Below are 288,358 nucleotides of genomic sequence, written 5' to 3' on the forward strand. Positions count from 1 at the left end.
GGGTTGTTTATAAATATTCTTATTTGTAAGTTTTTCTTGAATAACATATGCTCCTTTTTATTCAATCCATAAATAAACCTTTATATTGTATTCTTCTCTATTAAAAAACCTATAAAAATAGTATTTCAAAAGAAAAATAAATTAAGCCCATGTGATACACATATATATTTATGGAGGAACCCCTTGACATTTCTCTACATGTGAGGATTAGAGCACATTATTAGCTATAGCCACACTCCAATTGCTAAGGGGTATTTGCGAAGTCAATAGAGAGAGAATGTATTTTCCATGAAAATGTTAAACAAATAAGGGATTTTTATATTAGACCCTAAACACATAATATGGAAGACTTACTTAGATAGATCTCTCTACATTGTCCTCACTCGAAACCCCCCACTTTAGCATGCTAAACAAAAGCTTTTTAAATTTTTAGAATGGTCCCATCGAAAAAGATAAGAAACATGGTATAAGAAGAGCTATTTGTGATATTTTCTAGATCATAGTATCTTCATTGATGCATATAAATACCCTATTTTAGAAACGCCTATATACAAACCACTACATAATATGTGACTTAAAATCTCAAAGTGTTGAATTGACCCCTAGCGGCTATACCTTATAGAACATGTAAGGTACCATATGTTTAAAAGAAAGAGTGTTTTATTTAGTAAAACTTATAACATTATATTTATAAAAGAAATTTTTAATTAAAATGTTAAAAAATCTATAAGTTTAGTAAAGTAAAAAGGGTCATTTTATGGCCTTATAGTATATAAAGAAAGGGTATTTCTTAATACCCTTTGAACACATATTATATAAATGATTTGTTGTAGGTAGACCCCCTAAGAATAGAGTATGCTCTTGTTTATAGCTTTTGCTTACACATCTCTCTCTCTCTCTCTCTCTCTCTCTCTCTCTCTCTCTCTCTCTCTCTCTCTCTCTCACCAAAGCAGAAATGTTTTTTGGATTCTAAAAAAATTATAAGTATATCAATGTATCTACCAATACAAGTGTCTATAGACTTGTGCTATTCCTTTTACTAGACAATCACCCTTAACTAACAAAAATTGAATCATCTCATATAGAAAAAATGAGAAATGGAGACAATACAACATGATAAGAGAATGGGTACAATCTCCCCTGTAGCATGAGTGAGCACATGTCTCATACACATGTTTATAGAACTATATTTCTTAGACTTTTGTACTCAAAAAATAATAAAAGCATCCTTTTGGCCTTTTTGGTTTTCCTTATATGAATGATTTGATTTTGTTTAATGATTCATAAGTCCTATCTAATAAATCTAATCTTACAAAAATAATAGTCTTGTCCTCGATCCAAAATTCAAAGATTACAACAATAATAAATAGTTTCACATATAAGCTCATTAAAAATATTACCATAATAGTAGCATCTAAATTTATAATAATCCCACATATACCAAATGTGCTTTACTAATAATATAAAAATCATTATATCTACATAACATTGTCTAATAACATGCTCATTAGGAATAGAAAACGCATTAAGTCCTTATCAGTACTGTTAGTTAACATAATATTACTACTTGTCACATGTAGACAGATGTGCAACAAATCACTATTATATGAAAAATATTTAATTAATAATGAAAGTCCAAAAATTAATAAATAAAATTTTATTTTTATAGCAATAAATTAAATATCACAACAACTTACGCCTAAACATACATCACACCTACAATAGAGTTGCATGTATGCACACAAATATAAATGCTCCACTTGTTTATATTTCAATAACTAGAAAATTTATTATTATAGAATTATATCTCAATCCTTACTTGTAATTTTGTAACCAATAGCTCCTTAAATTTTTTTAGAATTCCTACAAATATGTATATCAATCATTATCTATCAAAATAATTAAAGTATATAACATTCAATCAAGACATAAACTAACATAATGCACATGATATAGTATTCAACAAGATGCTAAACCAAAAATTAATCCAATTTGATATAATGATAAGATTTTTCAAACAATGTTATTTTTCTATTTATAAATACTTACATGTATACTTATAAATTTGAAAGTGAGATTTCGACTTCAAATACGACAGAATAATAAATAGAATCTAAGTTGTATGGACTATATAAAAAGGTAGGACTATAGCTATAATGCTCCAAGCCTTATCACATTAGTCATCCTCCTTAGATCTAGTATCTTAGGACCTAGTATTCTCCTTTTCTTGCATCTAGACTTCTTGATGGATCCAATGTCCTACTCTTTGTCTTCATCACCAGTACCTTAGACCTATACGTGTGAGACATCACATATTTTTGCAATAAGAAAATTTTTCAGTGCTTAAAATCACAAATACCTAATTTAGATTTTCTTATCATGTCTATGTATTTCTATTCATGGGATGTGAAAATACTATTTCTCTTTGTGACTGTTTCCTTCTCATACAGATTTACCCATGTATCTCACCTACTATATCAATTATGATATGATATCTTAGAGGGAGTGGGAGGTCTAGCTACAAGTTCAAATCTATATAAGCAATAACATCACAAGTTTATGAAGTGACTAGATACTTAAATCACTCCATACTCATAGCATATATACCTCTTTGATTTGAAGCATGGATTAAGATTTAGTCACATGGCCAAATCTTTACTCCTTATTTGAAAGTGAGACTTGGGAAATTCCCAAATTCTCTAATATGGTGTTAAATCATGATGGCTATCTCTCACCCAGCCTCTTGCATGCATCACAAATACCAAGATCTACGTATAGTGAGCTTATGTGGGCTTCCTTCAAGCTTGAAGGATATTCTTGCAAAGCTCCATGATCTATGAATGTTGTCCTTCCATTCTCAACCCTCTATAGCCTTGGCATGGAAGGAAAAAGCATTAGTATTGTCATGTGGTTTTTAGTGCACTAGAAGAAAGTAGTGCAGAAGTTGGCCTTTACAAGGAGTTTACCTATATGCCTATGAACACTAGTTGGAACACTAGTTGGTCTCTTTGCATGAGTAAAGTCGATTGGCAACTAGATGGGGAGATTTGATTAGTGGCTACTTGGTAAAGCTTTAGAATTTTTAATATTACTTGAAAATTTCATGTGATTCATGCTAAAGTTTAGATATCTATAGGATATATTACATAAGAGAAAGAAGTGAGTCCTTATATATACTTTCATATATACTCTTGGAAAGGATTAGGGAGAAGTTTTTATTCAAGAATTTGACATGCCACCCAATAGTACTATGAATAGGGCACGAAAATTAGGGATTTGTTCTTAACAATTTATGAAGGGAAAGGAAGAGTTTTATGCTTTTAATGAGAGCTCTCAATTAGCTTAAAACATGTGTTACAACACTTGACAAGAGAAAGGCTGAAAAGAAATGTGTCCTTTGATGTGTTTTTGGGACTAAAGTGCAATAGTTCATTACAATAGAGGAAATACATGTTGAATACTATAATCCATAGCCTCAATAGTTAGAGCTCTCTTGGTCCAAGTACCTTCTCTTATTTGTAGCTAATTTTGATGAGACATAACATAGACAAAGTTGAAGATTTCTTAATTTACTACTGAAGGTTTTAGTGCAAGAGTTTATTTTGGGTTGAAAGAAGTGTTTGTTGAAAGATCCAACATGGGGATTTTGGATTTGTGAAGGTTTCTTTATCTTGAATGAAACCTATGTATATATGGGTTTTGTTCCTAGCAATGGAGTCTATGTCTTAAGTTTGGGTCATATAAATAGCACTAAAATTGATGCATGCAAAGTATTATCTGAGATGTTATATCAGGCTGAGTTAGTGTCTAAGTGAATATATTATGAGCTATTGTCTCGATGCCTTTATAATAAACTACATTATTTCTTTTGTGAGGTTTTTTGTCTCTCTTCTCTTTGACTCTTTTCTATAGAGTCCCAATGATTTACACATTTTACTTAAGCCCCTTCCCTAACATTTTTTAAACTTGATGTAAAAGGCTATCTAAAGAGTTGTAGGATGGGTGATGCTATAGGATCTTTCATAGATTCTTCTAATGAAGTGAGATAATTACTAAAGATGTTTAATATGTATTGTAGTAGCAATAGTAGTAGTTGTACCATGAATGCATTGTCAGGGAAATTATTCGATAGTCAGAATAATGTTTCAACCTATCTAAATGTGTATACAAAAAATATGGATGTTTTTGGAATAGCTAAAATTAATTGGAGTCAATATTTTTGACTACTCACCATGCATAAAGTAAAGCTACACATCACCAAGACATATATGAAAGATGTAGGTTGAGATGAGTTTAAGCAAGCATTAAGGGAAGAATTTCCTATTGAGGACACATGCTTGGTTACTCAGAAGACTTTCATGGAATGGATTGCCAAACTTAATAAAGATCTTGTAGCTTATAGAGTTATTGTGCAAGTTTTAATGCAAGTTTAATCAATTGGACATTGTTGAGCACCAGGGTCTAGAGACTGAAAAGATAGAGTTATTTTTGCAAGATGTGTATTCTACTTTGTAGCTAAGCTTGGAACATCTCCTTGAAGATAAGACTCTAGAGTTGGGATTAAAAACAAAATAGCAAGAGGTTAAAGCTACAGCATGTATATTGGTTAAAAGAAAAAGACAAAGATAAATAATACATGTTGGGATTACGCCTTCAATCACCACTAGAGTAAGGCAATAGAACGTGCAGGTAAGCAACCTTTTGTTATAGCTGCTCCACCTACAAAAGATAATGTGATAGATAAACTACTAAAGAGTATGCATAATCTGCAATTAAAGGTTACAAAGGTTGATGAAAGGGGGTAGAATACAATTCCAAAGGCTCTAACTTGAGAGAGGTCTCTGGCATGCTCCATTTAGTGTAACAACCCTCTATACGAGTAGAAAGATTGTGATATGTATCAAGATGCATTGGAAAGGAATTTGACTTTTTGGAAAGAGGGTAAATTTCATTTTTAAGAGACATTACTTCCACTTGACTTAAATTTTGAAAAGGTGGGATGCAAAAATTAATTGAAGACATGGCTATTGAGAATGCATATGTAGTAGTTGAAACTACTACTTTTGGATTGCAAATTGAGAAAGCTCATGAATGTCAGAAAGCTAAAATATGGTCTCATGCTATACATACGACTGAAAATGGTAAGACCCCTAGAGTTGGATTGATTGATACAGGGAAGAGCATTCGTGAGATGATATTACTTGTGGAAAACTAGACTATCCTAGAGCTTCTACTAGACCTACTTTAGAGTATGTTATGGAATATACATCACAAGAGAAAAGATAGGATGTCAAGAAAAATGAAAAATATGGAGGGTATAAACTACAATCTGATATTGAGACTGCAACCGATTTAATGAAGATACCTAAAGAGTGCACCTTGAGCAATAATGTTGAGTTTATTTTGTGAGAAGTACTTGGAATTGCAAAATGACAATTCCATGAAGAAATCATTGAATTCATTAAAAGAAAATGATAATTTTCTACAAAACTAACAAATTCCATGGTTTAGAGTGAATAAAAGCTTGATTTATATAGCATACAAGTAGATCTTGAGCATGATACAAGTGTTACTATGGATTTTGTTGGAGTTGAAAATGTGATTCTTGATGGTGCTAAAGCTTTAAATGTAATGGCCAAAAAAAGCACTAAATTGTAGTAATATACAAAGGGAAGTGGAGATTTATTATAATGATAAAGAGGCTTTAAGAATGATACTTAAAAGAAACTAAACATGTAATCATTCATTCCATGTAACAACAAAAGCAGTTGCAAAGATTGGGGAGCTTGAAACCCATGTATTACACTTATTTATCATGGTACAAAGATCAATGTTATGGCAAGAAGCATATATGAGAATGGTGGATGGCTGATAGATGTTGATCATGGATGGGAAATGTGGACAATAAACAATGCTCCATGAGATTTATATCCTAAATTATTGAAGCTTCTCAATTCCCAAGGTCTTGGTAAAAATGTTAGGAGCTTGATCCTTTGTGCTGACATAAACTAAGTCAATATCACCAAAAAGAACCTGCTCCCAATTGAAATGGTAATGGACCTCTACATGTTTGGTCTACATATGATACACTAGGTTCCAAGCCAATTGAATACTACTAAGGTTATCATCGTAGATGATAACCTTCTTATCCACCTCCATCCCTCAGGGAGGTCACTTGTGAATATATGTGTGCATCACATGGGTTCAAAATAAGATATTCTTAAAATACAATTTTTAACCTTTTTTTTTTACATATAAAAGGGTGTAATATAAAGGGACTATTTATAGATTGAATAAAAAAGATTCACATATACGAATATTTATAAATAGGCCTTGAATACATATGATGTAGAGGATATACATATGGTGAACTCCCCAATCTCCATCCCCAAATCACTAAGTTTCTTGTGTAACCAAGCTACCTCACATGGTGTAATTTCCATACATTTATACTCTAACTCTGTACTAGATAAGCTAACTATTGGATGTCTATTGCTACTCCATATAATAGGAGCACTGAAAAATGAAAACATGAAACCACTGGTAGAGCTCCCGTTTGAAATACTACAAGATCAGTGTACATTTGTGTAACTATGCATGTCCAATGGTATGCACTACAAGGATATGGAGGTATAGCGATGGCGATTTGCGACGTGAAATAGCGGCATCGCTATTTGTGTCGCTATTAGCATCGCATTTGTGACGCAAATAGCGACGGTACTCAAATGAAAAAAACACAGGCCGAAACCCGAGCGCGTTATTTTATGTGCATTCACGAAAGAAAGAGCAAAAGGGAGAGTGAGAGGGAGAGCAAACATCTTGCATTTGAGAGGGAAAGGGAGAGAAAGAGAGAAAGAGGGAGAAAAAAGGCTTCTCACCACTGCTGCCACCATTCGCAAAGAAGAGAAGGAGGTGTATGGAGGGCGAAGAGGAGCCGCGGTCGCGAAGAGGAGCCACCAAACCCTGCTTCGAGACTTTACGGTGAGTGCATTGTCCATTCGAGAGAGGGAGAGGGAGAGGGAGGGAGAGGAAATGAGAGAGGGAGAGGAAGAGAGAAAAGGAAATGAGAGGGAGAGGAAGAGGGAGACGGAGGGAGAGGAAAGAGAGGGAAACATTCGACATAATAGGGAAAGAGAGAGGGAGAGGAAGAGATAAAAAACATTAAACATAATAGGGAAAGAGAGAAAGAGAGGGAGAGGAAGGAAAAAACATTAAACATAATAGGGAAAGAGAGAAAGAGAGGGAGAGGGGGAGGGAGGGAGAGGAAATGAGAGAGGGAGAGGAAGAGAGAAAAGGAAATGAGAGAGGGAAAGGAGAGAGAAAAAACATTAAACATAATAGGGAAAGAGAGAAAGATAGGGTGAGGGTGAGGGAGGGAGAGGAGAGAGGAGAGAGGAGAGAGAGAGAGAAAGAAATGAGAGAGGAGAGAGGAGAGAGAGAAAAGAGAGAAAAAACATTAAACATAATAGAGAAAGAGAGAAAGAGAGGGTGAGGGTGAGGGAGGGAGAGGAAATGAGAGAGGGAGAGGAAGAGAGTAAAAGGAAATGAAAGAGGGAGAGGAGAGAGAAAAATGAGAGGAGAGAGAAAAAGAGAGAAAAAACATTAAACATAATAGGGAAAGAGAGAAAGAGAGGGAGAGGGTGAGGGAGGGAGTGGAAATGAGAGAGGGAGAGGAAGAGGAAGAGAGAAAAGGAAATGAGAGAGAGAGAGGAGAGAGAAAAAGACAAAAAAAGAGAGAAAAAGCATTAAACCTAATAGGGAAAGAGGGAAAAAGAGAAAGAGAGGGAGAGGGAGAGGGTGAGGGAGGGAGAGGAAGAGAGAAAAGAAAATGAGGGAGAGGAGAGAGAAAAAACATTAAACATAATAGGGAAAGAGAGAAAGAGAGGGTTAGGGTGAGGGAGGGAGAGGAAATGAGAGAGGGAGAGGAGAGAGAAAAAGAGAGAAAAATATTAAACCTAATAGGGAAAGAGAGAAAGAGAGGGTGAGGGTGAGGGAGAGAGAGGAAATGAGAGAGGGAGAGAAAGAGAGAAAAGAAAATGAGAGAGGGAGAGGAGAGAGAAAAAACATTAAACATAATAGGGAAAGAGAGAAAGAGAGGTTGAGGGTGAGGGAGGGAGAGTAAATAAGAGAGGGAGAAGAAGAGAGAAAAGGAAATGAGAGAGGGAGAGGAGATAAGAGAAAAAATAATAAACATAATAGAGAAAGAGAGAAAGAGAGGGAGAGGGAGAGGGAGGGAGAGGAAATGAGAGAGGGAGAGGATATAAGAGAAAAACATTAAACATAATAGGGAAAGAGAGAAAGAGAGGAAGAGGAAGAGGGAGAGGGAGCGAGAGGAAATGAAAGAGAGAGAGAGAGAGAGAGAGAGAGAGAGGAAGAGAAAAGGAAAGAAAAAACGAGAGAGAGAGGGAGAAAACATTAAATATAATATGGAAAGAGAGAAAGAGAGGGAGAGGGAGAGGGAGAGAGAGGTTGTTGCTTTCTTGTTTGTTGTTGTAGTAGTAGTTTTTTTTCTTTTCTTATTTATTATTGTTTAGTTTTCTTGTTTTTTGTTGTTGTAGTAGTAATAGTAGTAGTAGTTTTTTCTTATTTTCTTGTTTATTGTAGTAGTAGTAGTAGTAGTTGTTGTTGTTATTGTTTTTTTTCTTCTCTTCTTGTTTATTATAGTGGTAGTGGTAGTCGTAGTTCTAGTCGTAGTCGTGGTCGTGGTCGTGGTCGTTGTAGTAGTAGTAGTTGTTATTGTTGTTGTTGTTGTTGTTGTTTTTTCTTGTTTTTTTGTTTATTATACTGGTAGTGGTAGTGATAGTGGTAGTGCTAGTGCTAGTGGTAGTCATGGTCGTGGTCGTGGTTGTCGTCGTCGTCGTCGTAGTCATAGTCATGGTCGTAGTCGTAGTCGTAGTCATGATCGTGGTCATGGTCGTAGTCATAGTCGTGGTCATAGTCATCGTCGTAGTCGTAGTCATGATCGTGGTCGTAGTCGTAGTCATGGTCATGGTTGTGGTCGTAGTTGTAGTCGTGGTTGTCGTCATAGTCATAGTTGTGGTCGTGGTCGTGGTCGTAGTCATAGTCATAGTCTTGGTTGCGGTCGTGTAGATCGTGGTTGTGGTTGTGGTCGTGGTCATGGTCGTGATCGTTAAAGAAAATGAGAGGGGGGAAGGAAGAGAAAAAAGAAGAAGGAGCGAGAGAGAGAGGGAATAAACATACAACATAATAAAGAAAGAGAAAAAGAGAGAGAGATGGAAGGAGAGGAATTGATAAAAAACAAAGAGAGAGTGGTGGCGAGGTCTGGTGAGGTCCGGTGCAACACCACGAGACGGGAAACACTCCGACATATATACGTTAATTTGTGGGTGGATGGGTGGAGACTTTACATACGTTAATTTTTGCTAAGTTACAAGAGAAGAAATCCCTTCTCAAACAATTTAAGAAAGAAAAAAAGAATAATAACAAAAACAAATTGTTTGTCGTAACGTAGACAAAATGGAAAACGATGAAGGTCTTGTTATTCAAAATCGCAAGGCATATCTTAATTAGCATGTCCCATGTCCTTGCTCTCAATGCAAGCTGGCAATTAGACAAAAACGTTGATTGTCTATAGAACACGTATGACACTTCGGTGAGTTTCAATCTGAGATCATTGATCAGGCAATCTTGGATTTTCAGCAAACGATAAGAAAAGTTAATATCAATCATGCATTGTACTCGCAAGCTAATTGAATACCATATACAAGAAGATTGGGTATGGTTGGCAAATTTTCTATCCAACCAAGGAGGTGACGTCTCGTCCCAAGGAGGAGTGCACCCTTTATGGCCAATTAGAAGAGTTTGTGGGCGTGCGATAGATGGAGTGCCTGAGCCAATCCACCACTTGGAAGGTACTACCCAATCTATACCATCAATACTAGAGGAGACAGGCAGCCTTCTAGACCTATCTACAATCTTGAAGCCTGAGATGGAGGCAATGATTGATGCATTGATTTCCATAGATGTTGAGACTTCTGATCGACTTAGAGAGGAAGCATCCATACCATTATATGATGGGTGCCGAGTATCCTGCCTGAAGACAGTGCTTTTGCTATTTGGAGTGTAGCCATTTCTCATAATGCTTTCTCATTTGTGGCAGTTTGTACTACCGATGGCGATCACAGGATGCTTTACTTCAGAAATATGCAAGGCCATTTACAGGTTGTCGACTTTAGTGCAATGAATTTCACAGAAGGAGATTAAGATATTCTCTATTGAATCCGTGAGGCGGAGAGCAATGGAGATGGTCTGTCTCTTTGAGAAATACATGCCTACCAGCATGCTCATGATACAAATCCACCTTCTTGCACATCTTGTAGATGAAGTGGAGATTGCTGGGCCTGTCCATACGCGATGGATGTTCTTCTTGGAGCACTTCATGAAAACCCTGAAAGACTTTGTGCGACAAAGAGCTCGGCTAGAAGGTAGCATGGCTGAAGGTTGGTTAGTGTCTGAGGCGCTAGTGCATATTTCACAATGGCTATCAACGGTGGATCCAGACGACAAAATGCTATGGTCTTGCTGAAGGATGATGATAGACTAACCGGAGATGTGGTGGTTGGAAATGGGGTAGAAAAAATAATGGATGCTGCAATGGAGGAGAAGGTGAATTGTTTTTGTATGTTGCACCATGCCTCTATGGAGACATGGCTCACCAGGTACCAGAAAGCTAGGTAAGATCGAGAGGAAGCGCGATCTGAATTTCGATGTGGTACGTGCTATCGACCAATTCGATATCGCGAGGGCATGGAGGAGATGCTGCGGTGTCAAAGGATTCTGAAAGCAAAGTCGCGACCACATAGGACTTTGAATAATTTCAGGATAGAAGGTCAATTTAGCATATCAAAGTCAATTTGAAAGCTCTATTTCTGCATCATTTTTAGTCTCTAAATCTGTAAATAATCAGGGTACATTCATGCACAACATTAGTAATATGAGGAGCTTCTAATGCAAGTTTGTAAGTTTGCATCAATGTATTTCTGCCTTTCAAAACATCAATAGGCTAACTTCATCTTCAAAGGAAAACTGCATAATACGAAGAGAATTTTGTTGGTGGGTAAACTCAACATGATCTTGCAAGTGATCAAATCCAAGCCCTTCAAGTGAGATGACAAAGGCTAAGCTTTCATCTCCTGCTACTCACAGTTCTATTCTAACTGAAGCTCAGCCCATGGGTATGGGCTGCTTCCAGCTGCTCTTAGGAAAGAAAAGAACCCAAAGTGATCAATGATTGAAAGAGCTCTGACATGATCCTGTTAATCATAGAGAAATGGGAAAGGAAACAACCTTGCATAAACATGATTCAATGCTAAATTCTGTGGATATACATTTAAGGCCAGACTTCACATCAAAGCTCAGATTCTTGACTATGCATGTACATCGATTCATTAAGATCCCTGATCTGCATACACTGGTCTGCATGAGGATTTAACCCTTTGTATCGATATCAGCTGCCCTAATCAACTTCAGTAGTCAAGTATTCTTCTTCATTTTTGCCGATACTCATTCAGTGCACCAACTGGTCGTGTCATGCTATTCAAGCTTATTGGTTCACTGTCTAAGGTACCAACAGAAGTCTGATTTCCAACAGATGGATTCCACTTGCTCTATTGCCCTGCATGCTTTTGATTGCTAGACTCAATATTGGATAATTGTGCTTTGGAAAGTAAGTCTCTTAACACATTTGCTGCAGCAATTAGTCGTAGAACAGGCACTTTACTGAGTTGGACACACATTTGTGCATACATAGGACAAAATGTAGGCTCAAGTACAGCCTTATCAAACACAAGTAATATCACACCCTTTAATATGTCAGCGGAATCAATGCCAGCATTAAGCAGTTGATCCAACAATACTTCAAACTTTTCCGAAATTAGTTTGTTCAGAATCCCTTTGACAGTCCTCAGGACCTTCTCTTTCTCAGACATTGCACCCCTCCTTGCTGTCCAGGGATTTGAGGCTCGAACAATTGCTGGCGCAGGGCGGGATTCAACACCAGAAACAACAGGCATAAAATCTTCATTGCAAATGTTGATTCGGAATCAATGCTGGGTAGCCGGTTTAATTATCCTGAATGGATTTGGTGGAGGACAGCAATCGCGAAATTCAAGACTGGCAACGATTTGGTGATCAAAACAAACATGTAACGAACTTTCAAGCTCCTTGCTCCTCAGCGTATCCTCCAACCCCTTTAATCACCTCATCCACTGCTTGCACATCGCTCTCTCCAACCAGCAGTCCGTGGTCTAGACAAGCAACTACGCTCAGTAATTGCAGCTTCATCGTCCTTGGGGGGCATAGGGCTGTCAATGGTATATTTACTTCATCAACAGCAGCTCGAGTTGGCCAGAATCTGCCTCTGGGAGCCTCACGGTATGATCGTTTGGTGGCCTCTCAAAGTACAAAAGCTCTTCACTCCGTCTGGTCAGAAGGGTAGCAGCAAGCGACCGAGGCCTACGACTCACAGGAGGACAATAGTACTGCTCCTCCTCCGTTTAATCCAGCGAGCAGCTGCACGAAATTATCGAAACAGCAGAGATTGTGCCGCAGGGTACACTTTTCTTCCTGGCTAGGGAATCTACTACTTCATCTTTGGCTTCATCATGAGTAGTGGATTGCATAATGATAGATCTCTTAGGGAAATTCACCAAGCCAGCAATGTAAGGAAGCTGAGATAGAACTTGCAGTTGTCGCAGTCGAATCGAGACGAGACTCTGCAACCCTCCCCAATCCTCTCTCTTGCACACGATTTCAGCACTCAGTCATCCTATTCCTCCCGGACTCCCACGAATCAAACGCTTAAACTCCCCCTTCTCTTCCACAGTCGATTTTCTCCGAGTATAGGATGCCTTCTGATTTTTTAGTTTTTCGGCGTAATGCTCTCCCTGAAGTCGTAGAATATCCTCTTCCTCCTTCTCTGTTTTCCTTTTCATCCTGTTCCGCCCAAAGCACTTTTCAAAAACACAAAAGCTTCTCTTTTTCCCCCCAAAGCACGGCTCCTTTCCCCTAAAGCACGGCTCCTTTGTCCCCGAAAAAGCCCCTATCCACATATCTTTAGAAGGTGAGGAAGACATCGTTTCCAGAATTCCATCTCCTTTTTGCAAAGCCCACAACTCCTCCATCTATCTCAGCATAAATCATGTTGTTAATGAACCAAGGCGGTCTCCTCACAGTAAATAGGACATTGCCTGATGCATCCATAATAGAAACAGTGAATGGCCACCTTCGGTGTAGAAATTGATGAAGCAGCCAATGGCTTGATTCAATTATGTACCCAACCATCATTAATCCTTCTCAAGGGTCCATGATAACATATCGATTTGCTTGTTCAAAACCAACCAAAAGATTGGCCCACTCAATATTTCGTGTAACTATAATATCACTTCTTGCAAGTAAAGGTGCAACTTTTGCTTCTTGGGGGGGGTTTTTGGCTGCAAAATTCCCACCAAAGGTTGACTTGGTATGGTTGTCCCAGGCCGAATTGACGATGGAACGGTTTGCCAGTCTCTCCAAACTCTAAGAAACCTCTCTTTCCTCAAACGATCTGCAATGCGCCTCTGTCTCCAAAATGCTGCCACATTTACCATAAATATTAATAAGTGTGCCATTAACAAAAACATCTGAAGTGAAGCCCTTCATGTGAGCATCTATACTCATACGCAGAGAATAAATGTAATCACAACAACTAAGTGTGCATAAAGTATTAAATCGCACACACAACTTTCGGGTGGTTTTCACATCTCGAATGCGCAGCAATACGACATCCACCCCCTCTAATCCTAAGCATCCTCCGGATGGGCCAACTACCCATGATCATTATCATCAAGATCTACAAACAGATCAATCTCTTCGTTATGCATTTCCGGTAGATCAACAAGATTATCAGCCACATCATCTGTCTCTTCCATTGGAGTTTCTTGTCGTTGCTCTTCTCTTGAAAATTCCTCCAATGCATAATCCTCATCATCTCTTTTCTTGAAAATCTTGATTCCTTTTCCAGCAATAGGCACTCTAAGCACTGTCCCATCCAATTCAGTCAGCTCATATGTTGCATTATCAAAGACATGTCTGACTATGTATGGCCCAAACCATCTTTTCACCATCTTCCGAAGTGCAGTATGCTGATTTTCAAGGCTGCTATCAAATACCAATACCCAATCTCCCTCTTCTATTGCTCTTGGCCGTAAGCGATGCCTGCTGTCAAACCTGTCCTTATTCCTTAGTCTAGCAACCTTCAACCTGTCAATAGCTAGCTGAATATCCTCAGGTCTCCTCTCCAACTGTCGAATCCGAAGAGCTAAGAGCTCTTCTCTCGACAAATCCTCCTGCCAAGGTAAAACTGACCAAGTCAAAGCACAAGTCTCAATCGGCATAACAGGTTTCTGACCATACATCAACTCTGCAGGCATATATCCTGTGGTAACACTATGAGTCGTACGATCATCCCATAAAGCAAATGGTAGAAGTCTTGGCCATTCTCCAATCCGTCCTCTGCATGCTTTGGCTAATGCTTTCACTATCGGCGGATGCCCTCTTTCACTCTTTCCATTTCCCTCTGGATTGTATGCTGTGGTTAGAGCCAACTTGATTCCTAGCTGAGAGAAAAACTCCCTAGCTTCATCTGCATCTAATTCACCACGATCCGCAGTGATCTTACCCACACAACCATACCTGCAGAAAATTTCCTCCAATAAGAACTTACACACTGCACTAGTGGTCTTTGTTCTCAAAGATCTGCCCTCAACATGATTAGTAAGATCCTCTCTAGCCAAAACAATGTATCTCATCTGCCATAGACCCATAGGCATGGTAACCAAATCAACTACCCACTTATAATGAATACATAGCGGATAGGTCGGATGAAGCTCATCTCTATGGCGCACTACTGAATACATCTGGCAGTCTCTGCAAGTCTCAACAAAGTGAGAAACATCTCTATACATGCCTTTCCACCAATATTTCTCCTTGATTTTCTCATAAGTAGCCCATACTCCTCTATGACCAGCCCAAGGACTCTCATGAAACTCCCTCATCACCTGTAACTGTGTCTCTCTATCGCAGACAACCCGCAAAGGTAATCCGCCTCTTTTCTTCGGATGCTTCCAAAGAAATCCGTCCTTGAGAAAATAACCATAAGCTTTCCTTCTGATCTTCTTGAACTCTTCATCTGTCCATTCATCTCTTTTGCTTAGTGTACTAAGGTACCTGCCAATCTGCAACCAATCTCCAACATAAAGTTCTTCTATGAAAGCCACAATATCATAGACATGACAAACATGATCAACCATAGTGGCTGAAATTTCTGCATCATCCTCTTCTGCAAGTAGAGTCTCCTCATCATCATATCTAGCTCTAGATAACATATCTGCCACTGGATTATCCTTCCCTGCTATGTGTTTAAATTCCGGATTTAATGACTTGATGTATGCAATCCATCTCAACATAGCTATATCCGGAGTAGAGCAACTCGTGATCATACCAATCAATGGCAAGCAATCTGTCTCTACCACAACTAAAGCTCCAATAAAGTACTCCTTGTCACATTTGAGAGCCGTGACAATCCCCAATAACTCCCTCTTGATTTGCGGATATCTCCTCTGTCTCTCGTTTAGGACTTTCGCCCCAAACCGAATAGCATACCTATTTCCATCTGCATCATCTTGACCCACAGCCCAACCTATGCCAATTGGACTAGTGTCAACTGTCAATACAATAGGCCTATCACAATTATAATCCGATTTCCTGAGAGTAGGAGCATTCTGCAATAACTTCTTCAATTTCCGCATGGCTTTAGTGTGGCTCTCATCCCAATAAAATTTCTGCCCCTTTCGAAGCAGCTGATATAAACAATCTGCTATGTGTGCAAAATGAGGTATCCAAATCATATAAAACACACAAGCACCAATGAATCTCCATACCTCTGAAGTAGTAGAACAATACTCTGCAATCTTGCCTATAGCATTCACCTTATCAGGTGAGGGTTTCTTGCCATAATATCCACACATATGCCCAACAATGACAACCTCATTCACTCCAAAAACAGATTTTTGCCCTGAAAGTGTCAAGTTCACTTCTTCTAACCTGGTCAAAATCTTCTCACATGCTGAAATATGATCAGCCACAAAGTATCTGCATCCCTGTTCATTTAGGCTCTCATTCTTCTCTTCTTCTGCACACCCCTTAATGGGCACATCATCCAAGAAAGGCATAGTAAGCTGAGGTATGTAATCACGAAGGACCTTATGCATGGCATTCATCATATGCGCAACAGAATTAGTGGCACCTTGAGGCAAGGTACACATCCTGACAAGCCCAATAGGAGTTCTCATGGTGGTTATGTCCCTGCTTTCCAAAGCCAGTTGAAACTGATCATATCCTGAATACAAATCACCCAAAGAATAGATGGCACGTCCAGCAAATGCCTCTGCAAACTCATCCACAACTGGACCTATACCAACATTCCTGATAGTAACTCTGTTCACTGGCTGCATGTCCTGAATAAATCGGAGAGTACCATTCTTCTTTGGAACTGTAAACCACCTGTTTGAGTATGGTGCAGATGAAGGCTCAAGGATTCCTATCCTGATTTTCTCATTCAATAAATCAATCAGCTTTGGCAAGTGTGCTTTAGGCACTGGAATAGGTCGGAGATTCCATGGAATATGAGGAATAGTAAAAATGACCATAGGAGCAACAATATCAGGATTCACACAACCAATCTCATGTGGGAAAAAAGCAAATCCCCTTCCATGACGCTCAAGCATATCCTGAAAGCATTGCTTCTCTATGGGTAACAAGAAATCACCATTTCCAATTTTCAATTCAGCAAGTGTCTCTGCTGAAAATTTATGACCAATATGCTCCGGATTCCTCAAAATTTGCTATTTAGCAGCCCTCTCTATTTGCTGATCACTGTCAGGTGGAAGCGGTACAGCAATCGGCTTCACCTTCTTATCCACAGTTTTGTATTTTGTGTCAACCCTGGCTTCATTATGCTCTTCTGCATTACATAAACCTTGCTGTAAATCAGCAATTCTGCACTCCAATGGCTGAATATTCTCAGCCCTCTGCTCTATGGACTACATAGAAACAGCCCCAAACTCTGAATGCTGAAATATTTCAGCAGTAAACTCTGTTGGCTGAAAATTTTCAGCCCTCTGTCTCTCTGAAAGCTGATTATAACCAGCTGGAAACTCTATTTGCTGAATTTCTTCAGCACTCAATACTCTTTGCTGAGTTACCTCAGCCTCTGACTCAATCTGTGACATAAAATCTGCAATTTCATGAAACATGTCCAGGGATTGCACTAATACATTACCATGACAATTCAGCATATCAGTTTTCAGCATATCTCCCATCTCTGTCATCGTATCTGCACAAATCACACTGTCATACATACCATCTATGTGCTCATCATCCTCCAAAATTCTTGCATTTTTTAAATTTTTCTCCTTCCTGCATATAAACTGCCTGGCAGCTCTAGGCAACCTAGAAGTCTTCTGATAGCTCATCGAACTGTTTGCTGAAATCCCAACATAACCGGAGGAGAAAACACTGCTGCTGCCAGGAGGCGAGAACTCCAATCTCCTCTCCTCTGTACCACCGTCGTCTCGCGAAACGGCGGTACCTAATGAAAACCCGAATCCCTCACAGTGGGTAAGGGTGCATCTCTGAGAGTATCCCTGTTTCTAACATGATTCACACATAGAGTCATAAACTGAACTGCTCTCATACCATCTTTACTGCGAATCCGTGCATAAGCAGATCCATCATCCATGACCTTTGTTTCCATGCGCATCTCTGTAATGAATGGCTGTCCAAGAATTATAGGATAAGAGCATGAATCCTGCACAAAGAAATGAAAATCCTCCTCTACATCACCAATAGAAACCCTGACACTAGGGCAAGCAGCATATAAATCACCTGCAGTGTTATTGGCGGCTCTCATACGCCACCTATGCTCTACATCCATAGGCCATCTGTTACTCTCATAAACTCCACGTACTATGAGATTAATCTCTGAACCATGATCAACCAATGCAACATAAGGCACCTGTTTTTCACCAACCTTTACCATCGTCTCTGTAGTTGCCCTAGCCCAATGGCTCCGTGAAAAGTGACTACGCGGTATCAAAATAGGCTCATCAATTTCAGCATAATGCATAGGCTGAACCCTCTTCTCTACCTACGGCAAAACAGAAGCATTATCAACCATAACCTCATCATCATCCTCGTCCAACTCTCCAATCAAAACTCCCTGTGTGTCAGTGGTAACTGATCCTGAAACTCTCTTTTTGAGATGCCCAAAATCTCAGAAATAGTGAAAGTCACCTCACTGCCAAGTATCTTATCATTAAATATTTTCTTCATGTCTGTAGATGTCTCAATATCGGACATCAATCTGAATCCTGGCTGCTTTCTCTCTCTAGGCTCTTGCCTCTTTTCTCTCTTTTGAGCATCCTCCATCTGTCGATCTGGCCCTGGTCTTGAAGACGGTCCTGCAGTAGGTGGAGTAACAAACTCACCCCCTCTAGTCTTCTTAGTTGCACTTGGATTTTCTTCATCCCTCTTATGTTTCTCCTCAACAAATACATCTGCACCATGAGACTTAGCCAAATAAGCATAAATAGAGTACCTGTCAACAGGCGAGTCCCAACCTGTCTCTGATCTGATGCTAGAGCCTGCACTAGTCAAAACAGTTTGCTGAATTTTCCCCTTGTTTGCAGTCTCCATAGCATAAGTCCATAGTGCGGACTGAGTCTCTAATCCCTTCTCAATCTGTACTCCATATGCAGAAGCATCACCTCTAGCTGTCACATAAGAAGTACGCGCAGCCATGTCCTCCACTAACTTCTTCATTCCACCTTTACCAAAGTTGGTAGCAAGTGGAGCTCCTGTCTCAGTCAACCAAATCTTACCATCTTTCCCCCAATATACCAAATTCTGCCTCCTTGCATCCTGGAAAGAGTCACAATCCCTGCAATGCTGATGCTCCGTACTATCACACCAAATACATCTCCGATCTCTCCTAGGTGCACTAGGAGCACTCCTAGGTGCAGTAGGAGCACTAGAAGAAGTAGTAGGCACAGTTGAAGCAAACTGCTCCTTCAACTTACCCACCAACTCCGCTTTGACTGACTCAAGTGTCAAATCTGTGATGCCTTTGATTATGTCATCAATAGAGGTAGGCACCGATGGAGCGGATGGTTTTGGAGCAGAAGGTGTAGGCATCGGTCGTGGAACAGGAGGAATAGGTGGAGTAGAAACAGTAGGCACTGGCATAGGCCAAGAAACTGGCTGAGGAGGAGAAGAAATAACAGGGATAGAAGTAGGCATAGGAGCTGATGATGGTGTAGGTGTCATGGAACCATTCTGTAAGCGAGTCTTCCATATCCTCCTTTTGGTCAAAGTCGAGACTGCATCCTGAGCATCCTGCCAATCAGTTTTAAGACCCATAGGCTTCGTACGATCTTCAAGAAGCTCACCCAATTCTTGAAGAGCAGGATTTGCAGCTTGCAAGAAAAGCTCAACTTTTTCAACATCCAATGCTCTTTGTTCAATAGCATCAAGCTGACTATACCTCTCTTCGAATTCTCGAATCAACTCCGAAGCAGCAAGACCCTTGTTTGGCATGTAGACCCACTCTCGGAATGACCGCCGAGTAGCCATACCAAAGTCCTCAAGGAAGTATTCTTCTTTTAGAGCCTTCTTAAAATCTTGTCAATGTGTATTTTGAATAAAAAGATCAGTCACCTTTGTCCTCAAAGCAGGTGTGACAAGACGAAGGAAGTACTTACTCATAAGTCCAACAGGAACTCCAAAAAACCCCATCTTGATCTCATATGTCTTCAAATATGCTGAAACATTACGCCCGTCAAATAGCTTCTTCTCATTCTCAACTGCTTCAATAGCCTTAGTCGCGCTGTTTGCATTCTCCTGCTCCGAATAGAGTTGCCTTTGCTGAGACAACTGCTGTTGATGCAATTGTTGTTGCTGCTGCATATACAATTGTGTTTGCTGATTTTGGAGCTGCATATACATGGACATATTCTGCAAAATCTGTTTTAGATCCTCCATTGAAGTACTTGACGCAGCAGTCATTGATGGAGCTGAAGTAGAGGCAGCTGGAATTGTAGAAGAAGCTGAAATAGAGGCTGAACTATCTCCCATCCTGAAATTTCTGCGACGCTTTCACGTCAGGTTCACCAAAGATGTCAAAGGATTCTGAAAGCAAAGTCGCGACCACAAAGGACTTTGAATAATTTCAGGATAGAAGGTCAATTTAGCATATCAAAGTCAATTTGAAAGCTCTATTTCTGCATCATTTTTAGTCTCTAAATCTGTAAATAATCAGGGTACATTCATGCACAACATTAGTAATATGAGGAGCTTCTAATGCAAGTTTGTAAGTTTGCATCAATGTATTTCTGCCTTTCAAAACATCAATAGGCTAACTTCATCTTCAAAGGCAAACTGCATAATACGAAGAGAATTTTGTTGGTGGGTAAACTCAACATGATCTTGCAAGTGATCAAATCCAAGCCCTTCAAGTGAGATGACAAAGGCTAAGCTTTCATCTCCTGCTACTCACAGTTCTATTCTAACTGAAGCTCAGCCCATGGGTATGGGCTGCTTCCAGCTGCTCTTAGGAAAGAAAAGAACCCAAAGTGATCAATGATTGAAAGAGCTCTGACATGATCCTGTTAATCATAGAGAAATGGGAAAGGAAACAACCTTGCATAAACATGATTCAATGCTAAATTCTGTGGATATACATTTAAGGCCAGACTTCACATCAAAGCTCAGATTCTTGACTATGCATGTACATCGATTCATTAAGATCCCTGATCTGCATACACTGGTCTGCATGAGGATTTAACCCTTTGTATCGATATCAGCTGCCCTAATCAACTTCAGTAGTCAAGTATTCTTCTTCATTTTTGCCGATACTCATTCAGTGCACCAACTGGTCGTGTCATGCTGTTCAAGCTTATTGGTTCACTGTCTAAGGTACCAACAGAAGTCTGATTTCCAACAGATGGATTCCACTTGCTCTATTGCCCTGCATGCTTTTGATTGCTAGACTCAATATTGGATAATTGTGCTTTGGAAAGTAAGTCTCTTAACACATTTGCTGCAGCAATTAGTCGTAGAACAGGCACTTTACTGAGTTGGACACACATTTGTGCATACATAGGACAAAATGTAGGCTCAAGTACAGCCTTATCAAACACAAGTAATATCACACCCTTTAATATGTCAGCGGAATCAATGCCAGCATTAAGCAGTTGATCCAACAATACTTCAAACTTTTCCGGAATTAGTTTGTTCAGAATCCCTTTGACAGTCCTCAGGACCTTCTCTTTCTCAGACATTGCACCCCTCCTTGCTGTCCAGGGATTTGAGGCTCGAACAATTGCTGGCGCAGGGCGGGATTCAACCCCAGAAACAACAGGCATAAAATCTTCATTGCAAATGTTGATTCGGAATCAATGCTGGGTAGCCGGTTTAATTATCTTGAATGGATTTGGTGGAGGACAGCAATCGCGAAATTCAAGACTGGCAACGATTTGGTGATCAAAGCAAACATGTAACGAACTTTCAAGCTCCTTGCTCCTCAGCGTATCCTCCAACCCCTTTAATCACCTCATCCACTGCTTGCACATCGCTCTCTCCAACCAGCAGTCCGTGGTCTAGACAAGCAACTACGCTCAGTAATTGCAGCTTCATCGTCCTTGGGGGGCATAGGGCTGTCAATGGTATATTTACTTCGTCAACAGCAGCTCGAGTTGGCCAGAATCTGCCTCTGGGAGCCTCACGGTATGATCGTTTGGTGGCCTCTCAAAGTACAAAACCTCTTCACTCCGTCTGGTCAGAAGGGTAGTAGCAAGCGGCCGAGGCCTACGACTCACAGGAGGACAATAGTACTGCTCCTCCTCCGTTTAATCCAGCGAGCAGCTGCACGGAATTATCGAAACAGCAGAGATTGTGCCGCAGGGTACACTTTTCTTCCTGGCTAGGGAATCTACTACTTTATCTTTGGCTTCATCATGAGTAGTGGATTGCATAATGATAGATCTCTTAGGGAAATTCACCAAGCCAGCAATGTAAGGAAGCTGAGATAGAACTTGCAGTTGTCGCAGTCGAATCGAGACGAGACTCTGCAACCCTGCCCAATCCTCTCTCTTGCACACGACTTCAGCACTCAGTCATCCTATTCCTCCCGGACTCCCACGAATCAAACGCTTAAACTCCCCCTTCTCTTCCACAGTCGATTTTCTCCGAGTACAGGATGCCTTCTGATTTTTTAGTTTTTCGGCGTAATGCTCTCCCTGAAGTCGTAGAATATCCTCTTCCTCCTTCTCTGTTTTCCTTTTCATCCTGTTCCGCCCAAAGCACTTTTCAAAAACACAAAAGCTTCTCTTTTTCCCCCCAAAGCACGGCTCCTTTCCCCTAAAGCACGGTTCCTTTGTCCCCGAAAAAGCCCCTATCCACATATCTTTAGAAGGTGAGGAAGACATCGTTTCCAGAATTCCATCTCCTTTTTGCAAAGCCCACAACTCCTCCATCTATCTTAGCATAAATCGTGCTGTTAATGAACCAAGGCGGTCTCCTCACAGTAAATAGGACATTGCCTGATGCATCCATAATAGAAACAGTGAATGGCCGCCTTCGGTGTAGAAATTGACGAAGCAGCCAATGGCTTGATTCAATTATGTACCCAACCATCATTAATCCTTCTTGAGGGTCCATGATAACATATCGATTTGCTTGTTCAAAACCAACCAAAAGATTGGCCCACTCAATATTTCGTGTAACTATAATATCACTTCTTGCAAGTAAAGGTGCAACTTTTGCTTCTTGGGGGGGTTTTTGGCTGCAAAATTCCCACCAAAGGTTGACTTGGTATGGTTCTCCCAGGCCGAATTGACGATGGAACGGTTTGCCAGTCTCTCCAAACTCTAAGAAACCTCTCTTTCCTCAAACGATCTGCAATGCGCCTCTGTCTCCAAAATGCTGCCACATTTACCATAAATATTAATAAGTGTGCCATTAACAAAAACATCTAAAGTGAAGCCCTTCATGTGAGCATCTATACTCATACGCAGAGAATAAATGTAATCACAACAACTAAGTGTGCATAAAGTATTAAATCGCACACACAACTTTCGGGTGGTTTTCACATCTCGAATGCGCAGCAATACGACAGCGGTTTATGTCAACATGATGGTTGCATGGAGCTTTGACCATAGCGTCTCGCAAAGAGGCGGAGGTCTCAACCGAAGAGTGGGAATTCTCGAGGGGATGTAGTCCAAAGGTGATGACGTCTTTAGGATTTGTTGTATCTATATTTTATATGCGAAAACTAATTTAAGTGTTTCAATAAACAATACAAAATATATAGTGTAGCGTGGTCATGGGGACGGCATTTTCGCATGGAGCGTATTGACAAAATGTGCTCCACAACAGACTGTGGTATCATGGCAAGGTTCGAGCAAGAGAGCCGACGACGAGCAACGGATCAAAACATGGTTATAGATGAGATGGAGTATTTTGGAAACTTGTAAAGTATTGTTACGGTGGATTACCGTAGCTTTTCCATGATACTATTCGATGTGCAATGGTTCAAAGTGGTACTTGAAGGAGCTAAAGCAATAGTTCGCGACGATGTCCATTTGGATTTCTTGAAATAGATTCCAAAAAAAAATGGACGGATTTGCACGACACCTTTGTGTTGTCGGTCCATTGTGAACAGGTGCATGAACTCATTTGTTTGTTAATTGTATTACGACATGGTACATGTCACAATAGTTTAATCTCTCTTGTACGTATTTGTGAACAAGTAATCTTCTATCCAAACCCCCAACAACCTCGATGGTAGTATGCTATACCTTCAGCTCCCCGAAGTGCGAGAGTATATGATCAAAGCGATGTTGCGAGCATAGATAAGGATAATATGCAAATAGAGGGGTCAATAAGGGGTGGAGGCCACCGAAAGATTGGATGATGCCAGGAGACATATTTCACGGTGGATTCCGTGAGGTTTTACGGTGGATTCTGTAAACTTTGATGACCGGGGCTCATACACAAAGTGGATTCTTTGTGCGAGAACTTGATGGGGACGCCTGTCCTTTTCGGGCGTTTCATTAATTTAGTGTGTACATGGGTGATTCCATAGCGGGTGATTCCGCAAAATGCATATTAAATTAATAAACGTTTATGAGTTTAGAGTGCGCACTCGTAATAAATTAAGGTTAGGATTTATTTCTAACCAGCTGATTTATTTATGTAGCTGAAGACTATTAGGTATTCACTTTTGTCGGTTTAATTGTATTATTTTACTAACGATTGTGAATGCTTCAGTTGATGTGTAGAGATAGCAGCAGTGGCGGAGGAAAGCATTGGAGTCTAGCGAGTATTCGACCTATGGATTATATTTTGATAGGCGCCACGCCTATATTTTGTCATGTCTATTGAGGCATCGATTATTTATCATTATTTTGTATGCGCCTATGCGCACGGATATGTTATTTCTATTTGGACATTGTATTGGGCGTGCCAGACTCTTTGGGCACCATCCATTAGCTTTATCTCCTATTTTTGTAAAAGCAAACTCAAAAGCTAAAAGCTTGATATATTTTTGTAAATTGGGCTATTATTGAGCATGAAGATGAAATATACATAAAAAATACATGCTTTGTGAAGCGCTCACACAAGGCATGGGGGGAGATTGAACCCAATTGGTCTCTTGCTCTTGTCGTTCATGCTTTTTACCTTGTAACTTGTGCAAAAAGTAGAGTTCATTGTTCTTGGGGACCTTTTGGGATTCACTACGTGAGCATACAGCGACCGATCTGCGCACCAGTGGCATATTTCACGGTGGATTCCGTGAGGTTTTACGGTGGATTCCGTAAACTTTGATGACCGGGGCTCATACACAGAGTGGATTCTTTGTGTGAGAAGTTGATGGGGACGCCTGTCCTTTTCGGGCGTTTCATTAATTTAGTGTGTACATGGGTGATTCCATAGCGGGTGATTCCGCAAAATGCATATTAAATTAATAAACGTTTATGAGTTTAGAGTGCGCACTCGTAATAAATTAAGGTTAGGATTTATTTTTAACCAGTTGATTTATTTATGTAGCTAAAAACTGTTAGGTATTCACTTTTGTCGGTTTAATTGTATTATTTTACTAACGATTGTGAATGCTTCAGTTGATGTGTAGAGATAGCAGCAGTGGCGGAGGAAAGCATTGGAGTCTAGCGAGTATTCGATCTATGGATTATATTTTGATAGGCGCCACGCCTATATTTTGTCATGTCTATTGAGCAATCGATTATTTATCATTATTTTGTATGCGCCTATGCGCACGGATATGTTATTTCTATTTGGACATTGTATTGGGCGTGCCAGACTCTTTGGGCACCGTCCATTAGCTTTATCTCCTATTTTTGTAAAAGAAAACTCAAAAGCTAAAAGCTTGATATATTTTTGTAAATTGGGCTTTTATTGAGCATGAAGATGGAATATACATAAAAAATACATGCTTTGTGAAGCGCTCACACAAGGCATGGGGCGAGATTGAACCCAATTGGTCTCTTGCTCTTGTCGTTCATGCTTTTTACCTTGTAACTTGTGCAAAAAGTAGAGTTCATTGTTCTTGGGGACCTTCTGGGATTCACTACGTGAGAATACAGCGACCGATCTGCGCACCAGTGGCATATTTCACGGTGGATTCCGTGCCATGGTGGATTCCGTGAGATTTTACAGTGGATTCCGTAAACTTTGATGACCGGGGCTCATACACAAAGTGGATTCTTTGTGCTAGAAGTTGATGGGGATGCCTGTCCTTTTCGGGCGTTTCATTAATTTAGTGTGTACATGGGTGATTCCATAGCGGGTGATTCCGCAAAATGCATATTAAATTAATAAACGTTTATGAGTTTAGAGTGCGCACTCGTAATAAATTAAGGTTAGGATTTATTTCTAACCAGTTGATTTATTTATGTAGCTGAAGACTGCTAGGTATTCACTTTTGTCGGTTTAATTGTATTATTTTACTAACGATTGTGAATGCTTGAGTTGATGTGTAGAGATAGCAGCAGTGGCGGAGGAAAGCATTGGAGTCTAGCGAGTATTCGATCTATGGATTATATTTTGATAGGCGCAACGCCTATATTTTGTCATGTCTATTGAGGCATCGATTATTTATCATTATTTTGTATGCGCCTATGCGCATGGATATGTTATTTCTATTTGGACATTGTATTGGGCGTGCCAGACTCTTTGGGCACCATTCATTAACTTTATCTCCTATTTTTGTAAAAGCAAACTCAAAAGCTAAAAGCTTGATATATTTTTTTAAATTGGGCTATTATTGAGCATGAAGATGGAATATACATAAAAAATACATGCTTTGTGAAGCGCTCACACAAGGCATGGGGGGAGATTGAATCCAATTGGTCTCTTGCTCTTGTCGTTCATGCTTTTTCCCTTGTAACTTGTGCAAAAAGTAGAGTTCATTGTTCTTGGGGACCTTCTGGGATTCACTACGTGAGCATACATCGACCGATCTGCGCACCAGTGGCATATTTCACGGTGGATTCCGTGGCACGGAGGATTCCGTGAGGTTTTACGGTGGATTCCGTAAACTTTGATGACCGGGGCTCATACACAAAGTGGATTCTTTGTGCGAGAAGTTGATGGGGACGCCTGTCCTTTTCGGGCGTTTCATTAATTTAGTGTGTACATGCGTGATTCCATAGCGGGTGATTCCGCAAAATGCATATTAAATTAATAAACGTTTATGAGTTTAGAGTGCGCACTCGTAATAAATTAAGGTTAGGATTTATTTCTAACCAGTTGATTTATTTATGTAGCTGAAGACTGTAAGCTATTCACTTTTGTCGGTTTTAATTGTATTATTTTACTAACGATTGTGAATGCTTCAGTTGATGTGTAGAGATAGCAGCAGTGGCGGAGGAAAGCATTGGAGTCTAGCGAGTATTCGATCTATGGATTATATTTTGATAGGCGCCACGCCTATATTTTGTCATGTCTATTGAGGCATCGATTATTTATCATTATTTTGTATGCGCCTATGCGTACGGATATGTTATTTCTATTTGGACATTGTATTGGGCGTGCCAGACTCTTTGGGCACCGTCCATTAGCTTTATCTCCTATTTCTGTAAAAGCAAACTCAAAAGCTAAAAGCTTGATATATTTTTGTAAATTGGGCTATTATTGAGCATGAAGATGGAATATACATAAAAAATATATGCTTTGTGAAGCGCTCACACAAGGCATGGGGCGAGATTGAACCCAATTGGTCTCTTGCTCTTGTCGTTCATGCTTTTTACCTTGTAACTTGTGCAAAAAGTAGAGTTCATTGTTCTTGGGGACCTTCTGGGATTCACTACGTGAGAATACAGCGACCGATCTGCGCACCAGTGGCATATTTCACGGTGGATTCCGTGCCATGGTGGATTCCGTGAGATTTTACAGTGGATTCCGTAAACTTTGATGACCGGGGCTCATACACAAAGTGGATTCTTTGTGCTAGAAGTTGATGGGGATGCCTGTCCTTTTCGGGCGTTTCATTAATTTAGTGTGTACATGGGTGATTCCATAGCGGGTGATTCCGCAAAATGCATATTAAATTAATAAACGTTTATGAGTTTAGAGTGCGCACTCGTAATAAATTAAGGTTAGGATTTTTTTCTAACCAATTGATTTATTTATGTAGCTGAAGACTGCTAGGTATTCACTTTTGTCGGTTTAATTGTATTATTTTACTAACGATTGTGAATGCTTGAGTTGATGTGTAGAGATAGCAGCAGTGGCGGAGGAAAGCATTGGAGTCTAGCGAGTATTCGATCTATGGATTATATTTTGATAGGCGCAACGCCTATATTTTGTCATGTCTATTGAGGCATCGATTATTTATCATTATTTTGTATGCGCCTATGCGCATGGATATGTTATTTCTATTTGGACATTGTATTGGGCGTGCCAGACTCTTTGGGCACCATTCATTAACTTTATCTCCTATTTTTGTAAAAGCAAACTCAAAAGCTAAAAGCTTGATATATTTTTTTAAATTGGGCTATTATTGAGCATGAAGATGGAATATACATAAAAAATACATGCTTTGTGAAGCGCTCACACAAGGCATGGGGGGAGATTGAATCCAATTGGTCTCTTGCTCTTGTCGTTCATGCTTTTTCCCTTGTAACTTGTGCAAAAAGTAGAGTTCATTGTTCTTGGGGACCTTCTGGGATTCACTACGTGAGCATACATCGACCGATCTGCGCACCAGTGGCATATTTCACGGTGGATTCCGTGGCACGGAGGATTCCGTGAGGTTTTACGGTGGATTCCGTAAACTTTGATGACCGGGGCTCATACACAAAGTGGATTCTTTGTGCGAGAAGTTGATGGGGACGCCTGTCCTTTTCGGGCGTTTCATTAATTTAGTGTGTACATGCGTGATTCCATAGCGGGTGATTCCGCAAAATGCATATTAAATTAATAAACGTTTATGAGTTTAGAGTGCGCACTCGTAATAAATTAAGGTTAGGATTTATTTCTAACCAGTTGATTTATTTATGTAGCTGAAGACTGTAAGCTATTCACTTTTGTCGGTTTTAATTGTATTATTTTACTAACGATTGTGAATGCTTCAGTTGATGTGTAGAGATAGCAGCAGTGGCGGAGGAAAGCATTGGAGTCTAGCGAGTATTCGATCTATGGATTATATTTTGATAGGCGCCACGCCTATATTTTGTCATGTCTATTGAGGCATCGATTATTTATCATTATTTTGTATGCGCCTATGCGTACGGATATGTTATTTCTATTTGGACATTGTATTGGGCGTGCCAGACTCTTTGGGCACCGTCCATTAGCTTTATCTCCTATTTCTGTAAAAGCAAACTCAAAAGCTAAAAGCTTGATATATTTTTGTAAATTGGGCTATTATTGAGCATGAAGATGGAATATACATAAAAAATATATGCTTTGTGAAGCGCTCACACAAGGCATGGGGCGAGATTGAACCCAATTGGTCTCTTGCTCTTGTCGTTCATGCTTTTTACCTTGTAACTTGTGCAAAAAGTAGAGTTCATTGTTCTTGGGGACCTTCTGGGATTCACTACGTGAGAATACAGCGACCGATCTGCGCACCAGTGGCATATTTCACGGTGGATTCCGTGCCATGGTGGATTCCGTGAGATTTTACAGTGGATTCCGTAAACTTTGATGACCGGGGCTCATACACAAAGTGGATTCTTTGTGCTAGAAGTTGATGGGGATGCCTGTCCTTTTCGGGCGTTTCATTAATTTAGTGTGTACATGGGTGATTCCATAGCGGGTGATTCCGCAAAATGCATATTAAATTAATAAACGTTTATGAGTTTAGAGTGCGCACTCGTAATAAATTAAGGTTAGGATTTATTTCTAACCAGTTGATTTATTTATGTAGCTGAAGACTGCTAGGTATTCACTTTTGTCGGTTTAATTGTATTATTTTACTAACGATTGTGAATGCTTGAGTTGATGTGTAGAGATAGCAGCAGTGGCGGAGGAAAGCATTGGAGTCTAGCGAGTATTCGATCTATGGATTATATTTTGATAGGCGCCACGCCTATATTTTGTCATGTCTATTGAGGCATCGATTATTTATCATTATTTTGTATGCGCCTATGCGTACGGATATGTTATTTCTATTTGGACATTGTATTGGGCGTGCCAGACTCTTTGGGCACCGTCCATTAGCTTTATCTCTTATTTCTGTAAAAGCAAACTCAAAAGCTAAAAGCTTGATATATTTTTGTAAATTGGGCTATTATTGAGCATGAAGATGGAATATACATAAAAAATATATGCTTTGTGAAGCGCTCACACAAGGCATGGGGGGAGATTGAACCCAATTGGTCTCTTGCTCTTGTCGTTCATGCTTTTTACCTTGTAACTTGTGCAAAAAGTAGAGTTCATTGTTCTTGGGGACCTTCTGGGATTCACTACGTGAGCATACAGCGACCGATCTGCGCACCAGTGGCATATTTCACGGTGGATTCCGTGAGGTTTTACGGTGGATTCCGTAAACTTTGATGACCGGGGCTCATACACAAAGTGGATTCTTTGAGAAGTTGATGGGGACGCCTGTCCTTTTCGGGAGTTTCATTAATTTAGTGTGTACATGGGTGATTCCATAGCGGGTGATTCCGCAAAATCCATATTAAATTAATAAACATTTATGAGTTTAGAGTGCGCACTCGTAATAAATTAAGGTTAGGATTTTTTTCTAACCAGTTGATTTATTTATGTAGCTGAAGACTGCTAGGTATTCACTTTTGTCGGTTTAATTGTATTATTTTACTAACGATTGTGAATGCTTCAGTTGATGTGTAGAGATAGCAGCAGTGGCGGAGGAAAGCATTGGAGTCTAGCGAGTATTCGATCTATGGATTATATTTTGATAGGCGCCACGCCTATATTTTGTCATGTCTATTGAGGCATCGATTATTTATCATTATTTTATAGGCGCCTATGCGCACGGATATGTTATTTCTATTTGGACATTGTATTGGGCGTGCCAGACTCTTTGGGCACCGTCCATTAGCTTTATCTCCTATTTCTGTAAAAGCAAACTCAAAAGCTAAAAGCTTGATATATTTTTGTAAATTGGGCTATTATTGAGCATGAAGATGGAATATACATAAAAAATACATGCTTTGTGAAGCGCTCACACAAGGCATGGGGGGAGATTGAACCCAATTGGTCTCTTGCTCTTGTCGTTCATGCTTTTTACCTTGTAACTTGTGCAAAAAGTAGAGTTCATTGTTCTGGGGGACCTTCTGGGATTCACTACGTGAGCATACAGCGACCGATCTGCGCACCAGTGGCATATTTCACGGTGGATTCCGTGAGGTTTTACGGTGGATTCCGTAAACTTTGATGACCGGGGCTCATACACAAAGTGGATTCTTTGAGAAGTTGATGGGGACGCCTGTCCTTTTCGGGAGTTACATTAATTTAGTGTGTACATGGGTGATTCCATAGCGGGTGATTCCGCAAAATGCATATTAAATTAATAAACGTTTATGAGTTTAGAGTGCGCACTCGTAATAAATTAAGGTTAGGATTTTTTTCTAACCAGTTGATTTATTTATGTAGCTGAAGACTGCTAGGTATTCACTTTTGTCGGTTTAATTGTATTATTTTACTAACGATTGTGAATGCTTCAGTTGGTGTGTAGAGATAGCAGCAGTGGCGGAGGAAAGCATTGGAGTCTAGCGAGTATTCGACCTATGGATTATATTTTGATAGGCGCCACGCCTATATTTTGTCATGTCTATTGAGGCATCGATTATTTATCATTATTTTGTATGCGCCTATGCGCACGGATATGTTATTTCTATTTGGACATTGTATTGGGCGTGCAAGACTCTTTCGGCACCGTCCATTAGCTTTATCTCCTATTTCTGTAAAAGTAAACTCAAAAGCTAAAAGCTTGATATATTTTTGTAAATTGGGCTATTATTGAGCATGAAGATGGAATATACATAAAAAATACATGCTTTGTGAAGTGCTCACACAAGGCATGGGGGGAGATTGAACCCAATTGGTCTCTTGCTCTTGTCGTTCATGCTTTTTACCTTGTAACTTGTGCAAAAAGTAGAGTTCATTGTTCTTGGGGACCTTCTGGGATTCACTACGTGAGCATACAGCGACCGATCTACGCACCAGTGGCATATTTCACGGTGGATTCCGTGCCACGGTGGATTCCGTGAGGTTTTACGGTGGATTCCGTAAACTTTGATGACCAAGGCTCATACACAAAGTGGATTCTTTGAGAAGTTGATGGGGACGCCTGTCCTTTTCGGGCGTTTCATTAATTTAGTGTGTACATGGGTGATTCCATAGCGGGTGATTCTGCAAAATGCATATTAAATTAATAAACGTTTATGAGTTTAGAGTGCGCACTCGTAAAAAATTAAGGTTAGGATTTATTTCTAAATAGTTGATTTATTTATCTAGTTGAAGACTACTAGGTATTCACTTTTGTCGGTTTAATTGTATTATTTTACTAACGATTGTGAATGCTTCAGTTGATGTGTAGAGATAGCAGTCGTGGCGGAGGAAAGCATTGGAGTCTAGCGAGTATTCGATCTATGGATTATATTTTGATAGGCGCCACGCCTATATTTTGTCATGTCTATTGAGGCATCGATTATTTATCATTATTTTGTATGCGCCTATGCGCACGGATATGTTATTTCTATTTGGACATTGTATTGGGCGTGCCAGACTCTTTCGGCACCGTCCATTAGCTTTATCTCCTATTTTTGTAAAAGCAAAGTCAAAAGCTAAAAGCTTGATATATTTTTGTAAATTGGGCTATTATTGAGCATGAAGATGGAATATACATAAAAAATACATGCTTTGTGAAGCGCTCACACAAGGCATGGGGGGAGATTGAACCCAATTGGTCTCTTGCTCTTGTCGTTCATGCTTTTTACCTTGTAACTTGTGCAAAAAGTAGAGTTCATTGTTCTTGGGGACCTTCTGGGATTCACTACGTGAGCATACAGCGACCGATCTGCGCACCAGTGGCATATTTCACGGTGGATTCCGTGAGGTTTTATGGTGGATTCCGTAAACTTTGATGACCGGGGCTCATACACAAAGTGGATTCTTTGAGAAGTTCATAGGGACGCCTGTCCTTTTCGGGAGTTTCATTAATTTAGTGTGTACATGGGTGATTCCATAGCGGGTGATTCCGCAAAATGCATATTAAATTAATAAACGTTTATGAGTTTAGAGTGCGCACTCGTAATAAATTAAGGTTAGGATTTTTTTCTAACCAGTTGATTTATTTATGTAGCTGAAGACTGCTAAGTATTCACTTTTGTCGGTTTAATTGTATTATTTTACTAACGATTGTGAATGCTTCAGTTGATGTGTAGAGATAGCAGCAGTGGCGGAGGAAAGCATTGGAGTCTAGCGAGTATTCAATCTATGGATTATATTTTGATAGGCGCCACGCCTATATTTTGTCATGTCTATTGAGGCATCGATTATTTATCATTATTTTGTATGCGCCTATGCGCACGGATATGTTATTTCTATTTGAACATTGTATTGGGCGTGCTAGACTCTTTCGGCACCGTCCATTAGCTTTATCTCCTATTTCTGTAAAAGCAAACTCAAGAGCTAAGAGCTTGATATATTTTTGTAAATTGGGCTATTATTGAGCATGAAGATGGAATATACATAAAAAATACATGCTTTGTGAAGCGCTCACACAAGGCATGGGGGGAGATTGAACCCAATTGGTCTCTTGCTCTTGTCCTTCATGCTTTTTACTTTGAAACTTGTGCAAAAAGTAGAGTTCATTGTTCTTGGGGACCTTCTGGGATTCACTACGTGAGCATACAGCGACCGATCTGCGCACCAGTGGCATATTTTACGATGGATTCCGTGCCACGGTGGATTCCGTGATGTTTTACGATGGATTCCGTAAACTTTGATTACCAGGGCTCATACACAAAGTGGATTCTTTGTGCGAGAACTTGATGGGGACGCCTGTTCTTTTCGGGCATTTCATTAATTTAGTGTGTACATGGGTGATTCCATAGCGGGTGATTCCGCAAAATGCATATTAAATTAATAAACGTTTATGAGTTTAGAATGCGCACTCGTAATAAATTAAGGTTAGGATTTATTTCTAACCAGTTGATTTATTTATGTAGCTGAAGACTGCAAGGTATTCACTTTTGTCGGTTTAATTGTAATATTTTAGTAATGATTGTGAATGCTTCAGTTGATGTGTAGAGATAGCAGCAGTGGTGGAGGAAAGCATTGGAGTCTAGCGAGTATTCGATCTATGGATTATATTTTGATAGGCGTCACGCCTATATTTTGTCATGTCTATTGAGGCATCGATTATTTATCATTATTTTATATGCGCCTATGCGCACGGATATGTTATTTCTATTTGGACATTGTATTGGGGGATCCAGACTCTTTGGGCACCGTCCATTAGCTTTATCTCCTATTTTTGTAAAATCAAACTCAAAAGCTAAAAGCTTGATATATTTTTGTAAATTGCGCTATTATTGAGCATGAAGATGGAATATACATAAAAAATACATGCTTTGTGAAGCGCTCACACAAGGCATGGGGGGAGATTGAACCCAATTGGTCTCTTGCTCTTGTCGTTCATGCTTTTTACCTTGTAACTTGTGCAAAAAGTAGAGTTCATTGTTCTTGGGGACCTTCTAGGATTCACTACGTCGTGAGCATACGGCGACCGATTTGCGCACATGTGGCATATTTCACGGTGGATTCCATAAGGTTTTACGGTGAATTCCGTAAACTTTGATGACCGGGGCTCATACACAAAGTGGATTCTTTGTGCGAGAAGTTGATGGGGAGGCCTGTCCTTTTCGGGAGTTTCATTAATTTAGTGTGTACATGGGTGTTTCCATAGCGGGTGAATCCGCAAAATGCATATTAAATTAATAAATGTTTATGAGTTTAGAGTGCGCACTCGTAATAAATTAAGGTTAGGATTTATTTCTAACCAGCTGATTTATTTATGTAGCTGAAGACTGCTAGGTATTCACTTTTGTCGGTTTAATTGTATTATTTTACTAACGATTGTGAATGCTTCAGTTGATGTGTAGAGATAGCAGCAGTGGCGGAGGAAAGCATTGGAGTCTAGCGAGTATTCAATCTATGGATTATATTTTGATAGGCGCCACGCCTATATTTTGTCATGTCTATTGAGGCATCGATTATTTATCATTATTTTGTATGCGCCTATGCGCACGGATATGTTATTTCTATTTGGACATTGTATTGGGCGTGCCAGACTCTTTGGGCACTTTATCTCCTATTTTTGTAAAAGCAAAGTCAAAAGCTAAAAGCTTGATATATTTTTGTAAATTGGGCTATTATTGAGCATGAAGATGGAATATACATTAAAAATACATGCTTTGTGAAGCGCTCACACAAGGCATGGGGGAAGATTGAACCCAATTGGTCTCTTGCTCTTGTCGTTCATGCTTTTAACCTTGTAACTTGTGCAAAAAGTAGAGTTCATTGTTCTTGGGGACCTTCTGGGATTCACTACGTGAGCATACAGCGACCGATTTGCGCACATGTGGCATATTTCACGGTGGATTCCGTGCCACGGTAGATTCCTGAGGTTTTACGGTGGATTCCGTAAACTTTGATGACCGAGGCTCATACACAAAGTGGATTCTTTGTGCGAGAAGTTGATGGGGACGCCTGTCCTTTTCGGGCGTTTCATTAATTTAGTGTGTACATGGGTGATTCCATAGCGCGTGATTCTGCAAAATGCATATTAAATTAATAAACGTTTATGATTTTAGAGTGCGCACTCGTAATAAATTAAGGTTAGGATTGATTTCTAACCAGATGATTTATTTATGTAGCTGAAGACTGCTAGGTATTCACTTTTGTCGGTTTAATTGTATTATTTTACTAACGATTGTGAATGCTTGAGTTGATGTGTAAAGATAGCAGCAGTGGCGGAGGAAAGCATTGGAGTCAAGGGAGTATTCGATCTATGGATTATATTTTGATAGGCGCCACGCCTATATTTTGTCATGTCTATTGAGGCATCGATTATTTATCATTATTTTGTATGCGCCTATGCGCACGGATATGTTATTTCTATTTGGACATTGCATTGGGCGTGCCAGACTCTTTGGGCACCGTCCATTAGCTTTATCTCCTATTTTTGTAAAAGCAAAGTCAAAAGCTAAAAGCTTGATATATTTTTGTAAATTGGGCTATTATTGAGCATGAAGATGGAATATACATAAAAAATACATGCTTTGTGAAGCGCTCACACAAGGCATGGGGGGAGATTGAATCCAATCGGTCTCTTGCTCTTGTCGTTCATGCTTTTTCCCTTGTAACTTGTGCAAAAAGTAGAGTTCATTGTTCTTGGGGACCTTCTGGGATTCACTACGTCAGCATACATCGACCGATCTGCGTACCAGTCGCATATTTCACGGTGGATTCCGTGCCACGGAGGATTCAGTGAGGCTTTACGATGGATTCCGTAAACTTTGATGACCGGGGCTCATACACAAAGTGGATTCTTTGTGCGAGAAGTTGATGGGGACGCCTATCCTTTTCAGGCGTTTCATTAATTTAGTGTGTACATGGGTGATTCCATAGCGGGTGATTCCGCAAAATGCATATTAAATTAATAAATGTTTATGAGTTTAGAGTGCGCACTCGTAATAAATTAAGGTTAGGATTTATTTCTAACCAGTTGATTTATTTATGTAGCTGAAGACTGCAATGTATTCACTTTTGTCGGTTTAATTGTATTATTTTACTAACGATTGTGAATGCTTCAGTTGATGTGTAGAGATAGCAGCAGTGGTGGAGGAAAGCATTGGAGTCTGGCGAGTATTCGATCTATGGGTTATATTTTGATAGGCGCCACGCCTATATTTTGTCATGTCTATTGAGGCATCGATTATTTATCATTATTTTGTATGCGCCTATGCGCACGGATATGTTATTTCTATTTGGACATTGTACTGGGCGTGCCAGACTCTTTGGGCACCGTCCATGAGCTTTATCTCCTATTTTTGTAAAAGCAAACTCAAAAGCTAAAAGCTTGATATATTTTTGTAAATTGGGCTATTATTGAGCATGAAGATGGAATATACATTAAAAATACATGCTTTGTGAAGCGCTCACACAAGGCATGGGGGGAGATTGAACCCAATTGGTCTCTTGCTCTTGACGTTCATGCTTTTTACTTTGTAACTTGTGCAAAAAGTAGAGTTCATTGTTCTTGGGGACCTTCTAGGATTCACTACGTGAGCATACGGCGACCGATTTGCGCACATGTGGCATATTTCACGGTGGATTCCGTGCCACGGTGGATTCCGTGCCACGGTGGATTCCATGAGGTTTTACGGTGGATTCCGTAAACTTTGATGACCGAGGCTCACACACAAAGTGGATTCTTTGTGCGAGAAGTTGATGGGGAGGCCTGTCCTTTTCGGGAGTTTCATTAATTTAGTGTGTACATGGGTGTCTCCATAGCGGGTGAATCCGCAAAATGCATATTAAATTAATAAATGTTTATGAGTTTAGAGTGCGCACTCGTAATAAATTAAGGTTAGGATTTATTTCTAACCAGTTGATTTATTTATGTAGCTGAAGACTGCTAGGTATTCACTTTTGTCGGTTTAATTGTATTATTTTACTAACGATTGTGAATGCTTCAGTTGATGTGTAGAGATAGCAGCAGTGGCGGAGGAAAGCATTGGAGTCTAGCGAGTATTCGATCTATGGATTATATTTTGATAGGCGCCACGCCTATATTTTGTCATGTCTATTGAGGCATCGATTATTTATCATTATTTTGTATGCGCCTATGCGCACGGATATGTTATTTCTATTTGGACATTGTATTGGGCGTGCCAGACTCTTTGGGCACCGTCCATTAGCTTTATCTCCTATTTTTGTAAAAGCAAAGTCAAAAGCTAAAAGCTTGATATATTTTTGTAAATTGGGCTATTATTGAGCATGAAGATGGAATATACATTAAAAATACATGCTTTGTGAAGCGCTCACACAAGGCATGGGGGAAGATTGAACCCAATTGGTCTCTTGCTCTTGTCGTTCATGCTTTTTACCTTGTAACTTGTGCAAAAAGTAGAGTTCATTGTTCTTGGGGACCTTCTGGGATTCACTACGTGAGCATACAGCGACCGATTTGCGCACATGTGGCATATTTCACGGTGGATTCCGTGCCACGGTGGATTCCTGAGGTTTTACGGTGGATTCCGTAAACTTTGATGACCGAGGCTCATACACAAAGTGGATTCTTTGTGCGAGAAGTTGATGGGGACGCCTGTCCTTTTCGGGCGTTTCATTAATTTAGTGTGTACATGGGTGATTCCATAGCGCGTGATTCTGCAAAATGCATATTAAATTAATAAACGTTTATGATTTTAGAGTGCGCACTCGTAATAAATTAAGGTTAGGATTGATTTCTAACCAGATGATTTATTTATGTAGCTGAAGACTGCTAGGTATTCACTTTTGTCGGTTTAATTGTATTATTTTACTAACGATTGTGAATGCTTGAGTTGATGTGTAAAGATAGCAGCAGTGGCGGAGGAAAGCATTGGAGTCAAGGGAGTATTCGATCTATGGATTATATTTTGATAGGCGCCACGCCTATATTTTGTCATGTCTATTGAGGCATCGATTATTTATCATTATTTTGTATGCGCCTATGCGCACGGATATGTTATTTCTATTTGGACATTGCATTGGGCGTGCCAGACTCTTTGGGCACCGTCCATTAGCTTTATCTCCTATTTTTGTAAAAGCAAAGTCAAAAGCTAAAAGCTTGATATATTTTTGTAAATTGGGCTATTATTGAGCATGAAGATGGAATATACATAAAAAATACATGCTTTGTGAAGCGCTCACACAAGGCATGGGGGGAGATTGAATCCAATCGGTCTCTTGCTCTTGTCGTTCATGCTTTTTCCCTTGTAACTTGTGCAAAAAGTAGAGTTCATTGTTCTTGGGGACCTTCTGGGATTCACTACGTCAGCATACATCGACCGATCTGCATACCAGTCACATATTTCACGGTGGATTCCGTGCCACGGAGGATTCCGTGAGGCTTTACGATGGATTCCGTAAACTTTGATGACCGGGGCTCATACACAAAGTGGATTCTTTGTGCGAGAAGTTGATGGGGACGCCTATCCTTTTCAGGCGTTTCATTAATTTAGTGTGTACATGGGTGATTCCATAGCGGGTGATTCCGCAAAATGCATATTAAATTAATAAACGTTTATGAGTTTAGAGTGCGCACTCGTAATAAATTAAGGTTAGGATTTATTTCTAACCAGTTGATTTATTTATGTAGCTGAAGACTGCAATGTATGCACTTTTGTCGGTTTAATTGTATTATTTTACTAACGATTGTGAATGCTTCAGTTGATGTGTAGAGATAGCAGCAGTGGCGGAGGAAAGCATTGGAGTCTGGCGAGTATTCGATCTATGGATTATATTTTGATAGGCGCCACGCCTATATTTTGTCATGTCTATTGAGGCATCGATTATTTATCATTATTTTGTATGCGCCTATGCGCACGGATATGTTATTTCTATTTGGACATTGTACTGGGCGTGCCAGACTCTTTGGGCACCGTCCATGAGCTTTATCTCCTATTTTTGTAAAAGCAAACTGAAAAGCTAAAAGCTTGATATATTTCTTTAAATTGGGCTATTATTGAGCATGAAGATGGAATATACATTAAAAATACATGCTTTGTGAAGCGCTCACACAAGGCATGGGGGGAGATTGAACCCAATGGGTCTCTTGCTCTTGTCGTTCATGCTTTTTACCTTGTAACTTGTGAAAAAAGTAGAGTTCATTGTTCTTGGGGACCTTCTAGGATTCACTACGTGAGCATACGGCGACCGATTTGCGCACATGTGGCATATTTCACGGTGGATTCCGTTCCACGGTGGATTCCGTGCCACGGTGGATTCCGTGAGGTTTTACGGTGGATTCCGTAAACTTTGATGACCGAGGCTCACACACAAAGTGGATTCTTTGTGCGAGAAGTTGATGGGGACGCCTGTCCTTTTCGGGCGTTTCATTAATTTAGTGTGTACATGGGTGACTCCATAGCGCGTGATTCTGCAAAATGCATATTAAATTAATAAACGTTTATGATTTTAGAGTGCGCACTCGTAATAAATTAAGGTTAGGATTTATTTCTAACCAGTTGATTTATTTATGTAGCTGAAGACTGCTAGGTATTCACTTTTGTCGGTTTAATTGTATTATTTTACTAACGATTGTGAATGCTTGAGTTGATGTGTAAAAGATAGCAGCAGTGGCGGAGGAAAGCATTGGAGTCAAGTGAGTATTCGATCTATGGATTATATTTTGATAGGCGCCACGCCTATATTTTGTCATGTCTATTGAGGCATCGATTATTTATCATTATTTTGTATGCGCCTATGCGCACGGATATGTTATTTCTATTTGGACATTGCATTGGGCGTGCCAGACTCTTTGGGCACCGTCCATTAGCTTTATCTCCTATTTTTGTAAAAGCAAACTCAAAAGCTAAAAGCTTGATATATTTTTGTAAATTGGGCTATTATTGAGCATGAAGATGGAATATACATAAAAAATACATGCTTTGTAAAGCGCTCACACAAGGCATGGGGAGAGATTGAATCCAATCGGTCTCTTGCTGTTGTCGTTCATGCTTTTTCCCTTGTAACTTGTGCAAAAAGTAGAGTTCATTGTTCTTGGGGACCTTCTGGGATTCACTACGTCAGCATACATCGACCGATCTGCGTACCAGTCGCATATTTCACGGTGGATTCCGTGCCACGGAGGATTCCGTGAGGCTTTACGATGGATTCCGTAAACTTTGATGACCGGGGCTCATACACAAAGTGGATTCTTTGTGCGAGAAGTTGATGGGGACGCCTGTCCTTTTTAGGCGTTTCATTAATTTAGTGTGTACATGGGTGATTCCATAGAGGGTGATTTCGCAAAATGCATATTAAATTAATAAACGTTTATGATTTTAGAGTGCGCACTCGTAATAAATTAAGGTTAGGATTTATTTCTAACCAGTTGATTTATTTATGTAGCTGAAGACTGCAAGGTATTCACTTTTGTCGGTTTAATTGTATTATTTTACTAACGATTGTGAATGCTTCAGTTGATGTGTAGAGATAGCAGCAGTGGCAGAGGAAAGCATTGGAGTCTGGCGAGTATTCGATCTATGGATTATATTTTGATAGGCGCCACGCCTATATTTTGTCATGTCTATTGAGGCATCGATTATTTATCATTATTTTGTAGGCGCCTATGCGCACGGATATGTTATTTCTATTTGGACATTGTATTGGGCGTGCCAGACTCTTTGGGCACCGTCCATTAGCTTTATCTCCTATTTCTGTAAAAGCAAACTCAAAAGCTAAAAGCTTGATATATTTTTGTAAATTGGGCTATTATTGAGCATGAAGATGGAATATACATAAAAAATACATGCTTTGTGAAGCGCTCACACAAGGCATGGGGGGAGATTGAACCCAATTGGTCTCTTGCTCTTGTCGTTAATGCTTCTTACCTTGTAACTTGTGCAAAAAGTAGATTTCATTATTCTTGGGGACCTTCTGGGATTAACTACGTGAGCATACAGCGACCGATCTGCGCACTAGTGGCATATTTCACGGTGGATTCTGTGCCACAGTGGATTCCGTGAGGTTTTACGGTGGATTCCGTAAACTTTGATGACCGGGGCTCATACACAAAGTGGATTCTTTGTGCGAGAAGTTGATGGGGACGCCTGTCCTTTTCGGGCGTTTCATTAATTTAGTGTGTCCATAGCGGGTGATTCTGCAAAATGCATATTAAATTAATAAATGTTTATGAGTTTAGAGTGCGCACTCGTAATAAATTAAGGTTAGGATTTATTTCTAACCAGTTGATTTATTTATGTAGCTGAAGACTGCTAGGTATTCACTTTTGTCGGTTTAATTGTATTATTTTACTAACGATTGTGAATGATTGAGTTGATGTGTAAAGATAGCAGCAGTGGCGGAGGAAAGCATTGGAGTCTAGCGAGTATTCGATCTATGGATTATATTTTGATAGGCGCCACGCCTATATTTTGTCATGTCTATTGAGGCATCGATTATTTATCATTATTTTGTATGCGCCTATGCACACGGATATGTTATTTCTATTTGGACATTGTATTGGGCGTGCCAGACTCTTTGGGCACCGTCCATTAGCTTTATCTCCTATTTTTGTAAAAGCAAACTCAAAACCTAAAAGCTTGATATATTTTTGTAAATTAGGCTATTATTGAGCATGAAGATGGAATATACATAAAAAATACATGCTTTGTGAAGCGCTCACACAAGGCATGGGGGGAGATTGAACCCAATTGGTCTCTTGCTCTTGTCGTTAATGCTTTTTAGCTTGAAACTTGTGCAAAAACTAGAGTTCATTGTTCTTGGGGACCTTCTGGGATTCACTACGTGAGCATACAGCGACCGATCTGCGCACCAGTGGCATATTTCACGGTGGATTCCGTGCCACGGTGGATTCCCTGAGGTTTTACGGTGGATTCCGTAAACTTTGATGACCGGTGCTCATACACAAAGTGGATTCTTTGTGCACGAAGTTGATGGGGACGCCTGTCCTTTTCTAGCGTTTCATTAATTTAGTGTGTACATGGGTGATTCCATAGCGCGTGATTCTGCAAAATGCATATTAAATTAATAAACGTTTATGATTTTAGAGTGCGCACTCGTAATAAATTAAGGTTAGGATTTATTTCTAACCAGTTGATTTATTTATGTAGCTGAAGACTGCTAGGTATTCACTTTTGTCGGTTTAATTGTATTATTTTACTAACGATTGTGAATGCTTCAGTTGATGTGTAAAGATAGCAGCAGTGGCGGAGGAAAGTATTGGAGTCAAGCGAGTATTCGATCTATGGATTATATTTTGATAGGCGCCACGCCTATATTTTGTCATGTCTATTGAGGCATCGATTATTTATCATTATTTTGTATGCGCCTATGCGCACGGATATGTTATTTCTATTTGGACATTGTATTGGGCGTGCCAGACTCTTTGGGCACCGTCCATTAGCTTTATCTCCTATTTTTGTAAAAGCAAACTTAAAAGCTAAAAGCTTGATATATTTTTGTAAATTGGGCTATTATTGAGCATGAAGATGGAATATACATAAAAAATACATGCTTTGTGAAGCGCTCACACAAGGCATGGGGGGAGATTGAACCCAATTGGTCTCTTGCTCTTGTCGTTCATGCTTTTTACCTTGTAACTTGTGCAAAAAGTAGAGTTCATTGTTCTTGGGGACCTTCTGGGATTCACTACGTGAGCATACAGCGACCGATCTGCGCACGAGTGGCATATTTCACGGTGGATTCCGTGCCACGTTGGATTCCGTGAGGTTTTACGGTGGATTCCATAAACTTTAATGACTCGGGGCTCATACACAAAGTGGATTCTTTGTGCGAAAAGTTGATGGGGACGCATGTCCTTTTCGGGCGTTTCATTAATTTAGTGTGTACATGAGTGATTCCATAGCGGGTGATTCCGCAAAATGCATATTAAATTAATAAACGTTTATGAGTTTAGAGTGCGCACTCGTAATAAATGAAGGTTAGGATTTATTTCTAACCAGTTGATTTTTTATGTAGCTGAAGACTGCTAGGTATTCACTTTTGTCGGTTTAATTGTATTATTTTACTAACGATTGTGAATGCTTCAGTTGATGTGTAGAGATAGCAGCAGTGGCGGAGGAAAGCATTGGAGTCTAGCGAGTATTCGATCTATGGATTATATTTTGATAGGCGCCACGCCTATATTTTGTCATGTCTATTGAGGCATCGATTATTTGTCATTATTTTGTATGCGCCTATGCGCATGGATATGTTATTTCTATTTGGACATTGTATTGGGCGTGCCAGACTCTTTGGGCACCGTCCATTAGCTTTATCTCCTATTTTTGTAAAAGCAAACTCAAAAGCTAAAAGTTTGATATATTTTTGTAAATTGGGCTATTATTGAGCATGAAGATGGAATATACATAAAAAATACATGCTTTGTGAAGCGCTCACACAAGGCATGGGGGGAGATTAAACCCAATTGGTCTCTTGTTCTTGTCGTTCATGCTTTTTACCTTGTAACTTGTGCAAAAAGTAGAGTTCATTGATCTTGCGGACCTTCTGGGATTCACTACGTGAGCATACAGCGACCGATCTGCGCACCAGTGGCATATTTCACGGTGGATTCCGTGAGGTTTTACGGTGGATTCCGTAAACTTTGATGACCGGGGCTCATACACAAAGTGGATTCTTTGTACGAGAAGTTGATGGGGACGCCTGTCCTTTTCGGGAGTTTCATTAATTTAGTGTGTACATGGGTGATTCCATAGCGGGTGATTCCGCAAAATGCATATTAAATTAATAAACGTTTATGAGTTTAGAGTGCGCACTCGTAATAAATTAAGGTTAGGATTTATTTCTAACCAGTTGATTTATTTATGTAGCTGAAGACTGCAATGTATTCACTTTTGTCGGTTTAATTGTATTATTTTACTAACGATTGTGAATGCTTCAGTTGATGTGTAGAGATAGCAGCAGTGGCGGAGGAAAGCATTGGAGTCTGGCGAGTATTCGATCTATGGATTATATTTTGATAGGCGCCACGCCTATATTTTGTCATGTCTATTGAGGCATCGATTATTTATCATTATTTTGTATGCGCCTATGCGCACGGATATGTTATTTCTATTTGGACATTGTATTGGGCGTGCCAGACTCTTTGGGCACCGTCCATGAGCTTTATCTCCTATTTTTGTAAAAGCAAACTCAAAAGCTAAAAGCTTGATATATTTTTGTAAATTGGGCTATTATTGAGCATGAAGATGGAATATACATAAAAAATATATGCTTTGTGAAGTGCTCACACAAGGCATGGGGGGAGATTGAACCCAATTGGTCTCTTGCTCTTGTCGTTAATGCTTTTTACCTTGTAACTTGTGCAAAAAGTAGAGTTCATTGTTCTTGGGGACCTTCTGGGATTCACTACGTGAGCATACAGCGACCGATCTGCGCACTAATGGCATATTTCACGGTGGATTCCGTGCCACAGTGGATTCCGTGAGGTTTTACGGTGGATTCCGTAAACTTTGATGACCGGGGCTCATACACAAAGTGGATTCTTTGTGCGAGAAGTTGATGGGGACGCCTGTCCTTTTCGGGCGTTTCATTAATTTAGTGTGTACATGGGTGATTCCATAGCGGGTGATTCTGCAAAATGCATATTAAATTAATAAATGTTTATGAGTTTAGAGTGCGCACTCGTAATAAATTAAGGTTAGGATTTATTTCTAACAAGTTGATTTATTTATGTAGCTCAAGACTGCTAGGTATTCACTTTTGACGGTTTAATTGTATTATTTTACTAACGATTGTGAATGCTTCAGTTGATGTGTAGAGATAGCAGCAGTGGCGGAGGAAAGCATTGGAGTCTAGCGAGTATTCGATCTATGGATTATATTTTGATAGGCGCCACGCCTATATTTTGTCATGTCTATTGAGGCATCGATTATTTATCATTATTTTGTATGCGCCTATGCGCACGGATATGTTATTTCTATTTGAACATTGTATTGGGCGTGCTAGACTCTTTCGGCACCGTCCATTAGCTTTATCTCCTATTTCTGTAAAAGCAAACTCAAGAGCTAAAAGCTTGATATATTTTTGTAAATTGGGCTATTATTGAGCATGAAGATGGAATATACATAAAAAATACATGCTTTGTGAAGCGCTCACACAAGGCATGGGGGGAGATTGAACCCAATTGGTCTCTTGCTCTTGTCGTTCATGCTTCTTACCTTGTAACTTGTGCAAAAAGTAGAGTTCATTGTTCTTGGGGACCTTCTGGGATTCACTACGTGAGCATACAGCGACCGATCTGCGCACCAGTGGCATATTTCACGGTGGATTCCATGCCACGGTGGATTCCCTGAGGTTTTACGGTGGATTCCGTAAACTTTGATGACCGGTGCTCATACACAAAGTGGATTCTATGTGCACGAAGTTGATGGGGACGCCTGTCCTTTTCTGGCGTTTCATTAATTTAGTGTGTACATGGGTGATTCCATAGCGTGTGATTCTGCAAAATGCATATTAAATTAATAAACGTTTATGATTTTAGAGTGCGCACTCGTAATAAATTAAGGTTAGGATTTATTTCTAACCAGTTGATTTATTTATGTAGCTGAAGACTGCTAGGTATTCACTTTTGTCGGTTTAATTGTATTATTTTACTAACGATTGTGAATGCTTCAGTTGATGTGTAAAGATAGCAGCAGTGGCGGAGGAAAGTATTGGAGTCAAGCGAGTATTCGATCTATGGATTATATTTTGATAGGCGCCACGCCTATATTTTGTCATGTCTATTGAGGCATCGATTATTTATCATTATTTTGTATGCGCCTATGCGCACGGATATGTTATTTCTATTTGGACATTGTATTGGGCGTGCCAGACTCTTTGGGCACCGTCCATTAGCTTTATCTCCTATTTTTGTAAAAGCAAACTTAAAAGCTAAAATCTTGATATATTTTTGTAAATTGGGCTATTATTGAGCATGAAGATGGAATATACATAAAAAATACATGCTTTGTGAAGCGCTCACACAAGGCATGGGGGGAGATTGAACCCAATTGGTCTCTTGCTCTTGTCGTTCATGCTTTTTACCTTGTAACTTGTGCAAAAAGTAGAGTTCATTGTTCTTGGGGACCTTCTGGGATTCACTACGTGAGCATACAGCGACCGATCTGCGCACGAGTGGCATATTTCACGGTGGATTCCGTGCCACGTTGGATTCCGTGAGGTTTTACGGTGGATTCCATAAACTTTAATGACTCGGGGCTCATACACAAAGTGGATTCTTTGTGCGAGAAGTTGATGGGGACGCATGTCCTTTTCGGGCGTTTCATTAATTTAGTGTGTACATGGGTGATTCCATAGCGGGTGATTCCGCAAAATGCATATTAAATTAATAAACGTTTATGAGTTTAGAGTGCGCACTCGTAATAAATGAAGGTTAGGATTTATTTCTAACCAGTTGATTTTTTATGTAGCTGAAGACTGCTAGGTATTCACTTTTGTCGGTTTAATTGTATTATTTTACTAACGATTGTGAATGCTTCAGTTGATGTGTAAAGATAGCAGCAGTGGCGGAGGAAAGTATTGGAGTCAAGCGAGTATTCGATCTATGGATTATATTTTGATAGGCGCCACGCCTATACTTTGTCATGTCTATTGAGGCATCGATTATTTATCATTATTTTGTATGCGCCTATGCGCACGGATATGTTATTTCTATTTGGACATTGTATTGGGCGTGCCAGACTCTTTGGGCACCGTCCATTAGCTTTATCTCCTATTTTTGTAAAAGCAAACTTAAAAGCTAAAAGCTTGATATATTTTTGTAAATTGGGCTATTATTGAGCATGAAGATGGAATATACATAAAAAATACATGCTTTGTGAAGCGCTCACACAAGGCATGGGGGGAGATTGAACCCAATTGGTCTCTTGCTCTTGTCGTTCATGCTTTTTACCTTGTAACTTGTGCAAAAAGTAGAGTTCATTATTCTTGGGGACCTTCTGGGATTCACTACGTGAGCATACAGCGACCGATCTGCGCACCAGTGGCATATTTCACGGTGGATTCCGTGCCACGTTGGATTCCGTGAGGTTTTACGGTGGATTCCATAAACTTTAATGACTCGGGGCTCATACACAAAGTGGATTCTTTGTGCGAGAAGTTGATGGGGACGCATGTCCTTTTCGGGCGTTTCATTAATTTAGTGTGTACATGGGTGATTCCATAGCTTTGTGAAGCGCTCACACAAGGCATGGGGGGAGATTGAACCCAATTGGTCTCTTGCTCTTGTCGTTCATGCTTTTTACCTTGTAACTTGTGCAAAAAGTAGAGTTCATTGTTCTTGGGGACCTTCCGGGATTCACTACGTGAGCATATAGCGACCGATCTGCGCACCATTGGAGTATGTAGAGGAGCCAGCATCGGCTAACAATGATGGAAATACAAGTGTCCAAGAATTTCTTTGAGAACATGGTGGACTCATCCTTTTTATGGTGACATGTCTATCGATCTTCTAGTGGATGCGGAGTTGTGTCAAGAGATTGATATGGGACCATAGGATACTTCATAGTTGGAGCATCCACTTACTCAATTCGTTGACTAATCGCTTATAAGGATACATAAGATATGCATTTTAAGTGAGATCATTTTTTTAGGATTTATATTACCGTGCTTTGTATGATTTCAATTGATTATGCTAACATCATTTTTTGTATGTGTATGTGATCTTTTTGGATACTTAGATCATCAGGATGAGTCGAGGGATGAGCGATGAGGAGTTACAGGATATCTTCTATCCAAGTCCAAATCAAGTAAAATTAAACCATAAGCATTGCAATGTGCTTTACTAGCTTGAACCTTACTATCTCTTTGTCATTTTCTAGAGTGTGGAGCTTGAGGATGGAGCTTGCTTGAAGCTTGCACTTGGATCGTGGAGCTACCGGAGTGTGCGGCAAGAGAGGAGGTAACTCGATCGGCATGGAGGTAAGCTCGCTACACCTATAGATATAAATGGTGCATCGACTATGTGAGAGGTAGCCATTAGTGCTCGGCTTGGAAACGCTTGAAACAATAAGCGGTCCGTGGGTCTTGGTAGTTGAGCGAAAGCTCCCACAGATAGAAACTCTAAAAATCAAACACAATAAGACCATGCCTTACAACCCCCAAGTGAATGGGCAAGTAGAGAGTACCAATAAGTAGCTTGTGGGGATTTTATCTAAGACTGTATCCGAAGGTAAACGTGATTGGGATAAAAAGCTGTATATGGCTGTTTGAGCTTATAATACGACATTTAAAAGAGTTATAGACCACACCCCTTTTAAATTAGTATATGGAAAAGAGTGTGTTTTACCTTTGGAGATTGAGTTACCTACAGTAAGGTTCTCTTTAAACCATTATTTAGGTAAAGAAGCATTGCAAGAAAGGTTCACTTCCCTTGCACATCTTGATGATATTAGATTGTAAGCCTTGTTGCATCAGGAAAAAGAGAAGTGGATGAAAGTGCTTCACAACCTTCATACTACAAAGTACAAATTTACAAAGGTTCAATTGGTCCTATATTATGATGCCCATTCTGAGCTATTCCTAGGCAAGTTAGAACCCAAGTGGATGGCCCTTATAAGATTGTTTGTATAGAAAAGAATGGATCTACAACTCTTTTAGCAGATTTGCAAGGGATAGAGAGTTTTGCAAGTGAAGGCCTATTATGTGTAGATGCTAATGTTGGACTTGGTGCCTTTGCAGATCCTTCAGGATTGAACTTAAACTTGCAAAGGATACCAAGACTATTGAATGGAAAAAGCCATTCTTTATCTTGAGCATCCATATTTAGAGCAATATTACCACCAAGGCAAAGTGATCTAGTGAAGTAAGGGTTTTCACAGTACTGAGTGGTAAGATGGATCTTTTACGTGGGACATTCAAATCTATTGTCATCAATGTCCTCGAGTTTTTACTAGCATCTCCATTGAGTTTAGTGAGGAAGAAGGGATTGTACCTATCTTGTACCCCCTCTCTAGGTTAGACTTTGAGTATCATAAGTGTTGGGGTAAAGGCGCCTCCGTCGTGCCGTTGTTGGGGTAAAGGCACCTCTGCCGTGCCGCCCCGTGTATTACTACACTGACAGTACCCGCCACTGCACACTACAGGTGGCGGGTGCCCGTCACGTCACTTTATTCTTTACATTCATTTTTTAGTGACAAGTAAATAAAGGAAGGCCCGGTCACACATTGTGACTGTTGGAGTTCCCATTTATTGTCTCTCTCTTTCTTGCTCTTGCTCTCCCGCCATAGCTCGTGTGCAAGCTTCGATCCTTCTCACCTTTCAACTGGTATCAGAGCTTGGCTTCCTCTTGCTCGAGCTCGAGTCGGTGCTTCTCTACCTTTGCATCGACTCCCTTCACGCATTGGATCTCCATCCCGACAGCCATATCCGATCTCCCTGAGCCCCCGTCACTCCCCGGCTTCTCGAGCACCTTTCCGGCCTATTGAGGCACCTTCAAGGCATTGATACTGAGGTATTTGATCATTCTTTCAGGGTTTTATTTCAGTCTATAGGTTGCAAACAGCAAGGGCATCCATGGCTTCAAACCCTTGAAGCTTATTCCCCTCATATTGTGCCTTACACCTATCAAGGCTCAAAGAGGCTTGTCATAGGCCTTTGATAGGCCCTTCTTGAGCCCCCCATTACCCCCTTTTCAGCCCATGTGGAGCAGCAGCAAGTTTAGCACCAACAGGGTAGATTGCACCATTTTTTTCCAGGCTGTTAGCACTCGTCTACTTCAGCTCCACACTTGGCCATTGCTTCTTGCTCTCTACCTTGATCAAGAGGGCTATAGACTTCATGTTTGATGTCATTCAAGCTTTGGGCATTGGTCTTGATCATTCGGGGCTGATTTCTTTAGATTTGGGACTGTCATAAACTGTCATAACAGGCTGAAAACAGGGCAGCACCATTGGCATTAGCATTTGTTGCTTATACTCCATTCCGGTTGTGCTATTTGATGCCTGTATGCAGTCTACATGATGCCTAGTGCCTTGGGAATGTATGCACATGATTATGCCATGATTTTGGCCTGAAATATTGGCTGATTTGGGACTGTTATTTACTGTTATACAGTGCTGAAAACAGGGCAGCCACACTTGGCATTGGCATTTGATGCTTATACTCTACTCCGGTTATCTTGTTTGATGCCCGTATGCGGTCTACATGATGACTAATGTCTTGGGAATGTATGCATTCAATTTGCCCATGATTTGGCATTGTTTTTGGGCTGGAAATTGACAGTTTTGGACTGTTTAGAGCTGCTGTACATGAGCGGGCTGAAGCTCATTTGTCACATGTATTGCTTCTCTATCGATACCGGATGTATGCTATGGGTTATGTCATGATGTATTACACTTTGGGGATCGACTTCGAACTCATGATCGTGATTCCGGAATGCTTTTGAGCATCGCATTTGCTCCGTTGTTATTGGTTTGTCATTGGCAGTTTGGTCGACTTGACTGGCATTTGGGCCGCTTATGCCTATTGTCTGTACTTGATGGATAAGCTCTATGCATTACATGCTTTGGTCCGTGGTTGATGCCTCTTAGTTTGTCCATGCTTGACAGATATTTTGGAGCTCCGATTTGGATGTTTTGAGCACTTCCAACTCACAGGGATATTGACTTTGTCTTGCTGGATGTATTGACTTGACAGAGATCTTGCCATTGGGATTATGTCTTGCTTAGTGGTTGCTACATCAGTTGCTTCATGTATGTCATGCTCTTGGGAAGCGTATGACGCATTGACTTGGTCACTTGTCACTGGTACTTTGTCTTGGGTTGCTTGAGCCCTTAACTTGATTGTACGCCTTTTGTGCCAGTGGGAGCATCTTGCATGCTTACTTGACCTTGAGCACGGATTACATGCTATTGGAGCAGTCTATGTCATTGAGCAGTTATAGATGTATTGAGACTTTGGGATTATACTCCGACAATTGGATGTTGCATTGAGTATATGTCTTGGTTTACAGGATGCTTATGAGCTGAGCCTCAATTTTGGATCCGCTTTCTTTTGAGCAGACACCTATTTGTGTCAGGTTTTGGCAGTTGGTTCTACATTTTGCCTAGATTATCTGGGGTGTGCCTCTTACTGGCAGATGCTATTTGACATCTCTCAGTGTTATGCTCATGTATTTTCACTATCATTTGGCTTTTCTTTGTCCTCTTTATGCTGGCTTTGGACCTAGCATTGTTTAGTTGACATTAGATCCAGTTTTGGGACAGTTTGCTCTCATTATTGCAATTCTGAAATTTATTACAGCAAGCATTTATTGGTGGACTGAGCAGTATTTTTTATGCTGAAATATCCTGATTTGGTGTACCGCACCTAGTACTAAGTGGGCAGCATCTTTTGGCACACTTTTCTCGCCATTTGGAGCTCATTTCAGTGGATTTTGGGCATTTTCTGCAGTAAAACAGCCAGCAGTTTTACATTGTCTGTGCATTTTCAGCCTGCATTATGGCATCCTCTTCGACTAATAATGCCATATTTAACATCACAAAGTTGGATGGTACCAACTACTCTTATTGGAAGAGTCAAATTTAGCAGGTCTTGGTGCAGAAATCTCAGATTAAGCCACTTCGGTTGAGTGGGGAGCAGCCTGAAACTATGGACAATGACGACTGGCTTGAACTTGATGAGCTATGCAAGTCCACGATTGTATTGTCTCTCACTGAACAGGTACATTATAATGTATTTGAGGAAGCACAGAGTGCATGGGATCTATGGAATAATATCAAGAATCTTTATGATAAGAAAAGTCCGGCGAGTCAGATGTACTGGTTGAAGCAGCTTATGGATCTGCGCATGAAGGATAATGCGACTATGTCTGCTCACTTGAGCCAGTTCCATGCTATACTGAAGAACCTGACTTCGCAGGATATCACCTTTGGAGAGGAAGTAACTCCTCTTTTCTTGCTTGGGACTCTGAATGAGTCATGGGATGTATTCCACATTGCCCTATGTGCCTCTAGTGCTACTTTGAAAAACTGAATGATGTTGAGAGTGCTCTTCTGCAGGAAAGGGTTAATCGCAAAAACTTGGATGCCTCTCGTGTTTCACATGCTTTGACAGTTAGAGGCAGGAATGACAGGAATGATCGTGGTAATAACCGTGGTCGTGACTCGCAGAAGGGTCAGTCTAAATCTCATGGAAAGTCGCGTAGTAAGTCGCATGGGCGCAATGCTAATGTCACTTGTCATCATTGTGGGAAAAAGGGCCATATCAGACCACAGTGTCATGAGTTGCGCAATGAGAAGCGCAAGGATAAGGGCAAAGAGAAAGTGCAGGAGAAGTCCTCTGATCGCAGCATAGTACCTACGAAGTCCAGCGTCAAGATTGAAGAAATTAATGTCATGCAGACCGAGGATTCCGATGGTAGTGATGAGTTCATACTTGCAGCTAGTTCTTCTGATACTTCACACTTGATTGAGACACCTAGTATGTATGCACAGTGCTGGTTATTGGATTCAGGTGCGTCCTTCCATGTGACGCCTTACCGTGAGTGGTTTCACTCTTACCGTACTGTATCTGGATCAGTCAGACTTGGAGATGACAGGTCTCTTGATATTGTGGGCTGTGGAGATATTCAGTTGCAATTGTCCACTGGCAGTTCCTTTTTGCTTAGGGATGTACGTCATGTACCTACGCTTATGCGCAGTCTTATGCAGGACAATTGGATGATACAGGGTTTCATGTCTGTTTTGGGGATTCTGCCTGGAAGATTACCAAAGGCAGACTTGTGCTTGCTAGAGGAGCCAAGGCTGGCAGCCTCTATCCTCTTGTTGTATCTGGGTCTTCTGTAGACCATGTTTTGGCAGTGGGCTCTATCCCACATGTATCACTTTGGCATGCCCGTTTGGGACATATGTCTTTGAAGGAATTGCTCAAAAGCACGTGAGACATATTCTCCCCCATTGTCAGTCCTAAGGCATTTCAGCCTATACCCAGTCTGGTTCTCAACAAGAGCAAGCCAACGCTGAAAGACTGCCAAGACATCGGACTTTTGCTTTATGGGATAAGCCCACACTTTCCTAGAAAAATCATCAATGAAGGTAACAAAGTACTTCGCGCCACCCATAGACATACACGGCATGGGCCCACAAACATCTGAATGCACCAAAGCCAAGGGCTCACTCATACATGGCCTACCCGATTTCTTATGCATAGACCTATTCTGCTTACCATAAAGACAATGATCACACGAGTCAAAACGTGCATAGTCCAAAGGTGGAAGATACTACAAACCAGATAACATTTTCATTCCACAGGGGTATTAAGCGTCAGTTGACCGCCCCTTACACCCCCGCCCAGAATGGTTTGGCTGAGCGCATGAACAGGACTATTCAGGAGCGTGTCCGCTCTATGCTTAGCCATGCAGGCCTACCACAGAGCTTTTGGGCTGAGGCAGTAAGTACGGTAGTGCATGTCATAAACCGATCGCCTTCTAGTGGATTGGATTTCCAGGTTGCAGAGGTAGTTTGGGCTGGTAAACCAACCTCTTATGCGCATCTCCGTGTCTTTGGATGTGAGGCATTCTGCCATGTGCCCAAGGACAAGAGGAGTAAGTTGGATCCAAAGAGCATTAAATGCATCTTTCTTGGTTATGGTGATTCAGGAGAGATGGGCTATCGCCTATGGGATCCGCAGGCGCGGAAAATAGTACGCAGCCATGATGTAGTCTTCCATGAAGACAAGATGCACAGGCAGCCTGAGAAAGTGGTTGAGATCCGCAGAGTGATCTTTCAGGAGGAGCCTAGAGCTCCTGCACAGCCAGTTGGACAGCCTACAGCTGCAGCAGATGCTCATGGTCAGGGTGTTGGACAGGCAGCTGGGCAGGCAGCAGATCCTGCAGTGAGATGGTCTGCTAGAGACAGACGTCCACCTGATAGATTTCAGCCCTCTATGCATTATATTTTGGTTACAGATGCAGGAGAGCCTTTCACTTATGATGAGGCTATGTGCAAGGATGACAGTCACTCCTGGGAGAGGGCTATGCAGTCTGAGATCGGCTCCTTGCATAAGAATGAGACTTGGGATTTGGTTGCCTTGCCTAAGGGCAAGAAGGCTTTGCCATGCAAGTGGGTGTACAAGCTGAAAAGTACCCCTGGACATCCCAAGCCGGCATACAAGGCTAGATTAGTAGCAAAGGGTTTTAAGCAGGAGCATGGTGTAGACTTTGATGAGGTCTTTTCTCCTGTGGTTAAGATGACCACCCTGTGCTTGGTCTTGGCTTTGCTTGCTCAGCTTGACTTAGATCTATATCAGATGGATGTCAAGACGGCTTTCTTACATGGGGACTTGCATGATGAGATCTATATGGAGCAGCCTAAGGGCTTTGCAGAACCTGGCAGGGAGCACCTAGTGTGCAAGTTGAAGAAAAGTCTTTATGGCTTGAAGCAGGCACCTAGGGAATGGTATCATAAGTTTGATGCCTTTATGCAGTCACAGGGCTACATTAGGAGTGCTATGGATCCGTGTCTTTACACGAAGAAAGCCCGTGATGGTTCATTGCTTATTTTGGTACTCTATGTGGATGATATGCTGATAGCAGAGAAAGCTCATGATGAGCTAGATGCTCTTAAATCTCAGCTGAAGAAGAGCTTTGAGATGAAGGATTTGGGACAGGCCTCTCACATACTTGGTATGCACATTAGACGTGACAGGCATCAGGGACTCCTCTACTTGTCACAGAGGGAGTATATTCATAAAGTCCTTGAGCGCTTCCGCATGCAGGACGTAAAGCCTACTGGCTATCCATTGCCTTCTTATGTGAAGGTATCACAGGCCGATTGTCCGCAGACAGATGAGCAGAGGGCTGAGATGGCTCAGATCCCTTATGCTTCAGCCGTGGGCAGTTTGATGTATGCCATGATAGCCACTCGTCCAGATATTGCCTTTGTAGTTGGTGTTGTGGCACGCTATATGGCTACACCTGGTAGGAAACATTGGGATGCCGTGAAGGGTATCATGAGGTACCTGAAGGGCACAACAGATATGTGTATTTGCTATGGCAGCCAGGATACAGGGGTCGTGGGGTACACTGACTCCGATTATGCAGGACATGCAGATAGTAGGAAGTCCACTTCTGGCTATGTATTCACCTATGCTGGAGGTGCTGTCTCTTGGATGTCCAGGGTTCAGAAGTGTACGGCTTTGTCTACCACTGAGGCCGAGTATGTTGCAGCCACTGAGGCTTGCAAGGAGGCCATATGGCTAGGCCGTCTAGTCGCTGACCTTGGGATTGATGCTATACCTACACTACATTTTCTATGAGTGCCATTCAGTTGGCTAAGAATCTGGTCTTCCATTCGAAGACAAAACACATTGAGGTGAGGTATCACTTCATACGTGGTGTCGTGGAGGACAAGTCTGTTAACCTTGTCAAGATCTCCACTGATGAGAATCCTGCAGATCTGCTCACGAAAAGCTTCACTACTGAGCGCTTTGCCTTCCTCAGGAGATTGATGGGCGTTGGATGAGATGTTGCCTTTCCTCATCCCTTGTACCTATGTACAGTTGTACTGTCTTTTTCTTTTCTTTCTCTCTCACTGGGGCAGATTCGCCTTTAAGTGGGAGGTTGTTGGGGTAAAGGCGCCTCCGCCGTGCCGCCCCGTGTATTACTACACTAACAGTACCCGCCACTGCACACTGCAGGTGGTGGGCGCCCGTCACGTCACTTTATTCTTTACATTCATTTTTTAGTGACTAGTAAATAAAGGAAGGCCCGGTGACACATTGTGACTGTTGGAGTTCCCATTTCTTGTCTCTCTCTTTCTTGCTCTTGCTCTCCCGCCATAGCTCGTGTGCAAGCTTCGATCCTTCTCACCTTTCAATAAGTATGAGTAGGTTGATCATTATGGCAGGCAGGTTACATCAATGAAGCCTTGGTTTATACATTATATTTCATTGATTTTAAAAATGGGAATATATCTAGGCATCTCTTTTACTACTAACATGGTGGAATACAAGGCTTTGCTTATGGGATAAATCTAGCTAGACATGGTGGTATTCATCGATCGTAGGTAAAAGGCAACTCGTACTTAGTAATCAACCAATTGAATGGAACTTATAGTGTGAGGGATTCCATTCTAAGGATGTATCAATGTGCAGTCTCTCACATCCTTAAGATCTTTAAGGCAGTGTGACTTGCTAGCTGATTCTCCATCAATGCAATTGCTTTGTAGACCCTGGCTAATTATGCCTTTGTTGAAGATATATTTCTTAATTGTGGTCCTCCTGAGAGGCTTTTACAATTGTCTATTGATACCATCCTAAGGCTACTATAGGAACTGCTTGTTGTTGGCATGTCCTATTTTGGCTGCCAATGGTTAGTATGGATTATGAGCCAGGTAAAAATTAACCATCTTTCTATTCTTTCATGGATGCATTGGATCATTCAACGGTATATTCGTCAGACTTCCCTTGCCATATATGCAAGGGGTTGGATAACAATTTGATGCATTTAGTGTAGGGCCTAAGTAGCCCATCCCCTTAGTCTAGTTTTGTACTTCAGTAGGGTTTATGTGGAAACCAAGGGTTTGCTTTCAATAAAAATAGGTTTTTGAATGGTGTGCTTTATGGTTATATTCCATTAGGCCAAGAGGGCTGATTTCTTAAGATATAATGGTTAATTTCGTTAATCCAGGACGGTAATTCCTTTTGTAGTGAAATGTTATATTCAAGTTAGGCCAAGAGGGCCATATGTTTGTTTGGTGTAGGTGTGTTTGATAGTTTTTTTGTGTTTTAACACTAGCCAGCTTAGAAGGAAGAAGCAATTGGAGGGAGCCAATTGCTACTTGGAAGCTTCTTGTGGCCAGTCCAATCAATATCCTTCCTTTTCGAGTTCTTTGCCCTTAAGTAGATTATGTTATGTATATTTGGGAAAGTTTTCTTTCTTTGTTGGAGATCGGCATTCAAGGCATGAAGTCCCAGGATCAGGTTGGGTATGTCTAGAGAGGTTTGAGTAGTTGTGTGCCTCCTGTGAAGACATTGTCAGGCATGCAAAGAGTTGTTTTTAAGAGTAGTCCCAATGACCCTGTCTTTCTAGCCTGCTAGGGAGCTGATTCTAGATATCCATATTAGTTGTGACGCAGAGCTAGAAAAGCTTGATAAATAAAAGAGAAAAATGATTAGCATGTCTAAAATATATATAATATGAAGGTGTGTAAAAAGAGGCTCTAACCCCTACAACAAGAAAAAGTAAAGAAAGAAAAATTTTAAAGAGTTGATGTTCATCGCCTTGTGAAGGCCTAGTAGATTCTTGGGAACGAGTCTGATACCTTGTTTTCCTAGGGATAGCATCTAACCAGAAAGAAAATAAGGATGGTTGGAGCAAGAATAAAAGTAAATGGGAGTAAAAAGAGAAAATTTGTATTGCCTCTCATGAGAGCTTGGTAGGTTCTTGGGTACCAAGATTGAACCTGAGACCAATACCTTGTTCTCCATGGGTCACAATACGCTCAGCTTTCTCCATTTTACACATCCAAGTAAAAAGTAATGAAGAATAGAGACTGAGAATAAATTGAAAAATATAAATGAGCCAGGCTATAGAAGTACTCGCTCAATAGTTCATATTCCAATTCTCCTAGGTCAGGTAGGTGGGTTAGACCACCACTTAGGATATCTTCTTTGATGGCTCTTTTAGTTGGTCTATCTTGGAGCAGTTGGGGTAGGGCAAGAGTTGTTGTTCTATTTATATCTGTGAAGATTAGTTCGTGGGTTTGAGGAGCTCAATCACCCTATCCCATGGTTGCTAATGAGAGCGGGATTTTGAGCTTTAAAATTTTAAAGATGAAAGTGTGTCAAATTTTGTCATTTTGAAGCAGAAATGTGATCCCACTCAAAGCAACAAATGCAAATCCAATCATTTTAACCGAAAAAGAAGTCAAAAATGTGCTAGAATTTGTCATTTTGAAGTAAAAATGTGATCCGACTAAAAGCAATACATGCAAATCAGACCAATCTAAGCAGTTGTGAAAGATGGGATTCAAAAGCGCTTTTGAAGATGGACCTCACAACACTTGTGGATTTTAAGAAACAAAAAATGCCATGCAGTGCGCAAGTTGCAAATGGATAGATAGAAATTTATGGCTCACAAAATGAAGGCTAACAGATGTGAAAGTAGGGAGGCGGGAATTTGTCTCTTGGGGGTTCCCCTCCCCCAAATTCTCATGTGACGTGGGGAGAGTGGGAGCATTTTTTTAAAGGGAAGAAAAAAGAGAGGGCATAGAAAAAAAGACGCCATGCAATGGGGGGGGGGAGGGGGGGTGTGATGAAGCCTCAAAGCAACCCACCTAATTATTGAGATCATCAAACTTCTGCATTTTATAACTCTCAATCACCACCCTTGGCTCCAGCAATGATGGCATGTAATATGGGAATGGCAAATTTTAGTATTTCTCTCTCCTCCCTATTCCTTGTTTCCATGTGTATATTTGAAAGAGAGAGAGAGAGAGAATGACGATTTGATGGAACGGGTATGTGAAATGATTCCATGATGTAATGGCGTGTTGATTAATGGATTTGGTAGCACCAGCAATTGTGTAATGGCATCAATTGCTCTAATTTATTAAAAACGGATCCATCACATGTGCGGGTTTTAGTGTAAGTGCTAGTTTCTTTCATGAAATGTTGTACCTTCATTTCTATTATGGTAAAATGGTTGAAAATGCTTAAAAATAGTTGTTGATGTATCACAGTCCATAAAACCAACAAAGCCTCTATTTAATAAAAAATATGCCTCTATTTTAATAGAGGCTTTGTTGGTTTTAATAAAAATTTCACGTAAACAAATCTAGTTGTTGGTTTTAATAAAAAATAGAGCCTTTGTTGGTTTTAGTAGAGGCTTGTTGGTTTTAAAAATATGCTGATGTATCACAGTCCATACTAATTTTCCAAATTAGAAAACCAAAAAAAAAAATTATTCAAAAAAGAAGAAAAATCTTAGGGTTTTGAAAAAAAAGAAAAATAGGAAAAAATTAGTTTCAGTGTATATAAAATTACCAAAAAGTAGTAGTGTATCCATGGACGTATAATGAAGGTAGCATATAAGAATGGTATCAATCTACTTTTATTTATGTGTGAAAAGTGTATTTATTGCTTATTTACGTGAAATTTTGATGACAAACCTTTTTACACTTATACACAAAAATGATATAATTGAATTAGCTCTGATTTCTTTACATCATATGGCATATAGGTTGCAACTTATTTAAGTTTAAATAGGAATGGTAGCATGGGTTAGTCGGGTATTGTCCTTAGCAACGGCGCATTGCATTAGGGAAAAGCATGAAGAGAATGTTTTGCACATCATGTGGCTAGATATTATTTAAAACTTGTTTGAGCACGCTAGGACATTCCACATTGCACGTGCATTAAACATGGTGTCAATGATCAACTATTGGATGCATAGCACATGTCTTTTGCATTATTGATATACGATTGAGCGAAAGTGGTTTCTCTTGCTGTAGACTAGATTTGTTATCTCGAGGGACAATTATGTGAGGAAATAAATATATCTCATGGATCGTGCAATATCAAAAGAGTGGACTATGTTTTGTTGTTCTTTATGTGTGAGACGGTGGATCCTCGAGCTAATCCCTACTGTGTAAGAGAGCTGTAGGGGCCACAACATTCAGCTAGGGGATGCCCTATGTGTGTGTAAGTCAAGCTGAGGTAGTGGCCTATATATGGGGAGCTCCCTGTACTTGGGATCGAGATGGGAAAATTGTTGGACTATAGTTTGACACTTATGTCTACAAATGCATTATTTAGATAGATCAAATCGTATTATCTAGATACTCATGGCCACGACGCCGTGTGGGTTTTTTGGTGTGTATAGAAACCCGACCGCTAGCTGGAGTCTTAGAGCGAGTGTTAAGCCCATTTTTTGTCCCGACAAAACACCTATTTCTTTATATGCATTGCTTAAGATAAAATGTTATGTGAAGGACTTTGATGTTACTATTCTACATGAGAATTGTATTTTTCATTATTTTATTGTAGAAAAATTGATTAGGAGGTTGCAAGTAGAAATTAGTTCTTCATTGTAGAATATTTGATCTATATTTCAATACATTAGATATAATGAAACATGAGAAATCAGACATGATTTACTAGTGGTACTTCTCCACTCCTCTAACATTATTCTTGATATGCCTCTTTTAGATATCAATTTAATCCTAACATTATCTATCATAATCACACACTCACTCTTGAATTCAAAGGATAAACTATTCCTTTGGCTAGTGACCCTCGAACTAAACTTTTTTCACTAATTAATTATACACAAGTTAAGAGAGCACTTAGAAAATAACAAAAGGCATGCATGATTTTTGTAAATCAAGTAGAAACCCCTAAATCTTCTGCATTGATAGCTACAAAAAATATATTTTTAGATTTATATAAACATCGCTTTACGAATGACTATCCACTTGGATTGCCACCATGTTGAGGAGACCTAGATCACAAAATTAAACTTTTTCACAGGGTTTCTCTACCACATAAAGCTCCATATAGGAACAATCATTTGTCCCAAAGGGAAATCTAAAGGTAAGTAACTAAATTGTTAAATAAGGGTTTAATTTGTCCTAGTTCTTATTTTTTTAGTACGCCTAGCTTATTGGTTTTAAAAAAAATAAAACATATTAAATGTACATTGATTATAAAACTTTAAACAAGGTGATTATTAAAAATTAATACCCTATTCCAAGGGTCAATAATTTTCTTGATAAATTTAGGGGTTCAAAATTTTTAGCAAGATAGATCTAAAATCAAAATATCATCAAATTTTATGGATTCAAGTGATGTTTTTGAGATTGCTTTAAGGAATCTATTTGGACATTGCAATTTTATTTTTATACCTTTTGATCTCACTAATGCACCAACTACATTTGCACTCATGATGAATAGAACTTTTTCTTATTATCAAGGGTTTATAATTGTTTTGCTTAATGATATACTTGTTTTCAATAAGTCTGAAGAGGAACATAAGAAACATCTTAGTATTGTGTTCGATTTACTACATAAAAATCATATGTATGTCAATCTCGATAAGACTTCTTTCTTTCAAAATCAAATCAAATATTTGAGACACAAAGTTTCTGTTGAAGATATCATTGTGGATCATCCTAAGAAAACTCAAGCCATAAAGGATTAGCCTAATCCTAAGCATGTGCGTAAAGTTCGATCATTTCTTGGATTAACATGTCTATCGAAGTTTGTTTAAAAAATTTCATTAATTGCTTTGCTTGTAACTATATTATCACAAAAAAATGATTTTTTCATTGGGACCCTAGTCAAAAGAAATGCTTTAACACTTTGAGATATCTTTTGACCCACATATATATCCTTCAATTGCAAAACAAATTTCAATCCGTCTTTCTTATTGTCATTTATGGTAGTGTTTCAAAGATAGATGCAATTTTAAAGCTAAAATTACCATCCTATCGTCTATAAGAGTCATAAACAAAAATCTTCTAAATCAAACTACAAAACTTATGATTAAGGAATTACTAGCTATAATTCATGCTTTAGATATTTGAAAACATTACCTTATGGTATCTAAGGTTCTCACTAAAATAAATCAATGTGCCATAAAACATTTACTAAACCAATCTATTATTTTCAACTGACATATTAAATCGGCTTCTTTCATTCCAAATTTTCATCTAATGATTCAATACTATCAACCAGGTCATGTTAATGTGATTGCAGATGCATTGATTCCTAAGCTAACAACAGATATTGCATATCATCATTTTCTTGGTTTTCATAAAATTAAAAATATGTATTTAAATCGTTACACGTATGTGAAATGATATTTGCATTATCAAGGGAAATTGTGTGTTATTAAACCTTTTAGAAACATTGTCATGACTAAAATGCATATATCTCCTTATATGGGACATAGAACCATAGTTGCATACAAACAATATTTTTATTAGCCTAGAATGAAGCATAATATTCCAAAATTTGTGTCTCCATGCATCATGTATCAACGTATTAAGTGTTTTCTTTGTATTACTTTGGACACTGGTATTCTTTTGATACTTCGATGATATGTAGTCTTCATGGTTATATTATTTTGTGAGAGCCAAGCTCACTACACCCACGCACATTGCATTATCACATGCAACTTAACTTGTCACATTCACAACTATTTTATTAGTTGCATGCATGAATTTGTAATCAAAATAGTTTGGGCTAGGTCCAACTAGTCTAAGGCATAAGTATACAACAAGAAATGACTGACCTAGATCCCATAAAGTGGATAGGATGACCAAAAGAGCGCAAACCTTGGTCCACAATTATGAAAATCCTAAAACATAAAGTGGAGTACAAATCCTAATTCACAAGGGTACAAACTCTAAAATGCAAAAGGGATAAAAATCCTAAAATGCAAACGAGGCACCACCCTACACAAGGACCTAACCTAACCCTATTTTTGGTCTTTATAAGGGTGAGCAATCTCAATTTCCCTGTTGGTGTAGCCATGCTATAGAAGCTTTGTTGATTCAACTATTGAAGCTTCTCATTCACATCTTTTATTTTATAACGTCTTCATAAGTTGAGAGTAATAATGGAGAGAGTGTGTGAGTGAGAGGAGTATTTCAATGAAGAACTAGATTAAAGAAGCTATATGTCTTTTTGCCACTTTTCTTCTTCTCTATTAACTTCTCTTATCGTTGGTATACTTAATGGTGGGTGGAAAGGAGCAATGATATTGGATTGTCTTGCTTGGATCATAGAACCATCTTCTAGCCATCACAACATTCGACTATAACTCAAATATAAGAAAGTAGAATAGGTTAGTTCAGAACAACTCGAAGCTAGTCTTGTGATCTTGCTTTCTAGGGATCAAGAGGAAAATACATGGTTAAATAGAGTAGAGTATCAAGAAGGCAAGGTTAGTGATTGTCACCGAAGTGTGTTCCAACTTCTAAAAGAATAAAAGTATGTCTCATGTCACAATTGTTGTGTTTAGCTCGACATTTTAGCTATGTTACAGAGATCAAGGATTGCATACTACGAAACATATGCAGCTCATTTAGGAAGGCCAAATTAAAATGAACCGATCCATTGGATTGAGATTGGAAATTTTGGATTTATTAGAGGTGGAAGAAGTAGAAAACTCAAAAACTCTAAAGCATAGAAAACTATAAAAAGTCCTCTTTTCTTGATTGATAAGCGGACGAATTGAGCAATTCCTCATTCGAGTGGTTGCTAACATGACCTCCTTGTTCATTGATTTCCTAGCTATGATTTATTTACAATGAATGAGTTTGCTCTTTAGAATCGGCGAAGCTGAGCTTCCATGATGACTTGAAGAGGGTGGCGATGCCCTTCCCAAGTAGTAGCCCATACATTTGAGCTCTCATCAAAGAATCAGCATCGTGGAAGGTGTCGCCATAATCTAGCCGCAACTAAAGGTCTACATCAAGCCGCAAGGGGGGGCTTCGACATTCCAAGCCAACAAGGCATGATCCTCTGAACTTATATATTAGCAGTTGAAAGGCTTGTTGGGGTTGCTCGTCCTTACATAACCACAGCAGTAATGCATTGTGTCAAATCGGTGTGCAGACGACATAGTAAGGGTTGCACCCGCTGTCATGATAAGGTTGTTACCTACACTCGTTGCTGATTGCTTGGCTGCAGCTTGCAGTTAGACAGATTTCTGTCTTTGGGCTTATGCGGCCGTGTCGCTTCTATTGTCCTCTCTCAATCACAGCCGCGTGTGACGCTACGTTGTTTGCCGTCATGCTCACGGGTTGCCTTTTTGCGTTTCACTGTGACGCTTGCTTGCCTGCATCATCTTGCTCTTCACCGACATCTTCATCTTCTACGTCGCCCGGCGTGGCGTTGGCTGCCGTTCCGTGCTGCTGACCTGCCACCTGTGGCCTATGCGTTGACGTCATGGGCCTGGTTGACGTTGCAGCTACACTTTGACGGCAGCTGCGCCCTCGCTTGGATCGCATTTCTGCATCGAATACGACTGAGTTTAATGCTGGTGGCTGCCGGCAACGTTTCTCGTCTGGCGGCGCCGCCTCAGCTTTGGGGGCTTGCGTCGGCCCCCATTTCAGGTTCACCATTCGTCACATAAGCATGGATTTTACCAATACACACACAAACCCCACCACACCCTATTCGCTAACACGCCTCTCACACACCTCCTTCATTCACACACTGCGTACACTCAACAAAACACACCACTCACAAATAGTTCTCCATCTACTAAGTGGAGCTGATATCAGTGTATTGGTTATGCTTCGTCTCACTAGAAGTCTATGTTGTTTCATGTTCCACATACCAACTACTATTCTTGATGGAATACCAATATATATGAATGTCTATGAATCTCCAAAAGGTAAGAGTCCCAAGCATCTCTAGTGACTTAATATCATGACACAATGGAACAAATCCCTTCTCAATGAGATTTCTTATACATTTCAAAGATGTACTCTCCCAACTTATACTCACCACTTGCATCAACTGATCGCAAGTATGTGGAACCAAACCTGCACAAAACCATTACATTGGTAATGGGTCAACGACATGCATCAAACCATCCATCACAAACAATGCTACAACCATATCTTTTCCATTTCTCTCTGAGATTAAGCAAATCTCTTTGCACACATTTGACCTCATCATCCAATTCTTTAGTGGGCAAGCAATGGTATAAAAGGGCCTTGAAGCTTAGGCCAACATTTCCAATTACCTTCACCATGTTAAGAAAGTAAGCACTCCTCACCTTCGAATGAGGAATGTCCTCGACATAAAAGAACCAACGAAGGGCAATTGATGCCTCTTTCCTTGCTTGTATATTCCAACTTTGAAACCAAGGAACCTTCCCTAACATTCGCTTTGCACTTTTTAAGCATCATTCCATGAGTATCACTAGCTTGAGAGGAACAAGCAACCACATTGACACTAGCACTTCCTGATGCACCTCCCAAATTAGTAACATGTGCATCCATTGCATCCTGTGACCTCGTGGGAGCACTTACATGCGATCTACAATTTGCATATTTTACATCTTAAGACACACTGAAGCATTTATCAACCCTAAATCCCTTAAGCCCCAAGATGTGTGAACATGAATACAAGCAAGGTCACCATTCTATGGGTGGAAATTATATTTACGCTGCATAGTACACTGTCCATTCTTCAATTTCTGCAACTCTCACAAATTGCCACTCTTTTCCTTGCTTTCAAACCATGCCGACCTTGAAAACCAAGATCAAAGAGAGGATGGGATTGAGTACTCAACTATGAGCACACAATAGCCTTCACACACTACCCTATTTTCACACAGGCTAAGTGCACACTCACTAAGCTGAATTTCTACTCATGATCACTGAAGTCTAGATACTAGTTGCACATGTGCAAGTTGAGAGCTGACCATGTAGATTGCACACGCAAGAAAATGTAGAGAACTGAGCCCAAAACTGCCACCACCAAGGCACCGAAAAGAAATCATCAAACTGGGGTAGTCATGGCCTTTTTTTTTAATGGGCAAAATACATCAGTATGAAGTGGCATATCATACCAAGACATTTTCAAACGTCTGGTATGATGATTCATACATGTCTGAATCCAGCACGAGTAGAGGACATTTTCACACCAAGACATTTTCAAACATCTTGTATGATGATTCATACATATCTGAATCCAACACGAGTAGAGGACATTCTAGAATGGCTAGTACCTAATGCAATCAATTCCATCTCCTTTTCTCAACTCATGAATGGTACAACGAGGTCCAAATCCACCCTACGACACCTTTCATTGCACGAAGATGCCTTAACACTAACCTCTTTGCTGGAAATGCCTCCCTATCTAATCAAATCCGTGACATAAGAGTACTTGTATTTATATATTCCTCAATTATTGTGATACGAGAGACATGATAAGTAAAGTGCTAGTTATATGATTCATGTGCTTGAGATTTGTTTTTGCTTCCACTAGAACATGTGTTGTAATGCAGGTATGAAGAGCGTCTAGTGTGCTAAACGGATAGGGATCTAGCCACAATGATAAATGCCAGCTGAAAAATATGTGTATGGAAATTTGATCCGTCAAAATTTGAAATATTAAAATAAATATTTAAAGGATTAACATGGTACTCATGGCTTCATACAGAAAGAGATTGTTCATGGTGCAAGCTCACTGGATGTTGCTGATTTTGCAACATGTAAGCAGTACATTCATCAGGGTCTAAAATGGCTTGCAGAGACTTGGCACAAGCACAAAAACAGATTCTCTAATGAGACCTGGAGCAAGCATTTTAACCTCTCCTTGGGGTTGCATGCCAACAGCTCCACCTCTTAATCACTTCACTAGCTGCCCTATCAAAAGGGCTACGCAAACAGTTGGGCCTATTTTCTGCAATGATTTGTTGGTACCCACCCAGGAGGTACATGTCCATCAAGGAACAAACACTCATTCGTTAGCAAGGCTCTTGCTGCTTAGTGATCTTCCCTGGTGGTTTCAAAACTCTGCGCCTCAGCAATGGTTGCTTCTGCTATCAGGCAGATGGTCCAGCTACATATCAGTCAGCTCATTCATTCTCAAGTAGGCATCAATAGATGGATCTCGACCTAAAAAATCCCTCAGAATTTGAATAGCATCTTTTGTTGCACCAGGTCTGAGTACCTGTGGCAAACAGATAGAATTACACAATGTTAGGTTTGGAAACATCACAGACAATTTGGACATCACCGCAACTTAAACTCATTATCTATCACCCATTTTGTGTAAACATGTCCAAATAAATAAGGAAGACAACCTATCTGTAGACGGAAAGTTTACTGACACTAAAGTTTCACCCCATATTTCCTAACAAAATTTATGTGAATATGCTGTAATTGTGATGTTTGAAAATTCCAATTCGCACCCACCTTCTCTCTATAGTCCCTTCCATTGACCTTATTCAGAAGATTTCCTTTAAACTTTGTCTCAAACATATCAGCTGCAAACACCTGCATTTGTTCCAAGATCATTGAGACAGAAAACAAAAAAAACATCTTGCATTACATTTGAAATGAACAATACCTCGCTCCACAGGTGGCTATAACATATAGCATCATAACCACCTGAGAGAAAATGCAATGTAGATGCTGCAAGGTTAGTCCTCTCAGGCATTGGCATCCCCATGACAACCTTCAGTAAAAACAGGTCGGCTTAAAACTGCAACACCAGTTTGGTACATGCTGAAGTCTAGCATAATAACCTACATTTTTGAATACGTATCAGCAAACTTATAATGTAAGAATGCACTTTTACCTCAGGGTAAAGCTTTTTTATGACAGATCCAGTGTCTACTCTTTCCTCTGTATGCAAAATCTGATCGAACATTCCTGCCAAAAGAAGTCTGGTAAATGGCTTTTATTTACTTTCCACCAATTTTAATCAAATACAAATTTCCTTTAAATATTTGCAGGACCAGAAAAACACCCTCTTGATCATGTAAATCAGAATATAACAATGCTAGTTGAACCTGGTATGGAGTGCACAAGAAGGTTTCATTAAAGTTTCAACCTGGAGTCCTACCATTAAATGGAAACAACCTAATGAGCAATCCCTCCAAGCTACCAGGTCTTCAAAGGGCACTTATCCACACCTCTTCATCTAAAGGCGATAGACACTTCAGTTACTACAGCTTTCAGATTGAGGCATAGCAGAAGTAATGAAGATAAGAGGGACGTCGCATGGTTGGACAACAACAGTTACATGGTGTGTTTGTGCCAAGTCCAGGCTGTTTCTTGCTAGGATACTCCAGTTGGTCCCTGGTAGATTCACCAAGAATGAGAATCCCACTGCCATCAAGCACTATTGTTCATCTAGCCTGCAAGTTACCTTATTTTTGCAAAGGAAGCAAGCACTATTAATTCATTAAGTTTGGGCAGGCAGATGAATTGTAATTTCTAAAGTCAGAAAAAGCTGGGAAATTAAGACTTGGCTTTTGCGACACCTGAAAATCAGTTGTAGCAGCAAAGAAGGGAGTCATCGCACTTTTCTAAAGGTCATTGCAGCAAGAGAAGTGATCCTGGCATGCAAGATAGCGATCATGGCAGCTATAGCAGCAGCTGTGGGTGTCTGGACAACAGATGGGGCTCTCTCTCTCTCTCTCCGCAAGTATTGTATGCATGCACAAAAAGGTTGATTCTCTCTTCCGAGGCAGTGTGACAAATAGGACTATGGGACGTACCCACCCTAACTAAGCTAGAGGAGGCAACATTTAGTAGTTGCTCAGACACCTCCATGAGCAACACCGTCCAGACCATTACAAAAGGTAATTTTGACAAAGCTCCCGTACAATTGAAAAAGAGAAAAAGCTAAGTGGATTTTAGCAAAGGTTTTGCTTAGAGGAGAGAGAGAAAGCTTGGTGGATTTCGACAAGGCTTCCACACGAAGCTCAACGGATTTCAGCAGAGCTTTCGTGTGATTGACGAGGAGAGAAAAAGGTCAGTCAATTTCGACAAAGCTTTCACACAATTGAGGAGGAAAAGGTTGGTGGATTCCAATAGCGCTTTTGTGCCCCTACCCTTACTAGGAAAGGGAGGGGAACAGCTCACTCAGTTCAACTGGGATCAGTGATATAGTTGGCGGAGGCTACATAAAACAGATTTCGATGCATTGAGGATAGAAGCTGCAAATCTGACCACAAAACTCCTTCCTAACTCTATGATCCTGATGTCTTGAAAGCTCCAATGAATGCAGGGCTGCTGTGGTACTCCATATATGGGTGCAACAGAGTGAAGCATCCATAGCAGAAGTTTCTTTCAAGGGCTCTTGTCTGGAAAGAGATCCTTGACAATGAGTTTAGCCAATAATGCTTTGCTTTGATTGTCTAGTCCTATGGTCCCAAGCCCCCTCCAGATTTGGGTTGTATAATGGCAGCCCAAACCACCTTTCCTCTAGCTGCTCTCATATCTCCTCCTAACCAAATAAAGCTCCTACCGAAGCACTTCATCTAGCAATGCATGGCCTAGAGAAGGCCCAACAGAGGGTAATATACCACATGGTTGCAAGAAGAACCTAGTTGGCAATCACCATTCTCCCTACTAATGTGAGCCTTGGAGAGCTTCATTAAAGAAGCTTATATGATATGCCCAAAAGAAGAAGTGTCAACCACCGCTTTGAAGTAATATTGATACTCGCACAACCTCCAAGTTAATATATATCTCACTAGGATCCCACAACAAACCCAGGTGAAATCCTCGTATGTTCACTATTCGAGCTACCTACTATCACATACTTAAAATCCATAGGACTTGAGCCAATTCATTAAGGCACTTGCTACTATGCAAATATCTCCATGACCCCTATAAAGCCCCTAAAGTTTCTCTCATCCGTGTCTCAATAATTTATCATATATTTCTTGCAACCGAATGGCCTAAAATTAACTAAAATGGATAAAGCTCTTATTTTTTCCAATAACTCATTGATAAATACACAAATAGGAGTGACAATACTATTGCCACTCCCTCTCAAATCCTAGGTGGACTTGAATTTGAGCCTAAAAATGCTAACTTTTAGAAAATGATACTCTAGTAAGTTTGTCACAGGGGCATGAAAGTTTGGATGCTCTAATCTTGTCGATAACATTTGATTAAGATACTAATCAAATATGCAATTGTTTAGCACATGTGATACACCTAGCAATTGTTTCATGGTAACAGGCAAAGGATCTCGAGATTGCAGTGGGAGTCAAAGGCAAAAAATATAATCAGTTATGCATGACAGGTACTAGGTGGCAGCTGATATCAGATTTGGGCCTAGACTAATTTATTAGCCACTAATGCCAGTGGGGTGGTGACAGTAGAGACTAGGCATTAATTAATTAATTAATGCCAGTCTAAGGATAAATAATTGCTCACGCATACTCGAAAGACAAATTGGCCGAGCCAATTTAATTGTTGGCTGGTGAAATTAATTTTTTGAGCACTAGACTAGTTATTAAACTAGTTTTCAAAATTAATACTTTGAAAATTAATTTAATAATTTGCAAATGCTGAAAAATGGGAATAGAAGGCTACCACTTGCAAAACTCGCTCATGCAAGTGGGAAAAATGTTTTTAGGGATTGATAGAAGTCTATTCCAGGAGGCTGTTAGAGAGCAAGGAGAGGTTACTGATGTGATTTGCAATTGCCATGGATCAGTTTTATAGCACATGACAATAATTTGGAGCCCTCCAGGGGAGCAGATGATAGGAGTCCAAGGTCCTTCTGGTATAGATGATAGCATACAGAAGCAGATAGTAATCTTTCTAGTAGTCCTAAGCTATAGGTGATAGCTTCCATGGCTGTTTGAGTAGGGCAGAAACAATTATTCAACATTTCTCACAATGAAACTCTGAATTTCCACTCTCTACAACATTCTCTCTCATCCCCCAGTCATCTCTCAAGTTATATCAACATTTTGCAGCAGTTTGAGCCATCAGAGGATGAGATTTCAATTAATCTCTACTGTAAACCCTAATTTGCAGTAGAAATTAGGGTTTTGAAAGTCATCTCGGATGCATGCTTAGAGTTGAGGGTGTAGTACTTGAATTCCAACCACTCTAATTTAGGAATTTCAAGGAGATTCAAGAGGCCAGCCATTCCATATCAATTTTGGGGCTAAATCTGTCTTTCAAAGACCACGGTGAAGATCAAATTCCAAGCAAACCAAGGGGCAAATTAGTTTGGAGCCTTACTGGTCAATTTAAACAACAAGAGGCACTTGGATTAGCGGATAAGATCACAGAATCTTAGTTATACTCCTTCCATTTACAATATAAGATAAAGAAATACCACAAGGGACACCAATTTTGGGCCCAATCGGGTGTCCAATGTCCAAGATTAAAGTGGTAAATAGTCCATTTTCAATTAATGTGAATTTTTTGTCTGCTGTAATTAGTACTTGATCAAGAAATTACCACCCTCTCTAAGAAGAAAGGCTAATGTTAAGGTTCCATTGCCAAGATAACACCTAAACCCTTGATTTGGTGGGCCCAAGGTACCTGGTTGAAGGTCCATAGCTTTACTCTAGTGCTGAAATTGTATTCAGTTGAGCATTACAACAAGAATGTCTTCAAATAGTGAGATGGGATCAAGCAAGGATAATGCCTCTCAATCTGAAAATTCACAATGTTGGGAAAAATGCAATGCCTAATCTTGGACAAGGTACGCAACATGGACAGCACATTGAGAATGAGGGAATTGGACAAGAGGTGGGTCCTTTTAGGTCTCTTGAAGCTGATGACCAACAAGAGCAAGAGGAATTTCATGACCATTTTAAAGATCAGCTAATGATAACAACTAAAATGTTTATGCAATTGGCAAATGATCCTCAGTTTATGCGCTCTTTGAACCCTCAAAGGAGGGCAATAAAGGCAAGAAGAGAAAATCATCTTCGAGAGCTCGGGATAGCAAGATGCACCGAAGAAAAAGCCAATACAATAGTATGATGTTTCAAATGTGGATAGTGAGCATAAGCAAATGATATCAGTGGGACAATTGACGTATGTGCAAGGCCAAATTGGAAGTACCAATCGAATGCTTTTTGGATAGTAGGGCATGCATGCAATTATGGGACAGCCAAGTTACTTTGGTCATGGCACTAGTTTCCATGCTATGGTGGGTTAGGGACCACAAACAAAGAAGAATGACACAACTCCTTCTCGTATGTGGCAACCAATGCATGGTATGCAAGGCCCAATGTATCCGAGTATGGCTTGTAATATGCATAACCCCAGGTATAACAATCTTGGCATGATGTTGGGGCACAAGGTGGCAAGTTTGACACAACATATATGCAACCCACTGTGTTTGGGACTCATGGTATTAATACTAGTCATACAAATGCTCCATAGTGTTGGTCACAAGGAAAAATGTTGCTAGTAATGCATGCAATGGATGGGAAAACGTATCTTGGTATGAATGGCAGTATGCAAATTCCCATACACAGTTACATTACAATGGTCCAAAGTATGCAAAGAAGAATATTTCCTTATGCATCTAGAACTCCTAGCATGTTAGGTACACATGAGGGACTGGTTAATTGGATGCAATGTTGCATATTAGTTAAGTTAGAATTGTAGCAGTTTGAAAATATAAAGCATTGCAATGCTTAAGGGGAAGAAAGACCTACAACCTAGTGGAGGTTTCAAGACAAGTAAAGTTGCAGATAAAGTTTCCATATATGCTTCTTGGTGAAGCTTCAACATTGTTTTACCAATAGATGCAAAGTGGATGAAAAAGAATGACTTGGCAAACTATCCTCAATTGTTGCAACTTTACCGAGATGCCTTTCAATTAGAGCCTTCAGGCTCAATCAAGTTCAGCAAAGCGAAGGTCCGCAACATTGCCTAATGCTCAAGGGGAAGGTAGCACTTCCACTCCACTTGTGGACAGCTCTCATATATAGTCGATCTCGGATATATTCAGTATACATCCAAGGTACTATGCTAGTAGTATGTCTGCCATGGGGTCACTACTCAATGTACTAGTCAATCACTGTGAGATGTACGCTGATGAGTATGGTTATTACCTCTGCTCTAAGACTATACTTTTACATCAGTTTGGAATCAGTTCATGATCAGTTGAGCATGGGCTCTTGCCTCATTTTTTACATCAATTTCTGATCAAATTTTGCAATCAATTTGTGATCAGTTTGTGATCACATTTGCAACAGTTTGTGCTTTGATGAGCAAATGATCAGTTTAAGCTCACTTTTCAATGGTTTACAATTGGTTCCATGGACAGTAACATGTCAATAAATGCCGACAATTTCAGCCATGGTTTATGCTGAGAATATGTTTTACTATGGTTGTGAAGCCACAACACTTGAGAAACATGAGTTATGCATGCATCCTATGGTTTCTAACAACAATTTTGGGCTAATTCTTAGTATTATCTAATGTTTATGCTAGCTAGAAATTTTCAGCAAGATTTCCACCATATAGCATGGTTAGACAAAAGTGGCCAATGTTGTGACTGTGATACCTTATGAAAATTCCAGTGCAGAATGCTTTTCCTTTGGCATAATGTAGTGCAATTGAGGAAGATTCCAGGGATTTCAAGGGGAAGGTTTATCATGGGGATGTGAAAGTTTGAGATACTCTAATCTTTTCGATAACATTTGATAAAGATATTAATCAAATGTGCAAGGTTGTTTAGCACGTGATACGTATGGCAATTGTTTCATGTAACATGCCAAGAACCTCGAGGATGCAGTGGGTGTCAAAGAAAAAAGTTATAATAAGTTATATCTAACGCATACTAGGTGGTATCCGATGTGAGATTTTGGCCTAAACCAATTTATTGGCCACTAATATCAATGGTGACATTAGAAACTAGGCATTAATTAATTAATTAATGTCAGTCTAAGAGTCAATAACTGCTCGCAGATACTTGAAAGAGAAATTGGCATAGCCAATTCAATTATTGACTAGTGACATTAATTTTTTTTAGCACTGGAGTAATTATTAAATTAATTTTTAAAATTAATATTCTAAAATTACTTTAATAAGATGAAAATGCTGAAAAATGGAATTAGGAGGCCGCCACTTGGAAAAACTTGCCTATGCAAGTGAAAAAACTGTTTTTACGGACTGGTGGAAGTCTACTCTCACCATCGTGAGAGAAAAGAAGGTTGTTAGAGAGCAAGGAGAGATTGATGTGATTTGCAATCACCAAAGATCAGTTCTATGACATGTGACAGTAATTTTAAGCTCTCCAGCAACAGGTGACAACAACCCAAGGTCCTTCTGGTACAGGTGGCAGCATGGTTCTAAGCTATAGGTGAAAGCTTCCTGCTTGAGTAAGGCAACAACAGTTTTTCAACATTTCTCACGATGAAACTCTGAAATTTCTCTCTACAGCATTCTCATAGATGAAAGCTTCCATGGCTGTTTGAGTGAGACAGCAACAGTTTTTCAACATTTCTTACGATGAAACTCTGAAATTTCTCTCTACGGCATTCTCTCTCATCCCCCAGTCATCTCTCAAGTTATATCAGCATTTTCCAATAGTTTGAGCCATCAGAGGAAGAGATTTCAGCCAATCTCTGCTATAAACCCTAATTTACAGCAAAAATTAAGGTTTTGACAACCGCCTCAAGATGCATGCTCAAAATTGAGGACCTAAGACTTGAATTCCAGAAACTGAAATTGAGGAATTTCAGGGAGATTCAAGCGGTCAACCAGCCAATATCAGATGTAGGCCTGAATTTGTCTTTCAAGGAGTAGGGTGAAGGCCAATCCCCAAGCAAACCAAGGGCCAAATTGGTTTGGAGGCTTGCTAGTCAATTTTGACAACAAGAGGAATAACCATCCTCTCGAAGAAAGAAGGCTGGTTTCAAAGTCTATGTTTTGATAGTTCTTACAAAAATTGATTCGTTTTATTCTTGAAAGTCCTCAACCAGGAAAAAAAAAAGACAAGCACCTTCATGACATGTGACTGGACACTTATCTCATGCTACTTTACGTTCCCTCTTTCCAGTAAATCTACCTCTCTCCTATAAAAAGAGCTCATTTGCTCTCGTTCTAGAGAAAGCTTCCTTGCTGTAAAATCATGTACAATAGCTAAAGATAGCCCCAAAGTTGGTCACAACCAGCTTCCTTTTCATTCCCCAGCATTTCATCATCAAATCTAGCAGAAATTGCTCCTAGTACTGCTGTTTTTCAGGACAGAAGACCTGTGAATCCCTTTTCAACATTTATTCAAATATTCAAGCACACCTTTGGTATAGCAATTTATACATTCTTTTAGTTGACATATCATGAAATGAACAAAAATGCATCCCCATGCGATGCTCCAATCCTGCATATCTATGCTCAGTTTTGAAAAAAAGCATGAGCCGAAATGCTTATCGTACTTTGACAAGCATACAGTCTCTGAGATTGTGGAAAGTAAATACTATGCCTTAAGCTGTGAGAAGATCATTCACTCTAGAAATAACCTTAAAGTGCCGAAAACCACAATTTTCTCAGTTCTATAACAGCCAAAGGAGGACCAAATGCTCTATTCCAGTGCAAACCCTCAATTCTGCAAAAATTTCCATCATGTCCATGAATAAGGTAATTGTCTATATGCAATACAGAATTTATCATGAAGAGAAAAATGGCTTTGAGATCATTTCCAAAATGAATAAGGTAATTGTCTATATGCAATACAGAATTTATCATGAAGAGAAAAATGGCTTTGAGATCATTTCCAAAGGCTTGGAAAAATGCTACTCCAAGACCATCCACACTAGGTGATATTCCATCAGTGCAAGCATCCCAAGCATCACTTATTGAGCAGCAAAAGGTCTTTGAGATCCAGATGGCTCAGAAGAATCCCACTGTGAGGGCATTCCAACCAGGTGAGCTCCATCTACAACACTTTTTGATCATGTAATCTAGCTTCTAATTACTAATGACTACTCAAGCAAAAGGATTCCAAGGCATCCAACATAGGATGAACATGACTCCAGAATATTGGTCTGGCATTTTAAGCCTCTAGCATGGAGACAAAAGGAGACATAGTAGATCAGAAGATATTACACACAAAGTGATTCAATTCAACATTACACACGTCCAATACCAATAATTTTTCGTAGCTCCTTTTATAGAATCTTGCTGTTTCAAGTAGTGTAGCCTTTGTCTTTCAAAGACTTATGTATTGCCCTTGTTTACCATTTCTGAAGCTTTCTTTTGTCATTATCAACAATTTCTTTCTTTGCTGTGTCTATTCAATATTCCTTTCATTGCAAATTTCATGCAAGTTTTTTGCAACCCATTTTTGCCTCTTGGACCCTTTATTTGCCTTGACCCAAGTACCTTGTGCCATAGTCATGCATCACATGTCCCATGTAACAAAAAACCCTTTGCCAAGAAATATCATCATCATCAAACATTTGAAAACAAAGGAAGCAATCTGATTCGAACTTCATACCAAAAAATTTGATGAGAAAGAGAACTTTGGCAAGGTATTTGACCTTCTTGTTGGCCATTCAGAGGCCAAAATGGGTTGTACTAGTGCATGAGATTGATATTGTCAAGCTATGGAACTCAACCTAAATGGTTATGTGTGGCAACATGGCTAGATACACAATTTCCAAAGGCCTGACACATCTAGCTAGACTAGGCACAACCACTTTGTGGCGAGCCTGGGCTATGGTGGCCTTGAGCCATAACTCAGAGTTACCCACTTGGTCCTTGAAGCTTAGGTAACTCAAGAGTTAGCAGGTCCCTGCTTACCCACATCGGCTTCTATTGAAGCATAGTATATTTATTATGCTCTTCTTGAAGACTTTCAGAAAAGCAGATGTAGTTTAGTAGATCCTTCCCCAATTCACAAATTAAAATTTGCTCTGCTGGAATTTTGATTCCCCTTGCCACTTTTAAGCATTGCAGTGATTATTTTGTATTGGCAAAGTGCCCCAACCATGTTAGGGTTTGGCAACGGGCTTAGGAAACCTTGGGAGACCATTGTGTGCAGACTCCAGAAGGTCAATTCTGCTTAGCAAGGATTTTTAAATGCTTGAGGGTCATCCAGTTTTTTCATTGGTGTTTGAATTCAACAACATTTGAGTGATTGAGGAAGTATCAGGTTGAGGGACTGAATTGACAGATTGACTGATTGTCAGAGACAGTATTCCTTGCATTGTAATTGAAATATAGGATGTTCAAGGAATTGGAGACAGGTACAACAAGTTCTGATGGGGCTTATTTGCAGAGGCTTGATATGTCTCTCACACGTTTGGATATATATCAGACCAATATCTCCTATGTTACATCCCCCACCTTTAATTACAATCACCCAATCCATTCCTCAGTCAAAGAACTCAGCTGATGAATGGCCCCTTGCAATAAATAAAAGATCTGGTCGGGTATGAAAAGCCAAATGGGTGACCCAGTCAATTGCCACATCTGTGAAGCAGTTGTACCTGTGTGGGGCAGAACCTAAATAGGGCATTACCTGCTTCTTCCTAGCCATCAGGGCACCCTGTTTGACTATAAGCACCTCCTCAAATGGCTGCCCTGCTATTGGGCCACTTCCTTTTCATTATGGAGAGTTATGATCCTCCTTTCACCATGGAAATGCCTAAGCTCCTTTGAGAACAGGGACAGTGCCTAACCTCCTTTGGCATAGGCTGTTACTTGGCAACTTTTATGATAGGTTAACTGCCCACAGTTACCACTCTGCCTCACCACCCCATTTTGCCCACTTTCAAGGCACTTTTGTCTCATCATTTCTAAGGCCATTAGCATCCTATCTGAAAACATGAGTTCAGACCACCATCCAGGCTGCTACTTTTTGATTTCTGGGCAACGGGTTGTCATATTTCAAGGCTGTCAAGTGGTGCCAAGCAGCCTAGAAGATGCCACCATTGACAGCTTCATTGAACGTAAACCTGCATGCATCTGTGTCCTGGATGGCGCTTCTATCGTAAACAGCTCATAGGCATAAGCACAGCTAGCTCATGTAGGTTAACTGGCTCCCGTATGTGCACCAACATGCGGACCATTCTGCTTTATAGCTGAACACTATCAGCCCTTCAGATACCCCTCCAATTGGGAAAGCCACTGGAAACTCAACAACCTTCGTAGCAGCAATATGTAAATCAGCATTTCTCTACACAAGTACCGAGAAAAACTACCAAGTACACACCATCCAAATGATCCACATCACACAACCGCAGCATTCCCTTCCAATGTGTTCCATACCAACCAAATCAGGGTGGTTTCATACATTTAGTATGATACGTTCAGTACGTGAATATGTACGGTATGGAAAGTACACAGAAATTTTAAGAATAAAATATGTCGTTTCGTACGTTCATTAAAACAATACGTATAATATTTTATATAAAATCAGCCTACACATATAAAATGTGCAACTTAAAGATAGATCATGAAGAGGTCTAGGCATTGTGGAGAACAATGAGGAGAAAGGAGGAGAGGGAGAGGAAGAGGGATTTTGGAAAAGGAGAGGGTGTAATATGTATGAATGAAACTTGAAAGCTAGAGAGAGGGAGAACGATAGAGAGGAAGAGGGAGAGGGAGAGGGGTAGGGAGAGGAGAGGAAGAGGAAGAGGGACACGAAGAGGGAGAGGGATAGGGATAGGAGGAAGAAAAGGCAAGAGAAAGGGAGAGGGAGAGCAGGGTGATTGAAGAAGATATTGGCTTGAAAGTTGAGCTCAAGAGAGGGAGATTGATGAAGATGGAGGCTGATTTGTGTAGTGAGATGGGGGGAGGGGGCTTCCCTTCCATAAGGGTTGAGGTGACAGAAATGACATTTACCCTTACATACCCATGAAAATATGATTTCGTAATGTCTTTAAAGCAGGAAAAGATCTCTTCTTTTCTTTGAGAATGCTGCATATATCATCTGGTATAGGTGTTTTGGGATCCTGCAACAATAAAAGAAACGCCTACATGATTCTCATCCATTACTAATCGAATTATCATATAGATCTGTGGGAGAGGATGACAAATCCAGTATCATAACTTGCCTTGACAGAACAGCTCATCAACTTCAGAGTTTCTTTTTCATAGCACCTGCAAAACTTGGAAACAGATGATATTTTGTACTTTACTTCTAGAGAGCCCTCACAAAACTTATGTTTTACGAAGTTCCTGAACCCTCAGATGTTGCAAATGCAAACACAATCTTACCAGTTCTCTAGCATCTGGCTAGGTGCTTCCATAAAGTCTGTCTCAACTTGAAGACCAGAAAATTTTGCAAACGTTGCAGAACTGCAAATATGGTGCATCTGCACAAGAGCAATGATCCATTGCAAGGTGTTAAAACTTATACCTTATCTACTTCTGATGATGCTTCACACTACACAGAAAACACAAACTCATACCAGATGCCCAAATTCATGAAAAAAGGTAACTACATCTGAATGTCTTAGCAGTGTAGCTGTTTCAGATGTTGCCTTGGAGAGATTCATAAGCAGTGCTGCAACAGGCAGCTGTATGATACAAAGAACAATCAAACATTTATTATCCACAGCTAGATCAGCATCATTATCCATTGCATGTGATAGCATCCAGAATTCCTTTCCCATAACCAAACTACCTGCCGCTTTTGCTTTCCAACCTCACAACCAGGTTGAAGAGGCACAACACAAGCATGGCCATATTTTCCTTCCCTGTCCAGAAAAAAAGAAATCAACCTACTTCGCATCATTGTGTTGTCTTCAATATTCAGCTGTATCCCAAATAGCAGCAACACACACACTACCAAAACTGCTTACAATATTGTCCTACCAGGAAGAGGGTGCATTCAAAGGGGTTTACATTAAATGTAGCCCTTGTTTCCTAGAATATTTGTGCATACTATATTGAAAAGGGTGAAGAGACTACACTTGTAGTCCTTCAAATCTCCCTTTCTATGTGGAACTGAAAGTTGACCAAAGATGTTACACATTACAAAACATGCACAGAAGGACTGACATGATTCTACATAAACAGAAATATGAGGAGAATAACTGAGCACTATAGCCTGCACAATTCCATGCAATGTTAAGCAGAATAAGTAGCAAGTGGTTAGTACTGCCAATGTGTCTAACTGGAAATTTAAATGAAGCATTTTGACTAGCAGGAAAAAGAAATGGACAAAAGCAGAGAAGAAAGAAAAATCGATCTCGGGGTGGTGTAGGGGCAACCAAGGTAGGGGAGGTGTAACACCACCAGGTTTTGGTGCCCTTGAGATATTAAAACCAATCATATTTTGCTCATAAGTTTTCAGATGCCATGAAGAAAGAATAGCCTGTACCTACCGAGCAAAGAGATCAAGATAAAAACAACCCAAGAGTTGCCCATCCACAGAATCAAAGACAGAAAATTGATGCACTTCTTCATCCCAGACATACTTTTTCTGATCTTCTTCAAATCTCAAACCTATAACAAAAGAACATGTTGTTAGACAGGGAGCATGCTGAAACAACTTCCATACAGCTGAGAATATAGACACAACGCTTTCATTCTGGACGTTCTGATTTAAATTTTACATAACTACCATGGGTAGAGACACAACCTTTTCATAGAACAGGTTCGCCTTGCAGTGGGAGTCACTCTAGCACTTTCCTCACATAAGAGCTCCATTGGGAGCTCCTCCAACTGCTTGGGGAGGTTTGGTTTATCATTACGAGTGCCACCCTCAAACCATGGTACTTAATCATCCAGCATGGCTGATTAGAAAGCAATTACGGATTTTCAGGATTTGGTCTACCAAGAGATGTGAAAATTCTATGGCTATTCAGTTTCACTGCATCAAAGCAGCTGAAGATCTTCCCTTGCAAACAGAAGTCACCCAAGGGTATAACACGCACCAGTGGAAAGATTACAAGATTCCACAATCAAGCAGAGAAGCCCCTAGGAAGTGTGTACTGGGACTTGAATTGCAGCATGCAGTGATGGTAAAGATGGCTTTTTACCTGATGCAAAAGCACAAATTCTCTCAAGATGGCAAGATCAAAGTTGCACCTTGTAGCGGCCGTAATCAAGTAAAGTGGAGTCATCAGCATCTCCACTGAGCAGGCCTATGCTTCAAATATGGATTATCATAGTCTTGCTGCAACAAAAGCCATATGGATGGTCATGAACTTTGATCTCTGCAGGTTCATGCTGCACAGCTGGGCAACACCATACTAACTCCTTGTTTTATTCATGCATTGTTGGAAGTGTTGCAACCTTAAGTAATATTGGCAATCAAATCATTGATGTTGCAGTCTCTATATGTAAACCCTAACTCTAATGTATCAAAGTATAGCCCTAATGTGTATCAATGGTGGGGTAAAGAGAAAAGTAAATGTCATGAGGACACAAATACATAACTTAGAACGCTTTGGACTCTTTTAAGTTGGAATATGTAAGGTTGTGCACATGTGACTTGCACATTTAAGATTAAGTCGAATGTTTGTCCCAATACAAGGCAATGTGAGACATTGGTAGAAATAGTGGCAAGTTATGATGAACAGATGCCAATCAATGCCTAGTGTCAATCATGGCTCCAAGCATTAAACGTGTCCTTGGAAAATGACTTTTCGTGTCATTGGAGCTAGAGAAATTAAACATTTAATGCTTAGAACTAACGTCACGAGGACATGAAATTTTGATGCTTTGCTTAGCATTTGATTAAAAGTTAATCAAATGCAAAGGTGACTTGTGCATGCAAGGTGCGACTTGATTATTTCACTATGTGGAACCCAAGAACCTCAAAATTTAATTGGTATCAAAGGAAAAAGTTGTAATAAGTTACATCTGACAAGTACTAGGTGGTACGCAATGTCAAATTTTGGCCCAGACCATTTTATTGGCCATTACTGTCAGTGGCAACATTAAGGACTAAGCATTAATTTATTAATTAATGCTAATCTAAGAGCTAATAACTGCTCATGGATACTTGGAAGACAAATTGGCCTAGCCAATTTAATCATTAGCTGGTGGAATATTTTTTTAGGCATTAGAATATTCATTAAATTAATATTCAAACTTAATATTTTAAAAATTAATTTAATGAGGTGGATAATGCTAAAAAATGGAAATAGGAGACTGCCATTTATCAAAGCTTGCCCATGCAAGTGGAAAAAACGTTTTTGTTCCAACCATTGTGAGAAAGAATGAGACTGTTAGAGAACAAGGAGATGCTACTCATATGATTTGCAGCCAAAGGAACCAATCCTACAACAAGCGACAGTAGTTTAGAGCCCTCCACGTACAGGTGACAATAGCCCAAGGTCTTTCAAGTGTAGATGAAAGCATACAGGAGGGAGCTGTCAGATGGGAGAGGATCGAGGTGCAGCTGAAGTGCAGTAGACAGTGTGAGAGTGAGAGACAGAGTTGAGCACGACACCCAATGCAATAGTACTGAATAGAGTGTAAGCTGAAAGTACAAATGATAACCCTTATACCTTAGAGTTATAAGGGGCTGTTCACACCCGAACACAGTAAGTGCCCGTAAGTGTGCACCACAAGCACATACAAAATAGTACACATAATCTGGGGGAAAAAACCTCTTCTACCGAGAGTAAAAAGTGCCCCAGTGTCCTAGTGATCACCCGCACACTCCCATATGAGCGTAGGCGTAAGTAAGGCGTGTGAGATACCCAACAAACCCCCCTGGAGTGAAGAGTGATCAAGTGTACAAGGATCATCCGCCACCAAAGGGCATCAAATTCAAAGCATCGCGAAATGCTTCAAATTTGTCTCGTGGAAGAGCTTTGGTGAAGATGTCTGCCACATTGCTGGTGGTAGGACAGTAGACAAGGCTGATATCACCTGCATGTAGCCTCTCTCTGACAAAGTGGTAGTGAATCTCTATGTGTTTCGTGCGAGCATGAAACACAGGGTTCCGTGCCACTGCAATGGCACTCTGACTGTCAGTATATAAAGGAGTAGGCTCCGTAACAGATACATCCAAATCAGCAAGTAAACGTCTAAGCCATACGCACTCAACTGCAGTAGTGAAGGCTGCCTTGTACTCAGCTTCACATGACGACGTGGCAACAGTGGATTGTTTCTTGCTAAGCCAAGAAATGCATGACGAGCCAAGAAAGAAACAATTGCCACTAGTGGAGTGACGAGTATCAAAATCACCAGCCCAATCAGAGTCACTGTAAGCATGTAACTGCAGTGGTCCCCCCTTGGCATAAAGCAATCCAAGAGCTCTAGTACCCTGCAAGTAACGAAACACACGCTTCACAGCTTGCCAATGCGACATACGAGGCTGATGCATGTACCTGCTCAAAACTGAAACGGCAAACTGTATGTCTGGCCGAGTGTGGCATAGATAGATGAGACATCCCACTGCTGGAGCATAAGTATGGATATCAAACAAATCACTGTCATCATGTAATGACAGTTTGAGCCCAGGTTCCATGGGTGTACAAACTGGCTTGCAATCCTGTAAGCCAAACTTCTCAAGAAGTTGCCCAATGTACCTTGACTGACATAATCCAATGCCTCTAGCATCATGTACAAACTGGATGCCCAAGTAATAGTGCAAAATACCCAAGTCAGACATGTCAAAAGTTTGCTGTAAATTATTTTTGAATGCTGAAATCTGATCAGCATGTGTTCCAGTGAGCAAAAGGTCATCTACATATAGACACAAAATCAGCATGGATCCCCCCTCTTTATGTACATAAAGGGTAGACTCAGATGGGCTGTTTACAAAGCCCTGACTAAGCAAGAAAGCATCTATCTTTGCGTACCAAGCTCGTGGAGCTTGTTTCAAACCATATAGAGCTTTTTTCAGCTTGCATACTAAATTTTCTGAGCCTTCAACTGCAAAACCAATGGGCTGCTGTACATACACTTCTTCCTGAAGTTCCCCATGTAAGAATGCAGTCTTTATATCCAGCTGATGCACTTTCCAACCAAAGTGTGCAGCCAAGGCAATCATAGACCGAATGGTCGTCATACGGGAGGTAGGAGCAAAGGTCTCCTCATAGTCAATGCCCTTTTTCTGTGCGTAGCCTTTAGCTACCAGCCGTGCCTTGTACTTATCTATGGATCCATCTGCATTCCTTTTCAATTTGTAGACCCATTTCGTACCAATGGCACGCTTGCCAACTGGCAAAGACACCAAATCCCAAGTATGATTCTTATGAATAGAATCCAATTCAGCTTGCATGGCTGCCATCCAATGCACACTATGTCGTGCATCCTCAAAACATTCAGGCTCCTCATTATCATGAGTACATGCTGCCATAACAAACTCCATGGAATGTGCTGAATCATGCAGTCGAGTTTGCCTTCGAGTACGACCAGCCAAGGGTGTTTCCAAATGACTATCTCTCATAGTCTGCGTGTACCATCTAGGCACCTGTCTTGCTTCCTGACTGTGTACAAGTTCCTGCTGAATTTCAGTTTCAGCAATGTGCTGATTTACTGCATGTTCCATAGGAGCAGCTGGCTGAACATTAGGTTCATTTGCTGAAGTACCAGCTGAATCACCAAATGTGATGGGCAGCAGCCCTTCAAAGACATCACGGGCAGCCTGATATGTATCAAAACCAGCCAAGGATAATTCTGATTTTTCATCAAATACAACATCCCTGCTGACAAAAACCTTCTTGGTCACGGGATCATAGAGTCTGTAGCCTTTGCTTTCGCTGCTATATCCCATAAAGATGCATTTTACAGCCTTGTTGTCCAACTTCTTTCGAAGTACCTGTGGAATATGGGCATATGCAAGACACCCAAAAGTACGGAAGTGGCCAACAGAAGGTTTGCGGCTGTGCCAAGCCTCAAAAGGTGTGACGGTTTTCAAGGCCTTGGTAGGGCATCTGTTCAAAATGTGGCAAGCGCACATGACGGCTTCCATCCAAAAACTATGAGGCAAACTCTTTGCCTTCAGCATACATCTGGCCATCTCCATGAGTGACCGATTTTTCCTCTCTGCTACCCCATTCTGCTGTGGAGTATATGCAGTAGTGTACTGATGGATAATGCCCTTCTGCTGCAAATAAGAATTCAGCATAGAGGACATGTATTCCCCCCCTCGGTCCGAACGGAGAGTCTTAATCTTGCAACCAGACTGAGTTTCCACAAGTGCACTGAAAGCCAAAAATGCATCATACACTTCTGACTTCTTTTTCAAGCAGTAGACCCAGCACAAACGTGTAAAGTCATCAATAAATGTTACAAAATAGTAACAACCACCCAATGACTGTGTCTGCATGGGCCCACAAACATCCGAATGCACAAGCTGTAATCTGGCTATTGCTCTAAAAGCAACATCACGGGGAAAAGAGAAACGATGCATTTTCCCCAAAATGCAACCCTCGCATAAATGCTCAGGAGGTCTCTCCAAGAGAGGTAATCCATCCAACATCTGAGTACGCTGTAATAGCATCAAGCTGCCATAGTTTACATGCCCCAAACGAGCATGCCATAACTCTGCCTCTAACATAGCAGGAGTAAGAGTGGATGTCAAATATGCAGACTGATCTACCGAAAGAGCATCCAACTCATATAACCCATGACACAGAGAACCTGTCAAGACCAATGTCATGTGTTCCTTGTCACGGACCATGCAACGGTCATCATCAAAGGTGACCTGCAAACCACAACGTGCCATAGAAGAAATGGAAAGCAGATTCTTCTTAATGCCAGGCACATACAAAGCATCCTGTAGGCGGAGAATAGAGCCATCAATGGCTGTAAGCTGAATCTCCCCAATACCACGAACAGGGTATGATGCATTATTAGCACACTGAACAGACTTCCCAACGGGAGGTGCACCAAGAGAAGCAAACAAATCTCTACGAGATGTGATATGCCGTGAGGCACCACTGTCAAAGAACCAAGTGTCAGCATCCTCTGTAGAGCTAAATGCTCTATCAGCCCAAGAGACATCATAACTGCAAGTGTAAAAACAATAGTCCCTGTCTGCAACAAAGGACGCGGACTCACTAGCAGTGGAAGGAGCTGCAGAAACAGACATCCCTGACTCCTTCTTCTTCTCTTTGGCGATGCGCTTCCTGCACTCAGTGATGTAGTGGCCAGGCTTCTTGCAGTAATGGCATTTTCCTTTCTTGGCTTGCATGCCCCCCTGTTTCTGACTTGTCTGTGAAGTGTTACTACTACCAGAACTCTGCGAAGCATTTTTCCCTTGGCTGTTTTTACCCTTCTGCCTTGACATAAAAGCCTGCTCAGAGGCTATACCATCCACACCACTGTTCCGTCTAGTTTGTTCCTCCTCTAGAAGCAAACTGACAAGCTGAATGAAAGTGATGGGCTCTTTCGAAATCCTCATAGTGAGGTTCAAGGCAGTATGAAAAGCCAAGTAAGAGGGAGGCAGTGAATTCAATGTTGTAGAAATCAGCTGCGCATCTGAGTAGTACTCATCCACATTCATGAGTTGCTCCCGCAAGTCCTGAATTTTGTTGAGATGATCCTGCATAGAATCACCCTCATTCATCTTTAGAGTCTCTAGCTCTTTCTTCAAGAAAGAGATGCGAGTCTCATTCTTTCCTGCAAACATCTGCTCCAATATCAACCAAGCTTCTTGTGAAGAAGCTGCTGAACGAATATGAGGAATGATAGAACGCTGAACTGCCAATGCAATCAGCGACATAGCCTGTGCATCCCTTGTATCCCAAGTTTTCTGAGCTGCAGTTCTTGGGGGAAGTGGCTGAGCGGGCTGAGGTGGAGGGGGCTGAGGTTGCCCTCTTGCACGTCCTCCTGGAGGAGGAGTAGCGGGAGCCACAACTCCCGGTCGTGCTTCCTCTCCACTGACATAATCCCACAAATTTTTTGCCACTAATACATTCTTCATCATAAAAGACCAAAGGGAATAATTGTTCCCATCCAATCGGTCTTCCTTGGACACATAGGTGAATACATCTCCTCCCTGATTTGCCATTATTTCCCAAAAGGCAATAGAGCAATGTCAATGCAGTACGGGCTGGAAATCTGCAAATTTCCAGAAATTGCAGCAAACACAAGTCTGCAATTAATGTGCAAAGGGTACTCTGTCACAAAAAACTGTCACTGATGCACGCTTCCCAAGGTGCAATTAGTGCTCAGCAGCACTAAAACATCAAAAGCCCCAAAATTTTCTGCCCAAAATTTCTATCACAAATGTCTGTTACAAAAGCCCCAAAATGTGCATTCAATGTGTCACAGACAGACACAGCACGTTTCCCAATGCTGAAAACTGAACCTGCTGTTCAGCACGTTTCCCAATGCTGAACCTGAACCTGTTGCACGAACTCCTGTGTAAAAGAAAAGTGCAGAATGTTACCTCTGCGTGTTGACGACGGGCACGATTCCCGAGGTAATGACTGCTGGGTACAGTCGGACTGACGCACAGGTACAGGCGTGCAGGTCCAGTGACACGCGCAGGCAGGACTGGGCGCGCGCTGGGCTGAGGAGGCGGCACCCAGGACTGGGTGGTGGAGACAGGTGGCGCGCTGGCAGCTGGAGCTGACGGCACAGGCTAGCTCAGCGCAGGGAGGCTGCGCAGGCAGACTGACAGGCGAAGGGGCACTCTGGGCAGACACAGGGCAGAGGACTCGCTGGGCAGGGGTGGCAGCACGCAGGTACAGGAGGCGCGCTGGGCAGAGGTGGCAGCACGCAGGTACAGGTGGCGCTCTGATTGTTGGAGCTGCACGCTGGGCAGAGGAGTCGTCTGGTGCTGCGCGCTGACGGACTGACAGGCGCAGGCAGGACTGGGCAGGAACAGGCGGCTGGGGCAGAATTGGCGGTGGCTGCAGACTGCAGACTGAAGACTGCTCTGAGCTGAGCTCTGATACCAAATGTCAGATGGGAGAGGATCGAGGTGCAGCTGAAGTGCAGTAGACAGTGTGAGAGTGAGAGACAGAGTTGAGCACGACACCCAATGCAATAGTACTGAATAGAGTGTAAGCTGAAAGTACAAATGATAACCCTTATACCTTAGAGTTATAAGGGGCTGTTCACACCCGAACACAGTAAGTGCCCGTAAGTGTGCACCACAAGCACATACAAAATAGTACACATAATCTGGGGGAAAAAACCTCTTCTACCGAGAGTAAAAAGTGCCCCAGTGTCCTAGTGATCACCCGCACACTCCCATATGAGCGTAGGCGTAAGTAAGGCGTGTGAGATACCCAACAGGAGCAATAGCCTTTCTAGTGATCCTAAGCTGTAGATGACAGCTCCCATGGCTATTTGAACTTTGAGCAAGGTAGCAACAATTTATCAGCCTTTCTCACAATGAAACTTTGAAAGTTCTCCATTATGTGATTCTCCTACATCTCTCAAGTTATCTAAGAAAATCCCAACAATTTGAGTCATCAGAGGTCGAGATATTGGACAATCTATATTGTAAACCCTAATTTACAGCAAAATTTAGGGTTTGACAACCACCTTGGAATGCATGCTCAGAATTGAAGGCCTAACACTTGAATTCCAGCAATTGAAATTAAAGGATTTCAAGAAGATCAAGAGGCCAACAAACCCATATCAGATTTAGGGCTTTTTCAAGAAGCAGGGTGAAGACCATTCCCAAGCAAGCCAAGGGGCAAATTGGTTTGAAGGCTTGTGAATCAATTTTGATAGCAATATGCACTTAGATTAATGGAGGAGATCAGAGAATCTTAGTCATACGCTATCAATTTGCAAATAAAAACTAAAGAAATACCGTAAGGGGCGCTATTTCTAGGGTCAAAAGGCTATCCATTGTCCAACATTAAATTGGTAAAGTGTACAATTCCAATTTATGTGAATTTTATGGTTGACGTAATTGTTGATTAATTAGGTTATTTACCACCCTATATGAGAAGAACGGCTAGTTTCATGATTCCATTGCCAGAATACAATCAAATCCCTTGAGTTGGTGGGCTTGAGGCACGTGATTGAAGATCAAAAGCTTGCTCTAATGCTCACACTATATTTAGTTGAGCATCACAACAAGAATGTCTTCAAATAATGAGATGGGATCAAGCATGGATGACGCCTCTTAGTCTGAAAAAGCACATAGTGAAGAGACAAAAGCAATATCTGATCTTGGACAAGGCACACAACAAGGACAACAAGCTAATAATGTTGCCTTAAATCAAAATGTGAGTCCTTGTAGGCCTTAGAAGTTGATAGCATGCAAGAGGGAGAGGAATTTGATGACTAGTTTAAAGTATAGCTGAGGACAACAACTGAAATGCTTGTGCAATTGGCAAAGGATCCTTGGCTTATACACTTTTTGAACCCCCTAAGGGAGGGCAGCAAAGAAAGAAGAGGAAATCATCTTCAAGAACTTCAAGACAGCAAGATGCACCAAAGAAATAACCAATACAATAGCATGATGTTCTAAATGTGAGAAGTGCACATAAGCAAATGATCCCAATGTGGCAATTGATGCATATGCAACGTCTACTTGGAAGTGCTAATTCAATGCTTTTTGGACAATAGGGCATGCATGCAATGACGGGGCCAAGGTACTTGGGTGGTGGCACCAGTTTCCATGCTATGTTGGATCAGGGATTACATACAGGGATGTCTAGCACAACTTCTCATGGTATGCAACAATCAATGTGTGGTGTGCAAGGCCCAATGTATATGGGTATAGCTGGTAAATGCATAACCCCATGTATGGAAATATTGGCATGATGTTACAGCACAAATATATGCAACCCACTATATTTGGGACTCATCGTATTAAAGTTGGTCATACAAATGCTCCATAAAGTACTAGTCATGAGAAAAAATGCACCTACTAATGCTTGCATGAGGACAACTGTAGCTAGTAATGCATGCAATTGTTTGGGAAAATCTATCTTGGTATGACTTGTAGTATGCAAATTCCCATGCACAATCACATTGCAATAGTCCAAAGTATGAAACAAAAATGTTTCTTAATGCATCTAGAGCTCCTAACATGTTACGTACACATGAGGGGCTAGTCAACTGAATGCAATGTTGCATATGAGTTAAGTTGGAATCGCGACAATGTGAAGTACAAAGGATCTCCATGTTCCAGAAAGACAAAACCCTACAACCTAGTGTAAGTTTTGAGGCAAGTTAAGTTAGAGATAAAGTCTCCATGTGCTTCTAGGTGAAGTTTTAGTTTTGTTTCACCTATGATGGATGCAACGGATGGAGGAGGGTGACCTGGCAAATCATCCTCAATGTTGCACTTTACCTTGATGTGTTTTAGTTAGAGCCGACTTTGAATTGGGCTCATTCATATTCAGGACAGCATAGAAGGTTCAAAGTATTACCTAATTGACAGATGACTCAGAAGAAGACTATGAAGCCAGAAGAAAAACAGTCGGGATGGGTGAGCACAAGTGATTTCTTTCACCTCCCAGCCTTGCCTAGTATATTGCTGGCCAGACCATCGTGATCCGATTGCCAGCCGTCAAACCTTGGTGAGTCCTACTATTCTTGGACTCTCTTTAGTTCTAGACTCCCCTTAACCCCGTTCGGGCGCCCAAGAGCCCGGACGGTCATCCTCGTGTGTGTTCCCATTGATTTACCTTAATGTCACTTTAATGTCACATTCAATGTTTGTGACCTTAATGTCACATTAAATATCACTTTAATGTCACATTAATGTCACATTTACTTCCCCTTAAGAATTGGTTTCGTTCTCGAATACGATACTTGGAAGGTCTAACTGTAAATTGGGAAACCTTTTCTTTAAAGTACTTACTCGCTCCCATGTTGAGCTTTCTTCTGAACAATCTTTCCACTTAACCAAACATTCTTGATAAATAGTATTCCTTGTTCGTCTATTACGAACATTTAATATTCTTTCTGGTTCATGTGGATTAGATTGGTCATTTAATAGCTCCTCAATATCATCATTTAAGATTAGATTATCCAAATCACCCAGCTTCTTCCTTAATTTACTTACATGAAAAACTGGATGTATTTTACTACCAGCAGGTAGTTGGAGCTTGTAAGCCAATTCTCCCACCTTTTTAAGTATTATGAAAGGACCACAATACCTTGGTAAAAGCTTTGGACATTGTCCCTTTTTCATAGTTATAGTTTGTTCAGGCACCCTAAGATAGACCAATTCTCCTTCTTCAAAGGAGATGTCTCTTCAGTGAGGATCTGCATATGCTCTAGCTCGATTTTGAGCTTTTTTAATATTTTCTTGAGCAAATTTTAACATACTATTCATATCCTCCAAAAAGTCTTTAGCTGCCTGAACCTTTTCCTTATGCAGTCCTACTGCAAAAGGAGCTCTGGGCTGAAACCCATACATTAACATAAATGGACTATATCCAGTGGAAGAGTGCTTGGCACTGTTATATGCAAACTCTGCTATCGGTAAATACTCTTCCCAATTAGTTTGCCTTTTACTTACATATGCCCTAAGCATATCTTCAAGGATTTGGTTAACCCTTTCGGTTTGCCCATCTGTTTGCGGATGATCCGCCGTACTCATGCTAAGTTTAGTATCCAATTTCCTAAATACCGCACGCCAAAATTGGCTATCAAATTTTTTGTCCCGATCAGAAACTATATTTGCCGGAAGGCCATACAATCGGTATATGTTCTCTACGAACAATCTAGCCAATTCTGGTGTTTTAACATCAGTTGAAGTTGAAATGAACCTAGCCATTTTGGTTAACCTATCCACAATCACCCACACAGAGTCGTGCCCCCTCTGTGTTCTGGGTAAAGCAACAATAAAGTCCATGGAGATACTCTCCCATTTTCCCGAAGGAATCTCTAGTGGATGGAGAAGTCCTCCCATTTTTAATCTTTCAGCTTTATTAACCTGGCATTTATTACATTTGACCACATAGTCAAGGACGTCCTTATTCATTCCAGGCCAATAGAACTGCCTTTTAATAAGACTATAAGTCTTATTAACTCCTGGATGTCCCGCGCTAGGGATATCATGACACTCAAAGAGTATCTGGCGCCTTATTTCTATATCTTTCGGGACACATACCCTACCCTTGTAGAGTAAATAACCATTATCAATGGTAAAATTCTTCCACTTGAATCCAGTTTGAGCAACCCCTGATGCTCCATTTCCTTGTTGAACATCGTCAGATATTCCTTCCTCAGTAGAAGCACTTTCATTTGGATCCCCATTTTTTATTGCTTCCCATATGTTGGAATATGCCGGATCAACCTGGCATTTCCCTTTTAAAGATTCAAGCAAGTTGGAAGTGAACTGAGTAAAACTCAATTCATTAATGATGGGCATTCTGCTGAGTGCATCAGCTACTATATTATACTTTCCTTTTCTATATCTTATCTCATAGTCGAACTCTTGGAGGAGTTCGGCCCATCTGGCTTTACGCCCATGTAAATCCGGTTGATCATTAAGCCACTTAATGCTTTCATGATCCGATAAAAATCAAAAGTTTGGCACCGTACAGATAGTGCCTCCATTTCTTCATTGCATGTACTATTGCATACAGCTCCCTCTTATAAACAGAATAATTCTGTTTTGCACGGTCTAATTTCTTGCTTTCAAAAGCAACTGGTCGACCTCCTTGTAATAAGACCGTGTCTATCGCCTTATCACTGGCATCAGCTTCAACCACAAACGGTTTATTGGGATCCACAATTAATAATACTGGAGCTGTAGCAATAGCTACCTTAAGTTTTTGAAAACTTTCATTTTGATCTGTTCCCCAATTAAAACTTTTTCCTGATACCAATGACTGATGACTCAGAAGAAGACTATGAAGCCAGAAGAAAAACAGTCGGGATGGGTGAGCACGAGTGATTTATTTCACCTCCCAGCCTTGCCTAGTATATTGCTGGCCAGACCATCGTGATCCAATTGCCAGCCGTCAAACCTTGGTGAGTCCTACTATTCTTGGACTCTCTTTAGTTCTAGGCTCCCCTTAACCCCGTTCGGGCGCCCAAGAGCCCGGACGGTCATCCTCGTGCGTGTTCCCCTTGATTTACCTTAATGTCACATTAAATGTCAATTTAATGTCACATTCAATGTTTGTGACCTTAATGTCACATTAAATATCACTTTAATGTCACATTAATGTCACACTAATGTTCAAGGGGAAGGTTGCACCTTTACTTCGCTTGTCACAAATAACTCAATTATGAAGTGGATCTCGAATGCACTTGATTTGCAGAGCCGACTTTGAATTGGGTTCATTCATGTTCAAGACAGCATAGAAGGTTCAAAGTATTACCTAATGCTCAAAGGGAAGGTTGCACCTTTACTTTGCTTGTAACAAACAACTCAATTATGTGTAGTGGATCTCGGATGCACTTGGTTTGCATCCAATGTACTATATGTTGACAGTATTTATGCCATTGGGATCACTATTCGGTGTACTAGTCACTATGAGTTAGTATGCTGATGTGTATGGTTTGCACCTAGAATATGAAACATATATACATTTGCAAGGTTACTAGCATGTATTGAATACATGGAACATATATTTAGATGTGTACATTTATAAGGCCAGTATAAGATACATGGATGGTATGCAATGTACATTTGCAAGCAATACAAAACAAGTATAACTCTATAAGTCACATGTGGTTTGGAGTTGATGTGTCCGATAATGTGCTACATCATTGCTATAAGGTGTTTTTTATGCTCAATCCATGCATTACTTTGCCTTTGTGGTAAGAACAGTGTTGAGATTTGGCATGTCATCACATACCTTATGGTTCTGACACTGGTTATGATTCATGTATGTGGATGGCAACTAGTTCAAGTGGCTGAAATTTCAAACATACAAAACGCTTGAGCATGGTTAAGCAATAAGTGCACATGTTGTTTGATTATAATGCCACCATGTATTTCCAGTACTGGCAATGGATGCTTTTGACAAATCGTTGAGCAATCGAGACCAGTTGCAAAGATCTCAAAGGGGAGGTCTATCATAAGAACATGAAATTTTAATGCTTTGCTGAGCATTTCACTAAAAGTTAATCAAATGTGCTAATGTGACTTGCACATGAGAAGTGCAAGTAAATTATTTCATACTGTGGGACCGAAGACCCCGAAATATTAATTGATGCAAAAGGCAAAAGCTATGATAAGTTATGTATGATAGATACTAGGTGGTATCAAGTGTCCGATTTTGCCCTCTACCATTTTATTGGCCACTAATGTTAGTGGTGGTGACATTAGAGACTAGACATTAATTAATGCCAATCTAAGGGCCAATAACTTAATGGCTAGTGGAATTATTTATTTGGACACTAGAATAATTGTTACATTCATTTTTAAAATTAATATTCTAAAAATTAATTTAATAAGATGGATAATGCTGAAAATTTGTATTCGAAGGCTAGCACTTGGCAAAACTTGCCTATACAAGTGGGAAAAACGTTTTTGGGGGTTGGTAAAAGTCTCTTCTAGCCATTGTGAGAGAGAATATCGCACTAAAGAAACGTGTTTCTCGGAGTTTGAAACTTACAAAACATTTCTTAAAGTAAGAAACATTTCTGACAGTAAGAAACGTGAAAAGGGTTTTTCTTTTGTGGGGGTGGTGGTGGGAACCCAAAAACATGGTTTTTTTACAAAAACCATTGGGCAAGAAACGTGAAAAGGGTTTTTCTTTTGTGGGGGTGGTGGTGGGTACAAAAACCATTGGGCAATGTTAAACATGATGAGGAAGATGAATAATGACTCGTGAGGGCTCAAGATTTTGGATGAGAGACTCTCTTTTTTAGAATTTTGTTTAGTTAGTGGACTATCTATGTAATATTGAGAGTTTATTATTGCATGACTTAAGTCTCATTTATAAGTTATTTATGATATATTATGATTCATTTTGGATTTTAACATCTTATCAATCTATTTTGAAATCAGAATCATGATGTTGCAACTTGACTCTGTCCAAAATGAACATGGCTATTTATATAAGTTAATAATGGATCATGAATGTATAACATAGTATTCTCAAGTAAATCTCATGAACTATTACTCGAGCTTGATTGGCCTTTCTTTATTTAAGAGAGAATTCCATAGAGGTTTACAACCCTTTCCCTAGTTAAAACTACAAAAAACCCCTATACAAAAAAACTTGTGTTTCCCCTCTTGGAAAAAACTTATGAAACACATTTTTGACATTTCGTTTCTAAATGTTTCTGACCTTTCTGGCTACTATGAGAAACGAGTCAGCTATTAGAGAGTAAAGAGATGCTATTGATGTGATTTGCAAACACCAAGGGCCAATGCTACAGCAGGCAACATGGAATCCTCTAGGTGCAGATGACAACAACCCAGGTCCTTCTAATGCAAGTGATAGCATATACAAGATGCCAGCAGCCTTTCTAATGACCTAAGCTATAAATGACAACTCACATGGTTGTTTCAACAGACCAACAAAAGTTTTTAAGCCTTTCTCGTGATGAAGCTCTAAAATTTCTCTCTATAGCATTTTTTCTTATCCTACAACCATCTCTCAAGTCATCTCATCAAAATCCAACCATTTGAGTCATCAGAGGTGGAGAAATTGAAAAATCTCTACTGTAAACCCCAATTCACAACAGAATTTAGGATTTAATGGCCACCTTGAGATATGTGCTCAAAACTGAAGGCCTAAGACTTGAATTCTAGTGGCCAAAATTAAAGAATTTCAAGGAGATTTAAGAGGCCAACCAGCCCCATATCAAATTTGCACCAATGCCTTTCTAGGAGCAATGTTAAGGCCAATCTCCAAGCAAGCCAAGGGGCAAATGGGTGGCCAAATTGCTTCAAATACTTGCTAGTCAATTTGATAGCAAGAGGCACTTGGATTAGCAGAGGACATCAAAAATCACAATTATACTCCATCCATTTGCAATAATAGCTAAAGATATACTACACGGAGCACGAGATTTGGAGCCAACGTGGTCTCCATTGTCCAAAATTACAGTGGTAAAGTGTGTATTTTCAATTTATGTGAATTTTATCCTTGATATAATTGTTAATTAATCAAGTCATTACCACGCTCTCCAAGGAGAACAGCAGATTTTAAGTAAGGCTAGTGAAAGTTTAAAGATTTCCAAGTTCATAGGGCTTAGCATTTTGAATTGTGGATAAGCAATGGCCAAGATGTGGACAATGCCAACCAATTCTTGAATTCCACAGTTAACTATTTCTGAAATTCATGAAAGAAGCCGGATTATGCAGTAGTTGTGTGCACTTGTCAAAAGGAGAGGGAACATGCATGCAAGGTTGGGACAACCTATGAAAGCCATTCTAGGTTAAGACAAACTGTGTAGAGAGAGTATGAATGCTGGCGATTGCTAATCTAGGACTTGCAGTAGTAGTAGAGGGTCAATCTAAAGCAACTGATAGCAAATCGCACACAAGACAGGACAAGGGCAGTACTGAGCAGTTTTCTTCTCTGCTTCAGTGAGAGGTGGCAACAGAAGAGGAGAGCTCAAGAGCAACATTGGTGTTTTACCCCCCTTCGAAGTTGTTGGCACCATTAGAGTTACCCTTTGAAAGTTTTGTTGTCGTACACATTTCTCTCCTCTCAACAAATTTGAAGATATAATTACAATTTTCCAGCCATCTTGGAAAGTGTGCCCACAAATTCGAACCTTGTGATCAGAGAGATTGCTCTAAATCTGACTATCTACAGAAGATCAAAAGAAGCTTTTCTGAAGATATGCTAGCATTTGCACTGAGGAAACACAATATATACGACCAAGACTGAAACACAAAGACTCGACCAGTGACAAGCAAAACGCAAATCCTAAGCACAAAACTCAAAGCTCAAACACAAAGACAAAAACAAAGAGAAGAAACTCTAATGTGAATGAATTTTGTAAATGAATGTAAGAGTGTGCAGAATGCCCAAGAGCAGAGCTAGATCCCAAGTGCTATGACCACCAATTGGAGTGTCAAAGATGAGGAAAACACCAAACGTTGATCACCAAGCAGTCAGAAGGCAAAGGTGACAGCAAGGATGATGCCTGGAGCACAGGGCGACGAGACAAAGTTGTAAATGCTAGAGCTTCCACCTCGAGGAGAAAGACCACAATCAATTGTTGCTTGCAAAGGGAAGGGCTAAACACAAGCTCCAAAAGGTCACTTGGAGAAGTGGATGGCTCCAACTTGACGCCTAGGATTGTAGAGTGGTAACAATAGTTGTCAAAAAGAAAGGGCTAGCAATGACGAGGATGCCGAACACAGCCACATATAGGGCACTAGATAGTGGGCGACAACAATGGATGAAGACGCCACGCACTAGAGGACCTATGGAAGCAGTGGTAGCAGTCGTGAAGGGTAGACCGCCACGTGAATGAAGGCTGATGGCTGAAATCTATGCAAAAAGAATGATGTTGAATGGTGGGAAACCTATCTATTTATAGATGATGAAGGGTGTCCCAAAAAATTAAGGTTTTGGGGAAGCAATAAAACTCTCTCAAAACATGCACCCATTTTGCATTTTTCATTAATTAAGTGTCTTTTGGGGCTGTTTAAGAATGCTAATCAAGTGTAAATCATGTTTTAGGGTACGGTATGATCCGTATAGTACGTATTCGTACGAATTCGTACATTTTTCTGGGCCTATTTGGGCCACATGGTCTCATGTCCTTGATCCCACTTCCCGCATTTCCTATGCCCCCGCCTTTACTCCTGCCTGTTTTGCTTGCCTCCATGGCACTTTTTGGTGGGCTGGGAAGCCTTGGATAGCTCATCCCACCCCCTTTTCTAGCCATGCACTCCCCCCCCCCCCCCCCCGCCCTCTTTGGATTCCTTCCAACTAGCAGCCCTCTCTTTGACCGTTGATCCCTCTTTGACTGTTTGAACTTTGACCCTTCTCTCATCTACAAAAGGTGCTCCTCTCCTCCATGCTTCCACACCAATTCAGCAAGCACTTACCATTCTCATCTTCCTCTCTTGGATCTTGATTCTTGAATAGACTTGTGATTTGTCATTCTCGAATCTCACCTCCCATCCCCTCTTTCCCGCACCCTATCGAAGCATTTGCCATTCTCAAGAGTCAAATCTCATCTCCCATCCCCTCTATCCCGCACTCTTTCAAAAGCATTTGCAATTCTCGTCTCCCATCCCCTCTCTCTCACTCTTGCTCTTTTAACTTTACACCAACCCTCGGGCCTCTCAAGTCTCCCTCCCTTTCAACTTTCAAGACTCAAGTTTCAAGAGTCGAGACTTAATCTCTCTCTCTCTCTCTCTCTCTCTCTCTCTCTCTGTGTGTGTGTGTGTGTGTGTGTGTGTGTGTGTGTGTGTGTGGGGCCTCTTTATCCATCGACACCATGACTCGTGAGAAGCACCAGGCCTTCAATGTGCATGTGATCCATGTGAAGAGGGACACAAAGAAGTCCAACTCCAACCATTGGACATGCAAGTATTGTGGGAAGTGCTATACAAGTGGTGCAACTCGGCTTCTCCAACATCTTTCCAAGACCGGGGGGCAAGTTGCTCCATACAAGGAGATCCCTCAAAACATCACGGAGGAGATTCTCGCCAAGTTGAGACGGGATCCACAAGAGGAGGAGGAAGTGGCTTATCGGCACCAACTCCTATGCCTACTAACGAGGAAGCATCAAATGTGGGCGTATCTTCAACCAATGTGGGAGAGGCCTCTACCATTGGTGGTAGGGGCTCCGCATCCACATCCGGCTCCAGTAAAAGACAAAGAATGAAGGCTCATGCAGTGCCGAAGAGACAATCCTCTCTCTCTCAAGCTCCCAACCATGTGCGTGGATCGGTTGCCTTAGAGAAAGGCAACGACTTGCAGACATTGAAATTGCACGCACAGTGATTGAGTGCAATCTTGCATTCAATGTCCTAAAACATCACGGAGGAGATTCTCGCAAAGTTGAGACGGGATCCACAAGAGGAGGAGGAAGTGGCTTATCGGCACCAACTCCTATGCCTACTAACGAGGAAGCATCAAATGTGAGCGTATCTTCAACCAATGCGGGAGAGGCCTCTACCATTGGTGGTAGGGGCTCCGCATCCACATCCGGCTCCAATAAAAGACAAAGAATGAAGGCTCATGCAGTGCCGAAGAGACAATCCTCTCTCTCTCAAGCTCCCAACCATGTGCGTGGATCGGTTGCCTTAGAGAAAGGCAACGACTTGCAGACATTGAAATTGCACGCACAGTGATTGAGTGCAATCTTGCATTCAATGTCCTAAAGCAAGAACAATGGAAGAAGATGATAAAAGCCATTGCCAATGTGGGTCCATGTGAAGGATGGACCGGTGTTACATACAATGACATGAGGACAAAAAAGATTGATGAAGAGAAAGAGAGAATTGATACAGCTCTTGATCCTATTCAAGCCGCATGGATAAAATATGGTTGCTCCATTCTCACCGACGAATACAGTGATTGTAAGAAACAGGGCATCATCAACATACTCGTCTCATGTCCACTCATCACTTACTTTTTGCGAGCCGTAGATATTTGCAAGAGGGGGAGGAAAACGACGGGCGCATTCCTTTGTTTTGTGACTTTTCCATACGAACGCATCCTATGTTCACTGAAACTCACATCCAACCTTACATCCCTATTTGTCCCTTTGAACTTCCCAGTTTTCCTTTTTACCAACTCCCGTTCCGATAGACCGTTCTCAAGTTATTAATTTTTAAAGTAATTCCCGTAAATTAAACGATTTTCCATGTGAACGTGTGTTTCTTGCTCCGGAACCCTGATCTAATGTGCCAGCCCTGTTCTATCCATTCCCCCTGATATTTTTCCTTCTTACTCTGTGTCATTCTGATGCACGGTTCATCCGTTATTAATTTTTACGGGTTTTCGGACCCTTTCCGTGCCTATTTTTCACAATTTTCCATGTGAACCTGTGCTATTTTTATTGAAACTCCAGTTTGATTTGACTGCCTTGTCCTGTCAGTCTTTCCTGCATAACCAAGGAACACACTCTTGACAACTTTAGGATCCAATTTATTCCTCTTTTCATCAAGAACATGCACATATGCAATGCTACCAAATACCTTCAAGTGTGAAATGTCAGGTTTATGACCATACAACCTCTCATATGGAGTTACATCATGAATCCCTGCTGTAGGAGTTCTATTGAGCACATAGACAACAGTCACCACTGCTTCAGCTCAATAACCATTTGGCAAACTCTTCTCATTTATCATAGCTCTTGCTGATTCCATAAGTACCCTATTTTTTCTTTCTGCTACACCATTTTGCTGAGGTATATAGCTGCAAGTTAACTGTCTTCTGATCCCATATTTAGCAAGGTACCTATCAAAGTAATTAGAGACACATTATCCACCACCATCTGATCTAAGACATGAAATTTTACATCTCAACTCATTTCAGCATGCTTCTTGAAGTCCTTGAATGCATCAAACACATTATCCTTATGTTTCAGTATGTAAAGCCAAGTATACCTGCTGCTGAAATCATCAATGAAGGATACATAGTAACGAGCACCACCAAATGAAGCATTATGAGATGGACCCCATACATTTGAATGTATCAATTGCAAGGGTTGTGAGCTATTCTGTACATGTCTCATTAATGGAAACCATGCTTGCTTTAGTACCATTATCATGTGCAAACATAGCCACTTTCAATTCTAGAATTGACGCATCAAGAGTAAACATTCGGTCATCTCTTCGGCCTCTAGCAATCAATTTGCAGCCATTACCATATTCTTCAACAAAGCATCCATCTCTATTAAATCTCACCTACAAATTCTGTTCTACTATCTGTCCAACTGACAAAAGATTCTTGGTTATTGTAGGTACATGTAGTACATCATGCATGCTCTTTTTCTTGCCATCAGACATCAACAACGGAACAATTTCTGTGTGCTGAATGTCATGTTGGATGTCATCCCCAGTAACACACATAACCACATTCGACAAACTATCATTGAGGTATAAATTGCAATGTCTTTTAAATTTGTTTCACTTTCTTTCATTATGATAATATCATGATTCATACTTGAAATTTGATTTATGCATAACTATCTATCTTCCTATTCTAATAATTAATTTCTCTCTAGTATCTATGATCTATCTCGATTCTCTCTTTCCCCCCAGGCCGAAAGGCCCCCAACCCCTGGGCCCCATCTCTCTTCATTCTTGAAACTTGAAACTTGAAACTTGAAAGGCTCAAGTTTCAACTCTCTCTAGACTCTTTCTCTCTCTAACCTCCAATTTCTAAGTATTGTTAGTAATAAGTATACTTCCTTGTAATTTGTAAATTGTGGTTGTAGGTGGGCCCCTCAAATGTGGTGCAAGTTGTTACCGACAATGCATCGAATTGTCGGCGCATGGGCCATTTGCTTGAGGCCAAGTTCCCTACGATTGTATGGAGTCCATGTGCAAGTCACTGTTTGGATTTTCATAGTTTGGAAACGCCATATAGGCATCTGCCTAGCCTCCTGATTGTGTACAAGCTCTTGCTCAATTTCAAATTCAGCACCTTACTGAATATTCAGATGGGCTATGGGCTGATTTTCTGCATTACCCAATGGAGCAGCTCGCTGAACATTAAGTTCACTTGGTGAAGATCCAACTGTATCACCGAAAGAAATGGGCAGCAACCCTTCAAATACATCATTGGCAGTCTGATATGTCTTAAAATCAGCAAGGGATAATTCTGATTTTCTTCAAAAACCACATCCCTACTAAGAAATACCTTCTTAGGAACAAGTTCATATAATCTATATCCTTTGCTCTCACTGTTGTATCCCACAAAAATACATTTAAAATCCTTGTTATCCAACTTCTTCCTAAGTACCTTGGGAATGTGTGCATATGCAAGACACCCAAAAGTACGAAAATGTCCAACATAAGGTTTCCGACTGTTCCAAGCCTCAAAAGGCATTGCAGTCTTTAATGCCTTGATGGGACACTTGTTCAAAACATGGCAAGCACACATAACTGCTTCCATCCAAAAATTATGGCAAGCTCTTTACTTTTAGTATATATCTGGCCATCTCCATGAGTGGCCGATTCTTTCTCTCTGCAACCCCATTCTGTTGTGGAGTATAAGCAGTAGTGTACTAATAAACAATGCCTTTCTGCTTTACAAAAGAATTCAGCATAGAGGACATGTATTCCCCCCCTCGGACCAAACGAAGAGTCTTCACCCTGCAACTAAATTGATTTTCAACAAGTGCTACAAAAGCCAAAAATGCATCATACACTTATTGACTTTTTAACCAAAGAGTAGACCCAACAGAAACAAGTAAAGTCATCAATGAAAGTGACAAAATAGTAGCAACCACCCAATGACTCTGTCTGCATAGAACCACATACATCTGAGTACACAATCTATAACTTGGTAGTTGCTCTAAAAGCAACATCACGGGGAAATGAAAAATGATGCATTTTTTCCAAAATACATCCGTCGCATATGTGCTCAGGAGGTCTCCCCAAGAGAGGTAAACCATCAGGCATCTGTGTACGCTACATAAGCATCAAGCTACCATAGTTTACATGCCCCATGCGAGCATGCCATAACTCCACCTGTGACATAGCACGAGTAAGAGTAGGCGCTAGATAGACTGAATGATCACCTGAAAAAGCATCCAGCTCATATAACCCATGACATAGAGTGCCAGTCAAAACCAAAGTCATGTGTTGCTTATCTCTCACCATGCATCTGTCATCATCGGAGGTAACTTGCAAACCACGCCTTGCCAAAGAAGAAATAGATAACAATTCTTCTTTAAGCCTGGCACAAACAAAGCATCCTGCAAGTGTAGAATAGAGCCATCAATGGTTGTCAACACAATTTTCCCAATACCTCTAACAAGGTATGATGCATTGTTGGCACACTGTTCAAACTTGCCAATGCAAATAAGTCTCTGCGAGATGTGATGTGCCTAGAAGCACCACTATCAAAAAACCATGTACTCGCATCCACAGTAGAGCTAAATGCTTTAGTAGCCCAAGAAGAGTCATAAGTGCATGTGTAAAAACAATAGTTACTATCTGCAACAAAGGACACGGACTCAGTGGCAATAGAAGGTGCATCAAAAACAAACATCCCTAACTCCTACTCCTTAGCTGATGTAGTGTCCTAGCTTCTTGCAATAGTGACACTTGCCCTTTTTGGCTTGCGTACCCCCTCTTTCTTATTGCCCTATGAAGTGCTTCACATCCCTAAGCTCTATAGAGCATTCTTTGCTTGGCTGCCCTTGCCCTTCTATCTTGCAATAAAAGCCCCCTCAGAGGCTATAACATCCACACCACTGTTCTTTATTGTCAACTCCCCCTCTTTCTTATTGCCCTATGAAGTGCTTGACGTCCCTAAGCTCTACAGAGCATTCTTTGCTTGGCTGCCCTTGCCCTTCTATCTTGCAATAAAAGCCCCCTCAGAGGCTATAACATCCACACCACTGTTCTTTATTGTCAACTCCTCCTCTAAGAGCAAAGTGACAGACTAAAGGAAAGTAAGTGGTTGTGGGAAAATCCTCATAGTGAGGTTCAAGGCTATATGAAAGGCCAAGTGCGAGGGCGGAAATGAATTCAAGGTAGTAGATATTAATTGCGCATTTGAGGAATACTCATCTACATTCATAAGCAGCTCACACAAGTCCTAATTTTTATTTAGATGATCCTACATAGAATCACCCTCATTCATCTTCACCGTCTCAAGCTCTTTCTTCAAGAAAGAGATGCGCGTCTCATTCTTTCTAGCAAAAATCTGCTCTAAGATCAACCAGGCTTCTCGTGAAGAAGCTACAGACCAAATGTGAGGGATGATAGACCGCTGAACTGCCAATGCAATCAGCAACAAAGCCTGTGCATCCCGTGTATGCCATGCCTTTGGTGTTGCTAATCTTTGGGGAAGTGGCTGAGCTAAAGCAAGCTGAACAAGCTAAGTTGCCCCTTGTCCACGTCCTCCTAGAGAAGGTGTTGGGAACAAAGGCCTCGTGCCTTTAAATGTGCTTGGATGTGAACACACCCTTAGCACTTGTACTTACACATATATATCTATCTAAAAACCTTAAGGTACACACTCATCATTGTACCTAAAAACGTGCACACTCTCTACTCTACTCTATCTTACTCTCTGTCTCTCACTACCCGTAACGACTAACTGTCTCGATCTCCGTGCCTAACCCATCACTACAAACTGGTATCAGAGCTACGGTTAAGGAGTTCGTACTTCTCAGAGTTCGAGCAGGGGCAAATAAGCAAGCGTACAGGTCGTGAGGTCGTTTTCTGACCTGGCAAGCAAGCAGGAGGCAATCGGTTGCAGCAATTGACAGTCGATTGCAGCAGCTGACGAACGACAAGCGACCCCAAACGACATGCTGCAGACAACAGCAGGACTAAATGACTGGTCCAGGGTGGACAAGCAGGCAGCAGTGTGCTGCAGTAGACGTGACGGGCAGCAATCGCGACCAGGCGTACGCGATCATGGCGACACGGCTTCACGGCTGTGCTGACGACCAACGGGGCGAGACCAATGGGCGCTGACGAGCGCGACCAACACGGACAGAACCGATAATGGGGCTCACGGTGCTCGACTGACGGGTCAACGGACCCGTCATCTATTTCTTTTTCTTTTTTCTTTTTTTGAAAAGTCCTCTCCCTTCTAACCAAGATTCACCCGCGCAAGCACAAAATCTCATATCTGTGCAAAATTGAGCCAGAAATTTGGGGCTTTTCCCGAATTTGGGGATTTGTCCAGATCTGGTGCGAGCAAGATGCAACAGTGATATCTATCTCAGAAATTGCAGGAATTTGTGACATTTTGTCCCCGACATTTGGGGCTTTTAATGTACATGCACAAATTGGGCTGAAATTTACCCAATTTCTCGACATTGATGCACATTGGACCCCGTGCAATTTGGGGCTTTTGCAGTTTGGGCGGCAAAATTTGTGCAGCATTTAGTCAGTTTATGTACATGCATGTCGAATTCCACGCAATTTGGACATCCACACTTGGTAAAATTTGGGGGTTTTGCTGAGATTGCTCTATTTTGGCAAAATTGGCCTACTCTATGCATGACAGAGAAAATGCAGATGTGTGGTTGACTCTTTGAGCACAAAAAGTTTGGGGCTTTTGACCGTTCGTGTCAAATTTTATGCCCGTGTGTACATGTACAACAAAATTTGCAGCTAAAATTTGGGATTTCTCATGTAATCTAAAGCATATTCCCTTGGAACAACTATAATCAGTTGTGGAATGCTGTAGCACATGGTTTGGTGCTTCTGAAAATTTGATTACAAATCTGAAATCTGTGCTTCTGCATGGTCATTTATTGCTGTTTGGTACTTATTTGTACCTTGGTCACTTGGGTGACAATTTTGGGCCTGCATTTGCTTTTTTTTTTTGTGTCACATTTGGGCTGAAAATCATGGCTGGCAACAATGACAGCAGTAATCTAATGCACATAAAGAAGCTTGAAGGCGCACATAACTTTGCGGTTTGGCAAAAGCAGTGCTACAATATCCTGTTGCAAAAGAAGCAAGCAAAGCCGATCAAAACCAAAGGGACCAAGCCCATGGACATGGAACAGGACGATTGGGATGAGTTAAATGAGCTTGCACGCTCAACCATCGAGCTATCGATTTCTGATGCCTTACTGTTTCACATTGAAGACTTGGATTCTGCATATGCTATATGGACTCAACTGGGAGAACTGTATGCACAAAAAAGTGCTGCAAGCAAAGTGTATTGGCTAAAAAAGCTTATGGATTTGCGTATGAAAGAAGATATAGCAATGTCTACTCACTTGAGTGAGTTTAACTCCATTTTCAGCCAGCTGGTTGCCTTGATGTTCATGATTGATGAGGAATTTAAAGCTACTTTCTTGCTTTGCACTCTACCAAAGAGTTGGGATACATTCAGGACTGCTATGAGCAATTCTAATGTGATCCTTTTGTATGTTGATGTAGAGAGTGCTCTACTTATGTAAGAAATGAATCGGTAGAACAATGCATCCAGCAAGTCTTCCGGTGCTTTGCATACTAGGGGCAGATCACAACAAAAGGGCAAATATGATAGCAAGGAACACAGTAAATCACGTCGCAAAGATGTTGAATGTCATCATTGTGGCAAGAAGGGTCACTTTAAACATGATTGCTACAAATGAAAGAAAGAGAAAGGAAAAGGCAAGAAGACAGATGATAGCAAGGAAGAGAAAAAGGACAGCTAGCCTAAAAAGAGCAGTGTTAAAATCGAATAGGTGAATGTAGTCACTCATGACAGTGATAGTGGGAGTGATGTACTCTTTGTCTCTTCACACTTTGGTGCACATGCTTTACTTGCAGATACAGATGATGACATGCATACCTTGATTCTCGATTCAGGTGCTTCCTTTCATGTCACCTCTCATCCTAAGTGGTTGTCTGCCTATATAGGGGGTCAATATGGTGTTGTCCATCTTGGGGACAACTATGCATGTAACATTTCAGGTATTGGCAGTGTGCAGTTACAGTTTCAGCATGTATCTGTCTTTATACTTCAGCATGTACGGCATGTACATACTGAAGTGTGCAGTTACAGTTTCAGCATGGCTCTGTCTTTACACTTCAGCATGTACGGCATGTACAGTTTCAACATGGCTCTATCTTTACACTTCAGCATATACGGCATGTACCTCAGCTCAAGGAGAGCTTGATTAGCACAGGGCAACTAGATGATGATGGTTTTCATAACACCTTTGGTGATGGAAAATGGAAGATCTATAAGGGATCAAGAGTGATTGCCAAACGTTGCAAAAGTGATACTTTGTATCCACTTCATGTATCTAGTGTGCGTGACCATGTTGTTGCCATGACCGAGCAGCCAAGTGTTTCTTTGTGGCATGGACGGTTGGGACACATGAGTCAAACAGGAATGAAAGTGCTTTCTCATTTGGGTTACTTGCCTTGTCTTCGTTATGCTAATTTTGAGCACTATGATCATTGTATTTATGGCAAACATGCACAGACGTCTCATACAAAGTCTCTTTCTTTGAAATCTTCTCCTCTAGAGTTAGTACATTCATATGTATATCAGATGCCACGATTATCTTTAGGCGAAAGAAATATTTTGTCACCTTTGTCGACGATGCTACACAAAAGGTATAGGTTTATCCTATTCATAGCAAGGATGAAGTGCTTGACAAGTTCAAAATATTTTTAGCATTGGCTGAAAATTAGACAGATAAGTCACTTAAGTGTCTTCGCTCTGACAATGGTGAGGAATATGTGTCCAAGGCCTTTCAGCATTTTGTGACAGCAAATGAATAAAGAGGGAGCTCACTGCCCCTTATAATCCGCCCCAAAATGGAGTTGCACAGCGTATGAATCGGACCATACAAGATAAGGTCCGTACAATGCTGTCTCATGCTGCATTATCCCATGGTTTTTGGGCAGAGGCTATTATGACAGCCATTCAGTTAATTAATCAGTTACCAAACAGGTCTTTTGGGGGGAAGGGAGGGGGGGGGCGGGGGGGGGGGAAGGGGAGAGTTCCCAAAGAAGCGTGGTCAGGCAAGCCACCTTCATATGCTCATCTGAAAGTGTTTGGCTACGAGACTTTTTTGCACATTCATAAATAAAAACGCAGCAAACTTAAGCCAAAGTCCTGTAAATGCATTTTCCTAGGATATGGTGACGAGGGTGAAATGGGGTATAAATTGTGGGATCCCGAGAAAAGGAAAGTAGTACGCAACAATGATGTTATCTTCTGGGAAGATCGCATGCATAAACAGCCCGAAAAGACTAAGAAGGTCCATAGGGTTGTATTCCAGGAAGAAATACCTTTTGGACAGCAAAATGTGCCCGCTGTACAGCAGCAAATACCTGCCGTAAATGAACCTATAAATGCAGGAAATGATGCTCGGAATGATCAGCCAGCTATTGCCCATCAAAATAAGCCACTACATGTGCAGGAACAGCCAAGACAGCAAGCTATTAATGTTGATTTGCAGGCTGAAATGCCAAGACAGCATGCTGAAAATGGAAATTTGCAGGAACAGCCAGCAAACAATGACCATTGGGTTAGGCGATCATCTAGGGCTACTAGACAACCTGACAGATTTGTTCCTCGTGCAAACAATGTGGCTGATTATGTCACGTTGACAGACTATGGTGAACCGTCTTTGCTTCAAGGAAGCAATGGACAAACAGGATAGCAAGAAATGGTATGAAGCCATGTTGTCAGAGATGGAATCTCTTGAGAAAAATGGCACTTGGGACTTGATACAATTGCCTAACAAGCAGAAAACACTTCCATGCAAATGGGTTTACAAGATGAAGGTCACTTCTGGTTCCTCACCAAAGTATAAAGTAAGATTGGTTGCAAAGGAGTACAAGCAAGAGCATGGAATTGACTTTGATGAGATTTTCTCTCCTGTAATCAAGATGACTACATTGAGAAACATTTTGCGCTTGGTTCTAGTTGAGGATATGGAACTCATACAGATGGATGTAAAGATTGCATTTTTACATGGTGATCTACATGAGGACATACATATGTAGCAATCTAAAGGGTTTGTTGAACAAGGGAAAGAAAAGATGGTATGTAAACTCAAAAGGAGTTTGTATGGGCTGAAACAAGCACCAAGAGAATGGTATCATAAGTTTGATACATTCATGCAGTCCCAAGGCTTTCAAAGAATTTAGTGGATCACTGCTTGTACACCAAGAAGGCAGTAGATGGCAGTCTTATTATCTTGGTTTTATATGTTGATGACATGTTGATTGCTAGCGGGGATACTCATGCCTTGGATTCACTGAAGCAAAGTCTTCATGGCAGTTTTGACATCAAGGATCTTGGTGATGCAAATCACATTCTTGGCATGTGAATACTCAAAGATAGGTCGACAGGCTTACTCTATCTATCTCAGCAAGAGTATATCTCCAAGGTTTTGCAACGTTTCAATATGGAGGGGGGGAAAACAACTTGGGTTCCATTGCCTCCATATGTGAAACTCGGTGCAGAGGACAGCCCTACATCTGATGATGAGAAGGCTGAAATGGCCAAGATACCATATGCTTCAGCTGTTGGCAGTTTGATGTATGCTATGGTTGCTACACGTCCTGACATTGCCTTTGCAGCGGGAGTGGTTAGCAGATACATGGCAACCCCTGGCAAGAAGCATTGGGATGCAGTGAAAGGTATTATGAGATACCTCAAAGGCACAAAGGGGTTGTGCATCTGCTTTGGAAAGCAGAAGGCATCTGTTGTTGGCTTTACGGAAGCAAACTATGCTGGTCATGGGGATTGTAGCAAGTCCACTTCTGGGTATGTGTTTACTTTCACAGGAGAAGCAGTCTCTTGGATCTCCAAGCAACAAAAGTGTGTTGCATTTTCTACAACAGAGGCAGAGTATGTGGCTACCACTGAGACATGCAAGGAGACTTTATGGCTTTCACGTCTGGTGGGAGAGCTTCACATCAGAAAGTTACATGTTCTCCATTGTGATAGTTAGAGTACTATCATGCTAGCATGGAATCTTGTCTTTCATGCAAAGACAAAGCACATACAGGTAAAGTACCACTTCATTAGAGATGTACTTGACAGTAAGAGCATTGAGCTTATCAAAGTGTATACAAATGATAATCCTGCAAACCTTCTCACGAAGGGTCTTCGATCAGAGCAGTTTGCTCATTACCGACAAATAATGGAAGTTGGATAGATATATGATTCTTTTCTCCTCTTAAGGCACATTGCCTTTAGGTGGAAGGTTGTTGGGAATAAAGGCCTCGTGCTTTTAAATGTACTCGTGTGCCATTTCGCCCCCGCCCCGTCAGACCGCACCCTCCTCGCCTACCCATCTTTTCCCCCCACCCCCGATAACTCGCCCTGTCTGCCCACCCCACCCCCCCCTACCCTCGGTGCGCTGCCTCCGTCCGTGATGTTTAATATCCCCTGCCAAAAAAAAAAAAAAACAGCAAATTCCCCCCCCCCACCATTGTTCCCCCCCACCCTCTAGTTGTTCCCTCTATCTGCAGCAACTTCTCCCCCCCCCCTCAGGTAGTACCGTGACGTGATTGGTAGTCTCTCCAAAGGGACGCACAATGGAAACCTCTGGTCAGACGCTGGCGCACTCAGTGAGTGCCCCCCAATCAAACACCTTGCGTGTCATCTTCTCTGAGGAGCAACTCTTAGCCGTCCGAGCTAAGGAGCTGGAGCTAAAGGAAACAGCAATTTATGGTCAGGTAGTAGGACACTCCCTAGCCAGGGCCCACCTTCGGGATTGGCTTCACTCCACCTGCGCATTGGCACAGTGCACAATGTGGAGGCGGTCCTAATGGGCCAAGGGATCTTCATGGTCAGACTCAGCTCGATAGACGCAGCTCGCGAGTTGCTTGCCAGTTCACCATATGCGTCCACGAAGGGGATCATATACATGATCCCTTGGTACAGTGGCTTTACAATGGAGGCATTTGTACTCCATAATAGGTTTCTTCGGCACCCAGTCACCCTTCTTTTCCCCGGCATGGCGATAGAGTATCGCCAGTTGGTGGAAGACTTTGGACGGCTCTTCGGCACTATCCTTCCCGTGTCCTTTGCGGATGCAGTGACAGCTGCAGGAGTCCCAACGGTACGGGTGGCAATGAAAGAGGTCTAGAATATCCCACAGTTTCTAGAGATTAAGCAGGCGAGCACTCCTTCAGGCAACAGGTCATTGTGACGGGGCAGCCAGGGCAGTACCTGCACTGCCACGACTTTGGGCATCAGGCAGCAGGTTGCACGCGTTTCGGAGCCAAGGTGGCTCCGCCGACAGGCCTGCAGGTGGACACTGATGGCTTCACACGGGTCCAGAGACGACAGAGAGGGAGACGGCAAGGGGGGCGCAGACAGCGTCTCAGACCCAGCCTTGACAGCAAGAAGCAAGTGGGTGTGCGACGCCCCTCGACAGAGCACTCCACAGCCCCCCCTGCCCACCCCACCCAATAGGACCGTAGCCCCCCGCATCCACCACCCGCGCCACAGACTACCTCTCCTGAGTCCCCACAGCCCCCACACCCACCTCCCTCCACATCCCATGCCCCCCCCACTGGCCCTGCCCCACAACCTCCCACTTCCAGGACCACTTGCCCCCCCCCCCCCCACACCCGCCATGTACTTCCGTCCATCTCACCATCCCTCAATCATCCTCCCCCCCCACCACCCCCCGTACCGAGCACCGCTCCTGAACCGCACCTGGTTCAGGCAATCCCCCCCCGACCCCACCCCCCCCCCCTTCCACAGGAGGTGATGAGCCACACACGCCTACATCCTCTTCGCACCAACAGTCCTCCCCCTCCCATACAACCACCAGCTCATCCACCCCTGCCGCCTGTCACACTTTCCCGAGACAGACACACCTGTTGCCACAGGAGTTCTTCCGCAGTGGCCCATGGTCCTACTTGAGAGTTGCAGAGCGCGGAGAGTTTCCACTACCTCTAGAGGTGGGGATCTTCATGGTTCATAAGTCAAGGAGGGGCAAGGTCCATCTACTAGCACCACTGGATGGACCAAACTACGCTTTTTTTCTAGAGGAAGAGTTGAAGAGTCAGGTGGCGGACCACACCTCCTAGTGGATGGGAGAAGAAGAACTAGCATTGTTTGCACAGCAGTGGCCTGGTTGCATGAAGGACATTAACTGGTAGTCTAGTGCCGAGATCCCTCACCTAAGCATTATCTTTCGAGCCCCTCCACAGTGGAGAGCTCCGAGGGATGTGATCGAGTGGCCCCTAGCACAGGCAGCCCATTTCTACTAGTGCACAGAGTCTCGACTCTGAGCATGGCTGATAGATGCATTGATAGTACCACCTGGAACTTCTATCACACCTATGGTCCGGCCGAGGGCCACCTTGGGGGAAGGAAGCTCGCCGTCCGGACCGGCGGCAAAGAGTACCTACATGCCTCATAACTCCTCGTCATCAACAGTCTCCACACCGAACAAATGCCTATTCGGGCAGTCACAGGTTTCCCCATGAGTTTACACCTTGCATCCTGGAATGTGAATAGCCTACACTACAGTGGGGCACGTGATTCCAAGAAATTGATTATTTGGCAAGAGTTGCAACCTGCCCTTGCCGGACGGATCGACATCTTACTTCTATAGGAGCACAAGCTCACCCCCACCCAGGCCCAGCGGATAAGGAAGGTACTCCCAAGCAGCTCGGACACTTACTGGGAGCATGCCATAGGTGCCCACGGTAGGAGTGGAGGCGTATGCACCTCTATTGCTCCGAGTCTTACCACTTGTGTTCGAGACCACGGGACGATAGTGGCAAGGAGGGTGCTATGGATCAGATTGGATATGGAACTCGTGCCTTGGAGTCCTTAATATCTATGCCCCTTCGGAGGTTAGGGCACGCAACAGGTTCTAGGTGGAGATCGCAGAAGTACTCCTAGAGGTGGACTCCTGGATTGTTGGAGGAGACTTCAACAACCTGGAGGCTTTGGAGGACCAGCAGGGCAGAGGGGGAAACTACCAGGGCATGGCCGAGGAGGAGCAGAAGGCATGGGAGGTGTTTCTACTGGCAGTAGGAGCACGCGATGCCTAGAGAGACCCTGCCTTTCACAGGAGGGAGAGGTCGCTGGACTTCTCTTGGGGATACAAGCGGCTAGGTAAAGTCCTGTTGGAGCGGTTGGACAGGTTTTATGTGGGAGAGTGGAGAGGCTCTCGAGGAGGCCAAATTGAACAGTTGGCGGGTACCACCTTGTCCAATCATTGCCCGGTTCTCCTAACACTAGATCACCAGCATTTGCCCTAGATACATGATCTTGTCGGATCCCTAACTTGATCTATAGGAGGGAGGAGGTGATGAGACAAATAGAGCAGATTTGGACCAGAGAGTGGGGCAGGAGGGGCCACATCGCAGAGGACGTTGCAGAGGCCCTAGTTGATCGAGCAAAATCTGCCAAGAGGCAGTCATACAAGCCAGGCAGTAGAGTTGGGAGGAGGAGAGAGCACTCCGGCGGGACCTTGCAGCCACGCAGAGATTATTACAAGAGGCACCAGGGGATCACACTCTCCACGCACAGGAGGTGCGTGCGCGAGCAGCCATTGCTGGCCTAGAGGACACGCGCTATGAGTTCTCTTTCCATACCTCAGCAGGTTTTTGGGCGCGGAAGGGGGACACGATGTGTAGGGAGTTTTTTCATGTGCACCATCCTTGCACCTCAGGAGAGCAGATACGCAGCCTCCGAGATCAGTATGGGCGGACCCGTTCTAGCACAGACAAGGTGATGGAGATTGCCACTGACTACTATAGTCGCCTCTTCCAGCAAGAGACAACCTCAATTAGAGGACAGCGATGTAGATAGCAGGTCTGGGATAACATCCTGTCCCTCGTCACAAAGGAGATGGGACGCTCCCTCCTAGCCCCCTTCACAGAGAAGAAACTACAAGAAGCTTTCAATACACAGGACGGGCAGAAATGCCCGGGAGAGGATCGCCTCTCTAAGGCTTTCTTCACTACCTTCTGGGAAGCCTTCAGGGGAAGACATGGCGGCTGGACCCTTTGGTCTTTTGGCAAGAGCTCAGGGAGTGGCGCCTCTGGATTTGGGAAGGAAGGCCACTTGATGAGCTGGAGTGGGATCCGGGAGAGTGACTTTGACCGGCCACTGTGGTTGCCAAGAAGCCACCGAGGTTCCTGGAGTACACCGCCAGGATTGGCAGACAAGTACTGATGTGGGAGGATATGGATTAGGCGCCGTCACGTAGCAGGCACTGGGCGGAGCACAGCATCACGAAGCCGTTCCGACGGACCTTCTGGCGCCGCCTATGGGACAGCTAGAGGCCGAGGAGGGTATTGTATTTTTTATGGTTGGTAGCACATGGAGGCTTGGCAGTGGGAAGCTGGCTTGCCTAGATGCAAGAGGGAGTTTGTAAGTGCTGCACACAGCAGTCTATGGAAACCCCAAAGCACTATCTTTGGTCGTGTGAGGCGACACAGCTCGTGTGGAGAGGAGTATGCCGCATCCTTCGCCGCATAGCACCCAGCCTTGGATGTATCTCTTGGGGTGCTTTCTGCTAGCAGGCGGTAAGCCAGGGCTGTCACCTTCCGTATGAGGCCGGAATGCACGATATGATATTCATTATTGAGGCAGGGTCGTGCGCAGTGGTGGGTTTAGAGGCTCTACCCATCCGCCAGGTACTGGAGCCCATAGCAAACCACTTTGAGGTATGGGAAATCATATGGAGTCTTACTGGTTGGCATATCTAGAAGGTGCGGTATCAGGTGGATTTTGACGGAGAGAGACTTTCAGTACAGGCGACCTTAGCAGAGCTCTAGACCTCCATCATCCACTCCCTTCGAGGCCGATGGGATCAGGTGCAGGGCGAGTCTAGGGCTCGTCAAGAGCTCCGAGGTCATTTCATGTGCACTTGGGGCGGCCAAGACCTGTTCTTCGTGATGCAGGCAGGCAACCCCAGATGGCGATACACCCCCCTCCATAGCTTCTTGCCCCTATTCCCCCCCAGACCGCCTTGAGAGACTTGTATATATGATGTATCTGTGACTTTCACCAGCTCCAGCTTGGTGCTCGTATGTGAACATACCCTTAGCACTTGTACTTACACATATATATCTATCTAGAAACCTAAAGTTACACACTCGTCATTGTACCTTAAAACATGCACTCTCTGCTCTGCTCTATCTCACTCTCTCTGTCTCTCACTGCGTGTAACGACTGACTATCTCAATCTCTGTGTCTAATCCGTCACTATAGAAGGAGCAGCAAGAGCCACAACTCCGGGCCTAATTTCTTTACTGCTGACATAATCCCAAAGATTCTTCGCAATCAGCATATTCGTCATCATGAAGGACCAAAGGGAATAGTTGTTACCATCCAACCTATCCTCCTTGGATACGTAAGTAAATACATCACCTCCCTGATTTGCCATGATAAATGATGCTGATTAGAGAGCAAAAGAGCAATGTCTCAAGCTCGACCAACATGGAAATCTCAGAATTTTCAAAAATTACAGCAAGTACTTTGTTATAATTAGAAAATTTAAGTACACTGTCAAAACTATATGAAATGCACGTTGTTCAAGGTGCAATAAAGCTCAGCAGCACTCAAAATGCACAAGCCCCAAAATTCCTTGTCTCAAAATACACAAAATCAGTCTATATCAGACTATCACAGATGTACATGTGTCAATCATTGAGCTGACTGCAAAAGCCCCAAATAACTGGCCCAAAATGGACAAAATTTCTGCTGTAATTGTGTCCCATACACATACTAGAGCTGAGAATGCCTGCCCGGGTAACAACCCCCTTCCCGAGAAGTGGATCTAAATTAAAAGTTGATTTTCTTTTAATTTCTTACCTCCAATTCAGAGCTATGGTGGCAGACCTGGCGGTGCAAGTAGCAACTGGAGGTCGAGAGCTAGACATTGAGACCAAACCTCTTCATCAAGAATGCCATTTTTCAACGCACGATTGGGAGAGTGATTGCACGCATGAATTGCAATTTTAAGAGCCTCTCCCCAAAACTGCTGTGAGAGATTAGCTATGGACAACATGCATCTGACTCTCTCACAAAGTGTGCGATTATATCTTTCAGCCATGCCATTCGATGCAGGGTTGTAAGGGGCTGTCAACTCCCTCTTAATGCCATGCATCTCACAAAATCTTTTAAACTCATTAGAGATATGCTCCCCCCCATTATCCGTTCTTACAGCTTTTAACTTAAGCCTTTTCTATGTGGTAACAAAGGCATGAAACCTTTTAAAAGTATCAAACACTTCATTTTTGCTCTTTAGTACATACACCCATGACTTTCTACTGAAATCATCAATAAAAGTAACAAAGTACCGTGCAGCCCCATGTGAATTAACAGGTATAGTGCACACATCTGAATGTACTAAATCAAGAGCATTGGACTTCTTAATAACACCAGAGTAATAAGAAGACTTCACATGTTTTCCATATATGCAATCATTACAAAAGTCGAGACTAGAGCCATTTACATCAAATCTCCCTAAAGAGGAGAGAACCTCAAGGCCTTTCTAGTTCATATGACCAAGTCTTTTATGCCAAAGTTCCATCAGGGGACGAACTTCAGCCAAAGCCAGGTAATGCTTTACAATGCAAATAATACAAAGTCCCCTTTTTGCTGCCTTTAACAATCAGCATAGAGCCCTTGTGGACCTTCCAAGATCCACCACGAAAGGTAGTAAAATACCCTCCTGCATCAAGCTACCCAACTGATAGTAGACTTTTCTTTATGCCATGTACATATCTGACATTATGCAAAATCAGCTCTTGGCCATTTTCAAGGGCCAAGTGAATGGTACCTACACCCTCTATTTCACATGCATAATTGTTTCCCAAGTAAACTTTGCCTAGACAATCTGAAGTGTATTCAAAAAATGACTCCAAAGAGGAAGTGACATCAAAGGAGGCACCGCTGTCCACTATCCATGACTGAGACAACCCATCATGGGCTGAAAGTAAGGCATCAATCAACTCCTTTTTAGTGAAGTGCATATCACCTACTACTACCATAATATCTACATCATTACATGAGGCTACAACAAGTATCTCTCCAGTGTCAGAGAGTTCTAAAATAACCACACTAGATGCAACATTTTCTTTTGCAACTTCTTTTGAGGGAGAGTTGTCATCATCTTTCTTGTCATCCTTCTTTTTCTTTCCTTGTTGTTTCTTTCTTTCTTACTCTTTCTTGTAGTAGCAACAATCGGGCTTTTTATACCCTTTACGTCCACATTGATAGCAAGTGACATCCTGTTGTTTGCCCTTGCTTTTACTCCTGCTTTTGCCTATATTTCTTACATTACCCCTTTTACCTGACCTGCCTCTCAGATGATAAGTTGAACCACTGTTTTCTCCATTGGAATCTCCTCATTGAGAATAGAGCCCCTAACACCATCAAAGGTTAAAGCAGGATTGTTGCTCAATGAAACAACCAAAGACTCCCAGCTATCAGGCAAAGTCATCAACAAGAAAATGGCCTTCAATTTATCATTGAAGGGCTGCAAACCAGAGTCCTGTAACTGGCTCAAAATCCCTATGAAAGCACTCAAATGCTGTTGCCCAACATATGTACTGCATACATATGTAACCAAGTACTTCTGATACACAAAAGAAACCAAGATTCTCTGCAATTTCTTCAATATTTCACAAGTGGGGAATGAATCTCACTGTTTACAGCACCAAGATTGCATCAGCAATGTTTCCAATGTACATTTCAAACATCATTTTTGCCAAAATTCTCAAATTTCAGCAAAACCCCCAAAATTTTACTGATAAATCTGAACCGATTGCATCATTACATAAACATGAGACCTTGGGCAAAATTGGCAAAGTTTGCCAAAATTTTGCAAAAGCCCCAAAAAATTCTCGAATCAATTGTGCATCAATGTCAACAAATTTGACTCTGCTAAGCAAAATTTCATTGATATGAGAAAAGCCCCAAAATTTTGGAACCAATGTGTACAATTTCTGCAATTTTCTAGTCAAATTGTCCTGTTATGTATAACTAGCATCAGATATGGGAAAACCCCCACATTTCTCGGCATAAAAAAGCATTGGTCTGAAGACCGTGCTTGCACATGCGAACCAGGGCTTAGAATAAGTCACTTCACCATAAAATTGAAAGATAATCTGCTGGTTGTCGCCTGACACATGACGTGGTTGACTGCGTCTGTCCCCATCGTGCTTCCATCAGGTCCGAACTGGTCACCCGTTGGTCCCCGTCATGTCTGCTGGTCATCACCTAGCACATCACGTCCAAACTAGTCGCCCACTGGTCCCCGTCGTATCTGCCAGTCGTCGTCTGGTACATCAGGTCCTGTGGACGCCAGTCTCGCTGGTCTACGTTGCTGTCGCTGGTCTCTATTTCTTCAGCTCGACCTATGTGACCTGTGTTGATCGCTTCTTCCTCGACTCTTTACTTCAGCTCGACCTACCTCACGCGTCGAGTGATGTCCGTTGGCTAGATCCTATGTCACGACCTATGACCCTCTTGGGAAGCCCAAATGCTGTAACCAAGGGCTCTAATACCAATTTGTTGCGTTGAAGTGCTTGCTAGAATGCAAGCCTGGAATGAGCAAAGATAGAGCTGAGAGCTGAGAGCATCGAGTAAGAGTGTACCAATGTGTTGCACGGTACACAAAGAATAAAAATGTATTTATATGTTAGGGTACAAGTAAAGGGTGTGTTCACACACGTAAGTTTATACATGTGGGAGTTTTCATGCGAAGGGGCTTTACACCCAACAGATACGAGAGAAAAATTTTGTGACTGAGAGTGGATTTCAAGAAGTAATCCCTATATTAACTCAACATTAGCCTTGGCATTGTGGATTCTCCATAGATGGATGTGATTAGGGTGAGCTAATCAAGGGTCCTGACATACGCTCTCGGTACCAACGACGAGATCTTTAAGTCCCTAAGATTCAAGGGCTTGTTGCATGCAATTTGACCCAGTGGTGAAATTTGACCAATTAAAACAAGTCTTATCCATGAAGGCATCCTTGGTTATTGCAACAACAGTGGTAGTGCTAGGAGATAGGAAATGTGTGTAATGGGGTAGGGGGGATAGGGTGAGGAAGTGAAGTACAGTTGGAAAGTAATCCTAGAGTTCCCACCATACATACGAGAAATGTGCATAGTGGACTTAAATATGGATATGGGTATGGTAACCACCTAAGGAGCCCAAGGTAGAGGGATAGGGACACATCAAGTAGAGAATGGAAATCCCTGTGTAGAAGTGATCCAAGGGATATATGACAACAATCCATAAGCAAAGGATGGATATCCTTGTGTCTTTGGTGGGGGCAAGGCGTGGGAGAGACCAGTATCCAGGATAGTGGCAGGGATGCCCATCACAACTATCCCAAAATGGAAGGATGTGGTAAAGTGGAGGTATGTGGAAGGTACAGTGTTCATTCCCCCTAACGATGCACCAAGAAGTGGAGGGAATGGAGGGTAGATAGATGGTGGGATGGAAAATGAGAAAGTGCTAGGAGCTTAGATGGAAGATCCAACCCCTTGTGTGCTTTGAGAAAAAGTAGAGTGTAATCCCAAGTTTTGGAAGGAAGATGTGAGTACATCAAAATGTGGAGAAGATAGGGATGCGATGGGAGGGAGTTGAGAAGTGTGGTTTATTTGCTCAAATGAAACAAATGATAGAGATATACCTGATGAAGGGTTTCTGGTTCGAGAGCCTCCTCTATTAACGTTAACATACTAAAAATCATCAGGATCCTGCACAACAAAAGAAGAAACAGAAGAGGATTTTGACTCATACAACTCGAAGGATTATATGATCCTAACATAAGGCTTAGCTAAGATAAAGGAGATGGACTCTCCAAGATCAGAGAGATGGCTACTCTCATCAATCGGCCCAAATGAAGTAGTAGCACTCGTTGGAGGAGTATAAACCTGATTGTATGTGATGCGCAAGTACTTCTCAAACTCCATCTGTAAGATGACCAAAACGTGAAGAAGAAGATGGTAAAGATAAAGGTGTGTCTACCTCCTCCTCGAGAACCAATGACCATAATGACTTCTCAAAGCCTGCAATGATGGAGAAGCCTAATAGGTATCATAAGATCCCCAAAAGAACGTGCTTAAAACATTATGAGTTAGAATCAAGTCGCATGTGAGTCTCGCACACAAAGTCTAGCATCCACAATCACCATAGGATACTTTTTAGAAGAGCATTGGCTCTGATACCATGTGAAGGTATGATAGGGTTTGCACTAAGGAAACATAGCATGTAGGACCAAGACTGAAACACAAAAACTCAAGCAGTGACAAGCAAAACTCAAACCCTAAACACAACGCAAAATGCAAAACACAAAACTCAAAACTCAAACACAGAGAGAGAAAACTTTAAAGTGAATGAATATTGTGAATGAATGTAAGAGCATATAGAATGCTCGAGGGTAGAGCAATGGTGTATCGCAGAGTGACATCTACTGGAGACGAATCCCAAGTGTTGTGACTACCAGTCAGAGTGCCAAAGACCAAGAAAACACCAAATGTTGATCACCAAGTAGTCAAAAGATAGAGGCAACAACAAGGATCATGCCTAGAGCAGAGGGCAGGAGCAAGACACTGTAAACAGAGCAATAAAGTTGCTGCCTAGAGGAGGAAGGCCACAACCAACTATCACCTATGAAGGGACGGGCCAAACGCAAGCTCCACAAGGTCACCTGAAGGAGTGGATGCTGCCACCTACCGCTTGGGACTGTAGAGTCCAAATGCAAGTAGCAAGAGGGGCTTGTGATGATGGGGATGCCGAACGCAACCACGTGTGGGGCACCGGACAATGGACGGCAACAATGGATGAAGACACTAGGCACTGGAGAAAATGTGGAAGGAGTGGCAGTGGTCATGAAGGGTAGGCTGCCACATGGGTAAAGGTAGATGGCGCAAATCTGAAAAACAAATACAAGGCTGAATGGTGGGCAGCTTGTCTATTTCTAGATATTGACAGGTGCCCTAAAAAATTAGGGTTTTGGGGGACCCCTAAAACTCTCTCGAGACGGACAACAATTTTGTGTTTATCATTAATTGTGCATGTTTTGCGGCCATTTAAGGATGGTAATCATCTGTAAAGTGTGTTTCAGCTCAACAGCTTTCACATCTATAATTGAAAAGACCTACGTGCAAGTATTGAAGACCCAATTTGCAGCCAAATGTGCGTCAAACCAAGCGGCAAGCTGCTGGTCATTTGTGATAGCCCCACATTCTTGAATTCATAGAGAGATTAGCCAATCAACAAAGGAAGAGGGGATTCTTGAAGAGTGATCCTCTAGAACCTGAGGCAAGGAATCCAATTTCAGTGTACTACAAGATTCAAGGAATAAAATCTAATGAAATACCGCAAGAAGCATCTGTTTTGGGGCCACTCGTGGCTCAGCTCTCCATCATCAATTGGTTCTCTTTGAATTTATTGCTTGTTGTAGTTGCTAGTTAATCGGGTCACATACCACCCTATCCAAGAAGGAAGGCTTGGTTCAAAAAGTATACAGAACTGCATTGTAATGTGCCCGCTCCTCAAATCGCGGAACACGTCTTAGCAGTCCACTGAGAGATATATCTAGAAGACGCCGCCCGACACTCCCAAGGAATGACACGGGGTTTGCCAACTAGGGTCTCTTGAGTCTGCCCTGCAACGGAACTAATCCGGCCATTCCCACTAGGATCGACCTGAAGTCCGGGTTCCTAGTCAACATTGTCTAAGATCATAGACCGACTTTTTCCTAACATTTCCTGTTAACATCTCCTTTGAGGAAAGCTCTCGGCTAACCGAGACCACCCTTCCGTAGGATAGTCCCATTGGTCACATCCACCACACTTCCCTCGAGGGTTATTTTAGTTATCTAATTACTTACCACGTTATGCTTGACACATAAAAACAGCTTCCTTAATTAACCCGTTAGTCACAGGTTCCTTTACGTAATTAAGGCCACAGACACGAAGACAGGTTAAAACAAGATCAAACACTTCCTTAACTTATCTTCGGATTAATGTGTGTCTCCTGCCCATACAGAAGAATTAAGCGCTCCTTTCTACCTCCGCAGAAAAATCCTTCCGTCTTCCGGCAATAAAACCCGAAGGTTTATCCTTCCAAGATTCCGCCTTGTAACTAGTATCAAAGCCTCGAGATCCCATCTCGAGTTTATCCCTTTAGGAAATTACCCATAGCTGAAGCAACCAGTATAATAACAATTTCTAGGGAAAACATCCCTTTCATTCCATGGTAATCAGTCATCTCAGACCCGGCCATGAAACCATCAAACACTCCCCACTTGGGTTAACATCCAAAACCGCATTAACAAATAGTTGAATGCACAACCTCTTGCTTCAAGGCATCGCAATCCCATTGCATGCACAATCAGAATTTTAACTGGATGTATCAAAAACACTTGCTTAAGGGATTTACAACCTTTTCAACCTGCCAAGCCTAACTTGGGTCAACAATCCATTTAGGGTTAGGTCACCAGCTTCAACTAAGCTAGGAGTATATCCATTTGCGATAGTCCACAGCAAGATCGATAAAACAATTCGCAGGCAATTATACACATTCCTAATGCACCAGATCACGTGTGACTTGCGTCTATGAAAGTCTAGTGTTTTGTCTAACGATGCAAGTATATCTCATGAACAGAAATTAACATTTCATGTGTTTCTTTTAGCCATGATTACGAAACATCAATTCTAAATGACTATTCATGCACTGGACTGGTTAAAAAGCTATCATTTTATGTGAAGTAAGGCAATAATCTTATCATTTTATGTGAGTAAATCTTATGCGAATTCCAACCTCTACCATTTCGCGCATGCAACTTAGTTCTTAGAGTAAACAAAACCCTATGCATGACATCAATGTTTTCTTCCCTTCCACGAGAAATACTTTCTAAGTTAATTTTTTTACGCTTAGAACCTGGGCTTGATTCGTGTGTGCTGCGCTGGTCGTTCCGCTCACCCCTCTGGCATTACCGGTGGCTTGGATGCCTACGCTTCCCGCGACTTTCTTCTTAGGAGCCATTCACCTCGCAGAGATTGGGCAGTCCGGATCTTAACGGTTTTGGTTTGACACGTGCAGTTGGGAAAGACCGCTGGATGGGGTTCGTTGCCGAGAGAGTGGTTTGGGTGACTTGTGGCGATTACTCTCTTCTTCTTCTTTTTCTCCTCTCCTCCTTTCTTTCTCTCTCTCTTCTTCTTCCCCTCTTCTCTCTCCTCCCTCTTCTCCTACTCTCTCTCTTCCTATTCTTCTTCTTCTCTCCTTCTCCCTCTCTCCTCTTCTCTCTCTTCTCTCTCCCACTTCTTCTTCTCTCCTTCTCCTTCTCTCCCTCTTCTCTCTCTTTTCTCTCCCTCTCCTTCTTTCCTTCTCCTTCTCTCCTCCTCTTCTCTCTCTCTCTTCCTCCTCTTCTCTCTCTTCCTTCTTTCTCTTCTCTCCTCGTTCTATCTCCTCAAATATAGAGGATTCATGGCCCATTATCCATGACCAGTATCTGATATGCTTAGCACTGAGAACAAACTCCTCAAATAACAACAATATGCTTAGCAGTATCTGATAAAGGGAAATTCACAATGATAATGAAAATGAAATAACATGTACAATGAACATTTACAAGTGACCAACCTCTCCATTCTGCTACTTACAGTGGACACCTGAAAGAGCTCTTGGGCCAGGTTGCAGGGCAATGCCTTTTGAGTGAGCCCATGAGGCACTGCTCCTCAACAATCACACATTGGGTAAGGCCGCATGGCTCCATTGTTGGCATGACACTCACAGGTGAGCCCTCAGGAAACTGCCCTTGGGTCATCCTTCAGCACAGCCACTTCACAGGCTGCCCATACATGGCTGATCATGCACGGTCTCTGCCCAAGGCCTTGCTACCCACGCAGCCGCCACCCTCAGCCCTGAAGCTAAGCTACCATGACCACCCACTCCAAACCTGCAGCCAAGAGAAAAGAATCTACCATAGCCAGAGGCATCCCCTGAGTTGCCCAGCTTGCGTCATGGATACAGTAGCTGGAGAATGTTACTCCAAGCTGCCTACCCAGCCACCATCAGGCAACAACCAGTGTCAACCTCCAAAAACAAGTATCACATAAGAGACTCTCACCACCTGCTTGCATGTACCCTCCATGCTCACTTATCCTGCTACTAGCATTCCATACTGCCCTATTCCAGAGTGAAGCAGACCCAGCAGGTTGGACCATCACAGTTCCACAAGCTTCTAGGGTTTTCTGCATGTTGTCACACCATGCAGAGAGTGGATTGTTACTCTGATGGCCAGCCTGCAAGGCCAATGGTCCCCACTCCCATTCTCTATTACTTACCAGAAATTTCTGGCTATTGGGTCATTGTCAAAGGCAGGAGAGAGCCACACTGTTAGTATTTTCTAGATTTCAAGAAGACTTATGGAGCAATTCATCAAGCAGCTGGCAACTTCACATACTTTCATATTTCTTTTGGCTCAAACTCATGTTGGTTTTCCAACTAGTTGCTGTCTTTTTCAGATAGATGGCAAGTTGCAACTAGCACCAAAGAGATCAGCCAGTCCTGTTCACGTTATTTAATTACCCGCTTGACAGATTTTTCAATAGAGATGTGTCAAAGACATCTTTCTAGGCCCATATGCTCATTGGCAATGTCAGGCTCTAGCAAGATTTGCAGTGTACCAGATTGTCAGAGGTCAAGCTTCAGCTTAAGCTTGGCATTCTAGATCCTTCATGAAACACAGAAGCAAGCCTTCGCTGGCTTGAATCATACTGTTATAGGGAATTGGGAAAGCATTTTCAAGATCAGCAGACATGCTGAGACATATACCTGTTCTGGTAAGGGCATCAGCAGGGCTTCCTTCTAAAAGAAGCTGCCCCTACTAGGCATTACCACATTTCAGTAACCGTTTGTATCTAATTTCTGAAAGAAGAATATGTATGGATAGAGAAGATACACACAATGTAAAAAACAAGAAAAGAAACATGAAAAAGTGACCATTATCTCTGTTAGGCAGCAATTAATGATATATTTACAAGAGAGTATGATTTTAGTACCGAGAAGATGTTCATAAATTCTCAGCAATCCAGACATAACAACTTCTATTGGAAAATAATTCTTGACATCATTCATGTCAAGCTTGAATAGCCTTCTTTCTGCTTTTTGCATGTAATAAAGGACATCTTCCAATCCAATAACTGTATCCCCTTCTTCTTCTTCCTATAAGCACCATATTAGGAATACAAAATGAGATATTAAGAGCTTGCCTTCCAGTGAACCCTATTGCAGTTCAAAGGGTTAAAAGATTCACCTTCAAATCTTGTAATAACTTCATTTCCTTTTTTGCAGTCGGTGTTACATGTTGTAGCATTTGGTTGTGAAAGTCATTTACCTGAAAATATATTTATTCTCTACATGTTACTCAGATGACACCTGAAAAACTTTTAGAGAATACAAACACTTTTCAAAAATAGCACTATGTCAAATAATAAGCATATCATATGCAACAAAGCGTGACAAAAACATGTGCTCAATGACCAGCAATGACCAAGTTTGCAACAAATATGTCTGGGCCTTCCGAAGTACTTCCCAACTTCAAAAGATCACAAGGTGTGAATGCTTTTCATGTTCTTATTTTTGTCTTCAACATCGAAGCTTTGATGCTGGAATGTTTTATACCAATTTTGAAACTTGCAGTCTGCAATGTGAGTGCATTGGAGCACTGAACCTTCCCTCCCCTCTAGCTCCAAATACATCAATTGGCACAGCTGCTTTCCCCCATTAGGAAAAACTATATGGGGTTTGTATGCACTTCAGGAGTGCCCAGAAGATTCTGAGCTTTCAGAACTAGTTCCTAGTCCAGTGTGAATGTTTGGCAAAATGTTTTGCGATACAGGTTCTGCAAAACTACAGGCATTTCACCCAGTGTCCTATGTATTTGTGGACATCTATGCGATGTCCTATGTCATGTTCTACTACAAAAGCTTGACTGTAAGAGACATTTGTGGCACTGACAGTTATATATCACATACCCTCTAGATGACTGATTTAAAGAGAGGGTAGATTGGGAAGGATAAGTTTCCAGCAGAATCGGGAGTAAAGCTTTAGTGGCACAGTATACTATTCAGGAAGAGTCACTAATAGTGTGTGTCATGTTCCACAATTGCTGGCATACTTTCCATTTATTCCAGGGCACAAAAAAAAGGGTAGGAAATGGTATTACTCAACGAAAGAAAGCACAATAACATCAAAGCATGAGTGGGGTGAAAACGGGCTCAACAACAAAGCTGGAGCTAGAGCAAACAGGACAAGGCCTCTCAGCAGGATAAGGGGGTGGGAAAAAGACCAAGGTGGGGAGGTGAATCCAACTGCCATCTCATGGCATAAACAACAGGCTATACTCACTCGAAGAAGAAGAGTCATCTGAGCTCCCAGATGTGGCATGAGATACCTCACAACAATTGACCTCAACATCCATGTAGGCTGCAGCTGATGGACCTCAAGAACTAAGCTAGAATGGTGTATGCCAAGGTCCAATCCCCGCAGAATATCAGCTGACAATAAATCTGCCAAAGATCTCTTGAACCTCTGAGCCAGAAACTAAAACCTAACAAATACTTACTGGGGCCACTAGCACAACCATTCCATGTGCAACCGCTCTCTGTAATGAAAATGCCATCATGTACACCCCCCATTGATAGACTACAAATAATGCCTAAACGCAATGCTCCAAGAGTATCCAAACGTTGTCTGCACCATCTCCAAGACAACCCCTCTTGCTGCATCTGAGCCAACCAGCTATCCTAAGCCAACCCTCATCATCAAAAAATACGAGGAGGCCCCCCTTGACAGCCAATTGTTTTCCATGCATCTATAGGAGTGCCAAAAAGGCTTTATAATATTGCACCTAGCCCAATGCCTGCACTTGGCAGGCTTCCAATCGCCATCTTCCTGCATCAAAGTATTCCTGTCAACCTTAGCACCATTAGAAGAAACTCATTGAATACTGTGGAACAAGGAAGCCTGTCTCCACCACTTGCCCGGGTCCTCAACAGGCTAATGCAGAGTCCTCTTTCCAAAATCCAAGGACCTGGCACCCCTGCACACTCTCCCAAACGATAAGCTTCCAAGTCTGTCCTCCTAAAGTGAGCACTCTAACAACTAGCTTTCCTAAAGAGATGTCAATCTAGGAGTAAGGCCTTCAACCTTGCCTTTTATATTAGGGAGGATTAGATTATGTTTCCATAAACTTTCCATTTATGTTTCATATTACAGTTCAGTAAGTAGTTGTGCATCTTGGCCTATATAAACAAGGACCTTCTACCTTCTATTTTCGCCAATTTATCAAAGAAATACTCACCTGAGTTGTTCCCCTCCTTTGGTGTTCACATTCTTACTATTACACATCTCTCTTATAAAAATGTGAGTCTTACACTGCTGGATGAAATTCCAAGAGATATTCTACTTTTTTGCCATGCTGTTGATAGGTTGGTCTTTGTAGTTACCAATTTTACAGAGAGCAGTAAAAGCCCTTGCACATGCTTATAGGCATGTCACTCAGACATGCACACAAAGCAAAATATGCAGGTATTGATGGCACAAAGACAGACCCATAGAAACAGGATAGTGCATCTCCGGCTAACTCATGGCAGTACTTAAACATCTCATCAGACACAAAGCACAGACCAGCTAAAATTAACTTCAGTCATTGGATATTTATAAGCAGACCATTTATAAAGTGCTCTTTAGCATTATTTGAGACCTTGAGAGACAGCAATTACTCTGAAAACCTCAACTGTAAACTCGATGCAGATTGGTAGGCTTAAATTCTGTCAAGCAAACCGATGAAAATAAAAAAGCAAGTACATGTTCACAACTAGGTACTGTAACTCACCTTTTGAGGATTCCTAGCCATGCGTATGTCGAGAGCATATTCTGCCCAGTTTTGGTAACCAAGCAGGCGAGCCAACTTCTGCCTCAGATCTAGCTATACATAATTACCACAATCAACAACACCAATACATGCGATCAGTACTTTCTATCTTGTGATTCAGCATTTGACCACAGAAGACATAAGTAGTGAGAGGACACGCGCAGCAGCTTTGGTTGTTGGGGGGATGGGGACATAGTGACAAAAGAAAATCCTTAAGCAGCAGGATGCGCAGAAACTTTATTTGCTCCCCACACCAATCTTGTATTTAGAGACAAGCTGACTGTAATGAATTAGTTGAGACAACAAATAGTTCAAGGCCAACAAGCAACATTTGGCTTCTAATTCTCCAACTTCCCCACCTCATCAATCACGTAAAGTCATATTAGCTGCAAAAAAGATCAACCAAACACCATATACTAGAAGCTTGTGCCATGCTACATCCACCTAAAATAAAAGTTATGTATCTTCAACTGCCTTATATTCAGAAAACCATCATGCTAAAAGCTTGTGCCATGCTACATCCACCTAAAATAAAAGTTATGTATCTTCAACTGCCTTATATTCAGAAAACCATCACGCTAAAAGCATGTTGCAGAAAAAACCTCTTCAGCATAGGAAACACATTTTTGTGCTGCTTACACAAGTTTGATTATAAACCAAGGATAGAATTTAAATCCATGCCCGTAGTGTAAAGAGGAAGTAGATAAGACACTGAACCCAGATATCACTTGGTTTCTAATTCTTGAGGTCCCTGCCAGCCTTTCTGAGGAAACTTGTGCTAGAAAGCAGTCAACCAGAGCTATAGAATAGGAAAACCTGCACCAGGCTAACACACACACTCTTAAGGCATCTATCTAGAACAATCAAATGAATGCAATCTATGTTTCAACTGTCCCATGTAACTATAAAACTTTTGGTATTCATAGTAACCAACAGCCTTGTTTCAAAAAATCATCACATTGGTGATACTGAAACGTTTGAAGGATCCTGTTCTCTATGAAGATGTTTCCTGTTTCAAATCTTTCATTAAAGTTTAAAATGAAATTTGATAATGAACAGAGCTTTATCTGTCCCACAACTAATAAGTTCACCATGTAAACTCTAAGAATGCACATTAAGTGGACACCAAATCAGTAGCAAACTCTTAGTTATGAGCATTATGTAAGCACTAAGACAATACAAACTCTTGGTTAATGAGCGTTATTAATGCCAAGAAGACAGTCTTAGAGAGGGCAACAGCTTTTGGTATCAGGACAGCAGCTTCCACAACAGTCATGGGAGTTGGAATTATTGGGCCCTGCGTGAGTTGAATTGTCCAAGAGAAAGGGAGACTTGCTAATTGTCTCGACTGTCCTAAGTGATTGATAATGTGGCTAGGAAGCCCATACCAAGTGATAAAGGGCATCAATAGGCAGCCCATGAGATGGCCAAAGTCAGTCCATGGTATGGGTTGATAAATCTAGGAAACTACCAGTTGACTTCAATGGGCACATAAGACAACTAAAGGTCTCTTATTTACATACACTCACCAATGTACAAAAAAAGCACTTCAATATACTTTGTGGTAGTATGGAATACTAGATTCCATGCAATGGCCAAACCACACTAGTAGAATTGGTCATAGTGGCCATTAAAGTGACCTAGTATTAATGCACTAGGAACACTTTAGGGTTAGGGCAACTCAGTGCTAACATTATTCATAGAACTCAAGGCCCTATTCTACACATTATTCATAGAACTCAAGGCCCTATTCTACACCTTATTGTGTGACTATCACTCTTGGACCCTTGGTCCGTAGGTCAGCATTGTGAGGTGTAACTGGGTTTAGAGTAAATTTACAAGCCCGGGACCCGAGGAAATCACGCGATATCAAAGGCAAAAGTTGTTGTAACACTAGGGAAGTGGCATTTAATGGTACCTAATGCTAATCTGATGGTCAAAGATGGCGCAGAGACACTCGGAAATGGAAGTTGCCTAGCCAATTTAATTATTGGCCAATCGGATTCTTCTTCAGGGCACCGAAATAATTCTTAGATTAACTTTCAGTATTTAAAGACTGAAAATTAATATTTAAGTATGGATAATGCTGGAAAAACCATTTGGAAAGGCTGCCACTTGTCAAAAATGCCCATGCAAGACTGAGAAACGCCTTTAGAGGCTGGAGAGAGGCATTTTTAGTGTATTCAGTCTATGAGAGAGAGGGAGGAGATGTTGCGAGTCTGATTTGCAGCCATTGGAGGATCTTTTAAGGCAGCCAGGGGTAGGAGAAGACCAATCAACAGTAAGTGACAACATCTACATGCTATTGAGATAGGGCAACACCAGTAAATGCCTCATTTTCTTCAGCTCTTTGCATCTACAAGCTGTTGAGACAGAGGGGCAGCAATAAATGACAGATTTTCTTCAGTTCTTCACGAAGAAAGTCTAAATTTTCTCTCTCCTCAGCATTCTCTCTCATCTCCCAGCCTTTCTACAACCTTGCTCCAAAGATTACAACATTGAGATCACCAGAGGCTGAGAATTTCAAAGTTCTTTGCTGTAAACCCTAATCTACAACAAAAATTAGGGTTTAGCAACAGCCTCGGGAAGTGTGCCAGAAATTGGAAGCTCCGAGACTTGGATTCAATAGAGCTGAAGCTGTTTTTAGCCTATTTAAGTGTAGGGATCAGCAAGTAATTGAATTTGGGGCATTTTTCCATCTCCATCAAAGCAGGTGAAGGCCAATTGATTACCCGAATCAAGGGGCAAATTGGATTAAAGACTTGCTAGTCATTTTGAATAGCAAGGGAGTGTGCATTTCAGTTTTGTGAATTTGATAATTGCTGTAAATAGTGCTTAATCATGTTATTTACCACCCTATCCGAGGAGGAAGGCTGGTTACGTGGTTTCATTGCTAGCATACCACTCAATCCCTTGATTTGGTGGGCTCGAGGCACTTGATTGCAAGCCAAAGCTTTGTGCTAATGCTGATTTTTAATCTCACCTAAGAAATTACAGCAATATGTCTTCATACAGTGAGATGGACTCAAGCAATGATGATGCCTCTCAGTATGAACATTCACATGGGAATGAAGGAAATGCAATGCCTGACCTTGGATAAGGCTCAGACCATGGACAGCAAGCTAAAAATGTTGTTGTTGGGCAAGATGCACGGCCTTCAAGGCATAAGGAGGCTGATGACCAGCAAAGTGAAAAGGAATTTGATAACCAGTTCAAGAATTAAATGAGGACAACAGCAAATCTCTTTGCTGAATTGGCAAAGGATCCTCGGGACAGCAAGATGCTCTGAAGATAATGCCAAACCCTTTAATTGAAGCCCCCAAAGATGCTAATGAAATAAAATAGTTGGTACCTATGGGGTCAGCAATGCAAATGCAAGGCCATCACGGAAGTGCCAATACAATGGATTTTGGATAGCCGGGCATGCATATTATGATGGGGCAGCTACAATATTTTGGTGGAAGCACAATTTTTCATGCTATGGTTGGACAAGGACCACATACGGGCCATCACGGAAGTGCCAATACAATGGATTTTGGATAGCCGGGCATGCATATTATGATGGGGCAGCTACGATATTTTGGTGGAAGCACAATTTTTCATGCTATGGTTGGACAAGGACCACATACGGGAATGTATGGCACAAATCCCTATGGTATGCAGCAACCAATGCAATGTGTGCAAGGCCCAATGTATTCGAGTATGGCTGGAAATATGCAAAACCCTATGTATAGCAATATTGGCTTGATGCCTGAAGCACAAAGTAGCATGTTTGGTATTGTATCTGCACCCTCAAATACTTATGGGGCTCAAGGAATGAATGCTGGTCATGCGTGAATGTTGAAGGAAAACATGACTTCAAATCCTGTGCTTGTGTTGCCCGATCTAAGGAAGTCATTCATAGTTCAATGTGATGCTTGTGGTAACAGCATTGGGGCTATTCTTATACACGACTGCAAAGTTGTGGCTTACGAGAGTCGAATTCTCCACGGTGTAGAAAAGAATTGTAGGTCTATGAGAAAGAGCTCTTGGCTGTAATTCGTGCACTGTCTATGTGGAAACATTATTTGTTGGGGGCTGATTTTACAGTGCAGAAGACAGACCATCAAACTTGACAAACTTGTCAAAGAAGCATATGAGATGAGCAAATTTTCTCTCTATGTTTCATTTTCAGATTATACATAATGATGGTGAAAAGAATGTTGTGCCTGATGCACTATCACGTAAGCGTAAGCCACACATTTCAACCGTTAGCATAGTTTATCACATTGAGTTGAATGCCATGAAATAGCAATATGCTGTTGATTCGGACTTTGATAATATTTATGATCAGCCTTGCAATGGCCAAAGGTATGGACACTTTGTGCTAAGAGATGGATTTCTGATGATGCATGGAGAACTGTCACAAAGTAGTTAAGGCCTAGAGTTATCACTGAAAGTCATGCTTCTCTGTATCATAGTTGTCAGGTACGAAAAGTACGGTACGGTACGATAAGATACGCTACTAAATGGTACCTTAAGATTTTATAAGGTACGGACGATATTAGTACAAAAAAAAAATTAACTTCATTATTTTGAACTATAGATGATAGAACAGATGTTAGGAGTCTAAATAGCAATGCTATTGGAGTATATAAGATGAATACTTGAGGGTAATACGCCAAAACCTCTATGGCATATGCCGCATGCGCAACATGCACTACTGTAAAATATTACACGGCGCAGCGAACAGAATCTGAGAAAGAGATAGAGAGTACACAACAGATAAGAGGAGAATCAGTAAATTCTTTAACTTCAAACAACTGATACAAAGATGGCTCTGTCCACCCGTGCGCTTCCACTGAGTGAAGCTTAGATGGCGATCTAGACAGAAGATAGGTGAAGAGTTTAAGGCTAGCTGGAACAACAACTCTGACTGGGTGAAAGATTAGTGTCAGATGGCTGCGAAGGGGTTTAGCTTTTATAGCTCGCGAAGGTCGTTAGGTCGGCCTGCTGACCGACCTACCATATGAGCCTCCACTAGTCGGCCAGGGAATATTCCAGGGAATATTCCCTTTACCATCGGGCCGGGGGCGCTGCCCCCGGACCCCCGCCAGGGGGGCCGCTGGCCCCCCTGGGACCCCCCAGCCAGGGGCCGCTTCCGCGGCCCCCGGACCCCACAATAGGGGCCCCTTTTAACTCCCTTACCACGCAACTCAATGCAATGTGCCTCGAGTTGCTACCAGCTTAACCACTCCGTCTAACCCAAAGATTAGACCCACAACAGTCACCTCTTTTGCCATCCGGTCACATAGACCTCATCTGATATACAAGTCAGGACTCAACCAATGTCCGGGCTCACATTTGGCTTCTCCTCATAATGGGGGCCTTACAACTTTGAGCACCATGGATCATTGGTAGCACCTAATGAGGGTGGGGCATTGATCATATCTAACACCCCCCCTCAATGTCCACCCATAGGTGAACTATCTCCTCGGCCCAATGCCGAGTCTCTGAAGATGAACTTGAAGCAGATCCTTCGTAAGTGCTTTGGTGAAGATATCTGCTCCATTCTCCTCTGTTGGACAGTAGACCAATTCCACTATCCCATCCTCCATCAAATCACGCACATAGTGATACTGGATCTCTATATGTTTGGTGCGTGCATGAAACACTGGATTTTTGGCAATGGCGATGCAACTCTGATTGTCACATCTCAGCACAGTTGGTTCTTCATCCTGCACTCCCATATGCCATAGAATCCTTCTCAACCATACGGCCTCACATGCAGCAAAACAAGCTGCCTTGTACTCTGCTTCGGTAGAAGACAATGCCACTGTTGGTTGCTTCTTACTAATCCAAGAGAAAATTCCTGAACCCAAAGAGAAACAATAACCAGAAACTGACTTCCTGGAATCAATGTCTCCTGCCCAATCTGAGTCACAGTTCCCCACAAGAGAAGTTCCGAAACTGTATGTGATACCATAGTCAAGAGTTTTCTTCAAGTATCTGAGCACCCGCATCCCAGCCTTCCAATGACTCTCATGAGGTTTGTTTGAGAACCTGCTCAAAACACCAACAGCAAAACTGATATCTGGTCTGGTGTTACACAAGTAGATTAGACTGCCGACCAACCTCCTATACCTCCCAATGTCTGCTAGTGCTGATGTATCCTCAACGGATAACTTTACATTCACCTCCATAGGTGTAGCTATCTCCTTGCACTCGGTCATACCAAATGCCTTCAAGATCTCCCATGCATACTTCTTCTGAGAGATGAAGATCTTTCCTGGCTCTTGCCAGACTTCAATCCCCAAACAATAGTGCAGCAAGCCCAAGTCTGTCATTTCAAACTCAAAACTCAAAGCCTTTCGAGTTTGGTTGATCATATCTTCATAGTCACCTGTAATAAGAAGGTCGTCCACATATAGGACAATCACTACAGACTTTTTACCATCCCTGTAAACATACAAGTTAGCATCTGAGGCACATCTTTTGAAGTTTAGGTTTAAAAAGAACCTATCTATCCGCTGGTACCATGCTCTGGGGGCTTGTTTCAGCCCATACAATGCCTTCTTCAGTTTACACACTTTGTTCTCAGAATGGGGGGCCTCAAACCCTGGTGGCTGAGCCACGTACACCTCCTCCTTGAGGTCACCATTTAAGAACGCTGACTTAACATCCATTTGGTACACTGGCCACTTCTTGTGGGCAGCCACTGCAAGTACCGTGCGAATAGTGGTCATTCTGGCAGTTGGGGCAAATGACTCTTGAAAATCAAACCCTTCAACTTGTGAAAATCCTTGGGCAACCAGTCTAGCTTTGTACTTTTCTAAGGTACCATCAGCCTTGTACTTTACCTTCCAGATCCACTTGGTGCCAATAATCTTCCGCTTTGCTGGCCGATCCACTAGCTCCCAAGTGTCATTCTTCATTATGCTGTCATACTCCGCCTGCATAGCAGCCTTCCATGATGGATCTGCAAGTGCTTCTTCTAAGTCAGTTGGCTCCTTTACTTCTCTCATAATCTCAACCATCAAGGCCATGTTGACTATGTGAGCAGAAGCCCTCCTTTGCTCCTCTATTCTCTGAGACCTCCTTGGTCCGTCTGCCTTCTCCTCAACAGATGCAGGCATAGGATTATTGTGGTCATAGAGCTGCTTCACCCAGCGCGGCAATGGCTTTTCCGGTGGGGTGATGTCAGGTTGGTGAACTTTTTCCTCATCATCTGAAGATGATGCTTCCTCCTCCTTAAGGATAGGGATAGCTCTCGGGACAGGTTCATAGTGGACTACTTCTTCGCTTGATGATAAAGTGGAAGACCTTGCCTTCTCCTCCTCCACTGTATGCGGCTCCTCCTTGAACACCACATCACGGCTCGCGATGATCTTCTTTGCCTCTTGGTCATATAACTTGTAAGCCTTCTGCTCATCACTATAACCCAAGAAGATACATTTTCTGCTTTTTGGTTGTAACTTGTTTCTCTTCTCATCTGGAACATGTGCATAACATTCACATCCAAAAATTCTGAAATGTGAAACAGATGGTTTATTACCAGTGTAAGCCTCATGAGGTGTTTTTCCCTTGAGAGCCTTTGTGTAGCTCCGATTTAGAATGTAGACTGCAGTATTAACAGCTTCAGCCCAAAAATGGTTAGGCAATCCCTTGCCCTTTAGCATGCATCTTGCCATCTCCACAATGGTACGATTCCTGCGTTCCACAACACCATTCTGCTGAGGTGTGTGAGGCGTCGTCAATCGACGCTTGATCCCTTTGCTCTTGCAAAAGCCTTCAAACTCCTTTGAGTTGAACTCACCACCACCATCTGTTCTAAATTTCTTCACACTTTTCCCTGTTTCATTCTCAACAAGTATTAGCCATTCTTTAAACTTACCAAAAGCTTGAGCCTTATCACGAAGGAAGTACACCCACATCTTCCTACTGTAGTCGTCGACAATCAACATAAAATAAGAAGATCCCCCCAAGGCCTGTGTAGGCATCTTACCACACAAGTCAGCATGCACCAACTCTAGAGGAGCATGTGCTCTATTCTTGCTTTCTTGTGGAAATGCCTTTCTCTGTTGCTTGCCCATCATACAAGCTTCACATGGTTCCTTCAATTCAGTTATTGTAGGTAGGTGAGCAACCATACCTTGCTTTTGCATCTCCTTCAATACTGCAAATCCGATGTGTCCAAACCTTTCATGCCAAAGCTTACTTGTGCCCACTCCAGCGGTGGCTGTAAGAGCACTTAGCTCATACAGGTTGTTTCTCCTTTCTCCTTTGCCAACAATTGTGCCAGCACTATCAATAATTTCTGCACCTGTCTTCTTGAACCTTACTTCATGACCAAGATCAGTTATGGCAGCAACTGATAAGAGATTTCTTCTGATTTCGGGAACATACAACACATTTGAAAGCTTTTTGACTTCACCATTTGCAGCAACAAAAGAAATAGTACCTGTGCCCGCAGCAGGGCATTTAGCATCATTTCCAACCGTCACAGTGATGGATTCTTGTAGAGGCTGCATAGAACTGTATAGACCTTTCTTGTTGGTCATGTGACGGGAGGCCCCACTATCCAACACCCAAGAGTCAGTGGTAGATTCTTCTTGCGCCGAGGAGCACACTTCCTCAATGGTCGCCATGAATAATTCCAACTCTGCTTCAGCCGTATTGGCTGTCTCTTTCCCTTTAGTTTTAAGGGTACCATTCTTTTCATCTGCCTTCTTGACACGACAATCTGCAATTGCATGTCCTTTCTTCTTACAGTAGAAGCACTCTCCTTGAAACTTCTTCTTGCCGCCCTTTTTCTTTTTGTCACCATCATTTTTGGTGGAGGAAACACCTTTGCCTTTTGCATTGGCAGAGAATGCAGCATCTCCATTGTTGCTTCCTTCTCGGGCTTTCAGCCTCAACTCCTCCTCCATTAATAATGCACAAAACTCCTCAAAAGTCAAAGCTTGAGGTCTCACCTGAGTATTAAGGGCAGTTACTAGTCCATCAAACTTTTGTGGACAAATCCGAAGACACCTCCGAGCTAGCTCTTCGCTAGTCTTTTGTATCCCAGCGCCAGCCATCTGGTCGCGCAGATTCTTAATCCGAGTGATGAATGCTTCAACCGTCTCTCCTTCAGCAAACTTCTCCGCTGCTAGTTGATTCTCCAAGTTTTGAATCCTTGTTTGGTTTCGTGTTTCATACTGACTCCTTAGTACATTCCAAGCCTCTGACGCTTTGGTTGTATGCTGAATCAGAGTCAAAACACTGTCAGAACAGCTTGTAACTAAGGCACACAATGCATCTGCATTCCTTCGTTTCCAAGCTCGTAGAAGATCTGCATTCGGAGGAATCATCACACTAGGATTTGATGGGTCGGGGGTAGGCTGTGGTTCTGCGTCAGTCCCCAGCACAGTCTCCAGAAGCTCATAAGAATCAAGGATAGTTGTAATTTTGAACTTCCACAAGGTGTAGTTTGTACCATCTAACTTGCCTTCGCTGAAGGTTGGTGGACGAATCCTCAGTGTTTGAATAGCCGGTACAGCAGCACCACCTCCTGCACCGCTTCCTGATGCGCCAGAACTGCTTCCCGGAGTCGACATCGTTTCTCTTTGCTGTTGAAGCCTTTGCCTCTTGCACGCTCTCCGATCTCTAGAGCCCCCTGGGCTCTGATACCATGTAAAATATTACACGGCGCAGCGAACAGAATCTGAGAAAGAGATAGAGAGTACACAACAGATAAGAGGAGAATCAGTAAATTCTTTAACTTCAAACAACTGATACAAAGATGGCTCTGTCCACCCGTGCGCTTCCACTGAGTGAAGCTTAGATGGCGATCTAGACAGAAGATAGGTGAAGAGTTTAAGGCTAGCTGGAACAACAACTCTGACTGGGTGAAAGATTAGTGTCAGATGGCTGCGAAGGGGTTTAGCTTTTATAGCTCGCGAAGGTCGTTAGGTCGGCCTGCTGACCGACCTACCATATGAGCCTCCACTAGTCGGCCAGGGAATATTCCAAGGAATATTCCCTTTACCATCGGGCCGGGGGCGCTGCCCCCGGACCCCCGCCAGGGGGGCCGCTGGCCCCCCTGGGACCCCCCAGCCAGGGGCCGCTTCCGCGGCCCCCGGACCCCACAATAGGGGCCCCTTTTAACTCCCTTACCACGCAACTCAATGCAATGTGCCTCGAGTTGCTACCAGCTTAACCACTCCGTCTAACCCAAAGATTAGACCCACAACAGTCACCTCTTTTGCCATCCGGTCACATAGACCTCATCTGATATACAAGTCAGGACTCAACCAATGTCCGGGCTCACATTTGGCTTCTCCTCATAATGGGGGCCTTACAACTTTGAGCACCATGGATCATTGGTAGCACCTAATGAGGGTGGGGCATTGATCATATCTAACAACTACAACTTACAAGTACATACATAGGAGTGGATACATCATACATGAATGATCATACAAATAAGAGGCATGTATACTTGAGAGAGAGAAGGTTGAGAGAGAGGGAGAGGAGAGAGAGAGAGAGAGAGAGAGAGAGAGAGAGATAAAATGACATGAGATGCTTTATTAACGTCTACAAGAGGCCAAAATGACCTGTGAGACCAACAGTTACCAAACAAACCACCACAGGTTTTGGCAAAAGATTTATGAATTTTGTTATGGTTTTGTTTGGCATTGCTAAAGCTAAAGTAGCTACGGATGGTACATTCACTAATTTGTGTACTCTCAGAAGGTACATTAGGCCAAGCTATCCTCTGGCCTAGTTTTATTAGCAATGTGTACTAATGCTTTGGGTTGGGTGGTGCAAAATGAGCTGTGAACAAAGGTAAAATCAATAGGATTAAGCTACTTGATGATTCTCAAATGGTGCTGAATTTATTTATTGATGACACTAACATATTGTGAAAAATGATGGGACACCAATTAGAAACGTTTGGAACTGCTTGAATACCTTATGTATGGCATTTGGCTCTAGGATAAATCATAACAAAACATGTATGAGAAGTCTAATCAAGCTTCCACCCCCCTTTCTTGGTTGATCGATCAAGGCTACAAAATCACCACCACCACCACAACAACAACAGTCAACAACCCAAACCACCACCAACAACAACCATGCAAGAAAAAAAAACTGCTTGTTTTTTTGTACGAATTTGTACAGTACAGTACGGTACGAACCGTATAGTACGAACCAGTTCGTACTACGTACAAGTGCAACTATGCTCTGTATACAGCACACAGAGGTATTGATACCATGGTCAAGGTAGTGGAGTATTTTTTTATTGGCTAGCTTTGAGGCATGATGTAGAACAATTTGCTAAGGCATGCATCGCATGCCAAAAGGTAAAGCATGATAGACAAAAGATGTCGGGTTTGTTGCAGCCCTTGGCTATTCCAAATAGGCCTTGGCAAAGCATTGCAATGGACTTTATTTTTTAGCTTCCTGAGACACCTACACGGAATGATGGAATATGGACTATCATTTGCAGGTTTAGCAAACAAGCCCATTTCATTCCGCTGAGGAAGAAAATACACGCTCATCATAGGGCACAATTGTTTTTGCAACACATCTTTAAGTATCATGGTATGCCAAAGTCAACATTTGTGATCGAGGCCCCGGATGACTAGTTTATTTTGGAAGGGCTTGTTTGAGAATATGGATACTACACTGAAATTCGCATCATCCTTCCATGCGCAGATAGATGGTCAGTCAAGGGAAGCAAATTCCACAGTGTTAGATCTTTTGAGGTGCTATGTTTCAAACCACAAGACACAATGGAAGCAGTATTTGCCCTTGGTTGAGTTTGCTTACAACAACACAATGCATAGTTCTATGGACAAAGCTCCATTTGAGGTTGTTGAGGGTGGCAAGAAGGCACCACCTATTCTACAAACTAAGGATAAGATCTTTAAGGCTGATCGTTATGTGGAAAACTTGGATGCAGCCTATGCAAAGATAAAATATGCACTTCAAAGATCGCAAGAAAAGCAAAAGAGGGCAGATGATTGCCACGAACGTTCTTTGCAATTTGAAGAGGGTGATTATGTATTGTTGCGTTTTGAAAAGGCAAGGCTGAAAAAGATGAAAGGAAGAGAAAGATTGTATCCGAAGTTATGAGATACTATGGGCCCTTCCAAGCACGTGCGCCTGTTAGGACCTGACGCTGGTCACCCCTGTCGCCAACGCTCAGTGCTTCCTCGTTGGTCCTTCGCTGGACCTACCGCAAGCTACCTGCGTGTTGCCTGAGCTAGGAGTCTGCAACTGTCTTCAGCATGACCTGTTCACGAGCTGCCTGTACTATCAGTTGCCCTTAGTCTCAGGAAACGTGCAGAACCTTGTGCTCTGAAACTAGTTGTTGAGAGTGTGCAACAGCTAGAGAAGTGAGCAAGTGAGTGAGAGTGATAGGGAGAGAGAGAGAGAGAGAGAGAGAGAGAGAGTACAATACGATTTTGAGTGTACCAACAATGTGTTGGTACACAAAGAATAAAATGTATTTATACTTAGGGCACGTAAGGGTGCATTCACATGTACAATTGAATAATACCCTACAGAGGTGAATAAAAGGACCTTTACACCCCAACAGTATGCTGAATACCATATTGTTGGGACAACACTCGTGCATTATCCCTAAAAACAGCCAATGCTTCCATCCCTCCAAAATAGGACCCTCGAGCTAAAAGAAGCAATCAATTGCTGAATACATTCCAAAAACTGATTTTAAAGTAGAAAAGATTGGCTGAAATGAAGAGGCAAACGAGCAAGGAAAGCCTTAAAGGCATGAACAGGTTTGTGGGTCAATTCCAAAACCAAAGGATAGTGGTCTAACAAGACATGCTGTCGCTCCATCCACATATCAATGACTGCAAGAAGAAAAGAATCACTCTGACAAATGTAGATCCTATCAAGTCTAGCCCAGGTGTTTGGATGCTGAAGAGAATGATAAGTATATCCAGGCTGTGAAGGATGCATCCAAGATCACATGTCTTGTTTCAAAGACACAACTGCCAGAGCATCCAAAGCATGTCGCTCAAGACCATCCATGACCGAGAGCAGTAAAGTCGCCTGATCCACAAATACACATGCATTAAAATCAACCATCACAAAGCCTTGACGAGAGCCATGGCAAGGCAATGCAGGTCATCCCAAAGTTGATGACGTTCCAGAGCAATAGAAGGAGCATACACGTCCACTAGCCACAAAACCTCTCCCTCATATAGGATTTCCAGTACCAGAAATCTGTTACGAGGGTCCTGAGAAACCAAAGATGGTTGCAGGGAAGATTTGACAACCAACATAACTCTAAATTTATGTGGAGCTCGACCACTAAAGAAAACTGTATAATCCTTATATACATAAGAAAATCCTGCCAAAGCATGTTGTTTATGCTTCACAACATTAAAAACATCCCAATTTCTAGCTAACACAACTGATACTACTTACTACCCGAAGAAATGCCTCTAACATTCCATAAAGCAAGTCTCATGATAAATCACAGAAAAGAAAACTACTGAATCACCACTTTCCCTTTCCTTTTAACATCAATGGCTTTAGCAGCCTGAAATCTCTCCATCTCACTTCGGATCACATCTACAAGATCTGCCCTCTGCAAACTATCAATCGAAGCATGAGTAGGAAACTACTATTGCTGAGAACGGAAAAAATCCCGAGGAGACACAAGCCTCCCACGCACGTCAAAGCATAAAGCAGAATCAAAAGCCCATTTATCCTCCGCACAAGAAGACATGAAGATTGAGGATTTCGTATAAAACCCCTTATCTTTGCATTGAAAAGTCTGAGTGATAGGATGCAGAGCTAGGTGGGCAGAAGTCAAACGAGAATCCTTTCTAGCATTATATCTAACCATAGTGACCCAAGAATCATCCTAAGGAGGCAAGTTCCGACCAACCGAAAGCCATGCACATTCAATACCACCTTGGAAAACATCCGTCTTTCCATCATCATATCCATGCTGGACAAGAGGCATAAGATCAGCTTCTGGTTGCTGAACCATCTGCTAGGGATGATGCTCTTGCATATCCATGTCAAGATCCACAGGACATTGCAAAAGCTCAAGGCTTCTATCACATTCTGAAATGAAATGGCCCGATTGGCCACATCTAAAACAGTGTCCAAGAAATGTGCCCCATTTCAGCTCATAAACCAAAGTTTGCAAGGCAGGAACCTCAAAACGAATTTTGGTCAGGCAAGGTTTCCTTGTATTCCAAAGCATACGGGCCATGTTCCTATTGCACGAGACCAACCGAGGCTCCACCAACACCTCACCAAGTGTTTTCAAAACCGAAGGAAGAAGTCGCCAAAGATGTGCACGAAAATCAACCACCTCCACCCAAATTGGACATGCTTGCCAAAGTACCTCCTAAAACTCAACCATAGGCTTCCATGGGACGATATGTACTAGCCAACCATCCATGGACAAAGAAATACGTTGCAGAATGTGAGCACGCACTTTTGGGGAACGAAAAAGGACCTCAAAAAACCTCCTCACTCCATCATAGATCTCTTCAACAAGAGGGGCCTGCACTTGCCCTGAAGCATCATCTTGACACACCTCAACACTGACAAGCATGGACTCAGCCAAGCACAAATCCTAGTAATCAAAGGAGTCCTTCCCTTAAAGTAAAAGATGGCTGCCCTCTCATGGAAAGCAGCAATCCGCTATAAGACGAGGTCAGTTCCCATGACAGCAACCACATGATCCCCTCCCGGTAAAGAGCTCTCTGTACCCTTCATCGGAATGAACATAATCCGACATAAGATTGTTGACAATGGCCAGCACAAACTGAAGAGACCCATCAGTCTGTGTACATGAAGCATGAACATCTCTCTCTCTCTCTCTCTCTCTCTCTCTCTCTCTCTCTCTCTCTCTCTCTCTCTCTCTCTCTCTGTAAAAGGTAATTGTATTAATTACGAAAAAAAATACAAGTTTACTTGATTACAAGATACATGATGACACTAAGCCATCATGTGTAAAGGCTCCAATACCAAACTACAAAAGAGTTACACAAGTCATGACAAAGCCGCGGAGAAAATTGCCATATGCCAAGGAAGTAAGTCCTCCCGAGGGAGTAAGCCCGAGTGCCGAATGAGATCTATCTGCCAATGCAAGAGACCTTTAAGCCTCACAATATGTGCCGGGATATTAGAGGCTGAATCAAAAAGAAAGGCATTCCGAGTGGTCCAATTTGTCAGAAGTGGAGCAGCGGTGGAAGCATAAACATGTGCTGAAATAAACTGCTGAAACACAAGACAAAAAGAGAAAAGAAAAGAACACGATACAGATGAGAACTCAGATGTATGCACGGGAAATGGAATCCATATATCTGAACACAAGACAGTCGCATACAACAGTGAGTCACTGGCTGCGTGGGCACTGGCACTGGCTCTGGCTCTAGCTCCTCTCTCCACAGAGTCTGCAGATGGTGAAGATGATGATACTGACTGAGAAGGAGCACTGAGTATAAATAGGCTGAAAAAGTGGGGAGCAATAATGCTGGTCGGACAGCATTAATGCTGGCCGACTGGTGCATAAAATGCTCGACTGGCATAAAATGCCACACCAGAAAAAACCTAAAATACCTAATAAAAATGCCCAGCCCAGATCAAGTTCAGACTCACACACGAGCTGACAAAAACTCTGCTAACACAATTGTGCCAGCATCCCCAGTATCTAAGAAAATGAAACAAGATCTTCATATGCGGCTGTGCCGGTGCGGGGTATTTTGGTCGTACAAAAACCCAATCCAAAGGGCTTAGCGAGAAGCCAACCACTGCGCACCAAACCATTGACAAGAGCGACCAGATATTCTTAGCGAGAGGGCACGAAATAAATCGATGACGGGCCGATTCAACAGTAGTGGTGCAAAAGAAGCAGTGGCCATTAGAGATTCGACACTTGGAAAGGGCTGAAGCAAGCGGAAGGCCACCAATCATCACCCTCCAAAGAAAGACGTTGCATTTGAAAGGTGTCTTGTTCAACCAGCCCTCCATCACAGTTGTCTTCCACCATGACTGAGATTTCCGCAATCCCCATACAGTATTAGCTTTAGTAACCAACCATTGATAATCTTTAATCAGAAGATGATAGACCTGGTTAGCTGAGGCCTTTCCCAAATTCAACTGACCCGCAAGGTCCCAGTCCTGCCAAGGACAATCCAAAGCAAGGGCAGGAAAGGGTTGCCTACTCTGGAGCACTGACAAAAGCTGTTCCCATAAATCACGGTATCCACGGGGGATTCTGAAAAGCCTCCTGGCTGTTCGAAAGGATATGAAGACGTTGCGACTGGCAAGGGTGGCATCTGTAACTGAAGTCAAGCCCAAACGTGCTATCCGGTTAAATTTTGGTCTGAGCTCATGTTTGCCTTCCCAAGAAAGTAGTCGCAAAACTGCCAACAATTCCAGTTGAAAAGAGTTAGCATGTAAGTGGTCCTCCGTTGGATGCCAACGCGCCTTCTGGAGAACCAATTTCCAGGAGCACACCAAATGAACAAGCAGGGATGAGGAAGGAGTAGAAAACCGCGAGTCTACATTAAGAACATGCCACCACGAGCTCCGAATTTGTGTATTACCATGCCGAAGCCCGTGATCCTCAAGAAAATAACGAGCTATAAGGACCCACGGGTGCTGATCCACGCACATGGCATGAAAAAGAGACCAACGAAGTGTCAGCATATGAGTTTCAGCATCCAAAATAGCCCCACCACCCATGCGTTTGGGGGTACATGTATGCAACCAATAAATCCATGAAATACCTGGCTGCAAGGAATCCTTCTTCCATAACATGAAACGAATGTGCCGAGTGAGCGCATTCAAAGTAGTAGTAGTCCAAGGCAGCAATGGCAAGAAATATGTGAGCATCGGCAACATAATGGTCTGAGCCACCTTGAGACGAACATGGAAGGGCCAAGCCTGCGACCTCCAATACAGAAACTTAGCTGCCAGTTTCTGTGAAATCCAGTCGAGAAGTTGTTTTGGCCGAACATCAACACCCAAAGGGTACCCAAGATGCCTGACAATGGAACCGCGGGGAACAACCTGACCCTGCCAACCCAACGACTATAAATCAGACTCTGTGCAACTGAGAATGGCCGATTTGAAAGCATTGATATGAAGACCAGAAGCATGACCAAAGAGCGTCCAAACATCTAATGCTTTGCGAAGATTGTCCTTGTCAGCACGCAGAATCATAAAGTTGTCATCAGCCAAAGATTGAGTAATGAAGTGCTGTCCAAAAGAAAGGGACAATCCAACCAACTGAGTAGAAGCTGCCATGGAAGATAACATGGAAAGAACCGGATGAGTCGCAAGGGCAAAGAAGAGAGGACTCAAAGGGCAACCTTGTCTCACAGAGCGTGCAAGGACAAATGGCTCGGTGACACCACCATTTAGCATAACTCGCGAAGAAGCCGCAGAACTAATGGTGTAGATCAAGTGGGACATCCGAGTATCAAAGCCCATAGTAGACATAAGTTGTGCAATAAAAGACCAGTCTAAATAATCAAAAGCCTTCTCCAGATCCAATTGAATCAAAACCACTTGCTGATTCGAGTGCCTTGCATAGTCGATAGCCATTTGCACATTTAAGATATTGTGCAGAATGTTTCGGCCCTTAATGAAGCCATATTGAAGCGGATGCACAATGGCCGGAAGATGCTTGTGGAGCCGATTCGCCATCACTTTGGAAAAGATTTTATACATCGAACCCATTAAAGAAATTGGCCTCCAATGTTTCAACATTGACGGCGAAGGTACTTTAGGAAGCAACTTAATAAGACCTTCTTTCCATGAGGAAGGCATGAACCCCGTTTCCCAAACCTGCTGAAACATAGCCGTCAATGGTTTCACCAGTTGGGTAGCAGAAGTCTCAAAGAATTCATTGGTGAGACCATCGCAACCGGGACTTTTATCCTTGGGCAGGTGTAACAGAATATCAATAACCTCTGCCTCATAAATATCTGTCTCCAACGTAGTTTGCATATCAAATGGAACCTGATTGCGGACCAAATCATAGAAAATTGCCTCTACACTAGCGGATACACTATGCCTTTCATGTGAGCTTGTTGAGGCCTTTTTATGGTGATGTGCCTAAGGATGTATCTGCTGAAATTCAGTCCAATGTAGAGGAGCTGAATAAGACATTGGTATCTGAGCAAATTTTGGCACATAAAGAAAAAAGGTCAAAGGTAAAGCTTTCATAAGCTATTGGGTGAAGTTTCACAACTGTTCACCAATGGATGCTAAATGGATGGAAGAGGATGACTTGGCAGACCATCCTCAGTTATTGCAACTTTACCATGATGCCTTTTAGTTAGAGCCGACTTTGGATCGGGCTCTTTCATGTTCAGCAGGGCAAGGGTCCAGAGTACCACCTAATACTCAAGGGGGAGATAGCACTTCCACTCCTCCAGGAATGGACAGCTCTCGTGTATAGTGGATCTTGGATGTATTCAATATGCATCCAAGGTACTGTGCTGACAGTATGTCTGCCATGGGGTCACTATTCAGTGTACTAGTCACTGTGGTATGTATCCAGATGAATATGGTTTTCATTGCAGCTCTGAAACTGTACATTGCATCAAGTTATGATCATGAGAGAGTAATTACCGAGTGCTAGTTTTCAGTGTATGATCATTAGTTTCAGTGGTATTCAGCTGATTCTATGGACAGCAGCATGTGTATTGAATGCCATTGACAATTCTACCATGGTTTCGGCTCGATTTATGCTTTACTATGGTTGTGTAGTCAGCAATGTTGAGAAACAAGAGTTTGGGATGCATCTGATGAGTTTTTGGCAACAGTTCTGGACTATTGTTGAGCTTTATGCTATGTTTATGCTGGCTGGAAATTTTCAGCAAATGGTGGGCATATGAGATAGTTAGCCAACAGTGGCCAATGTTGTGTTGACTATGATGCCTTGTGAAAATTCCAGTTCAGTATTGTTTACTGTGATACATTACAGTGCAATCGAGGACGATTGCAAGGATTTCAAGGGGGTGGTCTGTCACGAGGACGTGAAAATTTGATGATTTGCTTATGTTTAATTGGCATCTAATTAAAGGATTAATCAAATGTGCAATTAAAAGATGCACATGTGAGGTGCAAGCTACTTTTTCACAGTTGAAGGCCGTAGGACCCCGTGAAAAAGATGGGTGTCAAAGGCAAAAGTTGTGACAAGTTACACTTGTTAGATTCTAGGTGAATTTTGGTGTCAATTTGCCCCTTGGACCATTAATTGGCCATCAAGTGTAAGTGGTGACACTAGGGACTAGGCATTAATTAATGGATTCATGCTTGTCCAAGGGTCAATTAATGCATGGGACTACTTTGGGTTGCAAATGGTCTAGCCAATTAATTTTTGGATGGGCAAGGTCAATTTTCTGGGCATGGATTAAGGGCTGAATTAATTTTTGGAATTAATTAATTTTGAAAATTAATTAAATGACTGGAAATTACTGAAAATGGATTAAGAAAGCTGCCACTTGGCAAAACTTTCCCATGCAAGTGGAGGAAAGGCTAAATAGGGCTGAAGGGAGAGGGAAATCTCGTTTTTTTTCATTTTGGAGCTGTTGAAAAGAGGTGTTGGACTGTTGATGCCAGCTTTTGGGGCCATTTCCCAGCCATTGGAGACCATTTTGGTGATGGAGATTGCATATTCTTGACCTTGGGAAGCTGGCATTTGTTGCTGATGCACTTTCTCCTGAAGATCACAGTCTCTGATGCTCCTATTATTGTTGGTGCATCCGTTTGGGGCTGGTACAACAGGGCAGCAGCTAATTTTGATCAGTTCTTCGCGACAAATCTCAGAATTTTCTCTCTCTACAACATTCTCTCATCTCCTTCGGCCTATGCTCAGCCATTCTCAGCCATTTGGAGGAGATTTCAGCCATTTTTGGTGGGCTAATCTATAATTTCTGCAGTAAACCCTAATTTACAGCAGAAATTAGGGTTTAGTAGCCACCTTGGGATCTGTGCCAGAGATTGAAAACTCAAGGGACTGAAGTCAAAAGCTGATAATTGAAGATTATCAAGGGAATTCAAGAGCCAGCCCATCCCAAATTGATTTGGGGCAGCATTTGGCCAGCCAAGGGTCAAATTGGAAAAGAAATCCTGGGTGAATCAAGGGGCAAATGACCCAAAAGGCTTGCTGGTCATTTATGACAGCAAGAGCAATTGGTTAGCAGGAGGAGATTGAAGAATCTCAAGTTGTACTTCTTCCAATTGAATGAAAGCTAAAGAAATACTGCAAGGAGCGCCAATTTTGGGGCCAACAGGGAGTCTACTGTCCAAAAAAATGTTATGGTAAAGTGTGTATTTCATTTTATGTGCATTTATTTATTGCTGTAATTAACTCTTAAATCAGGTTATCACCACCCATTCCAAGAAGGAAGGCTAGTTTCACACGCTGCAGGAGAGAGAAAACAGCAAACGCAAGCTGCAGGAGAGAGAAAGACTAAAAACACAGGAAAAACCAGTAATAGCAATCAGTATGCTGAAATCAGCTCCTAGCAGTGTGTGGTAGGTTGGAAACAGGCACCAGACTGTTATAGACAGCAATGGCCAGCTTGGACCGCGATGTCCTCCGCGTCCGGGGTGTGGGCAGCAAGCTGAAATACCTAAAATCTGCAAAAAGGATATTATTTTCTGAATGGAGAGTGATCAGCAATAGCCACTCTCCTGTAAACAGCTACAAACTGTAGGTGGAAGGCTGGAAACAGGCGCCAGACTGTAGATGACAGCAAGGGACAGTTGAGACTGCGATGTCCTCTGTGAAAGGGGTGTGGGTAGCAAGCTGAAAACCTATAAAACGAGATTTTGATGCAACGGAAGAAGAAGAGAAGTGGATACCGAACCCGCCACCGGTCTTTGCCGTCACTAGAGTGGAGGATCTTTGCCACTGTTTGAGCACATCCAACTCTAATACCATGTCAAAAGATGACGTACCAGCAAGACAGTAGGGTTTACCGATAGGAACACAGAGTGAGCTCGACAAACATGGAGAAGAGAAGAGAAAAGATAAGAAACTCAAATGAATGGAATGATGAAGTTCTGAATCATGAAGTGAATATGATACAAGGGAACAAGGGTGTTGAAGCACAAGGAAGATGATGAAGGCAGCCACGAACCACGAACCGCAATGTCCTCCTAAAGGGGTGTGAAGGTAGTGAAGAAGCTAGAGAGAAGAGGTGACCGACTCAATGAATCAACCGTAAAGAATGAGTGAGAGTGATAGGCACAGTCAGTCTAGGGTGGCGCCCCTTTTTGGGGCTGCAAACGCAAAAACGCAAACTACGGGTGAAGGGTGAAGGGTGAAGGGTGAAGGGTGAAGGGTTTCTTAACAAGAGAGAGACAAACAAATAGAGAAATAATACTTCCCCCTCTTATTCGTCATGAGATGCTAAAAGGTAGGCCATAATGAGGGTAGGATCAAGCAGACGGCACATCAAGCAAGTCGGAAGAGAGAAAGAGGGAGAATATGCTTCTTCTTTTATCCTTGTCCCCTTTCCTTCCTTAGGTAGATAGATGAGTTCCACCAGATCCTACCCTCAAATATGGTCGTGGTATAGTGTGGTGTGATTTGGTTGTTTTGGGGTTGTTGGGTTTTGAGTGACAACAAAACGGGTGTGGAAACGGTGAGGAGGAGAAAGGGATAGGAGGGGATGGCCAAGCAAACAGTAGAAATCATGCTATGCATCCACACATTAATCAAGTACATATCAACTGCAAAAAACAACCAGATCCTAAAGATTCAAAAGTTTATCAAATTGAAATACCTACAATTATATTTTCTACCTGCATTATAATTTGCTACACTACGCTATGAAAAAATATCCTACCTTTCTCTTACCACTTTTTCTAGTATAGGCACGTTCTCCTTCACACATCTTTGATACCGAGCAGCAGCAACAATAGACCTGGTTGCCCTAACCTGCGTTTATATAAAATTATGTCAGGAAAATAAAAGGATGATGATGTTTTAAATGTTCACAAGATGTATATGACTAAACTATGCATAGAATGCTAATTCTTTGGATAATACAGAAAAAATGCTCAATCAGTTAACCAACCTGCATTGACGTGTTTCAAGTTTATACTTTGTCTTAAAATGTTGTAAGGGTCAAGTTACAAGTTCGGAGCCAAACCTTTCTGCTTGTGTAGTCTCAAATGCCTCAATGCTATTACTATGCATAGACTGCTAATTCTTTGGATAATTCAGAAAAATTACTCAATCAGTTAACCCAACCTGCATTGACAAGTTTCAAGTTTATACTTTGTCTTAAAATGTTGTAAGGGTCAAGTTACAAGTTCGGAGTCAAACCTTTCTGCTTGTGTGGAGTCTCAAATGCCTCTAAAGCTATAACACCACCTTGCTTTAGAAAGGTGCACAACCATTTCAGCCCTTAATGCTTGCTACTGTTGCACTTGTTTAGCACCTACCCTCTTCCCATCTCAAACCCCTTTCCCCTCCTCATTTCATGGCCTCACTGCCTCAGCCTCCCACCTTGCTCCTTTGCTTATCAGCACCTCCCCCTCTTTCCTCCACCACGGCCGTCTTTCCTCCAGTCCATCACAGGCCCTACTCCCAAAAGGTGTCCTGGCCCAAGAATCCCTCACCTGTCTACCTTTTTGCCTATGATCTGCTTTTAGTCCGTGAAGCCTATGATCTGCTTTTAGTCCATCTTCACGAATTCTAGCATGTTTCAGCTCCTCGTGCTGTATATCTTCATAACTTAGCTCTTCTTTCCTAACATTGCTATCTTTCTACAATCTTCACTGCATTTCTGTTTCCTGTTCTTCCTAAATCCCTCAAATCCTCTACCGGAACCTGACTACCTGAAGTTTTGGACTTTGCTGCAAAGATCTAAATTCCTGAACTTCTGCATTCACTTGCAAGAACCTGAGTTTCTGATATCTGAATGCCATATACCCACATAAATACCCTCCACATCAATTTCAAAGATTGGTGTAACTGTAGGGTTGGCTTCAAGAAACTGCTCCTCCTCATCATCCAACACCTCAACTGCCAAATTAATTGTTTGGGCTATAACTGATCAACATTTCTCATTCAAAGGGATCTTACTAGTTGTATACAACCTGTTGCCCTATCATCACCTTTCTTATCAACCTCCACTCAGCAGTAAAACCTCCTTGCCACTCTTCTCTCTTCAAAGTGGTTTTCCTCTCCCCCTTCAGAAGGCAACTTCTGCTTGTAGGTCTCACTTCATGCACACACCATGGCAACATGTCCTCTTAACATCGCCGCATCCCATTCCTGACCAATTCCTCAACCTTGCTGTAATACTTAACAAGGAAAATCTCTGGAAATTGTGAGCCATGAAGAGGAATACTCTGCCTGTAATCTTCATTAAGATTGTGGTACACTCACCCTAATGCATTTTTGCTTCAAGGTTGGCTTCAATTAATCACAGAGGTTGCATTGTTTCAGAGGGGTATATTCATGGTAAGAGTCACCTCCTCTAATGCAGCCAGAGGGCTGAGCAAGCTGATTAACAGCTGGATATGGGTAATAGTAAAAGTTGCATTAGCTCCTGAAAGTACCCTGAAATCTATGGACACTGTGCAGCTGATGGCATGGACAAGGGCATGGACCATGTACAAGCTGCATTGCATACACTGGCCTATTTGAAGGTTCTGTGATTTAGCTTTACAGCAGTCATCAGCCATTTAAGCTCCACTACAAAGCATGTAGCTCAGAAATGGACCCAACATTTCTCTACCATGCTTATTGCATTAGAACTTAATTCTCTTACATATCCTTCGCACTTTAATTGTTAGCTGTTTTGAAAGAGCTTGTGCAATTTTGTCAGTATTTGTAAAGTTTGTAGTATGTAACCTTGTTATCTTAAACACTTACATCTACAAAATTGGGATGTCTCTCCATCAATTCACACCAAAAGTGCCTTTTTCATCATTACTGATTTTCACCAATGATAATCTTTTCAGATTTGCAATATGCAGACCATCAAGCGTAGACACATGTATATGTATTATTTCATTTGTGAATGTAAATTGATACTGAGGCAGCGAAGTCATGATATCATCAGCATCCTTTAAGTGTCATAATACCATCAGCATTCTGATGTGTCAAAAAACCATCAACATTCTCAAGTTCCATAATATCATAAGCATTCCTAAGTGCGCTTTCTGCTTGTCTAAATCGACAGAAAAGGTGTACATACTTACTATCATGTCCATCTTTAAGAATAAATCTAACCTTGCATTGTTCCATAATTGGCAGGTAATGTGATGGCTTCAGGGAAACTTTCAACATGCCACCCTCACTTGCATCCAAACTCTGCAATCACAGAGGATCTACTGTTAAAATTTCAGAACGAAATATTGAAGTGCTCAATTGAGAGACCCACAAATTGTCAATGCCTGGTCTCAGAAGTACAATCTATATCACACACTTACATATAAACCACAGAATGACATTTTATGAGAAGATAAATGTGACATTGTCACCTTAATAAAATCAGGATGCATGCCAGCTAGATCTTCTGCAGAAAACATGAGGACACTGTCATCCTCATTCACATTGTTCTGGAACATGGTGCAAAGTTCTCCTATTCTTGTCTTCAACCTCTCTACTTCATCCCTGATTTCAGACCTCAAATTCAGGCCTTGTCTCTCAAAATCTCTGACCTGTCAGGATACCTTGAAAGTTTTCACATGCTCCAAATTAACATTATTGGGGATTCATACTTGAAATTATGACTCAAAGTTACATGCTTTGTGATTATTTAGAGAGCAAAACATGCACATCAACGCACATCATGACACCATATTCCAATCAACATATGACTTAATCTGAATGGTAAACCCTCACTATTTGAGGCTATGAAAAGAGCATTATCTTTTTCAATTGGAAAATGGGACACGTGTCCTGCATACACTGCGCACTCTTATAACTTGAGATTGTAATCACATCAGCAAAGACATCAATATAGAAGGAGCTTCACACACCTGCCATGTTCACAGCTGACTAGACTCTCAATACTCCCCAATAAAATAAATTTACAACAGACGAATTTTGATTGCGTCTCTGACAAACCTCAGGCAGTGTTGCCACTCTCACATCACTCATTTAGATAATTAGGTTTGCATTGTGCAATAGGCAACAAGAGCCCATAATTCGCACAACAGAAACCCTCATCATACTATACATGAGTTTTCATCACCAACTTGCAAAGATGCAGAAAGCCAAGACATAATGTTCTACTGTGAGTTTCCAGGAAAGGGAATGCATGATGACCAAGTGCCCATAATGATCAGTCCAAAACATACCAACCGTCTAACATATCGCTCAGCTTCAGATGATAAACCCTGCTTAAGGCTTGCAGCTTTCACGACTTGGTAAACATTCCACCGCATGCTGCACCACGCAGAAAACATTTAGTGCATTTTTCAGATTTCCATGTGGAACACTACAATCTGCATAAGCAACTGCCATTAATCACACAAAGAATAGGTGTAGATCTTCACACAACTGCAAAACAAATCATTCTAACCTTGGCCTGCAAATTTTTTTAGATATGAAAAATAAAATGCATATGACTGGATACTCAAACAGCTATAAAACACAACCACATGAACTTACTCATATATCCAACGTCATGCGTCATTCATTATGAGCATGCTTGCTTGGTCATTACCAAACGTCTAATCTTGCATAATTGGTAAGACAACCCAATGCAATATACATATCTCAAAACAGTAGCACAAGATTGGCCAGAGAGCCTCCTATAACTGCATCTAGATGAACATACATGCAGGTGAGCACTTCCCCTTAAACATAATGACTGTCTGATACCATCACTGAAACTATTGTCTCCCAGACTTCCTGTCCAATCATGGAAAATGTTGTCTGAAAACCAATCACCAAATACTTGATCTCTAGGCCCATAAAGATCAGTCTCATCCATTATCAGATACAAGTATGTTCTTCTAATGCCAGTTCCATCTCTCGTACCATGTTCAGCCAATGATATGGTGTTCACATGTTAGGTCCAATCACTGACAGGGTCTCCTCATATTCCTTTGCACAAGAATATGGTCCATCATGTCCAACACCCGAATATTGTTAAACAAAACCTCTCTCGAGTGTTCCATCAAAGCCCTCCATATCATCATGTCCAATATAATTTTTTTTAACAAGACTACCCAGTCAAATATACATAAGTAAAAACAATCAATCTAATGTTTCTATGCTGAACAAAAGCTCAAAATTTTTATCATGTTTGAACCTCTCAGTCTGTCAGTGCTAGTCTGAAATCTAGTACTTGCTGGTTAGCAATTTGCTGGTGTTATGTGGCTCTCTACTAGCAATTCCACTTTTCCAACACCTATAACTATTAAATCAATGGACCTTGTCATGGGGACATATGTTTCTAATGCACATGTGAGTTTAAAATTCAAGTTTAGCATGCATTGTTGATTTTCTATGATCCTACTGCACATGCAAACTTCATCTCTACAGACATGGCAACCCATCTAGGCATCACGGAGGATGAGATGGGACCATCCCATGGGAGCGATTGGAATGGCATGCAAAGGCCATGCAAAGCCCATCACAACCCATATTAGGAAGCTTCGCTTGCACATTCAGAGAGTGGACAGCACCATTAGAGGGGGGTTCTTCATAGCACCATTAGAGGGTTGTGATGTATTGCCCAGTATGCCTTGGTGTCATCATGTACATGTAGTGATCGACTCCCATGACACAATTGTTACTCTTCAGCATAAGGGTAAGGACCATACATTGGATGTAAAATTGAAAGGGGAATCTCCCTATTGTAACTGCAACTGCCATCTTAAAAGTAATGAAAATCCTCTTTCAACGTACTTGATTTCTGTTAAGGATAAAGACAAAAATGAAAATGTTGGGAATGTGTCTAACTTGGATAAGGATCGCATTGCATTTCTATAAAACATATGCAAAGTGATTTCCTCGGTCACTTGTAGGCATAGTTGCCCGAAACGGTTTCAGGCTGCCCAAAACATTTCGGTCCCTAAACACATTTTGGGATAGGCATTTCGGCAAACAAAAGTTTTCACCCAATTTCGGATCATGAACATCATTTCGCCTTCATGTGCCTTCCAGCATGAGCATTTTTCCTTCTTTCTCCTATTGCCCACCCTCTTTCTCAGCTGATCACTCTCCCTATCTCCTTTTTGCTCCACATCCCAACCTGAAAACTCCACATTCCTCATCCTTCAGCTGCCCAATCCATTTCCTTTCCTGTCCATTCTATTTCTAGCTGTTTTTCCTCAAATTTGGTGCTGATTTTCACTGCTTCAGCAAGCAATCCCTCCCCTCTCTTCATTCTTCATTGTCCACACTGATTTGAGCAAGTTTTTCCCACTTTTGTTGCTGGTTTCCTCTATTTCCAGCAAGGTACAGCCCTGGTGAAGGACACATTTTGGAGCCACACGTGCATCGATAGCAACTATGGAGATAGCAGTGGCTCGAAGCGATGGGAATGCAACTATTGCCATGTCATATGCACGGGGAGTGTTACACAAGAGAAGAATCATCTTGCTCACATTAGTGGTAAGGATATTAATAATTGCCCTTATGTGCTTGATGATGTGTATGCCAGTTTAGAGCATTGGAGGCGGCAATGCCTTGTGGTTAGTGCACCACATGAGGATGATACTTCGTGGCCAAGTGCACACGTCCTATGGTTCCACCTCTATCCTCCTCCCATACATGGTAGTGCTCCAAAGAGGAATAGAGTGTGCATGGATGTTGGTAGCAGCACTTTTCCTAGTGCCAATGTCTCTTTGGATACAGATGCAAAGGCCACTCAGGCAAGTGCACGTGGTTATATTGAGGGTCACAAGTTGCTTCACGAAACCCTTTGTTGTTGGGTTTGACTCACGCCTACACTCACGGAGGAGCGTCAGTGATCTTCAGCAAGACATTGAGACACTTTTTACTCTCCATACGAGAGATTCCCCCCCCCCCCCCCAATATTTATTTCTTTTATTTTATGTGCCTATGTTACACAATTTGGGCACTTATGGTGTTTTACACTCTTCAGGTGTGAACACCCTCTTACAACCCTAAGGTTTAAGGGCTGTACTTTGTACTTGCACCTTACACTTCAAATTATTGCATTGGGTGTCATGCTATCACACTCTTCACTGTCAATTGTAATCTTAGCTGAGCTTCGATGATCTATCCTTCATCTTACATTTGGTATCAGAGCTAAGTTCAACTCAATCTTCTCTCTCTCTGCTCTACAACCAGCAACATTGGGTCCAGCTCTACTCTAGCTTCAACTTGATCAGCCTCAGGTCTACTCGCCAACGCCATCAGCAGCACCACCAACTGACGCCTGCTCCAAAGGTCGTCGCCTACTGCAGTGGTTGCTGCCAACTGACCAACACATGCACCATATACAACACCCAACTTGCATCTGAACCCACCAACTCCCTCTGGCTACCCTATTAGCACCACCATTGAGCAGTGCTTCACCTGCCCCAATCCGCCTACTAAGCCGCCTACTCAGCTATCTTTGCCACAGCCCTGTTTCTACTGAGCCGCCCACTCAACCATCTTCGCCACCAGCCCACCAAGACAGCTAGCAATTGAGCCACCAGCACCACCACCTGCTCCGCGAGGTCCTCCAAGTCCACCCGCCAAGTTCGAATCTACACAAACTATATCATAGGTAAAAAAGAAAAATTTATTAATTTTTTATTCAAATGTAATCCTCTGGAAGGGACTTTTGACGAAGCAAACAATCTCTGTTCCTACATGTATCTAGGGCACAATTATTCAAGAGATTTTGTGAATTGTGGGTCAAAAATCTGGGGCTTTTATAGTCAGCTCAAAGATTGGCAAATATGCATCTATGACACTTTGAAATAGACTCATTTCATCCATTTTGGGACAAGAAATTTTGGGGCTTTTGCATTTTTCAATGCTGTCGAGCATTTATTGCACCTTGGATAGCATGCATTTCAAACAGATTTGACAGAGTGTGATTAAATTTGCTAATTACAACAAAGTGATTGCTGTAATTTCTGGAAATTCTGAGATTTCCAGCTTGGTCCAGCTTGAGATATTACTCTTTTGCTCTCTGATCAGTGACATTTATCATGGCAAATCAGGGAGGTGATGTATTTACATATGTATCCAAGGAGGATAGGTTGGATAGCAACAACTATTCCCTATGGTCGTTTATGATGAAGAATGTGTTGATTGCAAAGAATCTTTGGGATTATGTGAGCGGTGAAGAAGTTAGGCCCAAAGTTGTGGCTCCTGCTACTCCTCCAGGAGGACATGGACAAAGAGCAACTCAGTCTATTGAACCTACTCCAGCTCAGCCGCTTCCCGAGAGATCAACGTGTAGATATCATAGCCTTTGAACAAGCTTTTATGGCTAGTGTCATGTCCCCCCTCTTGGATACTTGGAAGCTTTGATGGAGATAGAGATTGGGAGTGAGCAGCTGCCATTGACGACTGCTGTTGTGCTTCCTATGCTATTTGGAAAAACAGGATGTAGGAGATCTAGGACTCTTAGGTGGACTTGGCACTGGTTGAATGGTTTGCTCGAGGCTATTGGAAAATTGTGGAGACATCACATGCTTCACAGAGTAGCAAAAAACAAGGCATATGCAAGCCAAGAAGGGCAAGTGCCACTATTGCAAGAAGCCAAGATACTACATCACTAAATATAGAAAGCGCATAGCCAAGGGGAAGAAGAAGGAGTCAAGGATGTTTGTTTTTAATGTACCTTCTACTGCTACAGAGTCTGTGTCCTTTGGTGCAAGCCAGGACTATTGTTTTTACACATGCACTTATGACTCTTCTTGGGCTGATAGAGCATTTAGCTCTACTGAGGATGCGAGCACATGTTTTTTTGATAGTGGTGCTCCCAAGCACATCACATCTCGCAAAGATTTATTTTCTTCTGTTATTGCAATCACGATTGGCAAGTCTATACAGTGTGTCAATAATGCATCATATCCTCCTAGAGGCATTGGGGAGATTGTGTTGACAACCATTGATGGCTCTATTCTCCACTTACAGGATGCCTTGTTTGTGCTAGGCATAAAGAAGAATTTGTTATCTATTTCTTATGTGGCAACGTGTTGTTTGCAGGTAACCTTTGATGATGACAGATGTATGGTCAGAGATAAGGAACACATGACTTTGGTTTTAATTGACACTCTATATCATGGGTTATATGAGTTGGATGCTTGTTTAGTTGATCAGTCAGTCTATCTAGCATCCACTCTCACTCCTGCTATGTCACAGGTAGAGTTATGACATGCTCGCATAGGGCATGTAAAGTATGGTAGCTTAATATTTATACAACGTACACAGATGCTTGATGGTTTAACTCCCTTGGAGAGATGTCCTGAGCATATATGCGAGGGATGGATTTTAGAAAAAATGCATCGTTTTTCATTTACCCATGATCTTGCTTTTAGAGCAACTGTCAGATTATAGATCGTGCACTCAGATGTATGTGGCCATATGCAGACAAAGTCATTGGGTGGATGTTACTATTTTGTCACTTTCATTGATGACTTCACTTGTTTCTGCTGGGTCTACTCTTTGGTGGTTAGAAGTGTATGATGCATTGTTGGCTTTTACAGCACTTGCTGAAAATCAATCTGGCTACAGGGTAAAAAAAGATGCTCCATTCGGACCGAGGGGGGAAATACATATCTTCTATGCTGAATTCTTTTTTGAAGAAGAAAGACATTGTTCATCAGTATACTACTACTTATACTCCACAGCAGAATTAAGTTGCAGAAAGAAAGAATCGGTCACTCATGGAGATGGCCAGAAATATGCTGAAAGCAAAGAGCTTGCCACAATTTTTGGATGGAAGCAGTTATGTATGCTTGCCGTGTTTTGAACAGGTGTTCCACCAAGGCATTAAAGACGCCTTTTGAGACTTGGAACAGCCAAAAACCTTCTGTGGGACATTTTTGTACTTTTGGGTGTCTTGCATATGCACACATTCCCAAGGTACTCAAGAATAAGTTGGGTAACAAGGCTGTTAAATGCATTTTTGTGGGGTACAACAGTGAGAGCAAAGGATATAGATTAAATGATCCTATCTCTAAGAATGTATTTGTCAGAAGGGATGTGGTTTTCGAAGAAAAATCAGAATTATCCTTTGCTGGTTTTGAGACATATCAGGCTGCCAATCATGTATTTAAAGGGTTGCTCCCCATTTCTTTCGGTGATACAGATGGAGCTTCACCAAGTGAACTTAATGTTCAGCCAGCTGCTCCATTGGATAATGCAAAAAACCAGCCCACGACCGATCTGAATATTTAGCAAGGTGCTGAATTTGAAATTCAGCAAGAGCTTGTACATAGTCAAGAGGCTAGGCAGATGCCTATATGGTATTTACAAACTATGAAAGTTAGTTATTTGGATGCTCCTATTGCTGGTTGTGCTAGAAGGCAAGCTCGTATGCATGATGGTGCACATACCATAGAGTTTGTTATGGCAGCAGATACACTTGATGATGACGAGCCTAAATGTTTTGAGGATGCACAACATAGTGTGCATTGGATGGCAGCAATGCAAGCTGAGTTTGATTCCATCATAAAGAATCAATCATGGGATTTAGTGTCCTTGCTTGTTGGGAAGAAAGCCATTGGTACGAAGTGGGTCTATAAGCTGAAAAGGAATGCAGATGGATCCACTGACAAATATAAGGTCACACTTGTGCCCAAGGGCTACACACAAAAGAAAGGCATTGACTATGAGGAGACATTTGCTCCTACATCCCGCATGACTACCATTAGGTTTATGGTTGCTTTGGCTGCCCATTATGGATGGACTATGCATCAGCTTGATATAAAGACTACATTTTTACATGGGGAACTTCAAGAAGAAGTGTATGTATAGCAACCCATTGATTTTGCACTTGTGGGATCCAAACACTTGGTGTGAAAGCTGAAAAAGGCTTTATACGGCTTGAAGCAAGCTCCTTGAGCTTGGTATGCAAAGATTGATGCCTTTTTACTCTGCCAAGGGTTCATAAACAGCTCATCAAAGTCTACCTTTTACGTATGTAAAGAGGGGGGATCCTTACTGGTCATATGTCTATATGTTGATGATCTTTTGCTTACATGGACACATGCTAATCAGATTTCAGCATTCAAACAAAATTTGCAGCAAACTTTTGAGATGTCAGATTTGGGACCTTTGCACTATTACTTGGGCATTCAGTTCATTCATGATGCTAGAGGCATTGTTGCGAGAGTTGATGTCAGTGATGATTTTACAATTCGCGTTGGAAGAAGAGATTAAAAAAACCTTGCAACTCTTCTCAAGTGGGTGCTTCTCAAAGTTAAAATAGGGCAGACGGATCAAGAAGTATCGATGAGAATCAGTGACATCTGTGCGATACTTGAAGGTCTTGTGACGAATTCCTCTGCACACAAGTTGGACTTTGGCTCCTGTGAAATTGATTTTCATATATAAGAATTACTCATAGTCATGTTAATCTCAAAAATTTAAGCTATCTAAAGGTTAACATTACTCAAATATTGTCACAGTTGAGATACATTGGTAAACTTCTTGAGAGGTTTGGCTTACAGGATTGCAAGCCAATTTGTACACCAATGAAACCTTGACTGAAGTTGTCATTGCATGATGACAATGACTAGTTTGATATCCATACATATGCTCTAGCAGTTGGATGTCTTATCTACCTATGCAACACAAGGTTGGACATACAGTTTGCAATTTCAGCCCTGAGAAAATATATGCATCAGCCACACATGTCACGTTTGCAAGCTATCAAGTGTGTTTTCCATTACTTACAGGGTATTAGGACTCTTGGGTTACTTTATGCCAAGGGGGAACCATTGCACTTACATGCTTACAGTGATTCTGATTGGGCTGGTGATTATGATTCTTATCACTCCACTAGTGGCAATTGTTTCTTCCTTGGCTCATCTTACATCTTTTGGCTTAGCAAGAAACAATCCATTGTTGCCACATCGTCATGTGAAGCTGAATACAAGGCAGCTTTCACTACCACTGTTAAATGTGTATGGCTTAGACGCTTATTAGCTAATTTGGATGTATCTATCACAAAGCCTACTCCTTTGTTCACTGGCAAGCAGAGTGCCATTGCAGTGGCACAGAACCCAGTGTTTCATACACACACGAAACACATCAAGATTCACTATCACTTTGTCAAAGAGAGACTACATGCAGGTGATATCATCCTTGTCTACTATCCTACCACCAGTAATGTGGCAAACATCTTCACCAAAGCTCTTCCTTATGACAAATTTGAAGCATTTAACAACGCTTTAAATTCGATCTCCTTTGGTGGATGACCCTTGTATCTTGATCACTTCAGTCCAGGGGGGTTTGTTGGGTTGAACTCACACCAATGCTCACAGAGGAGTATCGATGATCTTCAATAGAATAGTGGGGCTCTTTTTACTCACCGTACAAGAGGTTTTTTCCCCCATATTTATTTCTTTTATTTTATGTGCATATGCTACATAGTTTGGACACTTATCATATTTTACACTCTTCGGGTGTGAACACCCTCTTACAAGCCTAAGATTTAAGAGTTGTACTTTGTACTTGCACCTTACACTTCAAATTATTGCATTAGGTGTCGTGCTATTACACTCTTCACTCTCAAATGTACTCTCACCTAAGCTTCCATCTATCCATCTCATATTTGCCACATATTGGGGGTGTGCAACCTAGTAGTAGCTCGTCAACAAGTGCATGTACCATTGGGATAGCAAGAGTTGCAAGAGAATCATTGGAAAGGGCCAGTATTACAGCAACCCTTCAAAAGCAAGCAAAGGTAGAGACTACTCATGAGATCAAGAGATTGTTTATACAATGCACCATCCCTTTCCATGTTGTACATACAAATAGATGGAAAAGGACCATTAGGGCCATCAATCAAATTAGATGTGAGTGGGAGGGCCCCTCCTATGAGGTTGTGCACATATGTGAGCTTGTTAGAGAAAAACAAGCTAGAGAGCTAGAGATACAACATTTAGAGACTTCTTGGCAGAAGTATAGGCACTATTTTATGTGATGGATGGACACATATGAGGAGGAGGAATGTGCATAATATCTTGGTGTCTTCTTTCAAAGGGACCATGTTCTTGTGTGCCATAGATACATCGGCAACAAGGACAATGATTACAAGTGAGTAAATCTATAGGTACATCAAGGTTGTCATTTTGGAGATTAGTGAAGAGAATGTAGTACAAGTCATCATTGACAATGGCAGTAACTCCATGGCGATGGGTGCTTTGTTAGAGAGTAAGTTCTCTAAGATCATGTGGACTCCATGCACATCAGTTTGTTTGGAATGTAGAGAATGCAGAGCAAGTCATCATTGACAATGACAATAACTGTGTGGTCTAGAGAGATAGAAGCATAGTAAAGTTTGTGACAAACACGCCTAGAGTGCATGCCATTTTTAGGGCAAATAATGATTTGGATCTTTTAAAGCCATCAACCACTCGCTTCGCTTACATATTTATTGTTGTGGAGAGTTTTGTTAGAGTCTGCCAAGGCCTCTTAAGGATAATTGTCTCTAGAGAGTGAGCTACATGCGATGAGAGGAAGCACGGTAAGGCTTTGACATTTATCAAAAATTTCATGGATGAGGCCTATTGGGAGGATGCAGCTACATTGGTAAAATTTTTAACTCCCACTTACACAGTTTTGAGGATCAATGATATGGAGGGTAGTACTCTAGGCCTTTTGTATAAGTACATGGATTGGATTGGAGAGGCACTCAATAGTAAGTCCAAAGAGCCAAACTCTACAATTTTGGATTTTCTAAGGTGCCATATTTTAGACTATAAGGAACAACTGAAACAATATTTTTCCTTGGTTGAGTTTGCATACAATAACATGGTGCATAGTTCTACTGGGAAGGTTCGTTTTGAGATTGTAGAGAGTGGAAAGAAAGTTCCATCAATCTTATATACAAAGAACACGGCATTTGAGACTAATACATATGTGGACAACATGGATGTAGCTTATCATAAAGTTAAACATGCACTTCAGAGATCACCCATAGTTTGTCAGGTATGAAAGGTAGGATATGCTACGGTACGATAAAATATGGTACTAAATGATACCTTAACATTTTATAAGGTATAGTACGATATTAGCACGAAAAAAAATATTAACTTGATTATTTTGGACTGAAGATAATAGAATAGATATTTCAATTCTAAATAATAATACTGTTAGAGTATATAAGATAAATACTTGAGAGTAACATGCCAAAACCTGATGTTGCATACGTAGCATGTGCTACTGCTACCTACAACTTACAACTACATAGATGGGAGTGGATACATCATACATGAATGATCATACAAATAAGATAAGTATGGGCTTGAGAGAGAAGGTTGAGAGAGAGAGAGAGAAGGTTGTGACGCGCACACATGAGGCTTGAGAGAAAAAGGGTGTGAGGAGAGAGAGAGAGAGAGAGAGAGAGAGAGAGAGAGAGAGAGGCTTGGGGGATAGAGAAATAAGAAAGAAAGAAGGAAAACAAAGAAAGAAAAAAGAAAAAAAGAAAGTTGTAGACTTAAAGGAGAGTGACCAAAAAGTGCCCATTTTTTTGTACTAAACCATACGAATACATACCGTACCATGCAGATCAGTTCGTACTATGCACGGAGACAACCCTATCATCCCTATAGACATGCATTAGAGTTTGCAAAGGGTGATTGGGTACTACTGCATTTTGAAAAGACTAGGCTGAAAAAGATGAAAGGTAAGGAGCACTTATATTCAAAGCTGAGTATGCAATATTATATACCCTTCCGAGTATTGGAAAAGATTAACAATGTAGCATCCACATTGGTGGATACAAAATGCCTTTCATGTGAGCTTATTGCAACCTTTTCATGGTAATGTGCCAAAGAATGTATCAACTAAAATTCAGCCAGAGGTTGAGGAGCTAGAACAGATTTTGATATCTGATCAAATTTTGCCACATAAAGAAAGGAAGACTAGAGGTAAGGTTTCCACAAGGTACTTCGTAAAGTTTCAAAACTACTCATCAATGGATGCCAAATGAATGGAAAAGGGTGACTTGGCAAACCACCCTTAATTGTTGCAACTTCACCTCGAGACATTCAACTAGATCCAAGTTTAGATCCAACTCTTTCACGTTGAGCAGCGCAAGTACCAAGAAGTCCAGAGCATTGCTTGAGGCTCAAGGGAGAGGTAGCACTTCCACTCCTCTAGTAACAGACAACCCATGTATATAGTGGATCTTGGATGTATTCAGCATGTATCCAAGGTACTGTTTGTTGACAACATATTTGCCATGAGTTTGCATCAATTATCAGTGGTTTTCGGCTGAGTTTTCCTAGACAATACTATTATGTAATGCCACTGACAGTTCAGCAATGGTTTATGCTCAGTTTATGCTTTACTAGAACAGCATTAGTCCATATCTCAATGCACTTCAACCTTTGACAATAGAAATTAAAGAAATACCACAAGGCGTGCTAGTTGTTGGGGCCAATCGGGTGTCGGCTGCCCAAGATTATTTGGTAAAGTTTTAATTATAAATTTGTCAATTTTATCACCTACTGTGAATTACCACCCTATTCCAAAAAGGAAGACTGGTTTCAGACCTGATTTTGGCAACCAGCCATAAGCACTACTGCTACTAGATAAGATGCAGTGACAATCAAGATGGAAGCATGCAGACCCAGATGCTGTAACATCTCTAAAGAATTACTACACCTTTGTGTCTCTGATCCTGACTAAGAATACACCACGCTCACCAAACCTGTCCACTTTGGACCTCAGCCCAGAATGCATACAAAAAAGGCACCTGGGAAAACACAAAACATAGCAGCACCAGCACTCAGATGCCCATAAAACAGCCTGCACATTCTGCAATATGACTTCAGCAAGCTGGGAATCAACCAGAAGCAAGCGACACAAAAACAGTGTCAAAGTGAAATAGCTTGCCAAAGCAATAGATCATCTGGATCAGCTTCATAACACCTCCCAAAGGCACCAAAACCTGGGGAAACTAACAAAAGGAAGCACGACTGCTCAGTCTCATAGCAAACAGCAATGCACTGCTAAAACACACCTTCTTCCCTCTCAAAGCACCTCGACTAATAAAAGGTATATGTTCCAGCTTTGCAATAGTCCACAGCAAACTCCAACCACCAGGTTGCAGCCAATAACAACAATCCAGGAGCAGATCAAAGAGTGCTCCCTCTAGCCTTTACAAGAAACCAAATAGAAAAAAGAAACTTTACATTAGCTGGAGTTAATGGAGTGAACAACAAGGAGGCACACTACAAGCAGAGACTCAAGAAATGTTGAAGTGCCAATGCATTGGCTCCGCACCCAAAACCACCAAACACTAGTTAAAGTGTCACGGGACGATAAATTTTAAGATGCTTTGTTGTTTAGCACATGTGATGCACATGGCAATTATTTCATGGTAACATGCCAAGGACCCCAAGGATGCAATGGGTGCCAAAGGCAAAACTTGAAATAAGTTATGCCTGACAGGTAGCAGGTGGTACCCGGTGTCAAATTTTGTCCTAGATCAATTTATTGGCCACTAATGTCCGTGGTGACATTCGAGACTAGGCATTAATTAATTAACCAATGCCAATCTAAGGGCTAATAACTACTTAAGGATAATTGGAAGACAAATTGGCCTCGCCAATTTAATTATTGGCGCGTGAAATTATTTTTTTGAGCACTAGAATAAGTATTAAATTACTTTAAATTAATAAGTTGGCTAATGCTTGGAAATGGGATTGAAAGGCTAACACTTGGCAAAACGTGCCCATGCAAATGAAGAAATGTTTCTAGGGATTGGCAAAAGTCTATTCTAGCCATTATGAGAGAGAAGGAGGTTGTCAGAGCAAGGAGAGGCTGCTAATGTGATTTGCAGCTACCAAAGCATCAGTCCTACAGTAAGTGACAACAATTTAGAGTGCTCCAAGAGCACATGACAGTAGCCCAAGGTGCTTCTGGTGCAGGTGATAGCATGCAAGAGGAGGCAACAGTCTTTCTCCTTATCCTAAGCTCTAGGTGATAGCTTTCATAGACGTTTGAGTAGTGCAGCAGTAGCTTTTCAACGTTTCTCACAATGAAACTCTCAAATTTTTCTCTCTATAGCATTCTCTCTCATACCCTAACCATCTCTCAAGTTATCTCAGCATTTTCCAACAATTTCATCTATCAAAGAAAGAGATTTCAATCAATCTCTGCTATAAACTCTAATTTACAGTAGATATTAGGGGTAACAAGCTAAGAATGAGGGGATTAGACTAGAGCTCGGTTCTTCTAGGTCTCTTGAAGTTGATGACCAGCAAGAGAAGGGGGAATTTGATGATTAGTGTAAAGATCAGCTGAGGACAATAGCTGAAATGGTAATGCAATTGGAAAACGATGCTGAGTGCATACGCTTTTTGAATCCCTTAAAGGAGGATAGTAATAGCAAGAAGAGAAAATCATCTTCAAGAGGTTTGGGACAGCAAGATACATCGAAGGAAGATCCAATACAACAGCATGATGTTCCAAACGTGAATAGTGAGCATAAGCAAATGATGCTAGTGGGGCAATTGATGTATATGCAAGGCCAACTTGGAAGTGCCAATCCAATGCCTTTTGGACAGTAGGGCATGCATACAATCATGGACCAACCATGATACTTCGGTGATGGCATTAGTTTCCATGCTATGGTGAACTTGGGCCCACATACAGGGATGTATGGCACAACTCCTTACGGTATGCAACAACCAATGTGTGGTGTGCAAGGCCTAGTGTATCTGGGTATGGTTGGTAATATGCATAACCCTATGTATAGCAATATTGGCATGATACTGGGGCACAAAGTGGCAAGTTTGGCAACGCATATATGTAGCCCACTATGTTTGAGACTCATATTATTAATGTTGGTCATGCAAATGCTCCATATAGTGTTGGTCATGAGAAAAAATGCTACTAGTAATGCATGCAATGTATGGAAAAATGTATCTTGGTATGGCTAGTAGTATACAAATTCCCATGCACAGTCACATTGCAATGGTCCAAAGTATGCAAACAAGAATGCTTCCTAATGCATCTACTGCTCTTAGCATATTAAGTGCACATGAGAGTCTAGTCACTTGGATGCAATGTTGCATATTAGTTAAGTTGGAACTATAGCAATGTTTCATATTAGTAAAGTTAAAGGTAAAGTTTTCATATGCTTCTTGGTGAAGCTTTAGCATTGTTTCACCAATAGATGCAAGTGGATGAAAAAGCACAACTTGGCACATAACATTTGATTAAATTATTAATCAAATATGCAAGGTTATTTAGCATATGATACACATGACAATTATTTCATGGTGACAAGCCAAGGACCTTGAGGATGCAGTGGGTTTCGAAGGCAAAAGTTGTAACAAGTTATACTTGATAGGTACTAGGTGGTACCCGATGTTAGATTTTGGCCTAGACCAATTTATTGGCCACTAATGTCAGTAGTGACATTAGAGACTAAGCATTAATTAATTAATTAATGTTAGTCTAAAAACTAATAACTACTTAGGGATACTTGGAAGATAGATTGGCCTAGCCAATTTAATTATTGGTTGGTGAAATTACTTTTGAGCACTAGAATAATTATTAAATTAATATTCTAAAATTTGATTTAATAAGCTGGATAATGCTGAAAAATGGGATTAGAAAGCTGCCACTTAACAAAACTTACCCATACAAGTGGAAAAAACGTTTTTAGGGACTGGTGGAAGTCTATTCCAAACATTGTGAGAGAGAAGGAGATTGTTCGAGAGCAAGGAAAGGTTACTGATGTGACTTACAGCTGCCAAGCATCAGTCCTACAATAAGTGACAACAATTTGGAGCCCTCCAAGAGGAAGTAATAGCATTCGGGTGCATGTGATAGCATACATGAGAAGGCAGCTACCTTTCTACTAGTCCTAAGCTCTAGGTGATAGCTTCCATTACTGCTTGAGCAAAGTAGCAATAGCTTTTCAACATTTCTCACAATGAAACTCTGAAATTTCTCTCTCTACAACATTCTCTCTCATTCCCCAACCATCTCTCAGGTTATCTCAGTATTTTCCAAGGGCCTAGGACTTGAATTCCAACAGCTGAAATTGAGGAATTTCAAAAAGATTTAAGAGGCCAAACAACCCATATCAAATTTGGGGCTGAATTTGTCTTTCAAGGGGCAAGGTTAAAGGCCAATCCTAGTAAACCAAGGGAAAAATTGGTTTGGAGGTCAATTTTGATAGCAAGAGGCACTTGGATTAGCTGAGGAGATCAAAAGATTTTAGTTGTACTCCATCCATTTGCAATAAAAGATAAAGAAATACCGCAAGAGACACCAATTTTAGAGTTACCAAGGTATCCAATGTCCAAGATTAAGTGATAATATTTGCATTTTCAATTTATGTGAATTTTATGCTTGTTATAATTGGTGTTAAATTAGGTTAATTACCACCCTATCCGAGAAGGAATGCTAGTTTCATAAAGACAATGAAGTATTCTAGTAGGAGCACAAGTCCAAAAACCCTAAAGTAACAAGCCAATGTCAAGGTGCACAAGATCTCAATGGCCCACTAAACTATCCATAGCACTTCTATATGGCAAAGATACACTACAAGTTTCAAACAAAGGTGACCAGTTACACAATTGACATATTCCAAACAAGTATTGCAAATGCGCTTCCTTTCCTTTAGCTAGGGAATGTCAATTGGGATGAGTCAATAATAACAAGAAATCGCATTCATTACATTGCGTGTGCTTTTTAGATAAAACGCACTAACACTCTCAAGCACATGTATAGATGGTTGAATACATGGTAGTTACTATACTATCCTAATATAGTTTGAGGATATGGTCAATCGTTGGTGCAATGGTACACAGTCATACACAAGGTATCAATATATGGTTTGAACCCATGTACACACAATGAGCTCCTTCCTTATGTGCCTAAGGTTACAAAATCGCCTTTAGTTCACATTAATCAGTTTGTAATTTGTATTTTCAACAAAAAGAGAGAGGTGTTTTCCATGAAGTACCTTCTTCATGATAAGTAGCCTTGTGGCTTTTTAGAAACAAAAAGAGAGAGGGGCCCTTCATAAAGTGCCTTCTTCCTAACGAGAAGCATTGTGGCTTCTTAGGTTATTTCCTAGCTCTCGCTTTGACTTTGTACATTCCAATATTTTCTAATCCATCAATCTTTACAAAAAAGGCAACAAAGTGCGAGTGAGAAAGAGAGAGAGAGAAAGAGAGAGATTCTCAAAATGTCTATGAGTGTGATAATTGATTTCAAAATACCACAATCTTTTCGTCTCTCACACTTGATTTGCCTCTTGGCTAAAGATCCTTCACTTCACTATTTGGCATCCCCCTAACTCTGAAGTGGAGGCTAACTCATTGCAAGCTGAGGTTTTGGCCACATCTAGATTGCTTGACGAGCATGATGAGCACATGAAACATGATAAGTTTAATAGGATGGCACAACTAGGTTTAAGGGCCATATGACATGCCGTCATTCAACCTCAAGTTTACTATTTCCACCATATTCGTCAGTGCTTTCACGTTACTTGAGATTACAAACTAATTTGGTGGAGGAACAGCTTTGGCAACATTTCCTTTTTCCTGCATTTCAGGCTTTATCCCAATAGTAGGATTAGGTTTTTAAGTGCTTGGATGATTTCACAAAACGATCAATCAACCAAGTTAAAGCTAAGTGGCATCATTTGTTGCTTCAATTGTGGAGGTCTAAGCTTCCATACCAGCCTAAGGAAAATCTTTAATATGAGGGCTTCTTATCGATGGTCTTGCCACATGGGATATACTACATAGTCGCAAGATCTCCAGTGGTAGATGTGTCTTCTATACTGCATATAATGAGACTCCTATTCATCCTTTTATTTCTTGCCAAGCTGCTAGATAAATGTCAGCTTTCATTTCCGGAGTATGGACTTCAATGACACGTCACCATATAATCATCCACTCTAGGGTTTTGGGCAAGAAACCATCCACAGCCACTTTAAAAATCAAGATTCAAAGAATCCTTGTCTTTTTCATTGTTTGCATTGGACTGGTCTTTGGCACGTCTAGCAGACCTGCAATGCATTATTTTTTGTTCAGCCTCAAAGTATCATTGGTCATGTGGGCCATATTCAAGGATTGTTATTACAGCAAGTTAGCTCCATGGTTTCCGCTGCCCACTCTAGTGGTGGCTATGATGGATTCTTCTATAGGATGCATAGAACTGTATAGACCTTTCTTATTGGTCATGTGACAGGAGGCCCCATTATCCAACACCCATGAGTCAATGGTAGATTCTTCTTGCACCGAGGAGCACACTTCCTCAATGGTCGGTGTGATCCCTAGAGAGGTGGCTGCTCCATGGATGGGTATCATCTGCTCCACCTCGGTTGAGCCCCCTTTGTGATCCCCTGCTTCTATCCTTGTTGGCTTGTGGCTCAACGTGTTGTTTCTACAAGTCTTTGAGTTTGTTTGGTTGGTCAGAAGGCCCTTTGTAAATATTTCAGTTCATTACTTCAAACTTCTTTGCAAAAAAAACTACGAGTGTAACTCAATTTAAATTCAGTTAACTGTTTAATTTGCATTCTGCATTCTCGACATCTCTGTTTTATCTGTTACTCTGTGAGCAAGAAAACATGTAACGGAGCAGGAAAACATGCAGGCTGCAAATTAAGCAGTTAACTGAATTTAATGAACTATACATCCTTTTGAAGTGTGTTTTTATAATACGAATTTTTAATAAAACCTTCGATACAAGACGTATAGCATTGAGCTCCAAATTTTAGGTTGCCTTGGATTCCTTGTGTACTTAAGGCTTATAACAAGGACATTTAAAACCTGCGACATAAAGTTAACCTGTGAAATTGAACTTCACAATATGTTCAGAAAGTGTGCTGTGACATAAAGTTAGCCTATGGACTTGAACTAATCTGCTTCTTATTCATTTGTTGTAGAATTTGTCCACATCACATGCAATGACACTTATCCCTATCCATAAGAATGTCCCAAAAAACAAACTGTAGCTGTGTTCTACTAGACCTGCACTTCACTTTATATGTATCAAGCATCTTCTCTGCATCCAGACTTGCTTGTCGAACCTCTTTGGACGTAGACACTAGTCTTGGAAACTTGCATGACTGTAATAATGGAAATTCTTCTGCTTCAAGCCTTGCTAGAGGAGCAATGATATTTTCATATGTTGCCTGCAAATTTGAAATTAGGAGCAAGTTGTGTCAATGTCAAAAAGGTTTGTGCTAAGGAATTGAACAACCTAAAAACTCATCCAACAAAAACCAGTAATAACCACAACCATTCTCAAGAAAAGGATGCAAGGGATATGTCGCAGATAGTATCTTTCAAGTACATTTGGCAAAGCTACAAAGAGAAAAACAAAAATATCATTCTATTAGTTAAAAGCTCAAAAGGGCAACAAAGTATTGTTTTTCATTTTTTTTACTTAAAACCCGCTGCTCCCATGCTGGCTGGCCACTGCTCTCTTAAAGAGCCACATTACACTAGTGGGGAGTGTCACGATATACGTGTCAAGATTGTGGGAGAGAAGGAAGGAGTCTCACTTGTAGCTTTCTTGCTTGCACAATGGGGGAATACACACACAGGTGGAGGCTGAAAACAGTTTTTCCTTCTTAGTTGTGTAAGCCAAAAGAACTCTCATACAAAGAAACAGAAGAACCCTATATATGGGTCTCAAACCAAACTCAAATAACTAAGGTGGCATACTAACTGAACCACGAACTAAAGTAGATAAGGATAGCTGTCATCTAGCTATTATTCATGGGCGGTGTACCAACCGCATCTGCAACTAACAAATGGGTGACATAAATGCACAACGGTCACCCTGGCGTATCACGAGTGGAGCTCGATATCTCAACACTCCCCCTCGAGCTCAATCCCAATTCTTGCACACCAAGCAGGTCCCTGAACTTGCGCAGCTTCTCTGCGCCCAATGCTTTCGTGAATATGTCAGCTACCTGATCCTCTGTGCTGACATAAACTAGATCAATAAGACCTAGTAAAACCCTCTCTCGCACATAGTGATAATGCACCTCAATGTGCTTTGTTCTAGCATGATATACTGGGTTATTTGCCAAGTGTATACTACTCATGTTGTCACAATAAATGACAACTGGCCCATCTGTAGGCTGATGCATATCATAAAGTAGCTTATGCAACCAAGCTACCTCACATGCAGCCATTGCTGCACCCCTGTACTCAGCCTCTGTGCTCGACAAGGCAATTGTAGGCTGTTTCTTGCTGCTCCAAGTAACTGCAGCACTCCCAAAAGAGAACACATATCCACTGGTAGATCGTCTATCAGAAATACTACCAGCCCAATCACCATCAGTGTATCCATGCAACTGTATCTGAACCCCAGTCTCATAAAATAGTCCATACTGCAATGTGGACTTCACATACCTGAGTATGCGTCTAGCTGCATCCAAATGCGGTTTCCTTGGAGCCTGCATAAACTGACTTACCAATCCAACAGCATAGCTCAAATCTAGCCTGGTAATAGTCATATAAATCAAACTTCCTACTATGCGTCTGTACATAGTAGGGTCTTCCAAAAGCTCACCTGCATCTGCGCTCAGCTTCACATTCTGCTACAAAGGAACTGAAATAGGCTTACAGCCTGTCATCCCATATTTGGACAGCATGTCCAATCCATACTGCCTCTGCAAGAGCCATATCCCACTTAGTGATCTAATCACCTCAATGCCCAAGAAATAACGCAGCTCTCCCAAATCCTTCATCTCAAACTTCTGCTTCAATAGTATTTTCACATGAAGGATATCTTCATCACTATCACCTGTGATAATCAAATCATCAACATAAATGACAAGTAGCATAATACCTTTCTCTGTTTTTCTCACATAAAGTGAGAAATCTGCCTTGGAAATCTGAAAGCCAATAGTAATAAGATACTATCCTATCTTGTCAGACCATGCTCTAGGGGCTTGCTTCAAGCCATACAAGGCTTTCTTCAACCTGCAACAAACTCAAGATGAACAGCATGCACATAACTTAGTGGCTGCTCCATATAGACCTCTTCTTGCAAATCACCATGCAAGAAGGCATTCTTTACATCCATCTGATGTAAAGACCATTCCTTTGATGCAGCCATAGCAATGACTGCTCTTACGGTTGCCATCCTTGCAACCGGACTGAATGTTTCTTCATAATCAATGCCATATGTTTGTGCATACCCCTTGACTACTAATCTTGCCTTATATCTGTTCACAGAACCATCTGCATTGTGTTTCACCTTATAAACCCACTTACAACCAATTGCATTCTTATCTTTAGGTAAAGGTACCAATTCCCATGTAGCATTTGCTTCCAAAGCATCTATTTCTTCATCCATGGCTTTCTCCCATTTTTCTTTTTCCATGGCTTGCTCAAAAGAAGTGGGTTCTGGTTCCTGTATCACTTTGACTATATAGGCATAGTGAATGGCTGTAAATCCATCATATTTCAGCCTATCCACAGGATACCTAGCTCTGGTAGACCTGCACAAAGTAGGCTCACTTTCAGATGCTCTCAAAACATCCCTGGTCTTCCTTACTCTAGTTGTAACAATAGAAGGAATACCCAACTCATCATCAATGCTCTGTTCTGAGCCACTGGATTCACCATCCACATAAGAGTGACCTGCATTCACATCAAACATGGGCTGATCTACCTTCTCTTTTCCTTTTCGTGATACCTGTATACCACTATCTGCATTGCTTTGAGAAGATTCTCCTGATCTCAATCTGCCTGTCCATGGCAAAGAATGTGAACCACTGCTAGAGGACACTCCAAGTCCACTAATATCTTGTGACTGCTGCTGTGAATTCTGTGCAGCATTACCATTTTGTGCATCTACATTATCAATCACATTTACTGGTTTATACCAGCTACTCATTTCATCAAAAACATCTCTGCTCACTGTAAACTTACGAGTAGAAGGGTTATAGCATCTATACCCTTTCTGTTGCAGAGAGTAACCAATAAAGATGCACTTCTCAGCTTTTGGATCCAACTTGGATCTCAACTCATCTGGCACATAAACATAGGCAATGCAACTAAAAATTTTCAAATGAGAAATATCTGGTTTCCTACCAGTATACCTCTCCTCTGGAGTCATGCCATGTATTGCTGCAGTGGGAGTCCTGTTCATTATGTAGACTGCTATAGCAACTACTTCAGCCCAATAAAAATCTGGTACGTCTTTTTCGTTGAGCATGGCACGAGATACCTCTCCAATATGCCTGTTTTTTCTTTCTGCAATTCCATTTTGTTGTGGGTTATGACTGCATGAATATTGCTGCTTTATGCCATGCTCCTGCAGGAACCTTGCAAACTCATTTGAGAGGTACTCTCCCCCTCCATCTGACCTTAGGCATTTTATTTGCAAGCCTGTTTCTTTTTCAACCATAGCTTTAAGAGTTTTGAAATGCCCAAACACTTCACTTTTCTTTTTCATAAAATACACCCAAACTTTTCTGCTATAGTCATCAATAAAAGTGACAATAATGACAGCCTCCAATAGATGCAGCTTTAGTAGTCCACACATCAGAGTAGATTAATTCCAATGGCTTCTTACTCTCTTGAACATGTCTAGGAAATGGTTTCCTTGTCTGTTTTCCAAATTGACAGGCTTCACATACCTTATGCATTTCTACAACCTTGAATTTAGGCAATCCTGCAACAATATTTTGGGCCTGCATTGATTTAAGTCGTACATTAACATGACCAATGCATTTATGCCAAATATCAATATCTGCAACTACACCGGTCCCATGTGCAAATATTGCTGCACTCAATTTAGGCATGTCTACATCCAATGTAAACATTCTGCCCTTCTTCTTTCCTTTTGCTCTCAAGCGACCTTTATTTTTCATATCCTCAACAAAGCATCCATGAGGATTAAATCTGACCTGCAAGCCCTGCTCAACCATTTGACCAACAGAAACCAGGTTCTTGGTGATATTCGGGACATGAAATACATCCGATAGGTATTTCTTTTTCCCATCCTGCATAGACAAATGAATTTTTCCAATCTGCACAATAGGATGTGCAGTATCATCACCAGTCTCCACAAATCCTGGTTTTTCCATTTTCCTTGCATCCTACATCCATTCTGCATGACCTGTCATGTGGTTTGATGCACCTGAGTCAACATACCACATTTCGTTGCTTTCTTCTGCACTTGTCACAGAATTGTTCATGTGCTGCACCATAAACAAATGCTCATTTCTGTCATTACCCTGTCTACTAGAAGATGCATAATTCCCTTGTTGCAATTTTCCATTCATGATGTCATTCTGCTTTTTATAGCAGTCTTTAGCCATATGACCCATTTTACCACAATAGTAGCATTCAACATTACTGTTTGCATTTTGGCCTCTTTGCCATCCACCACAACCTCTTTGGCTCCCCCTGCCTCTAGAGTTACCACGTCCTCCTCCATAGGACTGGTTTTCTTGAGTTTGCTGCATATTCTGATTTCTACCACGGCCTCCAGATCGGCCTCCTCTACCTCTGCCTCTACCTCTTCCAGCATTTGAGTAGAAGACAGCTTCTTTTGAAGTTCCTCCTGAAGAAGATGCACCACCATTTCTCTGCTCCTCAGAAATTAGAAGAGCAATCAACTCCTCAAAATCAGACAATCTTTCACGGACGGAAATGGATGTTCGGAATTGTGCATAATCCTTTCCTAGACCATTCAAGGTCACAGAAACTAAATCATCATCTTCCACTGGCGACCCAATGGAAGCAAGTGCATCTACAACCTTCTTCACCTTTATGTGGTAGTCATTGATGCTTATACTTTCTCTTTGCACATTGTACAACTCTTGCTTGAGCTGCATTTTCCTGGCTTGCGTATTTGTGCTATACATTTTTGACACAGTATCCCATGCCTCCTTTGGCGTACTTACATCTTGAATATACACAATCATAGAGTCTGAAATACTGATAGACAGCCAGTACATAACTTTTCTGGCTCTCTCATACCATCATTTAAATGTCTGCATTTGCTGTTGATTGGGAACATCAGGAAGAACTGGTTCTTCTTCATTTCCTGCAACAAATTTCCAATATCATTTTTCCATAAGGAAATTCATCATTCTAAACTTCTATGCTTGGAAGTTGTTCTTGTCAAGCTTTTAAGTGACAATCTGTGAAAGAGAATCAGACGCCATTACAGAACACTGCAAAAAATTCTGTCACTGCAAAAAACACAACTTCAACCTCACAAGGGCAAATCTGCAAAACTGACGAAAGTGATATTTGATCACACAGTCAAAATTCCTAGTGACGATTTTGCATCAACAGGCAACAAGGATGATTCTGTAATTCCCAATGTCTCTGCGCACAGGCATATGATACAATTTCTACAGTAGCTTTTCACCGACCTGTAGAACAGTGGTCGCACAGCAAAAAACAGGGCCTTTTCCTGAGTGCGTGCAGAAAACTTCCGCCTCCAAAACAGGCCCTGAAATTGCCTCAAATCAAAAAAATATACTGCCCTCTTGCTACACCGCGAAGGGCGTCTCAATCTGAGACAATGCACTCTTGCACTTTCCAGCTGTGCTACCTGCAGAGACTTGCTCCCAAAACAGAAAAATAAAAGTAACACTGGTCCTCTTACCAGAACACCGCGAACTTGGTTTGCTTTCTTGAGCTCCTTACCACGAACAAGGCTCTGATACCATGTCAAGATTGTGGGAGAAAAGGAAGGAGTCTCACTTGTAGCTTTCTTGCTTGCACAATGGGGGAATACACACACAGGTGGAGGCTGAAAACAGTTTTTCCTATTCTTAGTTGTGTAAGCCAAAAGAACTCTCATACAAAGAAATAGAAGAACCCTATATATGGGTCTCAAACCAAACTCAAATAACTAAGGTGACATACTAACTGAACCACGAACTAGAGTAGATAAGGATAGCTGTCATCTAGCTATTATTCATGGGCGGTGTACCAACCGCATCTGCAACTAACAAATCGGTGACATAAATGCACAATGGTCACCCTGGCGTATCACGAGTGGAGCTCGATATCTCAACAATACGAAGGTGTAGAAAGACAGTACAGTTTGCAAGGAGAAACACAATGTGTGTACGGCAAACACAGAGAGAGAAGAGAAACTCAGAAAACACAAAAGAACACGGTGATGATGCACTGAATCATGCTATGAGAAGAAAAGCTAATACACTGGAGCCAAAGCTCAGAAGATGACTGCATTGTTCTGTCTGACTCAAGCAACAGCACCTATGGGGAATCTGTACAATGAAGGGAGTGAAAAGTAGTCCTCCGAGCAATGGACTATCAAAGTAATCACCCGAAGGTGAAAGACAGCTATCTAGGGAGTGAACCGCAGTCCTCAAATGCCGTCGAAGATGAGGAAGACGATCACCAGCTATCGAGGGAGCAAAGCACAATCCTCGAATGCCAAGAAGATGGTCTGGGGAGCAAACAGAAATCCCAGAGGCCTGAATGCTGAAAACGCAAATGTCTAATAGAGGCGGGCTGCAAACGCAAATGGAATCACTAACACCACGTTGTGGATACTATCACTAGATACAAGACTGCTCACGCCAAGGTGATGGGAGCTGATGCCTACTAGTGGAGAGCCTCTGAACACAGCAAAGTCAAGATGTAGGATGATGCCAACTAGTGAAGACCGACGCCTAGATGTGGAAAGCTGACACCTGATGTGGGAAGATGACGCTAGGGTGAGACAAGTGGGGAGATCTCCACAAACTACGATGTCCTTCCATAGAGGTATGTCCAACAATGGTGTGGAGGGGGAAGAGTGTCAGAGTGACGAAAGAAGAGTGGTGAAGAATGACTAAAGAGGTACAGAATTAATGAAGAGGCAACCTATTTATAGGCCCAAGTTGTCTAGGATGGCGCACCATTGTGTGGGCAGAAATGACCAAAATGAGGACACTAGTCCTTTTTAGGGCTATCAGTGAGAAACCCTAACTAAATTGTGGAAACTGAAGAAGTGGTTTCTCAATACCCCCTCTCAAGCCCAAAAAGGGAAGAAGAAAGAGAAGGGAAGAGAGCAACGAAGAAAATTTAGAGGATCCCAAAGATCCAAGATTTCCACTTGAAAGGTAACCTATAGTAAGGAACAGTAGATGGAATGAACTATAGAACTTGACTCCACCTTGGGAGAGAAGCCACAAGCTCTGTAACTCCATGCCGAAAGAAATTCCAAGGCCTCATCACCAAATCGCAATTAAACTTCCAAGGTCCCACCTAGACACTGAAAATTTGAAAACTTTTGGTGTTTCTAATCAAAACCATCTTTAAAAATAGTTTATCAAGCTAAAAAATTCATGAAAAATATTTTGACATGTATAGTATGTATTCCTGTTAAGAGATTTGGAATTAGATAAAAACTATTAGGTTTTCTAAGACGTCCACATAGCATCGCTAAGTGCTGTTTTGACTAATATTCATGTACTTTTGAAAATCCATTGTTTGTAGAAAATAAATTTCCACTTCAAACTTGTTCCAAATCTTCTACTCCACTATCTTACAGTGTTGGTAAAGTCCCGTCCAATTTTGGTATCATATGCACATGTTATTTCAAATATAGTGAAATAAGACCTAAGCCACTAAAGTGACTTGCTACCATTTTTGTGCCAAATTACAAGACTAGTGTTAGTGTGTATCGGATGCATCTTATTGCCTTGAGCATAAAAATCTAAAAGCCAATGCAAAATAAACTCTATGGCCTAAAAGGGAGAGGTGGCATAAGATGCATATACTCCCACGGTGTAGGGAGCTAAGATACATGTTAGCAAGCATCGGTGGGAGATCTAGTGATGCCGAAAGAGGAGCATCCACTGGTCAATCCATCTGCTTGTGGAGAAGTCATAGCACCAAAGTATCGACCTATAAAAGGGAGAGAGGGAGGGAGTGAGGGAGAGGAAGAGAAGGATATATTTGTCTCCCGGTGATGCAATGGAAATGATGATGCCAAACCCGTAACCTATCTTTGCCTTCTCTGATGAACAGGGTCTTTGGCTCTCTGAGCTCGTGTGCTCTAATATCATGTCAAGATATAAGATGATGTAGAGAGGCAATAGGGTCTACGGGGAGAAACACAGTGTGTACGACAAACACAGAGAGAGAGGAGAAACACAAAAAACATAGAACACAATGATGATGCACTAAATCATGTTGTGAGAAGAAAAGCTGATACAATGGAGCCGAAGCTCAAAAGATGACTGCACTATCCTGTTTGACTCCAACAATAGCAATTATGGGGAACCTGCAGAATGAAGGGAGAGAAACAAAATCCTCCGGGCAGTGGACTATCGAAGTAATCACTCAAAGGTAAAGGAGAGCTATCAAGGGGAAACTGCAATCCTCACATGCCGTCAGAGATGAGAAAGATGATCACCAACTGCCGAGGGAGCGAAGCAAAGTCCTTGGATGCCAAGAAGATGGCTTGGGCATTTCCGGGGTGTACCCTATTTTTTCTCGCATTTTTCTTCAGTGACCAGCATTTATTACTGGTCAGCTAGCACTTTGGGCCTCCTCTAGATCAGGTCAGCCAATGTTTTGATGTCTTGGCTATTTATAACTAGCCTCCCCACTTGGCAAACGCACACTCTCTTCAATCTTCATTCTTCTTCAGTCATTGCAGTCTTCCCTTATCTTTTGCTTCCTCTCCCTCTCTCTCTCTCTTTCTGCTTCTCTTTGTGTTCGTGTTTCTCTTCCATTGCACACTCTCACATGGTATCATCGCCTAAGTGAGGACACAATCTAGAGATTTCATGTAGAATAGCAAGTTTTCATAGCGCAGGAGCAGCCCAAATTTCCAAAATGCAGATTTTCAGCCTATGTTCACTCCCAAACAGGTGGTCCATTGCCCATTTGTACCCCCAAGCAGCCAGGCGATAATGTATAGAGACCAAGCAGCAGCTTTCAGGCATCACACAGCTCCAGCTTTTGCGTTTTGCTCAAAACACAAATTTGTGTTTTTGCAGTTGCTTCCTTCCTAGTCTAGGAAATAGCATTTTGCTACAAGTGACTACTCCCTAAGCCTTGGCGACAGTTTCCTGCTGGCTGCAAGCAACAGCTTCCTGACAGCCAGTGATAGTTGTTTCTCTGTTAAACACAAGCTTCTAGGTGATTACAGGTTTGAAGATGTCTTTCCAGTTCATGAGCTTTGATGACTCAAAGGAGGAGCTTCTTTCCAGACACTCTTCTCAGCGGAGACACCATTATAATCGCCATGAGGAGTCCCCCGTTCACACCCGTCCCCCTTCTATTCATCTTTCCCAGAAGGCTCCATCCTCAATGAAGATGTCGTCCTTGATACGTTTGGTACACGTGCATGTCTTACCTTCATTACCCAAAGAAGAAAAACTCAATGATTCAAACTATTCATTATGGTTTGTAAGGTGGACTGCATACTCAACACCTTCGATCTTTGGGCTCTTGTTTTAGATTTCATCCCCCCTCCTAAGGAGAATCCCACAAATGGAACTTCTATGGACCATGCCACCTTGTGGAATCCGCTCAACTCTCGAGCCTGATCCTTCCACTTTATGAGTTTGCAAGATTCTGTCCTTGTGCATATTCGCAGGTTGAAGACCACGGCGGAAGTGTGGAAGAAGCTTACGTTTTTGTATCAGCTTAACATGTTTGCCCACAAAATTTCACTGGAGAAAAAGTTGTGGATGCTCAGTCTTGATGATTCCTCCTCTATGAAGGAGCACATTACGAAGATGGAGGACATGAGAGATGAGCTTGCATCTCTTGGTCCGATGATATCCCCTAAAGAGATGACTATGATCCTTTTGACTCCGTTTCTATCTCCTCGGTTCCATGTCTTCTACACCAACCTTAACACATTGAGGACTCGCTTTCGTGATGCTATACGGACACAGTGTGAAAAAGCATGGAATGCATCATCATCTGACTTTCTTATTGATCAAGAGAGTCAACGTGATCTAAGTCATTAGTACTAGTGTGAGTTGCATGGATTATCCAAAAATACTAGATTTTTGAATAATTTTAGCCTATTTTTTATATTATTTATTGTAAAAATCCGAAAAAGTTAGAAAAGTTTCTAGATTAGGATGGCATGCAAAAAACTAATTGCTTTTTTAGCCAATTATGGGATTTTCATAAGAAGGACAGATTGACGAAATCGCGCGTGTCGCAATCGCTGTAAACAGGCTGAAAACTGCAGTTTGAACTGAAAGAAGAAGAATGAGTGATCTGGGAGATCCATGACCAGGCGTCCTAGGGTTTTACCCCCCTTTCGGAGCCATCGGAGCCATCACATTTGGGTTCCGTGCAGCAGAGAATGAGCTATAATTTTGATATACGTTTTGTTCTACAAAAAAGCTCTAAGAGATCTAATGCCTGGAGATTGCTTCTGAGTAGTGCAAGGATTCCACGTTCTTTCAATACATTTTGATTCAATTCATTGTGCTTTGTCTTTGTCATGTCTACCACTTGTGTATTATCTTTCTTCTCTTCCATCTCCTATCTCTACTTCCTTCTACCTCTGATCCCCGGTGGATTCGACCTTTCGACAAAAACCCCTCCGACATTGATGAACCCGACGTGAAAGGTCGTCAGAAGAAGGAAAGACAAGATGGGAGAACCTTCAAATACAATCTCCAGTGATGTTTTGCAACAGTTGGTGCAAAATATGAATATGTTTATGCAGGTACAACAACAACAAGTGATGCAAGCTTCTGGTCAAACAGAAAGTGTTGTGATGAATGCTTTGCAAGCAGTTGAACGTGAGGTGAAATTATTCAATGGCAGGAATGTATCTGCATATGTACATATCTATGCTCAGAAGATGGAATTCTTTGGGGTGGCTCAATATGCATGGAGCGGGTATTTTGTACGTGTTACTATTCATGAATTGAAAGCACGGATTACTAAATTATACTTGCAAGATGCTGACTGGGTAGCCTTCAAGAAGACACTTAGGGAAGAATTTTACATTGAGGACACCAGTTTGATTACGCACAAGACTTTTCAAGGGTGGGTTTTACAACCCCATAAGGGTCTTGTGGCTACAGAATTGTTAAGAGAATTTGAAAGTCGATTTGACCAATTGGATCTTGCAGAACAACAAGCTCTTGCAAGTTAGAAAATTGAATTGTTTCTACAGGCAGCTAATCTTGAGCTTCAAGAGAAGCTTGATAATTTACTGGAGGATCAGACTACAAAGACAGGTTTGAAAACAGAGTAGAGACATGTCAAGGAAGTTGTTACTGCACTTGTGAAGAAGCATAGAAGAAGAGAAAGATTGCATGTCTCTAGCTTGCCCACTGTTACGGGTAAGACAGTTGATGTATCCAATAAGCCACCTACTTCTGTAGCTAACCCTATGGCTGTACGTGCTATTGTTCCCTCTGTCAGGGAAGATGTCTTAGACGAATTGATCAAAGGCATGCGGAATCTTCAATTGAAGGTTGCAAAATTGGATGAAAAAGAACAAGAGAAAAGGGGATGGGCAGCAAACCCTAAGCCAGAAAAAAGATGTATATGGTGTGACAGTTTGCAGCATAAGAGAAAGGATTGTGCTGCCTATCAGGAGGCCTTGGCACGACAGCTCATCTTTTGGAAAGATGGCAAGATCCATGCACAAGAAATGGGATTGCCTCTTGCTTTAAATTTTGGAAAGAGAGGTATACAAAAGTTATTGGAAGACTTGGCTGTCCGAAATGCTTATGCGGCGGTACATGCTTTTACTTTTGGTCTACAGTTGAATAGAATACATGGCCAAGTGATGGTTGGACCAAATAATGAAATATGGGCACATGCTTTACATGTAACTGAAAAGAGAAAGGTTACTGATAGTGAAATGTCTCATGCAGGGCAAGATATTCGTGACATAACTGGTTGGGAATCACCGATAGATGCATATTTAGTGGATGCATATTTGAAAAAAGAGCAAAATATAGATGCAGTTGTTGAAGAGAAACAAATAAGAGATGAAGATAATGCAGGGATATCTAAGGAAGTAACAAGAAGAAGTACGGATTTGTCTAAAGCTACAAATCAGCCATATCTTGAGCACCCTATGAGAATGAAGATGGGATGATGGATAAGGAGAAAGAATATGACTTTCTTGCGGCTGAAAATGATGTTGCAAGAGTGAATTTAGCAATGCAAGGTATTGCTACAGCATTAACAGAAGCTTGGACAACAAAGAAAAGACACTTTAGATGTTTTGCATCTTGTGTAGAAGTGTTTCTAGAAGACAAATATGCAAGAGAGTGACTGAGAATTGGTCAATACCTTAGTACATTAACAAAGAGAGATGAATGGTCAGATGAGGAGTTTAAGAAAATCAAGAGGAAAGCGTATGGGTTTTTCTTAAAAGATAGATACTTATGAAAACATGCTAAAAAGAAACAGGGTATACCATTGCGAGTTTTGGGTGACAGAGCTTCATAAGTAAATGTTATACAAGAATTTCATGAAAGCTTGTGGCCTAGTCATAGAGGTGTTTGGGGTACTTTTGCAAAGATCAAAGAAAGATATTGGTGGCAGAGTATGTATAAGAATGTTGCTCACTTTATGGAAACATGTACGACATGTCAAATGTATTCATCTGTGAGACATCGGGATGGATTACAGCCCACATATCCATTGTCTCTTCATTTTAAGTGGGTGGTGGATTTGGTCACAATGCCCACAGGTCTTTGGCAAATGAGGTATCTTGTGCTTGCCCGTGAAAACTTAACTAATCAAGTGGAAGAGAGAGCTTTACGTTCTAAGACAACAAATGTTGTGTGTACTTTTCTCTTAGAAGACATCTTTTGTCGGTATGGCTGTATGGGAAAAATTACTGCAGATAGGGGTGAGCTGGATGCAGATGAAGCTCATGATTTCTTTGCACGGTTGGGGATAAAGCTTGCTTTAACTTCAACCTATAACCCTGAAGGAAATTGAAAAAGTGAAAGAGGTCATCCACCTATTGTGAAGACATTGGCAAAAGCATGTGGAGAGAAGGTAAAAGAGTGGCCACGATTGCTCCCTTATGCTTTGTGGGCTGACAGAACAACTCATAGTGCTGTTATAGGATATATGCCTGCAGAATTTATGTATGGTCAAAAACCTATTATGCCGATAGAAGAGATGACAGTCACATGGAGTGTGCTACCTTGGGAAAAGGAGTTGAATCGAGAGGAGTTGTTGGCCTTGCACATTAGACAGTTGGAAAGAAAGTCAGAAGACATAGAGGCAGCAATTGCAAAGTTAAGGGCAGCAAGGATACAGAATAAGAAACGGTTTGACAAAAGACATAGACTGAGACCAAGAACCATAGAAGATAGGGATTGGGTATTGATTTATGATAGCAGTTTAGACAACCAACATAGTGCCATGCGTAAGGTCTCCAAAAGATGGTTTGGACCCTATGTGGTAAGACAAGTGTTTGATAATGCTACTTATGCATTAAATGAACTGGATGGGACAGCCATAAAACTTCCAGTAGCAGGAAAAATAATCAAATTATTCAAGAGGCGGGAATCTACTGTCTATGAGTTGCCAGAATTGGAAGAAAATGGTGGCCATGATACAGGGGATAGCCAGGAAGATATGGAAGATAAAGAAGCAAAGGATATGGTTACAGAGAATGAGGAAGACTCAGAATCCGGTGACAACTAGGATTTTGGCACATACTGGAGGATATGCAGGTTCAGAGGGGGTGGATGTCGTGATGCTATACGAACACAGTGTGAAAAAGCATGGAATGCATTATCATCCGACTTTCTTATTAACCAAGAGAGTCAATGTGATCTGAGTCATTAGTACTAGTGTGAGTTGCATGGATTATCCAAAAATACTAGATTTTTGAATAATTTTAGCCCATTTTTTATATTATTTATTGTAAATATCCAAAAAAGTTGGAAAAGCTTTTAGATTAGAATGGCATGTAAAAAGCTAGTTGCTTTTTCAACCAATTATGGGATTTTCATAAGGACAGATTAACAAAATCACGCGCGTCGCAATCGCTGTAAACAGGCTGAAAACTGCAGTTTTAACTGAAAGAAGAAGGAGTGATCTGGGAGATCCGTGACCAAGCGTCCTGGTGTTTTACCCCCCTTTCGGAGCCTTCGGAGCCATCAGATTTGGGTTCCGAGTAGCAAAGAAGAAGCTATAATTTTGATATACGTTTTGTTCTACGAAAAAGCTCCAAGAGATCTAATGCCTGGAGATTGCTTTTGAGTAGTGCAAGGATTCCAGGTTCTTTCAATACATATTGATTCAATTCATTGTACTTTGTCTTTGTCGTGTTTACCACTTGTGTATTCTCTTTCTTCTCTTCCATCTCCTATCTCTACTTCCTTCTACCTCTGATCCCCGGTGGATTCGACATTTCGACAAAAACCCCTCCGACATCGTGAGACGCTCTTATGGGAGAAGCTTTCACCGCTTGTGTTAGAGCATAACAAGCAACTAAATGAGGTTGAAGCCCATGGTTCTGGCTCCACCAAGGCATTTACTGTAGGTACAGATGCAGGGAAGAAGAAGAAGGCACAAGCCAAGAACAAGAAGCAAAAAGACAAGAAGGATGAGAAGAAGCCCAAGTGCCCACACTATGGGAAGGGTACTCATCCCAAGGAGAAGTGTTGGCAAAAGTACCCCCTCTTGAAGCCCAAGGAGAAGAATTCGAAGGAATTGAAGGCTGCACCAGCGACGACAAAGTGTCTTTGTGTATGTATTTGCCAAGGAGGATACAACTCTTGCTTCTTCCACTCAGAAAAAGCCTTGGTTAGTAGACAATTGGGCCTCTTCTCACGACCTATAGACAGGATTGGCTTCACGACCTGAGTGCTAGAGAGGGCACAGTCACCATTGCTGACAACTCTACCGTTCCCGTTTGAGGACTGGGGACTATTTCTTTATTGCCAAACAAGCAATCCTCTTCGTCCAGAGTTCTCTATGTACACGATTTAGATTTCAATCTATTGTTTGTTCATGGTCTCACACAGATTGGGACCCATGTGGTCTTTACACAGGATGCGGTGACAATGGAGGATGCTTCTACAAGTACTGTTCTTTGGATAGGATCACAAGAGGGTGGGCTTTACATACTCACAGCCTTAGCCACGTAGTCTTCCCACAAGCTTGGGCTGCTTTGGCATGCTCGTTATGGTCATCCTCATTTTGATGCGATCTGACAGGCTTCTCGGAAGAAGGTGGAGGGACTTCCTGATTTCCCTCCTATTCACACTTTGCTTTGGGCTACATGCAGGGACTGATCAGTCCATCATCATTGTATCAGCATTCTTCTTCAGTCAGTGCAATATTCTTCCCTCATCTTCTGCTAGGTACCAAACTCTAGTAACATTGACAAGTTGACGGAGACTGGTCATTCAGAGGTCTGAAGCTTCTAAACTTTAAACAATAGGTGGCTCAAGCCTATGCCAATGAGAGCCGTAATACATCACACTTAGTTGCTATGATGTACTTATTCTCATGACCCTGGTCCGTAACTACTTGTCATCTTATACAAACTTTTGTGAGCTGTTTATTAATGAGTACCACATGAGCAATCAGATGCTCAGTGCATATATTGCATCTCTCTATACTCAAACAAATACACAATCCAGACAGATATACTTATAGCTGTAAAGAATATAACACTATCATAATTTAGGGCTTGCGGTGGATTAGAATATAAGAACAAACAGACCGTAATTAGAATGTGCTGACTTCAATTCTTGACTTAAATGAAATTTACCTTCTCAATAGAAATAGATGCAATTGCATCATAGATTTTTTGTGACCTTGTTATCAACTCCTCTGCCAGTCCAATAATCTGTGCCGGCTCTAGGTTGAGAATGAACTTAAAATGTGATGATTTCTCTGTAGAAAACAGTAAACCAGAGATGCAAAGTGATTTGTTGGCCTTCAATACTTGTGTAAAAATGGTAGTACTAATAAAGCAAGTGCTGGTGTTCTCCTTTTACAGATCTGATTGTATGTAAGTGAGGTAGAAAACATGCTTATTTTGATTTAAAGAACTCGTCAACAAAGATTCTGATTTGCATGCACAGCTTGACAGGAGGATCTACTTACGCAGTAATAATATCCCATTACATCAGCCCCAAAAGGACCTCTTTGCAATCTAGGAGTTACAAGTGTCATGCTTAACTTGCACAAGGAAAATGCATTTTAGTGAAACACTTAACAAAAACCAATGTTAAAGTACAATAAACCTGAAACAATGACAGAATTTACAATCGGACAGTAGCCTAGGCTTCCTGCTCTCAAGGGAAGATGTCTAATACAGGGGCTCCATGAAAGACCAACCATGTCGCCTAGAATTCCAAACCACATGAGATGATCTGAGGCAGAAGAAAGGGCCAAAATCCCCCAAGTAGCAAGAAAAGTGAAACCAGCCTTCCTTCCAAGGAAAGGGTGGTAATGACCTGATTTACACTAATTACAGCAACAATAAAATTCCTAAACTGAAAATGCAAACATTACCACTTAATCCTGGACAATGGAAAGTCTACTGGCCTCAAAACTAGCGCCCCTGCAAGTCAGTTCTGCGTGTGCACGCGAAGGAGTTAGGTAGTCCACCTTTCAGTCAGTCGAGGGAGAGCATGCATTCATCTTGACCAGGCGACATGTCAAGCTGGTCAGTCGCAACTTTTCCAGGCCAGCGTAGCAGCAGGCATGGGCAGCAGGTCAGCAGGCATCAGGTCAGTTTTGACTAGACGACAGCATTTCCAGGCAGGCGACAGCCTGGCGGAGACTAAGCGACAACAGGGGATTGCTCACGGCAGGTCAACAGCTGCATTTTTGTCACATTTTGGGCAGATTTTCTTCTGTTTTTTTTTTTTATTTCTCCAAGCAGACCCTTGCTCACTAATGGGGGTTTGCGCTTGCAAGCACAGTTCTCAAATTTGTGCATATTTGTGCCCAAAAATTTGGGGGTTTTCCCAGATTTAATGCTATTCATGCATAACAGTGACATTGGACCCGGAAATTGCAGAAATTGTGCACATTGGCCTTGAAACTTTTGGGGCTTTTCATGTATCAGTGAAATTTTGCTCAAATGAGCCGAATTTACTAACATTGGTGCACATTAGGGCCCGAGAAATTTGGGGCTTTTGCAAAATTTTGCTAAATTTGCATGTTTTATGCTCTCGGGAACATGTATTAATGCAATTGGGGCAAATTGGTCATTCGAATTTTGGGGCTTTTGCTGAAATTTGTGAATTTTGGCAAAATTGATGTGTGAAATGCACATTGGGGACATTGCTGAAGCAATCTTGGTGTTGTAAGCAGTGAAATTCGAGTTTATTATCTCCCACTTGTGAGATTTTGAAGAAATTACAAAGAATTTTGGTGTTTTTGTGTGTCGGAAGTGCTTTTGGGCACATATGTATGCAATACACATGTTAGGCAGCTCCTATTGAGTTGATGTATTGCTAAATATTCATGGCGCAGCAGTCTTAGTGATCATTTGCAGATCTGGGATTGTTGCAAATGTATTTTTGGTGGTATTGCTGAAGTGGGAGTCACCTTGCAGTGGTGTATGCATGGAATGTATGCCAAAATCTCAATTATATTAATGAAATGAAATTCATTCTTTCTACTACTGTACATGTATTTGGATCCAATCTTGCTCTTATTTCCTGAAATTTTGGGCTAAAATTAATGTTGAAGGGCTGCAAACGAGAGTCTTGTAGCTGACTCAAAATCCGTGTGAAAGCACTCTCATATGTTGGCTTAGACTCATCCAACTCCATATTCACAAGCTTGCGCATGAGATGCAGTTGATTCACTAGGGTTGTGTTTTCAGAAGTGTCCATTAACTTTTTCCATATGACATAAGCCGTATCAAGACGGTCTTAGACGCTTAATGTCTGTAAGTACATCATTAGACAAAGCCATTTTTATGTATGCAATGGCCTTCTTGTGGAGTCTAGCTAAGTCCTCATTTGTTATAGTTGTAGGCTTGGTTTCCAAGAGAGCATCATCACAGTCCTTGAGAAACAAGATGCCTTGCATCTTGTCCTTTCACAGATCAAAGCAAGTGCCATCAAACCTCTTGATTTCAAGAAGGGATTTAGTGTCACTATTGCTAGAAGCGTTAGGGGCCATTATTCAGCAAAGTGCCAAGTACCAATGTTGTATTTTATGATAGTAAATAACAGGCTGAATAATTGATGCTTTACTTTCAGCTCATGATGGGTTATCCCAATCATGGATAGTGGACAGTGGTGTCTCTTTTTATGTTACTCCCTCTTTGGAGTCATTTTCGGAATATACTACATGTTGCCTAGGCAAGGTTTACTTGGGCAACAACTATGTATGTGAGATAGAGGGTATACCATTCACTTGGCCCTTGAAAATGGCCAAGAGCTGATTTTACAGGATGTCAGCTATGTACCTGGCTTAAAGAAAAGTCTATTGTCAATTGGGCAACTTGATGCAAGAGGATATTTTACTACCTTTGGTGGTGAATCTTGGAAGGTCCACAAGGGCTCTATGCTGATTGTTAAAGGTAACAAAAAGAGAACTTTATACTATTTGCATTGTAAAGCATTACCTGGCAAGTTTTTGCCTGTGGCTGAAGTTCATTCACGGATGAAACTTTGGCGCAAAAGGCTTGGCCATATGAGCCAGAAAGGCCTTCATGTTCTCTCCTCTTTAGGGAGATTTGATGTAAATGGCTCTAGTCTCGACTTTTGTAATGATTGCATATATGGAAAACATGTAAAGTCTCCTTATTACTCTGATGTCGTTAAGAAGTCCAATGAATGCTCTTGATTTAATACACTCTAATGTGTGCACTATGCTTGTTATTTCACATGGGGGTGCACGATACTTTGTTACTTTTATTGACGATTTCAGTAGAAAGTCATGGATGTATGTATTAAAGAGCAAAAAGGAAGTGTCGAATGCCCTTTAAAAGGTTTCATGCTTTTGTTACCATATAGAGATGACATAAGTTAAAAGCTATAAGAACAAATAATAGGGAAGAGTATGTCTCTAATGAGTTCAAAAGTTTTGTGTGATACATGGCATTAAGAGGGAGCCGATAGTCCCTTATAATCCTACATCAAATGACGTGGCTGAAAGATATAATCGCGCACTTTGTGAGAGAGTCAGATGCATGCTGTCCACAACTAATCTCTCACAACAGTTCTAGGGAGAGGCTCTTAAAACTGCAGTTCATGTATACAATGGCTTTCCCAATCGTTCATTGAAAAATGGCATTCCTAAATAGATTTGGTCTAGCAAACCTCCTTCATATGACCATTTACGTGTCTTTGGTTGCGATACCTTTGTGCATGTTCCTGTAAATCAGAGGACCAAACTAGACATGAAATCCATCAAGGACATCTTCATGGGATATGGAGATGAGGGAGAGATGGCTTACAGAGTTTGGCTTTCTCAGGACAAGAAGATAGTACGCAACCGATATGTAGTATTTAATGAGGCAAAGTTGCTGAAAAATGCTACACAAGATGACTTGACAAAAATAAAGTGAAATTTCACCAACAACATCTCCTTCCTCTCTCTTGCAAACTGAATACACTAAAAATAACTCACCAACCTCTAAAGACATTTTTTAGTCTTGCATGGGCATTTTTGACAAGTGGCAACCTTTCTAAATAGTTTTTCTAGCATTATTTATAATAAATATTAATATTTAATCTTTAAATACTAATTATTAATCTAATAATTATTTCAGTGCCCTAAAAAATAATATGACTAGCCAATAATTAAATTGCCTAGACAACTTCCATTCCTGAGTGTCTCTACGCCATCTTTGACCATCAGCATGGCATTAGGCACTATTAAATACCACTTTCCTAGTGTCACCAACTAACACTTATGGACAAATGAATGACCTAGGCCAACAACTGACACCAAATACCACCAAGTACCTGTGCAGCATAACTTATAACATCTTTTGCCGTTGACATCTCGTGATTTCCTCGGATCCCAAGCTTGTAAATTTAATCTAAACCCAATTACACCTCACATATGCAACATTTACTTAACCATGTGATTAAAAATTAATCAACATGTTAAGTAAGGTTTCAAAAATACATGTCCTTATGACAAAGAGAGACACTCCAAAGATGGAGCTACATGAAATGAAGCATCGTTGTCAACAATCCACGATTGTGACAAACCATCATGAGCTAACAACAAAGCATCTATCACATCATTTTAGTGATATGCATGTTCTCCATTGTTATAGTATGTGGATTTGAAGATGCAACCAGCAAATCAACATCTTTATCTTCTTCTATCTCCTCAAAAACAACATTACATATCATATTTACTTTTTCTGTTTCTTTAGGGATAGAACTGTCATCCTTTTCATTCTTTTTGCATTTTGCATTAGCCTGCTTCTTGCATTCTTGTTTCTTTTTATAGTACCTACAATCGGATTTTTTATGCTCTTTGCATCCACACTAATAACAAGTGAAATCTTACTATTTTTTCTTACTTTTACTACGAATTTTATTCATATTAAGAGCATTTGACCTTTTTTCACTACTTTCTCTTAGATTATAGATTGATCCACTATTTTTCCTAATTGCTTTGCATCTAGTCTCTTCATTGAGAATAGAACCACGCACACCATCAAATGTCAAGTTAGGGTTGTTGCTCAATGACACAACCAATGCTTCCCATGAATCGGGCAAAGTCATGAGCAAGAAGATAGCCCTCAATTTAGAATCAAAAGCTGGCAAACCTGCATCCTGTAATAACTGGGTCAAAATACCAGTGAAAGCATCCAATTGCTCTGAGACAGGCTTAGACTCATCAAGCTTCAAGTTGACCAATTTTCGAATGAGATGTACCTGATAGACAGGAGTTGTATTCTCATATGTAGCCTTGAGTTTCTCCCAGCCTTGAGTTTCTCCCAAACTACATAAGCACTAGAAAGTCCCTTGATATCAACCAAGATATCATCTATGACAGCCATTGTAATGTAAGTAATGGCCTTTTTATTCATTTTAGCCCAATCCTTTCCAAAGATCAAAGCCATTGCCATCAAATTTACAAATCTCAAAGGCATTCTTTATGTCAAATGTAGATGCACTGCCAACCATCTCCAGCAATTAAGTACTGCAATAAAATGTTGAATACTTTCAACCAATAGCAAGGTTGCTAAATGTAACAGCAAGTACACACACTTGTACTTCCAAGATGTCAAAGACTACATCTTTTGCTACAATTTCAGTCTCAAGTACTGATTACAGCATATACACGAATCAAATCTGATACATTTGCATTAATGACAACTCCCACTTCAATAATACATCACCATAATGCCCAAATGCAATAACCCAAGTGTTGTGTATACCACTGTTTCACTGCATAATGAGTATTCAATTCAACAATACATATACCAAGAGAAGCTGCTCTTTTAGAACATTTGAAACATCCCAAGTTCAAATTTCTTCCACTCAGTCATGAATCTGCTGTAAATTTCACTATCAAAGCTGAAATCGGCTCAAAATGCATCACCAATGCGAAAAGCCCCAAAATTTTTACGGTGAATATGCCCCAATTGCATCAATACATCCTCCCAAGCATCAAATACGAGGAAATGTTGCAGAAATTTCACGAATTCTGCAAAACCCCAAATTTCAGGGTCCAACTATGCACAAATTTCAATGAAATTGGTCGACTGAGCAAAATTTCACTTATATATGAAAAGCCCCAAAATTTTCGAGGCATGTGCACCCAATGTCTGCAATTTCTGGGTCAACAGTCACTGTTATGTGTGTCCAACACCAAATCTGGGAAAAGCCCCAAATTTTCAGGTGTAAATTTGCACAGATCTGTGTTCTGTGCTTGTGTGCGTGAACCCCGTTAATAGATAAGGGGCCTGCTTCTGTTGCGTGTCACGCTGCCCCGTCGCTTGCAGAAAACGTCACCAGTCCTGCACAGGTGTTGACCTGACGTCGCCAGCCAGCCACAATCGCTGCGTACGCTGTCGCAGGTGCCACCAACAGAAACTGTCCCACCTGTCTCGCGACTGCTGCCTATTGCCTGCTGGAAGCATGACGCCCACTGCTACCCAACCTGCCTGAGCTGGTCGCCTGCTACTTGTCCATCTGCTGCAGACCTGATGTCGACAGTCTGTTAAACCTGTCAACTGCCTGTCAAACCTGCACCTGGTGCTGACCGTTGTTGCCTGCCTGGTACTGGTCACAACTGCCTGCACCGATTCTCGTGCTCTGATACCAGTTTGAAGAGTGTGTGAGAGGAAGCAATCAAGATTCAAAACATATGCGTTGATCAAGGTGCAGCAGTAGTTGAGTGAACAGTGAGTGCGAGTGAGAGTCGACGGATAGGTGTGTACTAGTGAGGTATGCACAAAGAATAAAAGAATATGTTTATACTTAGGGTACGGTGCACTTAACCCGCAAGGGTGTGCTCACATGTGTAAAGTAATATACACACATGGGAGTAGTGTAAGGGCCTTTACACCCAACAGCTGTTTGGAGGCATCCTACCAGTAGTCAAAATCATATTTGCTACATTTCGAGCTCCAAACAGGCCACCCTGCAGTCAGCCAGCTTGCTTGTTAGTTTCTGAGTGCTGACCATCGTATTCTCAGCCACATGTGTGTTTTTATGCTATTGGATCTGCATACACTACTGCCATCATCATCAGACATCAGTAGAACCCTGTGGACTGCTGTTGCTATGTTTTGGGATCCATCTCAAGTATAGCACACTCCAACAGGACTCTTAGACAACTCTGCACCAGTCCTGGAGACACTTGCATCATCTACAATCTCGTTCAGCATTCTACAGATTGTGTTCCCCATGTTGTCAAAAATGTTGCATTTTCAATGTGTGCCATACCTTCACTTCGCATGGCAGTCCTTGGATAGGCTACTCAATTGCCATGACCTAGTAAGCAATCGTCAATGTAATCTAGTACACTGGAAGGGTAAGGAGTGAAAACCTACACTGGAATGGAGGTTGAAAGCCTCAGCTAGACCTTAGTCTACTTGCACAACCTTCAAAAGTCTAGGCCAGACCCTCCGTCAAGGTAAATGGCACAGCCATTATCCAATGCACGCAACCTTATTTGAGACTGCCACCGCACATCCAACCAGAATAAGCCTTGATTGTATATGTGTTGCTTATAGAAGCAACAGATTGCTGCAGTTCACTCTACAGGCAGAGAACCAGCGCAGCAATGTCTAGTATGTATGTAAATGAAGGTTTTTCAAAGCACATTGATTCACAAATCTTCCTGATACTTTACTTCCGAACAATACGACTTAATGGACGTGTGACACATGTGATACTGATTTTGACAAAGGCAAGCCTTTCCACTTCTTCATAAAACAGCGTGCAAATTGAAAGAAACAAACAAAGTAGGACAACAGCGTGTTAGCAGAGTCCATAGGGAGACACACAAGAAATTGCAGGCCTAATGCGTGGAAATAAGTATGCTGACATTGAAGGAAACATGTGCTGACCTTGGGATGGACCTCTGAAGATGCGGGATATGAGTCTACCGACGATCAGGACACCAATGGCAACACCTGCGACGCTAACGGCTGTTTGCTGCTGGCTCCCCCTCTTCTGCGCTGCCATTGCTTCTCGTTAAGAAAATGCCAGAAGACACGGGCGTCTTACGGCAGCATCAAAACTAAGTAAACCCTTCTTTAATGCTGGATTATTACAGAGAGAAAAGAGCTTGCACTCTGGGCTGGGAGCGCCCGTCACTTTGAACGTCCCTAACAAGCAGGTTTTTTCGTTTATTTTAGTTGTCAAAAGAACAATAAAAACATGTAAAATTGGCCCCGGGGGTGGGGGGGAACATGCAAATCATGTTGAGTGTTGGACGCCAAATGATATTGTATTACTTGAATTTCAGGGCATACATTCATCATTGTAATCACAAGCCATCAAAATCCTTAACTACCAACTCAACAAGTGGTCTTATTACAACATTCTTCTCTATGACAAGCTAAGTGGAATCGTAAATATTTTTTATAAGATACAAGGTGCCCTCACCGTTGCTTATGAGAATGGAACCCTTGACCTTTTGTGGAATTCTACATTGTTGTAAGAGTCATAGCAGATTTTAACACACCTCCTCACTACCCACTTAAGCTAGGGGATTATGTGTTGGCTCTAATGTTGTTCATATGAACACTTGTAAGGTCTATCAAACTAGCCCAACCCTCCAAGACATATCATGTCCATAAATTTTTCATACATCAAAGGGGCCAATGTGTAGCTACTACATCTATGTGTTGAGTTTATGGAGGCCTTAGGCTCAAGTGACTTTGCAAGGTCAATTGATAAGATGTGTGTGAGTTTATAGAGTCATTAGGTTCAAATTGACTTTGCAAAAGGCCTTGGGTTCAAGCCTTAAGGGCAAGTCTACCTATATGGGATGATACATGGGATTCTAAGTACAAAAAAAGGGTCAAAAATTTACACAGTGGGGGTATAAAATAATATGTTAGAGATCTTATTTAAGTGTTGCACATGATTTGCTAAACAGGATCCTAACTCACAAATGTATTATTACCGTACCACAAGGCAATGTGACTACAAAGACCTATTAAAATATGCATGGCCCCAAACATACTTGTGTTTTAGTCATGGTCAATGAGAAAGAGGAAGGTGATAAAGATGAAGAGCAAGACCAACGACAATCACTACTAACAAACTCTACTAAAGACCTATCGCTAAATATTATTTGTGGAAGTGAAGAAGAGGAGAGACAAAGAAAAAGAAAGTGATGAGATTTTTCTTTTGTTTTTAATTTATAAAATAGGTTACATTTAAGGATAAATCAAATAACCCAAAAAAAATCTTGGCCTTTAAGTCTAGGCGTAAACCCCTTTAAAATTTTACTTGTTCATATTAGTTCAAAGATAAAATTTTAATGTTAGACTTCAATCTATTTACATCACCTATCCACTCATATCATCAAACTTTAACTTTGAAACAGGAAGTTGAGTTGTCAAGTCCCCCAAAATATATATCTTTTTCATTAGGTGTACTCTGATTGGACCCTCACCCCAACTATGTGACAATTTTGTGAAAAATAATACATGTGCTTTTCTGTATATCACTATATAGCAGTAACTATCTATGTGCCATCATATATAAAAGGCACTTTGTTAATTTATTCTTTATAAAGTTATATATGTCTTGTAAACATTTTCTTTTCCAACATTACTTAAAGCATCCAAATATTTGCCCTCTATTGGCACTAATTTGATGGCAAACACTTACTTTTTATGGGTTGTATATTGTGTAGTATATCTAACTATGAAAATACCAACATGGTCTCTTTTAAAAGGTGTGAGCAAACAAAAATGTTCTCTTTGAAATATATGTGATTGAAGCATTTTGGATATTCTTGTATCAACCCTTAACCCTAGAAAGTCATTTAAAAAGCCCTTCATGTGCAAGTTGAGTTAGTGTTTTCCTAATAGGTTTCTCTTGCCCTATCTTCAATAAATTGTAAGGTCTTTCCGTCCTTAAGGATTCCAAATCCATGCCTCTCTAACAACTACAAAGATACACATGGGGCATGCCAACTTGAAATAACCCAATTTTCCACATTAAGCAACAATAAGTAAAAGATCCCCATGCTAAGTTCATGGAAATGGAACCAAGTATCTACCATTAGTCTCGATTGCTTGGATCTAGCTTCTCTAAACTAGAATTGCTTGGTTGCATTTGTGCTTAGTTTACAATCAAGTATAGGCTATATCTTACCTCCTTTTATGAAGGCGCCAATATATTTCTAGTGCAATAGACTTCACATACTTGGTTGATGACAAGTGAAAACACAGTGCTATTTGATGATCAAGTCCCTTGACCCTTTTAGAAAAAGGTAGATTATTAGGATATTCGAAATTCCAACTAAATCATCAACCTAATGTTCATCACATGCAAATATTTTCCTTTGTTTCTTGGAAACTTTTGTACTTAAAAATGCCTTTAGAGCTTTGGTCTCCTTCAAGGAATTTAAAAATCTCCATGGTCTCTTCAGACTTAGAATTTCAAATTTTTAGTTGCAATAAGCTAATACCATATGACTAAGATATTAGGTGCTCCACCTATGTGGGTTATAATGGCTGAATGATGAGCAATAAACTAATATCATATGACTAAGATATTAGGTGCTCCACCTATGTGGGTTACAGTGGTTGAATGATGAGCATTGGGCTATCACGAGTTCCTATTAGAACTTGAGATTTGGAAGTTATTTGCAATATGTATTTCTACTTTTTTAGCATTATTTTTTTTTAAACTAAGAAAGTTGGATGCTAAGCATGAGGTTGGTTATTTTGATACTAAAAGTTTCATGGAACATTATGGAAATGGAAAATTGGTTGGAATGATCCTGCAACAAACATTGGATGTTGGATACTAAACATAAGCTTGGTTATTTTGATGCTAAAAGTTTCATGGAAGTTTATGGAAATGGGAAATTGGGTGGAATGATCCCACAAAAAATGTTACTATTTGTATCACAATAACATAGAAACTAAGTAATGTTATGAAATAATGAGGCTCTCGCCCAACCTATCGACATTAATTGTCTGTATTTTCATCATTGTTGTTACTATGTTTTGCAACTTTAGCCTAGATTCTCCATCTAGGAGACCAACTTGCTAGTATCACCAACTTCCTCATCATTGAATATCTTTCAAGCTATGTTTCAACATGCATCACTTAAGTTTCATCGGCCTGAGTCCCTTAGAGATGGTGAATACCCATCAAAGTCCTTTGTTTCCACTCCTAACAAATTTGGTGCAAGGTATGTTTGGTGTTGATTCCATTGGTTTCTCTTTCATTAATCCAACTAAAGTACATGTAAATTACTATCGAGACCCAAATCCATATGGGTATGTTAATTCATGTAGTGGTGGGTTAAAGATAAAAGGATTGGTAATGTTTCTCAAACCCATACTATTTCCAATGATGTTCTTTTAGCGAATCATTTAATTCACTCACTCACATTCAAAACTCACCCATCCCACCCAATTCATTCATTATGTTGCCATTGCATTCACACCACACCTAGGGAGGAGTTATTTGTTATGTTCCATCCTAATGCCTCAACTAGGTTGAGGAGGTGCATTGTTTATAGGAGCTCCACTCTTGAACCAAGCACCTTTAGGACCCAAGAAACAAAGTTTTTCGTCCCACATGTATCATGCCCTACCCAAATGGGCACATAATGTATGCACATGTGAATGCCTAGTATCATATTGTATTTGAATTTACCACCTTCAATGGACATAAGTCACCTAGGCAAGCACCTTAGTGCCTCATTGTTGCACTAGGCCAACCACCTTCCTATCCATATCCACCTAGTTGTGCAATACTTGCATACCAATATCTATCCATATCCACCTAGTTACGCAATACTTACATTACCAATACGCACCTACCAATTGATATAGCTATAACATGTTATGACAAAACAGAAAGTGCCAAACCTCTAAATAAAATGCTAACTGACTTGATGAGAGAAAAAACTTGATAGTTAAAAAGGCCCTACAACTATCCAATTGGCCTACTTCCCAACATAAAAACAACGTTAGAGCTCTAGAAGTCTTCATTTGACTCAAGTCAAGGCTCATGCGGGCATGAGATGAACACAAAGTCAAGTTTTAGGGTAAAGAAGTAAAAAATGTGTTGGAACATGTCAATGTCGATGTAGTCTATTGATGAAGAAACCAACCAAATTGCATGGCCCCTCTTTGGATAACTCAACGAAAAAAGGTGGCAAAAATAGGCTAATAGGAGTGGGGAGACCTCGAACAAGTCACATGGGTATCCATTGGGAATGGATGAGCTAAATCATTATCTAACCAAAAGACAATAGCGAAGAGCTATCAATGACACCAAAAATCGCCCCTACTAGAGCTGAACATTAGGGACCAAAGGGCACAACATGGGCATGCTAGTAATAAGAAAGGTAGTTACACTAATGCAATATTTTCATTGTGAAAGAGAATTCTTTGTGATTTTGGGCATAATACGATGGTTCAAAAAAAATAAAATGGAAATGCTATTAGTTTTTGAATGTGGACTTAAGAGTGAGGGGTTATGCATCATTACGTAGATCTATGTGACTTTTGAAGATAAGGTGAGCTTAGATCTACCTAATGCAAGGTTCCTTATAGTGCCATTACATGCTTTCATATGCCAAGTGTTTATATAGGGTTTCAATTCACAAGAACAACTAGTTCTTCCAATGTGGTTTCATAGATCATGAGTGTGGGAGCACAAATGGTACATGTTGATGTTGGTGCTAGATTGTAGAGTGTTGAACAAGCTACTCATAATTACCATGTAGAGATCCTCCTTCACAACTTAAAGGTCAAAGACATAATTGTAACTCTGGATAGTTGAAGACATGTGCATAAAAAAGTATTGATTGTCATCTTTGGTGAAACAAGGTTTGGAAAAGGTATTTAAAATTGTAACTTCTACTTTGGCTTTTCAAGGGTGTATAAACTTCAATAGAGTCCATAAATATATATTAAATCTCAATCATAGTAATATAGGTTAATATTAATTTTAGGTGGATAGTAGTGTTACATCTAATCAAAGAAGGCAAGACAGCTAGTTGTTTTGCACATTTACAGGGATGTAGAACTTTTTTGGTGACTAGAATTTTATAATAGGGTATCTTGTTTGTGGAGCTCGTCATTAGCTCAAAACATAGCTATATCATGCCTTATTTGGATCAGTGATCCAAAATACATATACATTTTGTGATAGGGGGTCCTTATGGATGGCAATCTTTGGTGGTTGAAAAAGATGTTGAGGAAAGTATTGATGGCATCCTTTGGGAATTTCTTTACCTTTAAGAGTTATTGTATTGCTATTGTGGTACTCCAAGGGAATGGATGAGCAGTATATGTGATGTAAGATGCTCAAGAAGAGATTAGAGATTGGAGATACAATAACAAATCTTGCTCTCACCATTGGGGGATTCTATTGGAACTTGCAATGACGATTGGATACACGGGTTGCATGCATTGAGAGTGTCATGGACCACTTTTAGATTTAATGTAGGATGTTGCCAATATCTTTGCACAATATATTTTTGTACCAACAATGAAAGCAAGTGGCTAAAATTTATAAATGAGAAACCTCAAACAAGCTATGTTGGTTGCACTTGAGGGTGGTAGATTTGTATTGCTAATGTTGAACCATGAAGTTCTATGAGTTCTTGATGATTGAGTTGGATTCTCATAGAGAGGGGCACAACATGTTTTCTAGATGGGTTAATACAACATTTTGGTGGCACTTTCTTGTCATTTCTAGATTGCTTTTTGGGATAGATCAAGCAACATTTCATGCAAGAGATTGCTCTTGTTTTTGGAAGATTGAAGGTGCCAAAAAGGTTGGTCATTAATATGTACATTCAAAGTGCTTATGGTAGTATCTTTTGTGTCATGAGAGCGCTATAGGCTAATGGGGTTAGGGGCTATTGGCCTCAGGTTCTTCTTTCTCAAAAAAGTGTGTTTTCAATTAATCTCAAGTACTCGAATCGTAATTTTGATGCTTCATGGCATGTTTCAATGTACACTTGACTAACCATTCAAGTCTACATAATGGTGCCTACCTTCTTTCACCACATTTTGGAGCTCAATTAGAGTCATGGGCACTATGTTCACTATATATGTTAGACACAAAGCTAGTGATAAGGGCTTTTACTCCTCTTTGTGGAAGATTGTTAGAGTCCATGTGCATGTGATACTATATATTATTAACTTATATTCGAGATCTAAGATATTCATGAATATATATATATATATATATATATATATATATAAGTCTTCCCTCATTTATGCTACTTTGTGAATGTTTGTTAGGCATGGAACCACTATACTCATACCTAGATATTTAGAAGCAATCACCATGTAGTTCAATAAATATATTTGCCAACAGTTGCACTTTTTTAATTCAAGAGTTTCTCTACCATTTCAAATGTCTTTTGGGAAAAAAGAAACATGATGTGGTGTATCACTAATTCTTTGAAGAATAAATGTTGCCTTTCTATCTCCATTTCCTATGTGATATAAATTTTATCATGAGGTGAGAGAGGATGTTGTTCATATTAGTGCATCAAGAATTTAGGACTTCAAGCGTGCAGTTTTATTCGAGCATGTGACATCTTTTGAGTAGCATTTTTTATGTACTAAAATAGGATATTACACATGGAAATCCTGCAAGTTTTTTGTGGTATATCCATGTGATTAAGTTGATTCCAATAGTTTTGGGGTGAGAGAAAGGTGGTTTTTCCAAGTAGGCGCAAGGTGGCATGGTGCGCAGATCGGACGCTGTATGCTCGCGTAGTGAATGCCGGAAGGTCCCCAAGAACAATGAACTCTACTTTTTGCACAAGTTACAAGGTAAAAAGCATGAGCGACAAGAGCAAGAGACCAATTGGGTGCAATCTCCCCCCATGCCTTGTGTGAGCGCTTCACAAAGCATGTATTTTATGTATATTTCTTCTTCATGCTCAATAATAGCCCAATTTACAAAAATATAACAAGCTTTTAGCTTTTGAGTTTGCTTTTACAAAAATAGAAATAAAGCTAATGGACGGTGCCCAAAGAGTCTGGCACGCCCAATACAATGTCCAAATAGAAATAACATAATCGTGCGCCCATGCGCATACAAAATAATAGTAAATAATCGATGCCTCAATAAATAGGCATGACAAAATATAGGCGTGGCGCCTATCAAAATATAATCCATAGATCGAATACTCGCTATCCTCCAATGCTTTCCTCCACCACTGCTGCTATCTCTACACATCAACTGAAGCATTCACAATCGTTAGTACAATAATACAATTAAACCGACAAAAGTGAATACTTAGCAGTCTTCAGCTACATAAATAAATCGACTGGTTAGAACTAAATCCTAACCTTAATTTATTACGAGTGCGCACTCTAAACTCATAAACGTTTATTAATTTAATATGCATTTTGCGGAATCACCCGCTATGGAATCACCCATGTACACACTAAATTAATGAAACGCCCGAAAAGGACAGGCGTCCCCATCAACTTCTTGCACAAAGAATCCACTTTGTGTATGAGCCCCGGTCATCAAAGTTTACGGAATCCACCGTAAAACCTCACGAAATCCACCGTGGCACGGAATCCACCGTGGAATATGCCTCCTGGCATCATACCCCCGGGGTGGGATAGCAATTGACCTCAATTGCTATTAGCTCAATGTGGAGCTAGCAGAGTGGGGAAAGCATTTAAGTCTCTGGCGTGCATCCATTGTGCTTCCTCTACAGGATGGTTCTTAAATTTAACTAGATATCTAGAGTACCTTCGGCTAGTTCGAGTGGTCATAAAGTCAGTGTCTATGATAGCTTCTGGTTCAAGTATTTCAGTCTCTTCCTCTAATAAAGGTGGGTTTTCATAAACAGGGTGTACAGGTAATTGGCCTCTAAATGGTCTCAATAAACTAATGTGAAATGTGTTGTGAATTTTCCAATGAGGGGGTAATTGTAACTTGAATACATTGTCATTAATTTTATGAATGATCCTAAATGGTCCGTAGAATCTAGGGGCTAATTTGACAACTGGATGTCTATCTACACTTTGCAGTCTACGTTTTTCTATTCTCAGCCAAACATAATCATCAACTTTGAAATTCATTGCTTGTCTTTTCTTGTTGGCTTGTTTGGTATATGATTGCTGGGCTTTAGCAATCATATCTTTAACCTCATCAAAAATAGTGTTATGCATACTAGCAATATCATCAGCACTTTGAATTCTATTTGATAAAGATGCAACAGGTGTAGATAATCTATATCCATAAATGACTTCAAACGGTGCTTTCTTTGTAGATGTGTGTGGTGTATTGTTATATGCAAATTGTAATAAATGCAAATGTGTGTCCCATGTCTGTGGTTTAGAGATAGTATATGCATGTAAAAGATCTAGAATTGTGCTGTTAGTGGCTTCTGTTTGTCCATTAGTTTCTGGATGAAATGCAGATGAGAAATCAATCTTTGTGCCTAGGTTAGCAAACAGAGTAATCCAAAAATTATTACAAAATCTAGAATCACGATCTGAAATAATAACTTTTGGCAATCCATGGTTAGTAAAAACAGTTTTCAAAAACAATTGTGCTGCTTGTGATGCTGTTAAAGTTTTCTTACATGGAATGAAATATGCTTGTTTACTAAATCTATCTACAACTGTCCAAATCATATCATGATTAGATTTAGTATTAGGTAAACCGGTAATGAAATCCATAGAAATTTGTTCCCAAGGTTTAGATGGAATAGACAAAGGCATAAGTAATCCATACTGTTTACCATGATGTCTCTTAACTCTTTGACAAATCAAACATTCAGAAACAAAGTTAGATACATCAGCATCCATATGTGGCCAATAAAAATCTTCAGTTAACGTACGTAAGGTAGATATGATACCTCTATGACCTTGATATGGGGGACAATGAATTTCATTCAAAACAAAAGATCGGAATGGAATTGTAACACACAATCTCTTTTCATAAAACATAAATCCATCATTATATGACAATGAATCAATAGGAATCAAATTATTTTGAACTAATTTATTCCAGTCAGCATGAAAAGTAATATCCTGATGATATGTATCTTTCATAGCAATCAAAGAATCAAAAGATATGACAGAAATATTATGAATGGCAGGTCTTCTACTCAATGCATCAGCCACTACATTTTCTTTTCCGGGTTGGTATTGAATGATATGATGAAAACTCTGAATAAAGGAGGCCCATTTGATATGTCGGTCAGAGATTTGAGGTTGGCTAAGTAAATGTCTAATACTTTGCTGATCGGTCTTAATCATAAATTCTGAACCCATTAAGTAGTGTTTCCACTGTCTTAATGCTTGTACAACTGCTAATAGTTCTTTGTCATATGTGGAATATTTCAGTTCAGAAGGTTTCAGCTTACAACTAGAATAGGCTATAGGATGATTGTCTTGCATAAGTACAGCTCCTATTCCTGATCCACTAGCATCGGTCACTACTAGAAAGAATGGTCTATTAAAATCAGGCAACTGTAGAACAGGGGCATGGGTTAATGCATGTTTCAGTAAGTCAAAGGATTTCTGTTTATTTTCGGTCCAATGATAAACAATACCTTTCTTCAGAAGTTTGGTTAATGGTAAAGCAAGTACTGAAAAATTACATACAAACTTCCTATAGAAACTAGCAAGACCAAGGAATGAGCGTAACTCATGCACGTTTTTAGGTACAGGCCAATTCAATATTGCATCAATTTTCTTAGGATCAACTTTAATTCCATCAGATGATACAATATGACCTAAATACTCAATTTCTATTTTAAAGAATTCACTCTTTTCAGGATTTGCATACAGTTGATTTTCTTTCAATAACTGAAAAACCAATGACAAATGTTCATAATGTTCTTTCTCATTTTGACTAAACACCAAAATATCATCAAAGAAGACAATTACACAATACTGATATTTTAGAAATATATGGTTCATCATTCTACTAAACGTAGCAGGTGCATTAGTCAATCCAAATGGCATCACTAAAAATTTGTAATGACCAAACTGTGTTCTAAATGCAGTCTTGAATATGTCAGACTTATCTAGTCTCACATGATGATAACCAGACTTAAGGTCTATTTTACTAAATATAGCAGATCCTTGCAGTTTGTCCATAAGGTCATCAACTCTAGGAATAGGATACCTATTCTTTACAGTGATCTTATTTAAAGCTCGATAGTCAATGCACATACGATAGGTATTATTCTTTTTCTTGACTAACATAACAGGTGCACCGAATGGAGAACTGCTAGGTCGAATCAATCCTCTATTTAGTAATTCCTCAACTTGACTCTGGATTTCTTTTTGCTCTATCTGATTATGCCTATATGGTACTTTGCAAGGAGGTTGTGTGCCAGGGATCAAATCTATCTTATGGTCTTCTGGACGTGAAGGAGGTAAACCAGGTGGTAAGTCTTCTGCAAAACAGTCCTTAAAATATGCAAGAAATTATTTATGCCTAGGGTGCATATGATTTTCCTTTACTTGCAGTTCATTCACCCAAATGAGATAAGATTTACTGCTCTTGCGTAATGCACGTTTAGCTTGAGTATGCGAAAGCAGTGGAAAAACATTAGATGCATGCATACCATATAATGTAATAGATTTTCCTTGAAAATTAATATTCATTGTGTGTGTGGAATAGTCTATATCTGGGTTATGCTGGTGACGCCAAGGCATACCTAAAATAATGTCACTCGACTGTAATGGAACAACTAGAAAATTTCTTCTTTCAGTGTATTGACCAATTTGAATCTCTAAATCTTGCACTTCCTGTGTACCATTATACCTAGTGCCTAAAAATGCAGCTTTTATGCGATAATGCGTAGGTACAGTCTGTAATTTCAATTCTTTTACCAATTTTGCTGAAATAAAATCATGAGTACTACCGTCATCATGCAAAATAGTCTTTTCCTTTCCATGCACCAAACATTTCATAGTCAATAATGAATGTGGAGTAGGCATACCTGGTAAAGTATCGGAAGTAGTAGTAGTGTCGTCCTCATCTTCAGTAAAATCAGGCATATCTTCATGTTCGTCTTCATCCATTGCTCCAAGGTAGTTGATATGAGCTGGTTGCTTCTTTGAATGACAATTTGCTGCTAGATGTCCAGGCTGGTGGCATTTATAGCATACTATTGGCTTGGCTTTGGTTACATTGTTTGCTATGGCGGGAAGTCTAGGTACATTAGGATTTGGCTGTGGAATAGGCTTAGGGTTTTGATTGACATTGGATGGTAATGCAGGTGGTTTTGCCCAATTTTTGCGGAAAGATGATGAAGAGAAACGACCTGGATTAAATCTTCTAAAATTAGAATTGAATTGTTTAGATCCATAGTTACCATTGGCTTGGAATTGCTGTGGTCGTCTGTATCTACCTCATAGCTTATCTTCAGTGTCGTGAGCTAGTGAAATAGCGTCTTCAAGGGTAGCAGGCTTGAACATGTTAACTTCAGCGTAGTAATGCCCAAGGAGTCCAGACATATACTTGCGCTTGTGTGTCGCTTCTGGTACGTCTTCAAGCATGCGTAACTAGAGTAGTGCATTCCAAAAACGCTCTGTACTGAGGTATAGGCTCACGATCCCGTTGTTGGAGAAGATCCCATTGCTTAATAGCTTTCTCATGAAATTGCGGGGGAAGGAAATTCTGCATGAACTTCTTTTTGAAATCCTCCCAAGTAGCAGGACAATCTATGCTCTTGCGTACTACAGTCCACCAAAGAGATGCTCTGTCTACTAAATGATTAGTAACACACTTGATTTTATCTTTTTCTGCATAGGTTTCCTCATGGAAATAGTCATCAAACTGACTAATGAATTCTAGAACAGTTTTTCCTTCTTGTATGCTATTGAAAGTACGGAATTTGAAACTTCTTTTACTTATCTTTGATTCCTTGCGGATGGTTTGAGCTTCAAGAGTTGCGTCGATGGTACGTCGAATCAGATCTTCAGCTTGAGGTTCTTCTTTGTCGGTAGACGCTCTTTGTAAATTTGCCAGTTGAACTTGCAATGCTTGCCTAGCCCTTCGTTCTTCTTCCAATTGCATCATGATTAAGTCCAGCTTTTGCTCCATCGTAGGCTCAGGTAAGTCGCCTTCAGCCATAAGATCATCCATATGTGGTTCCGTCATCCTACAAAACTAGAAAGACCTTTCTCACTCAAAATCAGGTTAGCAGGATGAGCGTAGCTCAAGTTCGGGAATACAAGGCTTATGTGTTTTTGGGTATAGCTTTCTCAATCTTCGGAAAATCTGCGATTTATCATTCTTCGTATGCTAAAAATGCTTCACAAACCTGCGTATGGGTAGAATACCTTCCAACGAACAACTTTGCAGTTCGGAGTTTCTGCGCAAGAACAGCCCTTCTAGGAGTTTTGAGCACAAGTCAGTTCTGACTCTAGTTGACTTGTCTGACTTGCAGAGTTGCAGACTTGCAGAACTTATTCGATTTATGGAACTTGCAGAACTTGATCAGAAAATACTTTTGCTGAACTTGATTTTGTTGGGTGTGACCGGGAGTTTATGACTTGCAGGGTTGAAAACTTAGGTGGCTAAGCTTGATGGATTAAGCTTAAGCTTAATGGAGCATAATCGGCGCAGATCGTGGGGGGGGGGCGGTCCGTTTTTGTGCTGTCGCGAGATTTTTGGAGGTCCTCAGAGACCTCGCAGACCAATTTTGAAGCTTTTAAAGCTTCTTAAAGCTTTTAAGCTTCACTACTAAACTTTTGAAAAGAATTAGATATGGAAATTATGAAGCTTATCTCTGGTTGTCCACAACTTGATGAAGGAGATTTGGAAGTGGTCCTCCGCCTCTGTAGCCCAGTCCTTCGCGATCCAATGACAGAAACAGTGGTTCTTGATCGCCAGAAGTCTGCCTGTATCGACGGTTCGCGACGAGATTGACCGTAGAGCCTGATCGTTCCAGGAGCTCCGCCTTCGCACGAGATGGGTAGCGATTGGAAGCTCTTGATCTCAGCTCCGCTCTGATACCACTGGTGCGCAGATCGGACGCTGTATGCTCGCGTAGTGAATGCCGGAAGGTCCCCAAGAACAATGAACTCTACTTTTTGCACAAGTTACAAGGTAAAAAGCATGAGCGACAAGAGCAAGAGACCAATTGGGTGCAATCTCCCCCCATGCCTTGTGTGAGCGCTTCACAAAGCATGTATTTTATGTATATTTCTTCTTCATGCTCAATAATAGCTCAATTTACAAAAATATAACAAGCTTTTAGCTTTTGAGTTTGCTTTTACAAAAATAGAAATAAAGCTAATGGACGGTGCCCAAAGAGTCTGGCACGCCCAATACAAAGTCCAAATAGAAATAACATAACCGTACGCCCATGCGCATACAAAATAATAGTAAATAATCGATGCCTCAATAAATAGGCATGACAAAATATAGGCGTGGCGCCTATCAAAATATAATCCATAGATCGAATACTCGCTATCCTCCAATGCTTTCCTCCGCCACTGCTGCTATCTCTACACATCAACTAAAGCATTCACAATCGTTAGTAAAATAATACAATTAAACCGACAAAAGTGAATACTTAGCAGTCTTCAGCTACATAAATAAATCAACTGGTTAGAAATAAATCCTAACCTTAATTTATTACGAGTGCGCACTCTAAACTCATAAACGCTTATTAATTTAATATGTATTTTGCGGAATCACCCGCTATGGAATCACCCATGTACACACTAAATTAATGAAACGCCCGAAAAGGACAGGCGTCCCCATCAACTTCTCGCACAAAGAATCCACTTTGTGTATGAGCCCCGGTCATCAAAGTTTACGGAATCCACCGTAAAACCTCACGGAATCCACCGTGGCATGGAATCCACTGTGGAATATGCCTCCTGGCATCATGGCATGCCATTCATATTCATAATTAAGCACCCCTTTGCCTAAATGTATGTCAAATAAGAATTTATTAATTGCAATAGCATTTACTGAAGCTAGAGCAAGACCATTGGTAGGGATGGAGGGTAGAGCGTGTTAGGAGTTCTGAGATGCCTTTTTGGATCATGGTAGTATTGATGAACTTCAAGATGCTCCTAGGTATCAAAATTCGAGTTCAAAGGATTCTAAATTAGAATATACACATGATGAAGATGATATCATACTTATCTACAGTCCTTTATTGTCAATGAATACTATACCTCCTAAATTATAGAGACAACTGCAAAGGTTTTTAGTGTAAACAACACTATTGTAACCCCAAAGTTTAGATATCAAAGTATTCACAAGAAGAAAGAAACAAGATCCTAATTGTCCTATAACACAATTCAAGACTGGATGGGTAGTAGCAAGTGGACTTGAGAGACCATTTATGGTAATGAGGTAAAGACAATGGATTGTTTTAATGGTTAAGGATTAGACAACTTCATCAAATATGATGACATGAAGAAAAAGTTTATGGAAAGGTTTTGGCTAGATAAGACAATGGAAGATATCTTAAGAAAGATTAAAATAATTGAATAGAAAGGCATGTTGGTTCAAGACTATGCTCAAAAGTTTGTGCGTTTTGATGAAGAGGTTATTAGATGTAGAAAATCCTTATTTGGAGATAACTATATCTTGTTTCATCAAATTGATGAATTGAAGGATTAGAAGTTTGATTACACTAGATTGACCCATTGATATGGAGTGGCTAGCATAGGTCCACCCTACTTTTTTGACCATACTTTGATTACTAGTGACAAACTCCTGTACCATCAAATTTAAATAGCAACATGACCTTTTCCATATACCATTGCAGCCGATTTTTCCCTATGCAAAGGCAGATTTTTAAGAGTGTAAATGTTGTAGGGACCTCTTAGTCACCAAATTCCTTCATCACCTCCTTTGCTTTTCATTTCCAAGCTTTCAACTAATCATTTAAGTATGCCCAAAACACCTTTGCCATAAGGCTAGTTGATAGCTCCACCCTACTGGTAACCTCCCTTAGATTGGTGCAAGTGATCAAGAGGCAATGCCGGAGAATAGATTACCCATCCACATATCCCAATGTAAACATGTAAATTTCTAGAGGCTTATTTTTAAAGTTGAATGGCCTAACCAAGCCTTTCCTCCATGCTTACTATAGCCTACAATGAGTCACTTTGTATCAATCTAAAAAGAAGATGAAAATTTTGGAGATTTTAGCAGAAAAGTAGGAAGATTTATTACGAGCCTTTGAAAAAGATGCTTCAAGGAGGGAAGTATACTTATCTTTTTCTATCACTTGATTTTGGGTAGCATGAGGAGGCTTTGCAAGCAATAAGAGAATCTAAGAAGAGTCATGACATGCTCAATCTATCATTTTAGGGCATGCCCAAGAAATTAGATAATGTGGGTGACACTTGTTACACAAAGAATATTAAGATAGGGAAGGCTTACTTGTTAAGCAAGAGAGAGAATGCCGAGAAATGGGACATGAAGGTCACTTAGTAGGCAAATGTTTAGGGGAGGAAGTAAAGTTGGAAGTCAAAAGACATGAGGGAGTGTTGGGAATTGAGGCTCAACAAATGCTTGGGAGTTTGCAAAGATTTGTCAACAATCTATAGCCACAAGGCTATGTTAAAATGGTGGTTGTGTAGGGCTTGCACAAGCAAATGCTAAAGTAGAAAGGAAAAATTGGTAGCTCAAAGAAGGAAGTTCGGGTCAAAGAGCATGAGTCAAAACAGCAGAAGATTTGGCTAATAGAATGACAAAAGAATTGGAAATATTGCAAAATGATTGGTTCTATGATTAGAGTTGAAAATGAGATGTTGATAAAGCATTTGACTCCATTGATGCAAATCAATAAACATGTTTTGTAGGATATAAACACATAAATTGACAATGCAATAATTATGGATGTTGAGGTAGCATAAGTGAAGCACATGTTGCCTCATGAAGTATTTGATGCTTGGTATAACATTGTAGCCCTATTGGTCATACTAGTACAATGTTGTTATGAAATCTTATGAGGCCCTTTTGCCACAAAAAATATGGAAGCTGTGTTATAACAGAAGGGTGAAACACAACAACAATTGCAAAAGTTAAGGCATGAATGCCATGACTTTTCGTGTCAGCTAGAAATAATCAAAATGTGGAGAAGGGAGATTGAATATTGTGTAACTAAAATGTTGTTGAAACAAAGTACAAGTATTGTTTTAGAGGAAGTCCCAAAAATTGTTAAGGAGGTGCTGTAGCAAGTTGTAAGAATCTAGGTTATGCAAGCATTAGGAATGTAGGAGATGTGGGATGTAGCTAGACAATAGCCAAAAGATGATGATTGTAAGGATCCAGGAATGTAAGGATCCAATAATGCAAGTTATAGAGAAAAGAGAGTTAATTTAGCTGAAGATGTAACTCAATTATCATGGGCCTTAGTGTCATACTAGGGCGGGGCGGCCTAGATGGTAGCCCAAAATAGCATTCATGGAAGGTGGCAAAAAGAGGTCATCAACTTTGGTGGGAGTGGCATAGTAATGCAAGGTGCCAGATTAGCTGAGGATTGTGTTAGAAGGATTTTATGGCAGTAAGGGGACCGGAAGCTATATAAGGAGGAAGCATGAAATGCTATGTTTTGAGACATCCACGCTCTCTCTCCTCTTCGACTGGGTTTTCTCCCTTGCCTTCCTTGGCTATTTCCAATGCCCTCCCTCAAGTTGTCCTCCCATGGAAACTCCTAATTCATCCCATTTCTCTCGACTCTGTACCCTTATGACTTCCTATGTTCTTCCTCTTTCAGCCCTTTGTTTGGGCCCAGACTCCCTTTGAGAACTAATAATTTCCCCAATACCTCCTACTTCTATGTAATGTTGCTGAGAGCAGCAAAGTTAGTCTAGTCCATTGATATATATTGCTTCATTAGCATGGTCACCATGTGCAATCGGGTCCAAATTCTGTGTGTGGTCTCGCCAGGCGCAAACCGATTTCACTAGCTCTATGGAGCACCAGAGCCTTTCCATACTTGAACCCAACACAGGGGTATGCTAACATTTTTGACTTAACTACAAAGCATACCAATAGTAGTGAACACCACTCTAAACTACAATCAACTTGTGTCAAAATATATGCTTATATATTCCAATAACATGTGTACAAAGGTGAGACTATAGATATTGTAACACAAAAATACATTTCAAAAGACAACTTTTGGCTCAGCGGATGAGGACCTGGATACCTTCCTTTGACAGTTTGAAGTGGTATACACGGTCAATTTATCCTGCCTAAGTGGATCCCGCCCACAAGGTAGTAGCAGTATTCAAGACATCGATGATGTGGCAGCTTAGCTTGATCCGTAAAACAATTGGGCAATGTTCAATGATGCCCAAATGGCATTTTGTTTGTGATTAGTCAAATCGGACCGATGTACAAAAACTTGAATGATTGTGTAGGCTAAGACAAAATAGGGCCACAATCTAGAGCTATATCGCTCGATTTCAAGTCCTAAGAGGACAAATGTCCCTAGCCACTCAATCGGATGGTGAAATGTTGCACTCCTTGTATAAGGATTGACTAGGGAAATCTGTAAGGCTTTAGCCACCACGGAAGACCTCTCTAGTCATGACATGCCAATTCGCATGTACGTGTCCTCGTAAGGTCGACCGGAGGATGTCCACTTTGTGTTCTCATGGTGATCTAGCCATGAGCAGCGGTGTTAAATTCTGTCTCTTGAGGGAACTTCCTTTCTCAATGATGATGATTTGTAAGCGCAACAACCCACTCCATAGCCCAACAAATGATGCTCATGCCCTGTCCCTCGACCTCAGGATGTGTAACTTGGTCCACCGATCGCCCTTATCATGCTCTTAATGCCAGTAGTTCGTGTAAGCTAACTTGATTGTGGTTTTACCCATTTTGTCATGCAACATCCTAGTTAATACTTGGATGGCTGCTTAGGTGTAGGTTCCATTATTTAAGCATTGAGGGGGGGTGTTGAAAGATAAGCATAGGAACTCTCCCTACACTAGAGAGGATAAGGGTAGCTAGGTGTAAAAGGGTTGGAGGACAGGGGAAACCCTAACCCTAACTCTTCCAGTGGCTATATAAACAGCCTAAAGTACACACTCAAATTAGAGGAGAGTGTACTAGTCGTACTTTGAGCAATTAACTAAACAAGATCTTGTCTTGTACTTGAGCTCTCTCTCTCTCCCTCTTGTGCACACTCTCTCAAGCCTTCAACTCTGATTTGCAACAGAAAAAACATTGTTTATTTAGAGAGATGATAATATCCTCCTCGGCCTCCCTGATTTCTTCCCTGTCCTCTCTGCAACCTATGTTGGGGAATGGATAATCTTCTTGTGTATAGGAAATAACTAGGGTCGTGATAGCAAAGGGTCCAAGGCGATTCTACAAGACCATGTATTACCCATTTGATTGCAGGCATTATATTGACAAACATCGATGTGGTGAGTAGATGTGTGGCAGATGCTGCACCACTGTTGTTTAAGATTGCATTCAGTATCCAAGTGACTCGAATTACCATGCTTGGTACACTAGAGGGTTTTAATGGTAGGTTTTTTAGTACCATCTTCGAATCCGTATCGAAGTCACTAAGTTCCATCCAACGAGGTTTGTTAATAGGTTTGGTCGACTTTCTATCTATTTCAGTCTTATCTTTCACTAAAAATATCTCTATGTGAAGTGTGCATCGTGGGATACAAACATAATAGGACGCCTCCCCTTAATTCTCAATGAGATGCCTTTATAGATCATGCTACAAGAAAAGGTTATAGGTAGAGAGTGTTACAAGACTCAAAAGAGTCGGTCACCTGTGGATTGGGAGGCAAAGTTGACCTCCAATTCCTTAGGTACTTCTGGAACACTGGGACACTTACTGGTGATGTGCCCTGTCTTTTTGCATTTATTGCACTTCATTTTGTCAAGATATTTCTTTCAGTAGTTGTTCATAATATGCCCCTTTTTGTGACAAAAGGAGCACTTAGTAGAAGTTGTATGAACTAACACTTGCTCATGGGAAGTAAATGTTGAAGACCCTTCAGTATGGTTTCTTTTCTCTTCATCCAGGCATGACTGGATGGTACTTGCTAAAGTTGGGTTCGGGATATTAGTTAGGGTAGTCACAAGGGTTGGAAAAACCTTCTCACAGACTTTAGCAGGATGGCAATAGTATCTTCATCATGAAGAGGTGCTTGAACAGAGGCAAGCTGTGCCATAAGCCCCTTCATATGTGAAATGAACTTGCTTAGATCTTCTCCTTATTTGTATTCCAAGATAAAAAACTCAATCTTGAGAAATATCTTGGAGTTCTTCCCTGTAGCACCGTAGAGCCTTTCAACCTCATCCCAATTTTCTTTTGCAGTTGAGAGTTGGTCAATGTGATGAATTAAGGATTCATCTAAATGAAGCATGGTGATGGCATGAGCCCGTTCATCATCTTCTACAACAAGGGGATTGGTTGGGTCAATTATTTTTGTCCCTTTTATGAAGGGCCAATATCCTCTTTCCATCATTTTGTATTTGATCAAAACTTGCCAAGGATGGAAATCTTTTCCATTAAATTTCTGAATTTGAGGATTAACATCAGCATATGTTGTGGCCATTGGGAAGGTCTTGCCACTTGTTAGAACAAGGGCAGTGTCTAGTCCCTTACAAACTTGCCACTGAATGCGGAAGCAAATCAAACAATTGATATCAAAGTTGTAATGAGGAGAAAGGCTGAAAATCATACATATGTAATATTTCAAAATATGAATTTGGTGGTCCTTTCTTATGTGCAATCTTCTTCTGAGGTTTAATGGTCTTTTTAGGCTTCAATGATTTGAACCTAGACTGGACTTCAGGCTCCTCCTTGTGGTATGGCTTAGTGGATGAACCTTGTGTTGGACAAGAATAGTCTATGATTTCAATGCTTGTTGATGATGATTTTGAGGAGAGTACAATGACACTCATCCCTCTGATTTCATTGACCAATGTACTTGAAAAAAGTCACACAAGATATGCGATACAATTTTAGTGTATGATGGTCTATATGTTTATAATTGTACACATAGCCTTACAACATGAAGCAAAGCACTCAGTTGTTTTAATTTCCTGATAAAAACATTCAGATTGTGTAAGTACCAGCAGCAATGATGATTAAGTAATGTGCCTTAGTGCTTACAAGCACTCATCTGTAGCTCATGTTGTTAGAGATGGTAGATGTCGGTCTTGATGAGCTTGATGATGACTTTCCAAGTGTAATTAACATTTGAGATAAGGTTCCCAGATTTGTAAATGACTCAGAAAGAGTTGACTCTGTGATTAAAATCACTGTTAATGACCAAACATTGAAAAATTTGAAAGTTGAAGAAGCTTGAAGCTTCTTGGCTATGGCTGCCAGGAAACTGATAGTTAGGGTTTGGCTTCTAGCACCCAACAGAGATGAAATTTCCCCAAGCCTTCTTAGGGGGAGATGGCCCACTAGGGGGGCTATGATAGCCCTATGGTGGCCAAGGAGATTGCGCCACTTGCTTCGTGCATGGAAGCGTCACACTACCCAAAACTGCACCGATTCTGAGTTTGATGCAATGTCGTCCTTCTGCATGGCTAATGTGGAGGTTTATGGTGCTGGGCTATTGCGCCTTGAGCTGGGAAAGAGCTGAAACCTCCTCCTTTGTTCTCCCCAAGTCCTCCATTAGAGGTGGGCCTAGTTTGGCTATGGAGGCAAGAGGTAAAAGATGAAGATGATGGAAAATCATGTGCATTTAGTGCTGAGGGTATAGGAAGCTCAAGGGATCAGAGAAGGCTCTGATACCATGTTGCAAATCAGAGTTGATGGCTTGAGAGAGTGTGCACAAAAGGGAGAGAGAGAGCTCAAATACAAGACAAGATCTTGTTTAGTTAGTTGCTCAAAGTGCAACTAGTACACTCTCCTCTAATTTGAGTGTGTACTTTAGGCTGTTTATATAGCCACTGGAGGAGTTAGGGTTAGGGTTTCCCCTGTCCTCCAACCCTTTTACACCTAGCTACCCTTATCCTCTCTAGTGTAGGGAGAGTTCCTATGCTTATCTTTCAACATTTTCTGTATGCAAGAAGGCCACTAAAGACCTGAATGTTTGGGGGCCTAGCAATATGACACCCAGAAGCAACAGAGTCAAGATCATAGACTCAATTGCCATCTATCAACATGGTAGAAATCAAAGAGCTCCATGAGCTCGAAGTCAATGTGGTTACCCGATCAAGAAAGAAAACCAAAGGCAAAGTTGACAAGCCCACAAGAGCCTCCTAGGCTAAACAAGAGAAGGTCTATCACCAATTAGTAGCATGGGTGGCCAAAGAACCAATAGCATTGCCAAAGAGCTCAATGAGCCGGAAGTCAACATGGTTACCTGATTGGGAAAGAAAACCAAAGGCAAAGTTAACAAACACACAAGATCCTCCCGGGTTGAACAAGACAAGGTCTGTCACCAAGTAGCAGCATGGGTGACCAAAGAACCAACAACATTGCCAGTTCCATAGCTGTTGCCAATACCGGCCTCTAGACCTACAAGAGCGAAAAGGATTATAGGAACATTGGCACCACATTAGAGACTTGTACGATATCTACACATCAAAGACATGAAGCAACTACTAGAGTACTGACCACGGTGCTATGCCCACTGCTAACTCTTGATTCCCCCAAACCTATAAGAATGGAAGGAAACCATCCTACTCACCAAGTCGAGGCTTTGACCTCTGCACATGCGATTTCGAAGGCATTCGATACCTAGACTTCATGAGGTCCCGTTTCCATTACAATCCCACTAGGAGAATTGTTGAGTTTGGCTCCCTCATTCAAGGACCACCTACTACTGAAGTTAATCCAGTTAGATTGACCCATTTTATCGGAGCTCATGGTAGCGGCACTAACTATATTCATATTAGTAGAAGAAGAAGCTTGAAAGGTGTAGTACGAGCTCATCCCTTCAAGATTGCTATCCGATTCTACCACCATTCTAGTCATCTCTCTTAGATTTCGAAATCATGTCATCAACAATGTCCTGTTAGACAGTGGATCTAGAGTAAACATCATTAGGGTGGTCTCTTGCTCGAATGTTAATAGTATTTTGTGAATGATAAAGTCAAACAAGGTCAAAGCAAGGTCACAATATAGGTGTCAAATTTATTTGATGGTGGATTGTTATTTTGTGGAGTTTCATTATATTATTTTAGGAACTTGTGTATTATTGTTATACCGCATGGACATTAAATTATTATGATTGTATTATTTTTGTGAGAGCTAGTCTTGGGTTCTTGCTTTCTTGGTATGGAGAGAAGGATGCTTGGTTAGTTAGAGTGGAGTGTTTAGAGACAAGGTGAGAGATTGTCGCCGAATTGAGTTGCAATTTCTGAAAGAATAGAAGTCCGTCCAATGTCCTGATTGTTGTGCATTTGGCTCAACATTTTAGTTCCATTGCTAGGACCTAGGATGGTACAACCGCCAAGGTTCTCACACTCCTACCATGTGGCAAAGTAGGAGGCTTGTGCATGAGCATGGATGGGATCGATGGGGTATTGATCGTTCGTGTTTGTGGCTAGCATTCTAAAATCCATGCGGTTAGGTTAAGAAGTCCGAATTGGGAGGAACTAGTTTGTTGGATGCTTGGAAATATAGGAATTGTTAAAGTAAGAGAAACACAAAACTCCAACTCAAAAATACAAAACTCAAATGCAAAATGCTCAGAAATCTCAAACTTGTGTAGTATTGTAGGTGGCACTTGCTTGTCATGATTGGATGATTGAACATGTGTACACAATCATTGGGCATGGCCAAGTTGATACTCTTGGGGTTTTTGAGGTCTTGCTCTTTCTAACTTGTTTTGTTGCCTTTGAGGGATGAAGTACTAGAAGAAGATAAAGAGGTAAAGGAAGATGAAAATAAAGAAGAAGAAGAAGAAGAAGAAGAAGAAGAAGAAGAAGAAGAAGAAGAAGAAGAGGAAGAGAACAAGAGGAAGAATTTATTTTTTACTACGCTCACACACACAAAAATATTAGTAAAGGAGAATATTATCAATGCTCTTCAAAGGAGAATATAAGGTTATGACAAGATAGTGGATGACTTTCAAAACCATGTTGGAAGTTATACTCATTTTTCATCGATCAACATGGGGATTTACAAATATATTATCAATAGAATTGGGTAGTTTCCCAAATGATTGAAAGCAGACAGTTATAATATTGTCTTGGGGGGTCCACCTGTAAGAAATCATCTATATAATGTGCATTCAAAGGATATTAAGAAATATCCTTTCTTTACATTCTATAAGGCCTTAAAGTGACCCCTTTTACTTTACTAAACTTACGAATATTTTCAAATTGTAATTAAAAAACCCCCTTTTGTAAATATAATCCTATAAAGTTTACTACCTATAATACCCTTTCTTTTGAACTCACATGGTATCTTACATGTTCTATAAGGTGGACCCCATGGGAATATTATATGAGCCAGTTACAAAAGAAAGAGAGAAGCGTACAAGGAAATGTGGCATATTTGTATATTATGGTTTATTACATTCTTATCACCATAGCTAAACTTGAAGGAGCATGTGGTGATAGTAGCCAATGCTAGTTTCTTCTTCAAGCTTTGGAGGTTGTGGATTTTTCAACATGCAACATACAACTTGAAGATTAAACTTTATAAGTAGAGAGTCCTACATAGATATTCACTTTCATGCCATTTTGTTGTGTTTCTAATGAAGATGTTTCTTGACTTCTATTCTACTCTCAAGTGTCCATTATATCTTACTCAATCAAATGTGTACCTGCCATTTATATTAGTGAAATAGGACATATGGTGGGATAAGAAAGAGCCTTTGACTTTGGAGACCTTCTGCATAGTGTTCGTAGTTTGAATAAGATTGCCGTGCATAAATGTAGTTTAAATGGGCTAATTATCTCAAGGGCTGATAAGAAACAAGAGCATATATGAAAGTGTTTGAATAAGCAAGAAGTAATTGTAGAGGTAGATCCAAGCAACTATGAATGTGTAACTTTAGGTGACTAATAGTAGATGTATTGAAAGAGGGCATTTAGCAAGCACAAATGTTGTGTTAGTCATTGGGATTGAAAGCTAGCAAAGAAACTTATTGGTGGTTATAGCCTTGGAGAGATACAAATTCTACATGGTCAAAATTAGATGATAAAGTTGTTACAAAACATGATTGAGCAAGAAGAGAAAAGTGAGCTATGGAGGAAAGAAGAAGAACAAGAATGAGACCATAATAGTGTGAATGAGACTTGATTGATTTTAGTTGAGCAAGTATTGTTTTATAGCTTTGTATCTTGAACACATTCTTCTCTCTTTGCTTATGGGATATAGTTCCTTACATGTGCTTGTAGGACAACCTTTAGCACCATACATTTTAACACCTCTCCCCCAAATGCTAGCTCATCCTATAGACAAGTGTACCTAAGAGTGTAGGTTCCCCCCTAAATACCTGTAAGGTCTCTAGCCTATGTAGTGTCAAACAACAATGTAGGCAAATTCACTACTTAGAAGAGAGTTTTAGAAAATTCTTTAAGAGTTTATTTCTTTTACAAAAATTGCTTTTTGGTTCCAAAATTCTTTCTTGATGTGTCCAAACTTGTTGCAGTTCTTGCACTTTGACTTTCCTTTATTCCAACATTCCTGTTTCTTATGGCCATTTTTCTAGTAGTAGATTCTAAAAATAATTCTTAGTGAAGAACTTTTATTGTAAAGTTTAGAGATTATGGGGTTCAATGTAGTCTCTTGGGCTTTCTCTTTGATTTTGCTCTCTTGCTCATACAAGGAAGCTTCCACTAAGTTGAGTTTTCTATTTGGCACATTCCTTAAAGTTACTACCTACTCATAAACTTTATTAGGTTTATCTACACTATTGAGTAGCACAAAAATGGCTTCATCTTCTTCAATATCTTTACCAATGCAAGAGAGTTGTAACTTTAGACTTTTGAATTTATTGATGAGTGATGTTAGGAAATCAGAGTTATCTAGGTCCAATCTTAAAAAGTCCATCAAAAGGTTTTTTTTAAAATTGTTTGCTTGTGAACCAAAGATTTTGTCGAGTCTTCTCATGCTTCTTTTGCCCCTTTTGTGCCCAAGATGTGATGGAGTACATCATCAGAAAGCCCCCATGCAATAATTCCTAATGCCTTATTATTTTTTCTCCTCCGTTATGGGTCATTAGGATCTTCCACTTCTTCAAACACAACTCCCATAAGTCCTTGTGCATGAGATGGTAGATAGTTTTCATTTTCTACATATGGAGATTGTCATTAGTAAATTTTGCCATTGCTTCTATTTTCAACATTTTTGGAAATGGAATGGTCTTATCAATGACTCATGTGGCAGTGTATTACACATAAAGGAAGAGTACATGCATATGTATCAATGTATAAAAACTTTTCATTTTATAATTATATTTAATTCTAGAGCAGAAAGCAGTATGAACAATGCTTAGGACTGAACTAGTTCAAAATAGATGTTGTGAATGGGGCTTAGAGTTTGATAAAATGTCAATGTGAAAAGGGGTTAAGGCTAACCAACTCAAAGAGAAAGGTGTGATTAGGATTGATTTATTAAGGTTCAATTAGCCTTAGTAAGAAGATAAGGAATGAAAGAGAGGGAATCATGGACTACAACCATCGCTGAACATTGATAAACATGACGGATGTTCTACATGGTATGAACTTGTGATTCAAATCAATACATCCTTCAATAACAAATCAAGGAAACACGGAGCTCCAAGGATTCAAGAACTAATCTGTGTGTGTGTGTGTGTGTGTCTCTCTCTCTCTCTCTCTCTCTCTCTCTCTCTCTCTCCAATGTCTTTGTTCAATCAACCACACCCCTAACTAAGTAGGCCCTTAGCTTGATGAATAAAAAGCCCTTAAGATTCTCACAAGAAGTAGGCACTATGCTTAGCACAAGCAACCCCATTAAGCAACCTCTTTGAGCAGCCCGCTTATGGTAGATGATGGACAACAAAAGAAGCTTGACAAAATAAACCTTTAACAAACACTTCAATGGTTGTCCTTCCTCCTCCTTTTGATAGTAGAAGCCTTCAAATCAAACCACAAAATGAGCATAATGGAAAGATACACCTCAATGTGGATGACTGCCTTCTTGTCTTCTTAATGAGCTTGGGACTCTCAACCCTCAACCCTTTACTCCAATGGTTTCTTGGATAGAAATCTTTTCAATGCTTGAGCTTCTCTAAGAACATGCAACTATGGATACCTCTCTACCCCACAAGCCTCAAGGATGAGCTCTAATACCATGTTACAAAACATGATTGAGCAAGAAGAGAATAGTGAACTATGGGGGAAAGAAGAAGAACAATAATGAGACCATGATATCATGAAGGAGACTTGATAGGTTTTAGTTGAGCAAGTATATTGTTTTATAGCTTTGTAGCTTGAACACACTCTTCCCTCTTTGCTAATGGAATATAGTTCCTTACATGTGCTTGTAGCATAGCCTTTAGCACCATAGATTTTAATAAAAAGGGGAGAGGTTGATGAGTATGATGACTTTGCACAAGTAAGAAGTGATCACTAGAAAATTAGAAGTTCCAGATGGGGATGATGAGTTCATTACTCTTTAGTGAGATTTGACATGAAATTGATGGGCTCTTAGATGAGGTTCATGACTCAAGTACTATTACATATAGACATAAGCCCAATAATAGAAGTTGATGGAAAATATATCTTTAAGTCTACATTGGTCAATAAATTGAATGGGAATTCAATGCTTTCAAAAGATTGATTGATAAGAGTTAGGCAAGGTGTTTAATATTTTCATGAACTAAGATCACAATCATCAAGTAATGTGAAAGCCACAAACTTGAATAAAATGGATACACGGGGGATTCACTAGTAGTAATAAGAAGACGTCGCCTGCGTGTAAGAAATATATGAAAATACCCCTTATCTACCCCCTATTTATGGGACCTTACCTTATAAAATGTACCTTCCTTCCCTTAAATAACCCCCCTCCCTTACACTCACGTGGTACCATACGGTAAACCCTAGTGGACCCCCCGGGAATGGATAGGTCTAGTGGAACATGGTACCTTGGCAGAGTCCAAGACAAGATGAAGAAAGGACATGGTAGATGTATGGATTGTAAACAATCCATCGATTTGACAGATCAACCCCAAGGCATAGAAGTTTAGCTTGGTTGGTACAAGAGGATGAAAGGATTGTGCATGTTCACATATGACTTAACAAACTTGAACATGATTGACATAGAGTTGGTCATTGCATTGGAAAATCTAATATACAATCATCAAATGAAAGATACCAGCTAGTTGAGCATAATTATAAGCTTTTTAATGACTCTCTCAAGTGTGTTGATGAACGAGTAGTCATTTCCATGCTCAAAGTAAGTGATTTCAATCTATAAAAAACTTTGTATTTTCTTTCTAAATAAGATTATCACACTTATTATAGTGTATTTTCTATTGTAGGCAATGGATCTTCAAGCTAGCTCTTGGAATTTTGCAATTGAAGTGTTGCTACTAAAGAGTTTTTTGGAGAGCTCTTCAAACTACTCTTATGGAAAGGTGTTGGATTGATTGAAGTATGTTTTTGTGGCTAAAATATGAAGAGGTATTGGGGTTGCATCATCGCCAAAATATGTTGTATATAGTGTAAGTAATATCTAGTCTTCTACTTTTAATTTTAGTTATGCTACATATTTTGTATGCAATGTTGATGAGTGAGCGCTTGACATAAGGGATTTGTTTTTGTTTTGCCTTCTAATCAATTTTGTGGTGTTTTGATTATTTGGATTCTTAAGCAACATAATGCATGGAGATGGATAGTGATGAAAGCAATGGGAGACAACATACTCATGTACTCCTCTTTTATATATTTTGTGTGTATGTGTGAGTGTGTGTGTTGCTCTTATCATACTACATAGTCCAAATGCATAGGATATGATTTGGACATGTAGGTTTTTTCATAGAACTTTATGTCATGCTACTAGTGTTAAATGATGTACCATTGTTTTTGAAACAAGAATCTTGTACATATTGTATTGTCTCAGGTTTTTACAATAGATAGGAAATTTGGGTATGGAAAATTGGAATGCTTGTAACACTAGTTAGTATGTGGTATCAATATTGTTTTTAAAATGTCCTACCATCAAGACCAAGATCTAGGGAGATGAAAGCTATAATTCATATTTTAGTAACACAATGAGGCTCGGGTACATAAGAAGCATTTGGAAGAGAAAAGTGTCACAAAAAGCTTGAAACAACTTGATCTCATCATGGCAAATCTAATGCCATTTATGTATGTCATAAAGTTGTATCTACTGAGTGGGAAGGTTACACCCATCACAAGGAGAGACATTTGGTTGTTGTGGGCTTATGTGCTATATAGTTAGGACCTTATGCAAATGGGATCTTGGGAATTTAAAAGATTACTTTGTTAATGTAACGTGCCCGCCCAAGCTATTCCTTAGCTGTACGTTCTTAGTAGCCCATCAAGAGATGTCCTAGGAAGTGCCATCTAGGATTTTGATAAAACCCTCAGAGTTTGCTAACTAGGCTCGCTTGAGTCTACCCCACAGTGGAAGTTCAGGGGCCGCTCCCACGAGGATCGACCGAGTTTTTTTGGTCAAATCTATTACTAGTGGCTAATTAATATTAGTAGATTCTAAAGCGATGTGAGTCAGTCTTTATGGTTTCTAATGATCCATTAAGTGCGATTTTTATTCCTTCTTAGGAAAGCTCTCAGCTTACCGAGACCACCCAGCCATAGGTCTGGATCCTCCCGTTTCCCTCGAGAGAGTAGTTTTAGTTATTTAATTATCTACCACTTTAGGTTCAACATATAAAATCAGCTTCCTTGAATTATCTCCTAATACAAATTCGTTACATGCCTTTAATTTATGACACAAAAACAGAGTAAACCAATTTCTTCTTAATAGTTTCTTTTAGAAAAATGACTTTTACAATGTGTTTTGTTTGAAGTATTATTCTCTCCAAGTTCCGTTTCCCAACTAGTATTTGAATCCCCAGAACAAGAGCGTAAGGAGTTTATGACCAGAGCCCCTTGGTATCCTCACCTCCTCCTTCCGATTAGAGTTTCCTATGACAAGACCTTTCACGTCATGATTGGTCTAAAGTCACTAATGTGAAACAACAAGAAAAACCCCTTGGAGTAGGTTTTATTCACGTTGGCCTTGGGGAGGTCTAGTGCCATCAAGAACATTGCCTCAGTCTTCGGTATTTTGTGTTCACCAGAATACTGCCTCAGTCGGCGATCTGTACTTATAGTCATCCATCTTTTAGCCTGATGATTTTAGAAAATATAAGTACCTAGCTTACAATCACAAACATCTTACTTTGAATGCATTATACATAAAGTTTTAACAAGTTTATTTCCAAGACAAATCTTTTCTTTCCAAAAATAATAACATTGAGGCAAATCAGCATAAGTGGTAAAATAACTTCGAGATAAATCAACATAAGTGGCAAAATAACTTCGAGACAAATCAACATAAGTGGCAAAATAACTTCGAGACAAATCAGTACAAGTGGTAATACCTTCCAATAGTCTTCCTGGATTCCCTCTTCCTTGGGGATTAGTTTGGATTGAATTTAAGTAAGAATTTCATACTTGATGATAACTCCCTTGGAGTTTTGTGGGTCTTTGCCCGCAATAAAAGAAAATCTTAATTAGTTTAATTATGAATAGTATCATTTGGCAATTGCATCTCAAAGTCTCTTATATACCAAGGATTAGCATTTGTGATTCAAAGATTTCATTTGATCAACACAAAAAATAAAAAATATTAAATCTTGTAGGGACACAGTACCTTCCTTGTACTCGCATAGATTCATCTTGTACAAACCCAAGTTAACCATTGGAATTCATGATTAAGAATTCCTTAAATAAATTATATGCATGAATCGAATAAAATCTTATTTTTTGCATGCACCTTCTGCTCCCTATTCATGGAGTAAAGGTATGCTAGCTGCTTTTATTTAAGAGAATTAGTACTTGAAGATCCGTGATGGATGCTTGGTTGATGGTATTCACGGATTCGTTTGTAATCCTCGTACTCACGATTCCGTTTTATAGTAATTGTGTTCGCAATGTTATTGGCAACTCTTGCCTCCGCGACTTTCGTAGCTTTCTTCTTTGGGGCCATGGTCTTTAATCGCGAGACCGCAAAACAAAGGGGAATTTGGCGAAGGAGCTTGGGGGTAATTAGATTGACAGAATTTTGATTGACCAGGGGAGATGATCACCAAAGATTTTGAGAAATCGAGAAGAGTCTTGATTCAATAGGAAGGAATAGGATAGAAGGGATGAAGGAATTGAATTTGAGAGCTTGTGGAATATCCTCGCCTTCTTGAGGAAAAATTCTTGTGCTCGTGCTTCTCTTGCCTCACTCCCTCTTGTTCTATACTCCTGAGAAGAGCCTCTCCTCTCTTGCTCAAACTACTCTGAATGGCTCCCTATGCCTCTTATTTATAGCTAAATTAGAGAGGAAGGGTCATGGCTAAGAAGAAGAGTTTTTTATGAAGGGGATCTTGGCAAAATTAGCAATCTGATGCTCAGATCACAAATCTGATGGTTCCATTGGCTCTGAAAGGGGGGTAAAACTCCAAGTCACTTGCTTAGAAATCTTCTAGATTACTCCTTCTTCTTCTCCCTGTTCGGAGTGCTATTTACTACCTATAAATTGTGATCGCAATTAATGCGCATGATTTCACCAATCCTTCTTTTTTGGTATTAAATCTCCAAAATTGGTTGAAAAAACTAATTTTTTTTTTACATGACACCCTGTTTGAGAAAATTTCATAGCTTTTTAGGATATTTACAATAAATAATATAAAAAATATACTAGTTTTGTCCAAAAATCTAGTATTTTTGGACCACTAATGACTAATATGACTCATAACTCTTGTTCACACCGTAACTTCCGTATTGGGTGGCTATAGTCCTTGTCAATCCAAAAAATGCCGAGTTATGATCCCTGGGTCTTTTTACTCGAGATATTCTCTATTTAATGATTTAAAAGTTCATTTGCAAAGAAGCTAAATTTTTTTAAAATTAAAGTCGGGATATCACATCCTCTCCCCCTTAGAGGAATCGAGATGTCCTCATCTCGAATGAAACTAGGGATATTGGCTACATAGCGATTCATGATCAATCCAAGTGGCATCCTAGGGTAGTCTTTCCACTGGACGAGATATTCTCTAAGGGTTTTTCTTCTTAGAGTCTTCTCTCGCATGTCAAGTATCTTTTTTGTTTGTAGTTTGAGGACTCCCTGACTTGGCATTACAATTTGTTGGTCATTAAGTACATGGTCTGGATTAGGGACATATGCTTTCAATAGACTGACATGAAATACATTATGTACTTTCAAGTTGTTAGGGAGTTGGAGCTTATAGACATTTAGCCCTATATACTTTAGCACCTTATATGGCCCATAATGCGTGGGACTTAGCTTCTTGAATTTTCCCAAAGATAATGATCTTTTCTTTGGGCGAACTGGTAGGAAAACCATGTCACCTTCTTTGAAGATGTGTTCTTGCCTTCGTTGATCGGCATAAGCCTTCTGTCGATCCTTGGTGGCTTGAATATCTTGCCTTATAGCTTTCACTTGTTGATCCATTTCTTCTAGCATTTGCCTAGATGCTTCTACCCATAGGGTAGGATCGGAAAAATTTAATGGCGTAAGACAATCTTGCCCATATAGTGCCTGAAAAGGAGCCATTTGAATACTTTGATCGTATGATGCATTATAAGAAAGTTCAACTAAGGGTAGGTATTGGATCCACCATTTGGGTACCCTATTACAATAAGCCCTCAGTATGTCCTCAATAACTTGGTTGATCCGCTTTGTTTGACCATCGGTTTGGGGATGGTAAGTAGTACTGAAGCAGAGCTGGGTTCCTAGAGCTTCAAACAAACTCTTCCAAAAGTTTGAGGTGAAGAGAGAACCACGCTTGCTGATGATTCTTCGGGGTAATCCATGTAACCTAAAAATTTCCTTAATGAAAATCCTAGTGATATCGGAAGCCTTGTCATTGGTTTTTACATGAATAAGATGTGCAACTCTTATCAGCATATCAATGACTACCATTATGGAGTTTCTTTTGTGAATCTTTAATTTTCTTGAAGCATAGGCTATTGGTGGATGTCCTTCTTACATAAGCACACAGCCCAAATCAAGAGATCTTGCATCAATTTTAACTTCAAATTCTTTACTGAGGTCAGGTAGCCTTAGGATAGGGGCAGTTACTAAACTCTGCTTAAGCTTCTCAAAGTTAGATTGTTTGGTGGACATCCATGTAATGGAGACCTGCTTTTTGAGTAGGTCGGTGAGAGGTGCGACGATTGATGCATAGTCTTTAATGAAGACTCTATACCAACCCGTTAGCCCTAGAAAGCTTCGCACCACTTCCTTGACCATTGTTGGGGGTGGCTAGTCTTGTACATCTTGGACCTTGGCAGGATCCATTGAAATGCTATCTGTCGATACTATGAATCCTAGATATTCAATCTGCTTCTTGAAGAAAGCACATTTCTTCTTTTTGGCATACAGTTTGTGGGCTCTCATTGTTTCAAGAACTGTTCGTAGCTGTGGTTCATGGTCTTCTTCATTCTTGGAATATGTTAAGATATCATCAAAGAAGACGAGAACAAAGTCATCAAGGTAGGGCCAGAAAATGTCTTGTATTAACCTGTTGAAGGTGGCATGAGCATTTGTTAACCCAAATAACATCACAATAAACTCACAATGACCAGACCTTGTGTTAAAAGAAATTTTAGGGATATCTTCCTCCCTAATTCTTATTTGATAATATCTTGATCTAAGATCGATCTTTAAAAAGACCTTTGCTCCTTGGAGTTGGTCAAGCAACTCATCTATCCTGGCAATCGGATATTTGTTTTTCACTGTCACACTTGGTTTAATCCACAGTAATCGATATATAGGTGTAGTGTTTCGTCTTTCTTTTTCCAGAATAAAATCGGGGCTCCCCATGGTGAATTACTTAGCTGAATGTATCCCTGGTCTAATAGCTGCTTGAGTTGTTCTTTCATCTCAATGGCTTTAGGAATTGACATTCGGTAAGGTCGTTTGGCGACGGGGCAACGCCTGGAATGAGTTGAATTTCATGATCTACTTCCCTTGTGGGTGAGCTCTGTCAGGTCTTCTGGAAAAACATTCGTATATTCTTTTAGCTGAGATGGTTGATCCTTGGCTTCACTATCCTGCTTAGCCTTGTTGAGTTTAATTAGATAGACGGGTAATCCTTTCTTCAATCCCTTTACTATTTAGGAGGCTTTAGCTAGCTGAATCTTAGGGTTTCCTACTTCTCCCTGAGTGGTTACTTGTTCTCCCTTTGAGTTTTGGAATGTAATTTGGCCCTTTCCGCATTGGATATGGGCATTATTTGGAATTAACCAATCCATTCCTAGCAAAAACTCATAAGCCCCGAGGTTCATAATTCAGAAGTTCATTTTGGAGGAATTGCCACCCAAGCTAAATTCTACCCTGCTAGTTTGTTGTGTTGATAGAACTTCTTCACCGTTTGCTAATTCTATAAGCATTCTAGGTGCAAGAATAGTGCTTATGCCTAGCCTTTTTGCACATTTTGGTGATACGAAAGAGTGGGTACTTCCATAGTCGATTAGAATTCGAAAGGGTTTACCTTGATAATCTACTGGTGTTTGAATTACTGTCTGAGAATTGGTGATTTGGACCCTTCTTATTGAGAGTGGCATGCACTCTAGCTCTTTCCATATCGAATTCCACTGTGGGATCTTTATCATTACTGTCCTCCTTTAGTTTTATTCCAGCAACCTTTCCTCTGGCATCTTGGCTTTGCCTACGAAACTGACCTTGGGCACTACCTCTTAAAATGTCCTAATTCATTGCAATAGAAACACCTTGGAGTCTTGTTACTCCTCCCTATGGGTATAAAGCTTCCCACTACATTTGATTTTTAATCAGTAAAAAAAAGTCTATCTACTATTTTTGATTTATCAAGGAGACAACCGGATGGACAAAAATAATTCTTTACGTTGATAGGAAGGGAATACATTAAGTTTGGGAGCTCATATTATTCTTGGAAAATATTTTCCTACCACAATCTAAGCATGGCATTGCGATACATCCATTGCATAGTAATTAGGATTCTGAGAATAGATATCCAAAAATCTATATTTTAGAGGAAGATCAGGTAATCCATCTTTCTTGTAGTTGCGGCAACTAGAGCGTCCTACAACCATGACTCGATCAGCCGGTATAACCCTTGTAACCTCCTCATAGATGTACCGGTTTAGTTTGACCTATCGCCCTCTAGTAAACATGTTTGAGTTTATTTTGGCCTCATAGAAGAGATAAATCTTGGCAACCCTAAGGGCTTCCATCTACCTTAATCTCTTTAAATTATTCTCGAGGTAAGCAAGATGGCTTGCGTCAATATAAAAATACCCTCTGCTTAACATTCATTGCCTTTCGTAATATAGGGGTGAAGGATTATATATATGATCTAATATCTACATCATCTGGTTTCTCCAGCTTAAGCTAGAAGAGTGCATTGCTGACATAACATAACTTGGAAAATCAAAAATCATTCCCAAGGTTTGTCTTTTTGCCAGAAATCAAGAACATATATCAACAAGAGAATATTTCACTACTTAAGGAAATATTAAAAAAATAAAATAAATAAAACTCATTTTCTTTACTTGCATTGTGTCCTACATCAACATGCATTCTGATACCAACTGTAATGTGCCCGCCCGAACTATTCCTCGGCGATACGTTCTTAGTAGCCCATCAAGAGATGTCCTAGGAAATGCCATCTGGGATTTTGATAAAACCCTCGGAGTTTACTAACTAGGCTCACTTGAGTCTACCCCACAATGGAAGCTCAGGTTGCTCCCATGAGAACCAACCTGAGTTTTTTTGGTCAAATCTATTACTAGTGGCTAATTAATATCAGCAGATTCTAAAGTGACATGAGTCAATCTTTATGGTTTCTAATGATCTATCATGTGCGATTTTAATTCCTTCTTAGGAAAGCTCTTGGATTACGGAGACCACTCAGTCTAGATCCATCCTCCCGCTTCCTTTGAGGGAGTAGTTTTAGTTATTTAATTACCTACCACTTTAGGCTCAACATATAAAATCAGCGTTCGTGAATTATCTCTTGATACAAATTCGTTACATGCCTTTAATTTACGACATAAAAATAGAGTAAACCAATTCCTTCTTAATAGTCTCTTTCAGAAAAATGATTTTTACAATGTCTTCTGTTTGAAGTATTATTCTATCCAAGTTCTATTCGCCAACTAGTATTGCAACCCCCAGAACACAGTCTGAAAATCGAAGGGCAGTTGGCAGTTTGTAAGAGCCTAAGGAGTTTATGATCAGAGCCCCCTGGTATCCTCACCTCCTTCTACCAACCAGAGTTTCCTACGAGAAGACCTTTCGCGTCATGATTGGTCTAAAGTCACTAATGCGAAACAAAAAGAAAAACCCCTTGGAGTAAGTTTTATTCATGCTAGCCTTGGGGAGGTCTAGCGCCATCAAGAACACTGCCTCAGTCAGTGTTCTGTGTTCACTAGAACCAGTCGTGTTATGTGTTCACCAGAATACTGCCTCATTCAGCGATCTGTACTCAATCATCCATCTTTTAGCCTGATGATTTTATGAAAGATCAATACCTAGCCTACAATCACAAACATCTTACTTCGAATGCATTATATATAAAGTTTTAACAAGTTTATTTCCAATACAAATCTTTTCTTTCCAAAAATAATAACATCGAGGCAAATCAGCACAAGTGGAAAAATAACTTCAAGACAAATCAACATAAGTGGCAATATCTTCCAATAGTCTTCATGGATTCCCTCTTCCTTGGGGATTAGTTTGGATTGAATTTAAGCAAGAATTTCATACTTGAGGATAACTCCCTTGGAGTTTCGTGTTGGACTACTAATGACTAATATGACTCATAACTCTTGTTCACGCGGTAACTTCTGTGACGGGTGGCTATAGTCCTTGTCAATCCAAAAAATGTCGATTATGATCCCTGGGTCTTTTTGCTCGAGAACTTCTCTATTTAATGATTTTAAAGTCCATTTGCGAAGAAGTTGGAAAAAATTTAAATTAAAGTCGGGATATCACAGTTGAAGCCTTAGTAATTCTTGTATGGGGGGAAAAACGAGCTGCTGGCTGCATGAAACGCTATATGGAGTCCTTGCATGAACGCCACTTTGGTGATGCCAATCTAAGCTTAATGGCTATATGGAGAATCAAAAGCTTGATGGCTATATGGAGTCCTTTCATGAATGCCACTTAGGTGATGCCAATCTAAGCACTTTTATGGATGAATGATGATAAGGCATCATATAAATGGGCCATTTGATTGATGTTAGGGCATGGTAGCAAGCTTCCGTGATGATACAATGCACTGTTATATTATTTTTTTAATCCTCAACAAATTAGAGATCCCCCCTTTCATATCTTTTAACCGTTTCATTAAACCTTTGAAAAAACAATCTTTTTGTGCCCTTTCACATGGGCAAACACACTAGAGATGTCTTCAATCACATAGAAGAACTATAAGTGTGGATTGGAGGCTAAGCTCAAGAGATTTTATTAGGCTATCTTGAAAATTCAACTAGTTTTTTGATGCTTTAGTTTCTCACTTGTTTGTATGGTGAAGGTGGAGATAGAAGCTAAACCTGAAGTTGGAAAATTCATTGGTGGCTTAAGACCTTTTCACAAAGGGGAGGCTAATCACGCCACTATAAGACTCTTTAAAAGCTAATCTTGGGGTATTGTCTTGGTCTTCAATGCAGAATTTATGTTTTCTATTGTGTACTTGGATCGATGGGTCCAAAAAATCCATATAAGGGATGTTTCTTTTGAGGTTTTATATGAGTTTTGTTCACCTTTTGCAAGATTTACCGTATTACAAACTTTTTCTCACATTAAAATCCCTTCAAATATCCTTGAAGGCGTAATTCATTTAATCTCCTACCTTAAGCCAGTGTGTCAGATAAGTCTCTAGTATCTTTTGTTGTATACATTCATGCTCATGACCTTGTATCGTAACTTGGCCCTTGGAACCATGGTTTTGGCTGTGATTATGTATGGTTGTATGTGCACAACGAGCCCTTTTCAGATTAGTGGATTCTCATTCTAGAATTACCTCCTTCTGTTGAGAGTTTGAGTATTTTGAAGGAACTTTTGGATGTGGTATACAATGTGTCCATGGTTATTGAAGAGGAGTTTACCCTCTAAGTGGCTCTTGTAAAAGGTTGTAAAGATGTAAAAGGTTACACACTCTAGTGTTTATATGTATTGATAGAAAAGTGAGGGGATTGTAAAGAGGGTTTCATGATATATGCCCCCCCCCCCTCTTCCCCCCTTGAGATTAAGTCCTCTCCCACTTAGAGAGATTAAGATGTCCTCATCTTGGAAGAAAGTGAGGGTGATGTTTGAGTAGAGTGACTTCATCTATCCAAGTGGCATCTTCTTTAGGAAAGTCCTTCCATTGTATGAGATGCTTATGTATGTTTCTAAGGGGTCTCTCCTTCGTATCAAGAATTCTTTTGAGTTGTACTTTGAGAATCCCTTATTTGTGCATTACAATTTGGCTATTATCTAATATATGATTAGAATTAAATACATATTCCTTAAAAAAGACTAGAGTGAAACACACCATAAACCTTGAGATATTGTGGAAGTTGGATCTTGTACACATATCTTCCTAGGCACGGTAGCTTACACTCAACTTCCTAAATTTCCTAGTGATAGGGAGGTTCAAGAACACTTCTTGAATTTTCCTAATGATAATGTAAGGACTATTGTATCTTAGGCTCACATTCTTGAATTTTCTTAGTGATAGGAAACTCTTATTCGGCTAATTTCAGAAGAAGATCATGTCTCCCTCCTTACATATCTACTTTAATACTTTTAGTCCCTATATGCCTTTTGATGATTATGAGTAGCTTTGATGTCTTGGTAGATTAGCATGACTTGCTCTTACATATCTTCAAATATAATCTTGGATGCTCCTATCTTGAGAGTAGGGTCCAATAAATTTAGGGAAGGCAACAATCTTGGCCATTAAGTAATTGGAATGGAGTCAATCCAATGCTATGATGATAGGATTAGATATGGGCTACCTTAGTAAGAGTATCCACGATGACTAGAATAGAGCCATAGCCTCCTTGAACTATGGAAATTTCTAGACAAAGTCCATGTTGATGAACTTCCATTTCATTTGCGAAATGTCAAGAGGTCACAACTTCCCTAAGAACTTAACCCTCTCATGCTTAACTCTTTCATGGTTTGGGCATTGAGTATTGTACTCATGACTTAAGTATATCACCCTTCATGTGTGGCCAAAAATAGCTTTACCTCACTAGATTTAAGGTCTTTGCATACCCAAGGTCTCCAACTATAGGAAAGTTGTGTGCTTTTTATAGAACTTGATTCTTGAGATCAAAATCCACTGGAACACATAAGATATTATGAAAATATGAGTATTTATCCTCCACGCGACAATCTTTATATTTGAGTTACAAATTTGGATCCTTATCTTTAGGTGAATAGCTAGCCAAATTTACACATAATTTGAAAATTTAAGGATCATCTTGGCAACTACATCAATAATTGGATTGTTGGGTATTGAGACTGATTGTGCTAAAGCTTCTTCTCTAGAAGGCTCTTTAGAGATAATGGCATTTAGGAAAACATATAGCTTAAGGCATCTACTGCCACATTGTTGTTTCCTGTATGGTACTTGGTTTAGAAATCAAATTTGTGGAGTGTTTCTATCTACTTGCTCTACCTCATGTTGAGGTCAAGGTCAATGAATATCCATTTTAGACTCTTATACTTTGTAATTGGGGGTGAACCTTTTCCCTAGTACATAATGACACCATAAGTCATGGGCATGTATGATTGCTAAAAGTCCCAGGTTGTGAGTAACATAGTTTCTCTCATATGATTTTAGCTTTCATAATGGGATACCCCTTTTGAGTGAAGATACATCCTATTGCTAAGGCACTTGCATCTACGATGACTTAGATTCTTTTATAAGATTAGGTAGCTTTACAATAGGTGTTGTGGTTAAATACTCTTTCAACTTGTCAAATCCTTGTGTTTTATTACTATCCAAAAAATTTGGATTTTCTTTTGATAAATTTAGTGAGAGATGTTGTTATTCTAGAATTATATTCATAATGGTATTTTACCAAAATTTGAATATAGATGATTTTGATTATTGTGGATTTTGTCTATTTGCTGCATGATCTATGACTTATTGCATGAATGTATATGTGTGATACTGGCCGCATTATGCCTGTAGATAGACGAAAGGATACTAAAAGTTTTATGTTGTGATAAGCACATTATTAGATAGAATTATGCAAAGGTATTATTTTGGAGTGCACACGTTAATGTGTTAAACTTATATACTTGATAGTGTGAAAAAATATGATTGAGAATACTATATCTTGTATGCGCTTATAAGTGCAAGGAGTTTGTGTACACACATGCACAATAGCTTTATTTTTAATGTATTGATTAGAAATATTATTTTTTCTTGTAGATCTATTTAGAATAGGACATGTTTGATTTGGTTGCACAAAAGCAAGTCTAGCAACAAGAAAAGAAAAAGTAAGAATTCAAAAATGATGCTTTCAATGTATTTTGAGCACAAAAGCTTAATTGAATATTATAATTACATGAATGACAGAGGTGCTTACCCATGCTCCATTTATGCATGGAGGGAGATTGCACCCAATCTTGTGTCGTGCAAGTTTTATGTATTTATCTTATCTCTTCAATTTGTCCTCTTCATATTTTTCTATCAATTATTAGCTATTATATGATGAAGGCTAGGAAATGTTATGGAATTATATTCATCATAATACTTTATCAAGATTTATGAAATTTAGATGATTTTGATTATTGTGGATTTTGTCTATTTGCTGAATGATCTATGACTTGTTGCATGAAAGCGTCTGTAGTTGATTAGAGATCTCATTGATATGATAGAGAATAGGGGTACTTATTCTTGACTGTGATTAGTTTAATTCTTTGTAGTTAATGCATAGCCTAATGGAGCCATCATTCTTTCTTTGGAATAGAACTAGTGTGCCCCATGGAGAGAATCCTTGATCAAATAATTGCCTTAGTTGCTCCTTCAGTTTGATAGCTTTAAGGATGGATAGCTTGTATGGCCTTTTTGCAACAAGTTTGATGTCATAGACTAGTTTGACCTCATGATCAAATTCCCTCTTTGGCGATAAGCCTATCAACCACACTAGAAATACACTTGCATACTCCTTCATTCATAAGGATTCTTTATCTTCTTTAGCAAATTGAAATTATTTATTGAGCTTAATGAGGTATAGTAGGAATTCCTTGTGTAACCCTTTAGCTATGCGGGATACTTTAGTAAGCCGAATCTTGGGCCCTTCCACTTTGCCTTGAGTTGAAACTAAATCTCATTGTAGATTTTAGAAGATTACCAATCCTTTGCCCTAATGAATGTTGACATCATTTGTCATGAGAGTCTTTAGCTATGCGGGATGCTTTAGTAAGCCAGATCTTGGGCCTTCCCACTTTGCCTTGAGTTGAAACTAAATCTCCTTGTAGATTTTAGAAGCTTACCAATCCTTTGCCCTAATGAATGTTGACATGATTTGTCATGAGCCAATCCATTTCCAATAAATAATCATATGCTCCTAGTTGCATATTCCTAAATCTAACCTCTTTTTGTTCTATTCCTAGCTAAGTTGTGGTTGCTTTAGTTTGTTGGGTAGAAAAAACTTCCTTCATGTTGCTTTAGTTTGATGGATAGACAAATCTTCCTTCTTGTTGGCTAATTTTGCTAGCAAATTTTTATTAGAATCAATATTTGATTGTTACTTATATTAACACATTTTGGAGAAATAAAAGAGTGGATGCTACCACAATCAATAAAGACTTTGAAGGGTCAGTACTATCACATTTTGGAGAAATAAAAGAGTTGGTAGTACCAAAATCAATAAAGACTTTGAAGGGTGTGCCTTTTTGACTTGTGGATACTTGGATTATTGATTAGATATGGTGGTTTGGACCTCTATCATCCAAGGTGATGTGAATAGTCCCTCTTTGAATTTCATAGCTGTAGCTTTATTCTTGGTAGTATTTATGCAATCAAATTACATTTTCCACTTGCCATTATTCAACTTTGGGCATTAGACCTTGAAATGGCCTATCTCATTATAGTTGTAGCACATCTGCACATCATTCTTTATGTTGGGATGGGTTGGAGTGTTTGTGAGTTTTCTCATTCCTTCTTTCTCTAACCAAGTTGCTAATTTAATTGGCCCCCACTTGAGGAAGGGTTTTGGCTCACTGCCTTAGCTATGTTTTTCCTAGTAGGGTTCACCATTGGGCTTTTTACCTAGGACTTAGACCAATAGTTGAGATCTTACAAGAGCATCCTATAGAGTGCTCAATTGTGAGGATAGCAACTAGGTACTTATTAGGGAAGGTTCCATCATACATACCATAAATGTACTCATCATCATGCAAAAAAATTGTCTCCCTGAATTCTTTCATTCTCTTATATATGTACTACCTGGCAAATCTAGGCATATCTGAAACCTTCTAATAAGAAACATAATTATTACTACAAAGTCCCTACAAAGTCTAACAAAGATAGAAGAAAAACCTCCACTAGCAAGAGACGAGAATTGGTCCCATCCAAAGTACCACTGTCATCCCATAGGATAATGCTATCTAATGAAAATCCATATCTGCCACAGGTAGAGGAGCATCTTGTAAAGAATCTTTGTTCCTAGGATAGTTAACATATACTGTCATGAATTGAATAACTCTCATCGCATCTCTTCTATAGACTCATGCGTGAGTGGAGCTATCATCCATCACTTTTGTCTCCATGCGTGCCTTTATAATAAATGGCTGACCAAATATAACATCATGTGAGTAAGTGTCCTACACAAAGAAATAAAAATCCTCCTATACATCACCTATATATTGGCATGTAGCATATGATTCCCTTGTAGTGTCATTGGTAGCTCTCATTTGCCAACTATGTTCCTCATCACCTGACCACTTTTCACTCTCATAAACTCTCCACACAATGACATCAATCTCTGACACATAGTCAAGCAAAACAATACATGGAGTATCCTTCTCACCTATTTTGACCAGTGTCTCCATGATGGCATGAGCCCAATGAGGCCTAGAAAAGTGACTTTGAGATACTAGGATATGTGTGTCATCATCCACATAATGCATTCGCTATGCATTCTTAACCTTGGGGAAGTTACTATATATATATCCTCTACATCATGTGCGTTCAAGGCCTATTTACAAATATCATTTTTTGTGATTTTTTCCTAAATAAAACATAATCCTTTTCTATTCAATCTATAAATAACCCCTTTACATTACACCCTTCTGTATGTAAAAAATGTATAAAAATGGTATTTTAAAAATACCTTATTTTGAACCCAGACGATGCACACATATATTCATGAGTAACTTACCTGAGTTCCTAACAACATTCAAACATATAGTAGCATTCTCTTCATGACCCTCATCCTCACTCTCATTAAGCAACTCCTCAAATTGGATACCCTGTCCTTCTGCAATCTACACTACTTGCCTCCTCCTCTTTATAATATTGATGATCTCCTCATGGAATTCCCTCTTAGCTAATCTTGAGATTTCTCCTAAAGTAAACTCCATATTACTATTTAAAATCAGTTTTTCAAGAACTTTCTTGAGGTCAGAAGCATTCTCAATGTCAAAAAAGAACTTATAGCCAAGCTATTTTTGGGGTCACGTATCCTACTTCTTCTCTTTTCTTTGTGCATCATCCATAACTTGCTTAGGAACCCGGCAGAGGAGGGAGAGCAGTAGGCTCACCCCCTCTAGTTTTCTTAGACGTACTAGAAGCTTCATCATCCTCTCTTCTCTTCTCCTGAACAAGTACCTCAATCCCCTAGGTCCTTGCCAAATAAGCATAGATAGAGTAAGTACCCACTAGTGCATCCCATCGAGTCTCTTTCCTTATACTTTGCCCTACACTAGACAACTCTGATTGCTACATTTTACCCCTGTGTGCTGTATCCAATGCAAAAGTCCATAGTTCTTACTTGCTTTGTGGTCCCCTCTCAATCTACATATCATAGGTAGAAGCATCGCCTCTAGCCACGTAAGATGGCCATACATCCATGTTTAAGCAAATATTTGCAATTTGACATAAGAGGGAAGAAGCTTGATTTAGACAACTCAATTCCAATGCAAGAGATAAATTTCCAAAGTATAAAGATATTTTAATTTTTTAAACAAAGATATAAGATGCACTCGACAAAGTTGCTTATTCAAGGGATGGAATACAATAGATTTACATGTGGAATTCTTTAAGGCTCATTGTGTTGAAGGTAGGTGGCTTCACAAATACATCAAGGATCCTATATTGGCTAGGCAAGTTACGAAATCCTCCTTTTACACAATAATGTCATTGAGATATTCCTAATATTACTACACTATCAAGAGATAGTACTTGGATTATTCACTTGTAAATGGAGGGGGTCTAATAAACTCCCTAACCACTAAAATGTAATAGGGAATTCACCTAAGCTTCCTCAAAGATGAAGATCTTTAGTAGATTAAGCCCCTCGATTTAGTGGATTCGCTCAAGGTTTTCCTCTAGATAAAATAAGTGGCTTTGTGTCACTAAAGAAGTAGACTCACTACAAGATATAGGCCTTATACTGACGTTACAAGTGACGAAAATAATCATAAAGAAATTTGCCTCCGTCATTGCAAAAAACGTTGTTATTGGCAACTCCATAGAACAATCGATATCAGCATCATTATCAGCGTCGCGAAATAGCGACGCTGATAATGACGCTTTGTGACACATTTTGCAGCGCGTGTAGTAACTTTGCAACACTAATAGCGACGGTAACAGGGAATTTTTTTTTTGTGGCTGCCCTACCACATATAGCACTATGTGCTTTATTTGGACAATACAAAATAGTTTCAGTAATGTGTACAATACTCGTGTAAATAAAGGCAAAGTGTACTTAAATCATAACACTGATACATGAAATAAATACATGATTGCATAATGAAAGCGACCGGTACAATCATGGCAAGATACTACTACTACATAGAAAATGTCTACACAGATGACGTGACCAAAAAAGAAGGGTATGTGAGCTCTAGGGATCCAAGGGTGAGCTATAGATCCTCGCCATCCGAAACCTTGTCCCGCCGCAAAGGAGCATCGAATGGACTTTGCAAAAAAAGAAACAACTACACATCAGTCCACCATATAATAATGCATTCTAATTAAACATAGTAACTGCATACAATAAAGATGAGTGACTTATAGGGCCACCACATCCATACAATCGGTCGATCAATGCAGTGAGACTGTGCCTCTCTGCATATTGAGTCTCAAGGTTGGTGGGATTACGATTTGTAATGGAGTGCTGCAAAGAAAACAAAATACAACTGTTAGAAACACGATTGTCAGTACAAAGGATATTGCAAAAAAATAAGCAAGCAAAACAAAAGAAAAACTTACAAAGTCCTCCAGATATGTCCTAGGCTGCTACTCCCAAGATGATGGACCACTCCGGCCTCTAGTTGTGCCCTCGCCGCCTCGCGTTGCTGTCTCCAACGTTCTGGAGAATCTATAGCCTCCTCCCTGAGTCGGCACCAATCATCCGCGTCTAGCCACTTGGGCTTTGAAGCCCCACTCTTGAGTGCCTTGCGTGCGTTCGATCATCTGTGTGACATGTATGCACGCATGCACTCCATCATCCAGCCTGTAGAAAACCTATTTGCTACAGATGGTACCAGAAACTCCTCATGCAAGGATGCTACTATGTAGTCCTTGCTCCGCTCCGGTATGTTCTTCCAATGATCCAATACGTTGTGCCAAAAAACTTGTTGGCACAACTCTCTCATGTGAGCCATCACCCTCCTCCCCTCATCATTCATCATGATGGCTCCTGACCTATCATCTACAAGGTAGGTATACCCCTCTAGGGTATACCTAAGATGGGTCCTCTCCCACCTGTGACCACGCTCCTCGGCATATCCAGGAGACCCCTGTACATCTGGTGTATCTACCGGGGTAGTATCTCTCGGAGTAACACCCATAGCGGTGCCACCTATGAACAACTGAGCAAAAGCCAGAGTGACTGCAATAGACATCCCCACAGGTATGACAAACCCCAAAGGTGACACAACTCCAGTAGAACGACGAGACGGAGACACTGCGTTGGTGCCTCCAAAGCAACCACCTGAGCCATGCTCTCTTGAACCGCCACGAGAGCGAGGAGTAGCACTTGTATCCCGAGCCGACCGTGGGCTCACTGCATTCGGATCTCCGCAGCATCCCCCTAAACCACTCCCTCCGTCTAGTCCAAGTCTCGAGCGTTGACCTCGTTTGCTAAAAACTAAAGCATCAGAGCGCGCCGAACTAGATCTAATAGAGCGGCCTGATGGTGTCCGAGACAGGTCTTGGTTCGCCATATCTCTGAATCTCACCATCTAATCGAGAGACATACGCGTGAAGATCTCCTGTAGCTCCTCATCGTTCATCCCTCGACTCATCGTGATGATCTAAATATCCACAAAGGTCACCTGCACAGACAAAAATTGATGTTAGCATAATCAATATAAATCATACAAAGCACGGTAATATAAATCTTAAAAGAATATCTTACTTAAAATGCATATCTTATGTACCCTGTATAAGTGATTCATCAACGAATTGAGTAGGTGGATGCTTCAAGTATGAAGTACCCTATGGTCCCATGTCAATCTCCTGACACAACTCCGCATACACTAGAACGTCGATAGACATGTCACCACAAAAGGATGAGTCCACCTCATTCTCAAAGAATTCTTGGACTCCTGTATTTTCATCATTGTTACTCGATGCTGGTTCCTCTACATGCTCCAAGATTTTGGTGGCCTCCACCCCTTGCAATATTGACCCCTCTATTTGCATACTATCCTCATCTATGCTTGGAACATCGCTTTGATCATATACTCTCACACTTCGGGGAGATGAAGGTATAACGTATCACCATCGAGGTTGTCGGGGGTTTGGATAGAAAATTACTTGTTCACAATCACGTACAAGAGAGATTTAACTATTGTGACATGTACCATGTCGTAATACAATTAAAAAACACATGAATTCATGCACCTGTTTACAATGGGCCCAAATATGGCGTGCAAATCTGTCCATTTTTTTTCGGAATATATTTTGAGAAATCCAGATGGACCTCGTCGAACTGTTGCTCCAGCTCATTCAAGTACCACTTTGAACCATTACACATCGAATAGGATCATGAAGAAGCTACGGTAATCCACCGTGGCAATACTTTGCAAGTTCCCAAAATACTCCATCTCATCTATAACCGTGTTTGGATCTGTTGCTCGTTGTCGGCTCTTTTGCTCAAACCTTGCCATGATACCACAATCTGTTGTGGAGCACATTTTGTCAATACGCTCCACGCAAAAATGCCGTCCGCGCGACCATGCCGCACTATATATTTTGTACTGTACATTGAAATACTCAATTAGTTATCGTATATAAAATATAGATACGACAAACCCTAAATACGTCATCACCTTTGGACTACATCCCCTCGAGAATTCCCACTTCTCGGTTGAGACCTCTGCTCCTTCACGAGACGCTGCGATCAAAGCTCCATGCAACCATTGCGTTGACATAAACTGCAACATCTCCTCCATGCCCTCGGGATATCGAATAGGTTGATGGCGCATACTACGTCGAAATTCAAATCGCACTTCCTGTCGATCTTTCCTAGCTTGCTGGTACCTAAGCGAGCCATGTCTCCATAAAGGCATGGTGCAACACGACAACCTGTAAATCGCCCTACGTATTTCTGGAGTAAGGCATCCTGCGATCGCGATTGGTAGTACAAACTGCAACAAACGAGAAAGCATTATGAACAATGACTACACTCCAAATAGCAAAATACACAGGTCACTTACAATCTATTCATAGTATAAACCTCACATATCTTATGCCAATCATGGGATTTTAGCCCTGATAATTGGTCGTCTTTAGAAAACGTGGACTTGAGAGAAGGCATCATACCCGTCGGAGTGTGGATAGACTTGAATATTTGCTTCACAATGCGCTCTTCTTTAGTGGACAAAACCCAAGGAGCGCGAGGTAGTTGCAAGTGACTAGTAGCACTCGACTGCGGCCAAAGCACCTCCATCTTGCCTACCTTCTTCAAATCCATTCGTGCCCCTATAGTGTCTCTCTTTCCTATGATGTGGTCCCATAGCAAGCTGCCCACGTTTTTGAAGATGTGCATGGGATCCAACAAGTGGTTGATTTGTAAGTGGGTCCAATATGGCAACTCGTAGAAAATTGAGAGCCATCGTATTTCGTTTGGATGTGACTCCATGTGGACCATTTTCAACTCGTACCAGCTTTGGGCATTCATATGTGCTGGAGGTTGTCCAAGAAAACCTTCCTTGAGTTCATACTCTCTGGCAAGAAAGCGGCATATCCTTGATATACCATCTTCTTTATGGTTTGTGACTTTCGGGAGTCTAACTGTGGCCCACACAATGGACATGCATGATAACTTGAGGTAACTAGACCTGTCCCAACACCTCTATTTAGTGAATACAAACTTGAACGAGCTATGATAGATATTACCAATGAGAACAGAAGCCTACTTACCTGAGCACTCTCCGAATCCCAAAAAGTCATGCATGGTCCACGTGAGAATGGCTCGAATATTGGCAGACCGTCAACCATCATGCTTGCTCATATATTGCACGATGACCCCCTCCTCCCACAAAATCTTAAGCTCATCGACTAATGGACGAAGGTACACGTCCATATTTTTGATTTTGTAGTGGCCGGGAATGAGTAGGATAAGAATAAGATGTCCTTTCTTCGTAGAAAGTCATGGAGGGATATTGTAGTTGATAAGGACTATAGGCCACACACTGTAAGAAGTTGAGCGCAGACAGAATGGGTTCACACCATCCATAGCAAGACCGAGCCGAAGATTCCTTGGCTCGCAAAGCTTGGGAAGGTAGAGTCAATGTGGCTCCATGTGCGTGAATACATTGATATTCGTTGAACTCCATCTGTGGACCTATTCTGTGCATGCCATGTTGTCAAGCTCGCCATGCCGGATGTACGAAACATGTGGTTTATGCGAGGGATAAGCAGAAAGTGTCTAAGAAATTTTTGAGGGATAGTTTGCCCTTGCAAGTCCTGTCGATACCTGTGAGCACCACACTTTAGACATGTCTCCATAGTCTCGTATTCTCCTCGAAACAATATGCAATCATTGATATATGCATGGATGTTGTTGTAGTCCATGCCAAGCTTTCGTAAAACATGTCGCGCATCATCACGAGACTTACGCATGGTATTTGTAAGTGGTAGTATTTGATACTTCAGTAATGTGAAAAAAAATCATAAAACACCTTGAAAAAGCAAAAATGTTTTTAATGATAGTGCCGAAAAGAAATCAATGAAGCGTACATACAAGGTACCTGAACAACTCAGTCACACTTGCATCGCTCCACCCGTATTTTTCTTGCACACTTAGGAGTGCAAGCAGTGTCTTCAGGCGAGATACTCGGCACCCATCATATAATGGTATGGATGCTTCCTCTCTAAGCGGATCTGAAGTCTCGACATCCATGGGCATCAATGCATCGATCATTGCCTCCATCTCAGGCTCCAAGATTGTAAGTAAGTCTCGAAGGCTGCCTGTCTCCTCTGGTATTGACGGTATAGATTGGGTAGTACCTTCCAAGTGGTGGATTGGCTTAGACACTCCATCCATCGCACACCCACGAACTCTTCTAACTGGTCGCAAAGGGTGCATTCCTCCTTGGGATGAGACTCCTTGGATAGAAAATTTGCCAGCCACACCCAATGTTTTTGTATATGGTATTCAATTAGCTTGCGAATACAATGCATGATTGATATACACTTTTCTTACCGTTTGCTCAAAATCTGAGATCGCGTGATCAATGATCTCAGATTGAAACTCGTCGAAGCATCGTACGTGTTCTATAGACAATCGACGTTTTTGTCTAATTGTCAGCTTATATCAAGAGCAAGGACATGGGACATGACGCTGATTAAGATAAGCCTCACGATCTTAAACATCATGACCTTCATCGTTTTCCATTTGGTCTACGTTACGACAAACAATTTGTTTTTGTTATCATTCTTTTTTTCTTTCTTAAATTGTTTGAGAAGGGATTTCTTCTCTTGTAACTCAGCAAAATTAATGTATGTAAAGTCTCCACCCACCCACAAATTAACGTATGTCGGAGTGTTTCCCATCTCGTGATATTGCACCGGACCCCACCGGACCTCGCCACCACTCTCTCTTTGTTTTTTATCCATTCATTCTCTTCTCTCCTTCCATCTCTATCTCTTTTTCTCTTTCTTTATTATATTGTATGTTTATTCCCTCTCTCTCGTTCCTTCTTTCTTTTTCTCTTCCTCTCCCTCTCTCATTTCCTTTAATAAAACATCTCTCTCTCTCTACTACCAATTTCCTTTAACAAAATATTTCTCTCTATCTCTCTCTCTCTACTACCAATTTCTTTTAACAAAACATCTCTCTCTCTCTACTACTACCACTACCACTACCACTACAATAAATAAGAAAAGAAGAAAAAATAACAACAACAACAACAAACAAGAAAAGAAGAAAAAACTACTACTACTACCACTACAACAACAACAACCAAAAACAAGAAAACTAAACAACAATAAACAAGAAAAGAAAGATAGAAAGAAAGAAATAAAAAAAAAACAACAATAACAAACAAGAAAAACACCACCACTACCACCACCACCACCACCACCACCACTACTACTACAACCACGACTACGATTACGACTACGACTACGACTACCACAACAACAAACCACTACCACTACCACTACAATAAACAAGAAAAGAAGAAAAAACAACAACAATAACAACAACAACAACAACAACAACTACTACTACAATAATAACAAACAAGAAAATAAGAAAAAACTACTACTATTACTACAGCAACAACAACAACAACAACAAACAAGAAAACTAAACAACAATAAACAAGGAAAGAAAAAAAAACTACTACTACTACAACAACAACAAACAAGAAAACTACTATTACTACTACTACTACTACAATCACGACTACGACGACTACAACTACCACAACAACAACAAACAAGAAAAGAAGAAATTAAACAACAATAACTACTACTATCACTAACACTACCACTACTACTACTACGACTACCACAACAACAACAAACAAGAAAATAAGAAATTAAACAACAACTACCACTACCGCTACTGCTACCACTACCACTACCACTACCACTCACTACTACCACTACCACACCAACAACAAATAAGAAAAAAAGAAAAGAAGAAATAAAACAACAACAACAATAACAACAACCTCTCCCTCCCTCCCTCCCTCCCTCTCTCCCTCCCTTCCTCCCTCCCTCTCCCTCTCTTTCTCTAAGAAAAGGAGAAAAAACAAAAACAAAGCAAGAAGGAACAATGCACTCACCGCAAAGGCCCGAGGATGGATTCGGCGGCTCCTCTTTGCGACGGTGGCTCCTCTTCGCCCTCCCTACATTTTTTCCTATTCTTCGCAAACGCAAGATGGAGTTCACTCTCCCTCTTTCTCCCTCTTTTTCTCTTTCTCTCCCTCTCCCTCTCAAATACAAGATGGAGTTCGCTCTCCCTTTCGTTCTCTCTTTCATTCGTTCATGCAAAATAACGCGCTCGGGTTTTGGCCCGCATTTTTTCATTTGAGCACCGTCACTATTTGCATTGCTATTTGCGACGCAAATAGTAATGCCGCTATTTTGTATCGGAAAGCGCAGTCGCTATGCCTCCGTATCCTTGTAGTGATTCTAGTGCATATCCAAGGATGCTTGCTAATTTCTCCCTCTAGTCTAAGTCCATGGAAGGCATCGCCAATGCATACATATATCAATATACTAGGAATCAAGACCATGGTTCAATCCCATCATATCACATGGAAATCAATCCCATGTTCTACAAGATACATCTAAACTTAAACCACTTTCAACTCTAAATCAAGATTCAATTCAAATCATTGAGATCAAGTAGAAGAAACCAAATTTCTTTATTTTATTATTGACGGACGGGCTTTACAAAGCTCAAGTAGGACAAGAATTAATACTGAGGCTAAGTCAATGGATCATTGGCTTGAATGGTCTATGCCTTGGGGGCATTTGTGTTACAGACAAACTTAAGACATATTAGATAGAACTTGAACACTACAACTGATAGATAACATGTTGGAAATAAGGAATAGATCATCAGAAACTATAGTGCATAAACCTGAACAAAATGAGAACCTCCATTAAATAGACATTTTGTAATGATGGATACAATGGGTATAACCACTACTTGCACAGATGCATAAAGGCATCTACTTCTCATCATATCCCAGGCCTCCTAGGCATACTACATGCATAGTGTGAGCATGCAAAGAAAGACAAGTTACATCATTAATAGGCTTCGTGAATCCAACCCTTAATAGTTAATCCAAACTCCTCCTTCACTTGTTTTGAATAGTTAGGATTCATCCTATAAGAGTGCTAAACAATGGTTTTCATCTTCCTTCAAACTAATTTTGTGCTAACATATATGAGGGACAAAACATCTCATCTCTATGTATTCCAATGTGAAAATATCATAGAACTCTTCACATAGGCTAAGTAGCTAGGCTTTAAATTCTGGGTCCATGAAGATACTCACCTTAATAGGCACAGTGGAATCTTAACAAACCCCAAGTCAATTTCTTCCACTTCATCCTCTACTACTACATGAGCATAATGTTGTAACATGTGCTCAAATCTCTCTTTTTCCTCAACTATTACCTTTGTCTTCCGCTTCATGCTATGCTACATGAGTATAATGCCGTAATGTGTGCTCAAATCTCTCTTTAGCCTCAACTATTGCTTTTTGGGAACTTCTTGTTCAACGAAAGTCTACAACAATTCCTCAATTAGATCTATAACACCTTGATGCTGGATTTGTGTAGTCTATAGCTTTACACCAAAATCATGAATGTTTGAAATCACAATTAAATCTTGTACTTGAGCATTGATTGGTGATCTCTTAATGTTATAATTTTGCATTGTGTTATCTACATCAATTTCAAACATAGGTACCATTGTAGGATTTGCTTGAAGAAATAGACCCTCCTCATCACCTTCCACTTCATGTGCCAGATTGATAGTCTATCCTACAATAGGCTGATAGCTAGATTTCACCAACATTTGAATACACCATTTTATTTCTTTCTTTCCACGAGGAATGATGACAAAACTTGAACCCCAATCTTGCTTCATTTTGACTAATTTGAACTAAGGTCTACCAAGTAGCATATAATAAGAATATTTAAAAGCATCCACAAGGAGAATAATAAAATTGAAATTAAACCTAAAACCAACCACATGTATTAACTAATTCTTCAAAATTCTTGAAGGTTGAAATCTTTGCTAATTTTCAATCTTTATCTAAAATGAAGCTAGCGGCAAAGCTAAGCATTTATTTGTGACAAATAAATAGCTTCTGGAAGAATATAACATGATTATCCTCCATCCAGGAGAACCTCATTGAATAGCCTACCCATATATTCAACCTAAATGGTAGGTATCTCATAATACACTATAACTACTGGGTTGGGACTACAACATGACAATAAGCATTCATGGGTTTTGGATAAGGCCTTTGACTTATCATTCCCTTACATTGCATGTTAACTTTCTAAAACCAATTCTCCGTAAAGCATGAATAAGATCTAACACCTGCTCTAGTGTGAAATATAAGGATGAAGTAGCTTGCACCAAAAGTAGTGCTTCAAAAACCCACTTATATCTTTGTCTATTAGTTTTGAAACAATAGGCTACCTAAACTTAATTCCTTCAGGATCCTCCTACAAGTCACCTTGTTGATCAAACTTGTTTGTTTCATCAGTTTTCTCCCACTTTTGCAAACAATGCACCTAATGTAATGCTTGATTTTGAGTTTATTCCTTACTTTATTTTGAGTTTTCCAATTGAATTCCTTCTTCTTTTGATCTCTTGTAATAGCCAATGCTTCTACATCCTCTTTACAATCCTTGACTACCATACAACTAGAATAGTCACATTTGACATGTAACTTTGGAATAATGTCCACTTGTTGAATTAGTGCCAACCTCCATGTAAAATCTTTAGGTAACTCTTCCCATAATTTATTACTAACATATCCTATAGGGCCTAACATCTTAGTCTACTCCTTGGTCAAATCTATGATTAGAACAAGGATTTGGGCTTGTGGCTATACATGAAATGCTTTATTACAGTTCCTTCCTATTGCCATTCCTCTCTTAGCTCTATGCCTAACCAAAAATTTGCATTGCCATCCCATGAAATATCCTTTGGAATTGGTAGTACTCCTTATTTCCTCTCATTGATTGTGGGGGTGGTTTATTTGGAAATCGTTTAGGTCCTCTAAAACCTCTTTCCATTTGGTTTTCTCTAATAATTTGGTAAACCATTATTAGTTGTTGCATTCTTACAGGCGACAATGATACTAATTGAGGATTCCAAACATATGGATTATACTGGCAAGTTTTTCCTTCATGATCTATTTTATTACAAAAGGGGGGTAAAACCCTAGGAGACTTGGTCAGAATTCTCCTAGATCGCTCCCTCTTCTTTATCCCCATTTGGAGTGGTATTTGTGCCTGTAAATTGCGATCGCACGTTGCATGAATTTGGAAGCCCCTTCTTTTTGTAGGAGATCTCCCAAAACTGGCTAAAAAGACACTTGCTTTTTGCATGCTACCCTATTCTAGAAGTTTTCTCTACCCTTTTAGGATATTTACAAGAAATAATATCAAAAATATCAAAAATAGGCTAAACTTGTTCAAAAACCTTGTATTTTGGAACTATCCATACTATGGATACTAACACTAATGACTAATATGAAATTGACTCTCTAGATCAATAGGAAAGCCGGATGATGATGCACTCCAAGATTTTTCACACCGTGTCTATATAACGACACCATATCCACCCCCTTGCACATCCTTTAGTATGTGCAAGTCCTAGTTGTCACCAGATTCTAAGTCCTCCTCATCCTCTGCAACCATATCCTTTGCTTCTTCATCTTTCATATCTTCCCCAGCTAGCCCTTGTATCATGGCCACTATTTTCTTCCAGTTTTGGCAACTCATAGGTAGTAGATGCCCACCTCTTGAATAATTTGATTCTTTTCCTTACTACCGGAAGTTTTATGGCTTTCCCATATAGCTAATTCAATGCATAAGTAGCATGATCAAACACTTGTCTTACCACATAGGGTCCGAACCTTCATTTGGAGATTTTACGCATGGCATTATGCTGGTTGTCTAAACCGCTATCATAAACCAGTACCCAATCTCCATGTTGTATAGTTCTTGGCCTCAATCTATGTCTTTTGTCAAACCATTTCTTGTTTTGTATCCTTGTTGCCCTTAACTTTACAATTGGTGCCTCTATGTCTTTTGACTTTCTTTCCAACTATCTAATATTACGTAAGGCCAAGAACTCCTCTTGATTCAAGTTCTCGTCCCAAGGTAGAACGCTCCATGTGACTGCCATCTCTTCTATCAGCATGATAGGTTTTTGATTGTACATCAATTCACTAAGAGGCATATATCCTGTAATAGCAGTATGGGTTGTTCTGTCAGCCCACAAAGCATAAGGGAGCAATCGTGGCCACTCTTTTACCTTCTGTATCCTTGCCACCCTTAACTTCAATTGGTGCCTCTATGTCTTCTGACTTTCTTTCCAACTATCTAATACTTACATAAGGCCAACAACTCCTCTTGATTCAACTTCTCTTCCCAAGGTAGCATGCTCCTCTTGATTCAACTATCTAATACTTACATAAGGCCAACAACTCCTCTTGATTCAACTTCTCTTCCCAAGGTAGCATGCTCCATGCGACTGTAATCTCTTATATCAGCATGATAGGTTTTTGATCGTACATCAATTCAGTAGGAGGCATATATCCTCTAATAGTAGTATGGGTTGTTTTGTCAACCCACAAAGCATAAGGGAGCAATCGTGGCCACTCTTTTACCTTCTCTCCACTTGCTTTTTCCAATGCCTTCACAATAGGTTGATGACCTCTTTCACATTTTCCATTTCCTTTAGGGTTATAGGCTGAAGTTAAAGCAAGCTTTATCCCTAGATGTCCAAAGAAATCATGGGCTTCATTTGCATCTAGTTCACCCCTATCTGTTGTAACTTTTTTCGCATAGCTATACCGACAAAAGATATCTTTTAAGAGAAAAGTACACATTGCATTTGTTGTCTTGATACATAGAGATCTCCCTTCCATTTGATTAGTAAAGTCTTCATGGGCAAGTACAAGATATATTATTTGCCAAAGACCGGTAGACATCGTGACTAAATCTACCACCCACTTAAAATGAAGAGACAAGGGATATGTGGGTTGCAATCCATCCCGATGTCTCACAGATGAATATATTTGACATGTCATACATGTTTCCACAAAGTATGCAACATCCTTATACATGACTTGCCGCCAATATCTTTCTTTGATCTTTGCAAAAGTATCCCAAACACCTCTATGACCAGCCCATAAGCTTTCATGAAATTCTTGCATAATGTTTACTTGTGAAGGTATGTCACCCAAAACTCACAATGGCATAGCTTGTTTCTTCTTAGCATGTTTCCACGAGTACCCATCTTTTAAGAAAAACCCGTAGGCTTTCCTCTTGATCTTCTTAAACTTCTCGTCCGACCACTCATCTCTTTTTGTTAATGTGCTAAGGTATTGACCAATTCTCAGCCACTCTCCTACATATTTGTATTCTAGAAACACTTCTACATAAGATACATAACATCTAAATTGTTTTCTCTTTGTTGTCCAAGCTTCTGTTAGTGCTATAGAAACTCCTTGCATTGCTAAATTCACTCTTATAGCACTTGTACTTAATAAACTAATTGTTGTATTTATTGCATTTAATGTTGTCCTTGCATTCATGAAAGTTGTACCTGTAGTTACAACAATTGCCAATTCAGTTTCATTGATCAAAACATCATTTTTAGCTACAAGAAAGTCATCTTCTTCCTCCTCGTTCATCATCCCATCTTCATTCTCATAGTATGTTTGAGATAACATGTCTGTCACTAGGTTATCTCTTCTTGCAATATGCTGAAATTCAGGTTTTAAAGATTTGGTGTATGTAATTCACTGAAGCATAGCAATGTCTAGGATAGCACCACTAGTTATCATACCCAATACCGGCAAACAATTAGTCTCAATGACTACATGAGTACCCACCATAAGATACTCCTTACTACATTTAAGGGCTGTCACAATTCCCCATAATTCTCTTTTTACTTGTGGATATCTTCTCTATTGTTTGGTCAATACTTTAACACCAAATTGAATTGTATATATTTTCCCTTCCTCAAATCATCTTGCCCGATTGCCCATCCAATCCCGATTGAGCTTGTATCAATAGTAATAATGATAGGCTTCCCATGTGAATGTAGGAGCAGATTTCAAGAACTGCTTCAATTTCTTCATTACTTTCTGATGCTTCCTTTCTCAGTGAAACCTCCGACTTTTCCTCAAGAGTTGATATAGAGCATCAGCTACATGTGCAAAGTGAGGGATCCATATCAAATAGAACACACATGCACCCAAGAATCTACGCACCTCAGATACACTTGTGCATATATCTTGCATTCTCTCAATCTCATCTATTTTCATTAGTGATGGTCTTCGCCCATAGGGTCCACACATATGCCCAACAATCAAAACCTCTTCTCAACCTCTTCAACTCCAAAGACTGAATTTTGTTCAAAAAGAGTTAAATGCACCTATTCTAGACGTGTCACAATCCTTTTAGAATCCATAATATGGTCTATAACAAACAGCCTGCAGCCATGAGCATCCATCTTTTCATTCTTTTCATCCACTGCATACCCTTTGATTGGAACATCATCCAAGAAGGGCATTGTCAATTGTGGTATAAAATCTCTGAGTATCCTATTCATAGCATTTGCCATGTGTGCCGTTGAGTTCGTTACACCTTGCTGAAGAGTACATATCTATACTAACCCCAAGGGAGTCCTCATGGTTGTGATATCCCTGCTCTCAATTGTAAGCTAAAATTGATCATACCCCGAGTAAAGATTACCCAAATAATAGATCACTCTGCTTGCAAAAGCCTCTGAAAATTCATCAACTATAGGACATGCACCCACATTTCTTATGGTCACTTTATTGGCCAGTTGCATATCTTGAATACATCTAAAAGCCCCATTATTTTTGGGCATAGTAAAACGAACAATTTGAGTATGAGGTTGAAGAGGGCTCCAAGATCTTCATGCAAATCTTTTCATTTGGCAAATCCATTAGCTTTGGAAAGTACGCTTTAGGCATTGGAATAGGTCTCTAGTTGTATGGTAGATGTGGCACAATAAATATTACCATAGCAGAGACAACATTCGGATCCACACAACCTATTTCAGTTGATCAAAATGCAAATGATTTCCCATGCTTAGCCAACCTCTGCATAAAACAATCTCTTTCAGTATAGGCAAAAGAAACCCTTCTGCACCAACTTTCAATTCTCATATGTTTCAGCTGTAAACTGATGACCTATATCTTTAAGATCTCCTAAACTTGGTTGCCTTGACACTTTCTCATACAGACCCTCACTGCATGCTGGTGGAAGTGGCAAAGCAATTGGTTTCACCTTTCATCAACCATCATATACTTTGTCTCCACAAGTGCTTCAGCCCATTGTAATCCTTCCTATTGAGAAAATAATGCTATAACATCATACATGTCTAAAGAACATACTGATAACACTCTATTTTCAGTCTCATTTTTTGCATGTATGGTTGTTGAAATTACAACCATAGTATTAGTAATATTCAACCCATAAAAGAGGCTTGAAATGTCTTCATTTTTAGCTAACAACCCCAATGCTCTCAATTCCTAGTAGCCCATTTCATAGATATGCATTCAACCTTGCACATATCTTCCATAGGCTTCAACCAACATGAACTATTTGTTGTAAACTGAGAATAACCAGTAGTAAATACACACTTCATTCCATCAAGAGGCAAGTATATCCTCTGAACATCACTACTGTAGCCCCGCATTACAGCAGTGCTCAATGAATTCCCTTGCATTTGGAGGCAAAGGAGACTCTCGAAGCGTACCTCGATTCCTAGGATGACTAACACAAACATGACTGCTTTCCTCCCATCCTTGCTTCTAACTCTTTGCATAAGCATATCTCGATTTTGAGTCTTTGAATTCCCTTGCATTTGGAGGCACAGGAGACTCTCGAAGTGTATTTCGATTCCTAGGATGACTAACACAAACATGACTGCTTTCCTCCCATCCTTGCTTCTAACTCTTGCATAAGCAGAACCATCATCAAGAACCTTTGTTACCATAACACACTCCTATAATATAGGGCTATCCCAAAATCACTGCATATGAGGAACTATCTTGCACAAAGAAGTGATGCTCTTCTTGTACATCACAAATCATCATTTTTACATTAGGACATGCAGCATAGAGCTCCCTCGAACAATTATTTGTAGCCCTCATACGTCAACCGTGATCAGTGTCCATAGGCCATGCACCATTCTCATACAATCCATACTCAATGATGTTAATCTTGAACCTTGGTTAAGAAAAGCAATACAAGGAGTTTCATGCTCTCCTATTTTCACTACCATTTTAGTGGTAGCCATTGTCCAGTGATTTCTTGCCTTACTCCACCATGCATATTGTTACAAGAAAATGCATTTTCAGCCACTTTCTTTTCTTTTCCACATGTTATCCATTGATTATAGAAGCATCCTGCATAGATAAACTAGCACTTATATCATGCTCATATTCAGCTCGAACACCCAACAAACTAGTTTCCTCTTCAAATTGCAGCAATGCACTAGCAGTATCACCAATAAAGTGACACTTCCTCTTAAATTTGTCAATGATTTCGTCATGAAATTACCGCTTTGGTGATGCCAAGTATCTCTCCCAAGTTGAATGCCACCCGACTATTTAAAATCCGTTCTTCAAGAATCTACTTAAGATTCATGGCTGTCTCAATATCAGACTGCAACTTATAATGATTGCTTATCCTTCTTTTTGCCCTCTTGTTTGCTATCCTCTTTTTGCTCCTATCCAAACTCTTCCATAACATGCGCTGGAGGTGGCTGATTTGGAGCTTTAGGCTGATCCACACTTCTTCTTGTCACTTTCTTAGATGTCCCTGCATTATCTTTATCTCTCTTTCATTTCTCTTCCTACAAGTACATCCGTGTTTTGCACCTTTGCAAAATATGCATACACTGAATATGCATGTACCAATGATTCCCGGCCAGTTATGTCATGAATGTCTTGCCCTGCATGAGACATTTCATTATCAATAACTTTCCTCTTTTCAATTGCATGCAAAGGATGTGTCCATATTGCAATCTTCAGACCACCACCATCACTTGCCCAAGCATTCTATCTAACTATAGACCAAAAGTAGAAGCATGTATAGCCGCATAAGCATTTCGGACAACCAAGTCTTCCAACAACTTTTGCATACCTCCCTTTCCCAAATTCAAAGCAAGAGGCAATCCTGTTTCTTGTGCATGGATCTTGCCATCTTTCCAAAATATGAGCTATCGTGCACCAAGGCCTCTTGATAAGCAGCACAATCCTTCCTTTCATATTGCAAACTATCACATCACATAGATCTTTTCTCTAGTTTAGGTGTTGCTACCCATCCCCTTTCCTCTTGTCCTTTCTCATCGAGTTTTGCGACCTTCAATTGAAGATCTTGCATGCCTTTAAACAATTCATCTAACACATCTTTCCTAACAGCGAGAACAATAGGTGTAGCCATAGGGTTAGCCACAAAAGTGGGTGGCTTACTGGATACATCAACTATTTTGTCCATAACAATGGGCTAGCTAGATACGTGCAATCTTCCTCTCCTTCTATGCTTTTTCACTAGTGCAGTAATAGCTTCCTTAACATGCCTCCACTCTATTTTAAGAGCAATCTTCCTCTCCTTCTATGCTTTTTCACTAGTGCAGTAATAGCTTCCTTAACATGCCTCCACTCTATTTTAAGCCCTGTCTCTGTAATATGATACTCTTAGAAATCATCAAGTTTCTCTTGAAGCTCATGATCTGCTGCTTGTAGAAACAATTTAATTTTTTGACTTGCAAGAACTTGCTGTTTTGCAAGATCTAACCATTCAAACTGACTTTCAAATTCTCTTAATAACTATGCAGCCACAAGACTCTTATTGGGTTTTAGAACCCACTCCTAGAAAGTCTTGCGGATAATCAAATTGGTGTCTTCAATGTAAAATTCTTCCTTGAGTGTCATTTTGAAAGCTACCCAATCAACATCTTGCACGTAGAATTTAGTAGCTCGGGCTTTCAATTTGTGTATAACAAAATATCGGCTCCATGAAAGTTGAGCCACCCCAAAGAACTCCATCCTTTGAGCATAGATATGTAAATATGCAGATACATTCCTGCCATTAAACAACTTCATCTCATGCTCTACTACCTAGTAAAGCATTCATAACAACAATTTCTGTTTGAGCAGAAGCTAGCATCACCTATTGCTGTTGTTGTACTTGCATAAGCATGTTCATATTCTACACTAACTGTTGCAAAACATCACTAGAAATTGTGCTTGGAGGTTCTCCCATCTTGTCTTTCCTGCTGACAACCTTTCATGTTGGATTCACCAATGTCGGAGGGGTTTTAGTCAAAAGGTCTTATCCATTAGGGATTAAAGAGAGAAGGAAGTAGAGAATAGGAGATAGAAGAAAAAGAATAGATAAGAGATACACAAGATCAAGGAAAAAGAATAGATAAGAGATACATAAGATAAATATAGAGCTCAATGAACTAAAACACTATGTATTGATAGAACTTGAGAAGAAGATAAACAAAATCTTTGTTTTGGTCTACTTCGGAAGCAATCTGTGTTAGATCTTGTGGAGCTCCCTAGTAGACCAAAAATACATACCAAACACTAGCATCTTCTCCACTGCTCAGATCGCAAATCTGATGGTTCCGTTGGCTCCAAAAGGAGGGTAAAACTTTCGGACCACTAGTCAAAATTCTCCCAGATCTCTCCCTCTTCTTTCTTTCTCCTCCATGCTACAAGGATATTGAGCTGCAGTTGCATTTGGTGCAGTGTTAACAATCAAGAAAAGTGTAGATGCATGAGAGATGCATCTAGCTTTTGTTGGACAAAGCATTGAGCAAAGACTAGTCAGATCAACCAATAGAACATAAGTAGAGATAGTAGCAACAAAACTTGATTACAATGACAAATGAGATCAATAGCTCCAGCTCTATTGAACAAGGTTGGTTTCACACACATGCTAATATTGATAAACTTGGAGTTTTAATTGATCAATATATTGCTCTTATGAAGGCCGATAGAGAAAATAGAGCAAGACTTGAATCAAGTATGGATTCTCATCACCGTGAGTATTATCAACAGCATGATGAGTATTATGGTTATGATGAGTATTCTCATGGGCATTATGCACCCGATGCTTATGCTTATGCCCACATGTATATGCTGATGGTACACAATATGATCTGCATACATCTTATGAATATGGACAACAACAACATGCAAACAAACATGAGTAATATGCAAGTACTTCTGGATAGCATGTTAATCCTTATAGATATGATGTACCATGTCATAATGCGGAGTACCATTCCATTGAACCTTGGTAGGAGAATGGCTATTATGGACAACATGCTTAATCTTACGAGCATCCACCTTTTCAGCAACATAGTCATGATTATACATGTGAACCTTCCTTAATTCAGCAGCCCAATTCTTATGGACATGACAATAATGCTCATGCAGCCCAATTCTTATGGACAACATGCTTATGCTTACGAGCATCCACCTTTTCAGCAACATAGTCATGATTATACATGTGGACCTTCCTTAATTCAGCATCCCAATTCTTATGGACATGACAATAATGCTCATGCTTATTACTACTCTTCTAGCTTTGATGAGCAATAAGTTCATAACTACCATGGTATCCTATATTCCAATTAGTTCATACCTCATGATCACCCAAATGCAATGATGAGTTCTTTTCAAGGTGCTCATGATGAAGAAGCAAGCAATGAGCAAGCTGAATAGCAAGAGGGGGATAATGAGCAACATGATCAACAAGAAGATATACACAATACAAAAAATCATGCTGAGGTGATGAAGGAAAATCATGCTGAGATGATGAAGGAAATACATCAAATGAGAGCCACCATGGACACACTTAATGCCAATTTCTCTCAGTGGTTGAAGATTCAACTGAAGGGAAAATAGCAAGAAGAATAATGAAGAGCAAGATGTACAAGCTCATGACATATTAGCTGAAGAATCACATGCGGCACTCACAGATGTAGATGGTTATGCTAAAGATTTTATTTAGACTCTTGGAGAAATCTCATGATGACCTTCTGGAGCATCAATTTACACTTAATCAAGGTTTAGAACATCCATTGAATGCATTTGATAATGAGTACCTTGATCATGGTTACGATGACTTGTATATGTCTGATGATGATGTAATACATGATTTGGGCATACATGAAGATGAAGATGGCATTGTGCTTCCCTATGATCCAAGAGATTATGGATGTGATTATGGGGATACTTCCTTGTATCCACTTGATCCGGGTAGATTGGAGTATGTGGTTGATGGCCATTCTCTTCTCTTGGACAATCATTATGACGGAATACCTTTTGATTCAGGAGGTTAATGGATTGCTTGCGATCTCATTTAGACCAACATCCATATTGTGGGAAATTTCTTCTTTTTGGTAGGCTCTTTTGGCTAAAGATTGGCTATATTTTAGTGCAAGGAAGATTGCAGACAACTCTCTATTTTCAACCAGATTTGATTTTGAATTATTGATATCATTTAATGCCATACATGGGCTGAAAGTACTCAAAGTAAGCTCCATTTCTATGTGATAGACACCCCGATTGGAGTTACCTATCAAAAGTTATTGCGGGTTTACTACAGTAGGGTTGTGTAGTAAACACCATGTTGTCCACTGTTTACATCACTTAATTCCTCACTGAATATGGGTCAAAATTGGATTTTTCTTATTCCCCAATCATACCCATACATCATATTATATTCATGACCCAACATACATACATAACCCCCACATGATTTATTGAATAACCCCTTGTAATCATGTAGCAGAGTAGTACTCTACACTGCCCTGCCTGCCCTATTTTGTAATAAGTGCCCATTTTGTTTTTGAGGGAAAAAACCTTTGGGTGGGGATGGAATGTAAGAGATGGGGAATATGGGGGAATACGGGAATAAAATAATGGAGGACAATACCTGCTACACTGGCGGGTATATAAGATGTAAGGGACTTGACATTTGGCCTTCATCATTGTCATCATCGACAAAAGAAGCAGAATCAAAAGAGGGAGCTAAAAAGGGAGGAGAAGGACAAGAAGGATCATTTGTTCTTCATCATCATCATCAACAGAAGAAGATGAAGGAGACTTGTTATTATAATTTGATGGGCCAAATGTCAAGTCCCTTACATCTTATATACCTGCCAATGTAGTAGGTATTTTCCTCCATTATTTTATTCCCGTATTTTCCCATATTTTCCATCTCTTACACATCCACTGCACACCCTTTGATTGGAACATCATTCAAGAAGGGCATTGTCGATTGTGGTATAAAATCCATGAGTACCCTATTCATAGCATTTGTCATGTATGCCACTAAGTTTGTTGCACCCTGTGGGAGAGTACACATCCGTACTAATCCCAAGGGAGTCTTCGTGGTTGGGATATCCCTGCTTTCAACAAAAAGCTAAAACTGATCATACCCCGAGTAAAGATCACTCAAAGAATAGATCACTCTGCCTGCAAAAGCCTCTGCAAATTCATCAACCATAGGACTTGCACCCACATTTCTTATGGTCATTTTATGGACCGATTGCATGTCTTGAATAAATCTCAAAGCTCCATTCTTTATCGGCATAGTAAACCAATGATTTGAGTACAGGGCTGAAGAGGGCTCCAAGATCTTCATGCGAATCTTTTCATTTAGCAAACCCATTAGCTTTGGCAAGTAAGATTTAGGCACTAGAATAGGCCCCAAGTTCCATGGTACACGTGGCACAATAAATATTACCATAGGAGAGACAACATTTGGATCCACACAACCTATTTCAGTTGGCTGAAATGCAAATGCCTTTCCATGCCTAGCCAACGTCTACATAAAATAGTCTTTTTCAGTATAGGCAAAAGAAACCCTTCTGCACCAACTTTCAATTCTTGTAATGTTTTAGATGTAATCTTTAGGATCCCACAAGCTTGGCTCCCTTGACACTTTTTCATACAGACCCTCACTTTTTATGGAAGCGGCAAAGCAATTGATTTCACCTTTTTGTCAACTGTCTTATACTTTGTCTCCACAAGTGCTTCAACCCATTGTAATCCTTCCTGCTTAGCAAACAATGCTATAACATCATACATGTCCAAAGAACATACTGACAACACTCTATTTTCAGTCTCATTTTTTGCATGTATAGTTGCTGGAATTTCAGCCATAGTGTCATTAATATTCAGCCCATAAAAGATGCCTGAAATGCCTTCATTTTCAGCTAATAGTCCCAATGCTCTCAATTCCTTAGTAGCAAGTTTCATAGATATGCGTTCAGCCTTGCACATAGCTTCCATAGGCTTAAACCAACATGAACTATTTGTTGTAAAGTAAGAATAACCAATAGTAAATACATGATTTATTCCATCAAGAGGCGATTACATCCTCTAAACATCACTATTATAGCCCTACATTACAGTAGTGCTTAATGAAAATCTAGGTCTTTGAATTCCCTTACATTTGGAGGCAAAGGGGAGATTTCGAAGACACTTTTGTCAGGGTTGAGAGAGATCCCATACTCTTGACATCTATTAAAGCACTGCTCCACGTGTCCCCAATGCTCATGGATTAGGCTATAGACACAAAAGTCATCTAGGTATACCTCAATGAAATCATTGAGGTGATTTTGGAAAGCGGCCATCATCACTCATTGGAAGGTAGCAAGAGCATTACAAATCCCAAATGGCATTACTCTATAAGCATAAATTCTCCATTCTATTGTGAAGGTTGTTTTCAATTGATCTTCTTCTGTGATCTAAACTTGGTTGTATCCACTGAATCCGTCCAAGAGGGAATAGAGTTCATGTCCGACCACTATATCCAACAGTTGGTCTGTGAAAGGGATTGGAAAATGATCCTTTTTAGTCTTAGGGTTTAGCTTTTGGAAGTCCATATATATTCGTAGCTTTCCATTCTTCTTGGGTACTACCATGATGGGCAAAACCCATTCACTATTGGCCATTAGATAGATAAACACATATTCTAGGAGCTTCAACAATTCGGCTTTTAGCAGGGTGGAGTAATTTAGATTCATATGTGTTTGTCTTTGCCTCACTGGCTTGGCATTAGACTCTAGGTTGATGTGATGCTGACATACTGTAGGATCAATCCCCTTTAGATCTTTATACAACCATGCAAACACGTCCAAGTTCTCCTTCAGAAGGTCATGCAAAATCAATAGCTCCTCTTCTTGAAGATTGGTACCCACCTTGAGGTATCATTTCAATACCATCCGTATCCATGAACATTAATTTCTTTTCACCTTCCACTTCATGAATAAAGATCCCACAGATTACTTCTGGGTACAGATTTGCCCGACTCCTTCAAGGGGGTGGTCTCCTCTTCTAATGCTCCACTGGAACCAACTTCTCTTTCAATGAGGATTTTGCTTGCTCCTTAGGATGCTCAAATGCTATCATGGCTATTTTAGATCTTATGGGAAGGTTACTTATCTCTTGACTCAAGGACTCATATTTTGAGGATGCCTCCATGAATGCCACACAACAAGAACCCTCCTAGTTCTGCTTGAGCTGTCAGACTCGTGGTTGTTGGCAAGGTGCACCATGATCATCCTTTCTTGAGAAGGGTAAATTCGGGTGATAAGAGCCACTACTGAAGGAAGTCTTATTTTGCTTAATCCATTTCTTATGGAGTTTTTCATACGATGCAATTCATTTACTAATCCAAAGGGTACAAGAGTCATTCTATCCAATAGCATGGGGTCTTCAGCTTCTGTAGCCTCTGGAACTTCCTCCTCATTTATATCCTCTTCAAGCTGGATAGATTCTTCCAATTTTCTTGCATAATCTTCTTTTCGACTATCATCATCTTCCTCTTTAGACTCTGTCTCTGCCTCTATAGGGGCTCTGTAAGATAAGAACATATTCTCTGTTGTATCCTCTACTATTGCTTCTACGTCTGGCTCTGCTTCTATATCTGTCTCTCTCTCTACTTCTATCTCTGGCTTTGCTATGGCCATATAACAAGAAGAACAATATATCCGTGCCTCTATCTCACTATCAAAGGTGATTTTCAAAGTCATTCCAAGTTCAGGCAAGAGTTATTCATCGATTGACAAGGACTTTGCTTGTTTTGGGAGTTGGCTTATAGTGCCCACTGTCAAGGATTGTGCCTCTGTTTTCTTGGGAAAGATTTGTTTGCCAGTTTCTTCATCTGCTAATGTGCCATCTATAACTTTGTTGGAGGAGACTATTAAGACTTTGATGGAAGTGTATCCATTACCTTTTTGCAAACCATACAACTTTAGCACCACTTTTTTGGGTCCTTTGACTAGGGTTAGGGTTCCCTTGAACCAATCCGTTTGTGCTCTTGCTTCAAAAGGCCATAGTCTTCCCAAAATTAGAGGGTATATTGAGGTCCCATAAGAATTAGGTTTCACTACCAAATAGATCAGCCAATAGTCTCTTCCTACCAAGATGGTCTTCACATATGGGAGAATGCCCAAAGGCTTAATTCTACTTTGGTCTGCAAGTCTGATAAGCCACTATGTAGGTTGCATACCTTGCGCTCCTAAATCCTTCATTGTCACATCCATCATTATGTTCATTGATGAACCTCCATCAATCAATGCCTCCACTATAAAACAACCTTCAATCCACTTGCCAATCTCTAGAGTACTGGGATCTAGGAATGTGTTAACCACATCTACTTCTTTCATAGGTTCTAGGGCCTTATTGGACTTAGGGATAGTGGTAGGAACAATCCTTAGGTCACGTCTTCTTGTCGGCACACTTTTGAATTTCTTTCTAAAGCTAGGGGATAGCATTAGCAACTATCGAAATGTTAGGTTTGGTTTGAAGGTGTCTAGGTCTTTGACCAAGTCATACTCTTTGATAGGATGCATGGGTTTCTCCAATTGGCTAGGGAATAGGGCAATGCCTACTTTTATCTTTCCTTTTTCATCTAGCAATGGAAAATTCTACACTTTTTTTATCATAGGGGGTAGTTTTGCATCCTTTATCTCTTGGACCTCTCGTCCTGTCTCTGTATCCTTCTGTAATATGGGATTGCTTTGCACTATGCCATTTTGTTATGTACTATTTTGTTTCTCTTTTGGAAGATTGAACTTGATTGTTTTGACAAAGGGAACATTCTCTTTTGGAACTCTGGTTTTTCTCTTCTTCTTAGGATGCATTATTGTAGCAACTTCCAATTCCACCAAGTTGGATGTAGGTTCTTGGGTCTTTTGTTGTTTGTCAGTGGTGTTGGCTTTCATAAGAATTGGATTAGGATAGTCTTTTGTAGTGTGGCCTTCTCCTTTGCATCAACTGCATAAGGGTTTATAGTCCATAAACCTTCTAGGGTTTGGACAATTTGGTGAGATATGTCCCTTTTCTCCATATCTATAACACTCCACTTCGGATCTCTAGCCACCACAAGACTATCACTCCTCTGTAACTTTGAGAGGGAAATCTCATTGGACCGAACTCTCTAGGCTTTGGTCCGATTATCCTGGGTAGTCATCTTGGATTCCAACAAGTTGAATCGTCATCTTTCTTTCTTCTTTCATGTGTCTCCTTTAGAGAGCAGATATCCTCCATATGGTTCTTCCTTAAACAATATGAATAGAAGGCCCCCAAAATACTTGGTTTTCAGGTATATTTAGTGGCTAAATGTCCCACTTGATGGCAGTTTTCACATTATATATTAGATCGTATCACATCTCTTCAACCCCCTACAAGACTTGATATGTTGGCCTGTAATCACATCCATCAACTCCTTCTTGATGCTGGCAACTGAATGGGACAAATAATCCTTTAAGTTTTCTCCTCCTAGAGTATTTGTGGCAGGGTTTTGGGAAGCCTCTGTAATCACTGCATAAGATAGTTGGGTTAATCTAGAGGGTCCTCTATTCTGATTTTGATTCAAAGTTCATATTGAGATTGGTGATTGTTGGTTATAGTTGATAGGGTTTCATTGTTGTTGTTGAGTTGCCATTGGGGGAATTGTTTGAGACCACTATTGTTGTGGTTGAACCATCATTTGAGGTACAGTTGTCTACGGCCATTGTGGATTTGGTGCACTATACAATGGTACTATTTGCATATGAGGGTAGTGGTAGGGAACAATCCCTAGGATTGCATTTGGTGGCTATACCATTCCTCGCATGGAAGGAGGTAAGACTTCTCTTTCTGAGGTCATCGATAGCCTTGCTTCAACTTCATCATAGAGTCTTGCACCTTCCACTGCAGCTTGCAAGTTGATTGGTCTTCTCAATTCCACAAACTTACGAACTTCTAGTTATAGGCCTCTAAGAAAAACTCCCTTCTGCATGCCTTCATCCAAGTGATGGTTAGTCCATCTCTTCATAATGGATTCCATTCTAGAGACATATGCTACCACCCATTCACCAAAGGACTGACTTAAGTTCATAAACTTCTCTTGCATCCACTCTTCAAAACCTTCAAGCATGAATTTAGTGAGGGATGCACTTCTTGTAGAAAGTGGCTTTGGCAATGAATATATCCAATTCTTCAACAGTTGTAGGGATTCTCCAATCTTCCATTGATTTTCTTCCTCTTCAATAGTGCCACTTTCTCCATTTTTTAGCCTCTATTGATGCTTATTGATGACAGTTTTTGTTGGCTGCACACCAAAAACATGGAGCTCCAAGAGAGGTACCAAGGAAAATGGGGAATGTACTACAAGAAAATCTATCTTGTATCATCAACAAGCATGTTCTTTATATTTTAATCAACCACAATAAGAAAACGAACACCAATCTTCTCAAATATTCACACAACATCATATAGCGATTCTTCCACAAATTTATCATAACAAAACTTTAATAGATTTTTTATATTCTTCATTAAAAGGACAAAAGAACACAAAGAAATGCTCCATTTTGAATGAAAATCATCACATAGTATTCATATTCAATAATAACTTCATTCATAATTCAAATCATACAAAAATATCTCAAATACTTTTAAACCAATCAATTATCATTCAAATAATAAAAAATTCACCCAAAAAATAAATTAAAAATAGCCAATTATATAGTCATATCAACCCTCAACATTTGAGTAGGTTTAAGAAGCTCATGATGGTTTTTGGTTGAGATATGATGTTTTGATCAGTTCTGTAATGTGTCTGTTTGATTCTGATAGGGTCTATTTTGATCTAATTTCTTTATATTTGTAAGGTTGGGATTGTGAATGAGGCTTTTAAGGAGATATTGAGAGTGTGTTGGATGGCTTTTGATGGTTTGAAGTGGTTTTGTTTGAGCTGTATGGTTTTAATGCCTTTTGTTGACCTTCTGTCGTATTCTGTAGAGGTTCTATATCTATTCTGTAAGCCTCTATTAGCTTTTGTATGTATCCTAATGGATGGATTTTTTGCTCAGAGAATGTTTTGGAAATCTTGTAAGAGGAAGAATACAAGCTCGAATTAGCTTGAAGAAGTAGTTGAAGAAGACTTGAAGCGAAGACTGTAGTGACACTGATAGTAATGAGCTTCCAAGGGACACTGTAGTGGCTTTGGTGACTCTTCATATCATGCATACCTCTTGGGAGGGGTATCTATGACCAAGAGAGGATTATTGAGAGTAATTCTTGGTTATTCTAATGTACTATTGAGAGAGAGAATATGTGAGACAGATAGAGTATAAGAGAGCCAAATTTCTATGAGAAACATTGTATCTATATGAGAGAAAGACTATGAAGATAATGAAAGATGAATACTATGTGATGAATTCCATTCAAAGTTGATCGTTTCTTTGTGTAGTTATGGTTATTTGTGATGAATATGAATAATATTTAAAGATTTATTGTGATAAATCCATAGGTTCTTAAAAGATTTGGTTTTGACGGTTCTATAGCTCATTATTATGCTCATATAGTAAAGGTGGTTGAGGATGTTGAGTTCACTTATTTTAAGGATGTTATTGGTCATGCTCATTAGGATGTAGCAATGGATAAGGATATGGCTGCATTAGTGGCCAATAAGACTTGCAATTTAGTATTATCATAAGGGCAAGAAAGCTGTTAACTGTCAGTGGGTATAAAAAATTAAGGATAATGAAGATGGTTCTATTAGCACATATAAGGTTAGGTTGGTTGAAAAAGGTTATGGTCATACATATAGCATAGACTATGAAGAGATATTTAATTCAATTACTAGGATGGCAATTGTTAGGTGTGTGATTGCTTTGGCAGTAACAAAAGCTTAGAGTTTGTAGCAAATGGATGTAGAGAATGCCTTCTTGCGCATGGTGAATTGTAAGAAGAGATATATATCAAGCAGCAGGATTTAGAGCATCCCACATATATATGCAAGTTAAAGAGTGCACTCTATGGGCTAAAGCAAGTACCTAGAGCATAGTCTGACAAGATTGCAGAGTATCTTATCAACATTGGATTTTATGTTTTTGATATGGATCACTCACTTTGTATGAGAAAGAGAGATGCTGATTTGGTCATCATAGTCATCTATAAGAATGAATTGATTATTACAAGTGATAGTGACAGTCAAGGACATTTTGAAAAAAAAGTTTGAGGTGAAGGATTTGAGTGAGTTAACATACTTTCTTAGTATTGAGTGATCAAATGTGATGATGATGTATGGTTGTTCCAAAGGTAGTATGGCTTGGATATGTTGTCTAAGTATGGTATAACAACATGTAAGCCTCTTTTAGCGCCATTGGAGTAAAATGTGAAGTTGAATGTTAATGTTGCAAATGAAATAGAAGACCCTACTATATTAAGGAGAATAGAAGAGAGTCTCATTGACATGACTATCATAAGTCTAGAATTGAGTTATATTGTTGAGCTTGTCAGTAAATTTATGTAAATTCCTAGAAAGCCTCATTTGGATACAATTAGTCACATATTGAGGTACGTGAAGTACACTCTGTATTATGGAATTATTTATGAGAAAAGGATATACAAGTGTTTGGATATACAAATGTGGACTGGTTGATAGCATGTTTGACAGAAGATCTACCAGTAGATTCATGTTTTTCCTTGGTAGTGTAGTAGTCACATGGAGTAGCAAAAAGCAATCTATAGTTGGTTTGTCAAGTAAAGTACAGAGATGCTGTTATCGAAACAAGTGAGGTTGTATGGCTACAAAAGTTATTGAGTAATTTGGATGTATAGTGAGATGGTCGAGTTGTCATTCATTGTGACAATATAAGTAGTATATAGTTAGCTAGAAACCCAATGTTCATAGCAAGTTGCCGTATTGTTCCTCACCTCCTAGAGCTTTATCATGTGTGCAAGCTTTCAAAACACAAATAAAGGTACTACATCTAGCAAAAGACCCTCATCTTGTTTGTGCCAAGAGCATCTCAAAGCTTTATCACTATGGTCCATGCTCAACATACCCAACAACTCAGGCATTTCTATGTCCCTATTAGAAGCTTTCCAAAACTTCTTAGGCTTTTTCCAGTGCATCACACTTAGGCTTTTGTATAGTAATATGATTTTCCACTAGGCTTGGCGTGCAAATCTTGCCATATACTTATTTTCCCTTCTCAATTTCTCATATGCTACTGCAAGCTATAATGTCTTGGTGCTCAGTGTATCGACCAATTATAGTAGACCAAGAGACTAAGTCCTAATATGGAATCTCATGAAACATTTACATTTATCCCTAGCCTACAATGTAGGTCAACAACAAATATCATAATTAGATGGAATCATTGGGTGATAGTTAGAAGAATATAATCATTTTCTTCAATTCTGTTTGATAGAAAATGTTTTCTTAATGGATCTAATTACCCAACTCAATCACAAGCATCATATAATTATCCACAAAGTGTAGCATACTAGCAATAGGTAGGAATGTCTACTTACCAACGACAACATATTAGCAAGTAGCAATCCCTACCTACCTACAACAACAAAATTTAGCAATGTTGTGGCTACTACTTACCTACTCCAACATATTGTAAAAGTAGTACCACTACTCATCAATAGCAACCTCTCAAGACTGCCACTACTTATCAAGAACATGTGAATGCTTTTCATGGTTTTAGAGCTACTGTTATATGTCTAGTGCAACCAACACATAGCTAGCACTAGCAAGTGAGCAAATAGGTTGTGATTAAACCAATTTAGTCATGCATATGGCTATCAGCAAAGGCAGTAGTAGAACTCATGGACGAAGCCTTTCTAGCATCATCACTATGTCTCATGTGCACAAAGAATAATTTAAATCCTTGACACAATATTTGTGCTCAATATATCCATTGGTGATTATAGTCTAAGAGACTAAATCCTGTGATCAAGCCTCCTCAGATACTTCTATATTCCATGAAACTAAATCTTGTGATGAAACCTAGTCTTACTTCTCAGTTTTACAAGCAAAGCGCATGTAGTGCACATGCTCACAAATGCAATGCCTAGCATAATATCACGGTTTTCATTATCCCTAGCCTACATATGCATTTAGGGTGAGGTCCTTTTCTTGCATGAGCCAAAACCAATTCAAAGCTTCATGAGATGTACATGGTCACCATATCCAACAATTAGTGTAGTCCAATAAACTGAATCATGTGCTTGAAGCTCCTTGAACACTTCTTGTGCATAGATGTTCGACAATGTAGTCTTCAATGCAATATGATGATTATCATGTTTGGTACATCACAATATGTTTGTCTTTTCCCTTCTCTACTTCTGCTACATGCTTTCAAAATGCAAGTAGACATTACTACATTTGGGGAGAGGTTCTCCTTTGAAACATAGCCAAAGCATTTCAATACTTGATCATGATGCTTAAGTAATAATCAAGGCACTCCAACACACTATGTTTGGTGTTAAAAGCTTGTCAAAAACTTCTTTCCCTTGTGCCCACACCTCCACAAGTGCACTAGAGTGGAGGTATCTTGAGGCGTGGTTCCCAAAACTCTCCATCTTTCACTTTTACTCAACATCTCCTAACTCCTTATGAAACCAATGAGTTTTTTTGTTCATTTTTTCCTCCTAGCCACAAGGTGATTGAGGCTGCCTAGTTTGCTTGTGCTTGGGGGTGGGGAAACTCAAGCTACTATGTACCAATGCTTGAATTAGATACGAATTGTGTGCTTGGAAGTTCATGTCAATGAGTATAGGGATTTTCCTTATGGATGTGATTGTCTAGGATGAAAACCATGTTCACATCCACGACCATCTTCTCCATCTCTATTGAGAAACCCCTTATATGATGTATGACCATCATCCCCATCTCGATCAAGACCATGCTCACATCCTTGGTATTAGACATGACCATCATCTTTGTTGAGAAACCCTCACGGCAATGAGACAGACTTGTGTGAACTATAGAGCTCAACAATGAAATATAGTTTTTTTTTTTGGACAAGCCAAGATAAGAATCCCTTTGAGAAATGGTTTTCTTTTAGCTTTTTTTTTTTGGGCGAGCAAAGATGAGAATCCCCATGTGAATAGGGGTAGGCATTGTCGAAGGGTTTTGAAAGCAAAGTCGCGACCACAGAGGACCTTGACTAATTTCAGGATAGAAGATCAATCATACAAATAAGCAAGATGAGAGGATTTGTGAGCAGGAAAAGCACTAATACTGTGCCAGAAAAATTTGCAAAATCCACTATTCAATCAGCTACTACAGATATAGCCATAATTGTTGTTGACAGCATTACCAGATATGCGAAGAGGACGGGCATTCCCAGCATACACATTCCACATTATTATTCAATGCATTATCTTTGTTGGTGCCTATGAGGGAAGAAAATATCCCAATCTCTGCATTCAATCAGCCAGTTCTTTAACTTGACTCTGCTTAACTAGCCAATCTGAGACTCTGGTTATAAGAGGATGAACAGGCCCATCTGCAGTTTTGCTCCAAGGGGCTTAGGCCTTATAAGCTTGATTCATCTCTCTCTTTCAACTTCCATGATGTAAGCCACCTCCTCCCCGGATACCAACATTCATACCATGGGACTTCTGACTGTGCTTATTACTCTGGAAAAACCCTCCCTAAAATTCCAGTATATTCATAGCCCTTGGCCCTTACCTTCAGAGATTTGAAAATTTCATAATGTAGCCAGGCGTGTATGCACATATTGTATAATGCCTACACCAATCTGAACATGGAGACTAGAAACACCCATAGCAATTTGAACATGAAAGTTCATGGGGCACTATAGTGCCAGACAGTTAACGATACCAGGCAATGTTCACTACCCACATGATGGTCATGAAGTGTTCGGAGCTTCAACTTGGACCCTTCAGAGCCAGATGAGCATTTAAAACAACGCGATGCTCCCATCATCCATGTGCAGCACTGGGCGTTGCCATGCTATGGAGAATTTGACTTAAGTCCCGATGAAGGGCCGTGTAGAAATTGGCTTAAGATGAACTGCCATAATAAGTCCAGCAATCACCTCGCTGTGTAGAATTTGGCTCACGGTCATACATGTATTTCAGAATCCAGACGTTCAGCATTCCTCGTGCTGATATAGGAACTTTGCAGACAAATGTACATAGATTAGTAAAATACGAGCAGTCAGATGGCGTCACGAGGATGAGCTTGGCTCAGACAAAGAAATTCAACCGATAAGCATTCTTCTGCTTCATTAGAGAGCTTTAGAAGCGCGGATAAAAATGAGTCATCATTGCCGCACCATAATCCCCCAAAAAGCTTCTGCCACAGTAATTCAAAAAGCTTCTCCCCCTTAATATGGCTCCCCCTCATACCAAGTCGAGCTCCCTGCTTTTTCTTCCCCCAGGCGGCCTACCACAACCCCCCTTTTTGACTAGAAAAGCGGCCTTCTCCAAACACTGGCCAATAAGAAGCTCGCTGCGCATAGTGCGGAAGTTTGATGCACAGTCAAAGAAGTTTATCCCCATGGTCAATCTAGTCCCATGTTCCTCCTGCTCAATTCTAGCTGATTCTTCAGATATGGAGGTGTGAGGTAGTGGCATCCACCAACAAACTCATCACGTTCAAAAAGCTTGGTCTTGATGTATGTCTCATCTATGTATGTGTAAGGATCGATAGATTCCTTGTAATCAAATGCAAGAAACCCTGCCTTTGAGCAGACAACCATTTCATTCCTGCTGACAATGCCCTGCTTGGAAGCCTTCTCCCCTGTTTCACAGCAACTTCGTAATCCTCAGGAGTCAGGACAATTGTCTTGAGAAGATGACTAAAGGTTCCCCCAAGCCTTGCAAAATCATTTGCATACAGATCCGAATTCAGAAACAACTGTACATTAAAGCTTCTATTGCCTCCTCTGTGTAGGAACCCAATGGATGCATCTTGTTCCTTTCTTGCATTTCCTGAGCCTCCTGGACCAAATCCTTCTGACAAAAATCGTAGTAGAATATGCAGTGACCAGCACAGAATTGTCTGATAAGCCAGGGGGTGGCATATTTCTTGCAGCACCCTTATTCTTAGCCACAAGGTGTCTCAAGAATAACATAAACACAGATCCTAATGTGTGCACTCTCTCAGATGCAGACAAACCCATGTCTTATCTGTTGAAAAAGGGACAAATTCAAGCAGATGCTGGTAGAGCTCCCACTGCAACTCTTCAACCTTGCCAATTGCTTTTGATAGAGCCAAAGTAGTCCGCCTCATGTTATTTTCGGCACAAAAATCCTCACGTAGGTCTGGCCACCAAACAGTTGGCATCAATCCTTCAAGGTCGTACTTGTTTGGTCCCTTCCTTGAAAGGAGCCCTTCTATGCACAACTCAAATCCATCTGAACTGCACCAATGCATTAAAATGTCCTGCCTGTGAAGAAAGTAGCAAACCAGAGCCAAATAGGGATATGAACCTGTAAACGGGCATTCCACAAGAATGACAGGAGTTGTTCTACATCCATATGCAAGCCCATCCAAAATTTGATAGATGTAGTTTTGGACACTATCTTGATCTAGAGATGACAGGAGCACATTGATTGCAGTGTCGACGCTCTTGATATCATGCGGCGGCTGAAATCTGTGCAGCTTCATGAGAAATGGGATAAGAGCTCCCTAGATCACATAATTAGCCTGAACTTCTGAATCAGGCGATCCAAAATCCTCTCTCTTGATTGAAAGTAGGTTTCCATACTTGGCATACATGCCAACTAGAGCATTACAGATAAGTTCCTCTTGCTCCAAACCCCTCTCCACTATATTGCCCACACAGAACAAAATGCAAACACAATGACTAAGTATGTACAAAGTAACAAATGTCACACACACAACTTTTTGGTGGATTGCACACCTCGGATGCGCAGCAGTACGACATCAACCCCCTCTGATCCTGCACATCCTCCATATGGGCCAACTACCCATGATTATTGTCGTCAAGATCCGCGAACAGATCAATCTCTTCATTATGTATTTTCGGTATATCAGCAAGATTATTTGTCATATCATCTGTCTCTTCTACTGGAGTTTCTTCTCGTTTCTCTTCTCTTGCAAATTCTTCCAATGCATAATCCTCATCATCTCTTTTCTTGAAAATCTTGATTCTTTTTCTTGCAATAGGCACTCTAAGCACTGTCTCATCCAATTCTATCAGCTCATATGTTGCATTATCAAAGACATGTTTGACTATGTACAGCCCAAACCATCTTTTCACCATCTTCCGAAGTGCAGTATGCTGGTTTTCAAGGCTGCTATCAAAGACTAATACCCAGTCTCCCTCTTTTATTGCTCTAGGCCGCAAGCGATGCCTGCTGTCAAACCTGTCCTTATTTCTAAGTCTAGCAACCTTCAATCTGTCAATAGCTAGCTGAATATCCTCTAGTCTTCTCTCCAACTGCTGGATCCGAAGAGCTAAGAGCTCCTCTCTCGTCAAATCCTCCTGCCAAGGTAAAACTGACCAAGTCAAAGCACAAGTCTCAGTCGGCATAACCGGTTTCTAACCATACATCAACTCTGCGGGCATATATCCTGTGGTAACACTGTGACTCGTACGATCAGCCCACAAAGAGAGTGGTAGAAGTCTCGGGCATTCTCCAATCCGTCCTCTGCATGCTTTGGCTAATGCTTTCATTATCGGCGGATGCCCTCTTTCACTCTTCCCATTTCCCTCTGGATTGTATGATATGGTTAGAGCCAACTTGATTCCTAATTGAGAGAAAAACTCCCTAGCTTCATTTGCATCTAATTCACCGCGATCTGCAGTGATCTTACCCACACAGCCATACCTGCAGAAAATTTCTTCCAACAAGAACTTACACACTGCACTAGTGGTCTTCGTTCTCAAAGGTCTGCCCTCAACATGATTGGTAAGATCCTCTCTAGCCAAAACAATATACCTCATCTGCCATAGACCCATAGGCATAGTAACCAAGTCAACTACCCGCTTATAATGAATGCATAGCGGATAGGTCGGATGAAGCTCATCTCGATGATGCACTACGGAATACATCTGACAGTCTCTGCAAGTCTTTACAAAACGAGAAACATCTCTGTACATGCCTTTCCACCAATATTTCTCCTTGATTTTCTCATAAGTAGCCCACACTCCTCTATGACCAGCCCAAGGACTCTCATGAAACTCTCTCATCACCTGTAACTGGGTCTCTTTATTGCAGACAACCCGCAAGGGTAATCCACCTCTTTTCTTCGGGTGCTTCCAAAGAAATCCGTCCTTGAGGAATAACCATAGGCTTTTCTTCTGATATTCTTGAACTCTTCATCTGTCCATTCACCTTTTTTGCTTAATGTACTAAGGTACTTGCCAAACTGCAACCAATCCCCAACATAGAGTTCTTCTATGAAAGCCACAATATCATAGACATGGCAAACACGATCAACCATAGCGGCTGAAATTTTTGCATCATCCTCTTTTGCAAGTAGTGTCTCCTCATCATCATATCTGGCTCTAGACAGCATATCTGCCATTGGATTATCCTTCCCTGCTATGTGTTTAAATTCTGGATTTAATGACTTGATGTATGCAATCCATCTCAGTATAGCTATATCCAGAGTAGAGCAACTCGTAATCATACCTATCAATGGCAAGCAATCTACCACAACTGAGGCTCCAATAAAGTACTCCTTGTCACATTTGAGAGCCGTAACAATTCCCAATAATTCCCTCTTGATTTGCAGATGCCTCCTCTATCTCTTGTTTAGGACTTTCGACCCAAACCGAATAGCATACCTGTTTCCATTTGCATCATCTTGACCCACAGCCCAACCTATGCCAATTGGACTAGTGTCAATTGTCAATACAATAGGCCTTCCGCAATTATAAAGAGCTTTCCTGAGAGTAGGAGCAATCTGCAATAACTTCTTCAATTTCCACATGGCTCTAGTGTGGCTCTCATCCCAAAAAAATTTCTGCCCCTTTCGAAGCAGCTGATATAAACAATCTGCTATGTGTGCAAAATGGGGTATCCAAATCATGTAAAAGACACAGGCTCCAATGAATCTCCGTACCTCTGAAGTGGTAGAACAATACTCCGTAATCTTGCCTATAACATCCACCTTCTTAGGTGAAGGTTTCCTACCATAATACCCACACATATGTCCAACAATGACAACCTCATTTACTCCAAAAATAGATTTTTACCCTGCCAGTGTCAAGTTCACTTCTTCTAACTTGGCCAAAATCTTTTCACAAGCTGAAATATGATCAGCCACAAAGTATCTGCATCCCTGCTCATTTAGACTCTCATTCTTCTCTTCTTCTGCACATCTCTTAATGGGCACATAATCCAAGAAAGGCATGGTAAGCTGAGGTATGTACTCACGAAGGACCTTATGCATGGGATTCATCATATGCGCAATAGAATTACTGGCACCTTGAGGCAAGGTACACATCCTGACAAGCCCAATAGGAGTTCTCATAGTGGTTATGTCCCTGCTTTCCAAAGGCAGCTGAAACTGATCATATCCCGAATACAAATCACCTAAAGAATAGATGGCACGTCCAGCAAATGCTTCTGCAAACTCATCCACAACTGGACCTATATCAACATTCCTGATAGTAACTCTGTTCACTGGCTGCATGTCCTGTATAAATCGGAGAGTACCATTCTTCTTTGGAACCGTAAACCACCTATTTGAGTATGGTGCAGATGACGACTCTAGGATTCCCATCCTAATTTTCTCATTCAACAAGTCAGTTAACTTTGGCAGGTGTGCCTTTGTAAACGCCCCGAACAACGTAGTATGCTTAACAATTATGATATTCGCTTGTTTTCGAGATTTAATATAAAAGAGAATGAACACTTAAAGTTGAAAATGAAAATTACTCACAAAATTACAGCCATGAAAATGTAAAAGTAATGGAGACAAGATTGAGGGTTGAAGATGGGCAACCCCCCCCCGAAGGAATGTATTTCTGCTCAACCCAAGTCCCTTAGGGAAGAGCTCAGTTACAATCAACCTGAGAGTGAGAAGAAGTAATTCTCACTCTCACAAGATCATGCAAAGATGTACAAACACACATGCATTATCTATTATGCAATGACAAGAACTGATTTCATTAGAGTATGAGAGAAGAAAAAGGGAAAATCAGCCTTTCTCCATCGTTGATCAGCAGTACATGGATAGGGCTTGCTTCTTGTTACTAAAATGGAAGATAGAGCTCGAGAAGGAGGTGCTGTAATGAATTTACAGGCTTGCTGTCTTGTAAAACAACAGTGATAGAAGAGGGAATATGGAGGAATTTGATAATGGAGAAGTGGGGGATGATGATGGGGATGGATGGGGCTAGTTTTTGGCTATCTGTGGGTGCTGTACATGAGTTTACAGCAAAGAAAAATGATGCTCAATGAAGAAAAACGAGCTCTTATTTATAGGAGAGGGGAGAGCTAGTACAAAAGGGGAAAGTGGAGTAGCACAAGACAAGTGTCCAGCCACATGTCATGAGATGTGACAAGTGGTGGGACACTTGGAAACTTGTGTGACAAGTGTCTTGACACTTGTCTCTTCTCTATGGCCTTCCTTTTTGGGTTGAATACTGTCAAGAATAGAAACAACCAAATTTAGCAAGCACAGTCAGAGTACAGAACTTACTATTTTTAGAATGACATCCCTATTTTTTAGGACTAGCATTTTTAGGCTAATTCGAGGCTCCTAAAATTTAGGGACCTCCTAGAATTTAGGGACCCCCCCAATATGGGTATCATATGAAAGCTTTTTCCGTGTACATCGCAAAAATGGTATCCGAATCTTCATGTGACTTTCCTATGCAAAGAAATGTGCATTTCAAGCTTTCAGCCCACACATGCACATTATACAAGCATTTCATGATCATGCCATCTTGTTGATTGTAACTGTCTGTTCTGGTGGATCTAGCCCACACTTCAAGGCATCAATCCTTTTTGTGTGCGAGTCTAACCCTGATATGCGTGAGTTCTAGTCACAGGCGCCCAATCGGGTCATATAGGTGGAAGTGTGAACTATCTTTTCTCTAACCCACCGTGTGGGTCCACCATAACCTGTGACCACTCATCAGTGGCTAGCTCCAATGCACTTTTCTTTATATCTAATTAGTGCAAAGGAAATAAATTTAATAAATCATTATATAGATAAATTAATGAAAAAGGATACAAATTTTGTTTCTATAGAGTTGTGCCCGAACAACGTAGTATGCTTAACAATTATGATATTCGCTTGTTTTCGAGATTTAATATAAAAGAGAATGAACACTTAAAGTTGAAAATGAAAATTACTCACAAAATTACAGCCATGAAAATGTAAAAGTAATGGAGACAAGATTGAGGGTTGAAGATGGGCAACCCCCCCCGAAGGAATGTATTTCTGCTCAACCCAAGTCCCTTAGGGAAGAGCTCAGTTACAATCAACCTGAGAGTGAGAAGAAGTAATTCTCACTCTCACAAGATCATGCAAAGATGTACAAACACACATGCATTATCTATTATGCAATGACAAGAACTGATTTCATTATAGTATGAGAGAAGAAAAAGGGAAAATCAGCCTTTCTCCATCGTTGATCAGCAGTACATGGATAGGGCTTGCTTCTTGTTACTAAAATGGAAGATAGAGCTCGAGAAGGAGGTGCTGTAATGAATTTACAGGCTTGCTGTCTTGTAAAACAACAGTGATAGAAGAGGGAATATGGAGGAATTTGATAATGGAGAAGTGGGGGATGATGATGGGGATGGATGGGGCTAGTTTTTGGCTATCTGTGGGTGCTGTACATGAGTTTACAGCAAAGAAAAATGATGCTCAATGAAGAAAAACGAGCTCTTATTTATAGGAGAGGGGAGAGCTAGTACAAAAGGGGAAAGTGGAGTAGCACAAGACAAGTGTCCAGCCACATGTCATGAGATGTGACAAGTGGTGGGACACTTGGAAACTTGTGTGACAAGTGTCTTGACACTTGTCTCTTCTCTATGGCCTTCCTTTTTGGGTTGAATACTGTCAAGAATAGAAACAACCAAATTTAGCAAGCACAGTCAGAGTACAGAACTTACTATTTTTAGAATGACATCCCTATTTTTTAGGACTAGCATTTTTAGGCTAATTCGAGGCTCCTAAAATTTAGGGACCTCCTAAAATTTAGGGACCTCCTAAAATTTAGGGATCTCCTAGAATTTAGGGACCCCCCCAATATGGGTATCATATGAAAGCTTTTTCCGTGTACATCGCAAAAATGGTATCCGAATCTTCATGTGACTTTCCTATGCAAAGAAATGTGCATTTCAAGCTTTCAGCCCACACATGCACATTATACAAGCATTTCATGATCATGCCATCTTGTTGATTGTAACTGTCTGTTCTGGTGGATCTAGCCCACACTTCAAGGCATCAATCCTTTCTGTGTACGAGTCTAACCCTGATATGCGTGAGTTCTAGTCACAGGCGCCCAATCGGGTCATATAGGTGGAAGTGTGAACTATCTTTTCTCTAACCCACCGTGTGGGTCCACCATAACCTGTGACCACTCATCAGTGGCCAGCTCCAATGCACTTTTCTTTATATCTAATTAGTGCAAAGGAAATAAATTTAATAAATCATTATATAGATAAATTAATGAAAAAGGATACAAATTCTGTTTCTATAGAGTTGTGACAGCCCTCTGGCTTTTATTCAGCTGTCCTCAGCTGAAAATCTTCTTGATATTGTTGTAGAATATTTGGGTAATCCTTCATGAATTTTTCATCTACCCACTGTGCATCTGTGGTGGGTAGATTCTTGAATTTTAGCAAGAATTTTTGTGTCACAAGGCCACTTCTCGTGGTTCGATCCTTGAGAAACAAAATCTTTTCAGGTTCCAAGAGTTGCTCTGTTTCTTCAACTTCTGGGGGATCTTCAGTAATGGGTTCCTTTGGTTCTGGTCCTATGTAAGGTTTTAGCAAACTTACATGAAAAGCATTGTGTATTTTCCAATGAGTAGGAAGCTCAAGTCGATAAGAAACTTCATTTATTTTCTCAATCACTTTGAAGGGTCCAAAGTATCTACTGGAGAGCTTTGGAAAAGATGAATTTTAACCAGAACCTTGTTTGAGCCTGCTTTTATCAAACTTTAGCAAGACATATTGACCTTTTTCAAAAGCCAAAGGTCTTCTTCGTTTATCTGCTTGCTTCTTTTGTCGCTCTTGCGCAACTTTGATAGTGGCTCGAACTTGATCCATTGTTGTTTTTAAATCTGAAGCAAACTCATCAGCAGCAAAAATCTTATCTTTAGTGCGAATAATTGGAGGAGGAATCACTTTACCCTGTACTATTTCATTTGGAGCTTTCCCTGTGGATGAGTGCACTGTATTGTTGTAAGCAAACTCCAATAATGGAAGATATTTCTCCCATTGTGACTTATGTTCACTAACATAAGCTTTCAACATATCCAAAAGAGTGAGATTCATCACCTCTGTTTGGCCGTCAGTTTGAGGATGAAAAGCTGAGGAGAACTTTAAAGTGGTTCCCAAATTCTCAAATAAAGCACGCCAAAAGTTACTTGTGAATTTGGAGTCTCTATCTGAAATGATCTCAGAAGGCATACCATGTAATCTGAAGATATGTTGAATGAAAAGTCTTGCAGCTTGTGCGGATTTCAATGTTTTATGACATGGAATAAAATGTGATTGTTTGCTGAATCTATCAATTATGACCCAAATCATATCATGACCTTGAGGTGTTCTTGGAATACCTGAGATGAAATCCATTGTGATAGATTCCCATAGATCTTTGGGCACTGGAAGAGGTTGCAACAATCCTGGAATCTTCTGCCTATCATATTTGGATTTTTGGCATACCAGACAAGCCTCAATGAAGTTATGTGTATCTTTTCGTAATGTTGGCCAATAAAAGTAGCGCTCAATTGCACTTAGAGTGGCTGCCCTCCCTCTATGCCCTGCATAAGGGGGTTCATGACTTTCTTTAAGCACCTTTTGTCGAACAGGAAGAGTGACACAAAGGCGATTGTTCATGAGAAGGTAACCATCTTTGATGGAATAATCTGGATGAGAACCTCCTTGCTGTAAATTTGACCAAATTGCTGCAAAATCAGTATCTTCATCATAAGTATTCTTCATCGTTTGAAAATCTTCATGATGAGCCACTGTAATAGTTGCAATGCGAGGCACTCTAGAAAGTGCATCAGCAACTACATTTTGTTTCCCTAGAGTGTACATAATTTGAAAATGAAACATAGACAAGAAATTTTCCCATCTTGCATGTTTCTCCTGCAAATGCTTTTGAGTCTTGAAATACTTCAAGCTTTGATGATCGGTTTTAATAAGGAATTCATTGCCTAAAAGATAATGTTTCCATATCTTTAAAGCATGAACCACTGCTAAGAGCTCCTTTTCATAAATGTCATACCTTTTCTCCACATCATTTAGATGGCGGCTTTCAAAGGCTACGGCATGGCCTTCTTGATTTAGCACTGCACCAATACAATCACCGCAAGCATCTGCTTCCACCACGAATGGTTTTACCAGATCTGGAATGATAAGAACAGGTCCAGAAGTAAGAGCTGTTTTCAGCCTTGTGAAGGCTGCCTTCTCTTTTTCCTTCCATTGGAAAGAGATCTTCTTCTTTGTAAGGTCATGAAGTGGAGAAGCCATATGTGCAAAATGCTTGATGAAGCGGCGGTAATAAGAACATAAGCCAAGAAACGATCGCACCTCATGTACATCACGAAGATGAGGCCATTCTTGGATTATCCTGATCTTTTCAGGATCCATCTGAATCCCTTCAAAAGAGATGACATGCCCAAGGTAATTTATTTTATGCATGAAAAATTCACTCTTTTTACCATTTACCAAGAGTTGATTTTGTTGTAGTAATTGTAGAACAATTTCCAAGTGTTGATGATGCTCCTCTTCATTCTTGCTAAAGACAAGAATATCATCAAAGAAAGTACCGACATATTGTCGATGCTCTCTAAAGATGCGCTCCATCATTCGATTAAAGGTGGCTGGTGCATTGGTTAATCCGAAAGGAACCACCAAGAATTCATAAAGACCGTATGAAGTGCGGAAAGCAGTTTTGTGTACATCTTGTGGTATTACCCTAATTTGATGATAACCACTCTTTAAATCAATGCGGCTGAAAACCTTTGAGCCTCCTAGACGATCCAAAATGTCGTCAATTCTGGGAATAGGAAACCGATTCTTCACGGTGATTTTGTTGAGGGCTCGATAATCAATGCACATCCTGAATGTGCCATCTTTCTTTTGAACAAGAAGAACCGGTGAACAAAATGGTGAGCTACTTGGCCTAATTAGCCCACGGTTGAGTAGGTCTTCGACTTGCTTTCTGATTTCTTCTTGTTGAGGACGGCTCACACGGTATGGTGCTATATTAGGAGGAGAACTGCCCGGGATAATATCAATATGATGGTCTTCTGGCCTTTCTGGGGGAAGCTGATAAGGAAGATCTTCCAAAAAACAATCTTTATACTTTTCCAAGAGCTGAAGTTGCTCTTGGTTTTCAGCATTCATATTATCTTTTACATCAGTGACATAAAGCAGACAACATTGAACACAATCCTTAATTGCTCTAGAGACTTGCATATGGCTTACCATAGGTATGGTGTCTCCAGAAACTCCAGTTTGGATCTCGTACTTCTTGCCTTTGTTGGTGAGTTCTACCTTCTTTTTCTGAGAGAAGATGGTTGAATCTATTCTATGATTCCAGGGCATGCCAAGAATCACATCGCAACCATCAAGGTCTCCGATACAGAAGGTATCTTCGTCACTGTAGCCTTGAATTTGAAACTTGAGCTTGCCAATGTAGGGTATCACAGTCTTCACTGTGTCACCTTCATCAGCATTTAAAGCTTGGCGAACTTCTGCCGGAGTGTCCATCTCTTCATTCTTTAATCCAAGCTCTTTAGCTAATTGCAAGGAAATAATATTTTCATTCGCCCCAAGATCTATCAAGAATAGTGCTTGCTTACCTTGCAACTGTCCCCAAGCTTTTAATAATTTGCGCGTCTCTGGAGTGTGAGTTGTGTTTGCAACTACATCACTGATAGCATTGATTTTCACTGGCGACTTAGGCTTGTTGTCAGAAACCTTGCTTTGTCCCTTGTTTGGACATTGCTTCGCTATGTGGCCTGTTTGTCCACATTTAAAGCACTTCCCTTCTTTCATGAAGCGTTGCTTTTCTTCTTCGAAAAATTGCTTTGCTTGTGGGTATAGATTGGAGCGAAATTGAGGAGCATTAGGAGGTGCATAGGGCTTCATCTTCTTTTGATTTGATGGCTGCTTTTGCCACTATTTTTGTCCTTCATTTGGGGCTGAATACTCCTCATCATCAGCTACTCTCTTCTTATCATTCTTTTGGAATGATTTGTTGCCATTGTGCTCCATTTCCCATGTCTCAGCATGGTCAATGAGTTCCCTGAGACTAGAACAATGATAATGATTAAGAGCAGTACGAAGTTTAAAATGCAAACCTCCTTGAAACTTCCTAAGCTTTTCCGAACTGCTGATCTTCTTGAAATGTTGGACCTTCAAAAGTAGCTCCCAAAATCTCTTGGTATAGTCACCAAGTGACTCATTTTTCCTTTGCCAAAGCCGATCCCATTCCATTTTTACATCTCTTTTGAAATGAACAGGAAGAAATTGGCTTTGTATCAGGCGAACAAAGGACCGCCATGATTTTGGGGCAGCATGATCATATTCCAACCCCGTCCACCAAGTATGGACTAAATCGGTTAAATGTAAAGCTGCAAACTTAATCTTTTCTTTTTCTTTATACTTGTCACGACCATACAAAATTTGAAATTGACGAATAAACTTCAGAAGAAGATCAGGATTTCGGGAACCATCATACATACTGAACTTGATCTTCTTTTCAAGTTGAGATAGTGACTTAGTCTACTTCTTCTTCTTATGCCTTCGTCCATGCTCGGATATGGAGGTTGAAGATGATGAAGTGCTTGATGGGGATGAAGATGGAGACGAGGGTGAAGAATGTCGACGCCTTTGACGATGATGAGGTCTTCCACGAGAAGGGTGTGACTCTTCATTACTAGAAGAGGATCCATCAGAATAGGCGCCAGATGACTTTGAAGAAGAGGATGAGCTTCGACGCGATCTCTTTCTTTGTCTTGAAGTAGAATGGGACTGCCTCTTAGAAGTAGTTGGACTTCTTGATCGGCTCCTTTCATTGGTATGGCTTTGTCTCCTTGAAGTAGATGGGCTTCTTTCCTTGAATTCTTTGGGATTCTCAACTTTTTTTAGTTTGAGAAGTTGCTCACGAATTTGCTGATTCTCCTCTCTAAGACTTTGAATGGCTTGAAGGATAGCACTCGATTGATCCATTGAGACTAAAGAAAAAAAAATATGCTCACGCACTCAATGCAAGGGCTGAAAACAAACAAACTTATAGTGGTAAGCACTACCAGTGTTGGGGGTGAGGACCAAGCCAAAGCTCTGATACCACTGTAAACGCCCCGAACAACGTAGTATGCTTAACAATTATGATATTCGCTTGTTTTCGAGATTTAATATAAAAGATAATGAACACTTAAAGTTGAAAATGAAAATTACTCACAAAATTACAGCCATGAAAATGTAAAAGTAATGGAGACAAGATTGAGGGTTGAAGATGGGCAACCCCCCCCGAAGGAATGTATTTCTGCTCAACCCAAGTCCCTTAGGGAAGAGCTCAGTTACAATCAACCTGAGAGTGAGAAGAAGTAATTCTCACTCTCACAAGATCATGCAAAGATGTACAAACACACATGCATTATCTATTATGCAATGACAAGAACTGATTTCATTACAGTATGAGAGAAGAAAAAGGGAAAATCAGCCTTTCTCCATCGTTGATCAGCAGTACATGGATAGGGCTTGCTTCTTGTTACTAAAATGGAAGATAGAGCTCGAGAAGGAGGTGCTGTAATGAATTTACAGGCTTGCTGTCTTGTAAAACAACAGTGATAGAAGAGGGAATATGGAGGAATTTGATAATGGAGAAGTGGGGGATGATGATGGGGATGGATGGGGCTAGTTTCTGGCTATCTGTGGGTGCTGTACATGAGTTTACAGCAAAGAAAAATGATGCTCAATGAAGAAAAACGAGCTCTTATTTATAGGAGAGGGGAGAGCTAGTACAAAAGGGGAAAGTGGAGTAGCACAAGACAAGTGTCCAGCCACATGTCATGAGATGTGACAAGTGGTGGGACACTTGGAAACTTGTGTGACAAGTGTCTTGACACTTGTCTCTTCTCTATGGCCTTCCTTTTTGGGTTGAATACTCTCAAGAATAGAAACAACCAAATTTAGCAAGCACAGTCAGAGTACAGAACTTACTATTTTTAGAATGACATCCCTATTTTTTAGGACTAGCATTTTTAGGCTAATTCGAGGCTCCTAAAATTTAGGGACCTCCTAAAATTTAGGGATCTCCTAGAATTTAGGGACCCCCCCAATATGGGTATCATATGAAAGCTTTTTCCGTGTACATCGCAAAAATGGTATCCGAATCTTCATGTGACTTTCCTATGCAAAGAAATGTGCATTTCAAGCTTTCAGCCCACACATGCACATTATACAAGCATTTCATGATCATGCCATCTTGTTGATTGTAACTGTCTGTTCTGGTGGATCTAGCCCACACTTCAAGGCATCAATCCTTTCTGTGTGCGAGTCTAACCCTGATATGTGTGAGTTCTAGTCACAGGCGCCCAATCGGGTCATATAGGTGGAAGTGTGAACTATCTTTTCTCTAACCCACCATGTGGGTCCACCATAACCTGTGACCACTCATCAGTGGCCAGCTCCAATGCACTTTTCTTTATATCTAATTAGTGCAAAGGAAATAAATTTAATAAATCATTATATAGATAAATTAATGAAAAAGGATACAAATTCTGTTTCTATAGAGTTGTGACAGCCTTAGGCACTGGAATAGGTCGGAGATTCCATGGAATATGAGGAATAGTAAATATCACCACAGGGGCAACAATATGTGGATTCACACATCCAATCTCATGCGAGAAAAAAGCAAACCCTCTTGCATGTCGCTCAAGCATATCCTGAAAGCATTTCTTCTCTGAGGGTAGTAAGAAATCACCATTTCCAATTTTTAATTCAGCAAGAGTCTCTACTGAAAATTTATGGCCTATATGCTCTGGATTCCTCAAAATTGGCTGTTTGGTAGCCCTTTCTATTTGCTGATCACTGTTAGGTGGAAGCGGTCCAGCTACCGGCTTCACCTTCTTATCCACAGTCTTGCATTTCTGTCAACCCTGGCTTCATTATGATCCTCTGCATTACTCAAATCTTGCTATAAATCAGCAATTCTGCACTCTGATGGTGGCTTAATATCCTCAGCCCTCTGCTCTATGGACTGCATAGAAACAGCCCTAAACTCTGGATGCTGAAATATTTCAGCAGTGAACTCTGTTGGCTGAAAGTTTTCAGGCCTCTGTGTCTCTGTAGGCTGATCATAATCAGCCGGAAACTCTGTTTGCTGAATTTCTTCAGCACTCAACACTTTTTGCTGAGTCACCTCAGCCTCTGACTCTATCTGTGACACAAAATCTGAAATTTCATGAAACATGTTCAGGGACTGCACTGATACATTATTGTGACAACTCTGCATATAAGTTTTCAGTATATTTTCTATCTCTTTCATCGTATCTGCACAAACCATACTATCATACATCCCATCTATATGCTCATCATCCTCTAAAATACCTACATTTTTCAAAATTTTCTCCTTCTTGCATATGTACTGCCTGGCAGCTCTAGGCAACTTAGAAATCTTTTGATAACTCATCGAACTGTTTGCTGAAATTCCAACAAAATTGGAGGAGAAAACATTGCTGCCAGGAGGCGAGAACTCCAATCTCCTCTGCTTTGTATCACCGTTGTCTTGCGGAACAGCGGTACCTAATGAAAACCCGAATCCCTCACAGTGGGCAAAGGTGCATCTGGAAGAGTATCCCTATTTCTAGCATGGTTTACACGCACAGTCATAAACTGGACTGCTCTCATACCATCTTTATTGCGAATCTGTGCATAAGCAAATCCATTATCCATTACTTTCGTCTCCATGCGCATCTCTGTGTGATGAATGGTTGTCCAAGGATTATGGGGTAAGAGCATGAATCCTGCACAAAGAAATGGAAATCCTCCTCTACATCTCCAATAGAAATCCTGACACTGGGACATGCAGCATGCAAATCACCTGCAGAGTTGTTGGCGGCTGTCATATGCCACCCATGCTCTGCATCCATAGGCCATCTATTACTTTCATAAACTCCACGAACTATGAGATTAATCTCTGAACCATGATCCACCAAAGCAACATAAGGCACCTGTTTCTCTCCAATTTTTATCATTGTTTCTGTAGTTACTCTAGCCCAATGACTCCGCGAAAAGTGACTATGCGGTACCAAGATAGGCTCATCAGTTTCAGCATAATGCATAGGCTGAACCCTCTTCTCTATCTGCGGAAAAACGTAAGCATTCTCAACCAAAACCTCATCCTCATCCTCATCCAACTCCCCAATCAAAACTCCCTGTGTATCAGTAGTAGGCAATGCATGTCTTTTTCTCTTCAGGACTTCTTGGAACTGATCTTGAAACTCTCTTTTCAAGATGCCCAAAACCTCAGAAATAGTAAAAGTCACCTCACTGCCAAGTATCTTATCATTAAAGGTTTTCTTCATGTCCGTAGATGTCTCAATATCGGACATCAATCTAAACCCTGGCTGTTTTCTCTCTCTAGGCTCTTGCCTCTTTTCTTTTTTCTGAGCATCTTCTATCTGTCATTCTGGCCCTGGTCTCAAAGACGGCCCTGCAGTAGGTGGAGTAACAAACTCACCCCCTCTAGCTGCATTTGGATTCTCTTCATCTCTCTTATGCTTCTCCTCAACAAGTACATCTGCTCCTTGAGACTTAGCCAAGTAGGCATAAATAGTGTACCTGTCAACAGGCGAATCCCAACCTGTCAACAGGCAAATCCCAACCTGTCTCAGATCTGATGTTAGAACCTGCACTAGTCAAAACAGTCTGCTGAATTTTCCCCTTGTTTGCCGTCTCCATAGCATAGGTCTATAATGCTGACTGATTCTCTGATCCTTTCTCAATCTGGACTCCATATGCAGAAGCATCTCCTCTAGCTGCCACATAAGAAGTACGCACAGCCATATCATCTACTAATTTCTTCATTCCGCCTTTCCCAAAATTGGTAGCAAGCGGAGCTCCTATTTCAGTCAACCAGATCTTGCCATCTTGTCCCCAAAATACCAAATTCTTCCTCCTTGCATCTTGAAAAGATTCGCAATCCCTGCAATGCTGATGGTCCGTACTATCACACCAAATACATCTTCGATCTCTCCTAGGTGCACTAGGAGCACTCCTAGGTGCAGTAGGAGCACTAGAAGAAATAGTAGGCGTAGTCGAAGCAAACTGCTCTTTCAATTTTCCCACCAATTTTGCTTTAACTGACTCCAGTGTCAAATCCGTTATGCCTTTGATTATGTCATCAAGACAGGAAGGAACCAATGGAGCGGATGGTTTTTGAGCAGAAGGAGCCGGCATCGGTCTTGGAATAGGAGGAACAGGAGGATTAGAAACAGTAGACACTAGCATAGGCCAAGAAACTAGCTGAGGAAGTGAAGAAATGACAGGGATAGAAGCAGACATAGGAGCAGAAGACGGCGTTGGTGTCATGGATCCATTCTGTAAGCGGGTCTTCTATATCCGCCTCTTGGTCAAAGTCGAGACCGCATCCTGGGCATCTTGCCAATCTGTTTTAAGATCCATAGGCTTCGTGCGATCCTCAAGAAGCTCTACAAATTCAAGCAGATTCTGGCAGAGCTCCCACTGCAACTCTTCAACCTTGCCAATTGCTTTTGATAGAGCCAAAGCAGTCTGCCTCATGTTATTTTCGGCACAAAAATCCTCACGTAGGCCTGGCCACCAAACAGTTGGCATCAATCCTTCAAGGTCGTACTTGTTTGGTCCCTTCCTTGAAAGGAGCCCTTCTATGCACAACTCAAATCCATCTGAACTGTACCAATGCATTAAAATGTCCTGCCTGTGAAGAAAGTAGCAAACCAGAGCCAAATAGGGATATGAACCTGTAAATGGGCATTCCACAAGAATGACAGGAGTTGTTCTACATCCATATGCAAGCCCATCCAAAATCTGACAGATGCAGTTTTGGACACTATCTTGGTCTAGAAATGACAGGAGCACATTGATTGCAGTGTCGACGCTCTTGATATCATGTGGCGGCTGAAATCTGTGCAGCTTCATGAGAAATGGGATAAGAGCTCCCTAGATCACATAATTAGCCTGAACTTCTGAATCAGGCGATCCAAAATCCTCTCTCTTGATTGAAAGTAGGTTTCCATACTTGGCATACATGCCAACTAGAGCATTAGAGATAAGTTCCTCTTGCTCCAAACCCCTCTCCACTATACTGCCCACGTAGAACAAAATGCAAACACAATGACTAAGTATGTACAAAGTAACAAATGTCACACACACAACCTTTTGGTGGATTCCACACCTCGGATGTGCAGCAGTACGACAGCGTTGTACACATTTTGGAACTAGAAGTAACATAATTTTGGTAAATTAGCTCGTCTCATAGTTTGTAGGTCTTTGGGTACAACAATAATCTTTGCAAGGTATAAGATGATGTGTGAGCATTGTACTAAACACAAATGACCTATGTGTGTGTGTGTGTTTAAGTGTAGAGCAATTGTCTACTAAATGCATACTATTGGTAGATGTGATAGTAGCCTCTTAAGGATGGACATGAATAAGAGCTTCAAGCTAGTGCATGTGGCGGTGTTTGATCTTGCCGTGGACACTAACTACCTTAATCCTCTTCACACTCTAACTCCACTTTAACCTATGCATGTAGATAAGTTGGGGAAGAAGAAAGATTATATGAAACAACAAGATCTTCAAGGGGTCCATGCTCACATACCCCTCAAAATTCCATGAATGGAGAACATTAAGAGGGATGTTCTATTATTGCAATATTGTACCATAGTAGACTAGAGATAGGTTAATACCTCTCTATTGTTCAAATGAATGAGGTCATCTTATCATTATGGCACAACAATATTTATGGGAAAAACACCATGTAATTATAGGGGCCATGATTTGGGCTAGAAATAAAAGCTTCTAAAAAGGGGTCAATTATGTTGTTTGATTAGCAAAGATGTAGTCAAGGTCCATCCAAGATGTTAGAGTATTGTGACCTCAGGGAAGTTACTACATATATATCCTCTACATCACGTGCCTTCAAGGCCTGTTTATAAATATCCTCATCTGTGAGTTTTTCCCAAATAAAACATAACCCTTTTCTATTCAATCTGTAAATAACCCCATTATATTACACCTTTTGTATGTAAAAAAGGTATTTTAAAAATACCTTATTTTGAACCCATGTGATGATGCACACATATATTCATGACTAACTTACCCAAGACTGTGACTCAAACCTTTTGAGCTTCAAGGTCATTTTGTCAAGATATCTCCAATATGACTACAATATTTGTTATGCTTAGGCTCTCCAAAAATCCATCTAGACCTCTTTTTCTCTTTTTTCCTATGTATTTATGTGTAATATACTTTAATCTTTCCATTTATACATATAATTTGAACCTCCATAAACTTCCCAAGGTTCCCCAAACCTAAATTTTAAGCAGATAATATACTTCTCTCTCTCTCTCTCTCTCTCTCTCTCTCTATCTCTCTCTCTCTTTATGTATGTATGTATGTGTGGGTAGGTGTGTGCACACGCATACACGTAAGACAATAGGACCTTTGGAAAGAAAGGGTAGCATGACTTTTGAGGTAAAAGGAGGACATAGGAGTCATTTATGAGTGTCCATAGAAGCGCATGTAATTAATATATACACTAGGACAAGCTATTTCAAGGGATTGATGATATGCTATTCAAGGGCAAATAAAAAAATCTATGTGTGTCCATGCATGTGTGCACTGTTGAGGGGTTTCACGAATAGTGACTAGCCACTGAGCTTCTAGGACAAGAATCACAAGGCAAGAGAGCAAGAGAGTGTAGAAACCAAGAAACACTTTTGTATTCAAGATTAAAACACCCATACTTACACTTAGACTAGGTGAGACTCTAGAACTCAATAAAATCTTGTTACAATAATGAATCTCCAAGAAATAAACTGAAGATGCATGTCCAAGAGAGCTTTGTCAGGCATCAAGCACCCTCACGTTGTGGTTAAACTGAATAACTCTACATTCACTAATGTTATCTCTATATACTCTTCTTTATAATTTTGGGCAAGGCCTTCATACATCAAACTATGCATCTTATATAGAAGTTCATTGCCTTGCTTTTCATAATTAAGGACATACCCATCCAAGAAAGACATGTTATATGGGTTATAATGGAATGTTGTGAGTCATTGGCTTATAGTAGAACTACATTGTTATGCTCATTAAGATATAGGGAGCAAACCAATTGAAATTGCAGATGGTGACTCTATAGCGCAATGAATACTCGACAAAGCTCCAAAGGAAATGTTATGTGAAGCCATCTATGTTTACCTTTAAGTGTAGTCTTGAGAAAAGTCCTTTTATACACCTAATACTTTGAATGTGTGTGAAACCAGAATGCTCCCTTACCTCAAAATTTTTCCAAAAGTAGTGAAGAGGAAATAAAAATTTGGAACAATGGATGACTCACTTCAAGAATTTACAA

General features: G+C 40.5%; 1 protein-coding gene and 1 non-coding gene across 4 annotated transcripts; both read right to left on the reverse strand.

Annotated features, from left to right (window-relative positions):
* Positions 1–66,346: 66,346 nt before the first annotated feature.
* Positions 66,347–193,855, reverse strand: LOC148022917 (Zincin-like metalloproteases family protein). 3 transcript variants are annotated; one of them, XM_087695853.1, is made up of 20 exons: positions 193,614–193,851; positions 185,871–185,995; positions 170,156–170,319; positions 152,357–152,444; positions 151,535–151,714; positions 151,284–151,364; positions 148,896–148,976; positions 127,010–127,102; positions 124,427–124,507; positions 124,173–124,335; positions 80,114–80,234; positions 79,411–79,483; positions 79,196–79,303; positions 79,002–79,099; positions 78,839–78,884; positions 78,637–78,736; positions 67,636–67,709; positions 67,405–67,512; positions 67,251–67,331; positions 66,347–67,005 (listed from the first exon to the last, which is right to left on the reverse strand). In XM_087695853.1, exons 1-20 carry the CDS (start codon positions 193,729–193,731, stop codon positions 66,895–66,897), a joined length of 2,094 nt encoding a protein of 697 aa, XP_087551979.1. In that variant the 5' UTR covers positions 193,732–193,851; the 3' UTR covers positions 66,347–66,894. The 3 variants fall into 3 exon arrangements, with proteins under 3 accessions (XP_087551979.1, XP_087551981.1, XP_087551980.1); XM_087695855.1 differs by lacking the exons at positions 185,871–185,995; positions 193,614–193,851 and having other exon boundaries at positions 66,349–67,005; positions 170,215–170,319; XM_087695854.1 differs by lacking the exons at positions 66,347–67,005; positions 67,251–67,331 and having other exon boundaries at positions 67,407–67,539; positions 193,614–193,855.
* A 74,944-nt stretch (positions 193,856–268,799) lies between these two features.
* LOC148022918 (small nucleolar RNA U36a) lies at positions 268,800–268,889 on the reverse strand. The gene has a single exon (XR_015693846.1). It is a non-coding gene; the product is annotated as a small nucleolar RNA U36a (small nucleolar RNA).
* Positions 268,890–288,358: the final 19,469 nt, after the last annotated feature.

The sequence above is a fragment of the Lygodium microphyllum genome, chromosome 16 (genome assembly GCF_053477565.2).
Source record: "Lygodium microphyllum isolate KBCC chromosome 16, Lygodium_microphyllum_v1.1.10, whole genome shotgun sequence".
NCBI classification, from domain to species: domain Eukaryota; kingdom Viridiplantae; phylum Streptophyta; class Polypodiopsida; order Schizaeales; family Lygodiaceae; genus Lygodium; species Lygodium microphyllum.

Bases quoted from the DNA above. Each gene is read 5' to 3' on its own strand.
- LOC148022917 (XM_087695853.1), bottom strand. From the start codon at position 193,731: ATGGCAGCGCAGAAGAGGGGGAGCCAGCAGCAAACAGCCGTTAGCGTC. The intron at 170,320-185,870 runs GTAAATTTCATT...TCAAATTTGCAG, and splicing joins CATCTATTTCTATTGAGAAG to GCAACATATGAAAATATCAT. The intron at 152,445-170,155 runs GTCTAGTAGAAC...TGCGTGGTGCAG, and splicing joins ACATATAAAGTGAAGTGCAG to CATGCGGTGGAATGTTTACC.